We start from the raw sequence: 288358 nt of genomic DNA, 5'->3' as shown, positions 1-288358 counted from the left end.
GGATATGACTAAGCGACTTCACTTATGCCAAAGACAAATGGAAACCCCTGGAGGGTATTTAATATCAGAATGACATGGTCAATTTGTTCTGAAAAGCTCCATCTGACTATAGTATGGAGAATAAATTGGGGTGGGGAGTAGAATCAAGAGAACAATTAGGTGGCTATTACAACAGTTCAGGTGGGAGTAGGGGCTTAGACTAGGAAATGGCAGAGAAATGGAAAGATTTTAATTATGATATATAATGAACATCATTATATATATGTATGTGTGTGTGTGTGTGTGTATATATATCTCATCACCAGGACTTCCCCGGCGGCTCAGCTGGTAAAGAATCCACCTGCAATGCAGGAGACCTGGGTTTGATCTCTGGGTTGGGAAGATCCCTTGGAGAAGAGAAAAGGATACCCACTCCAGTATTCTGACCTGGAGAACTTCATGGACTGTAGAGTCCATGGGGTCACAAAGAGCTGGACATGACTAAGTGATTTTCACTTTCATATAATGAATGATTTCAATTGATTGACTAATTTTTTATTGCTGGGATAAAATTACACGTTTATTTAGCACTTACTTTGTACCAGGAGCTAGCCTAAGCATTTTAAAAGACTTAATGTAAGATCACACAGTAAGAAGAGAAAGAGCAGCGTTTAAAGCCTGGCAGAGCCTGTCTCTAAGTCACTGTAGTTACTGCCTCTTGGATGATAAGATTGATGAAAAAGTAGGATACAAGGATAAGTCCTTGGTTTCTGGGCTAAACAACCGGATACTATTTACTGAAATAAAAACAGTAGGGGACCACCATGTTTTAAAGAAAAATAGTAAGCTCAGCCATACAAAAAAAGGAGATGAACATATTTATCACAACCTTAGGAAGAAACCTAATTATGCATGATTAAATTGAGGAAGTCCTGTTTTGGTATAATGATAAAGGGCTTATGGATTTAATTATAAATTTAAAAATAATATTTTGCTTAATTTTCAAGGATAATCTAAAGACATGAACTCCAAAATGTTTCTTTGGAGTTACAGTTTTGGTAGCTTATAGAGGACTAACCCTCTACAGTTAACACTTATGACCTCTAGAAAAGTTCTTAAAAATTCTTTTTGAAGGTAACAGAGAGTAGCCAAAAGAATGCATAAACTGGAGACAGTTTGATCCTTGAAAAAAATGGAGGGAAATACATACATATTAGATTTATCATCAGGGGATACTCTTCAGTCTACATTTTATGAGGTCTAGAAATAAAGCAGAGACATTCGGGTTTTTAAATATAAAGGAGTCAAAAAAAAAGGTGAATGGTACTTCAAGAGCAGCTGTAAAGAGGTAGGAAATTGTATAAATAAGTGATGCACAGAAAGGGGAAATTTAAAAACCTGCCTATAAATTTCCCTCAGATCTTGGCCAACCCCTAAGCTGTGCATGCCCAGTTAAACCTCCAAAGAATTTGAGAGGAAAACAGTATTTGGAGATTGAAAGATGTGAGCAGAATTTTCAGGTGTTGCCCAGCACGGGGGAGGCAAAGTTTAGCTTCACATGCTTCTATGTGAGAGGGACTTGATAAGCATCTAAGCCTTTCTATGGAAACTTCAGAAGGACCATGTCTTAGAATAAAAGCCACTTCCCAAAACTAAGAGATTAATTGCAAGACTAAGAAAATACTTAAAATAGATGCACTCTAAAAAAGAAAACCCAAGCCTCCAAGGTTACTTGCCAATTAATTTAACTGCATACAACACCTTAACTTAAGAGAAGATAGCAGAATACAACATCTAAATAATCCATTACCATGACTATCCAAATTAAGAATCACTTCACCAGATAAAGTGAACTGTAGTCAAGGGAAAAGCCAGTCAAAAGAAATTTTACCAATAATGAACAAAGTTTAAATAATTTATGATATGTTAAAGGATACACAGGGTATTATATAATGAATGAAACTATGGAGATTCTCAGGAGTGATTTGAAAGTAAAAAAACAATTATAACAAAAATGTAATATCTGAAACAAAATAGTCTTGAGTGGTATTAATAACCATTGAACAGAATACATAGGTGAACTTGAAGACAGCACACAGAGGAACAAAGTAGAAAAAAAAAATGAACATTGAACTCTTGTTCATTGCCGGTAACTGGAACGCAAAATGGTACCACTACTTTGGAAGACAGTTTGACCAGCACTTACAAACATACTCTTATAATATAATTCAGCCACTGTTCTCCTTAGTATTTAAAGACCTGGAAACTTATATCTACACAAAAATGTGCACACAGATGTTGATAGCAGCATTCATTATAACAGCCAAAACTTAGAGGCCCCCAAAATGTCCTTCAGTAGCTGAATGGATAAAAAAACTGATAGTCAGACAACTGAATATTTTTCAGCACACACACACACACACACACAAAAGGGCTATCAGATCATGAAAAGACACAGAAGAATCTTAAATGCATATTTCTAAGTGAAAGAAGCCAGTCTGAATAGACTACATACTGTATGAGTCCAAATATATGACATTATGGAAAAGATAAAAGCAGAGAGACAGTAAAAGATCATGGTTGCCAGAGACTGGAGAGGAGGAAGAAATGAATACACAGAACACAGAGGATATTTAGGGCAGTGAGAATACTCTGTATGACAGCATAATGATAGACACCTATCATAAACTGTCCAAATCACAGAATGTACAACACCAAGAGTGAACGCTAATGTAAATTATGGATTTTGTGTGACTATAATATGTCAATGTAGATGCATCAGTTGTAATAACTATACCACTTTGATAGGGGATGTTGATAATGAGGAAGTCTGTGCACATACAGGGGCAGAGTTAATTGAGAAATCTCTGTGGCTTCCCTCAATTTTGTTGTGAATCTTAACCTGCTCTAAAAAATCTTACTTCAGGGAGGGAGGCGGGAGGGGGGATCGGGATGGGGAACACATGTAAATCCATGGCTGATTCATGTCAATGTATGGCAAAAACTACTACAATATTGTAAAGTAATTAGCCTTCAACTAATAAAAATAAATGAAAAAAAAGAAAGAAATTTTCCTGGCAAGAAAAAAAAAAGTCTTAATTCTTTGAAAAATCTTGTTTTTATAGAAATTGACAAACTGATTTTTTTAATTTACATAAAAATGACTAGAATAGCCAAAACACTTGAAAAATAGAACAAAGTTGGAGGACTTATACTTACTATAAAGTTATAATATTAAGTAAGTGTGGCATCAGGATAAGAATACATAAAAAATTATACCTAAGGGACAAATACGTAAGAATACACAATGGAACAGAAAAAGTCCAAAAATCTGCTCACCCTTAGGTAGGGTTGTTTTTACAAATGTACCAAAGCAATCTATTGGGCAAACACAGGAGTCTTCTCTACAAATGATGCTGAAACAAGTGGACATCTGATGAAAAAAATTGAACCTTAATTCCTAACTCAAACTAATACATACAAATTAATTTGAGATAAATCACTGATCCAACATAAAAGGAAAAACTGCAACACTTCTCAAAATATACTGCAATATATCTTCACAAACATAAGGCAGATATAAATTTTTACATGAGATTTAGAAACTATAGACCATAAAAATAAAAACTGATAAATATCATCAGAACTCAAACCTGCTCATCAAGCAAACACCACTAGTAATATAAAGAGGCCAAATGGGTAAACACATTCACAATATATATGTCTGTGAAGGACTCTACCCAGAATATTTAAAGAATTTCTAATTTAATGATAAGATGGACAACCAACAAAAATAGTAGAAAAAAAGACATTTCATGTAAAAAAAATATAAAAATGACCAAAGTGCATCAAAAGTGCTCAAAGTACTTATTCAGGAAAATGCAAATTAAAGCTACCCACCCACATGCTACAGTGGCTAAAAGAAAAAAGAGTTCCTCTAACAAGTGTTGGTGATGATATGGAATACCCAATACTCTTGTATGTTGCAGGTGGAATATGAAATGGTACAGTCATTTTGTAAAACTTTTTACTAATTACTTGTGAAGTTAAATATATATAACTCTATAAGCCAGAAATATCACTTTTATGTATTCACCCAAAAGAAATGAAAACTTATATTCTACAAAAGATTGTAGAAGAATGTTCATAGCAACTTTATTTACAATAGCCCTGATCCAAACTGTCCATCAGCAAGTGAATGGTTAAACAAGGTGATATTTGCATGCTGTGGAATATAACTTGGCAATAAAAAGAAACAGATCACAATATGTTGACTTAAAAAAAATTTACACACATGAACGTTACAAGTTAAGTTTTATTTGGGACAAAATGAGGACTATAGCCCTGGAGACAGCAGCTCAGATAGCTCTAGGAAACTCCTCCAAAGAGACAGTGGGGAAGATGGTTATAAACTAGATTTTGGTGAAGGGGGGATATGTGCAATCAAGCACACATGTTTTTGCAGAAGGTTTCTACTAGTCATGAGGAGGAGTTATCAACCTAAAGAATTTTATTGCTTTCCTAGACATGAGGGGACTTTCCAGGTGGCTCAGTGAGAATCCACCTGCAATGCAGGAGACACAGAGGAGACATGGGTTCAATGCCTGGATCGGGAAGATCCCCTGGAGGACAGCACAGCAACCCACTCCAGTACTCTTGCCTGGAAATCCCATGGGCAGAGGAACTTGGCTGGCTATAGTCCATGGGGTCGCAGAGTCGGACACAACTGAAGCGACTAAGCTTGCACAGATAGGAGGAGTTACAAGAACTGGGCTCATAAAATCAGCTCCTGAAAATATCTATCTGAAAACTTGTTCTGCCTGTTTTACACCCCCAGCATAGAGTGCCTCATTTCGCTCTCGACTCTAAACTCCTTTCAGAGGTCTTGAAAATCAGCAGCTGCAGCAGCACATGATTTAATCCTTGTAGAGGTGGATGGCAAGTACCAATGGCAAGTGCCAATTTGTAGTTAACAGGTAATGTAGATGAATCTCAAAATCATGTAGAAAAAAAAAAGTCAAACACAAAGTACAATTCCATTTATCTAAAATTCTAAAAGAGGTAAAGCAAAAATCTGGTGATAGAATTCAGAATAATAATTGCATGGGCTGGCTGGAAAGGAATATATAGAGTGATGGGAAAAGGTGATAAAGGAACTCACTGGAATGATGGAAAGGTTGTAAGGCATAATAGGTTGGTTGCTTTATGGATATACATTTGTCAAATTCTTTAAACTCTATAATTAGTACCTATACATTTTATTGTATGTAAGTTATACCTCAAAAAAATAGTAAAAAACTAGCATCTCTTTAAATGACTACAAATTGGACCATTCTAGCCATATTTATTGGCATCACCGACTCGATGGGCATGAGTTTGAGTAAACCCCGGGAGTTGGTGATGGACAAGGAGGTCTGGTGTGCTGCGATTCACGGGGTCGCAAAGAGTCGGACATGACTGAGCGACTGAACTGAACTGAACTGCGTTTATTAAATCTGGTAATTATATCTAAATCTATAAAATTTACAAATAATATCTAGAATTTACTGAACTTATACAAGGCTCGCCCTACAGTTTCAACACAGAAAACTAATAGATGCTAGAATATAGACTACAACCAAATAGAAGCAGCAAAACTCAAAAAACAAAATCATCATGAGAAAGTACTTCCAAGGAATTCCTTCAGTAGAAGTAAATGATGCAGGTGTACTCAGGGGGAAGAAAAAAAGACTGAGACGAGGGTATCTATTAAGCAATGGCATTTCTAATCAGCCTATCAATACTGTTATCACTTGTTTATAGTATTTCATGCTGTATTTAATACAGTAAGAATTAAAGTCAAGTGATATGATTGGATCATTTAAATTTATAAAAGAACCATTTGCTGATGAACTCTAGATGATTTGGCCAAGAGATCACTCTGCCTGTGCTAAGAGCCGGTCAATCCAAAGAACCAATTACACCCTATATCCTTGGGTTTGCATAAAGCTGGGTTTATTTGCAACCCTCCTCCCCTCCTTCTGGGAGGTAAAGGCCAGGAAATGAAAGGTTATTTTCTGCTTGGAAGGTCTTGTAAGAAGAACTTGATAGTTTCACACAGAGGTGCCCCATTCATAATCACGACACCTAACAATGAACTGGCTGTTCAGAGCTGCTTTAAATTCAAATAGGAAGACTAACGAACATCTCCAAAGCATTCCTAGCCCCCAATCTCTTTTAAAAATCAATTGTTTTCAAAACCCCTCCTTATGTTTCTATAGCAAACAGCTGCACAAGATAAACAAAGTGAAAATCATACTGTATAGATGCTCTGTGCAGAGCCAAGATAAAGGAAGCTACAAAATGGAAGAATTCTTTCACAAACAATTCCTAACACACAATGCAGGACAAGAGATTATACCATGCGTTATAACACAAGGTCTCCTAGCTGCACGAATCATTAATTCAAGGTTCTTCCAATCTTGTGATACATGCACTCCACCATATGACTCAAACTATCCTTGTAGTATACATTTTACACTATGCCTCTTTGATACCTCATAGAAGGTATATCCTAATGAATTGGAGGAATTTAATTGCAACTGAACATAATTGATACACAATTTCCTAATAAACCCAAATGAAGAGATAATTTCCTGATATATTCTTTCTTTTTAAATCAGCAGTAAGAGAAGTATTTTCCTAATACATTCTAAATGAGGCATGTTATTACAGCTGAATTATTACAAAAGGCTTCTTTTCATGTAGTCATACTGGCTTAAAACAGCAAGGAATCTGTGGCTCACTAATAAATGCATGGTAATCACATGTTTTCTTATTTTCTAGATGACTTCATGGATTATTTAATTTTAAATGTCCTCTACACTTAAAGGTGATTAAAAGCCAAATACTGCAACAACTGTGGAACAATGCATTCTATGGTTAATGTGCTGTGGTTACTTATAGTGGAATATTTTGAAATATCTGAGAAATCTAGAAAACAGGAAACCTTATTGAAACTACAACTTTTTTAGTCTTGGAATAATCAAACCACAAAACCCAGTGCTATTTGAGGTAGTACTCATAAGCTAAAATTCCCTTTCCCGTCTCTAGTCTACTTTTCTTACTCCTGTTACTCTTCTTCATCTTCTACTTATTTTATTTAGATTTTTTTATTCATTTTTTTCTTCTTTAACATGTCTGCCAGAGAACTCCTAAGCATTATGTTCTCTCTTGTGACCACATCTCAACTAGAGAATATGGTGAATTTCAAATATGTTGATACTCCACATCTTGATTCATTAATTCATTCTTTGATTCAACTTCTACAGCAAAATCCCACCTTGACATGGCAGTCACATATAGTGTAACTAGTATCAGGTGAATAAAATGACCTCAATAATCCTACACAACTGTCCAGAAGGTTCGAAGGTTCAAGAGCTTATGGATGGTTATCTTCTCCTCAGGTCTTCACATGGTCTACCTTCTGTTCATCTTTAAGACAGGCTATGTGCATAATTCAACTTTGCATTCCCCATATACCTCACATGGTGCCTAGTATATAGGTGTGGCAAGCATATTTATGTTTAATAGATTTATATTTTTCCTGTTTGCTTTTAGTATCACAAACTCAATGAGGCCTATTATTTTATCTTCCTTTTTAAATTGTTTTGTCTTTTAATTTAAAAATCTTCAATTTGACCACATTGTAATTATCAATTTGACCTCCTTCTTTTATATACTGTATTGACAAATTAGTATCCATATCTTGCAAAGTTTGACAATTTTTTAAAAGCTTTTCTTCTTGCTTTGTATACAAGTCAAATCTTTGGGGTTTTAGTTGGTGCTTTTCTGTTGCTCAGTTTAGGGACTCCATTGTTTTAATTTTCACCATATGTATGTATATCTATGTGTATATATATATATATATGTGTATGTATATTTGAAGATCAGAATACATAAATCCTTCTTTCAGCATATATTGTAAATATTTAGCAGACAATATCCCAGTCAAAATTCTTTCATGAATTCAATAGCCACTGACCATTATAAATCCAGGAAAATCATATTGTTCTATGTAGCAGATTGTTAAGAAAAGACCTAAGAGAGCTTTAACTAAGGGGCCAGGGACATTACTATGCATTTGTCTATTTAACCTTGATTCAAGCAATAAGAGCATTGTGAGCATTTCTATGGAAGCTCAACCACCCAACATAAGCCTTGTAAGATAATAATAAAAGTCCTCATCCACCTCTACAGGCCTCTTAACACCTGCCACCCAGTGAAGATTCCTGTGGAACCCAACTTCAGACTCCCGCCTTACACGCTTATTGTTACTTGTGACAAGGTCCATGAACCATTCTAAAGATGCTATCCACCTTCTAATATCCTGCACAACCCTAAGTTATGCACAGCTGAGCCATCAGCAACGAAGGAAAAGGTTCAGAGAATAGCTATTCATAGAATAGCCCAAGATGCAGCATGAAGACCAAAGGGCATCTGAAGAATGAAGACTCAGAACAGAACGCTGGCGCGAGACAGGGAGGCTCTTGAGAGAAAAGGGAACTTTAAGACAGCACTTTTACAAGGGATTGAGACAAGTGACCCCATTTATCTACACAGAGCATGGCTTCGTTTAATTAGCTATCTCAGCAGGAAGAATTTGTGATTCTAAGAACATCACAAAGGGCAGGTAATATTCAAGATACACCTCTTAAGGATCCTTAAAAACTTCTAGTTGGAGTATCCAACTAGAGAAACAACTTCGAAGAAAAGAAGGAAGGAAGGGGAAGGAGGGAGTAAGAAGGAAAGAAAATCCTGACAGTTTATCAGAGACTGACCTTCCGGCTGTTTGCATTCCCTCAGATGCAGCTGAAGCACATCTAATTCATTCTGTACCACATGTAGTCTGTTTCCATATTGAATGACATGTAATGTTGTATTTCTGAAGGATACAAAATATGTTAATGATAATAGTATTAGAAGTACACTTTTCCTTCAAAAAACATACACGCCAGGACAAAACTTGAATGCAAGTCAAGCATAACCCTAAATTTTTATGACTCGTCACCCAGTCCACCGAACACACAACTGACAATTCCAGTATCAATGATGGGAGCTCCTTCCATTTTTATCACATTATACAATTACAATTTAAAAAGCACTTTGGGAAGACAGTTTCATTTAAATGTTTGAAGAAGTTTTACAAAATTTCATAATAATTATTTCTATTGATAAAAAAGACATGCTTCCTGTAAAAAATAATATGGAAAAATTTAAATAAGATAATGAAGAGTACATTACTATCACCCACACAAACTGACAATAAAATGTTGATAAATTGCTTTTCAGGTATATTGAACAATATAAAATATACCTATTATAAAACATACAATATATATTCTGGTTATTTAATAGTTCATCATAATGAGCATTTAGACTGTTCCTAATTATTTGCTATTTAAATAATACTGGGATAAACATATACTATATATATAACTGTACCTATCTCTGATTATTTCTGCAGGAGTAATTTCTAAAAATGGAAATGGGGGACTACAAGGTATGAATATGTTTAAGTCTCCCCCCCGCCCCCATATATTGCTGAAATAGTTGCCAAGAAATAAAGTACCAATGCATGCTTTCCTCAGGAGGGTATGACACTATTTAGCCTTACAGTTTCCTCAGTCTTATCAGTTTTTTAAATTTCTGCCAAAACAAGAAGCAAAAGAAGAAAAAATATATAGGTTGTGGTTTTCTTTGGCCCATTTGTTAAATATTTTACAAATGTAAAAAGTAAGTTATATTAATAATTAATTTATGATGAATTCTTATTTTGCCTTTTTTTTTTTTGGTCTGTCTTCCCCTATAGCCTACCAGCCATACTCTATCACAACTATGAGGGCGAGTCTCCGTGCCTGTGTGGGTCTAGCACGGAGCTTGGTTCATAACTAGTGGCCAAAATGGTTCAGTGGGTGCATAAATGATTGTGTTTTTGTTAGCATCCACCTTTGTTTGTCAGTTTTCTTGCTTGACTTGAAATGACAAAGTTCCATCTTTGACCAGACTCTCGTCAGGCTCCTCTGAGCGTTCTTCCTGACTAGGCCTTAACGCAGAAATGACAGTCTCTCAACACAAATGACTTCATCTATCCTCCTCTGCTAACACTAAATTACTTAAAACAAACACTAAAATAGTTTCTAACAGTTCAGGGCTGCACCCCTAGAGTGATCCCAAACCCCTTAAATTACCTGCCTAAGAAAGCTCAAGGCTGCCAATAGAATTGACTGTTTTTTCCTAGCCAGAGCCTGATACTAGGCCCCTAACTAGCTGTTCTTAGAACACTTACTGAAAGGGGTCTTACAATTGTTAATACATTCTTTATCTCTTTGAAACGTATATATTTCCCCTATAAGCCAGGAGTGTCTTTCTCAAGGACCTGAAAGGCTTTCCTTTAAAATGTAACCTTCAGGAGGGACAGGGCCTGGTCCTGTGCGCCTCAGCCGCTGCAGGGGGACTGAATCCTAACTTCAGTTTGGGGTTGTTTAGTCACTCAGCTGTGTCCAATTCTTTTGCAACCCCATAGACTGTAGCCTGCAGACTCCTCTGTCCATGGAATTCTGCAAGCAAGAATACTGGAGTGAGTTGCCATTCCCTTCTCCAGGGGATCTTCCGAACCCAGAGGTAGAACCCATGTCTCCTGCATTGGCAGGCAGATCTTTTACCAATGAGTGACCAAATTTGCCAGCTAATATACAGCCGGGCCAACCAGCATTTACACTGATAAACTCTTCGGAAATTTTCACTTCTGCTTTGCTTTAGACCTCCCACTCACCCCCACCTCACTCCCTCATTCTCTCTTTAAAACACCCAGTCACTTCCATACAAGTTGAGTTCAGTTCACACTGGACCCTCTTTCCTATTGTGATAGTATGTTACTGATTAAAATTGTCCCTACCATTTTACCTAGTGTCTAGCTATACTTACCTTTGACAGAAGCTTATCCTATCTTCTCTACCATTTTAGCTAATGTTAGTGAACCAAATATTCTAACAAAATTAGTTGAATCTGCTTCTAAAGGGTGTTTATGGCCATGGTATCAAATGACTGGCATTTTCTATGTGGTTCGATACTTATTTGCTTACATCCCACCAGAAGCATCAGGCTTATATATGGTTATAATTTGAATGACATGTTAACCAACAATATCCAAAGCACAAAAATCTCTTAGGCCATTAAAAGCTACAAGATCTTTTGGCATATGCCTAAAACTTTATTATCAATCTTTTGGTTGATATATAGTCCAACTTTATATATGTATATATACTTGCCAAAAGGTATATCATCCATTCCAATTGAAAAAGCACCAAATTACATGACCACTTTTTTTAAAAGCTTTCCATATTTTCAATGTTCATTGTTTTCTATGTCTGCCTCAGTGTTTTAGCAGTACACGAGTGAAGAGTAATAATGGCTACTATCATTGTGTGCTGACGGAGTATCAGGCTCTGTTCAAGACATTCCATGAGAAACTCCCCTGGTAGTCCTGCGGTTAGCAATCCACCTGGCATGCAGGGGACACGGGTTCAATCCCCGGTCTGGGAAGATTCTACCTGCTGCCACGTGCCACAATGACTAAGCCTGTGCCCGTGAACCACAACTCCTGAGCCCATGCACCTCAGCCACAGACCCCCATGTGCCCCAGAGCTTGTGCTCCACAAAGGAGAAGCCACGGCAATGAGAAGCCTGTGCACTGCAAGTAGAGAGGAGCCTCTGCTCGCTGCCATCAGAGAAAGTCTGCCTATCTCAGTGAAGACCCAGCACAGTCAAAAATAAATAAAAATAAAGTCCTTAAAAAAAAGACACTCCACGCACTTCCCCTCAAGTCCCACCAACAACACAGCAAGATTGATACTCCAAAAGATGAGAAAACTGAGGCATAAAGAGGTTCAACAAATCGCCAAAAAATAAGAGTCTGTGAATAATGGAGCCACAATTTGAACCATAGACTGCTTGGCTTCAAAGTCTGTATTCTTCCTATTATATTTTACAACCAAAGCCTATATAGTCACACACTGAAATGGGGCTTCTTCATATTTCTCATTTTTAATAACTAACGTATAATCAAAATAAAAGTGAATGTGAGAGAAAATTATACTCAGAATAAATGCTGTAATTATAAAGAAAAGGAAAAGAAGGAAACAGGCTGTGGCAAAGCAAACTCAGAAGCAATCAGGAGGCTTCTAAACCTCTACTTTTCTTCAAAGGAGCTATATTCATTTCTCTGAAAACTCCAGCTTTGGAACTGAAGGTGGCATGCTGTGGGAAGACCAAAGAAATTAAACTTTTTTAATCTTATTGATTCCTATTTCTTTCATTCCATCTGCTTCCTTGGCATGGCGAAGGGGGTGACGATCAACGCAGAGTAAGTTGGCTCTGTCAGTCAGAAGCGAGGAGCTGACAAACCAGACACGGGCTTGGGAAGGCCTTCCGCGAGGCAGAGACTCTCTGCCAGATGACAGGACTCACGGAGAGTCTGACAAAATGTTGCAGACAATCAGGAAGCGTCGGATCCAGATCTCGTAGATAATAAGCAGGCTCTTTTCCGTGTGCATGCGCATAGATTTGAATATTTCTGGTCAAGTGCCTCATTTTTGCATAGAACAGGAAGTATATCACAGCAAAAAACAAAATGAAAGGAGGCAAGAAGGAGGGTCATAAATAAAGGAGAAGCAAAAAAAATTAAAAAATAAAATAAATAAAGGAGAAACAAGCAACTAAGCTAGTATGCAGAAGCACTGAGATTTTCGAGTCCATAGGGCATAATGTAGTGTTGTGAGGGAAAAAATGCTTTATAAGTTAATATTTCTAACGTAATTCCTAGAGTGCAAATAACACTGGAATTTCAGGGTTTTTCTATAGATTGGATCCTTCTTTAAAACCATTCTGCATTGCGTTGTAGTGTGATTTTAGAGTTCTACTGTCAAGAGCCTATTTTGCAGTTTCCATAAGGTTGTCTCCAATGTAAACTCTCAAATAGCCATAAAAAATAATAATTTTTGCACATGAAAGAATCTGAAGCAGGTTACTAGCCAGTCTCGTGATTAAATTCTATTAAGAGGTATAAATTCTATATGTCCTTAATAAGAGCTTTATGCAGAAGGAGTTTCTACTTTGGCAGAGAAAAGACTAAAATGGAAAAGCAGTTCATCAAAGGAAGCTCATTTTGTTGGGAGCCAAGAGACCCATATATGGCAAAGCTGGAAAATGAATCAATTTTACCATTTCATTGCTCTCCCTACCCCACCCTACCCCCACTGCCATTAAGCTACTATCATTCAGCAAAAGGCAAAAAGTTATCTGTCTGTTTTCTCCTGGATTTGAAGGTGCTCATCAAAATAGATGAGAAATATCAAAAGCTGCAATCCTCTGAAAGCAGAAGACTGATTTAGAAAATCCACATGTGAAAAATTTGATTGTAAAACCCTCTTGATTCAACCCTTGTAATTCAACTTTTATGAGTTGTGTCGCTAAAAGAAAAAAAAAAGAAAAAGATGGAGCCTCAACCCTGTCTCAACCCCCAGTACCTCAGCATGTATCCTCATTCAGAGATAGGGTTTTTGCAGAGGTGATCAAGTTTAAATGAGGTCTTTAGAATGGATCCTAACCCAGTGCGACTTATAAAAAGGGAAATTGGACAGAAAGAAGTATCACATAGAGAGGATGCCATATGAAGAGACACAGAGAGAACACAATTATCTATTGGCCAAGGATAGAGGCTTTAAAGAGCTCCTTCCCTCACAGTCCTGAAAGAATCAATACTGCCAACACCTAGACTTCAGATTTCTAAACTAATGAGACAATATTGTTCAAACCACTTCAAACCACTCAATCTGTGGCACTTTGTTATCAGAGCTCTAATAAATCAATGTAGATTTTGCTTTGAGGAAGTAGAGTACTCCTATAACAAATACCTTAAAATGTATACATGCTTTGGAGTAGGGTATACGTGGAAGGGGGAAGGGTTCTGAGGCACACGATAGAAAGAACCTAAAATGTCTTGAAGAGAATGTTATTAGAAATGTGAATGTTAAAAGTACTTTGGTGAAGTTTCAGGGGCTTTCCTGGTGGCTCAGATGGTAAAGAATCTGCCCGCAATGTGGGAGACCTGAGTTTGATTGCTGGGTCAGGAAGATCCCCTGGAGAAGGGAATGGCTACCCACCCCAGTATTTCTGCCTTGAGAATTCCATGGACAGAGGAGCCTGGTGGGCTACAGTCCATGGGGTCGCAACACACAAGTTGGACCCAAGTGAGCAGCTAACAGTCACTTTTTCACAGGCGGAAATGAGGAACATGTTTTTGGAAACTGGATGCAAGGATCTTGTTACAAAGTGGTAGAAGACTTGGCTGAATTGTATTCTGTGCAACAGAAAGTAGAGCATATAAGCAATAAACCTGGATCATTAGTTGAAGATATTGCTAAGCAAAGTGCTGGAAGCTCAGATTGGTTTCTCCTTGCTGTTCTAATAAAACTCAAGAGGAGAAAGATACATTGAAAAGGAAGAATAAACCACAAATTGGTTTGGAAAATAGCCTATCCATCCATGTTGGGGAAAAAAAAAACAAAAGGACACTCTGGAGAAAACACCAAGGATGTGGCTAGACAGTTCACTTCAGTTCAGTTGCTGAGTTGTGTCTGACTCTTTGTGACCCCATGGACTGAGCAGGCCAGGCCTCCCTGTCCATCACCAACTCCCAGAGTTTATTCAAACTCACGTCCATTGAGTCAGCGATACCATCCAACCATCTCATCCTCTGTCATCTCCTTCTCCTCCTTCCTTCAGTCTTTCCCAGCATCAGGGTCTTTTCCAATGAGTCAGCTCTTCACATCAGGTGGCCAGAGTATTGGAGTTTCAGCTTTAGCACCAGTCCTTCCAATGAATATTCAGGACTGATTTCCTTTAGGATGGACTGGTTGGATCTTCTTGAAGTTCAAGGGATTCTCAAGAGTCTTCTCCAACACCACAGTTCAAAAGCATCAATTCTTTGGTGCTCAGCTTTCTTCACAGTCCACCTCTCACATCCATACATGACCACTGGAAAAACCATAGCCTTGACTCGACGGACCTTCATTGGCAAAGTAATGTCTCTGCTCTTTAATATGCTGTCTAGGTTGATCATAACTTTTCTTCCAAGGAGTAATTTCTTGGCTAGAAAACCACTTACTGAAAGGATGAGGTATGTGACTTGTGGATCCAGGCAACCATCTCAGTAGAAACACCTCTAATCTGGACTGACAGGGACGGAACCAGGACAAAAGGAAGGAAGGCTATTAAATTTCTGGGATTCTACAGGCAAGAAATGAACTGATAGAGTGATTTGGCTGCAAACATGTCTTAGTGTTCAAGAAAGAGAAGAGTGACCTCAAAGGCTGTTCAGAGGCTAGCGCTCACTGCCACCAAGGCCCACAGGACAAGCTTGGGGGTAGAACTGACTTCTCAGTTCCAGAAGCAGGGCCAGCTCCACCGTTCAACATGGGAAAGCCAGCCTCACTCATTCTCAGCTCCCCGCTCCCAACTTCTGTTTCTCTAGTCTCACTTCCAGTAACCCAAGTTCAAAACATACCATCAATGACTCCTTTCCTTTTATTCATATTTAATTAGGACCTGATCCTGTTGATTCACTCTTCACAATCATCCTGTGGTGAAGATGTGTTTTTGTCCATTTAGTACTAAAAAGCATGCTCAACTGGTTTCATGACATTATACTAAGAACTTCATGTGGTTTTTTTATTTTTAATATTTATAGCAGTGCAATGAGATGGCATGCTATTCATATTCATTTCACAGGTCAGGAAATTGAGGTTCAGAGAGATATCAAATGACTGCATTTGCCCAAGGTCACACAGTGATGAAGTGTCAGGGCAGAGACTGGGACCAGATCTTCCTGAGCCCTAAACCACAGCCTTCAATGACACATTCCCTCCTTTAAAACATCTCTCATTTTTGTCTCTTCCTTTCCATTCCCTCTGTTACCAACCTAAGTTTCCTAATCCCTCACCCTTTTATTACTGCAAAAGTCTTGTATTTCTCTCCAATGCTTGTCCCTCCTTCCAGCATGTCTTTTTTCATCTCATCTTTGGGGGGAAAAAAAAAAGGTCATTCCTTAGCTCACACACTTTCTGCGACATCTCATTGCCTGTAGATAAAGACAAAATGTCATAAACTGGCATTTCACAATATCTTTACTCATCATACCACCTGTTAAAATCTTGGCCAATCTGAATGGCCCATCTCTTTGTGAAAGCCTGTCTGTTAAACACTGAGCTGAGCATTTCACATAGAAAAATGTTGTTCCTCCTCAAAATTCTAACTGATGTCAGACTTCGTAGGTCAACTCCTGAGACAGAAATCATCATCTTGCCTCAAAACTGCCTCTCTCAGAGTTCTCTGTCCACCTGCCAGCCACTCACCATTCACTTCAAACCCTGAGGCTGCCTTTGACTTCCCTTCCTTTTCAGTTATCTGCTGCTGAATTCTATTGTTCCTTCTTCCACCAAAGATCTCTCCATCCATGCTTTCCTCCCCATTGTCATTTTTCAGTTTTCATCCATGACCTTTGGACTTGAGAACCACCACCAGATGAAGTTTCCAGTCCCCAACAAGCAAAGATGGACAGGACAGAGGGGCCAGAAGAGGGAAGATTACAAGCCTACCTGGAAAGACCTATGCCTAGAGAGGATGAGACAAAATCCATCGGCTGGGTGTGGGCACTGAGGAGACGTGATGGGAGGTACTGAAAGCTTGAACATGAGGAGATTGAAGAGAAAAAAACCCAAGGTAGGAGAAAGGTGGCTGGGATTGTGACTCTGATCTGTTTAATTTCCTTTTGTAAGTAGGGTAAAGTTTGGCAATCTTTTCAAATTACATTCTGACTGTGAACACTGCTTCATTGACATAGCTGTCTTCTCTGAACCAAGATGGATAACTTTTCTGGCCCTGCCTTCTCCACAGCGTAGCTCTCAAATGGCTACTAAACCTACCACTGCTTGACACTCTAGACTCTGAACCAGGGACTCCAGCCCACCGTTCCTCAGCTGTCCTCCACACTCAGGTCCCACCAGCAGCTGACTTCTCCACATGTGTCTGCCCACACTTTCCTCCCTCTGAAACTATCTCCCTTCACCCTTTCAAAGCCCTCTCAGTTCATCAGAGTCCAAGGAAAGTGCCATTTCCCCAATTCCCACATCTGGAAGTGCTTTTGTTCCATCCTTTGAACACAAATAACACTTTTGTTTATCTTTTTAACCATTTCTTTTCTAATCCTGGCTGTCTCAAACTGAAATCTTCACCTGTCTTACCTTTTCACTAGAAAATACACAGCCCTAAAAATGAGGACTAAGGTTTGCTGATCTTGATACATTTAACCAATCATCTTGCCCAAAGTAGATACTCTATACATATTTACCAAAGTGAATGACACTGAATCCCAGTGGCCTTCCTTATTTTTTCCCCTTTATTAGGCATTGAGGTGAGTTGTCCCCAAGATTTTTGCATGGGAAAGCTTTTCATGGAAAATCTTAGCCTCTTTGTTATAGATGAAGTATCAATTCAAAAGCACAAAGTGACACAGTCTGAACTTAGAATATATCCTGGGGCCCAGACCAAAGAAAGAGACAAATTTAAAGTTGTACAAACCAACAGTGGGAGGACCGTCTATACTTAGTGACTAGTCTGTCAGAGTGAAAAACCTCAAGTGGGTTGTAAATATAGGGTTGATTCTTTGGAAGATTTTTCTTCTATTTGCTGATTCAGCTGCTACAATCAAGAGATTTTGTTGTTGTTCAATTTTACTTAAGGCAGACTAAATCAACTGATTTCATGTTTATTCTTGATTTTTGTTTTTCTTACCTTGGCTAAACTCTGTGTTTTACAAGGCCCTTTCAGTTTCAGGGATCAGAAATACACTTTTATTCTTTAAAGCCATTTACCCCTTTGCTTATGTCTCCCTGGAAAACCAACTAATTTGTTACACAATGTGATTTTTTTTTTTCATTTGTAGGAATCCATAGAACCCTTGCCTTCAAATATTCCAGGTGATGACACGGATGGATTTTCTGCCAGCATTCATTAGGGCCCATTGTGACTTCATGTCTGCATGGTGTGGATAGAAATGGCTTGCTGGTTGGTACAAAGTGGTTGTTTAACATTTTGTATTCCCAAATACACCAGTATAATTCCTTTCATGATTTTCATTCTCTAGAAATAGAAGAGAATATTGAAGGCATATCTTTCAAGGGATTGCTCATTTCAGGAAATCCAGAGAATCCTGTGTTTACTTATGTATGATGACCTTAAATGGGGAAATTAGCGAGACAACAATGATTAAAGTTTCCCAAGCACTAGTTGGGGCAGAAATTTTAAAAGGCTTTCTCCCAGAGTTACATGATATGGTCATTAGGCATTTAGGGGAATAACTAAAAGATTAGACAAAGCAGGCCAGCACTCCTCTACCAGCCCCCCTACCTCTCATTGAAGTTCTAGGCCAAAAAAAGAAAATAAAGAAAAAGAAAGAGCCTTTTGGGGACCACCATGTATTCACTTCCAACAACCTATGTTCTTCTTGAACAACGGCTTACCTCCCCACCTTCTACCCATCTCTCCAAATAATGATCTTCCAAATCTATGGTGCTGGCTTTTGACAATTCATCCCCATTGCAGGCACTCACATATGTGCACACATTCACACACACACACACACACACACACACACACACACACACACACACACACACACAGAGTTTTTCTTTCATATTTGGATTTACAGAAGGGTCAGAGGGAAAAGAGAGGAAAGACAAAAAAAAAAAAAAACCTCCAGTAAGTTTGATCTAAACAAAATGGTTATTCAAATGGGTTCCCTACTAATTTCACAAAGATGCGTGATAATATACAACATATGGCTTTAACTACATTTTTTAATATTAGAAATTGAATGCACATTTTAAGACACAAGTTTTACTGATATGCTGTTGATAATACAGGCGAACTATTTTCCATTTGTTTCTAATTATCTTAAAGACAGCCTGGGGATCATTTACCCACGGTTTAAGAGCACTCAGATAAGTCCACAGATGCGACAGGCGGGCATGTGTATCAGCTACTGCAATGGGGCTACGTGAGGGTGGCTTAGCCAAGACTATCCTCTTATGTCTGAAACCACTAGATATGGTCCCTAAGGTCAACGAGTCCAGCAAAATAAAATCCTTCCTTTGTCAACATTTGTAGGGTGTGGGTTCTGGAGCCAGACTGCCTGGCTCCACCATTTAACTAGCTGGGCGACATTGGGCAAGTTAGTTAACCTCTCCTTGCCTCAACTTCCTCATCTGAAAAATGGGGATATGTGTGCCATACGATCATCATGAAGATGAGAACATCCAGAATGGTGCTCAACCATCAAAACAGTTTGCTAACTGATCTGGCCCTACCTCTAACTGCCTGCTTCATCTCTCTCTGCCTCCCCACTCCTAACTCTTTTTCCCTGAATTCTGCCAGCAAAATTGCTTCCAGGTCTTCCAAAATGAGTCCTCTTACCTCTCTGGGAACATTTTCTTCTCTTCTGGCTAACTCATCCACTCCCTCTAGTCTGAGATCCATGGTCCTCACCTATGTGAGCTCCCTGGGTTTCCTATTATAGTGTATAACACACCATTTTAATACTAATTGGTGTACCTCAACTGGGCTCTAATTTCTGAAGGAAGGATTGTATCTATCTTGTTCATTGTTGCAATCCCACCTTATAAAAAAGTACTTAGCACTGGAATTAACTGGATTTTTTTTCTTCGCAAAGCAGAAAAAAAATTTTCTCCTTCAGTGTACCCATCTATAATAGATAATAATGCAGAGGAGGTAGGAGAGAATTATATACTTACTGGAGAGCATTTTAAAATGTTATTCCATCTTGAAATCTGATGAACCCTTTCCATCTGAAAATTCAAGTGTTCCTGCAGCTTATGGATTTACTCACACACACATACACATGCAGGTGATGCGTATACGTGTGTGCTCAGTCACTCAGGCATGTCTGACTCTTTGCAACTCCATGGACTGCAGCCCACCAGGCTCCTCTGTCCATGGGGATTCTCCAGACAAGAATGCTGGAGTGAGTTACCACGCCCTCCTCCAGGGGTTCTTCCCAACCCAGGGACCGAACCCAGGTCTCCTGCCCTGCAGGTAGATCCTTCACCATCTGAGCCACCAGGGAAGACCAAAGTGAAAGTTTCTCAGTCACGTCTGACACTTTGTGACCCAGGCCACGATACTGGAGTGGGTAGCCATTCCCTTCTCCAGGGGATCTTCCTGACCCTGGCATCAAACCCAGGTCTCCCACATTGCTGGCAGATTCTTTACCATCTGAGCCACCAGGAAGGCACATGTACATATTCTACCAGCATTGTTTCATTTCTATTTCTTCCTTTTTCTCTTTGAGTAATGCTTATTATTGATGTATTATATATCCTGGATTTGTCTTCCTTGTCTCATACCATTTTTCACTCATGATTTTAATTTCTTTCACTTCATTTTATTGGCTATGTATTTAAATGCATTCCTCTATTTGAACTTATAGATCACTAATTTTGTTTTCAGTGGTAAGAATTCTCTTCTTCCCTTCCAGTAATGAATTGCTTTCATTTGAAAATTATGGTTTTACTCTTCTCATCATTTTCGAAAGCATTGCTAGAGCATTCTAAATTCTTTTGTTTTTCTTTCTTCATTTCATTATTCACGTGCTCTTCTTTAACTCGTCCTCCATTCACGGCTACTCCATCTCTCTCCTTCAGGTAACTGAGTTCCCTTTGTTTCCTCCTGTCAGCTCACATCATGGGGTGGGGCCATGAGTACCGAGCAGCTCAGGCTTCTGGAGTCTGGGGAACTTCTGACTGACTGAACAGAAAAGGAGAAGCTTCTTCTCTTGGAGATTGGTCATGAAATGCCAAGAGCCAGCTAAGGACCTCTGCACTGAGAGCTCAGGCCTCATCCAGCTTCTATAGGGTCTGCTTTCTCCTCTCCAGGCTCCGACAGCAAGGCTCCCCCTTTACATACACGCATGACCCCCCCCACACACACACACGCGCGCGTGCCCGCACACACACACACACAGCACCTGCAACCCCTAACCCCCGGGTCTTGACCTTAAGGATTTCAGATCTTGGAAGACTGAATTCTTTTCAACCTGAGTATATCCTGCAGGGTTCTCAGAGGTAGATGGCAGTTGTGAGTGTGTGTTCAGGCTACCATTTCCCATTTCTTTACTTTAAAACTATCTGAGGGGAGGAGGGTAGAGAAGGGCTATGACAAAGGCTTTTCTATAGAAAAAAATTTTGACACTCAAAAAAGTTGACATGCTCAAAGTTAAAACAACCAATTAGTGGCAATTTCCAATTTCTGAGAGAAAACTACAAAATTAAGCTTCTCTGAAGTGTAGTAAGATATCCTGTAAAGACATCCAAGTTCATATGGGAAAAATTAGCTTGAAGCTTGATGTACTCTTTGAAATATAGCGTGGCTGCCCCTGAAAGACTGAAGAGAACGGCACCATGGTGATGAAGAACATAAACCCAGGGCATGCCGCTCACCCTCGCCGCCTGTTTCATCACCCGCCAGGGGGCTGACAACAGTAACTGCTCATACAATCATGTGAAGTCGATATTTGAAGTGTTTAGAATAGCACTGGCATATAACAAATGCTGTAAAGTATTTGTTAAAGTAAAATAAGATAAAACATAATGAGTCCAAGATTAATATGTAAACCTGTGAACACTATAGGGAATGCTTGACATCTGGGACATCATTCATTTTTGTAGTCTTTTAAAAAATCTGCCCCCACAAATGGGTTTAACCACTGCCTGTTCAAAGATGATTCTCTGAGAGAAGCAACCAGACCTAATGCACAGACAGACCTGGAATGCCTAGAGTTTTCAAAGAGAGGAAAGAAGTGGAAACTTCTATTTTACATCGTTCTCCTCAAGGCATGTGTTTTTGCTTTGGTCCATTCTCGACTTTACAGTAGGATACCAGTACATTTATTACTTAGATAATATTGGAACTGGCCTGAAGTGTCACATGTTGTAGAGATCAGCATGCGCTGGAGACACAGCACAGGTGCACTGTCCAGATGCCCATTAACGAGCAGTCAAGACTCTGCCTGCAATGCAGGAGACTGGGGTTCTATCCCTGGGTAGGGAAGATCCTTTGGAGAAGAGAATAGCTACCCACTCCAGTATTCTTGCCTGGAGAATTCCATGGACAGAGGAGCCTGGCGGGCTACAGTCCATGGGGTCGCAAAGAGTTGGACACGACTGAGTGATTAACACTTTCACTTTTTCACACACATTCATGCAGTTGCTCTGCTGGATTTGACAGAAGTGTACACACAAATGAACCACCTTGCTGTCCCATTCCTATTCTCCAGCCACAAAGATGAGAGGAAAGCATCAGAATCTGAACACTGACAGAAACACCAAGCATCCTGCTGATTAAATCATTGTCTAACAACAAAGAATAAAAGCTGTTTATTGAGGTGTCTTGATGAATATGTTACATGCAGTATTTCATTTAATTTTCTAATAAATAGGGTTTAATACTTTATTTCTCTGATTACCACTTAGCTCTTTATGGCCTCTTGGGGTGGCTGTACCTATCCTATTCCTAAAAACCAGGAAACAAAGCATCTAAGCTCATTTAATTCAGTCTTCATAATTTCGATAAGCTAAATGACAAGAAGTTATGTGCTCAGTCACTCAGTCATGTCCAACTCTTTGAGACCCTTTGGACCATAGCCCGCCAGGCTTCTCTGTCCATGGGATTCTCCAGGCAAGGATACTGGAGTGGGTTGCCATGCCCTCCTCCAGGGGATCTTCCTGACTCAGGCATCAGACCTGTGTCTCCTGAATCTCCTGCACTGCAGGCGGATTCTTTGTGCGTGTTACTCAGTCGTGTCCGACTCTCCCGTGGACTGTAGCCCACCAGGTTCCTCCATCAATAGGATATTCCAGGTAAGAATACTGGATGGGTTGCCATTTCCTTCTCCAGGGGATCTTTCTGACCCAGGGATCAAACCCGGGTCTCCTGCAATGCAGGCAGTCTCTTTATCATCTGAGTCACCAGAGAAGCCAGCATTGCAGGCGGATTCTTTATCGCTGAGCTATCAGGGAAGCCCCAAATGAAAACAAAGGTTTGGGATAAAAATGTGGTTTTGATCTGTACTGAGGAGGGATGTTAAACAGTTCAGTATAAATGATCAACTATGAACTGCTGAACAAGCTTCAATCAGCTGTATAATTCACACAAAACATTCAGCTTGATCCAGACAACCAAGGACAACGTTGGATTTATCCTACTTGATCCGGAGTGGAAGAATTGACTCATCACATTCACTGTCAGCCTTCTATGTTACATAATATCATATGGAATCCAGTTCAAAGATAGTCTTTTGGTAACATTAAAAAAAAAAAAAAAAAGGCAGTCCAGGCTCATGCATTTGAGAGAAAATAAATGTGTCTGACATGTAGAACCAGGGAGGAGTTCGAGGCAACAGGAAATTTGGATTTTCAAATCTACACCATTGCCCAGGTCTTGACCCTAACCTTCTGTCTCCCACTGGCAAAGGGAACTGGAGCATTCTGCCTCACATAACACGAGAAGCCACTCTTGTGTGTGAAATTCCCCCATCAATTTTGCAGAGGTTTTCTGCCATTATCACAGTCCAGGTAGGCAGTTGTCACGAAGCATTAGAGCTGAAAGAGGATGACAGCATAACTGCGGGCGAGCTCGGGGCGCAGCCCGGTCCCGCACCTGCCACCTGCTCAGGCAGGAGTGGCCTCTGTCAAGACCCTGCCTGGCAAGAGGCTTCAGGAATCACTTTGTATCAGTGCCCTTCATTGACAGCACGCTGGAGGGCAGCCTGTCTAGCAAAAGAAGGACAGAAACCTTTGCCAGCCACCTGCCTGCCCCCATATGGTGGCCATTTAAAAACCCGTCATTTAATAAAGAAGCTCTCGAATTATTCATTCATCAAGTACAGTTTTGACTGGTCCAACTGCTTCACTGTACGATCACCTAATTCTGTGACTTGAAGAACTTCATTTTCACAGATATTACTAAAAGAAGAGATTGTTTAAATACACCTGGGTGAGCAAGTCAAGTCAGTTCTGCATCCCAGGCTCCCAGTGCTCTGAGGATGGTGTTCCTGGGGATCAAGAGTAATTTCACACCCACAGATTCCAAAGACTGCCCGGGAGTCTTCCTCATCACTCATAGAAGGAAAGTCTGAGCAGTCATATAGTGTGGTACCTGTTTTTTTCACTATCCAGATTCAGAGGCAAAGAATTAACAGGAGAGGAGATGGGAGAGTCTATTCAAAAGTCATAAAAAAAAAAAGAAAGAAAGAAAAGTATCTGAGTATGCAACCTAGAGATCAACAGATTTCAGAAAATTTAACAATGGAAAACAATACAAAGGCATCCAGAAATCCATTACTACTTGCATGCATGTCAAAATTTTACCAATATTTTCTTTTAAATTAGATTCATGAGATAATGTAAGTATATGGCAATGTTTCCATGGACATGTTAAAGTTTCCTTCCTTATAAATATTTCTGTGTTTTCCAAATATCACCCTTAAGAATCATGTAAATTTCATGATGCTAGAGGTCCTCATGTGTCTTATACACCACTGGAATTCCAGGGCCTGAACAGCAATTGGTATGTAAGAGATGCTCAATAAATATTTAGTAGAAAACTGGACAAATAAATGCAAAAAGGAATGAATGAATGAATGAATGAATGAATGACATCTAGAGAAAGCACTGAATGTCTTATGACATCAGTTCAGTTCAGTTGCTGTCATGTCCGACTCCTTGTGACCCCATGGACTGCAGCACGCCAGGCTTCCTTGTCTGTCTGCAGTGATTTTGGAGCCCAAGAAAAGAAAGTCTCTCACTATTTCCATTGTTTCCACATTTATTTGCCATGAAGTGATGGGACCAGAAGCCATGATCTTAGTTTTTGAATGTTGAGTTTTAAGACAGCTTTTTAAAAATTAATTAATTTATTTTAATTGGAGGCTAATTACTTTACAATATTGTAGTGGCTTTTGCCATACATCGACATGAATCAGCCATTCGCACATAACTCTCCTCTTTCACTTTCATCAAGAGGCTCTTTAGTTCCTCTTCATTTTCTGCCATAAGGGTGGCATCATCTGCATATCTGAGGTTATTGATATTTCTCCCGGCAATCTTGACTTCAGCTTATGCTTCATTCAGTCTGGCATTTTGCATGATGCAGTCCGCATATAAGTTAAATAAGCAGGGTGACAATATACAGCTTTGACGTACTCTTTTCCTGATTTGGAACCAGTCTGTTGTTCCAAATCTGGTTCCAACCGTTGCTTCTTGATCTGCATAGAGATTTCTCAGGAGGCAGAAGAGGTGGTCTGGTATTCCCATCTCTTTCAGAATTTTCCACAGTTTGTTGTGATCCACACAGTCAAAGGCTTTAGCATAGCCAATGAAGCAGAAGTAGATGTTTCTCTGGAACTTTCTTTCTTTTTCTATGATCCAACGGATGTTGGCAATTCGATCTCTGGTTCCTCTGCCTTTTCTAAATCCAGCTTGAACATATGGAAGTTCTCAGTTCACGTATTGCTGAAGCCTGGCTTGGAGAATTTTGAGCATTACTTTACTAGCGTGTGAGATGAGTGCAATTGTGCGGTACTTTGAGCATTCTTTGGCTTTGCCTTTCTCTGGGATTGGAATGAAAACTGACCTTTTCCAGTCCTATGGCCACTGCTGAGTTTTCCAAATTTGCTGGCATATTGAGTGCAGCACTTTCACAGCATCATCTTTTAGGATTTGAAATAGCTCAGCAGGAATTCCATCACCTCCACTAGCTTTGTTCGTAGTGATGCTTTCTAAGGCCCACTTGACTTTGCACTCCAGGATGTCTGGCTCTAGGTGAGTGATTATATCATCGTGGTTATCTGGGTCATGAAGATCTTTCTTATATAGTTTTTCTGTATATTCTTGCTACCTATTCTTAATACTTTCTGCTTCTCTTAGGTCCATACAATCTCTGTCCTTTATTGTGACTTATCAAATTTTTTGCAGGGGTTGTGATAGAACAGATTGAATGAAGTTGGGTGATGAGAGTGATTAAGTTTTGTTGTTTGTTTTTTTTTAAGTTTTAGTTTTGGTACATTTTGGTTCCAGATTTAATTTTAAAAAGAACATTGCAATAAGAATGAACAAAACAGGCACATTTGCTATTTGAATGCAAGGCTCATTTTGCATGCCTCATCTGACAAAGAAGTGTTTTAAAGATGGCAGGTAGGTGAGAATTCACCTCCTTTCTTCTAAAATCAGCTTTAATCACAGGTTCTTTTCCTCACTCTCTTCCTGCCAGTCTCATCTATTCTGCTTTCTTCCACTGATTCTTGTGCTCAGAAGTCCTTCACTCTGGGGCTGTCTTATGAGATGGGGCTCTTCTATGGAACTGCTTCCTAGACCTCTAGCTCCACCTGGGGGTCCCACAGACCCTCAAATACAACAGTTCCAAACTGAACTAAACACCCAGCCAAGTGAGCTCTTCCTCCCCCGCCTTCCATCCCAATGAACAAGGCACCAACATCAGCCAATCCAGAAATCTAGAGATACCAAACATCCCTCTCAGACTTCACCTCCCATACCACAACCACCAATCCCAGTGGATTCTAAGCCCTTAAACTCTCTCTCTTTCATCCTTTCCTCTTTTTTGCTATAATTACTCAGTTAAGGCTTTAATTATCTTCACTGGGATTATTGCAAATCTCTCACTGGTTTCCCTGCTTCCAGTTTTACCTGGGTAATCTTTATAAAGTGAAAATGTGCACATTACCCCACTTCTCCACACCGCTTGGCTTAAAACATCCCCACTGTCTCATGGGATAAGACTGAACTCAATCATCTCCCCCAAAGTGTTGGAATGGGAGAGGTACTTAAAGAGAGACACTCAGACAATATTGGGACTGCTTGCTAAGCAACCTCACCGGGTACACTAACTCACAAAAGGTCTAAATACTTCTAAAATTTTGCCATTAGAAAGTGTTGGTCAGACCCTTATGATTTCTTGCTTGGACCAGCAAAATGCCTTCTGAACTGCCTTGCCTTCAGTCCTTCTCCTAATCCATTCTCCATACTACTGTCAATGAATTTCCCCAAATTCAAATAGGTTCACATCAAAGCCCTCCTTAAAGTCTTCAGTAGCTCCCCTTCTTCTACCTGGTTCTTGAATCCTGAATTCAAGGATTCTTCCCCCCATGTAAGGCATGGCACAATTCACAACTTCCTGTTGGATATAAGTATTAGCAAATTTCAGATCGGGATGACTAAATGTTTAATGTTTAAGGGAGAACAGTTGGGTTTAAAACAGTGACAGCAAGCATCAGCCTGTTGGAGGCCATCACTCAGGTGACATGAGTTTGGGGCATGTGGTTAAGGCTGCAGGCCTTGCATCTTTGCTCTCCCAAATTTAAACAGCAGGAAGTGACTGGAGAACTATTGACTTTGGATAGCATGGTTCAACGGAGAAGGCAATGGCACCCCTCTCCAGTACTCTTGCCTGGAAAATCCCATGGACGGAGGAGCCTGGTGGGCTGCAGTCCATGGGGTTGCACAGAGTCGGACACGACTGAAGTGACTTAGCAGCAGCAGCACGGTTCAAATTCTGGCCCCACCTATGTGTACTGCTCCTGTTCCTGGTGCTCGGCCTCTTCAACTGTGCCTGATTCTTTGCAACCCCATGGACTGTAGCCTGCCAGGCTCCTCTGTCCATGGGATTCTCCAGGCAAGAATACTAGAGTGGGTTGGCATGCCCTCCTCTGGGGGATCTTCCAGACCCAGGGATAAATCCCGTGTCTCCTGCATCTCCTGCATTAGCAGGCAGATTCTTTAACACTGAGCCACAGTATGATCATGTACAAATGCCTTACTCTCGCTAAGCTTTGGTTACTTACCTATAGGTGGAGATCATAATTCCTATGTCTTAGTAATTTTGGCAATAAGGCTTCCCTAGTGACTCAGGAGGTAAAGAATCCACGTGCAATGTAGGAGACCTAGTTTCGCTCCCTGGGTTGGGAAGATCCCCTGGAGAAGAGAATGACAACCCACTCCAGTATTCTTGCCTGGAAAATCCCATGGACAGAGGAGCCTGGCGGGCTACAGTCCGTGGGGTTGCAAAGAGTCGGACATTACTGAAGTGACTAACACTTTAACACACATGCTCTTTTCAAAAGAGACCAAATTCATCTTCTCTTAGTACACAATAAACCCACCCATTCTGATAACTTACCTCAAATTTAAAAGAAATTATAGTTTCTTTCTATTGCAAACTACTATTAAAAAGAAACAAGTAAGCAAAAATAACAACAAAAATGTTTAGCCCTCAGCTGGAAGGAAGATTTTAAGGCTCTGAAGGACAGGCTGTTTTTTTATTTGTTTGAGTTCCCTTCTCTTCTAGGGATGCTGGGATGTGAGAGATAGGCTGAAACTGATGTTATAAGGAGATCATGTGACAGAAGGAGAGGACTCCAAGGGAAGGAAACCCTGTTTTTAATTCTTTTAAATCCTTAAGGTCAGCTCCAAATCGGGTGCCGGGATAACTTAGCCAAATTGGCAGTGACTAGGAAGTGACCCAAGCCAGGTAGCAAATTACTAGTTAATATAACCAAGTCACCTTTATCGCAACCCCCAGCTGAGCTCCACATTTGCTTGCCACTGAAGCATGGTGGAGAGAGTGTCCTCAGAGGAATCACCTCCCACAGTGGCTGGCTCCAGTTTAAAATTTGGATGGAAGGTATTCAGATAAACTAATAATTGCACAGGGATGTGGTTCGCTCTGGAGAAGTCAAGACTGTGTTTAAATGTCTGAAATTCCTGGTGTCGCTAATAATTGTAACCTCTGCTTCAATAAAACACACAAATAATGTTACTGAAACATTTCCAATCACAAGGTATTATTTTTGGTCTAAAACAGATGCAGCCTTTGGTACTTAAAAAGAGGATGTCTGGATGGATTTACCTCTGCTTGAAGGGAAGCAAAACTCCTGGAACTTTAGCTAAGGCCCTAAATCTAGAAGCATCTATGGGCAGTGGCAGGTTACCAGTGTGACCACAGCGCCGTTCTCAGTACAGCAAGTAAGGACGACACTGCGCGATCCACTTGAGGAGCTGGATGGAACGTAAGTCAGCAGTTGAAAGGGAAATCAGCTGCTATTTTTTAACATTAAATAATTATCAAGCAGGATATTGGCCTTCCCTGGTGGCTCAGGTGGTAAAGTATCTGCCTGCAGTTCAATCCCTGGGTCAGAAAGATCCCCTGGAGAAGGGCATGGCAACCCACTCCACTGTTCTCGCTTAGGAGATGCCGTGGACAGAGGAGACTGGCGGGCTATGGTCCACGGGGTTGCCAAGACTCGGACACAATTGAGTGACTAACATCCTCACTCTCTCTCAGGTACAGATGACGAAACTGCATCCCAAAAAGGTTTTAGTGATGAACTCGAAAACCCTCACCTAGTAAGTGTAGAAGTGGGATTTGAACCCTGGGCTGTCTACACATAAGACCCAAAACTTTGCATTCTATCATATAACCTCCTTAGGGAATTATAAAGTGCTAACTCCAAAAAAAGGGGTACCTGGAATCAACCTGTCAGGGTTCAATTATCTGTTCGATCATTCATTATCTGTGACCAAGAAGGAGAAGAGTTTAGCCTTAGTTTCCTCAGAATGTACGTCCCTCAGAATACAATGGGAACAAATATTAGTACCTATCAATCAGTGTGTGTGTGTATGTTAATCGCTCATTCGTGTCCGACTCTTTGTGACCCCATGGACTATAGCCTGCCAGGCTCCTCTGTCCATGGAATTCTCCAGATAAGAATACTGGAGCAGGTAGCCATTCCCTTCTCCAGGGGATCTTCCCAACCCAGGGGTGGAACCCAGGTCTCCTGAATGGCAGGCAGAGTCTTCACTATCTGAGTCACTACGGTGCTATAGGTAAATGAGAAGAGGTAGTCAGCGTACAAGGTTCAGGGCTATGCCTCTAGCTTCATGCCTGGATCCAGACACTCAGATGTCAAGTCATCAGGCAAGCAAATTGACTTCTATCTTCAGCCCAGGCAGGACTTCTGGGTTAGCCCAGACACCATTCTCTCAACCCTAACAGAGGACCCCACCCTCCACTAAATACCCTGCAGATGCTTCATCCACCTCAGATTAATAAATCACCTGCCACATGTTACACTGAGTTGTCCACCTAAGCATACCCTGAAGAACACTCCTCAGAGGCTGCAAACTCTTCAGTCAGTAGTAGTAACTCACATTTCTTTAGTATTTCACATTGAGCTGAAGTACACCCAAAAAAATTTGCCAGTACATGTGGAAAACATTAGTTATTTTGTGGATTCAGGCAAAAGGTAGTATCCAAATAAATCAGATTGATGCTTTATCTAACCACCACTAAAGCAAAGCCTGAATGCAACATTTTCTGGCTGCAGACAAGGCTTAATATAAAAAACAATCACCCCAACTGGAAAGAACTAAAGTCTTTAGGTACGGTAGTGCTTTCTTCTTAGCCAAAAATAAATGTACGCTAGCGTTATAGAAGTTAATATCCTGCATGGGATGTATTAAACAAAGATAAGGTACACAGCAATTGTATGGAATTATGAAAAATTAGTCAATGGAATAAAAGAAATTCTTCCTTTTTTAAGCTAATCATTAACATTTCTCCAGGAAACAAACAACTGAGACTATTGTCTTATTTCCAAAGGTTGCCCAGGGGTGAGCAAATAAGCTAATTTCATTAGATGCAATACATAATCCAAGGGTGGTCATACAATCACTGCCTGCATCTGTGCCTGACCATAAAAATACCTCAAGGACTAGGAAGTTTCAAAGTAAATGTAAAAATAGGATACACGAGGATATTTTCACACAGTGGTTAAATATGTATATATTTCAATAAGATGCACAACTAACGTATTCAGCATTTATGAAAGCCAATTGGCTATTATTCAATGCATGTCAGATGTCAAGAGGGCAGAGACTTACTTCCTTTTCAAAGCTGTTTTTGGATTCTTAAAACAAGACGTAGAGGGACTTTGGGAATAATACACTATAAAAAATTATCAAGTAAAGCAGCAAGAGTGGGGGGAAATCAGAATAAGTAAATAAGGATTTAAAAAGAGAGATCCTTCCATATTTCTTCTCAAAGTTACACAGTCAATAAAGTTATGGGTTAAATGCTTCTCATTGCTAAATGTTATTAAATTCCAATAAATTTTATAACTATCATTATAGCACCTTATATAAGGAAAGCCCTCAGCACAGTGCCTAGTTCATGTAAGAACCTGTGATTTTTATTAACTGTTATTTCCTTTTGCTGAAATTGATTTTAACACTGGAATATGTCACAGATTTTCCTGGTCTGAATGTTTCTTTGCTGGAAAGCAATTAGTAAAGGAAGATAATTGCCTCCTTGGGATAAATCTTCAAAAAAGAGATTCAAATCATGTTAAATCATGAAGACACACAACTCATGCTCAGAAGCCTTGGCTACTTTTATTTGTTGAGGCTCCCAATGAAATAGAAATGCCATAACAAGATTGCAAAATTTACACAGTGAATTCTAAATGTTTATCTTTTGCAAATTTATAATTTTAACACACACACACACAAATACAATGCAGTGTATTCACAACATAATGACAAAGTTTACTTTTAAGAGATTGAAACGTATGGCACTGTAGTTGGAGAGACATTCAAATTTGTCTGACGTCTGCCATACTCCAATTGCCATAACTAGATGTAGAGCCTCAGAGACCCATTGAGTCTAAATATAAGGATCCCTGGTATCATAGTGTAAACTGTCTCTTTCCATGAAAATCATTTTTAAAAAGATAGGCTAAAGCCTTAACCCTCAATACCTCAGAATGTGACCTTATTTAGAAATAAGATCTTTATAGAAATCAAGTCAAGATTCACACAGAGGGAAGACTACAGAAAGACACAGGGAAAATGTTATGCAAGGACAAAGGATTGGATGATGCGTCTACAAGTCAAGGAACACCAAAGATTGCTGGCAAGCTACTAGAAGCTAGGAAGAGGCAAGGGAGGATTCCCCGGTCAGCTTCAGAGGGAGTGTGTCCCTGCTGACACCTTGGTGTCAGAGTGCTGTTGTCTTAAGTCACTTATTTTTGCAATATTTGCTAGGTAGCCTTTGGAAACTAAAACAACTTGGAATGGAAGATGTTACCAGCAACTATCATGGTCTTTTGCCCCTAATTCATTACTGACCTCAGGCCCCCTCCCCTTAGGCACATGAGGTTGCACATAAGAATTCCAGTCAAGAGTTAACCCAATTTCAGCAACTAGACTGGAAGTTGTCTTCAGTGTACTTAATGGTTTTCTCATGCTGGGCACATGAGGAGCAATAGACATCTCAAGGAACAGTCTGTGTTCATTACAAAATAAAGCTCCAAAAGGAAAGCAAAGAAAGGAGGCAACAATCTACTATTACATGTTCATTTTAGTTACATCAGTAATTAGAAGAGATCACTTAGGTAGGTCTTTGATCTTTCTGTGATGCTGAAACTTAACATAATTTTCTAAGAAGTCAATAGTTCTTAGTTTAAAAAAAAAATAGACAAATGGAGAATGCAGTCAAAATACCCGAAGCCACACATACACGTCACAACCTATGCCAAATGACTGCGCTAAGCTGGTTAGAGTGTTTTTGTACACGTACAGTTCAGTTTTCTTCTTTGTGAGTAAGTTTTAATTTCCTTCCCCCTGAACTTCCTCTGCTCTGGAAAGAGTCCCTGAATCTAATAAAAATGATGATTGTAACAATAGTAATAGCTAATATGTACTCTATGCCACCCACTGTACCAAACCTTTAATCTCATTTAAGCCTCACATTGGTCTGTTGATGTAGGTACTATTATTTTTGGAGATGAATAGACAAAATCAGAAGATATAAGTCAGTTGCTCAAGATAAGAGGTTGAGTGAAAAGGGCAGAGCTTGAGCCCTGGTTTGTAGAATCTGGAGCTCTGTACAGCTCCCCCTCTGCTGGACTTCTCCACCTCATGTGCAATTTAGGATAAGGCTAAATGATGTGACAAAGATGCCTGGATCTTTTCTGATTAGAGCGGCAGCTCCCATCCTCAACAAGGGAGCCTTGAGCACTGTGGGTTGACGAGTCAGCCCACATGTATATAAATACCAACAAAAATCCTGCTTGTCATCCCGTGGTGTCTATACTTTCTCCATTGATTTGAAACAGTTCATTTTTAAACTTCTAGTGAGCCTGTCAGAGGTTATTTTCAGCATCATTTGATAATTTATATATACTTAGAAGCACCCAGAGAGTTGATTTTGACTTCAGGTCAACTACAGTTATTAGTCAAACTACCTTCTCTTTTTGATAAAGGACTCAAAATGAAACTTACAACAAATATACAGTTGCATAACAAATATCTCACAATTCCATCTCTTGGGTGATTTAAGACATCAGGTCAAATCTGGGTCTATTTAACTCTGTCACACAGAAATACTACATCTATTGGCAATAAACCTTGATGAAAGATTCTTTAAATAGGAACAAATAATCCAATGAAACAGGAACACCTGGCATTGGTTCACTGCCTACTCAAGCATCATGCCAGACCCAATACTGGACACTCTTGTGTCCAAACCTATCATAAATTCCTCATTTAATGGATGAAGAAACTGATGCTTGATGTCAGAACTTGCTGGTGGCCTCTCAGCTGGAGAAAGGAAGCACTAGGATTCCAACAGAGAACAGCCTAAGTCTCAACTATTTCACTGCCCTGACTCTCTAGGCACATTATCAGTGTGTTGACCTGGAAGACAGCTAAGAAGAGTAGGCGATGACTTGGGCAGAATCTGGAGTCCTGCCTCTGACTCTATTTAAATCACTTTTTCTACCGGAGACATTTTTTCCTGGAGAAAAAAATGAAGAAAGAATTGCTATCCATTATGCCAACTCTGATTAAATAATCCTGCCTTTGGAGAATCTGCAAGTTTTAAATCCAGATTATCCAAAAAGACCAGAAAATCACTCACTTTTCATTCATCATCTCCTCTAAGCACAAAAGAGGACTATCATTTTGAGGGACTAGTAGTGCTCATCTCTTAGGTGAGATATTAGAAGTAATATTTTGATGAGTCAGAAACAAACTTACCCTGGGTTTCCCTGGTGGTCCAGTGGTTAAGAATCTGCCTTGCAATGCCAAGGACACTGGTTTGATCCCTGATCAGGGAAGATCCCATGTGCTGCAGAGCAACAAAGCCCATTGCCCACAGCTACTGGGCAAGGATCCTAAAGCCAGCGAGACATAGCTCTAGAAACCTGCACACCTAGAACCTGAGCTCTGAAACAAGAAAAGCCACTGCAATGAGAAGCCTGAGTACTGAATTGAAGAGAAGTCCCCATTGGGTGCAACTAGAGAGAGCCCATGCACAGCAACAAAGGCCCATCACAACCCAAAAATAAAATACATCTTTTTTTTAAAAAGTCACTCCAAAGTGGTCTTTGGTGCCATAACCACATAATGCCTGCTCATGTTATTTTGTGGATCCCCTGAACCCAGAGTCACTCAGTTATTCTCCTACCAGCTGCTACCCTGAAAAAGACCCCAAGTGTCTCTGTGCCCATCTACCAATTGGGGATACAGTGAAAACAATTTCTGCCTGTTAGAAATATCAAGCACTACACAATCTGATGCAGCTTCCCTGATGGCTCAGACGACAAAGTGTCTGCAGTGTGGGAGACCAGGGTTCGATCCCTGGGTTGCGAAGATCCCCTGCAGAAGGAAATGGCAGCCCACTCCATTACTCTTGCCTGGAAAATCCCATGGACGGAGGAGCCTGGGAGTCTAGAGTCCACACGATTGCAGAGTCGGACATGACTGAGTGACTTCACTTCACTTCCCATCACCAAATACTAGGAAAGCTACTGTTTACACAAATATTCTCACTTACTTCCATTAATTCCTCAATTAGAAAAACTCAGGCATTGGCTTTTCTCCGGATCTTCACCCTGAACTTGTGAACAGCAGGCACAGAGCCATCCATTGACAAGATTCTACCTCTCTCCCCACTCCTCCTTGTCTACCCGGTAAAAGACTGTACCTGCAGTGGATAAAGGATGGGTTCAATCTCTGTCATTCTTGTCTTGCTAAATAATATTTTTGTCCTGAATTTAATTCATCTTCACAGCCTCCTAATTGCTTCCATTTAGTTTGACTGACATACATTCTTATCAAGAAAAAAAAATCCAGTTGGCTTACTTACTGCTCAAGATTTATTAAGTACATTAAAATTTGTTTCTTTTTCCTTGATAGTGTCAAATCTCTCTTGAGCTTTCTTTTCTCTCTCTCTCTCTCTTTTTTTTTGTCTCTCTCTCTCAGATAGGAAGGTAAGAAAAGCTGAATCAGTTGCTATGTTCTTTCACTCATTCCTCTCAGACACAGAATAATTATTTTATTATTGGCAAATGGCTGCCTAACATGGGGCTTATTAACCAGTTACTTAGAACACTTGCTCTCAAACTTGGCTGCCCACTGGCATCATTTGGAGAGCTTTAAAAATGCTAATACCCAGATCCCATCCTCAGAAATTCTGATATAGTTCATCTGGATTGTGGCCTGAACACTGGGATTTTTTAAAGCTCCCTGAGGGGTTCTAAATGCAGTCAAGCTTGAAAGCTACTGATTTAGAGCTTTGAAAAGGCCAGTTTGAGTAGATTTAGTAAGTCAGGGGTAGAAAATTATAAAAAAAAATAGAGCTAAAGATATGTTGATTTCTCTTTGGTAAAGCAGCCTTTCAACTAGCAGTTCTTGGTATTCAGCCATATTGAGCTCCATATCCTATGGACTGTAGCCCGCCAGGCTCCTCTGTCCATGGGATTCTCCAGGCAAGAATACTGGGGTGGGTTGCCATTTTCTCCTCCAGGGGATCTTCCTGACCCAGAGATAGAACCCATACCTCTTATGTCTCCCACATTGGCAGGCATGTTCTTTACCACTAGCTCCACCTGGGATGCCAGAATGTACTGGTGCAAAGTTCAAAGGTTTAAACTCCCCGTACCATTTCTCCAGGAGACTCTTTTCTTTTGGAGTTTACTCCTTAACTTTCTTTGATTTTTTTTTTTTTATTTGGAGCGGAGGCATTTTTAAAATACACTATTGAAATTGATTATGATCTTACTTTTGCAATGCCGCAACTTTTAATAAAGAGGATCAGCTTTCAGACAAAGTTGAAACAAACAGACCTTCTGTTTGAAGTTGCTTAGTCAGAATCCTAAATGCCAATTCCAGCAAAGAAAACAGGGCAACCTGAGAGAGTGGAGATCATTTCTCCCTGAGCAGTGACCATGTCGCTGAGTGTCAAAATGACAAGCCAAGAAAACACCAGGTGAAGAAAGAATCCTGGTAACACATCAGTGTGGTTGAAAAGGCAGTGTGGTCCTAAATATTTGGCCTTAATTTGGAATTTCCTTCTTTTGGTGAATTTAAATCCTTAGCGTAATGTCATGCAGTTGTTTTTGCATGGTTTATTTTCTTTTCCATTTTTTGTCATTTAATATTCAAAATAATATGAAATGTACATTCTTCATCACATGAAGAATGAATTCAGCAACAACTCAAGCACATAATTCTTCTCTGCATGGAAGATGCTGGACATCTGCTCATCCCAGATCTACAGAACAATGTGGTACATTTACATGGAGTAACTGAGGGAGGAAGTCTCCTGTGAGATGCAAAAACACAAGCTTTATGAGAGGCAAGGAGCCTAGAAATACCCTATTTAAGAAAAAAAATCGGTTTATTATTTGCCTGTCTGCCCCTTTGAGAATGAAGGCTCCATGAGACCAGTACAATCTGTTCACACTGTATCCCTGAGCCTAACTAATGCCTGGCATACAGTAGACACTCATTAAATACCTGTAAAATGAATGAAAGATTCCTCCTTCAAATAACAAGTCATGAAAATGAAGAAAAGTACAATGTATCTTTCTTCTTAGTCTCAAAGCACAGAAACAGGATTAAAATGAGTGTTTTTCTCCTAAACTCCATGGACAAGTTTTTACACCTGGAAGGGTATGCATTTTATCCTAACACCTTCCACAGGTGTCACCCTAGCCCAGGCAAGCTCTAACATCCAAGAGGGTACAGACAGGCATCCACACGGAGCTCTAGCTTGCTCCTCATTCCATCAGGCCAGACTCCAGCACTGCCTTGATTCCTGACTCCCCATCAATAGCCCAGGACAGTCCGTTAGCATGAGTGTGTATCAGGATCATCTGGAACACTTGTTGAAATAGTTTGGGGGGACTTCTCTGGTGCTCCAGTGGTTAAGACGCCATGCTTCCAGTGTTAAGTTTCGATCCCCAGCCAGGGAACTAAGGTCTGATATGCTGTGTGGTGTGGCAAAAAGGTTTTTTAAAAATACAGTTGCTGGGACCCCACATTTGTGTCGCAACAGCATATACCTGTTTAATGAAAGAGCCTCACTTAATTTTATTACCTAAGTCCTGAGTTTGCTCTTAGATTAGAAAAACTGGTTCCTAGTTTTGAGTCTCTGCTCCTGAGTTCTCCTCTGAATAACCTACTCCCAATGTAATTGCTCCCAGAGTGGCTTTATCAAGCTACTTACTTTCTCTGTGTCCTGAGCTTCAGAATTCTCATCCATGAAATGGACACATTTCTTTTAAAAAGAATAGATTTTTTCAAGCATATATACAGAAAAATTGAGCAGCTATGTCTCTATATACTGTCCCCCAAAAACAATTTCCCCTGTCATTAACATCTTGCATTAGTGAGGTACATTTGTTAAAAATAAGGAATAAGTATTGATATATTATTGTGAAGTTCATAGTTTAAAGTTCATTCTTTGCATTGTACAGTTTTGTGGGGTTACAGCAATGTCTAATGTCCTGACCCCCCATTACAGTGTCATACAGAATAGTTTTACTATGCTAAAAATGTCTACCTATTCCTTCCTACTTTCCTTCTTATGAATCCTTGACAACCACTAATCTTTTCACTATCTTCATGGTTTGGCCTTTGTTAGGATGTCACATGGTTGGAACCTTACAGGTGATGGCCCTTTCAAACTAATTTCTTCCACTTAGCAATATACATGTCTTTTCATGATATGTGCTCATTTCTCATTATTACTGAATACAATTTCATTGTCTGGATGTACCACAGTTTGTTTATCCATTCACTTATCAAAGGATGTTTTGATTGCTTCCGAGTTTTGGCAATGATGTTTAAGAGAAAGAGAAGGCATGTGTTCAGTCGTGTCTGCCTCTGTGGCTGCATGGACCATAGCTCGCCACGCTTCAGAGTGGGTAACCATTTCCTTCTCCAGGGGATTTTCCTGATCCAGGGATCGAATCCATGTCACTTGGATCTCCTGCAATGGCAGGTGGATTCTTTACCACTAGCACCGCCTAGGAAGCCCAATTATATATAAAGCTAGTATAACCTCTTGTACAGGTTTTTGTGTGGATGTGTTTTCAACTCAAATGGGTAAATACCTAGGAACAGGCATGTGGTGAGATTATGTTTACCTTTATGAGAAGCTGTCAAACTGTCTTCCAAAATGGTTGCACCATTTTGTAATCCCATCAGCAATGAATGAGAACCCTTGTTGCCATGCGCCCTCACCAATATTTGATCAGTGTTTTGGATTTCAGCTATTCTAAAAGGTGCGTAGAGATATCCTATTGTTGTATTAATTTGCATTGCCCCAATGACATATGTTATTAAGCATGTTGTCACTTGCTTGTCATCGATGTCTACTTTGATGAGGTGTATGTCCAACTCTTTTGCTTGTTTTCTATTTGGCTGTTTTCATATTATTCAGTTTTAAGAATTATTTATATATTTTGGATACAAGTCTTTATCAATACTTGTTCTATAAATATTTTCCCTTCATCTGTGGTTTGCCTTTTCATTCTCTTAATAGTGACTTTCATAGAACAGAAGATTTTCACTTTAATAAAATTCAACTTACCTATTTCTTTTTCACAGATCATGATTTGGGTGTCATGTCTAAAAACTGATCACCAAACCCAAGGAGCCCTAGATGTTTTTCCTATCTCATCTTCTGGAAGTTATGTGATTTTATGTTTACATTTAGGCTTATCATCTGTTTTAATTTTTGTGAAAGGTGTGAGATCTCTGTCTCAGCTCTTTTTTTCTTTTTTTGCATGTTGAATGTCCAATTTGCTGAAAAACACTATCCGTTCTCCATTAACTTGGCTTTTCTTCTTTGGTGAAGATCAGTTGACTGTATTCATGTAAATCTGTGTCTGGGATCTGTAGTCTGTTCTGTTGATCTATTACTTCATCACTAAGGGTGTTGATCACTGTGTATGTGCTCAGTCACGTCTGGTTCTTTGCAAACTCATGGATTGTAGCCCGACAGGCTCCCCTGTGCATGGGATTTCCAAGGCAAGAATACTGGAATGGGTTTCCATTTCCTCTTCCAGGGAATCTTCCCGACCCAGGGACCAAACCCACGTCTCCTGCGTCACGTCAGCCGCGTTCACAGGTAGGTTCTTTACCACTGAGCCACCTGGGAAGTCTGCTTGATTACCACAGGTTTATAGTAAGTCTTGAATTCAAGTAGTGTTACTCCTCCAACTTTGTTCTCCTCCTTCAGTGTCATGTTGCTTATTCTGGGTCTTAGAATCAATCTGTCAGTATCTATAAAATAAGTTTCCAAGATTTTGACTGGGAATGTGTTGAATCTATAGATTAAGTGAGGGAGAACTGACATCTTGACAATATTGAAACTCCCTAAGCATAAGCATGGGATATCTTTCCACTCACGGAGATCTTTTTTGTCTTTTTAAAAAATATTTTATTTAGGCATGATTGACATCCAGAAAGCTGCATATATTTAATGTGTACAAGTTAGTGAGTTTAAAGATAAGTAAACACCTGTGAATCTACCTGCCAATGCAGGAGACACATGTTCGATCCCTGGGTCGGGAAGATCCCCTGAAGAAGGAAATGGCAACCCACTCCAGTATTCTTGCCTGGGAAATTCCATGGACAGAGGAGCCTGGCGGGCTATGGGGTCATAAAGAGTTGGACACAACTTAGTGACTGAACAACAATACACCCATGAAACCATCACCACAATCCAAGCCAAAAATCTATCCATCACTTTCAAAAGTTTTCTCCCTCTGCCTCATTATTTGTAAAAAGAACACATAAGATCAACCCTCTTACCATCTTTTAGACATACCGTATTGTTAACTATAGGGGCACTATCCTATGCTGTAGATGTCTAAGACATATTCATCTTGTGGAAGTGAAATTTTATACCCTTTAGCTAATATCTCCTTGATTTCCCCTCCCTCATTCCCTGGTAACAACCATTCCACTCTCTGCTTAAGTGCATTTAACTGTCTTAGAGTCATTATATAGGTGTGTATAGTATCTGTTTTTCTGTGTCTGGTTTATTTCAGTTAGCATAAAGTTCTCCAGTCATTGATGCTGTTTCAATGGCAAGATTTCCTTCACTCCTAAGACTGCATAATCAATGGTACATATACACCACATCCTTTATCCACTCATTCATGGACATCTAGGTTGCTTCAACGTCTTGACAACTGTAAACAATGCTGCAGTGACCATAGACGCACAGGTATCTTTGAGATTATTATTTAAATTCTTTCTGATGCATGTTCCCAGAAGTGGGATTGCTATTTTTCATTTTTTAAGAAAACTTCATACTGTTATTCATAGTGGTCACACCAGTTTGCTTCCCTACCACATTCTTGTCTATATACGTTATCTCTTGGGTTTTGTTTACTTTTTGTTTCTTTGTTTTGGTAATAGCCATCCCAGCAAGTGTGATGCAATATCTCATTATGGCTTTGATTTGCATTTCTTGTTGATCTGTATTGTCAAACTCCTTTTTATTTCCCTGTTGACCATGTATGCCTTTGGAGAAATGTCTATTCAATTCCTTTGTCAATTTTTAAAATTGAGTTGTCTTTTTGCTATTGAATTGTAGAAGTTTCTTATATTTTTTGGATATTAACTCTTTATCAGATATATGATTTGCAAACATTTTCTCCCATCCTATATGTCTCCTTTTCATTTTGTTGACATGTACCTTTGCTGTGCAAATGCTATTTATTGATGTAACCCCATTTGTGTTTTTCTGCTTTTGCTGCCTATTATTTTGGTGCTACATTCAAGAAATTGCCAAGGCCAATATCAAGAAGTTTCTTCCTGCTTTTCTTCTAGGAGTTTTATGTCTGGTTTCAGGTTTTATGTTTATTTAAGTCTTTAGCCCATTTTACGTTGATTCTATGTACATTGCATCATTGATGCAATGAACATGAACTTGGGCAAACTCTGGGAGATGGTGAGGGCGGGAGGCATGGCACGCTGCAGTCCATGAGGTCGCAGAGTTGGACACAATGAAAAACAGCAACAACCTGTACAGTGTAAGAAAAGGGCCAGTTTTTCTTTTGCGTGTAGATAGTCTCTTCAGTAAGTAGTACTGGGAAAACTGGCTCTCTCTTCCCCATTGTGTACTATTGGCAGTCTTGTTGAAGATCAGTTACTCTCAAAAATACTTTTCATGTATTAATTCTCACAATAAACCTATGCTATGCTTAGTTGCTCAGTCATACCCTACTATTTGTGACCCAATGGACTGTAGCCCACCAGGCTCCTCTGTCCGTGGGGATTCTCCAGGCCAGAATACTGGAGTGGGTAGCATTTCCCTTCTCCAGGGGATCTTCCCAACCCAGGGATCAAACCCAGGTCTCCCGCATTGCAGGCAGATTCTTTACCATCTGAGCCATCAGGGAAGCCCAACAAACCTATAATATAGCAAAATTATTATTCCCATTCTATGACTTGTGGAAACTGAGGTATATAGAGCTTTTATACCTCAACAAGGATTCAAGCCTGAAAAGTCAAGCTTTAGGACATAGACTGGCAAAACCAACCCCTCTCCCCCAAATAAGTCCCAACACAGACCTTGCCTTGTGCTGACCTCTTAACCAAGGGGCTGGCCTCAGGCATCTGCACCATCTCATGGCTGAAGTCCTGCTGTTGCAGCTAGATCTCTTTGGCTCTGTGCAGCTTCTCAGTTGATGGCCTTGAAGACATTGGATTATTCTAACTCACTAGCCTTTCTAGATCTGCCTACCAGGCACATCTGGCCCCTAGTCTGCCTCACACCCTTGATTGATGCTTTAGAGTTCCCATCCTGACCTCAAGTTACAGATAGAAAATTTGAAGAAAAACATTTGAAAGATGAGTTGTGAACAAACAACAACAAAAATGTTTGTTTATGGATTAGCAGAGTCAAAGTCTGTGAATGGTTCTCAGAGATCCTAACAAGGAGGGTGATCAGAGATTTGAATGCACTGTTCAATCACAGCTTTCCTGGGGCCAGATATGACAGAATGTGAAAAAAGACAAACTAGGTAATTAACTTGCCCTAGAGGGCTTCCCCTGTGGCTCAATCAGTAAAGAATCCACCTGCAATACAGGAGACCCGAGTTTGATCCCTAGGCTGGGAAGATCCCCTGGAGAAGGGGATGGCTACCCATTCCAGTAATGTTGCCTGGAGGGCTACAATCCATGGGATCACAAAAAGTCAGATGTGACTGAGTGACTAAACCACCACCACAGCGTTAAATTAAGGGCCTCAGAGTTTCTGGCTAGTTAAAGCCGATCTCCTTTCCCCAGTTCAGCAGAGGCCCCAGGTGACAGTGGGAAACAAGTCCTCCTCTGGGACCAGCTGCTCAGGCCCACAGACCGAGTGGCCTGAACCATTTTGTTGCTTCTATCCTGGTAGATGGCACAGAATTTCTATGTATCATTCTTCCATGGGAACTACAGGGATGCATGGTGTTAAGGGACTCTGTGTTCACTCCAAACCTTCCTTGTCACCTCTCTCTGTGTGTGCTGTCTTTAGGGAGAGTCCTGACAAACCCAACCCCCCCCCCAAACAAAGAATAAAAAGCCCTTGATTGTCCCCATTAATACCTCACCCATTGATCTAAACAGCCTTCTATAAGAGATCAATTTACATCAGGAGATCAGTATTCTACCATTGCTGTTCATTAGAATTCATTAACAGCTAAAATCAATTTCCTATTCTGTGCATTTTACTGCCCTGAAAACATCTAACTTTTTAACAAGTTAGGCTCAAGTTAATATCTACCACCCCACTTTTGCACTAACAAAAGGATCAGGGCCCAGCCAGTGATTTACTTGGTAAGTGTTTAAACCAACTTCCTGCGAAAGAGAGGGTGTGCTGATTCGTAGCATTTGCCAATTTGTAGGCTGCAAATCACTTTCCTGCCAAGAAGAAATCAGTCTTCTGATTTCAGGGCTACAGTATGTTGAAAAGCAGAGATATTACACTATTGACAAAGGTCCTTATAGTCAAGGCTATGATCTTCCCAGTGGTCATATACGGTTGTAGAAAGCTGGACCCTAAAGTAGAACGCCAAAGAATTGATGCCTTTGAACTGTGGTGCTGGAGAAGACTCCTGAAAGTCCATTGGGCACCCAGGAGATCAAACCAGTCAATCTTAAGGGAGATCAACCATGAATATTTACCGGAAGGTGAAGCTCCAGTGCTTGGGTCATCTGATGCCAACAGACAACTCATTGGAAAAGTCCCTGATGCTGAGAAAATTGAGGGCAGAAGAAGAGGGCATCAGAGGATGAGATGGCTGGACAGCATCACTGATGCAATGAACATGAACTTGGGCAAATTCAGGGAGATGGTGAGGGACAGGGAGGTCTGTCGTGCTGCAGTCCATGGGTTCACAAAGAGTTGGACATGACAGGGCAACTGAACAACAAGGCTACAAATAGTGCCACCATGGCCAATTTTGAGCTGTCACCAACAAGATGACATCAAACATGGAGTTGGTTAGAGATGCAGAGAAGCACATAATTCTAGTGTTTTCATCATACACAAGCATAAATAACCTCAAGAGCAGAAATGACAGTAACTGGTTGGAGAATAACTACGTGGTGATAAGTCTGGAGTACTTGAAAATCTTCATTTTAATATAATTCATTTAATTCTAAGTTTATATAATTTTAAAAAATTAGCTCATAATATTCCCCAAGATGTTAAGGATCAGCAAGCATACTCTAGACAGGCAGCATAGTGGAGGAATAAAACAAGCATTGCAGTAAGAAGTGCCCTGGATTTTGGTTAAAAGAGTAGGTGACCCGCTGAACTTTTCTGGCTTTAGTGGCTAGACTAGGTAATCTCTTAAAATAGATCCTATTCAAACTGTAGGGCTCTGAATTATTGCTATTTCCATTGCTACCTCAAAGAACTCTGTTGCCCTTTGCATTTGATACTCATAGATTCCTTTCTACCCAAGGACATTAAATAAATGAAGATTTTTCAATAATAATAGCTAACACTTATTGAACATATACTACTTGTCAGGAGCATATTAATTTATTAAATAGTCACTTAATGAGATTGATACTATGACTATTGCCATTTGAAAGATGGGTAAATGGATGCACTGAGAGGTTAGATAAATTGCTGAAGGTCTTACATCCAGCTGCCTTGTATTTAATCCTTCCACTCTAAGTGAACCATAGCATTTCCATTATGGAGGAGGCATTATTTTTGGACTATCTGGGATTATGATTTCTAAAAGAAAACCTGGTAAAATGAAGTATGTCTCTGAAGCAAATATGCAAAATAAATGTCTTGTTTTTCCAGAGTAAATTTTTTCAGGGTAATTTTTTAATGACTCAAATTTTGAAAAGTTTATTACAATGACACATGAGCACCTGCCAAAGAATTGGTGCTTTTGAACTGTGCTGTCAGAGATAATTCTTGAGGGTCCCTTAGGCTGCAAGAAGATCAAACCTGTCAATCCTAAAGGAAATCAACCTTGAGTATTCACTGGAAGAACTGATGCTGAAGCTCTGCTCCTCTGGCCACCTGATGAGAAGATGTGATTGGAAAAGACACTGATAACTGGGAATGATTGAAGGAAAAAGGAGAAGGGGGCAGCAGAGGATGAGATGGTTATAGAGCATCACTAACTCAATGGACATGAGTCTGAGCAAACTCCAGGAGATAGTAAAGGGCAGGGAAGCCTGGTGTGCTGCAGTTTACGGGGTCACAAAGATTCAGATATGACTTAGCCACTGAATAACAATAACAATTGTCCCTTCCTTTTAAAATCTAATATCTATGATAGTTCCTGACAAAAGAAATAGTTCATTCATTTTTTAAAATAATCCCTTACTATACAATGAGAAAGATGGCAGCATTCAGTAATGCAAGCTTCTACAAACAAATTAGATATCCCCTTACCCCCCAATAAAATCTTATAAGAAACCACCAATTACTGTGAGAATTATCTTCATCTTAACCATCTGTTTCTTCTGAACAGAGAATGTATGCACATGAGCCTGAGATCAAGATAGAGAACTGTTATCTTGATATATTGAAAATAATTGCTTTTAGTGTGGTTAATACTCATATCACACACAATACAACTTTAGGGCAAAATTCTTGTCTGTGTTCCATATACATAATTTGACTCAAACGTTCAACCCTTCTTATATGTACAAGACTGACTAGACATTCTAAGACTGACTTAATTTTGCAGAAAATTTTCCAAACGAACTCAGTGATGAAAATTCATACACAAGAAAAAAAGGTAGTCTTTTTCCATGATGTTCATGACCATGTGATCTGAGTTTTAAAGAAAGATAATGTGTGCCCAGTGTGCTGGTTATTCTCTGTATGGCCCTGGAGTCTTTCCTTCACCCTCCATTCCCTGCACCATGTCCTGGAGGCTCATCTCAGATGTTTTCATCACCCAAGACTCTTTGCCCTCTGGCTTCAGGTTGTTTGGGGCCAATGGGAGGAATTGACAGGAGGCTGGAGAATGGAGAGAAGAAATGGTTTTATGCTCTTACCTTACTGTGGTGTCTGACAGACCTCAATATTCTGAGGCCACAGAGCCTCTCAGGCAGCTCGTCTTACCTTTCCATCTCCTGGCTCCTTCAGACCAGCGTGCGGTAACAGCTTCCAGTGTTTTGGGTGCCCAGCATGCCTTCCTGGTTCCTTTAATGACAGCCACATCTTATAGACAGGTCCTTCATTAACTTCATTTTGGTTAATACTTTGCATCTGCCATCTGTTGCCTCCCAGACATTCATAGAAACACCACACTTTAAAAGAATATGGATATCAAAAATGTTCTGAAGGATGGGGTTGATTATTTGTTGTATATGATAACTTGTCATTTCTATCTATCTACAAACTACCTCCCCTCTATATTCTTTTAGAGAGTAAGCCCTGAATTATTTGATTCAGGTGAAACTGACTTAAAGTAACTTTTTAGGAGACACACCTGTTTGCATAAATTGAGGCATCCTGGAAGCTCCTTTGGTGTTGAAGAAATGTTTAAAGATACACATTGATTTCTACCCATGGTTTTGACTACTAAATAGTGAACGCTGACAGAGTCCAAAAGAAAATAAGCTCCATTTGATTCCAAGCTGAAGGGCTTTGATTTCACAGTTCTGTTTTTTCACTCACTTCAAAGAACTTGACTCTGCTGCCTTTTGCACTGTATAGCTATAGCTTCCTTCCAGTCACACACAAACAAATGAATCAGTAATTTTCAGTAGCAATAATAGCTAGTATTTTGTAAGCCAAATGTTGCATGGGCATATGTATACTAAAAATTGTCTGCTGGTTATCTGAAATTCAAATTTACTAGGTGTCCTGTGGCTCATCTGGTAAAGAAGCCGCCTGCAATACAGGAGACCCAGGTTCAATCCCTGGATTGGGAAGATCCCCTGGAGAAGGGAAAGGCTACCCACTCCAGTATTCTGGCCTGGAGAATCCCATTGGACTGTATGGTCCATGAGGTCTCAAAGAGTCGGACACGACTGAGTGACTTTCACTTCCACTTTCCTGTTTCTTTGGGCTTCCCAGTTGTCGCTAAAGAGCTCACCAGCAAATGCAGGTAGATGTAAGAGATGCAGGTCCGATCCCTGCGTCAGGAAGATCTCCGGTAGGAGGGCAGAGCAACCCACTCCAGTACTCTTGCCTAGAGAACGCCAAGGACAGAGGAGCCTCGTGGCTGCAGTTCATGGGGTCGCACAGTTGGACATGACTGAAGTGGCTGAGCACCCACGCTGGTGTCTTTAAATTTGGGGGCTTTGCTTTGTTTTGCTAAATGTGGCAACTCTACACATGTGTGAGGGGTTGTTAGGCAACACAGAGGTAGAACATTTCCATTACTGCAGAAAATTCTATTGGAGTGCTTTGTTCTAGATTATTACGAACTCAGTAGTAATAAAAATCAACAACAATGCCAGTCATCACACTCTTGCCTAAAGGGCAACGTATTTGGGTAAAAACAGGCATTTGTGTGGTTGAAATTCTGAGCCATTACATTTATTTTGTTTTTGAGAGAAAATAGAGGTCGAGTCTTCTGACACCAACTTTCACATTAACATTTTAGAGAGCCGGTTAGTCATTTTTTCCTTTGAGATAGTCTTCCCTTCAATATCACAAAAAGCATTCCTTTAAAAAAAAAATCTTTCATGGCAAAATGCCGTCTTCATAGATAAAGTTTAATACATATTTGGACAGTTTCAAAAGTAATCATAAATTGACTTCCCTGGTGGTCCTCTGGTTAAGAGACAGTGCTTTCACTGCAGGTGCTTTAGTTTGATCCCTGGCTGGAGAACTAAGATTTTGCACGCCACACGGCACAGTCAAATAACAAACAAATTATATGCATGTCCCATGCGCTTTAAGAGAGTCTACCTTCTTTTGTCACGTGTGTGAGAGGCTGATTACTTTCAAGGAATCATTTTATTTCCTCACAGTTTTCTAAATTTAGCCAGAAATATGTGTATATATATATATATATATTTTTTTTTTTAAATGTTGTGAACTCCTCTTCAATCAGCTCCTGGAAAAATTTGTAGTTACAATCCTCAATAAATTACTTAGAAAATAAAGGAATAGATTGTATGAAAGGAAGGTATTAAGAAAATTGACCTCTGTTACTCTCATAAAAATGGGAGAGACAAGATCCTTGCAGCCCAATCAATGCCATTAATTGGTTATTGGAGCAAATGAATGATTCTCTCTACCTGTTCTCCTCCAGGTTTGGGGGGAATTAATCTGGTCAATTAACCTTTGGCATCATAGATTCAAAGCAATTTGGAAGAAGGCTACTTTTCATTTTCCCAAGCTATTCTTTTTGTCCCATGCACTTTAAGAGAAAACTCTACCCAAGACCTTCCAACAAATCCAGAAGGAAAAATCCTGAGTCCCCTGATGCTTGAGAAGTGAGAATCACAAGCAGGCCGTGGGCCTTTATTTCTGGAGGGAGACAGCTGGAGTGAGCCCTCTCTGGGGGGCTAAGAGCATCTTGCTCTTTATTCGTCTTCTCTGATCAGGCCTTGTGTTGGGCATCAGTTTACCCACTGGTACATGGAGTTGAATAATATATACTTACCACTCCATAGTAAATGAATATTGAAGATCTTTGGCTAAAGAGGGCCATGAATATGCAAAAGCACTATGAATACAAATCAAGAATTCATGACTTAGTAAAAGCTCAATATGTTGATAAATCTTGAATTTTTGCAAATGCTGAGATGTTTCGCTTTTATTCAGAATATATAATAGTCAGGGATTGAGGTTTAGCCAGAGAGGCTTTATGCAAAGGACACATATGTAACTACATACAGTAAGAAGCTGTACATCTGGCATGTTGCGGGAAATTGGAGGCACCAATCAGTCAAAAGTTCTGACTAACAATTTTTCATTGCTTTTGGTAACTCTCTTGTTTCTTGTCTTGGCCTCTCTACGAGAGTCTAGATGAGGGGAGAAAAAAGTTGGAGATTTCACTCAGGCAAAGCTCTGTTATTTCAAAGTCCACTGAAGCAGAGATGTAGCTTGGCCCCACACAGTGATACCCTAGACAGCCTCGGAGAACATCCTGTTCAAAGACCATGAGGTCCTCACTATAGGTATTCTGACACTGGAGGAGAAAATGCTGGAATGAGACACCTATGTGCAAATGGCCTATGCATGAGCGTGGGCAGAGGCGCTCCTGGCCTGTTCCACACCTTGGTGTTAACTACAGAAAAGGGCCCCTTCTCTGACCAGAAGCAGGTCCCACACCAGAGCACATGACTTGGTAAGCCTCCAGTCAACCTTTACCTGCACACCTGTGCTATAAAGAACTGCACTTTGTAGACAGTGGCCTGAGTGTGAACCCGGGGTAGCTCCTTGATTTTTTTAGGAGAATGGATTTGTGTGTATGAAGAAACTGTATTAGGTTGAAATTTTCAGTGACCTGCTACTGAAAACTCTGTACTGTCCAAACTCAACTTTCTAGGTAATCTGACATGTCATTTCTTTCCCATTTAGAAGTACGGGGTAATTCAGCAGCTATGAGTACAGTTTGAATTAACGCTAAGCTTCCCAGTGGCCCAGGCAAAAATGGCAACTCAAGAAGTTCAATCATTCTCCTTATCAGGAAAAGTAAATAGCATCTCCACCCCACTGGAGAGACATGATCTTTTTCACTTTCAACTGGAAAAGAAACTTCTCAGGTGGAATTTCACATGGGAGACATTGAGAGACATTACAGGCAATAGCTGAATCAAAAAAGTAACAGTAAGTACAAGAGCAAGGTCCATATGAATGGTTCCTTGTAGCAAAACTCCATACTACAGTTGAGTCAGTTGTGAGAAGGCTGAACTAGGTTTGGCTTCAGTGTTGATCTTTTGTTGCCTGATTCAATCAAAAGATAAGAGTATCTGGGAAATAAATACTCAGCCTAATTCTCAGACCAGTGATTCCCAGAAATCCATCTGCAATAACTTCAGGGTGGTGACAAAGTTTTCAATGCTCCCCAGAAAAAGGAGAAAAAGAAGAACAGGACATGTACATTTCATCACAGACTGGCTAATTTTTGACACATAGTTAGGAGCACACTTCATTGCAAGAGTATGTCTCCTAACTTTGGGCGTGATTAAAGATCCTTTCTCTGATGTAATGATGGTAGAGCAGATGGTAATTTTAGCACTTTTATTGTCTGTTGATTGCCTTTTTTGCCAATATAAATTTGACAACACTATTGGAAACTATGTCTGAAGTGGTGGCTATCCCTCTCTCTGCAATCTCAGTGTCTGGCAGTGATTACCATGGATTATCTTCCCAACCTAGGATTTCCGAAACTGGAGAATATTTTAGAGTCACGCTTGGTGGAGAGGGCTAGGCGTGTGTGCACCCTGATACACTGATGCTGAAGATTGCAAAGTCTCTCCACTGTTCCCAGGGCTGGACCTCCTCAATGCCACCAGACCTGGGCCTGAAGATCACCCGCAGGAAGCAACAAGGGATACTTGTAGGCATCTTGACACACAGTGGTTGGAATCCCATTGTTCCACAGTTTTGGATTTTTTTGGTCATATGGTGCAGCTGGCAGGATATTAGTTCCCCTACCAGGGGCTGAACCCTGGCCTGGCAGTGAAACTGCCAAGTCCTAACCACTGGACTGCCAGGGAATTCCCTCCATGGTTTGAGTCTGGAGGTTTTCAAATCTTCTTCATCTGTGACCTGTCTCTGATGTAGAGAAGGTTCTTCTATGTTTTGGCCACCCTTCTGAAATTAAGCACCCCAACTTGACGCTTGCCCACCATGGAATCAGTTATGAAACATATTCCCAGATAATCTGATGAGTTGACCAGCCATCAGGAAATATTTAGTAGATCCAATTGAATAAAGAAGAATTAATGGAGGTAATTTTACCTTTGACAGGAGTAAGATAGCAGGACAAAGAATGATTTGAGTTTCTGCTAACAAAGCAGGCACCAGTATTTTGAACAACACTGACCTTCCCACCCACAGTGGATCTAATCTGTCCCATCTTGGGTTTTAGTATTTGGGGTTTACATGTTACCTATCCACTGATAAATTATTCTTGAAGCCAAATATCATGATATCCACAAACATTCCCACATTAAAAAATAATTGAATACTGTGTACCAGGCTCCATCCTCGTTAATGGGGATATAAAGACAATGAGGGTAAATTTGCATTTGTAGGCAGGCATTGTGCTTTAGAAGGGCTTTCCAAGCGTCACAGTGGTAAAGAATCTGCCTGCCAATGCAGGAGACACAGAAGGGGCAAGGGACATAGGTTTGATCCCTGGGTCAGGAAAATCCTCTGGAGTAGAAAATGGCAACCCATTTCAGTATTCTTGCCTGGAAAGTTCCATGGGCAGAGGATCCTGGTGGTCTACAATTCATGGGGTCACAAAGAGCCAGACAAGGCTGAGTATGCACACACACACACACACACACACACACACACACACACACACACTATGCTTTAGAAGCTTTAACCGTGATTCTCAAACACAAAAGCACTGCATGATAGGTATTATTTTCATCTTGTGGAAATTGAGATCTAGGTTAAACAATAGCGCAAAGTCATAAAGAGCTAAGAAGTGGAGTGGTCAGAATTCATACTAGATCTTTCCGATTTCAGACCAAACACCACATTATTTAAATAAATAACAATGTCTTTCCTCAAAAAGCTCACAAGTAATCCCATTGCTTTGGGTCTCTGAGTACTTCTAACTATTTGCCTATGTTCAGAGAATTCCCTATGCTTTCCCAACCTTCCTTGCCTGTGACTTAGACTATTTCATTCAGTTGCATCTGCATGAGACGTTGTTTTGGAAGGAAGTGGGATGAAGAAAAATGTGCCTCATAGATTCCATTCTGTTAAGGGCAGGAGCAGAGCCCCGGCCTTCAGAGGCAGCAGAGGCAGAGGTTCTACAGGGGGTATCCATGCCCTGGACCAGGGGCCAAGTTTTGATGCCTACACCTCATGGGACAGCAGTGTCGTCTCCACTGGAGTAGTCTCAGATCTTGACCCTCACCTCTAAACTTGATTTCTTGACCCTTCTCCAAATTCTCTGAGGGCTCTCATGGTTTAGTAAATTCTCTTTTCTGCTTAACTAACTAGAGTTAGCTCTGTTGTTGTCAGCTAGCAATCCTGACTTCATTTCCCTTACACTGATTTCAATCCAATAGACAGTTCACAGATCTGGCTTGTTGGTTGATGAATAAGAAAATTATTAAATTGAATAAATTAATAGAAGGTAAACTTTCAATGGGCTTCCCAGGCAGCACCAGTGGTAAAGAACCCACTTGCCAATTCAGGAGATGTAAGCGATGCAGGTTCGATCCCTGGGTTAGGAAGATCCCCTGGAGGAGGGCATGGCAACTCCAATTTTCTTGCCTGGAGAATCCCACGGACAGAGGAGCCTGGTGAGCTATAGTCCCTGGGATCGCAAAGAGTGAGACACAACTGAAGCGACTTAGCACGCACATACACACAAACTTTCCAGGTCCTTTGCCATCCTGATCACCCTGGGTCTTCTGAATATACTGCAGTTTACTGATACATTTCCAAAACATGTCGTGAGAACTGACAATAATGCTGTAATGTGGCCTGACAGGTTTGAAGAGGACAAGGTGATCACTTCCTTTGACCTAAGCTGTGTCTTTCTATTCACTGAGCCTGGGTGACATAAGCTCTCTTTGTGACTGCATTGCATGGTTAGTAAAAGAAACCTAAGAACTTAAATTTAGTGGTCAAAATCCAATGTGAGTTCAAACATGTGGGGCGATTACTGGAAGAGCTTATGCAGAGTCTTAGGTGGCATTCATAAGAGTTCAGTTCAGAGCTGACCCAAGGTGGACTGGGCTGAGTTCCAAAGCCATAAGCTCCTAGCTATGGAGGGACAAAGACTGCCTGGCCTCCAGCCAAGGACGCCTCCAACCTGAAAAGGGTTTTCTACTTTGAATAGAGGATGTGCTAGACAACAGAATCCATGATTCAGTGATTCTGTCTTCCAAGACAGCATAGACTCACAGACCATAAATTAAACAAATGTGAGCTTACAAAAGTCGACCCGAGGCCTCGGGTACCTGGGTTATGCACCAAAGAAATATTCAGGCAAAGTTCATCTCTAGAAAGTAATTTAAATCCTTCATCTAGGCTGAAGTTGGGAAAATGGAAAAATCTCACTAGAAGAAAACTGTTATGAAAGGTAGTTCACTTAAATATTTATTGGTTAAAAAAAAAAAAAGAAAGAAAGAAACACATTGGGGTAAAGGAACTGACAAGTAAATAAAAACAGGAAAAATAAGTAAATTACAGATTATGTTAGAAGCCATGAAAATTAAACCAGGGTAGAATAAAAGGATTCCCGGAGGCAGGGAGAGAGTGGGATCAGGTAAGAGATGACGGCGCCTCTCTCCAAGCAGGTGGCAGTATCAAAGGCGACAGGTTGTCATATCCTGAATGTATTTTGAGGAACTTTGCTGACAGACAAAGAATCAAGGATCAAGTCAAGATTTTAGGTCCAAGCAACTGGAAGGCCGGAGTTGCCATCAGCTGGTGGATCAAGTTTGGGGAAGAAGGTAAGTCAGTGGGGGACACGCTCGGTGGAGGCGGTGAGCGGGCGGCAGAGGAGAGTGTGGAGGTGCAGGAAAGGTCCAGGCTGCAGGGAGAAGGCGGAGGCCACCCTCAGGGGACACTTGGGGTCTTCATAGCAGATGAGGAAGCAGCGTGGATCTGGGAGCAGAGGGAGCAAAGAAGGTGCCTGCCACACCTGAGGGAAAAGGCAGAATCTACAGAACACGCCGGGACTGAGCGAGGGTGAAGCAGGAGAGAAAAAGGGAGTGGGTGTCATTCATGCTTAAACAGCTAATTCTGAAGACTTCAGGTGACTGCTAAACTTTCTCTTTCATTTTCTCTCTCATTGAGAAAGAAAACCATATTATAGCTCTTGACAGGAAGAAGGAAAGAGAAGAAGGTGGCGGGGGGAGAAAGAGATTGTAATAAGAGAAAGTGGAAGAAAGGAAGGGGGGTACAAAAGCAAAAAATAAATAGCACTGTAGCCCTTCAGGCTATAAATCATGTAAAACCATGTCTAATAACATCAGACTTAATCCTACTCTAAAACCCACCTGAAGTGTTTAAAATCATTTATAACATCTTATATCCTGCTTCTCTTTCACTTTTGGAAGTGAAATAGAAAGAAAGGATTTGTTCTAGATGCTTCTACCTATCTTATTTAATCATAGCAACAGATCTGAGATGTATGAATTATTAGCCCCATTTTGTGAATAACAAAACCGAGGATCTGAAAAACAACAAACTGCGAAACTGGTAAGAAATAGACACTAGGATAGCTCACTGCCTTTTCACAGTCAACTTGAGAGACTAAATCTAGAATTTTCTCCTTATCTTTTTCTTGCAGTGGACGAGGAGGATTCCTGGGACTACATAGTCCAAAGTTGCTACAGAGCCTCCCAGGACTCCTTTAGTCTGTACTGTTTTGTGTTAAAATGGGATTATGATTGTGGATAATGGATAGCGAATAAATTATGGTTCTGTCTTTAATTAATCATTGCTCTGCACCATTCATTACAGTGCTAATGGAATATTTTTGCAATTATTTCTTCATATGTGAAGGTAACACTTTAAGCCTCTTAAAATGTCGCCAAAGAAACAACTTCTGGATTCTGCTGGGACAGTTTTACTAGCATAGTATGGTGTTTTTCTAATAGGTTTTTTCCTTCAGAAATGTCATACTCAGACAAGATGATGAAAAAGTGGGTGAAGTCAAAAGGTCATCTCATACAAAACATGCTGACCAACAAATTGACATGCAGTTCATACAGCCTTTCTAGGATATTCTAGGACATAAAGAGAGGTGGTGTGATACTGGAGAGTAGACGCACGCTTTGGAGACATGCACTCTTGGCTTTAGGTCCTGACTCTACCATCACCATGCTATGTTGAGCGGCAGGGTTCTAAATCACCTGGGCTTTGCTGAGTTTTTCATTCTTCACTTCTGCCTCTGACTCCGTGTGTCACTCCTGGACATGCCGAGATGGAAGAAACATCGTCACACCTACTTCTCCGGGGCTCCTGCTATTTTCACCAGCCAACCCCACTTCTGTGCATGGATAAATGCAAAGAAAAACTTCATACCTTCCCACTGAGCAAATACAGCAACCACAACATGCCACAAGACCTGGGACAGACCTGTAATGGTGGAATACTCTGGATGCTATGTGAGAACAGGAGGATTTGTAACCACACTGGCAGGGCAGATCATCGAAAAAGAGAGTTCCGGAAAGACATCTGCTTTATTGACTACGCCAAAGCCTTTGACTGTGTGGATCACAACAAACTGTGAAAAATTCTTAAACAGATGGGAATACCAGACCACCTGACCTGCCTTCTAAGAAATCTGTATGCAGCTCAGGAAGCAACAGTTAGAACCAGACATAGAACAACAGACTGCTTCCAAATCGGGAAAGAAGTACATCAAAGCTCTATATTGTCACCCTGCTTATTTAACTTATATGCAGGATACATCATGAGAAACGCTGGGCTAGAGGAAGCACAAGCTGGAATCAAGATTGCTGGGAGAAATATCAATAACCTCAGATATGCAGATGACACCACCCTTATGGTAGACAGCGAAGAAGACTAAAGTGCCTCTTAATGAAAGTGAAAGAGGAGCATGAAAAAGTTGTCTTAAAATTCAACATTCAGCAGACTAAGATCATGGCATCTGATTCCATCACTTCTTGGCAAATAGATGGGGAAACAGAGAGAGACTTTATTTTCTTGGGCTCCAAAATCACTGCAGATGGTGACTAAAGCCATGAAATTAAAAGATGCTTGTTCCTTCGGAGGAAAGCTATGACCAACCTAGACAGCATATTAAAAAGCAGAGACATTACCAACAAAGGTCCAGCTAGTCAAAGCTATGGTCTTTCCAGTAGTCATGTATGGATGTGAAAGTTGGGACTATAAAGAAAGCTGAGTGCCAAAGCATTAATGCTTTTGAGCTGTGGTGTTGGAGAAGACCCTTGAGAGTCCCTTGGACTATAAGGAGATCCAACCAGTCAATCCTAAAGGAAATCAGTCCTGAATATTCATTGGAAGGACTAATCCTGAAACTGAAACTCCAATGCTTTGGCCACCTGATGCAAAGAACTGACTCATTGGAAAACACCCTGATGATGGGAAAGATGGAAGATGGCAGGAGAAGGGGACGACAGAGGATGAGATGGTTGGACGGCATCACTGACGCGATGGACATGAGTTTGAGTGGCTCCAAGAGTTGGTGATGGACAGGGAAGGCTGGTGTGCTGCAGTCCATGGGGTCACAAAGAGTTGGACACAACTGAGCGACTGAACTGAACTGAGGGCAGATCAGAAAGGCTTCCTGGAAGAAGTGGTGCTCTAACTGATTCTTAAATTTAGCAAGGAAAAGAACACAGGATGGAAAGGAAGAAGAGGGTCAAGGTAACAGAAGTAGCAGCAGGACAAATGTGCCTTTGTACTTATCTTCCTCTTATCTATTATCTTCAGCATCCTTTTTGATACCTTCTCTGGCAGAGGCTGTGAGTTGCTCACCAAGGATCCACTCTCCCCTTCTCTCTGGGATTAATAGAACAGTTAGGAACATTTACCACCCTCCCTTGTATTTAAGCACAGGACTTGAAGACATCCCACAAAAGAAAGGGAGTATGCCATCCTTTACTTCTTCTTCCATCCTGATGTCTGAAAGGTGGGTGTGACAGCAAGGCTCTAGCAATCATCCTGGACCATAAGGAAAAGGGAACACAGGAACATAGGGATAAGTGGAACTGGAAGGAGTTTGAGTCCCTGACAACTTTGTGAAGTCAGATTATCCCAGCAATTTCTTTTATGTAAGAAACAGGTAAATTCTTCTCTTGTTACTACTTTGTAATTTTAAAAATGATATGCAGCCAATCCTAAGGCCATTCTAGCTCACAAATAATGATAATCCTCATTCTCTAAATTATAGCAAATGCTTGCACCACTCACTAAACAAATACACATCTGTCTGAGTATAACCATTAGATGACAACTTCACTTTTTCTGGATTGATATACATTTCCATTAAGTTATAAGCTCCTTGAGGGGAGAGCATTAAATTATACAATTTTCCTTGTCACCTCAGTTATTAGCAAATTATCTGGTTTAGAGTGTATGTTTAATAAATGTTTACTGTATGATGATGCCAACTGTCCTTTAGAAAAAATGTGAGGACTTTTAAACCTTTGTTTAAAGCTTTGCAGAAAGGGAAATAACAGTGTAAAGGAAAATATCTTCTCTAAGGGGAAAAAATAAAAACCTCAACCCATAAAGTGATAACTTTGAGATGACATGACTTAACATATAGTCAAGAAACCTCTGACTTTGTATTATTGGAAATAAAAGTTGCTAGCACAGACCCTCTTCTAAAAGACAAAAGCCAACCCATCCTTGGGCAGAGTCTCCCAGCTTTGAGTTTGTCACTTTGGATGAAGTATGACCTCCGAAAATATCATCTCATGAAGGTGGAAAGCATTTGTCCTAAAAGGCAGACTATCTCACACATGCTTTACTTCCATGTCTTGATCCCAAAGGCGGAATTCATGTACATGTGCATAGACATGTTTCATCTCTATTGAACCTCTAATTTTTCTTTAAAAATCTTTAGTGCTGTATACTATGGGGCTGTTTGCCTTTCTGTAAACACCCAATTTCCACAAACTGTCCTCAAAACTTATCTACACAGTCCATGGGCTGTCAACATCATTGGAAAAAAGGAAAGTGAAATCGAGGAAAAAAGGAAAGAAAAATCACATCTGTATGTCAACCATGTGCCAAAAACAAAAAGAAAGAAAGAAAAAAAGACAGGAAAAACAATTTACAGTATCAAAAGAAAAAAAATCACTTTTTAATTGACTTTCTCTTTGTCAGTTCTGATGCTAAGCACTTGCTCCTTCCTTATTAACTTTGGTCTTTTGAGCAATTTTTTCCATTGTGAGCACTTTCTAAAACATCATTTTCACACATTTCTCAGATACATCAATCCTTCCGGCATTCCTCTATGCTCACATTATGGTACCCAGCTCTAAATATAAAAGACTTTTATTATGTCCATTAACCATGGACATATGTGCTCCAAAAGTTTCCTGACATGCAGTCATTTGTGGGTTTTTAATTATAAACAGAAAACATGCACTAGAAAAATAAAGAAGCAAGTCCATAAATATATCTTTATGCACTGAGTTTTGTTTGTATACCACAAAATGTTTAGGCAAATGACTCCCCCAGCTGCCAACTTCAGGATGTGAGCATGCATACATTTACAAACACCCAGAGACGCATGTACATTTATATGTACAATTAAATTCTCGAATTGGTAGGACTCAAACATTTGTAATTGCAGGTACAATTGTAAATAAGGGAATGGGGCTTCCTCACGCTCGCCAGGTCTCATTCCACATGAAAACTTCAGTGGGAAAGAAGGCAATGCCCAACAAAACGCTTGACAAACAAAGTCATATTTTTTGAATGCGTTTTATTTTAACAACCAAAAAATTCTAACAGCCTAACAATGCACATAAGTTAAAAATTAATTATCACTTAGTGATAACAAAGATAGTTGATTTACATGGAAAAAAGAACATTTACAATATGTTAATCCTTATTCACATTGTTGATACCGCAATAAAACACAATTTGTTTTTTCATTTCACAAAAAAAAAAGGGGTGGGGCAGGAAATTGTGCTTTGTCAAGAGGCACTACAAGAGAGTTTCTTCTTCCAAATAGATATTATATGACAGATATTGAATAAATAGACATATATGCATTGTAATTCGCAAAGATCTGGCAAGACCACAGGCTAAAATGCCCACAGATTCACTTAGAACCACTGCAAACTTGGCAGTGAAATTAAAAAATAAAAGGCAAGACTTAGCATTGAAAAATACCTAACAAATTTTTGGTTGAAGTGTAAAAGATACCAAATGCGGATGCCATCGAGAGATGAACCACCTTGTAAGAGCTTGGCAGAATCAGTTTCCATTACATGTACAGAGTGACCTTCAGCAACAGTGTAAGAAGACAATTTGGAAAAGAGTAACTCGGAGATCAGGAAGCAGCAACCACGGACTTTCTGATTAAAGCTGCAGCATACTACAGAAATGGGAAGGATGGGCCCAGGGTTGACTGCAAACCACCATCCTTTCTCAAAGGTACATGACGCTCGTGTCAAGGTAATTTTTTAAACATCATTATTTGAAAAAGTACAGGAAAATGTCCCTTTAAAAACTCCAGAGGTTACTGAGCAGCTAGAATTAGCTTGTATTGCAACATGTCTTCTCCCTGTATATCGTAAGTTCTGAGTTAATATCTACAAATAGAGGTTTTGTTTTTTTTTTTAACTCCGACCTTTTATACCTTTCAAATATATAAATAGTATTAACAGTTATATTACAATGCTTGTGTAGTAAACAGAAAATAACTTTCAAAGTGATATTGCATGAGGTCTTTGACAAGGTTTCATGAGAGCACAACTTTTAAAAAAAATCCAACCATGTGGGACTGTTTGATGGCCACCTGGAAGTATGGGTTAGGTTCGCTCGGCCAGTCCTGAAGGTGAGGTCTCCTCTTGCAATGACTAGAAGTGGGAAGCAATGCTTTCTGATGGGAAGCTAAAGGCGGTGGGAGAACTATAGTAGATTGCAGCTTTAATGCTCATTCCCCTAACAGCCAGTCAGCATTAGTTCTGCTTTGCGTAAGGTAACTGCTATGTAGGTAACTGGGAAAATGTTTCCGTTTATGACGAGTAGGTGATTCCACTGAAATTGCTTTGCTTACTCTATTGCCTGGAGCTGCACAATGATTTAAAAACAGATTTTCGTTAGGGCTGCTCCCATAGCAGGGATGGGATGAGGTGCATGAGAGCAAGGACTAAAAACGTCTGGTTAAGTGGATGGAATGTGTACGAAGAAGACACCCAAAGTGAAACAGAAATGAGAAGCGTCTCTCGGGAGCTGGAGGGACGGGGATTTATTGGAGAAGGAGCCCCTTTAGCTGGGCAGCAACTTCTTTTCTAACTTAACATTACATTGAACTATTTTCTATTTTAAAAAAAGAAAAGAAAAAGAAAACAGCAACAATAAACAAGTTAAAATGAGCAGGCTTATTAATTTTAAGATCTGAAGCCACGAGCAGGTAAATAAATTTCACAATAAAATGTGGCTCATACTGTGAATTCCATTTGTCTGATGTTAAAATGTCATTTTATCGAGGCTGCACTAATAGACGAGTTTTCTCTGCACTGAACTTCAGCTTCACTCGCTTGGAATTTCACAGAAATGCACCTGTTCACTACAGTAACGACAAGCTGAGTAACGGAACACATCGAGTCATTTAATGTGCATTGTGTCTTTAAGATTAATTTGACTGGTATCATTTTAAGGTGCCCTGATTTTTTTTCCACTTTCTTCTTCTTTCTTTCTTTTACTTTTTTGGCAGTGTTGATTTCTTTAGTTAAATACATACCTCAAAAATTACCCATCAAGCTGCCAGATAGGAAGCCATAGAATTTAAAAAAAAAAAAAAAAATCAGGGACAAACACAGAAAATAAATAGGAATTCAAAAATAAGTCACCCCACCCTGAGAGCAGGCCGCAGTTTATCAAAAAGCCAAAGCGACTCACTGTGAAGTGGTTTTTTTTTTTAATACATAAACAAGTCTCTTCTTTAAGAACTCATTTCACAGTCTATTCTTTCGGATTGTAAAGTTCTCTGTCCCATGCAATTTAATATATATATGTAAATATATAGATATATACATATACATATACACACACACTTGTAGCTTCCTTCATTTATTTCGTAGGTCTTTTCATCTGGGAAATTGCCTGGTGTCTCTTCCATAAGTGCAAGGATAATGAAGGCAGAGTCTCCTGTGATTATAATGACTACGATCCAGTCCATTGTAAAGCGTAACACTTTAGTGTCTTTGCCAAGGCGATGTCTGATTCGGAAATACTGAACTTATTCAGTCTACAGGTGTATCCTGTGCAACAAAGAAACGTTAAAAAACAAAAAAAAAAAGGGAAGGAGAACAAAAAGACCAAAAAAGACAAAAATAAAATAAGGCAAAAAAAAAAAAAAGTTTTCAGAAAAACTAAAACAGAAAATCCTTGGACCGGTGTATTGCTTTGCCTGATTGGAGTTCACATTATCTCTGGTCAATTTCAGCGGGTGCGGCCTTACTTTTCTCCGCATTCTCCTCCTCGGCCTCCACTTTGTACATCTCCTCCGAGCCTTCTTCACTGTCATTCTCTTCTGACTCCGTCAGCAGCTCCTCGTCCTTATACTCGGCCACATCTACGGCTGAGCCCAGGTGTTCCTTGAGCTTCCCATGATGTTTCACGTGGTACCGCTGGTTCTGGAAGAACTTGATGATGGTGTGTTTGGGGAGATCCAGCTGAGCAGAAAGAGTGTGGATAGCTTCCTGATCAGGGTAGAGGCCCACATCATGAATGAAGCTTTGGAGGATACCAAGGGCTTCCAAAGAGATCTTTGTACGAGACCGAGGCTTTTTGGCACAACTGTCTTCAGTCGGAGGAGGTGGTGGGGGTGCTTCTTCTCTGGGAGGAGAACTCTCCTTGGCTGGCTGAGACTGCTGTCTATGAAGGACCTGATAATTAAAAAAAAATAATAATAACATTTGATTCATTATTTCACCTTTCAAAAGCCATCATTCTTCTAAAATACACACTGTCTGCTTAGCATTTTAGAGATGCGTGGTCATTTTAAGTTCAGGTCTTCTGAAAACTGAATTTCTTAACTGAATTTGTAGAATCTCATCTATAAAACAAGAGGTTAACAATAGCAATGTTTCCATTCTGAGGCACAAAGAAGTTAAATCACATGTTGCCTAAGGTTATTCAAATTCAAAGGGTCTGGTTCCAGGGTCTTGCTGTTAACCAGTATGATGGGCCACCTCTCTGGAGCCCAAGGACAAAGAAACTGGACCCGGATGAAAAGTGCAGGCTCTACATATGAGATCACATGAATTCACACCCAGACTCTTCCACATAGCTGGATGTCCCTGTGCAAGACACTGAACATCTTTAAGCCTCTATTTCATCATATATGAAAGAAGGATAAGACATTTCCTAAGGATGTTGTAAGGATTAAATGACATATTGCTTGTAAAGAACAGTGCCTGCCTCAAACCAGAGGTTGACAAACTTTTTCGGCAAAGGGCCAGGTAGGAAATATTTTAGCCTTAGTAGGGCTTCACCATCTCTGTTGCAATGCTTCAATTCCATCTTTATAGTGTAAACATACACAAATGAGCATGGCTATGTTGCCATAAACTTTATAAAAACAAGAGGTAGCTTGGATTTGGTTCATGGGTCAGAATTTGTTTACCTCTGACTCAGAACAAACATCCAATAAATGATAAGTCATTATTATATCAGCCTCATAAATTAGCCTTGAAGTGTAACAGAGGAATAGTATTTGAGTCAGAAAATCAATATTCCATAAAATTAGGAACAACTTAAATTTATTTTCTTTTAACCCTGATCTTAATCCTTAAACAATAATGCTTTTTTAAAATATGTATACAAAAACATACAACTTTTTATTAAATTATGAACTTTAGATGACTACTTTATACTCATAAATGGATCTTCTCAATATCACTAATGTCGAGGAGACAATAATGCCTGGTGTCTTGAAGTAAGACCTTGGTTCCCTGCCCAGGAACTGAACCTGATTAGCCTGGGTGAAAACCAGGAATCCTAGCCACTAGTCCACCTTTGAGGACAGAGGACAAACTAGTCATCCTTTGTTTTGCAGCTCACTTCCTTTTTTTTTTTTTTTGTTATCCTTCATGTCAAGGCTTTCCAGTTGTAATTAATTTAAATTTCTCTTTCATTTCTACCTAGTCCCCACTCAAAAATAAAACAAAACTAGTATTAAAAAATTTCTAGACCCAAGTTGGGGCCATTCCTGCCTGGTGCCACACCAGCAGGCTGAACTTTCGTGTGGCTGGCTGTAAATGCCCTGCTTGACCAGAATCGCAGTATCCATTCAGCCCATCCCTGAGCGCAGTGCCAGCTCTGGGCTCCATACTAACTTCCTTGTTCCTTGATCTTTCTAAATAAAGTCAGATACGCAATCCCCACCAATCATGGCCCTGTCTTCTGTGTTGCCACTTCTAATGCTCTAAAGTCATGTCCAGAAGACTGCCCCACTGCTTGTGAGGAGCTGTGGCTCTCAGCCTGGACTGTCCCCCTTGAATAAAGGGCATCAGACTCATCACTCATTGCATGAGTTTTGTCATGTGGCGCTGGTTGTGTCCAGTCACTCAGTGGTGTCCCACTCTTTGTGCCCCTTTGGACTACCGCCTGCCAGGCTCCTCTGTCCATGGCACTGTCCACGCAAGAACACTGGAGTCGGTTGCCATTTCCTCCTCTAAGGGATCTTCCCAACCCAGAGATCAAACCATGTCTTCTGTGTCTCCTGCGTTGCAGGCAGATTCTTTATGGCTGAGCCATCAGGGAAGCCGCATTTGACACCAGTTGTGCAAACTTATTCTTAATCTTCATAACTGCTTTTACAATGTCCTCTCTGCATGAAATAGTTTCCCATTTTAATATTTACTTACAAACTTCTTCCGTCTGACCAAAGCAAGCAAGCAACACAGAGGAGATTGTCAGAACAACTTGCCTCGTCCTCCTCAGAGACCTATGTGAGAAGGACTTCCTGGAGAGGGGAGAAGGTGCATGGGACACTGAAGAGGAATTTGGCCACTACTCACATCTTGCAACATTAGCAGAAGTGCTATGTAATTAAAAGGCTACCATGAAGGTCCCCATGGCAAAGTATTCTATCAATGTCAAAGGCAAACACTGTACTTACTCCACTCAGATCAGTGTCTAACTTCCTGGATCACCCCTGCCCCAAGACTTTTAAGAATAGTGAGTTCACTTTTTAAAAAACACATGTTTCTCTTTTACCATTCTCTCCTATTTTACATGGTGTTTTCCATGTTAGAGTAACAAATCAAACATTTTCCAGAGTTCAAGTGAACTCAGTCCAATCAACACAGAAGAAACATGTCTATTTACACGAGAGTATCACTGGTATCACCACTGCCACCATCACCACACATTACCCTAATGACCCATGTTTTAGACAACAAAATACCAGCATCAGAGCAAGCATTTAAGAAAAAAATATATGCCATCTCTCCTAGTCTCAGGGACTATTTGATGAAAAACTAGTTTTTCACCAATGTGAAAATGTCAGTCTTTTCTATGGATTTTAATAGCTAATAGGGCAGATGAAATTGTTACTTAGGTAAAAAAAAAAAAAAAAGAGGATGAAATTTGTAATCATTCATAAACAAGTAACAATCAAAATAACAATAAAAGGATAATCCAACGCACATAAGAACACCCATCATAATAGGCTGATGGCTGGTGGCAGAAAGAAATCTAAAACAGAGGACCATAAAACGGAGGCACTAAAGGCCCACATAATGTTGACCAATTAAAATGAATGTTCTTGGCATTTTCTTTACCACTTTCAACTAAGAGTAAACTCATGTGGTCTGCTGTGGTGAGCTGGCATCAGCAAAAAAGTGAGAGCTCCATTACTTCAACGTCCTAATTATAGCCCCAGGGAGAGGAGAGCTGCGTGGTGGGCCTGCGTGTTCAGGGCAGCTTTGACGGCAGGAAGATATTTGCTCCAAGGTTGTAATCTGGGTAGCCTGAGCACTGTAATAAATAAACCTCCATGTCAACAGGTAAGAGTTTTTTGTTTGGTTGGGTTTTTTTTTTTTTTTTTTGGATGAGAAAGAATAAGAGAGAGACTGAAATTACGTAGGGAATATGTACTCATAGAACATGTACACTCAAGCACAGGACCTCCTTTTAGAGCAATTGCGTTAATTGGAAAACAAAAGAGAATTAAAATGCCCCATTTTCTAAATTATGCTTGCCTTCTGTAGTAAAAGTCAGCATAACGGTTCCATTTAATTAAATAATTAGATTGGTTCTTTAGGGGTTTTCCATTGTGCATTGGTTAGATTTAAAGAGATTTTCCAAAACTATACTTTGAAGTTACTATAATCTTTCTGCATGATAGGGTTTGTTCTTCTCCTGAGGTCCCACCAATTGGCCTATTTTCCCTCCCCTTCTAACTTTGAACCCAGCAGTAGTAATGCACGCATAGAGAGAAGCCCCACAAGGAATGGGGAAACAATGATCATAGCAGCCACCACTCAAACACTTACTCTGTGCCAGGCATTTCCAAGAACTTTACATAGATTAACTCATCTAGTCCTCACAGTTCCTTGTGAAGGTGCTACCTGAATCAATAACAACCTGGAAACATGGAGCATTTCAAGAGCACCCTCAAAGTTGGAAACTTTAAACATAGGGAGCAGTCAGTCTAAGAAAGTAGGTTTCCAAGGAACAATGACAATGGCACTGCCCTCACAGGAGAGGAAGATTTTTTTCAGAGAAATAACAGCAATAGAAATGATCTACAAAGTGAGAGATCCTGGGTTAGGTCAATATTCTATATTGAGTTGGAAGGCCTAACAGTATTTGCATGAAGAAGGTTAAATTATATTTCTAGCATCTTTGATCAGATAGGAAAGAGTACAATGTGCATGATATCTGAGACAAAAAGAGTCCCCAAATCCCAACTATGTTTACTCTCCTGAAATGTTCTGATTACTCCAGGTAGAGAGTTGCTTATTGTCTGTAGATAATTTTTAGCAAAAAGAACTGCCTACATTTCCTCACTAGCCACTTGTAGTAGCTTGTTAGTATGACAATCAGGGAACTCTTCTGTCGTGCAGCACTTCTTCCGATGGTGTGAACACTGAACAAAAGCAGAGTGCAGCCAAAAGACAGGGATGGCAGTCCAAACGCTCTTCCCAAATCCTCCATTGAAACAGCAGGATCATGTCACTTCTTCATAGGACTGATTTCTGAACTCCCACTTGACTAAATTTTGGGTTTTCTGTCTGAACTTTTCAGAGATATTTGAAATTCCTTGTGTGTTAACTAGGATGACTCAAGTTTGGTTCCTGTCCCCAGCCAGAACCCTGACTAACTCTAGCCTGAGACTGTGTCACTGATTCCAGGTGGATGGACTACACACCATCCTGTTCCTCAGATCATCTGACAGTGCAGGCATATATTTCTGGCAGATGGGACTTTTTGAAACCATAAAAATTTACAATCACTTCAACCACGACAGAGAATGCCCTCCCAACTGAACAGAGATATGCTCTTTCCTAACAAGTTCTTTCCAAACCCAGATGATTGTTTTCTGATACTTTTTTAAAAAAGGTAAGTATGATAGAGCAGCTACCCAGATAGTTACATAAATCTGCCCAAGTCTGCACATTTTCCAGCCTCATCCTTTTTCCCTTTTTTCAAAATGGGCCCAGAAGCTGACCTTTGTACTCCTAAAGTCCATCATCTGTCTTCACATGATTTTCCCAAATAACAGAATATATCATTCTGTAAATATAGCTATCCATCCCTTTCCTCATGACCTTTGCAAACTGAAGCCTGACAATTCATCCCAGTGCATTTTGGTTTGGATTTTTCTCCATCACAATTGAGCTTAATCTGGTCAGCAATTCATTTCTGATAATTTCTACAAAGAGAGTTTTAAAAGGTTTATTTGAAAGTCTTCTTCTCTTTCTTTTTTTGTAGCTTCTATTGTTATTTTTTAAACATAACGATGAGGGTTCATAGCAGTGAGATATCTAGGTAGCTTCAATAATAATATTAATAATAGATGGTGGCATTAATGTAAAGCTTACTATGAACCTAAACACTGGCCTAAATCTATAAATGCATTTGATTTTCACAATAATCCTGGACTATGTATTTTTACTCCATTCATGATGAGAAAACTGGGATTCAGAGAGTATAGGTAATTTATGAGAGGTCTCATAGATTCTAAGTAGCAGGACTGGGAATCTAAAACATATTTGATTTCAAATCCCATGTCCTTAAACATGCTGTTCTGTCTTCTATGAGCAAAATCGCATGGGAAAACTGAGCAAAGACTCCAGAGCAGAGGAGACAGACCGTAAACAAGATATTAGGCGGTAACGAATACTATCAGCAAAAACAGGGCAAGCACATGCAGAAGAGCTGAGGGGAGATGATTTTAGATTCAGTGATTCGAGGAAGGCTCCCTAAGAAGGTGGCACTTGAGCAGAAGCCTGAAGGAAGTGAGGACCCAGCCATGAAGAAGGGCATCCCAGAAAGAGGAAAACAGCAAATGAACAAACTAGGAGGAAGAAGTACACTTCTTTGAAGTGTTCTTTGAAGAACATCGAGAGACAGCAAGTTAAATCTGTGCCACCCAATACAGCAGCTTACTAGCCACACACAGCTACTGACATCTAAATTCATTAAAACCGAAAGAAGAAAAAACACTTAGCTCCCTCAGGCACACGAGCCCTATTTCCAGAGCTGGATCACCACACGGCCCAGCACCACACTGGCCAGCACCGACATGGCACATTTCCAACAGAAGCCTTGTCATTGCCATACAGGATTCGGTATCAGACGGCCCTCCACCGCGAGAAAGGACAAGCGAGGGGTGGTCAGGGCCAGCCAGAGCAGCGGGGCCTTGGCATTCCACCATCAGGGTGAGGGAAGCCCTTCTGTGACCTATAATCACATCATCTGATCTACCCCAAAACACAGCAGGACTTGAAGAGAAACATTCCTCTCTTTGTGTGTGTGTGTGTATATATATATATATATATATAGTAAGAAAAACTCAGCTCATATATATATACCTGGACTTTCAATGCAGTATCACAAATAGCAATACTATCATCAAAACAATCAGAAGGATGCCCTGGCACTTCTATCCTCAAAAGAATGGTTAACTTACATTTAACTGATGACTGCCTTCTTCATCGGAAGTGTTTATCATGTCTAAAAGAAATTTTGTTTACCTTGGGTTAAAAAAGTAAAAAAAAAAAAAAAAAAATTCATTTATCAAATATTTTTGGAGTGTCTATAATAACTGGACCTAGCAGTCTACAAAGCTTTCTAATAAGGAGTCTTGTCTCTAACAGTCAGTGTTGATGAATAAGTTATGGGTCAAATAGAAACTTAAAAGTTTAATAAGTGCCTTCTTATGTATTCACTGAAATCTCTTTGGGCTGAAATATGACATACATGTGTATAAATGAACAGGAACACAGCGATGAAGAAAGAAAGGCTGTGAATATATTCAAAAGAGACATCAACTTCAAAATAAAGCCCAACACCGCCTTGCCCAGTAGCAAAGCACAATAAGGATATATGTTGTTTTTCTGCCTTAGAGATGGAAAATTTTAAAAACACAAGGACAAAATGGTACCATGACAAAGACTGCCTAAGAAAGATAAAGCAGCTCTTCTTAAACTGCTCAGTGTTCAAATAGATTTTGAAGGCCTCAATGAAAACCAGCTGGGAGCCATGTGTAAAATATAATGGCTTTTGCCTGCAGGGAAGGAAGTGAGATCCTGAATGATTAAGTTTAGGAAAGTATATAATTCACTGTATCATTATGGGGTGAACTGGATTACTTATAATATGCCAAGACTTTGTGGTCTTTTTTATATAGAGAAAATGAGAAATTATTAAGGAGGTGACTAGAGAGGGTGGTTGATCCAGTAGGGTAATAGGTAAGGGGCTAAGCTCGGCTCCCAGGTGGCGGCGTCTGTCTCTGACAAGCCTCACCCGCAAGAGTGAGCGAGCGTCACCAGAGATCCAGGTTCTCCGCAGCAGGAGATGACTGCTAACTGCATTTGAGTCAATAACAGAGTCTTTTCACTTGTTTAATTTTACCTCATCTAAAATAACAGAATGTTAACAAAAATAACAGAAGGTAAGATAGTTTATCTCAAGAAGGAAAGCGTTCTTCTACTAAAAATTCTGAGAAAGTATACTTAACAGGCAATAAGAAAAACTGATTAGAACAACTGGAAAGCCCCATGCATAACTCAATTAGAATTTGTTAAATGAGTAAATACTGCTATTTTTAAAATATACTATATATGTAAAATATAATATAACTGAGATATTTGTCTTAAGTTTCAACAACCGAGCTCTACCCTCTAATTTTCCTTTTTTTTTCAAAATCAGCATTTAAGACTTTTAATTTTGGCTCAGAACTCAATGGGGAGAATTTAGCATTAGTAATTAATAATTAATGTAACTATCATACATCTCTCTCACCTGTTGGACTGTGAGCTACACACGGGCACATCTAAGTGCTCAGTACATCTTTCTTCTGCTGCACTGGATTAATCCACATCCTCTCTTCCTTTAATTGCAATCTGGTTACTATTTTTGTTCTGTGCAATTTACTATTTCTTGCTATTATTCATTTTCAGCAAAACTATGCTTTAAAGTAAAGAAACCATCACTCATTACAGGAACTTATACTAATAGTTTGTGGCATTTGTTTGTTTTTACCATTCTTTTGTGTTAAAATCAGCTCCAGGGCACTGCATAATCCTTAAGGTTGCTTTTATATAAAAGTTGTTAGCAGAAGTTGTAAGGTTACAAAGTTCTGGTTTTGAATCCAGTCTTTATCCTAAAAAGCACATCTGCTTACTAGCCATGCAACTTTGAGCAAGTTACTTTCTCAGAACCACAACGTTTATTAATCTATAAAATCTTCCTTGCAGTTTTATAAGGATTAGGAGAGAGAATACACTTCTGTGACATACCTAAGTAAAAGACTTCTCATGAGAAAGAAGTGAAGTGAAAGTCACTGAGTAATGTCGAACTCTTTGCAACCCTATGGACTGCAGTCCACCAGGCTCCTCTGTGCATGGAATTCTCCAGACAAGAATACTGAGGTACATAGCCATTCCCTTCTCCAGGGGATCTTCCCAACCCATGGATAGAATCTGGGTCTCTTGCATTGCAGGCAGATTCTTTACTGTCTGAGCAAAGAGCATTTGTGCAATTGTGTGAGTTGAGAGCTGAACGAGCACCTTTGTAATGAAATAAATATCATTTTTATTTGAAATAACAACCAACAGGCATACTAAGGTTATTCAGACTTAGGTTTCTGGCAGACATTTTCTTAAAAATGAAGTGAGCCTGTTGATTAAAAAAAAAAAAAAACTGTACAATTTGTTGCCAATGATTAAATTCTACCTGCCTGGTGAAAATAAAAAATTTGGAAAACTTGTAACTTCCACTAAAAACTTAGTTCCCCTATACTTAAATACCTCCCTGATGATACTGGTGATGATTTAAGAATTATTAAAAATTATTAAGTTTTAAGAATTAGTAAAATATATGTCATACAATGAAATGTGTCAATATTTAGAAGATCTGCATAACTCACTATGTCAATATTTTATAAATATTTTATAAATATTGATATTATAAAATTATGAATAGGTAAAATATTTATTCAAAGTGAAAGGCAGACAAATGAATTATAATGTAAAAAAATATGAAAGTTCACTGGTATCATTTTAGATTCCACTCTGCAACTAACCTTTAAGAAACTACCACTTGTAGAGTTTTGTAACAAAACAGAAAATCATAATTTCCTGGAAAGGTTATTTTTTTTTTTTCACTTTTATTTTTTTTATTTATTTTTTTTTATTTTTTTTAAATATTATTTTATTAGTTGGAGGCCAATCACTTTACAACATTTCAGTGGGTTTTGTCATACATTGACATGAATCAGCCATATAGTTACATGGAAAGGTTATTAAAATATCCCTTCCTTTTCTAATTATATGTCTGTAAGGCTTGCTTTTCTTCATTTACTTCAACCAAACTACAAGCTACACTTTGTATATCAGAATGAATACAGAAGCAATTACGATAATCCAGAGGTCTTCCATTAAGTCAGACGTTAAAAATATTTGCAAAAATATATTTAAAACAATGGTAGTCTTATTTTTTTGGGGGGGATACAGTGATGTTCATTAAAATATATCATTTACACACATAATATTTATAGTTATTTTCAAAAAAATAAACATTTATGTTTTCTCAGAACTAATTTCAAATATGGTAAGTATTGATATGCACATTACTGGGGTCCTTAATAGGAATAGTGAAAGGAGATCCCAACACTAAAAAGTTTGAAAACTCTATACCACATAAATCATACTGAATATATAGCTCTGTCTTAGCCCTAATGAAAACTAAACCATTTACTATAAAACTCAAATATGGATCTTAGAGTTAAAAATATCCTTACTTGAGCTCAGTCACCTAGGAAGGTATTAGAGAACAAGTGTAGGAGAAAGGACACAGCATTATGATTTGCCTCTTGACTTTATCATTCAGAGACATTTTCACAGGCAAAATATATCTGCCTAGATGTACAAGTTAGTACTATTTCTAACTTCAAATGGTGTTACTTGAGTTGGTTCTTATGGTTGTAATTTCACATTCTAACATTATAAGACTTATTAAAAACTATGGTTTAGTTCTGTTGATTTTTTTTTGGATTATACAGTATCCTAAGGTCAAAACTCAGGAAATCTGTTATTAAAAAAAAAAAATAGTATCCATGAAGTGATGACAAATTGCAGACTACAGGTGTTAGATTACATTTTGACTCCAGGCAGGTTTAATATAAGTTGGTCTCCTTTTACAATTGCTCTTAGCACATACAGCTATAGGAAGGGGATTTGGGGAGGGGAGGGAGGGGGAAGAGAATAAGAACCAAAAAAAAAAAAAAAAAGAGTAGTGCTCAATAAAAGAAGACCATGTCAAGAGAAATCAATACAAACAAGCAAAATGGTAGGAAGTCTGACATGGAAATATGTGTTCAATTTCATCCAGCCTTAGTCTGAGTTTCCTTTAATATTGTAACCAAGATGGCATTGGAACATCGTGTATGTTTTTAATGCAGTTTAATAATTGTTTCTCAAAATAAACACTTTGGTCAAAGATAAAAGCATAAAAACAGTATGACACAATAATCTGTTAAACTTGGGGGTTTAGAGGAAGCATAGTTCTTAAAACAGCCTTTGGCTTATATCATTTCCTCTTTAGTAACAAATTGAGAACAACTATACCAACAACTTTGGTATGGTTTGGGTTAAAAAAAAATGTGTTGTAGTCCTTAATCTGACTATACTGAGTGGCCAGAGTCTGCAGACTCTAGAGGTAGCTGGGCAAGCTGCTTTTCTAATACAAGGAGATGAGCTGTTAGCAAATTAAGCAGGGTCAAGATGAGGAGCTATATTTCCATCAAATAGACTCCATGACACATAAAAAACAAATCTCTCTCCTATTAGAATGCAAAAGAGATAAAACATAGGCATGCACTGAACCTATTAGCAATGAAAATTTTTCCTTCATCAGCGTCACATGATACACAGGTTTATTTGATCATTTAGGACCTAATATGACCAAAATCACTCCACAAACTGTTCATGGGATAATTCAGGAAGAGCAGATTCTTCAGGATGGTCCAGGCTACAGCCCTGTGCCTTTCTTCCTAGGAGAAACCATCACTCAGCCCATCCACCCAAGCCCCATTTGCCTGACACCCATGAGTGTTCATCTCCCCCTGTTCCCATATACTTCTACCACCGTCCACAATGTCATCTCAAAACACAAAACTCTGCCTAAAAATTAACAGGGAAGGCCTATTTTTGAAGATCAGATTCAAGTTACAGGTAATGTTAAAGTATCTTTGAAAGTCGCTCAGTCGTGTCCAGCTGTTTGTGACCCCATGGACTTATACAGTTCATGAAATTCTCCAGGCCAGAAAACTGAGTGGGTAGTGTTTCCCTTCTCCAGAGGATCTTTCCAACCCAGGGATTGAACCCAGGTCTCCTGCATTGCAGATGGATTCTTTACCAGCTGAGCCACCAGGGAAGCCTCAAAGACCTTATATTTGAGTGAAAATGAGTAAAGAGTAACATGACATGACCAGAGCTGACAGTTAGCTATGGTATTCTGATTTCTAAATGCCTGCATGGTGTGTTCATTGGTATAGCTGAGTGGCTTTTGCACCAGCATGGATGAAAGAAGAGCTCTTGAGTTAAGTTAAAGATAATGAAGAGTATAAAATGCTAGGATGAATTGAGTACCTGGAATTCATAATGTCATTAAAAGAACCAACCTAGAAATTCATGACACATCATCAATGGCAAAAGGGCAAGAGAGAAAGATATGCAAAGGTTCAGGATAAGAATGATCTATTAGAGTTATTAAACAGTTAATCCAGTTAGCTAGATAAATCTCAAGTGAAGCAAAATGTAAATCAAATGAAAACAACCTTTTGAAAAGCCAGTGATACCTGACCCAGTGAGCTCTGGAATTTGAGTTTTTAAAACAGATTCAATTTGCTAGAATTTTGTTAAGGATTTTTGCATCTATGTTCATCAGTGATATTGGCCTGTAGTTTTCTTTTTTTGTGGCATCTTTGTCTGGTTTTGGAATTAGGGTGATGGTGGCCTCATAGAATGAGTTTGGAAGTTTACCTTCTTCTGCAATTTTCTGGAAGAGTTTGAGTAAGATAGGTGTTAGGTCTTCTCTAAATTTTTGGTAGAATTCAGCTGTGAAGCCATCTGGTCCTGGGCTTTTGTTTGCTGGAAGATTTCTGATTACAGTTTCGATTTCCTTGCTTGTGATGACTCTGTTAAGATCTTCTATTTCTTCCTGGTTCAGTTTTGGAAAGTTATACTTTTCTAAGAATTTGTCCATTTCATCCAAGTTGTCCATTTTATTGGCATAGAGCTGCTGGTAGTAGTCTCTTATGATCCTTTGTATTTCAGTGTTGTCTGTTGTGATCTCACCCTTTTCATTTCTTATTTTGTTAATTTGGTTCTTCTCCCTTTGTTTCTTAATGAGTCTTGCTAATGGTTTGTCAATTTTGTTTATTTTTTCAAAAAACCAGCTTTTAGCTTTGTTGATTTTTGCTATGGTCTCTTTAGTTTCTTTCGCATTTATTTCTGCCCTAATTTTTAAGATTTCTTTCCTTCTGCTAACCCTGGGGTTCTTCATTTCTTCCTTCTCTAATTGCTTTAGGTGTAGAGTTAGGTTATTTATTTGGCTTTTTTCTTGTTTCTTGATGTGTGCCTGTAATGCTATGAACCTTCCCCTTAGCACTGCTTTTACAGTGTCCCATAGGTTTTGGGTTGTTGTGTTTTCATTTTCATTTATTTCTATACATACTTTGATTTCTTTTTTGATTTCTTCTATGATTTGTTGGTTATTCAGAAGCGTGTTATTTAGCCTCCATATGTTAGAATTTTTAACAATTTTTTTCCTGTAATTGAGATCTAATCTTACTGCACTGTGGTCAGAAAAGATGACTGGAATGATTTCAATTTTTTTGAATTTTCCAAGACCAGATTTATGGCCCAGGATGTGATCTATTCTGGAGAAGGTTCCGTGTGCACTTGAGAAAAAGGTGAAGTTGATTGTTTTGGGGTGAAATGTCCTATAGATATCAATTAGGTCTAGCTGGTCCATTGTATCATTTAAGGTTTGTGTTTCCTTGTTGATTTTCTGTTTAGTTGATCTATCCATGGTTGTGAGTGGGGTATTAAAGTCTCCCACTATTATTGTGTTACTATTAATTTCCTCTTTCATACTCGTTAGTGTTTGCCGTACATATTGCGGTGCTCCTATGTTGGGTGCATATATATTTATAATTGTTATATCTTCTTCTTGGATTGATCCTTTGATCATTATGTAGTGTCCTTCTTTGTCTCTTTTCACATCCTTTATTTGGAAGTCTATTTTATCTGATATGAGTATTGCGACTCCTGCTTTCTTTTGGTCTCCGTTTGCGTGAAATATTTTTTTCCAGCCCTTCACTTTACAGAATCCAACAACATATTAAAAAAATCATACACCATGACCAAGTGGGCTTTATCCCAGGAATGCAAGGATTCTTTAATATCCGCAAATCAATCAACGTAATACACCACATTAACAAATTGAAAGATAAAAACCATATGATTATCTCAATAGATGCAGAGAAAGCCTTTGACAAAATTCAACACTCATTTATGATTAAAACTCTCCAGAAAGCAGGAATAGAAGGAACATACCTCAATATAATAAAAGCTATATATGACAAACCCACAGCAAGCATCAGCCTCAATGGTGATAAACTGAAAGCATTTCCTCTGAAATCAGGAACAAGACAAGGATGCCCACTCTCACCACTACTATTCAACATAGTGTTGGAAGTTTTGGCCACAGCAATCAGAGCAGAAAAAGACATAAAAGGAATCCAGATAGGAAAAGAAGAAGTGAAACTCTCGCTGTTTGCAGATGACATGATCCTCTACATAGAAAACCCTAAAGACTCTTCCAGAAAATTACTAGAGCTAATCAATGAATATAGTAAAGTTGCAGGATATAAAATTAACACACAGAAATCCCTTGCATTCCTATACACTAACAATGAAAAAACAGAAAGAGAAATTAAGGAAACAATACCATTCACCATTGCAACAAAAAGAATAAAATACTTAGGAGTATATCTACCTAAAGAAACAAAAGACCTATACATAGAAAACTATAAAACACTGATGAAAGAAATCAAAGAGGACACAAACAGATGGAGAAACATACCGTGTTCATGGATTGGAAGAATCAATATTGTCAAAATGGCTATTCTACCCAAAGCAATCTATAGATTCAATGCAATCCCTATCAAGCTACCAACGGTATTTTTCACAGAACTAGAACAAATAATTTCACAATTTGTATGGAAATACAAAAAACCTCGAATAGCCAAAGTAATCTTGAGAAAGAAGAATGGAACTGGAGGAATCAACCTGCCTGACTTCAGACTCTACTACAAAGCCACAGTCATCAAGACAGTATGGTACTGGCACAAAGACAGAAATATAGATCAATGGAACAGAATAGAAAGCCCAGAGATAAATCCACGAACCTATGGTCACCTCATCTTTGACAAAGGAGGCAAGGATATACAATGGAAAAAAGACAATCTCTTTAACAAGTGGTGCTGGGAAAACTGGTCAACCACTTGTAAAAGAATGAAACTAGAACACTTTCTAACACCATACACAAAAATAAACTCAAAATGGATTAAAGATCTAAATGTAAGACCAGAAACTATAAAACTCCTAGAGGAGAACATAGGCAAAACACTCTCCGACATAAATCACAGCAAGATCTTCTATGACCCACCTCCCAGAATATTGGAAATAAAAGCAAAAATAAACAAATGGGACCTAATGAAAATTAAAAGCTTTTGCACAACAAAGGAAACTATAAGTAAGGTGAAAAGACAGCCCTCAGATTGGGAGAAAATAATAACAAATGAGGAAACAGACAAAGGATTAATCTCAAAAATATACAAGCAACTCCTGAAGCTCAATTCCAGAAAAATAAACGACCCAATCAAAAAATGGGCCAAAGAACTAAACAGACATTTCTCCAAAGAAGACATACAGATGGCTAACAAACACATGAAAAGATGCTCCACATCACTCATCATCAGAGAAATGCAAATCAAAACCACAATGAGGTACCATTACACGCCAGTCAGGATGGCTGCTATCCAAAAGTCTACAAGCAATAAATGCTGGAGAGGGTGTGGAGAAAAGGGAACCCTCTTACACTGTTGGTGGGAATGCAAACTAGTACAGCCACTATGGAAAACAGTGTGGAGATTTCTTAAAAAACTGGAAATAGAACTGCCATATGACCCAGCAATACCACTTCTAGGCATACACACTGAGGAATCCAGATCTGAAAGAGACACGTGCACCCCAATGTTCATCGCAGCACTGTTTATAATAGCCAGGACATGGAAGCAACCCAGATGCCCATCAACAGATGAATGGATAAGGAAGCTGTGGTACATATACACCATGGAATATTACTCAGCCGTTAAAAAGAATTCATTTGAATCAGTTCTAATGAGATGGATGAAACTGGAGCCCATTATACAGAGTGAAGTAAGTCAGAAAGATAAAGAACATTACAGTATACTAACACATATATACGGAATTTAGATAGATGGTGGCGATAACCCTATATGCAAAACAGAAAAAGAGACACAGAAGTACAGAACAGACTTTTGAACTCTGGGGGAGAACGTGAGGGTGGGATGTTTTGAAAGAACAGCTTGTATACTATCTATGGTGAAACGGACCACCAGCCCAGGTGGGATACATGAGTCAGGTGCTCGGGCCTGGTGCACTGGGAGGACCCTGAGGAGTCGGGTGGGGAGGGAGGTGGGAGGGGGGATCGGGATGGGGAATACGTGTAACTATATGGCTGATTCATGCCAATGTATGACAAAACCCACTGAAATGTTGTAAAGTGATTGGCCTCCAACTAATAAAATAATATTAAAAAAAAAAAAAAATAAAAAAAAAAAAATAAAAAATAAAACAGATTCAAGCTTAAAAGAATAGAATAAAAAAAAAAAAAGAAAGAATAGAATACATTATTGAGCTCAGCTTTATTGCATTTCTCAGATATTACTTTTTTTTCTTTTAACAGATTGAAGGTTTGTGGCAACCCCACATTGTCAGATGATGGGTAGAATTTTTTAGCTATATTTTTAAATTAAGGTATGTACATTTTTTTATTTTTTTAGAAAAAATTCAAATGCATGCTTAATAGACTAAAGTATGGTGCAAACATCATTTTCATACGCACTGGGGAACCAAACAAATTTGTGGGACTCACTTTGTTGTGACATTTGCTTTATCATGGTGGTCTGGAACTGAACTGGCAATACCTCTGAGTTATGCTTGTACAAAAACTGTTTCAGGTAAATAAACTTCATCTAACAAGTATAATCAGAGCAGAGTTTCAATTCCTTTTAAGTGAAAACATGTTAAGTTAAAGAAGGTAGAAAATAGATATATTTTACAATAACAACATCATGTAGCCAACCAAGAGCTCTGTCAATGAAGACCTAAAATAATGATTCCTGAGGAAAAGTACTAGACTCAAAATTCAAACCACTTTCAAATATCTTACTATTTAAAAATCTGGTGACAAAAATAACTTGAAAACACCTGTTGGTAAAGACTGACCTAAAAACAAAGATGACATGGAGGAAAAGGATATGTCCACTTTAAGTTAAAGGATCTCAATGAATTATATAAGCTTCTTGAACTAAAGCATCATTCTTCCTGATTTACACAGATTATATGATGTGACTTGGGTTAATTATTCAAATCCTACAGTTAGTATATATTTGAAGTGGTTCACTATCCTTTGCGCTTGTTTCTTAAAAACAATAACAAACTAATCTCACAATAGCAATGGATTCTGTTGTATTTATTCATCAGATAAGAAAATGCATATACAAAATTGAACTCTGATCTACATATTACAAATCCCTGTCTAACACATAACAAACATGGTCTTGCTGCTGTTAGCTGGAAAATACAAAAATTATTGTTTAAAAGCTTTGAACAAAAATTCATTTTAGTGTGAATAAACATCTTCCAATTAAAATATAAAAATAACACCAGAAGTGACAGAGGGAACTATTCAGTGTTTCCAGTTTGTGATTAAAAGTGAAGACAAACAAGGAACAATTATAATATATCAGGGAGAAGCACCTCTCCCAAATGTTAATTTTGAGTAGGTAATGAACGAATTTTTACTTTTTCTATCCTTGGATATCAGTTAAAAAAATAATATACCCAATTGGGTCAAAATCTGCAGCAGAAGAAGGAGATTTTTATCCTGACAGAACTCAGCCAAGACTCAGCTTGAGATGAAAATTCCCCATAATTGTAATGGCGTGAGTGACACAGCAGTTATGCTGCGTTCCAGCTTCTCAAAGAAGAGGGCTTAAATTATTTAAGGAAAAAGCGTGTTTGGATTAGATTCTTCACTTCAGGGCAAAAAGAAAAAAGAAGGTAATCCCTGTGCTTGAGGTCTCACATGAGGCTGTTTAGAATCCTATGAGAGGCCACATTTTCTGTATGATTTTTACAGCTGGGACACTCAGAGGTCAGAACAATCTGACAGTTACGGTTAGTGAAAATATTAGATGTTCACCAATAGAACACTACCTCAGCATATTTTTTGCTTTCTGGACGTAACCACTTAATAACAGGACTCGAGAAAACTGCACTGTGTGAATCAAACACATAAAAGTACAAATATTCCTTTTATAGAAAGCAAATCTTAAGCAATGCATTATAATCAACCACTCTGGTAAAAGACAAAGTATCTAGAATTACCACACCATGGACACATTATGGTTTATTATATCGTAACGTCCAAACTGGGTAAACAAAGTCAAATGATCAAAGAACCGTTTTCTCCTCAGACAGTGAGGCAAAAGCCACCGATCTCTAGAGAGTGTCAGCAAAGATTCCTTGTGGCTTAGCAAAGAAAAGGTGTCAAAGGAGAGCTTATCAAATATAGCCTTTAGTTCTCAACTTCACTTAATTTCATCAGAGACTGGCTTCCTTGGTATCATTTCTTTCAAGAAAAAAAAAATATGGAAAAATTAAATCATGTGAAGTAAAACATCCAGGAGGGTAATTCTAGAGTATCCTTTTAAATTTGAAACCACATTTAATTCATTATGAGGATACTGGTTTTACATTCTCCACATTAATGATCTTATTAACAGTAACCAGGTATGGAGAAACTTCTGCTTCTACACTTTGTAGTAAGTACCCCAGGTGAGAGATGGAGCACCGGCAGGGTCAGGCAGCCTTATTCAGACTACAGCTTACTCAAGAAAACAAGTCTTTATCTCCCAGGGTACCAAGGAGGGTCACTGGGAAGAGAAATCCCAGTTCCTGACTCCCTGGGGCAAAGGAACTGGACTGGCAATTCCTTTTCCCACAAGAAAGACTTCAGTTTCCAAGTTGCAGATGAACCATTAAATTCCCATGAGACCAGTCATGTGGTATCCTTATCTACCCAGCTTCACAAAGCAAGTCCGATTTTGTCTCTGTGCCACATTGCCTTGGCTTTTCTAAGCATATTTGCTTATCCTGTGTAGGTCGTCCTCAGAAACTAGAACTGTCAAGTCATTATACTTCCAAATGTGAAGCTGCTTAGGGGTGGATTTAATTTAATAGCTGAAAACTCAGTACAAAACAAACACAATTACAACTGACATTATCAGGGAATCAATCATTAATGCTCTTGACTGGTGTTCCAAGACCCTCAAAGTGCCCTAACTATGATCCGAGAGCTCTCACCGACTCCTTCCCTCCACCTGAACCTCCACAGCTAGCCAATCCCACCTGCTGCTGATTATCCCTTTTAAAGAGTTGCTGGGTTAATTTCCCTTCTCCATCCTCCTCTCACTGTTGTTAAATAGACCTTTACAATCTCTTGCCTGAGTTAGTTTACTTCCCAACAGGCCTTCCTGCTACAGCCAACAGAGCATCTTGCAAGGTCTTCACGGCCTCCCGCGCACTGCGGAAAGCTGGGTGCCCTGTCTGTGCTCCTCAACGCAGCCTTTCAGCCTGTGCGCCAATGACTCTAAAGGCGCCAGTCCTCACACTTGTATTCTAATCTCAACGCCTTTGCCTCCCCTGTCCCCTCTGTCTGGAAAGTGCCTCTTGCAAGGGATTCTGGAAGGGACCCAGAGCAGCACCACCTCCTGGAAGCCTTCTGGGTCCTCCAGCCCGCCAGGCTTTAGACGTTGCTCCTTTCTTTCTCTGAACTTACTTACATGCTGTATTACCGTCGTCTGTCCACAAGCCCATCTCTCCACAAATCTGAGAGTTCCTTAGGGATAGATTCTGTGTTACGTTCACACACTCTGCACTTAGCACAGGGTCAGGCACTGTGTTTTACATGAATACTTGAAGCTGAAAATTCTTAAAATTTATCCTAAAATTTCCAGAATACATCTGTATTGGTAATAGCTATATCCAAGGTGTGTGTGAGCTCAGTCATGTTCAACTCTTTGCAGTCCCAGGGACTGTAGCCCACCAGACTCCTCTATTCACGGGATTCTCCAGGCAAGAATACTGGAGCAGGTTGCCATTTCCTTCTCCAGGGGATCTTCCAGACCCAGGGATTGAACCTGCATATTTTTCATCTCCTGCACTGGCAAGTGGATTTTTTACCACTAGCACCATCTGGGAAGCCCAACAGTCATATTGCATGGTACTGCCTGTTAGTCGCTCAGTCATGTCTGACTCCTTGCGACCACATGGTCTGCAGCCCACCAGACTGTTCTGTCCATGAGACTCTCCAGGCACGAATACTGGAATGGGTTGCCATTTCCTACTACAACAGTCATATTATATAGACCAAAAAGTCTTCTGAGAAATTAGAACATGTCTAATAGCTGTAAGAGGGGAGAAAGTGGCCAGTTTATATAGGCACTCATTAAAAAAATACACCTAGTACTGAGAAGGACTAAATTATACTAGTTCATGATAATTCATTAGATTCACAGACACACACATACTTTGCATAGAGCAATAACACTATTCAGTTCTCTAATTCCACCTCCTACTCTGAAATTATCTGATTGAAAATTATTGACATTTGGAGAAGTACATTTAGGGTCTCACAGCTGTCAGGGATAAAAACTGAAATATTCATCAGCTTCCTTCCTTCTGCCCACCCCCCCAGTCTCCAGAAATATTTCTACTATCAACAGCATTCAGAAGTCCTGCAACAGACAGTTTCTACGACAAGAAAAGCTGCTGGAGGTAAAACCACAAATAACAATGAGAGAATCCATATAATACAAGGAAAGAAACCTTTAAGAAAATTAAATTATAAAACTAGATGTTTGGTTAAAAGGGGGTCCTATGTATCACAATAAAACCCTGAGACAGTAATGGCAGTGAAACGTGAATGGATGCTGCTTATCTACACAATGCTGCTCTGGAGAGCACCGTAGGTCTTTTCCATAACAAATAATAAATGCCAAAACGATCATCCTTAGAGTAGAAAGGATGACGTTAACTTGTGTTAAGAACCAACAACGAAAGAAAAGTAACAAAATTAATTCAAGTATTTTTGCCCACACTTTGAGCCAATCACTGCAGCTCCAACACCACACAGTCCAAAGTGAGTGAAGTCAATGGTTTCAAGTTAGGGCCAGAAACAGCCTTGGCCGCTCCGTGGCCACCTCTGTGGCTTATTTAGATTTTATTAAAACTCATTTGTTATTAATATGTGTTTCTTTCCACACAACTAAAACTAAATAAATCATGGAGGAAAAAAAAACTCATGAAAAAAAAATCTAGAAACTAAATATAAGACATCTCATTTATACTTATGAAAACCAAAAAAGCATTTTGGCATTAAAAAACATTTTTAAGGTGCAGTGCTTTTAAGGTATTATATAATTACTCTTACTGAGAACACACTTTTTAGCTTTGTCAGATTCTCTGTTGGAATTATAATTCCAGACTGAGCAAAGAATTCTATCAAAACTCTATTATCATATTAAAACACTTGATCATGTGTTCCTTCAAGATTCCCAACTTTCTATTTCTGAGAAGAGAACAGATTTAATGAGATATTTTCAAAGTAGAGCTGGTAAAGGGAGTATTTGTGAAAAGCACTGCCAAAAAGACAATTCATTTGGTAGACACAGAAAAGGCAAATTTTACCACATATACTGGAGCAATGGATATTAAATAATCATCTCTGAATAAACCCTACCAATCAATATGGTCCTTTTGGTCTAAACTGAAGACAGTATTGTCTAAAGGAAATCTCTAAGGTCAACCAGCAATTAACTGAAAGGTTTTCACTGAAAATGTTATTGACTGCTTTCATATCAGACAGCTTCTTGGTTATTATACTTCATGGACTAAGTAGGTGCCAAGACATTAGACTGTCAATAATCTATTAATACGGGACTGTTCTGTTCACTTTCCCTGAATCTGCAGGCAAAGGTATTCAAGCCAAGGATCTGCTGAGAACTAATGCAAATTCACCAACCTGATATGGAAATCATCTCTTTATTACCTCCCAGTTTAAGTGCCTAGGAGGATTGATAATAAATGTTTATTCAGATGAGTTAAATTATTTTCTTAAAGAAACTGCTGAAGGGATGGGGAATATGTCTTGGAATCTGACTTTTCTTCTAAGTCACATTTAACAGTTTCTAAATTGAATGTAATAAACACTTTACAAAGAGAAATCAGAAGTTATTTAAAGTGAGCCTCATAGGTTCCTGCCACTCAGCATCTGGAAAGCAGTTATACACGTTGCGGGGGGTGGGCGGGGGGGGCAGAATTTTTAATGAATTTAATAGAGAAAAGCACTTTAATTAAATGCTGTCAGAGTGGATTGTATTAATGACTGTACACAGAGGAATTTAAAGCAGCCAAGTTTATTTAGCAAATAGAAGCTGGGCTTTCGAAGCCTGCAAGTATTTATGTTTCTGCCATTGCAGTACATCTAAAAGATGATGATGGTGCCAAATGAAACTGTTGAGTTATTAGATATGATTTTATTTATTGTGCATTATTAAAGTTTTCAAAGGCCTCAGGGGAATTAATTTCATTTTCAAAATGAAATACCACATCTGATCAGAAAGGGTTAAGAAAAGTGAATACTGTCCCCCAGTTTTTCCTGGGCCCTGGAATTTTGATGCAGCTGAATAACTACGGGGACAACCTTCCCTAAGTTCACTCAACCAGAATTCACATCATTGCACAGTACTGCAAACAAATCAATGACAATATTTCTTCTATGATTTCTTCTTCTGTTTCCCTCCCCACCCAGCACTTTGCCACTAAACATAATTCATTCTCTTTCACATAGCAATAAGCTGAAAAAATGACCAAAGCTCCTAAAAATCTCCATGAAAATTTGGTTGCCATAACTTTTTAAATGAAAAACATGAGTAGCACAAACTTCTCCAAAGGAAAAGGTATCAGATGTTTGACTTGAGGAAAACAGGGAAAAATGGGTCTTCCTCAGTGTCTTCTACTCAGAGGTTGACCACAGAACAAACCTATTATTAATGATAATATTTTAAAAATAAACAAAGAATATGTGAGCCTTAATGCATGAAAGCTGTAAAAGATTGAAAAGCTGGTCTGGATGGAAAATACTATGTGTGTGTCAAAATGATTTTCTCTACCGTTTGTAAAAATGTAATTATCCATGATATGCTATTATCCATGATAGGCTACAAGGGTGAGGGATTTCAAGTAAATCCACTGGAAGCTAAGGATTCGCCTTTGGTCTTCATCCCTGACACCACCGCGTCTGTGAGATCACAAACCTCTGCCATGATTTACCACATCCTTTTTGCAGTTATATATACTCTCTGGGGCTGTCTTTAGATTTTAATTTAAAACAGGAGGAAGGGGGAGGAGGGAAACGTGAGGACTGGAGCAAAAAACAAAACATAAAATCCAGCACCTATTTCCTTTCAAGAACAGAGTAATGATCACAAATGGAGACTTTCAACTTTCTAAATAAATAACCTAATTTTTAATCCTTCCCCTCTCCCCACCCCCATCCAAGCTATTTATTAATATCGTATGTTTGATCTGTGTCTTTGTAGTTCTGGAACTTATAAGCAACTCTGCTTTCCCCATCTGTGCCAAGATGTTGCAGACTAGTCTTTGAAATGCTGCAAATGCAGATGAATGTGACATAAAATAAAAACTGATTACAGACACGTTCTACATGTGAGTAATGGCAACACAGAGGACGTTACATGTTCATAGAGTGTACTGGACAATGCTGCTTCAAACATGCAAAATACGAAGAGACTATTGGAGTACAGAGTGCCGTCCCTAGCATATCTATTCTAGGAGCTCCAAGTAAACTGGTTGATACCTTGCAAGTTAAGTGACAAGAATACTTCTCCCTTGGTACATCAGTAGTTCTAAAATACAGATATATCAAAGAATCGTCAACTGATAGAACATACTGATGCATTTGATCCAGATTATGTTTTACAAGCAAAAGAATCCGTCAATTTGGTTCTCTCCTTTCATTACTAAGGAAACAACTATATTAAAGTACTACACACACTGTTTGACTACTTTAGCTCTATCTCTTTGGGAGGCTTTCATTTCACATGAAGCACAAACTCAAATAAGGATTTCTCTCGAAAGTATACTCCTAAAATTACACCTACATGGAAATGCTTGACATTTGTCGACCACAATTCCCTGTTTGCTCTTCTAGCACCACACTTATGAGTACACTGTTGACATGAATTGTCAAAAAAGCTGAAATGAGAGAAACTATATTTAAGAAACCATTTGCATGTATATATTGTACTTAAACAGTATATGCTCACTTTGGCACATTCTGTTCATTCAGATCGTAATAGAAATAGGAAGGCCTTTCCATATCCACATATATTTAAGCATTCATATCATAGATTTTAGCTCCCTAAGTTTAGAGTACTTTAAAAAAATAATTGACTCCTCATTTTGAAGTGCACTGTGAGGGTTCACTTCATCATATCTAAGAAAGTACTCTATTAAAATAACTTCCCCTGTTTTCACCCAAATCTGTTGGGTGTTTGGCACCAGGGAATCCCAGACTATGAACTCATTATGTACAAGGTTCTGATTCTGCAAAATGAATCTAACCAGATACTCAAGTTAGCCTTTTATACCACATACAGAAGGCAATACAAAGACAAATGCTATGAACATGAAGAAACAGATTTAAACTAAAGGAAGGGGAAAGAGTAGAAACAACTACTGCTTAAATATGTAACTATTTTTGATGGTTCAGACAGTAAAGAATCTGCCGGCAATGCGGGAGACCTAAGTGTGCTCCCTGGGACAAGAGCATGCCCTGGAGAAGGGAATGGCTACCCACTCCAGTATCCTGGCCTAGATAAATCCATGGACAGAGGCTACAATCCATGGGGTCACAGAATCGAACACAGCTGAGGTGCTAGCACTTTCTTGCTCTGACATCTGAGTGAACAAGTGAGCTGTAATACCAATCAGCCATTCAGTTCTGGAAACACCTAACCTTTCTTTCATACAATGGTTTTTAGCATATCTTACTCATGAAAAATAAATACATGGATATCCACAAGGCTTTAAAAAAAAATCTAATTGGAGCCTATTCAGTGTTATGTTGGGGTAAATATTTAACAACTGGCTCTCTAGAGGAAAAAAAAAGTCCCAATTGAATCATTTGTCAGTTCTTGTAGTGTGAATAATTTGACCAAGGCCAGTTCCATTCTACTAACAATGTAAAAACCAACTTCCAAAATTCCTAAAAACATCAATTACTGCTCGCTGTGTAAGCTTACTCCAGTACACCCTAATCTGTGATAGAAAGTGATACTCACACCTCCTAGGCTTTCCAGACTTGGTCACTGGAATTCCTTCACCTGATCCAACTTACCTGTCATTTTCCCAGCCCCAGAGTGATCAGGATGACCTTGATGTGATACACAATTCCCTAAAAGATTCCATGTCAAGAGGTGAAGGGTTATATGATTTGCAGTGAATTTGATCTAGAAACAACTTGTGAGGAAATTGAACTTGTGACCTCAGAACTGTCAAATCTATCTAGTTTTCTTGATCTCCCATTTCTAGGGTTAAACTGAGTAATAATAAAATAAATGAATTTCAGAACTTTGGCAGTTTTCCTTTCATTGAAAGTAAGTTTGTCTATCATTACAAGGGGAAGTTCCAGACTTCAACTTAATAAAAATCAGCAGTAGTTTTCAGCTACATTAGATTTCCACACTAACCAGAAACATCTGAGAAGCCACAGTAGGTAGACTTGGCTACGATAGTTTAAAACTCAGTGGCCGGCTTTCTCTTGTAATTGTCATAACTGTCAATCATAAGAAAATCAACTAGATCTCTCTGAGCCCATATAAGGTGTTCATAATTTGCTATTTTGTTGCTAATTTGTTTTTCCAAAATGCACTTAAACCCCCCAGGGGCAATGTGTTTTATTCTTTGTTTTCTTCATTTGCATTAAAATCCTCAGTGAGGATCAGAAATAGATGAACCAATTTACGGAATCAGTGTTTCAGATGAGGATCACCTAATCCATAATCTAACAGTTTACAAAACAGTAAAAGGAAACTCTAAAGGATAAAACTCCTGTCCAAAGTCATATACCCAGCCCTGTGACTGGAGTCAAGGTCACTTCCAGGCCCTTTTCTTTACTCTATCATCTTTTTTCCCATTTGGTCAAAGGTTCATTGAAAATAGATGGTAGTTTCTTTCTTTACAAGATGCTCTGGTTCCTAAAACAGTGAATAGAAAGGCTAAGTTGCTTTGATTGTGTCTGACCCCTTGTGACCCTATAGACTGTAGCCCCCAGGCTCTTCTGTTCATGGGATTCTCCAGGCAAGAACACTGGAGTGGGTTGCCATGCCTTCCTCCAAGGGATCTTCCTGACCCAGGGATCAAATCCACATCTCCTACACTAGAGGCGGGTTCTTTACTAGCGCCACCCAAGACAACTGAATAGTAAGGCTTATGGATTCTACTAAACCATAGTCTGAATTCTAGATTAAGGCAAGGCAGAGGGAAAATGAACTCTGTTTAGAAATGCAATCTATGTGAGTAAAAGGGAAAGCTGCTCTATACATGCATGAAATTCTGTTTTATTTACTATTATACACATAGTGCCTAGACCAATACCCGACACACTGAGGGAGCCCGACCAATGTTTGTTGAATAAATAAGTAGCAGCCCTGCAGTGGAAGCGCACAGCCTTAACCCCCGGACCACAGGGAAGGCCCAGCTTTATCAGTCAATTTTCATCATCTTTACCAAAAGCCAGACTTTGCCAGATGCCTATAAAAGTATAAAGAAAGGAAGAAAGGTATTTCCTTCTCACAGATGAAATATGACAAGGAGCTTCATTAAAACAGCGACACCTCAATGCCCACAAGTGTCTTCATTTAAGTTTATTGCTGTTTTTTGTGGGTGAGAGAGAAGGCACGATGCATGTGGAATGCACTGACTTCGTCTATTTTGCTTCCCTCAACTTGCTCCATGTTGCTCATATTTAATCAGTTTTCCCTGACACAAAATTTATTAGCTATTGTCCTAAATTCTTTCAGCTTAAAAAAAAAAAGTGTTTCAGATTACTGAAAAAAAGAAGACTGCAAGGAAGGAAGAAAGTAGAAAAGGAGGAAGAAAATAGCCACACTGAGTTGGCCAACAGAACAACGGCAAGAAGATACCCTAACATTTCCATAGCAATATGCTGACCCATCTTTTGAAAGACAACTAAGCTTTATGTTCAAAAATATTGTGTTTAGTATCATTTTCCTATCAGAACATCAAGAAAAGGCCAAGGTGCTGAAGGTTTTATAATGTTCCTATCTTTAATTTCACCAGAAGGAAAAGAATATGACAATGTACATGATGAGTACCCTGCTGTCCCTAAACCTTTAGAAACAGGCATAAATGTAATTTATGTTAGCAATGTTAGTGGTTTCTGAGCGCTGAGCAGTCCAGAAGCTTCCATCAGTGAGAAGCACTGGTCCTGGTGTAACAGAGCTAATCCTGCTTCTTTGCTTCATCCACAGAGTAGCATTGGGTAACGTGCCTTCCACTCAGTTTTAGGAGCTGAAAACCAAGGGGTCTACCAGTAACCCAGAGCAGGACCTGAAGGAAGCGTACTGCCTCTTGAAAATGCAATCAGACTATTACTTAAGGAACACAACAATTATGGAAGAGCAAGTTACTCAGGAAAACAGGGCTCTTTGTGCTGCCCCGGGACAGGAAAAGCCTGGGAGAAGTGGAACCCAGCTGCCTGACATTTCACTACCAACCAGTAGCTAACCCTAGATGTTTAATTTGGAAGGTGGTGTGTTCTGAAGTTTTAGTCACTCATGGGTGAGTTCCGCTCAGCAAAAACACTGGAACAACGCCATGAAGAATGAGAAGGAGAAAGCTAACTCCCACTGTTAAAACAATAAACCTAGCAAATCAGTGACCCCATTTAAAGCAGTAAATAGACAGACCTAGAATAGATTACTACAAAATTTTAATTCCTATCTGGATCTATAACACAGTGCCTGAGAACATGGCCATCCATGAGAATTGTTAGAAAAACTGTAATGAACGATAAAGACTTTGGATACACACAAACTTGAAATCGCTCTTAGGTACTGGATTCCTACTGCTTACATAACCACAGCACTTTATACTGAACAAGTCACATAAATCTCCTTTGATGTGAGAATTTTATATTAGACTTGCTAATCATATCTGCTACTACCCACCATGATAGACTACTATTGACCTTGGCCCAAGGACAGCCCATTCACAGGCGACTTGCAGGTGGTGTGCAGCCGGCTAGCTCTCCACTCCCCATGCTCCTGGAGGTTATTCTAACCATGCGCCCGGCAAAACTCTTCCTCTAAAATGCAGTGACCTCCAAATTGAGCATTCACATTACTGCTTGGGAATTAAGTCTCAAGAAAGTTTGCCTTCATGGGGATAAGGTGGACCAGTCAATTTCTCTAAGAATCCAAAGTTGTAAATAAGGAGTGGGTAACAGAAGCTGGATTTGATAAAAGCATACAGAAAAGTTGTGAAGTAGAGCAGAGGCGGTGGGCAGGCCAAGGCTTTGAGAAGCTTGGAATTATAGTTCAGAGATGCTATGAGTAGTAAGCAAAAGTCATGTGGTAGAGAAAATATCGAGTAAAAGGTAAATAATAGAAGAAAGGAAACAATGATAGCAGGAAGAAGCTGACAATGGAAGAAGATATATTATACCCAGGATAGCAAAGGAGAGGTGAATCCATGAACTACACAAATTCCAAGTCCCAGGTTCAGAGAAACCTACACATATCCACAGTGCTACAGGTGGATTTTCATCAAGTTCTATCTCCCTCCTTAAATATCCAATATTTAAGCTGGAATTTCTATGTCATGTCAAAAAAATACTTTAAGAAACTTTTAAATTTAAAAAGTAGACAAACAACTTGCTGAACTCTCTAAAAAAAGCAAAGCCACAGCTAATGTCCAATCTACCAGGTACCAACTTTAAGGAAATTATTCAACTGTTTGACATCACAACCGTGAGAAACCTGTTCACTATACTTTGGAAGAAGTTGAACCTGAGATAGAAATGCCTATGTTCTAAAATAAAGAGTTCATTCTAAATAACCTCCAAATCTTTCTATATTCCCAGTGACAAATTTAAAAGTTTGGATGTGCTGAAAGGTTAACTAGTAACAAAGAAATGAAGAACCTCTCCAAGTTAAACACATGCCTACAGGATAACATTATGTGAATACAGAAAAGGCTAGTGGCTCTTGACTGATGGTTAGGGACTCTCAAAGTTTACCCCAGTGAGGACTTCCTTATATCCAACTGCTGTAATATTTCACCTAAAATGACAAGCATCTCTCTGCACATTTCCTCATAACTCAGGTAGAGTTTCAAACCTCTAGAGCCATGTTCACACAGCAGGGTTTGAAGAGGAGCTCGGAATGAATCCAAGACGGAAGAGATTTTAGTAACTTGGTTAAAGAATTTGCATACATCCTTAATTGATGAATTAATTAATTAGATTATTTATTTTCTTATACACTGTCCTTTTGAAAGCAAATTCACAAATCAAAATATACCTACAGCTTGGACTTCCTTGGCAGGCCAGTGGTTAAGACTCCGTTTTCACTGCAGGGAGCATGGGTTAGATCCCTGGTCTGGGAACTAAGATCCCACACACCACGTGGTGCAGTCAAAAGATTGAAAAAATAAAAAACAAATAAACCCTACAGCTGAGGCAAAAAGGCATGATCAAATTCTCAGTGCTTAATCAGAGACTTCAAGTATCCTTAAACTGCAATGAAGAGTCACATCCCAAAGCCATCTCAAAAATGCCAGAGAAGCTTAATAAAAAGTGAAAATTTCAGTCGCATCAGTTCCTCGACATCACACCAAGGAACACTGAATACTCTATAAAAAAGAAGCTAACAAGACTAGATCTGTTCAGTAGAATGATGGATGGACATAAACAGCTTTGCCTAATATCATCTAGTAGCAAGTATTTGGGAAAGGCTGGCTGCAGCATGTTTAGCAGTTCTTTCTAGTTGAGAGGAAAAAGTCAAACAGCGAAGGCAGACAAACAAAGATTTAAGGTCCCACTCTGAGCAGGTCACTAAACTTCTCTAAGCTTCAGTGTCTCACATGTGAAAGTAGATAAGCTACCCCCCCCCAACCTTGATAGGGTTTCGATACATGTGTCTTAGCCCTAGCACTATCAACAGTGCAGAACAGACACCTCTTTGTCTAGAGGGCAGGGGAGGTTGCCGTCTGCATTACGGGACATTAGACAGCATCCCTGGCCTCCACCCAGCAGACGCCAGTAGCATCCCCAAGTTACAATAATCAAAAATGTCTCCAGACACTGCACATATCCGTGAGAGCAAAGTCAGCACAGGGTGACATCAGCACAGGATTCAGCAGCTGAGGAAATCCTGAGAATCCCCTGAGTGGGCAGCAACCCAGACGAGCCGAGGTATGAGGCTGGAGTCGGCTGTCCTCCACCAGGTCTCATTCCTATTCAGCGTACGGCATGGAATTTTAAAACAAGGATTTGTCAGGAAACCACAGAGCAGCAAACTCAGGATTCCTGAACTTACAAAATAACCCCTGGAAACACTGTGGTGGAAATATAATAAAACAATAAAGCACAAACTACACAGACACGAACAATTTGGCAAATGCTCCCCAATCAGCCCCACTCCGTGACCTAGTCAGAGCATGAGCGATGTCCTTTCTTCTCTGCTGCATCAAGGGAGAAGTGTGGCCAGAGGGAAGACTGGATGCCAAAAGCGCCTGTGTTTTCATTCAGCTGACGATTCTGGCTGCAGGCAAGGCCCTCCGTCTTCGCTCCAGTTTTTCCAATTGTAAAATACAGTTGGTAATAATGAATACCCTGGCCTAACTAGTTTTTGATTCTAAGGTGAGGATATCCATTCACTATAGGGCCTCGGGTTGTAATAACCACTAGGGGGAATATCACTACAACCACAAGAAACAATTTTGTCTCCAATCTTTTGGTGTGAAAAAAAATGGAATTTATCTTTTTCATGGAATGTTTTCATTTGTCATGCCATCTCATTTCATCTATGTTGGTCTTCGTGCTATCCATACAAGAACTATAAGCATTTTGCATGTTAGCATTTCGCAACGTTTTTCATTATTATTCCCCAAAGGAGCCTTTTTAGGCATTTTTTTCCTAATCATCTCCCCATCGTGTCATGAAATTTTAATACTAGGTTTACAGAACATCTCTTTATGTACTATGTCCGTTTGGAGAGCAATAAACAATTGTAAACTGAAGATTTTTATGCACCCCAAGAATCAATTTTTACTCCCTGGGGCAATACTGCCTCCACTAAAGGGCCATAAGTGTAGGTGAATCTAGTTTATAAAGTGTATTCAGAGACTGGAAGGTCACCTTCTAGACAGCAGGAACTTAAATGGGGGTTTCAAAAAAGAATACCAATAAGAAAACTGGAGAAATCAGATGACTTCATATCAAATCTATATCACCTGGGGAGATCTGAATTCCTAAGGAAAAAAATCTTGTTCTCCCAGGACCCCCAAGTCTCTGGGGCTGACTATACCCCTCAACGACCCCCAGCCCAACTATAACCTAGGTTCATCCCTGAAGGGAAATTCCATCAAATATGCATTTCAAGGACTCTGAGGTGTTAGAATTACAAAAATAAATGGTGCAGCATGGAAGAACCTCAGGGCAAGGCGCGTGTGGCTTTAGGACTCTTAGGGCAAGCTGGTCTCACCCAGCTGGTGATGGGACAGGAGCAGTCTAAATGAGCAAAGTGAACTGGATGTGTGTGCACGGAAGACAGCATGTGGGCAGCGGGGCTGTGCAGTAGGACAGAGACTGCTATTCTGTGTGTGCCCAGAATGCAGACCACCAGCTCCAGCCATGTGGCCCAGTGGGTCAGATCTCCTGAATTTCTGGATTGTGAAATCCGGATTTCTAAGTGAAATTTCTTAATTTCTAAATGCAGACTTGAATTTTTAAAAATCTTTCATGCACTTAAAAAAAGAAACACATCTGCATGCAATATAAGACTACCAATTAGTAAACTATTTGCAAACAAAAGGCAAGAAAAATGTCCTCCCTTCCGGGAGGAAAGAGGCTCTCACTCTAAGAGACTTCACAGAATTCACTGAATGGGGTGGGGCTTATTCCAAGCTTCTTCTTTTATCCAATACATCTGTGGAGCCCTAATTCGACAGACTCCTCTGGTGGGTAATTATGTACAAAGGTCACTACTTCATATCTTTATAATTTAAGAAAAACTGGGGAATAGTGTACCCTAACTACTTAAAGAAATTTAAATGGCACTCTTCCATAACCACAAGTAGAGTGGATTTCTGTGTGCGTTTTAATATGCTGCATAATCAGAGACTCTTAAAAATCCCTGATTTCACTCATACTTAACAATTTAATAACAGTGCATTTTCTGCCTAATTAGACAAAATGCAACATCACCTAATACTACCAATGTACAAATTTTTTAATCCCTAAAATGTGTAAGCAATTATGCTTCTCTGAAATTTTAATTGATACAACAGCACCAGTGAATCTCAACCCTGAGTCCAATGACTTAACTTTTGGACAATCACAGACACTTGAGTAGTCTGGAATCTTTGTGAATACAATCTATCCAAAGTCATAGAAGCTATGCTAACTTTATTCTCCAGTTTCAAGAGTTCTGTTGTCTAGTTCAAGTTCTCTTCCTTTTTCTTATCACAACTATAATAAAAAATTGATCAAATGCTTTCTATTTTGCCACAAAACATGAATACAGCATTGAAAGCAGTGTCATTGAGAGAAATCACACAGACACACACACACACACACACACACACACACACAAAGATATATTGAAGCGTTCTACAGTTATGAGGTCAAGGTCAATGGCTGAGAAAAAGTCAATGTAGAAAAAATTACCTTATTTGTAAACTCTTTAGTTAAGAGCTGAGTGATAGGAATAACTTTTTATAAAATAAGTGAATTATCTTAGTGACATCAGAAGTTAATGTTAATAGCCACAAAGTGCTTAAAACTGAAGGAAAATTACACACTGACTCTTTCTTAGCCATTAAATATTGTTAGCACACTCCAGTTCTGATACACTAACATAAAAGGTAATAAAACTCATAAATAGATTGGCTGTCTGCTTCTAAGATTTACTTTATTCAGACTGGTCAGTTAAAATACAAAATATGATGCTGTATATCCCTTCTAGCTACCTAAACACGGGGACCTCGAGAGATGAGAATTTCTGGACAGGAAGAGTAGAGAAATACAGGAATATACAGGAAATACAGTAGAGAAAGACAGGAATATGCGGGAGCCATCATCCAAATGAAGGGAGGTCCTCATTTTAATGGAGAATACATATTACTCTTCTTATCCCAAACTTCTCCAATTTTTCAACTTTGCCATCATCCTATGATAAAAAAGTGCTACTAATGTTTATAATAAATCAGTTTTTCACTTCTATTCAGGAAGATCCCCTAAAGGAGAACATGGCAACCCACTCCAGTGTTCTTGCCTGGAGAATCCCCATGGACAGAGGAGCCTTTTACCTTGCCTGGATTGACTAAGATAGACCCTAAATGAAAAGTTCACACAAAGTCAGTGGTTTCCTGAAGCTGGTCATAGGTTCAACAGAGAAGTTTGGATCAATTCACATTAAAATGAGAAAAATAAGGGTGATGGTGAGTTTCTCATATGATTAAATGTATACATTTGTAAGATCTTTTGCCTGAGGCTATCCTTTTCATTAATTTGTTATTTAATGAGTATTTATTGTGTAAATATATGAATAATAAATAGGAGTGTCCCTTGCATTTTTTGAATAAATTTATTTTCTAAAATAAAAGGTTGGTAATTATAATGGGCCCCTTTTTAATTTCAACTGAATCTCAAAACCTACAAACCACTGCTTCATGTGACTCAGCAAGCTGAAATAATTATCTCCAGGGAGGTGCCCTGGTGTTCGGACAAGACCCCAGCAGGAAAGGACAGTGGAGGGAAGGGAGAGGCTGGTCCTGAGAGGTAAGACTTGGGGCTCATCTCTGGGGAATGGGTCACCCACACACTCGTCCAGAGCCACGAGAGCTGGCTCTGCCACTTATTAGCCAGGTACCCCTTGTGACCACCCTTCTCTGAATGTACTGTGAATATGAGAAGAGGTTCCTGCAGGTGCTTGTAGCTTTGTGAACTCACGAGTCTAATGATCTGGGCAACTCACTCTGTGACTTTGGAAAGCGACCAATGAGAGCACAAGAGCATTGACTGTGATGTCAATATTTGGATGACAAGTGACGTAATGGCTCCAGTGGCTTCTGGCTTCTTCCCCGGGCATGTGACGGTAGAGCAAGGGGAAAGGAGACAGGAAGCCTCAGGCAGAGCATTTCAGGACCGCGTCCTTCATCACCTCTCATATGCTATCTGATCAAGACACCACACCCCACCCTTCCTTCACCCTCATCTTCCGTCCTTCACACACATGTGCACACCTGCCTCAACTGTCCCCTTCTTGCTACACACAAGGAGATTCAGGTAATCCTCTTTCACGGCAGTTGGGATTGATGGCATTGAGCAGGAGGACAAATCTCACAGCCTACCAAATCATTTTGTGGCACAACTCGAAGGGGAGAAACCATAGAAACCCTCACTGATATTTCTTCCCCAGAGTAACTGAGTTTAGATAATAGCAAGGGGCATCAGTTAAACTCTGTGACTCTCAGAAAGAACATAATTTATCTCAATGAGACTAAAATCTAAGCAAAAAAAACACATGCCAACCCAATGAAGGTAGATTTCTAAAAGAGAGGAAGCCAAAGATAGCAGGAACTCTCCTAAAAATACTAAGAATCTATCACAACTTCTCTCTTAGGTTCAGCTGAGTTCAGTGGTATTCCCTAGCTCATGTGGATATTTCTCTCAGCCTAATGCGACATTCCTTGAGGAATTTTGGGTCAATTCATTGTCTATTTCAGACTTTTTTTCTTTAGAAAGTGTACTGATGGAAACTATGATTTCTAATTGGGAGATTTAATTCTCCACAAATGCTCTGGCTTCACAATCCCACAAGTATCAATAAAATACTCTCAGGAAGTGTGAACTGTTAGTTGATCAGTCATGTCCAACTCTTTGTGACCCCATGGAATGTAGCCCACAAGGCTCCTCTGTCCATGGAATTCTCCAGGCATGAACACTGGAATAGGGAGTCATGCCATTCTCCAGGGGATCTTCCCACCCTGGGATCCAGCTTGGGTCTCCGGCATTGCAGGCAGATCCCTTACTGTGTGAGTCACAGTAGCCACCTTTGGATTTGACTTCTCAGTCACAGGTGTGTGTGTGTGTGTGTGTGTGTGTGTGTGTGTGTGTGACAGAACACGTGTGCGCATGCACACACATGCACTATGCCCACTGTGAGAACAGGGCTCCCTGCTTGGGGGACATGGCATGAGACGCCTTCCCAGGGCAGGTGACACGGTCTGCCCCTCTGGTCATCCGCAGCTGCGGGCGCCGGGAGCCCTGTCCAGGCTTAGGGGAAGGGGACGCCCACCTGCACCGGCTCCGGGGGCAGCTGAACAACGTGCTGCATGCGCTCGCTGTGGTGGTGCCTTGATTCCTCTTCATAAATCACATCCCTCTCATGCTGGGGAAGGTTCAAGAAACGGCGGATGGTACAGAGGTTCTCCCAGAGGGTGCGGTTTTCTGGGCTGGGGTTCTCCTTCCAGCGGAGCAGTTCACACAGCCAGCCCTGGAAACAGAGAAGGCCACTGAATGAACCTGAAGAGCGCACAACCGCAGAGGGGGCTTGAGTGTGGTCAAGCACTGCCGGCTTATCATGTTTCCACAGCAGAAGTGCTCCCACCAAACTGGGGAGGCGCTCGAACAGCCTGGCAACTCCCAAAACCAACTAATGGCCACACCTATGGTGACACCAACACCTGAGAATCTTCAGTCTTGTTAATTGCCTCATCCCCTTTCCTACTGAATACATTCTCAATTAATTTACAGTCCCCTTTGTAAAAGAAACTCAAAGACGTGTGTAGCTCTCCAATTCTCAGCAAAAATTCATGTTGGTCAGTTACAAATTTTAAAATTACCCACCCAGTTGGACAGTACTCCATTCCAAGAAAAAATAAATGAAAATGAACAAATATGTATCACCAAATGGCAAATTCTGAAGAGGAAATACCTAGGTATGAATAGAAATATAAATATTTTCTCTCTAGGAAGAAACAGTCTCACAAAGATCAATAACTCCTCCGTAACACCCTTTGCTAGAATGAGAAAAGTGTATATCTGCTCAACCTCTGAATGCCTTGGGCCCCAGGCCCTTATAACCATAACCTTCCTGCCTCAACCACACCTGCAGGAAGGTAAGCAGTAGGACGGGCCACACCTGCAAATGTCTGCCTCCCAACTCTGGCATCCGGATGTTCTCTTGCTCGCAACTGCACGAGAAAGAAAATGTAATGCAAATAATGATGGATTATATGAAAATAATACAGAGGATGCTGTCAACATCGCTCACTGACTCATGTCAAAATATTTTACCCAGTAGCTTTCTAACCCATCATTTCCAATCTACGTCGCTCATTTTAAATACAAAGACTGTCCCATATCACGCCTCCTGCAAGAATAAGAATTTTTCTAAAAAGGTGCGTAAGTAAACCACACATGACTTTGTAAGAAATCTCGAAACCTCCACAAATTCTATCTCATAACTTGCAAACCAATGAAAGTTCCTGACACGCGTTACAAAAACCCCTCATAATATCATAAGCTGTTGTTTGTCTAACTCTCCACTGTGTCTTCTGCCTTTACCCAAAAAAAGGCAAGATTTGATTATCTCCGCTGCGTCAGCCAAGACAGCAATGCCAGCTGTTCTCATTGTGCCGCCTCTTCCTCGCGGCCTCCATGTTAATAACCTGATCATTCCATTTTCTCCTTCAACTGCCGGCTGCAGCACTGCGGAGAGACAAAAACCCAGACCCATCTGCAGCAGCTGTAGGCACTGAACTGTGAAGCCACTGGGGATTTATAAACTAATCTGTAACACAACACTGCCTTGTTTTTACAAGTGAGAGGCCACATTTGCGCAGACCTGATCTTTTCTTGCAATAAACTGGGAGCTGGGGAGAGTTAGAGGGCTAGGAAGAATGAAAACAAGATATCTAATCATTTGCTTGGAAATGTGCTTCCAAGTATTTTCAAAGATTTTTTTTTTTTGCCAGTTCAGTTGAGAGACAGGTAATGGTTGATTTTCAAGGTGTAACATATATGAAAATTGAAGATGATTCCATTTTTTATCCCTATCAAAATGTAAATTATATTCTTTAAAAACACTCCTAGTCCCAAAGTGTTTCCTCAAGGGTTTCTTTGTACAAAGCAAAAAATTCTTGAAATGGAATATAAACCATCTGTGGAAAAAAAAATAAGCTCCTATTTCTCTGTCTTTTCACAGATCTGAATAAGTCTCCAACTGAACCCTTTCAAATGTTTCAAACAGGTATGTTTAACATCTTCCAGGGGAGGCTACAGCACGGAGACCAATCGCTGAACAGAAAATAAAAACAAAAATCTGCATCTGTTAAAAGATGGAGCTCTGAGATATCCAGACCTTAAGGAGGACAGCACCTGCTGTTCTGCGTGAGGAGTGAACTGCATTGTGGGAAGCCACAGCTTGAAAGGAGACAGGTGACAGCTGAGTGGTATCTCCACTTACATACTCGGAATGTCTCACACAACATCCATTGCCGCGTTTGATTTATATGCGCTGTTATAATCTGCACTCATTACAATCACTTACAACAAACTACAGGCCTCGTTACGGACTGGCCGCTGTCTGCCATCAGTCTTTAAGAAGTGTAGTGCTCAATTTGCCCACTGACAAGCAAGGTCCCGACCTTGAAGCTATTAGGGAGTGGATTAGACACAAGTGTGATCATGTGTGCAGACATAAGCAAACCAAATTAATTTCTGGCACAGGGAGGTAGCCAACAAGACCCTGTTCTTAGGGCACCAGAGAACTTCCTCGAATCCCTGATGGAGCTGAGCTAATAGCATGCTTAAGGGAGCCCAGTTTTGAAGATGAAGCACATTCATGGTATTTAGAGGGTTATTAATCTAGTTTCCCCACAAAGTGTTTGCTTGGCTGATCAGATTAAGGGATGGAGCCTTCCACAGCGCACCCCCACCACAGCAGGCCCCAAGAAATCTGTGATACTTCACAGCCTCGGACATATTGCACCATGTGTACCCAGCTGCTTCAATAATTAGCTTATGAATGTATCAGCTGGTTCTGTGATTTTTATAAATAATAACTAACCTACAGAGCAGAAACATTGTCAAGAGCCTTACAGTAACACAAAACCACAAGGAGTCCCTCACTTGCTCATCTACTAAATGCCGAAATTCCCTACCAGAGGAGCTCCTGCAACGCCATCTATAAATATTTATCCTGCGTCTGAAATGGCAGTGTATTTTTGTCAGTTTTCTTCACGGCAGCCATGATTCGCTTTCCCCTCACTCTGACTCACTTGCTCACTCCACGGATTTGTGTGCTTATCTTCCGGAAATCTATTCTTCCACCTCACTTCCCATCTCACCCTCCATCTTTCAATTCACATGATCCCTCCACCCGCCCATGTGGGAAGCTTATCTCTGTTTTCTCAAAAGGGCCTGTTATTACTTTGTTTGGTGGCTAATGAATTTGCTAGAAAGGGCCACGCTGTTGCCTGCACACACACGTATGTATTATGAGTGAACCCACCACAGAAGAGATAAAAGAGTCCCACATTGGGATTTTTTTCATTTATATAATTTTTGCATGCCATCCAAGAAAGTTTTGCAGTATCAGGCAAAAAAAAAAAAAAAAAAAAAAAGTGTAAATGTCAAATAAAACAGTGACAGATGACAGTATTCTCTATTGAATAGCACTGTTTCTGTCGTGCATGTTCAATGGGAACTCATGAATTATTAATAAACAAATCTCCTTTTTCTGTTAAAAATCTCAAGTAGGTTTTTTGTTGTTGCTCCCTGTGTGTTATGTCGAGCATTCCAGGAGAATTATTTTCATTTTATAGATGCTGATGCAGAAGTTCATCTGATTTCCAGCCTTGACCAGCCTTGTGAGCAGGTGCCAGGAACTGTGGAATATATACCTAGCTGTAATTTCTCTTTTAGCCTGGAAATAAGCTTTGATCAAAGGTTGGCTGAATATTCATAAAGTCAGTTTAGCTTTTTTAGTATGGGAAAACTGAGACTGAATTACGTGTACCTGAGCACAGCTAGGAAGCACAGAATATTCAGTTTGGAGACTGAACTGCTGGGTTCCTGCTATGACAATAAATTACTGGGCAACCTCTGGATAAGGTCTTAGATCTTCTGGAAGCTTGACTATAAAAGAAGGAGTTTACAAAAGATGATCTTTAAGTTCCCTTCCAGCTCCACAATCTGTGATCTGTTTCCTGGTTATTTGTCAGAAACAACAGACAATGATTAGCCACCAGGTCAAAGTACAAAGGATAAAAACCACCCTGGTCAAGTGATCAAGGTCAACATCACCAGTGATGACATATTCACACTGAGAACTCTGTGATATGATTCACTGCAAAGGACTCAACATAGTATCTGAGGTAGACTTGCCCAAAATGCATAATCTCAGTCAAATCATGGCAAATCCTATCTGAGACTGCTTTCAACAAAATAACCAATCAGTACTCTTTAAAGTGACAAGGTCATTAAAAAAAGAAAAGGAAAGACAAGACTGAGGAATGGTCACAAACTGCAGAAAGCTAAGGATAATAACTAAATGCAGTGTGGTTCCTGATTGGGGTCCTGGCACCAAAAAAGGTAATTAGTGAAAATACTATTAATATTTAGTATAATATTAATTTAAAAATAGTGAAATTAGAATAAAGTTTTTAGTTGGTAGTATTAAAACACTCATAGTTTCCTAGTTTTGCTAACTGCACCATGGTAATACAGTGTACATTAGGGGAACCTAGGTGAGAAATATATGGAAACTATAACATTTTGCAAAGTCTCTGTGAGTCTAAAACATGTTCAAAAAAAGAAGTTTGAAAAAATATAGAGAATACCTGGAACTTACATAGGAAAATATACATGGAACTTAAGTGTAATGATGCCAAAAAATTTACAAAAAATTTACCTTCAAACTCTGAACCCAAAGAAAGCATATAAGTTCAAAGGCTACATCCTTTTGATCAATGGTTAAAGAGTTCCCAAGCATTCAGGCCATAAGCAAATAATACTTATTAACATTTCATTTTAATCATTTCATCAGCCTCTTAAACAAATATATTTCCCTCAGTAGAGAAAACAACTCTGACCACCTTTTCCCAACTATGCAGGTGAGGTGACACTCACACCAGTCAAGAGATAGTTTATTTACAATCCACATGTTCCTGAAAAGTTGTATGTCAATCTAAATTTACAAAGCAAATAAAGTTGTGAATGTATCAGGAATCCTTACTACTTGAAGAAATGTATTATTATTCCTTTTTGAAAGATGAATAACAGCCCCACCGTTTATCCTTTAGTAAACTGATAGTTTTACTGAGGATTTGCTTAAACGAGACACCTCTAGTTCACAATTCAGGAACATTAGAAGCAGCAACAATAAGAACCACAATTTGCTCCTATTTTCCCCTCGTGGTCTCGTCTCCCATCAGTTCTCCCAGGGGCCTTGTGCTTTGGCCACTGTGAATTACTCACAATTCCTGAACAGGCCTGATACATTCTCATCGTGCTTTTGCTCATGTTACTCCCTTTGCTGAAAAACTTTACTCAGTTCTCTATCCCCTCTATGAGAAGTTGTCATTCATTTAATTTTCATTGTTACTGTTTACTTAAAAGGTTAGTTGAGATCACCAACAGGAAAGTATATAATTCTGACCATGAAATTCAAGGAAAATGTCATTACAGAGAACAGGATTCATAATGTGGGTCTTAAAAGATAGAGATGAGTTTCACCAGGTGGGGAGAGTAAGTGCCTGGAATCACATTCTAAGCAGAGAAAGCAGTATCAGCAAATGCAGGGGCTTATAAAAGTAACACATTTGGTAATCAGAAGCAACCCTGTGCAGCCAAAGCACAGTCTAGAAATGGAGGTGGGCAGCAGATTATAAAGAATAACATGCAAAGAAATTTCATCTTCATCTTATGGGCCATGGGAGTCACTGAAGGCTTTTTAACTGATATGACAAAGGATTCTTTGATTTCTTCTTTACATTTTTTTTTCTTTTTATTTTTTTATTGAAGGATAATTGCTTTACAGAATTTTGCTGTTTTCTGTCAAACCTCAACATGAGTCAGCCATAGGTATACATACATCCCCTCTCTTTTGAACCTCCCTCCCATCTCCCTCCCCATCCCACCCCTCTAGGTTGGTACAGAGTCCCTGCTTGAGTTTCCTGAGCCACACAGCAAGTTCCCGCTGGCTATCTATTTCACACATGGCAATGTAAGTTTCCATGTTACTCTTTTCATACATCCCACCCCCACCTCCCCTCTCCCCATGTCTATAAGTCTATTCTCTATGTCTGTTTCTCCACTGCTGCCTTGTAAATAAATTCTTCAGTATCATTTTCCTAGACCCTATTATACAGAGTGAAGTGAGTCAGAAAGACAAAGATAAATATCATATTCTAACAAACATATACAGAATATTCTTTCCACTTTTAATTTCCTTCCTCCATTCCTTCCTTCCTCTCTTCTTTTTTAACAAGAAGTCCTTGGAGAAAAGACTACAATAAAGTTAAGAACTCCACTTACCCTAGCCTAGATATCTTTTCTTTTTCATAGTAAAATCATGTTGCTGGGTATTAATCAGGTCCTACAATGGCCTGCAAGTGGTAAATTACACACTGCATAGGCTTTATCCTCCAGTTTTTGTTCTTTAAAAAATGACATGTATCCTAAACACCAAACCATATCATTTAACTCTCATTATTTTAATCATTTGTGTGTGGGTGCACACGTGTCTGTGTGCTGTTGTTGTTGCCCAAATGAGAATATTTAAAGCTCTCTCACATTGAAAATGAATGAGAAAGAACAATATCTATTACTCTTATAAAAAAAGAAAGGTTTAAAAAAATTTCAAATATACAATAAATGTGAAATACTTTGCACACTACACACCGAATGCAGAGAATATTCAAATGACCAGGGAGGTCTTTCCGAAAACAATAATACAGCCTAGTGTCTGAATTTGGAGCCCATCAGATATGGGTTTTAATTTTAGCTCCATGCCTTAGGTTTAAGTGATGGGGGAGGGGAAGGAGATGGGAAGAATGGGGTTCCTGTCCGTGGTACTGAAATTTCATTGTGTACTAAGTTACTTGTTTTCCTACCCCTGGACACAGGTAATCACTCCAACTTCTGCCTGTTCCCACATTTTTTTCCTTAAAAAAAAAAAAAATCTGTGTTGGTAACACATTTCCTAGTTTTTACAGCATTTCTGAGCAAATACAAACCAGGACTTGCTAAGAAACAAATGCAAGTCCACAGACTGGTTTGATCTCCAAAGAGATACAGTAAATAAATTTGTTCTTCTTAAGTAAGGTTGTACTTGCTTTGAAGACCAAGGTCTTGTCAGTCATTACCATTTGCCCTGAGAACCTAGCACAGAGCTGACGAATGAACTCCATCTACAAATAGTAAGAAGCCCCCACCCTCTTTGCCCATCTAGGAACTCCAATGAATGAATAAGTTGACAAATGAACAGCTCTCTTCAGGAGAATGACTCAAGGCTTCTTGCAACAGACATGTAAAAGGCCATTTACTCACCCACATCTTCAATACAGAAAATGTCAGCATATGTAACCAAAAGGAAACATTTTCTGAGTGTCTCAAAAGAAAATTCATATTATTAACCACAGACAGTTCGCTTTCTAAATGGAAGCACATAAAGTCCCCAAACAAACTTTTGTAACTGTGAAAGAATTTCTCTTCAGCTGGTTGAGACTCTTCTGAAGTGTGAAATGAGCCAGATAATATTCAGCTCTTGTTTCTTAGTGACTGAATTCTCTTTTCATGAATCCAATAAGTGTCTATTAAAATAAATAAACCCCCTAATGATTTAAGATAACCTAATCAAGAAAACTGAAATGGATAAAAGGCTAAACTGCAAGGGAGACTTGTCAAGGGCTTCAATGAATCCCTGACGAGGAGGTCATCTAAACCTGAGAAAAGATTTGTGCTGAGCATTTGGTTACAGTTCAAGGTTAATTATTTTATACCTTGAATGTAATAAGTAAAAATGATCTGCTTCTTTTTTTATTTCTCAAAATTGTACACTAAGTTCTAAACTGTATTTTCAAGGGGACTAATTTTCAGCTGTCTCTGGGCATGTGTCTCACATTTCTATGGATGTGTTTGTAAAGATTGAATCTGTAATTGAGAGTAATGAAAATTTTATTTCAGAACAACTCCTTAACCTCTGTTATAAAGGGCTCAAGTTAAGCAGGGATTTAATAAAATCTTGTTGCCTTCCTTACCATGGAAATATGGGCTATGCATAGCTATATAATCGTATAGAGATTTGGGATGACTTTATACAAGTATGTACACACATACTTAAACACATACATGGGAACATGCATCTAAAAAAAAAAACCATCTACATCCGTCAAAAAGAAGGATGAACCTGGAGTCTTCTCCACTTAAATATTACAAACATATTAACAGTTAAATGTACTAGACTAAAATATCGGGAAGAAAACAACCTAAATATTTCTAGTCCCCGGCTTCATATTTAAATTCCAGGATACCTGTGATATAAGGTATATATATTGTAATATATATATATACACCATAATATACCTATGATACATACCATATATACTCATAATATAAGATATATATATATAGACAAACACACAAATATATATGATACAAGGTATATATATATACACACATATATATGTGATACAAGGTATATATATTAATATATTTTTATATACAAGGTACTATATATTAATATTATGAACACTGCCTCAAGAACTCATAAGTGTGCGGGTGAGGGGAAACAGACAAAGCAGAAAACCAGGAATAAAACTTGTTTGAAAGATTAGAACTGGGACTAAAGTGAGGCATGCAAGCAACTAATGTGCAAAAATTAAGGAATGTGACTCTGAAAGGGTGTGCCTCCTTGGACTGTACCCTAAGACCTAATGTGTCTAATCCTAGTCTGGCCTGTGAAAGAAGATGATTAAATGGTCCCTATGACAAAACAGTAGGGACTAGTCACAGCACCAACATTCTCCAACTGTAAAAACCATGGTTTAACTCAATATCATCTCCAAAAGAAGGCTGGGAGAGTTTAGAAAGATGGCTTTTAATATGTCAACCTGATTTGCTTCAAAGTCATATGCAAGTTTCTAAAAGTGTTGTGTTGTGTTGTGAACAGGCAAAAGTATGCAACTCAAAGGTTTCTGCAATAAGTCGATATGTGCTTAAACCAAGCACAGAAATTTTAGCAGTGGGTAAAGGTACCTGACGCTGTATGATCTGCATATGAACTCTACGTATTAACCTTCACTGATATCTAACTGTGGGTTCCCATAAAGGCTAGATTGAGGGCATGAAACATAAACATAACCAATTGTGAAGAACCCAATTCCTCACTATAGGGATGATGTAAGAATTGAGATCTTGAGGGAATTTCTGTTGATCATTTCTCAAAAGAATCTATTCCTTTGAATTATGCTGAGAGAAAAAGGAAGAAAGTGAAGGGTTTAACTTGATGCTTAGGCATCACTGTACTTACTCACTGTCCGCTTAATTTGGCATCTGAGAAGCCTAATTTCTTCACTCCTCACTGTAACAATCTTTTTTCAAATGGCAGTTGTAGTGTAAATATGTTGATTTGTTTCATGTAAGTTTGGTGGACAGCACTGGCATTGTAGTATACGTGCCCCATTTGACAAGAACAGAAGCTGCTTTTTGATAGGCTGTCAAAATGTGTTCGAAAGAAACGTGCCCATGAGGAAGCAGCAGGCAAGGCCACACACCTCCTTTTAGCCTGCCTTATACACTGAAGACAAGACGGCAGAAGCAGAAGCGCTGGGAGTGAGACGAGACCACCACCTCATTCTACACGTGGCATCATACGGCCAGTTTCTCCTGTCACTCTTTATATCAGAGATCAGGGCAGTCAAACATCTACTTCCAGTGTGGTGGTTTAGTTGCTAAGTCATGTCCGACTCTTGTGACCCCATGGACTGTAGCCCATCAGGTTCCTCCGTCCATGGGATTCTCCAGGTAAGAATACTGGAGTGGGTTGCCATTTCCTTCTTCAGGGGACCTTTCTGAGCCAGGGATTGAACCAGGTCTCCTGCACTGGAGGCAGATTCTTTACCAACTGAGCCACCAGGGAAGCCCCAATAGCCTGAGCAATCCTAGTCCCAATAAAGCCATCTCCATAAGGGAACCTAATAAATAAGGTAACCGTCAAACCACTTTCAAGGCAAAGGGGCAAAACTGATCCTTGTGTAGTATTTTCTAAAGGCTAAGAAACTAAACAATGAGACTGAAGATACTTTATAATTCATAAACATACTCTCCCATGAGAAAAGGTGGTTTAAAAATTTACAATTTATAACTGTCTTATTACAGTATAATCTCAACCAGGATATAAACACACAGGTGCAAACATGCACTTACACATCAGAAGACTAAAAGGTTAATAGAACTACCTCTGGGTTGTGGAATTATGGGTGATTCATATTTTGCCTTTATATTTTCTTCATTTTATTTTTTAAAATGAGGACGGGGCATTGCAGGTGACATTCCAGGGGGCGTGCAGTCTCTCCTTACCACCTGACGACCCACAAGGGCACATGGCCCTCATCTCAGTGGGCCTTTGCAGCAATCGCAGAGCCTGCAGACCCCAGCCCGGAGGTGGGCCTGGGGGGGAGCACAGTAAGGCATCATGCAGCTCTGACCCCAGATGCTACAGCAGGTACAAGGGGGCTGGACCACTAGCTGGGGATCATATGTGGAGACATATGCAGAGCCCACCTGGTGGAAGAGGGAGATGTGGGAATTTCCAGTTGTTCAGGGTTTTATTTTGCTTTTGTTTATTATAAACATTTCATATTGGCCAAAACTGTAGTCAGCTGAGTCATTCAAAATGTCTTAGATGAAGGTATAGAGGCAGGGACCCTCAAGCATCACTGGCAAGGACATCACTGGAATGTAAATCCTATCATTATTTTCAATACAGTAGGACTAGAAATGATTTACATACCCACGAAGGGAAGAGAGTCAAATTATGGTGCATCCAATCCATCCAATATGACATAGCAGCTTAAGAGAATAAGAGAACTAAGTGTGCTGATATGGAAAGATCTTTAGGATTTGTAAAGAAAAAATTGTGTGTAAAGTATGCTAGTCATTTGTGCATAGGGACAAAGAAAGCCTATAAACTTGTATTTCCAAAGATAGAAGAGAAATGTTGGCAGTGGCTGCCTCTAAGGATGGCTAAGGGGTGAGGGATGGAGGAAGACTATTCACTGTATACTCTTTTGTCCCTTTTGAAGCTTATATAATGAACATATGCTATCTATTCAAAATAAATAGCATTGAAGAAGAAAAGAAATGCCTTTGAATTAAAGAATAAAAATAAAATGAGGATGTTATTACTTAAGTAATCAAAAAACAGAAGTGATTTCTTTAAAAAGGAAATAAGTACAACTAACTTGTGCCTGGGACATTTTTAAGAAGAGACATATAAAAGCAAAAATTAATATGGCAACCCATGACTGAATGAAGAAAACACGTTAGCACTACACTGAATGTGATATAAACTCCAATAGTAAAGAGCAGTAAAAGGAAGGAAACAAACCAAATGATATACCAATTATTTTTCTTTATGTACAGTTTTCTTTTCTATTTTTATTTTTACCTTTAAAGGGATCTGCTATATTTTAAATCATTTAAACCTGTATATTTTAAATCATTTAACTTGTTAGTCAAACTAGATAATATATAAGAAACTATTTCATAATAAAAAATGTTCATAAAATCTGAGTTTATAATCTACATCTAAAGTTTAAGAAGCATTCTACTTAGAATTACAATTTGTTAAGTCAGTAAGAACATGGAATATGAGTATGAATATATATATATATTTTGTTTCTTGGTGAAACAATGATAAGGAATAAAGGCCTATCAGTACACAAAATCTATTTAATCATAGTGTACATAAAGTATACAACATATTGAAACTCAGTCACCATGAAGAACACAGCTTCTCTGGAGGAAATTATTTCAGAATTGTATACCATAGGCCAGAAACTCTTTTTCCCCACTGTGGAGGGGTCACAGTTGTGTCTCCCTCCCTCTTATGCAGTAGGAGTGAGGACCCCTTCATTTCTGATCCTAGCAGTAGCTCCTGCAGCTTGTGGGCCTGGAAGGTGTGTAGGTCAGGAAGAACTTGAAGACTGGCAGGTTTTTTAAAAAAACTGTTTTTAAAAAAACAGTTTAAAAAACTGGCAGGGGTTTTTAAATCCTGGTGGCGATGATGAGGACATCCTACAATGTCATTCCTTCAAAGCCCCCTCCCGCCAAACCCTCCCTCTACCCCCCCCAACCCTCCTCACCACCCACCCCCCAACTCCGGGCTTAATCCCAGGTCACTCCCTCTTTTATATCAGCAGACTCTGGGGTTGGCCCTTTCATTACCACCAACTGAGCTTTACAACCAGGTTGTCTGTGTCCCTTTTTTGCAGTGTTTCAGCTTCTCTCTACCTTCCTAATAATAGCAAGCAAGACCATCCTGTCCCACCAAAAATTTAAAAAAAGAGAGAGAAAAAAAAAGAAAGCAAACCTAGTGCCCTTCTAACGTTTTTATTCATTTGTTTTATTTGTTTAATGAAGGCAAAGTAGAACAGGAATAAGTCCATTCCCATTCGTCTACCTACTCTATTTCCACCCAAACCTAATAGGAAAAGACATATGTAGAGTTGGCTCTTTGGGTGTACAAATAATAAAGTATCACTCTCCTTTCAAAATAAAACCAACCTGGAATCAACCTCAGCATTCCATGAGTTGAATACTGAAAGCAATATAAAAAACAGAAGCAGGCAGGAGAGGAGAGAAATAGTGAGTTAGCAGATGGGGAAAGGGGCCGCTGATGTCAACAGAAAGAAAAGTAGCTAAAGGCGCTGTGACGAAGCACACGGGCATCCCTGGAGCGGCGCGGTGGGGGCCACACAGGCCCCTGTGCTTGCGCCCTGCTGGACTTCCACTTCCCAGGTCACACGTGATGGGCTGCACTTGGGGAGAGGAAATGCAGAATCAGAGGGACGGGGACACAGCGCTCCTGTAGTCACTGAGACTGCACGCTGGGAGCTTACTCTCTGGGGGCCCTTTGCGTGTAGGGCCATGCTGAAGTTGTCAGGGACACGCCATATGCCTTTACACCATGGCTCCTACTGAGCACCCCACTCCTGGTTCACAGAGAACAACCAGTGACCATAGTTCATTCCATCCCATGCAGACCAACAATCTGTATATTCTGCAGAAAGAAAAGAGTCTTCAGAACCCACATTCACACACACACACACACACACACACACACAATACCCAAAGCTGATCCTAAATTGAAAATGAAACAAAAGTAAAAGGTGAAATGTACCTAAGCACACTTTTCCCCCTGCTTTTCTTTCTTTGGCTTCTCTCACGTGAAGAAAAGGCCACAGGTCAGACAGGAGGCACCCAGTGAAACTGGATGATGGGCTGACCTGGCCAAGACAAAGGAGTCAGAGCCCAGTTAAAGGAACAGGTGGTCTTCGACCCTACAAATGCGCCTGATGTAACCCACACACCAAGGAGACACACACTTTCCAGTAACATTGTTTTCACCAACAGGACCACAGGCATAACTGCAAATGCTTGTCACTCTTAGTTCCTTTTCTGAACCCCTGCTCCAGCGATGCCTGTTTTCTAAACTCTTACAGCCACCACTGTCTCTAAAACTGTCCTCTCCTTTTCCTATTCTTCATGCAAAGCTTGCCTAACACAGGCAGTGTAAGGTTACTATTTTTATTATGATGACAGCAATTCATAGCAAGGAATGAATGAGGTTTAATGGAGGGTTCCTTTCTATTTTAAGACATGTAAAATGGAAGAGGAGGGGTTAGTGTGTGTGTTTGAACAGGGCCTTCCAGGCTCAAACCCACTCCAGTTCACAAGAGTTCCTATTCAAGGTTCTCCTAATTTTTACCTCCATGAGAATGGAGTACCCTTGCTTCCTCAGTCACTACACACCCACACCCACACCCATACCCACACACACACAAAACCCTTATGGACATGTACCAAATACAAGTACAAGGTACAACATCATGCCACTGATTCCATTAAGGATGCTTTTTATCAAGCAAATGCTGGTAGTACTTACAAAGCAGAGTGACTGTCTTATGTTAAATTGCCTTTGAAACTATCAGCTAAGTTTATTTTGTTTGACAGTGCCATTTTTAAGACACTTAACACCTGATTTGCAAATCTCTGTCAGCTGTTTACAAATAAAGTTCCTTATTCATAAATGTGAATGAAATCACCATCCTAATGGAAAACAAACAGGAAACAAAGCATCTTATCTCCATTTAGGCCCAATCTCACCTTTTAGTACATCATCAGGTCCTAGAACTATATTTCACTCCAAGCTCTACAGAAACAGGGCTACTGAGTTCTGCAGGCAATAAAAATTTGGAGAGCTACATTTGTGCCAACTGGCAAACACAGTTTTCAATCAGCCACCTGAACTACTTGGGGAGGCTGGAGTCAACATTATTTTCAGAAGCAACAGTGCCAAGTCAACAGGAAGATAACAAGCATTCTGAATCAAGTTCTTAGACTACGGCCTTGAGTTTTTCTAGAAAGCAGCGATAAAAAGAGGACTGAGTGTAACTTTGATATTTACATCAAGTCACGACTAAGGGGCAGGTTTGCAAAAGCAATTGTGTAGTTTTATACTTACTGCACATTTACCACATATGTCCTTTATTACACAGTGGAAAACCATTAAATGCACAGTAGTTTTGCCAAGTGGCATTATGCATTTAACAGCTTTATTCGTTTAACAGCTCCAACTCTCATTATATTTTGCCATGTGGTACATGGGATTTTATGCATTTAACAGTTTAAGAAGGCTCTATGGTATTTTCTTTTCATGTGTTTCATACTATGATTGAACATGATATCTTAGCCAACTATATTGCAATGATTTCATTGATGAGAGAAAGAATAATCTGGAAAAATCATGACATCAAAATTGAATAGGGGAAACAAATATTTCAACGCTCTTCAAAATTGCTGAATATTCTACAGCTCTCTTTTTATTAACACCTGAAAAATAATTTAGGTGACTGCAAAACTACAGGTAAAAAATTCTATACCCCAAACCATATAATTAGTATACATATAGCATTTAACTATGATTCTAAAAACATAATTTTCATTAAAAACCATCTTGCTTAAAACAATATTCAGTAACTTCCTTTCTCTACAGCACAAAGCAGATCTGTTCAGGAGAGGATGGCCCATTTTACCATTTACATATGTAGGGATGAAAGCATTTGTCATGCAAGCCCACAGAGGAAATCAAGCTCTGAATCAAAGGACTCTCAAAATTAAGCTTTAACTTTTGTTTCCTCCACCCTGCATCTGAGTAATTGTTCAATCCAGAAATAAATAAGTAGGCACCTCAACATAACCCATTCTAGGATAGGGCAGTAGTTGTCCCTTTAAACGAATTGAAACAGATAGTACAGCCCATCAACTGTTGCTGCTTTCAGAAATAAAAAACCTAAGCATCTGTCTACTTTCTCCCTGGAGCATTCCATTCCCCACAATCGCAGCACTCTGCAAAATTGTACTGGATAAGCTTCTCTGTTTTTCTGTTAAAGATCTCAACACTCACTCTGCAGTCCCTAATGTGTGTTTTCTCCTGGAAAAACAACTGTATTCTCTACATAAAAGAAGCACCTGACATTGCAAGGTGTCTCTGGGGCTGGGTTGAAAAGCAGTTATTATAACAAAGTCATCCATTCCCCTGGTGGGAATAAGAGAGGTGACGAGACCTGGCTAAAACTTGTTCTCGGGAAGATGCTGTTCTGAACACACCAAGTTGTGCTCAAATATCCAAAAGAAAGTAAAAAAAAAAAAGCATATATAGCAGTATTCAAAATTGGGAGAGACATCCCTCAAGGCTGATTCTTTTTTGGGGGAAAAAAAAAACTTGAAAAAAAATCTGGGTTTTGACTTAGTCTTTATTGTGAACTCTGATGGGAATAAAAGCAAACTGTAGAGCAAAAGGCAAGAACATGACAGGTTCCCTAGGGATTATTATTGTTATTATTATTATAGGAACAGATGTATTTTTATTGGTGGGAGGAGGAGAACAGTCTAATTCCAGCCTCACTTTTGCTCTTTAAAAATCCACTCACCTGACTTTTATTTGCAGCCACTTTGGCAAACAGAGCTTGAGACACCTTGGCCCTTTTCATCTCCTGTTGGATCTCGTCATAAATGGCAGCTGTGATGTTGACGTTGGCGCCGTCCACCTTAATGGGGAGGTCTGTTGTCGGTGTCGAGGTTTTGGCCTACCAAGAGACCATGAAAATAATAATTTAAAAAGTGCTGCATTCAGCCCAGCCATCTGTGCAGAAATTATCAAAGGATTTCAGTCAGCTGATGCCAAACCGCATTAGCTACAGAGGGACACTTCCTGTCCATTATTCTAATCAGGTTAATTGTGATTGGAAATAATTGCAGTGCATTCCTATAGGACATGCAGAGTCCTGTCAGCGATGTTGCTCCCCTCACAGTAGCCGCGACGGTTAGCAGGTAGGATGGCTACCCTGGGTACCAAACTCAAGCCATCACCTAACTGCAACACAAGCATGCAGAACACCACACGGTTACTTTTCTCCTTCTGAAAACAGAACACCTTAGAGGAAGAGTCAATCTTCCAGGAAAAAAAAAAAACAAAAAACACAAATGAGTAAATGGGTAGAGGTCTCTAAATAATAAATTATTACTCAATTTAATGCACTCCCCTGAGTCTCTCTCATTCTTTATTAAAGCTTTACATATGTCATTTGAGTATGTATGGCTTCCCCCCATTATCATCATTATGCTACCCAGACAGTCACCTAATTTCACCTAGGAAATCAGTGGAAATGAAATAAAATTTCATTTCATAAAACTAGGCTTCAGAATGCCTTTGAAGTGCTGTTTTCATTTTCTTAAACTCATATTGTGGTTTTATGTATTCTGCAGTGCTCATTTTAATTGAATGATTTCCCATCAGCTTCAGAGACAAATGAAGGACAATATAAAAGGTGTCTGCACTTCTTGGAGTTAGGATAACCCTAAAATGTTTGAACCTGCTTGATCCAGAAAACTACGGTGTGTAAGGAGCGGGGGCTGGGCAGCCTTCTCAGAACCCAGGGCCACCAGACAAAGGAAAAAGTCTGCCCCCACCCTCAGATTCCTGAGCACCGCCAGCTGATTGGGTCTAAAGTGAGCTTTTTTCTTTTTGTACCCACCCACCCTAGAACCCTAAACCACTAATTTCCCTCTGTGGATGTCATGAGCTGCTCCCCCACTGGACTGATAGCATGCCGGGTTTAGAGAGCCGTGGCATACAGTGTGGACGCCATGGGATCATTCCCAGTGATGCCTTGAAGCCAGGGTCACATCCCAACTTTAAAAGAAGGCTTTGGTTCCCACAAGCACTCAGGGACTTCTGCCATTCTCCTGTGACCTTCCTGTCTCATACTGCTGTTTAATTACTGAAAAGTAACAATAAGAATAACTGATACACATACTTTTTGTGTGCCAGGCATTCCAGGAAGTGTTTTACTTTTGTCATCGCATTTTATTCTTTTTAAGAACACAATGAGTTAAACACTATTATTTTCACTTTAGAGATGAAGACAACTGAAAATAAAAGAAGATAATTTGCTGGAAGGATACGCAGCAGCAATTGAAATCACCATCATCTGAACTCAAGTCTCTCAAGTTCCAAAGGACAAGTTCATGGACCACTGTGCTACTCTGCCTCCAAAACCTCCAGTTTACACTGGTGCTGTTTTTACACTTTTCTTCTTGCCCTGGAGTTTGAGGTCTTCCCATAACACTCTAATCCTCTCCCATCTTTTTCAAGAAGACTCCTTTTTCTTCTTAAAACTTCTAGTTAATCCAGAGTGTTTCCCTATTGAGTGCACATTTTAGCATACAATTTCTGCCTTTCTTGGTGCAGGTTTTTATTAGCCTCACTGACTTAACATCATGTTAATTAACTGATCAAATCTTTTCTGGAACACTGAGAGCTAAAGTCAAAGCACATAAATACATGCTTAGGGACCCAGACCTTGGAATCAGAATAATCAGAATCGAAATCCTAACTCTACCAATCATTTACATTACCTAACATGAGGTGTTTAACCTACCTAAACCTCAGTTTCCTTATCTGTAAAATGGGAACAACAATGCAAAATGGTGAGGATCAAAATCCACGCAAAATATTCACAATACATGATGTAATAACTGCTCAGTAAATGATCATTCTTATCCTTTTTTGTTGCTTTGTTATCATTAAATGCATTGAAGAATATTGACCAGTTGAAGGATTATGAGAAGAGACTGTACGGGTTGAATTTGAAATTTCTTCAATTTGTTTTAAACCAGTAATAAAGTGCTACTGGGTCTGGAAAATAACCTCCATGGACCTATACAAGACCCTGTGTGTGTGTGCCCTGGAATGCTGGCTCCAACTCAGAGGCTGAGCCAGTGGCACCTTCTTGACATTTGTTTGCACAGTGAAAGCCTTACAGTAACCTGTATCTACACCACTGAGACAGTTCTATAAAGAATTGTGATTACGTAGGTAATCATGAAATGTTTTAAACGTCTTTAATAATTCCATCAGTGCTTAACCAGCAGAATGTTCCAGACAATGTAAAAACGTCAGTCCAAGACCATGTTTGCAAATATATTTTGAGAAAAACATTTAACATTTATTTTCAAAATCTCCAAACTGTGAAATTAAATGATCAATTTCCCTGTTAAATTTGTCTCTAAAGGACATCTTTATCTAGGAATTTTCTAGATGGGATTTTCTTCTGCTCAAAAAACCAAAATATTGGCCTTAACTGTGTAACCTTGTAAGTTGGTCTGGCTCTGAAAGCTACCAGGTCTTTGAAAAGATGCCTAAGATATAATCTTGTTAGAAAAATATTATGAAGGAGTGGAAAACAAAACACACAGACATGTGTGATTTTCTAACAAGAAGGAGTGACTTTCTGAGAAAAGTTGACCAGTTAAACAGCCATGAAGCATGGCTGGATTCTTCTGTAATAGCTTAATGGGCTTCAAAAGTGGCAAAAATGTTGGTGAATTTAATAGAAGTAAATATTAGTGCAAATTAACAACTCGCCCAACTCAATAACTCAACATGTATGCCCCAAAATTTAAAAAAATAAAAGTAAAAAAACTTGGCTACATTGGTCCAAAGTAAGCAGTCAAACGTCTTAGTTTTGGTTTAACAGTAACTAAAATTCATAATTCACTAAGGTCTAAGTATCACAATTTGGCAGTTCATGATAGAAAATGATCTTCAATTAAAAATCTATTGCAGAGTGTAAAAATATAAAGAGAGTTAAGATGTGTGAAAAAAAAGTGAATGTACTTGAAAAAGCTCAAATATTTCTATTAGAATAAAATTCTGCTTAATCAGTTCCTTAGACCTTGCCAGAAAACAAACTCCTAAACCCAAAACTATATGTATCTAAGCCAAAAAAAAAAAAAAAAATCACTTTTCAGCATACCCAATTTTCTGATTTGTACAAATGTACAACTGTTAAATATTTGGTTTGAAAACTATAACTCAAGAAGGAACTTACAACCATGCCAGCAACAGTAAACGAGATGACTTTCCTATATGTCCGCTGATTAGTAAAAGCTTACGGGAAGCGCTGTGTGTGTACATGCCTAGTCGCTAAGTCGTGTCTCACTGTGACCCCAGGATTGTGGCCCGCCAGGCTGCTCTGTCCATGGGCGTTCGCAGGCAAGAATACTGGGGAGGGCTGCCATTTCCTCTTCAAGGGGATCTGTCCGACCCGGGGACTGGACACGAGTCTCCTGCGTCTTCTGCACTGGCGGGTGGGTTCTTTACCACTTATCCCCCTGAGAAGCCAAGGGCAGTAGCTGCGCTGTGCTTAATCGCTCAGTCATGTCCTACTCTTTGCAACCCCGTGGACTACTGTAGCCCATCAGGCTCCTCTGTCCATGGGGATTCTCCAGGCAAGAGTACTGGAGTGGGTGGCCATGCCCTCCTCCAGGGGATCTCCCCAACCAGGACTCCCGCACTGCAGATGGAGTCTTTACCATCTGAGCCACCAGGGAAGCCCTGGAAGGGAAGTAGGGAGTGGACTAAGGAGTACGCTCAGATCTGAATTGGAAATGACTCCTGGCTGACTTGAGAACTTGACCCTTCAGTTAAAATCTTTAAAGCACACATTACTATTAAAAGGTGTATGCATTTGCAGAAGGACCTGAGAACAGAAAGTGTGGAAAGGAAGGATGGAAAGCTAAGCCAGGGTCCTATGGGAATCACTGCAGGAAAGAAAACATGAAGGTCTAACTTTCCACCATTTTCTACAGAATCACTGAATGAGCTCCCAGTCATTCTGATCTAGCCACAGCACATGCATGCTTCCATCACACACAGGCTCCTCATGGATTTCGTCTCTTTCTGGTTGCATCAAGCAGAACTTGGGACTACTCTAGCTGTCACCAGCCCCCAAATACCCTGTCTCCATCCAAATAAACACACAATTGGAGGAAAAGCAGTGTGCTTCCTATGCAAACTCAGCTTCAAAACTAATACCCTAGTCCCTTCTTTGATAACCAAACAGCTGCATGTAGACATCTAGCGGTTATCCTCCCACCCACTCCCGCCACATATGGAAGAATGGGACTTGTTTAAAGGGAGAGAATCGGCAAGGGTGATACAGTAAAGGATAACCACCAGTATAGTGTCAGAGGGTCACATCCTCTAACCCACACGTGCAGTGGATTAAGAAGTCCTAGAATTACATCTCTTAGTTTCTGAGGGAAAACAGTATCAGTGAAGGCAAGATGTCTCCAAGGCAGAGAGTGAAAAGTCAGGGGAGCGAACATCTCACCTGAGGGGTTCGGGAGGAGCTGGGGCTACTGGAGGCTGATGACACCATGCTCACATTGGGGTTCATGCTCCGCTCTCTCTCATCCTGGTAGATGCGGTCCCGCTCCACTTCGGGCAGGTTGAGGAAATTCTGCATGGCTCTCAGGTTTACTAGAAGCGACTGAGATGCTGTCCGAGGGTCTTCTTCCTTCCGCAGAATCTCAGACAACAACCCCTGATTAAATGGGGGGAAAAAAAAGTAGGTCACGTTACATCTGCAGGTATGTGGTGTGGTTTCTGGCTGGCGCACCCACCCCCACGCCTTCCCCTTTGTTTGGTGTAACCAGCGGGCTGTGATGTCAAGAACCTCGCTCTAATCCCTGACAGCTCTCCAGCAAGAAGATTTGGAGGGAACGTGCTTGGCGCCTGGGGGTTCTGCGTTATTTTGGACCATTCTATTCTGACACTTTATCATCACTGTAATAATCAGCAGTGTACAGAGATGCCAGCTAGCAAGGTAGGCGCTTGGGGAGAATTGTGAAACTGCAATTACCACCAGGTGCCTCCTACAAGTATTTCAGGAACTGTTAGAACTCTCTCTGCTTGAATCTGGGAACACTTGGCAGTCCTGCTCAGCTTTACAAATCTGCCAAGTTTGGTAAATTTAGTTCCGACATTTAAACAGCATGGGAGATTTACATCGACTTAGAAAAAAAAAAAAGTTTGGCTGAATTTCTGTGTGACCGGCCACTGTTTTCAATATAGATGTTACTTGTGGGGAAAAAAAAAAAAAGGACGCAAAGCAAATGGCTCTAGCTTGTGTTAACCCTCTATCAGCTTCCCAATCCACATACTTAACAGGCTTCCTTGCATGGGTACCAGAGGGCACCCAAACCTTCTTACGAGATGCCCTCATGGGGACACTCCAATTCCACCACTGAAGCGACAGAATTGTATCTGCAATCCGGTGAAGGGCCACAGGACACCTCAGAGGACACCGTGACAGGCTCAGACACTTTCTGACTGTGTTACCCACCCAAACAGAATGCTTCACGTAGGAAATTAACGTCTCCATGTGCTCTGCTCACAGAGAACGCACAAAGAAAACAAGACGCTGACAAGTCTAAAGAGTAGTATGGACTCAAGAAAGAGGCTAGGGACCTGAGCTGGGACGTCACAGTCCTCGGGGCAAAAGCAGATTCGTTTCCACCCTGCATGTGTGTGTGCGCTCGGCTGCTCCGTCGTGTCTGACTCTTTCTGAACTCATGGCCTGTAGCCCGCCAGGCTCTTCGGATCATGGGATTTCCCGGGCAAGAATACTGGACTTGCCATTTCCGTCTCCAGGGAATCTTCCTGACCGAGGGATTGAATCTGGGTCTCCTGCATTGGCAGTGGATTCCTCACCACTGAGCCGCCTGGGAAGCCCCTGCATTCCGCACACTTGTTAGATTATCACATAAAGGCATTCCCAGCTAACCTCCCTTCTCAGGGCAGTGTGGGATCAGGCCCTAGGATGGTACCTCAGAAAAAGCTAAGATGTTAACTTCTGAGTCTTACAAGAGATGGGGATAACCCCAAATTCTAAAAAGTAGATGCCAAGATATTTACACTTAGGAGAATATTAATGCAAAGAAATACTATCAGATTTGTAATCTATGGCTAAATAGGCCATATTTGGCCAAAAGGCATTGGATATAAAAGAAATACACTACTACCTCTAGTTGGCCAACAATCCTCAGGGTAAGGCAGGCAAAACTTTTTTAGAAAGTAATACATTATAAGATAGTGAACCGAATGTCACAGGAATATGCATCACATAGTTATCAGCGCTCCAGGAGGTAATCACCACTCAAAACACCATGTAAGACAATTTTACTACAAGAAACTTACAAAAGGTGTGCCATCTGATAGTTCTGCCAATTTGGTTGTCATTACTTTGATTAGAAAAGTCTTCATATATGGGAATATAATGTGCCATACAATGAAGCTAGACAAAAACTTTAACAAGTGTGTGTCTGCATGCACACATGCCCATAGAAAGGCCAAGGTAGGGCAGATATATAAGACTGCCCTACTGGTGAAATGATTCTAGGGAAGTCCTGATTTCTCATCACGTTTTCAGAAAGAAGCAACAAGTGAGACACTTGTCTTCCAGAAAATGTTATACAATCTAGGTATTAATTCTCTTTCTGAAATTAAAAGTCAGTTCTGCCTTAAGTTATCCTACTTTCCACTTGAACTAAACAACCTGAAATATTAATAGTGATTTGACTTCCCTGGTGGCTCAGACGATAAAGCGTCTGGCTACAATTCAGGAGACTGAGGTTCAATCCCGGGGTTGGGCAGATTCCCCTGGAGAAGGATACGGCATCCCACTCCAGTATTATTGCCTGGAAAATCCCATGGAGGGAGGAATGTGGTAGGCTACACTCCATGGGGTCGCAGAGTCAGACACAACTGAGCGACTCACTTTCACTTTTCTTTCTTGCTTCTAAGACAAAAATCTCCAAATTAATACATGCAGAAACAAGAGGGATAAGAATTTTCAACACTAATTTCCTATACACACAATGGAATATTATTCAGTCATGAAAAAGAATGAAACAATGCCATTGGCAGCAACATAGATGGACCTAGAGATTATCATACTAAGTGAAGTAAGGCCAACAGAGAAAGACAAATGTCATATTATCTCACTTATATGTAGAATTTAAAATATGATACAAATGGATTTATTTAAAAACAGAAATAGACTCACAGATATAGAAAACACATTTATGGTTACCAAAGGGGAAAGGGCAAGGGAGGGCTAAATTAGGTGTTTGAGATTAGCAGATGCAAACTGCTGTACATAAAATAGACAAACAACAAGGTCCCACTGTATAGCACAGTATCTTGTAGTAAGCCACGATGAAAAAGCATATAAAACAGAAAATATGTATGCATATATATATGAATCATTTTGCTGTATGCCACAAACTAACACACTGTAAATCAATTATACTTCAATAAAATAAAAAATTACAGTATAAAATACAGCCAATACCAATTTCTAATACTAAGAAGATACTAAGATTGGTATTTTCTGAGCTTTCTTTAATGATGAGCTCTGCACCAAGGACAAGCTGGCACTCACTCGCCTTCTCTCTCTCTTGTGGATACGTGTGGCTGAGTCCCTTTGCTGGTCACCTGAAGCTATCACTACATTGTTAACCAGCTATACCCCAATGCAAAATAAAAAGTTTTTTAAAAAGATAAATAATAATATAAATAATGAGATGAAAAATTAAAACTCTTTATTCTCTGAACTCTTCCCCCCAAAAATAAGTAACTTTAGCATTTTACTAAATGTCAGACTACCAAATTTGGAAAAGCTTTAGGATATGCAAGGATATATTCTTTATCCTGGTTAGGATGATTATATGCTAACATCTCTCAAAGGCAAAGTTTGTAAACTTCTGAGAAATTATTTTCACACATTGTGGGGGACATCATAGCAAAGATCTAGTGTGTAAAATACTGAAATAACAAAAAAAATATTGTTCTCATGGACCGGGTTCAAAACTGTAAGTCTGTTTATTCCTAATCAATAAAAAGCAAAATCACTCTGAAGGGCAGAGTTCTTTTATTTACTTTTTGTTCAGCGTGGTTTACCTTTTCTCCCCCACATGGAAATTGTGGAGTTCCTACCCCTGCATTTTTTACATGTTGGACAACCATACAGGGAAATGAATTCATCTCTAAGAAAAATCAAGACAAAGCATCCTTGTAAATGACTGCTCATCAGCACCATTTCCAAAGTGAATGAGACACAATATTTGTATTTTCAGGGGCTGGTGGATATACTGTTGCCTCTGTCTCATTCGCCTAATTGAAGATAAAGTCTCAAACCAACAAGGTGGCCAGTGCTGCCTCCATGAATTGCCCCAGAGAATGAGAACACTGTTCTAAATTATTTACTTCAAGTCTCATCTGTGTAGCCCTGGTCCCAAAGCAGATTCCTTTTACCTCAGACATTTTCAATAACAAGTGGCTAACTGGTGGGCGCAAGAAGAGTTTTAGTTGTTTTGTTGAACCTTCTTCATTTTGGTTATGTGCTTTTAACTGTTTCAACAGGGATTTTTAAAAATATAGCCAAAATCCTGCAGGCATATGAATGTAAAGCATGTTTTATTTAGTTAGTTTAAAATCATCATGGGGGAAAAAAATCAGAAGAAAATGTATGGCATGACTTAAATATACCACAAATCACCCCATCTAATTATCAAGATAAGTAAATGCTTATCATATTGAAACTGTCTTGAATAGAACATAAATTAATAATTTATCCTACATAAATATTTCTAAAGCCCTTGCCACTCAGTTGTCTGGCATTTTAATTATCAACTGGCCAGGGAGGAGGTGTCACTTGGACATTCCCATTATGCAGCCTGAGCTATAGAGAACATGGCGTGGCACCTGGGCACTGAAAATAAAAATATACTTTTATGAATAGAAAGGTCATGAATATTGAGAATGTGAAAACTGGGGGAAATTAATAAATTAACCAGGATATTGCTTATTAAAATTTCATATCAGTAATCTTATTAAAACATATTGCAAGTATTGAGTAAAGTGGTCATTAAGTATTTTCCTCATCATAGGCAACAGAGCCTTCTCAAGGGAGAGATTATAAACAATCCTCTCCGTGGTGTTAGCTGAGGTTGTGTAAGACCAAGAAACATGTTGACTGAGAAGGAGCAGAACAAGCCTCTGCAGAGGGGAGAAAGGCACCTTCTACCAGAGCTCTTGGGTTGCAGGTCACTGACAAAAGAAGGGAGTTGGGCAAAAAGAGCCACTCACTGGCCTTCTCCCTCATCCTTTAATGGAGAGCTTTGTAAGCTCCAAAATATTTCCAGCACCAGCAAACAATACATGAGGCTGGCAGAAAATTCAATAAAAGCAAAATAATTCAAAGCACAAACAAGAGATAATATAATGCCATCCAGCTTCATTGCTAATACAGGTTATCTCTAAAAACAAAACAAAGAGTTGGGGCCAGGAATTCCCTGGTCGTCCAGTGGTTAGGATTCTGCTTTCACTGTGGTGAGCACAGGATTGAGCCCTGGTTAGGAAACGAAAATTCTGCAAGTCATGCAACGTGACCAACAACAACAAAAAAACACTGGGGCTAATTTTTTAAACAGAAAAATCAATATGCTTATGATTTCTAGTATTTTAATAATACTTATTTGTGACAAATTAGACGACCTTAGAGTTTCTGACTCTGCCATTTCTACTGAAGCACTTTCTTATTTACATTATTATGACTTTCATATTCCTTCAACAATTTATATAGTTGGCTCCAAATTGCTAGTGTGCAAAATACATGATCAGAAATATTTGGGAAACATTACCATGACTAGCTCTGTAAAATTTACTTCCAAGGTTCTGCACTAGCCGTTGAAGCTTCATCTGGGACAGGTAAGAAACCACCTTTGATGGGCCTTTAATCCTTTAAGAGCAAAAAGAGAGCCCAAGCCTGGGCCAGGTTTTAGGAAATCTGAGCCTGAGCCCATCGGACCTCCCAGCCACTCCAGGAGAGGACACCAAAGGTCATTACTGACTAGATTTTAACAGATACCTCTTTTTCATACCTCTCAGACATTAGTAACTCGCAACAATTAGGCTATATCTCCCATTGATTACCTAGAGAACCCCCAAATTCAATATACATATTGCCAAGGAATGACAGATCAGTCTATTAATTCATTTCTCATTTACAACTTGGTACAAAGCTCATAAGGGAATGGGAGGATTCCCAAGACGTAGATTCTGCTGCCAAGGAGTTTACTATATGGTGGTTTATAGAAGCACAATGTAAAAGATGATGAGTGTCATAAATTTCAGATAGAACTAGTACCATTTCAGTTCAAAAGAGGGTGAATGTATTGCCAACTGTGGGACTCAGGGAAAACATTTTGGAAGCGGCAGTACATAACTTGGCTGGGATTTGAAACGTACGTAATATTAACAGGCAGCTATAGAGATAGTGGTGAGGCTAGGCAAAGAGGGAGACTAAGTGAAGGATTGGACACTATTAGAACATTCCGACAAAAAGAAAGAGCATGACTAATCCGGAATATCAAAAGAAGTTTCTGTTTCCTTAAAAGCTTAAAAAAACACAGTACAAAAATGGGTAAAGCAGTAGAAGACTTTCTGAAGTGAAAATAATACAGTCCACATTAAAAGAATTCTGAACTATTGGAGTATATACAAACTAACCAGCAAACATTACCCCCAAATGAAGTGATATTAGATAATCTGTTCAGCCTTTTTGTCACCTGCAACAAATTAGGCTTTCAATATGCAAAACATCTTCCTTCCAGAAAAACAAATGATCATGATTCCATTTAATTGTAATTTAATGAGGCATAATTTATTTTTTAAAGTGATATACACCAGGTGTGTGCTGAAAAAACTGGCCCAGTCAAACCCTAGTGCTTCTCTTTGGAAAAAGCCTCAAACTAGCCAGAGCCTATTTTCATTTCTGTAAGCTACATTTCTGTTCACATATTTGTTATAACATAAACTTTTGAACTAATTCAACCCCCAAACTACTCATATATCATGAAACACAGATATCATATCATATGCACAGTATATTATAGTTTGAAAATGTTAGGTTTCAACCTAAACAAATGATGCCGTAACCAATGAACAAGGTTAAAAGGCACACACACCCCCATATTACAGATTAAAGTTACAGAAAGTCAGAGGTGGAAGGGGTCTTGGGACCCATATGGGCTAACCACTTACCCTGCCACCCAGCATGACCTGTCTATCACATAGTTCCCTCAGAAGGTACTCTTCACATTTTACCACCCCTTTTGCATGCTTATCAGTTAGTCTTAACTAATACAATTCTGAAATGTCTGATTTCAGCTGACATGAGCCAAGAACTAGTATCCTCTTATGAAAACCAGGTGATACCAAATTCTTAGCCTAATCATACAAAGTGAATGCTTCAATTTCAGTGGTTAATGTACAGTTAGTTGAAGCTGTGAACTCAGTTACTTGACTGAACAGAGTATTGACATCCTACCCGCTGAAAGTTGACCTAACAGAATTGGTTCTTTCCTAACCTCCAGTCTCATTTCCTTCCAGACACTCCTGAGAGGCAGTCTCCCCTTGGCTCACAAATATAAACAGGTTTCCCCAGCTCCCATATTCATAATCTACAACCCCACTACAAAACTGACTGCTGAAATTCATTTGCGTTATGCTAAAAACTACTCACTTCCCCCATCACCCCCTAGAGCACTGCTTAGACATGAAGGCAGAGTATTTAGTGTGATTTGAATAAAAGGTATACAGGGCACAACAATGACAATTTGATTTTTATTATTAAAAATGATGTGTTAAATCCTCAAAGAAAATGCTGTTATTGCATTAGTTTAATAAAAAAACCTCTCTTTTATTATAATATCTCTTTATTAGCAAAGACAGTCTATGCATATAGCACTTTTATATGATGGGGGTGGGTAGAATTGAGCATTTAGACGGAATCAATGTACTCTGCAAATATAAATGCATATTCAAAAGTAACGTTTGCAGACAAATGTTGATGCTGTAGAGATATATGATGCAATGCACTAAAAGACGATGCATATATCTGTATATGTATATACGCTGCAGTTGGCAATACTTTCTCCCTCCTCTGAAGGGAGATGGCACTAATTCTATCTTATATTTATGACACTTATCATCTTTTACATTGTGTAACTATAAAACCTCTTTCTCCCATCATATAGTCAACTCCTTGGGAGTACAATCTGTATATTTTGTGCTTAGTGGTTAGCTGGGGATATACAGAGATATAGGGCTCTAAGACAGCACCATATTCTTTTTCAATTTTCTAAAGTGGGAGTCCCATATTTGCTAAACAGTCAGCAGCTAGCCTGATGGTGAAGTTGCTCAGTTGTGTCCGACTCTTTGAGATCGATGGACCGTAGCCCACCAGGCCCCTCCGTCCATGGGATTTTCCAGGCAAGAATACTGGAGTGGGTTGCCATTTCCTTCTCCAGGGGATCTTCCCAACCCAGGGATCGAACCCAGGTCTCCCGCATTGTAGGCAGACGCTTTACTATCTGAGCCACCAGGGAAGCCCCAGCTAGCCTGATGGACCATGTTAAAAGCCTAACTCACAACAATCACTCAAAATCTTTCAACCTATTGAAAACAAATAAGATAAAAAATACTGAAATTTGGGGCCTTGCAAACCCCACGTTAGAACAAATATTCCATGTGCCCCAAATCTACGATTTATTAAATGAAACAGTCCCCTCATACAGTTTTCTTTCTAGTATAAGCAGTAAAACTTCACCTGTGCCACCTGCCACATCAGAATACAGTAAGCAGGCAACACAACACTGCCTGCAACAGAACATTCTTGAAACCAAAGCAGTCTGTGCTTTCTTAACTGTAACTCCCTTGTTCAAGCCATACTTGAGCATGTACCATGGAGAAACCTAGCCAAAACCAGATTTCTGGCAACCTGACTACGTTCTACCTACCTCACCGATGCAGTGATAGAAGCAACTAAATAAATGGTCCCATCTTATTTCCTTCCTCATCCCTTCCACCTTTGTCTCTAGGAAGTCTTAGGAACTGAAATGGGGGCTGTGCACAATCTAAGTAAACATTTTCTAAACATATTAGCAACAAAAAGCAAAGCAAACGCAGAACTGAACAGGTTCCTTCTGGAAACATTTGCCAGCGGTGGTCTCCGCTCTGGGCACATACATGGCCTCTACTAACTCCTCAAGTACCTGGCACCATGACTGCTGCCTTCACAAAGTGCTGGGCCCTTGTTATTCCTAGTTTCCACCAGTATTCTGTGAAACAACTGTTGGCAAACTTCCCAAAAAATTTACTAGCTTTGGCTACTTTGTCAAAACATTGGCAAAAACAGTACTTTCAAAAACAAAACAAAACAAAAACATACATTTATTGCATATTTATATCTCGAATGTATCAAATGCATTCAGATATAAGTAGAAAAGCAGTCTATAAACATAGGAGTTGACTCTGTCCTGAAATAATTATAAAGCATTATTTTTTTTCCTTGCTGAACATTTTCTGCTGTAGCTTTGATCACCTCCAGGGTTAAAAACCTCTGTTGTCATACAGTACATGGAACATATCACAGGAGTTATTATACCACGGTGGGATTACCAATTTTAAAAGTCTGTTTATTCCTGTATCTCCTTGAGGGAGGGTTTGTGTCTTTCATCATCTGGTCAATGGTAACAGAAATGTTTGAGAATAAAGTGATTTTGAGGATGAGTTCTGAAGTCAAAATTTCTGAGTTCAAAATTGGGTTTCAAGTGGACAAAGATTAATTAATCTCCCTATGGCACAGTTTCCTCACCAGCAAAATTGAGATAATAATTGCACTTCCCTCATAGGGTTCTCTAGAGAGCTTATAACTGTATTGAATATGTGTTAAATGCTCAATAAATGTTAGCCCTCATTATAACCCTACAGTAGTCCCTGAGTGCTTAACAAATCCTTGCTAAATGAATGGATAAATACAGAACTAATATCAAAGTACATTTCTTATTTTCAACTTGCAACTTCACATATTCAAGGCCCTCGACTTACAGATGTCTTCCTATAAAGACAGAAAATATTAAAAAATTAATTAAAATAAATAAATTCTAGGAAGTAGAATAATTAAAATTATTTGGGATAGAGGAGAGCGTGAAGAAAAATTTAATAAATTATATAAAGCAAAATGACCATACAGACATTTCAGGATAGCACTGAACTAATATTTATTCATACTTCAAAAAAGTAAAACCACTTTCTTTCCCCAAGTAACTTTTAAAATCAGCTTTAATCTGCATCATTGTTGAAACATGGTTCATAATTACTAGTGGCCGATAAAATTAATTTAGCACATTATAGGTAGTTTATTTATAACAAAATGTAGTTAAATAGATTAGAAATTACCACAGTACTTCATACTCTATTGTTTCATGAAGGTTTTTTTCTTTTTCTTTCATGAAGAAATATACAGATATAGTTGGAAATAAGGTGAAACTTAAAACAGACACACATATATGTGTGCAAAAACATCTATGTGTGTGTGACTTAGACATACTAGCTCATAAAGTAAAAATTATTTCTTATTGAGTGTGGTGACCAGAGAAGTTTACAAGTAAATACTGCTGTCTACAGGAATAATTTTAGGCACAAAACTTGCAGACAGAATTTAAACAACTTTATCAATTTCCAATTGACTTCAAATTGATTTAGTTGTATTTTTCTCACAGAATTTTTGGCCTTCAAACTGAATTTACTTTATTTGAACAAACATGCACTTAACCCCAGACCAAATGGCCATCATTTCCATCAATGGCCATGAAAGGAACACTCCATGTATTTTTTAAATTACTTTGAATAAGCAAAAGTGAAAAGCATATAAATTATGGAACCTAAAACTAGTGTTGCCTTGTAGTTCTTCTATAAAAATCCTACTTTAAACACCATCCAGGATTTGGAGAAACTAGTTAACTAATAAAACTAGGCTTTCCCACTAAAAGTGCTGGTCTCTACCGAGACACACTCACTAGAAGTGAAATATCTTATTTCAGGTTAGAGACTGCACACCTGTGCAAAATGAGTCAACTCCTCCTTGTTAGAGAATAGTGATATTATAAAACCATCATCAAAAGGCAGGTTTGTGGTTTTTGTTTTTTTTTTTTTAGTAAAAATAAAAAGCCCTGAATTTTATTTATTTAGGCCACACCCATAGCTTATGGGATCTTAGTTCCCCAAGCAGGGATTGAAACCCTTGCCCTTGGTAATGAGCATGCAGTCCTAACCACTGGACTGTCAGGGAATTCCCCTTGAATTCTCTGTAACTCAGATGGTAAAGAGTCCATCTGCAATGCAGGAGATCTGGGTTCAATCCCTGGGTTTGGAAGATCACCTGGAGAAGGGAACAGATTCTCCAGTATTCTGGCCTGCAGAATTCCATGGACTGTATAGTCCATGGGGTCCCAGAGAGTCGGACACAACTGAGTGATTTTCACTTTCTTTCACTTTGTAACAGTTCAGTAACTATTTTTTAAGGATTTTTCACACTGATCAGGGATGAAAGGAATAGAACACTGTACTATCTTATCTGTATCCTCTGATTTTTTGGTACAAGTTTTGTGAAGGGGGGGATAAAAGGAGCCTTTATATTTTCTTTTACATGAAATGTTCTGTTTCAGTTAGATTTGGGAGTGGGAATACGCTGGTACACTGAGTCAAACTTCTCTTAACCCAGAGCACAGAGCCAGCTTCTCCCCATGCTTTTTGCCCAAAATTGTCTAAAAGGTGCTAATTAACGACAGTCTTTATATGTAAGGAGGGACGAAATTGAGACCACTATCTTGACAGCCATCCTTAAGTCACTGAATAACTTTGAGACATTGCTGTCTTGGGAGATATTAATATTATTAGAATCTTTAAATCTATGAATTCAAGCCAGTGATTCTGAAATGAAAGAGTACCTATTTTATGAAGCTTGCAGGACCCTCTTTCCCTACTTTATTAATTTAATGTTGAAATCAAAAGAGGGCATATTATTTGCTTCAAAACTCAATAACATGTTCATGCCTGATCTGTGGCATTTCATATTTACAGCCCATCTTTCAGTGGCTGGACTTCCTTTTTCTCACAGGTTCCCTAGTCATTTTATAACCAGCTCACTGGACCATGGAGTCAAGACCCCTGGATTTACATTATATTCTATTGCCATATTGCTGAGTGCCTATATCTTACTGAATGCTGAGAAAGAATTTTAAATATCTTGGAGGTCAAGTTTCTACACGTACAAATGGTATGTGTAACTAAATCATGCCTACCTTGGGCTAACAATAAGTATAAATCAAACAAGAAGTTACAGAAATTTCTCCCCACCATCAGAAAAAACTAATGGGTAACAAACTAAAGCTCAGACTTCCAAATATTTTGGTTGTTAGAATTTTCACTTTGTTGCCACACATCTCTTCCTAATTGTGCCACTTCAATTTTTAACCTTAATAATGTGGGTGGGAATATACTACAAACACAGTGCCAATAAAGCATAAAAGCAAAGTCCATGTCATTTCACACAAAGACATTTACATTTCTAGCTGCTGACCTTACTGCCAATTTTTCTGATACATCACTCAATTTAATTTTCCAATCTGTTGAAAACATTCTCTGGTTGCTGAATGACTTCATAAATTGTATTTATGACCCTGAACTTAAGTTTCTTCAAATGATATGGCTTTAATAAATAAACAACAGATTTTTTTTTTTGCAAAGTCTCATAAAAATATAAAAAGTACGCAAATTAAGGATCGATCAACCAAATGAGTTCACAAAGGATTTTAAAAATTCTCTTCTATACCAGATAAAAGATAAACAGCTTTCTCAAAAAAGACCTTTGATAAAATGCTGCAAATTGTGTAACTTTGTGACTTTTTCACAAACTAAAGATACCAAATTAGAAGCATTTCTTTTATAGAACATTAACACATTTTGCAAAATCCATATAGACTTCTAATGAAAACATGTTTCTAAGAACTGACTCAGAAGAGCTACCTAGACACAAAATAAGTCTGAACTTTCCCAGTTATGGCATATAATCTGCTAGAGAAAAAAGAAAAATAACCACACTTCGTCAAAAGTGAATGCGCCCAAAGTCTCATTCAAACGATACAAACTTTTTATTGCCAATTCCATGTGTATGGCTGTTTCCTGAACACCACCTTCAAGGTAAGGGGATAGAGGTGCAGAGAGGGACAGAGGATAACCCTTCATTTCCCTTTGCTGGCATTCTAATGCTCCCATTCACATGTGGCAGGGCATTTGTTCCAATGGATTTAGCCTAGTTTGGATCAAAGCTTCCTCTCTACTTCATTTAACAGATTTGCTCAAATGGAAGGTCTCAAAGGAGAAACAATGCTAGTAAATGGGGGATTTCTGAACACATGAATATGTAGGTCATTGGATTTTAAATAAATTAGAGAATAGTTTATCTATTAAGCAAGAGTCATTGTACATATTTCATGAAACCATTCTTATTATAGGTCAGTGGACATCCCACAACCATTCCTGGGTAATATTAAGTCTTGTAAAATAGTCACAAACCTTTTCATATCTTCAAAAGCCTCTTACTGATTTTCTTAAGTCCATAAAGTGACAAGGGACAAAAGAATGCTATAGGTTAGGATTCATAACCAAACTGTCAAAACGCAAAGAGGTAAACACAGTAAATAGCCAGGAACTTATTTCATGTCTATAGGGCTGCTAAGTGTGCCAACGCTGAAATAACTCTGGGACAGAAGCAAGGGAAAATGAATATGCAAAAAAAAATAAAACCCTACAGGGGTTCTCTTACTTCTCAAAATTATCAGTCTAACAGACCCATTTGCATCATTGACAGAGCACTGGAGATAGGGCAGGAGAGAGGAGCAAAGCTACTCTGAAACTCACATAAATCACATAATGCACCTTTGAGACTCAGTAACGATGGCTTTATGTCAAGTCTGGAAGATCTCATAGGGCCTCATACCCAATGTCTGTTTCTGTCTCATTTCTTCTCTCTCTCTCCCCTCCCTCTAACCAATCCCTCCACATTCAACATCCATAAGTAAATCTGGCTAATATCCAAACCAGCCCATTAAATTCAGGGGACTCAGTTAAAAATCACAACAGCTATAATGTTTTCAAGAGAAAGTAGTACAGTGAAAAAAAATCTATACAATTCTATACTATTGCCCTAATAACATCGTGCTCATGATTTACAAACAACACTGATAATATTTTTAAAACAAAGTGGTACCATAAAAACCTCTATACTATTTCCATAATAACATCTTGCCTTGGATTTCTGAAGGTAGTAGGTATAAAAGTGAAGCTATGTTTTATTCAAACTACTACCCTATGGCATAACCAAATGTCAGTTAGACTAGCAATGACCTTGATCTGTTATCTGAGATAAAAAGCACATCCTGAGATAGATTCCTACACAGGTGATTTATGTAGGAAGTGCTTCCGAGGGAAACTTGTGAGGGACTGGGAGAAGCAGGACAGAGAACAGGAGAAAAGCAAGCAAAGCCTCAGCCTCAGCCCAGTCTGCAGAGGCCTCTGGAGTGAAAGTCACAGGTCAGCGCTGTCCCTGCGACGGGAGGCAAGGAGCTGGGCTTTCCTCCTCCTGCGCCTATCAGATACCTGTTTAGCGCTTCCAGCTTTCTGTCAGCGCAAGCAAAGGAAAATCCAGTCACCTGAGCAAAGTCCTTTGACGGAAGAGCCAACCAGCAGACACATGAGTTAGAAGTAAAGCATGAGGCCGGAGGCTGGGAGGCGGTGCTGGAGGAGTGAAGGATGGAGGCCAGCCTCCTCTGGTGCATCACAGCACTTTGTGACCACAGGTAACAGAAACGCTTAGTAACGTGTCATAGGATTGCCAGAATATTAATGACCAGGTCAGAAAATACCACTTTTCTCCTACTGTTCTCAAAGGCTCCCATGTGTCATAAAAGTCTCCAGAAGTAGGGCTAACCTTTTCTTTCAGAAGACTAGCAAAGAAGAAAGTGATGTGCTCAGAGTATATTTTACATAAGGTCAGATGGCAAAAATAGGCTTCTACCATGCAGATGGAGCTTCTCTGGTGGCTCAGTAGTAAAGAATCTGCCTGCAATGTAGGAGATGTGGGTTTGATTCCAGGATGGGAAACACCCCCTGAAGGAGGAAATGACAACCCACTCCAGCAATATTGCCTGGGAAATCTCATGGACAGAGAAGCCTGGTGGGCCCCAGTCCAGGGGGTAGCAAAGAGTCAGACACAATTCAGCAGCTGGACAACAACAAATAGTGCTTATGGCACAGACACGACGCAACACACTGCCACTCCCTGTATCTGGAATCATATTAGTCTCATGCTCACGCTGAAGATTCAATATCCTGGTACTGCATGATGTCAAATGTGCCGTTTCCCTTGCCCAGAACATGTGACTTAAATTATGTTCTTAGTTTAGACAGTATTAACAAACTAACAGAGAAGTGTAGGAAATAATAATAAAATCAGAATGGCAAAAGGCTGTCGATCTCTGACTCTGGCAGAGGCCAGGACCTTGTCAAGAAGTATGGGTAGGAGATCATTTTATCAAACCAATCTATTTTCTGTTTTTAAGAGACACGCTGATAAGAATTCAAATGTATTAAAAAGCAAGTTCTTGGTTTTTAATACCAAGAACCAAAAATACAGTTCCTTTCCCCTTTTGTTATTTTACATCAACAAATGATATAGTAGCAATGGATCAGACATACAAAGTAATTAAGATTTTCCTTTAAGAACTGCTTTTTCAAATGCTATTTATTATGAATTTCAGTTTTTCATCTGGAAGTCTTAAACATGAAAAACTAGGCTTTTTTTTTTAACAATTCTAAATTCATTTGTGAACGTTTTGCATGTGATTTTTGTTCTACATGTACACATACACACATACAAAACAGAGAAATTAATTATTAGATTTATTCTTGGTCCAATCATCAAGAACAAATCCAAGAACACAAACTATATAGTGTGACAAATCAAAATGCTTTTTACTGAATTTGATAATAAGTGAATAATAGATATCATGAACTATTCATGAAAAATACTCAGTAAACTGAGAATATGCTCCAAGGATCAGGCCCATGTCTCCTGCATCTCCTGCACTGCAAGTGGATTTTTCACCCACTGAGCCATTGAAGAAGCCCAAGCACATGCTGCATATCAGTAAAACAACTGAGCACAAGACTAGAACTCGTCCTGGGTGCCCATCAAAATAAACGGTCCTGATTCTGTTTGCTTTGAGGGGAAAAAAAAAGTTGAGATTCGTTACTGTCCACAGATTAACAACTAGTTTATGTTATTATCTACAAAGTTACTTTTTATCTGTTAACAAGTTATTTTATCACTAACATATTTCTGATTCCACTCAAGAGAGCCTATCATGTGGAAAATGCATGGTTGGTGTCATGAGGCATAGCAGACCATATCTTCCATTCAACAGTGTTGCTGGTAACACCCAGCTGTCCAACCTCTGCTATGGTGACTACAGCTTATACAGCAGAAACAATCTGCCTGCTGACCTCCAGCTTAAGTTCAAACTATGTCATTCTGTCAATACCATCTACCTTGATTAGGTTGGGCTTTATACACAACAGGTTATGATCCCAGAGGGATGAAAAGCTTTCCCAAATTAAAAGCAGAAATTTAAAATGAAATACTCATACATTCCTACGCAGTTTCCACTTGATATCCTCAAGGCTGGCCCATGAACTCAAGCTCATGCTGATTGAAAGTGAATGTTTCTTTCTGGGTGTAGCCATCTTACAAATTTAATGGCAGGAGCAAAATAATAAAATATGTTCTGCGCTTCAATTAGACCTTTTATAACTTGGCACTTGAAAGATGGCAATGCCAAAGAAAAATCATTAATTCCAAAAAACAGACAGAAAGGATTGTGCAGAAGAAGACAGGCCTCCAAGGGCCCAGGGCCTTGGCAGAGCATCTCTTCATAGCAACACGGCCTGCTTTGGTCTAGCCTCATGGGGAGTCTTCTCTCATGCTTCATGCTATTTAGATAAACTGTATACTGCATGTGTTGATTCCAAAATCCAAAGCAATACAACCATGCTCTCAACCTTATCCTTATCCAAAGGAGCTATATAAATAACCAGCAATAAAATGTTGACTAGCCTTGAAATACCTATGCATGCACATGAATGACAGATGAAGGAGCACACAGAGAGAGAGAGAGAACTGCAAAATACAGGCTTAAAGACACATCCTTCTACTTTGTGTTTTATAATAGTAAGGAGCAGACTTGCTCAAGAAGAGAAGCACTCTCATGGGCTCAATCCAGATAGCTGAGGACACACACACGCTACCCTAGTACTTTAAGCCACAAAAGAATGGTGGTTTAGTGATGTCTGGAACACGTGTAGCCCTCTGTGAACCTCTGAACTCATTTTCAAATGATGCTACAGGCTCTGTCAATGACAGAATGCATCCATTAGCGAAGAGTCAAGGGAGCAAGAGGTTTCACCCCTCTTGGTCCCCTGCCATACCTAATCTGTCAGCACCAAATCTCAAGCAAGCCCACTGCCTTTCTTCCCTGCTCCTACTCCTGCAGTTTCACCGTGGCTGAAGACTGTTACCAAACCACAGTGGTTGGTTCCATCAGTCCTTCATGCTGTTTGACTTCAGCTGAGGCCCAAACTGATTCTTCTGTCTCAAATTGACTCCCTCTCACTTTCAGAACTGTCAACCCATTTCTGGTCTCCCTTTCAACACCAAATTTTGGAAAGAGTAATTTGCAGCCACTGCTTCTGTATCCTTGACAGTTAATCACTCCTTAACTCCTAAATTCTGGCTCCTGCCCTCACCACTCTAATGAAATTATACTCTAAAGCTTGCCAAGGATTTCTCCCAACCAAACACCAAATCTCATGGCATGGTTTCAAACTTCCCCTCCCTAAACTTCTTAGTTTTCCCCACATGGAAGAGTCTCCTCTGGAGACTCTCAGCCCAAATCCTCTATAGTTTATCAGCATCTCCCTTTTCTTCTACCTTCACCTGCCCCCACCTCTCCTGGCATTTCGTGGTCTCTTCTCCTTGGCATTAGTAGTGCTGGCGGCTTCTCCCCTCCCTCTGCTGTCTTTTTAAATTCCAGGTTTCGTGAATAAATTTCTCATCTCTTTCTCTAACCCTAACAACTATTCTTAGCACTAAACTCTTATTTTCAAGGACTGCTGCACATCTTCACTTAAGGAGTCTATGAGCACTTCAGAGTCAAATAGCCCAAAGTCAAACAGCCCACAGTAATCACTTTAACTTTACTCCAACCCTCTCTTTCAATACCCTCCTTGATTCTCTAAATAATTACGCTTCATTGGTAGTCAGCTCAAACCCTAGTGTTACCTCTACTCCAGGTAGTTGCAATTTCTGTCAGCTTCACTCTCACGCTTGTTGACAGCACCCTCCACTCCACTGGCATCAGTCTTGTTCAAAACTTCTCTGCATTTCAGCCATACACGCAAGGCAGACTCCTAAGTAAAATCCCTACCCTCTCGATATCATTGAAGGGAAAAAAGTATTCCTAAGATCCAATTCTGATCATTCGATGAAAGAATATCCCTACATAAAACCGTCAATGGTTTCCACTGCTCATTAAACACAATTCAAAGTTCTTAGCAGGAACCTAAGATCTTTTCGGATCTGTTCTTCTCCCTGTAAGTTATATCTAGCTTTGCTATCAACTATCAGCTGGTCCTGACTTTTTCTGACTCAACCTTTTTCGTGTGTGTGTGTGTGTGTGTGTGTGTGTGTGTGTTTTAACCTAAAACACCCGTCTTCTCCATGTTTGCCCATTAAATTTTATTCATCCTTCAAGGTCTAACTATCCAGAAACCTTCATACTCAAGTCAGCTGTTCACATATGTGCTTGCTCACAATATTTTTCATCTTTGCATCTGCAGAGAGCTTGGTTTCCTGCCTTGCATTTAGTAGGGTGGCTAACTTAAACCCACTGTCCTCTTAACCACTCACTTGCTTACTCACTTACTTACTCTACTGTAAGGATGCCTAACCCCAACTCCTCACAAACACCCACTGCAGTCACTGTTCACATTATCTTACATCATTCTCCTGACTTCACATTTCATTTTAGTTATCTGAGTATATTTTACTTTTCACTACCAGACTGTCAGCTCCTGAAGATCAGACACTTTTACTTTTTGGGCACTCATACAATTGGTCCTGTGTGTCTGTGGATGCAAAATCCACAGATAGGGCAGACCAACTGTGCTGCACCATTTTATATAAGGGACTTGAGCATCTGTAGGTTTTGGTATTTGCGAGGGCCCTGGAACCAAACTCCTACAGACACCAAAGGGACAATGGCATAAGAGCTAGATTAGCAATTCTCAAAATGTGACCTCAGACCAGCATCATGACCAGCTGGGATCTTGTTAGACATGCAACTTTCTGGGTCCCACCCTAGACCTGTGAATCAGAAACTCTAGAAAGTGGTCTAGCAATCTATGTTTTAACAGTCTTCCATGTGAATCTAATGCACACTCACATTTAGTACTGGTGGGAAAGAACTTCTTGATTATAAGCAGCCTTCAATAAAGTAAGACAAAGCTAAACTGTTCACTGTCTATCATTTAATATTATATTGGCATATAATTCTCTCAAAACACTAAAAATACGAGTCAACTATCCATTACTACTTTGTGCTAAATCATTTCAGTCATGTCCAACTCTGTGTAACCCTATGGACTGTAGACCTCCAGGCTCCTCCATCCATGGGGATTCTCTGGGCAAGAATACTGGGGTGGGCTGCTAGGCGCTCCTCCAGGGGATCTTCCCGAACCAGAAATCGACCTTCTCTCTTACGTCTCCCGCACTGGCAGGTGGGTTCTTTACCACTAGCACCATCTGGGAGGCCCTTTATCAATACTACTTTACTACTTAAGCAATATCTTAAATCTAACTTATACATTTTGAAGGGTTTATTAAAAATTATAAAAATGATAACATATAATATTTTTTGTAAAGTTCAAAGATAAGGTTACGTTTTAGAACTAGTTTTTTAAAAAGTAAAAACAAGGAATGATAAGCACAAAATTCAAGATCAGGGTTACATCTGGGGAAAGTAAATGGAAAAGAAGGGAGAAGAAGAAGTACATAAAGAGACCCATGTCACTAGTAACATTTCAGGTACTGAGTTGGGTAGTGAATTCACAGATATTCATTACATTACTGAAATTAATTAATTATGGCCAAGCATAGATCAATGGTGATAGTATTTCATGAACTAAAGATTATTAATTAATCTGATTCTGTGTGCTCTGAGATCCACAGAAAAATTTTAAAGAGATAAAAAATATTTGTCACAACGTGTCCATAGTATTAACATGGTACATGATGTATCATGAACACGATATAAACATTATGATGTTTAATGCTAATGGTACCTGTGTGCGATTGAATGCCACTCTTGCAAAAACAGCTTGGGACACACTGGCTCTCTTCAACTCGTCTCTGACTTGCTGGTAGATATCTGGAGATACTTCCACAGAGGAATTGGTTGGCTCCGGCTTAACTGCTCTGGGAATGGGTGGGTGGTTCAAGAACTGCTGGTTGATGGCTTGAGGATGCTGGTGAGCCAGAAGCCGGCTGACGGCGATCTGCTGGTTGATCAGATGGGCCATGGCGATCTGCTGCCTGACGAGCTGTGGGCTGAGTTGGGGAGAAAGGAGACCAGGGCTCATGATGGGCTGCAGCGCGGGCACTTGGTTTCGGATGGGAGTGCTGTGGTGGATTTGGCTATGAGGAGACTGTTCGTTGGTCTTCCCCAGGGAGGCCAGCTGGTTCATATTTGGTAAATGCATTGGACGCTGGCCCAGAACACAATAGTCTGAAAGGTTTTCTCGTTCCACTCTTTCCACTGTTAAGAGATAAAAATGATAATTTGTCATTATCATCATTAGTATAATTTGTTGCTGATACATGTAGTTTTAAATTATATTTTTGGTATAGTAAGGAAAAAGATTTTTTTCATATAAAGCTGGAAGACCCAGAGTAAAACTGAGTCATCTTTTCCTGAAAAAAAGGTTACAATAATAGATTTTTCCATAGGTTATGATATGGAAGTAAAAATATTTGCCTTTTTTTAATTTCTAAAGGTAGGCATTTTATTAAATAGTCAAGACAGAAACAACTAACCATTACAAATTCTAAATCTTCTCATGTTTCCAAGCTCTTATCACCTCCTTCATTACTCACTGTGGTTAAAAAAAAAAAAAAAAAGCTGTTTTTCTTTTTTTTTTTTAAGCTGTTTTTCATCTTCTGTAGCTTGTGGTTAACGGTGTCATTCATGGGTATCAGGAAATGACAAGGACAACATCTTCTGCCAAATTAACTGCTATCTCCTAATAAAAAATCTCACATAAATACTATTATACAACTATGGAGACATTTATATAATTTGCCTGTCTCATAGTATATCTTTTCAACTCCTCACTTGCTATCTTTTCTATAGGAATGTATCTTTAAGACACGGATATTTTAATGATTGTGATATGCACTAGAATAAGAAAAAGTCTCACAAAATTAATAATATCACCTTGATTTGCCATTTGTTTGCTAGGACCACTGCATTCTCTTGGCAAAACTCTGTTAGCCTTTAATCTGCTTTCAAGATTGCTGGGAGAAATATCAATAACCTCAGATATGCAGATGACACCACCCATATGGCAGAAAACGAAGAAACTAAAGAGCCTCTTGATGAAAGTGAAAGAGGAGAGTGAAAAAGTTGACTTAAAACTCAACATTCAGAAAACTAAGATCATGGCATCCAATCCTTTCACTTCATGGCAAATAGATGGGGAAACAATGGGAACAGTGAGAGACTTTATTTTCTTGGGCTCCAAAATCACTGCAGATGGTGACTAAAGCCATGAAATTAAAAGACGCTTGCTCCTTGGAAGAAAAGCTATGATCAACCTAGATGGCATGTTAAAAAGCAGAGACACTACTTTGCCAACAAAGGTCTGTCTAGTCAAAGCTATGGTTTTTCCAATAGTCATGCATGCATGTGAGAGTTGGACTATAAAGAAATCTGAGTGCCAAAGAATTGATGCTTTTGAACTGTGGTGTTGGAGAAGACCCTTAAGAGTCCAGTCAGTCAATTCTAAAGGAAATCAGTCCTGAATATTCATTGGAAGGACTGATGTTGAAGTTGAAACTCCAATACTTTGGTCACCTGATACAAAGAACTGACTCATTGGACTTTACCCTGATGCTGGGAAAGATTGAAGGCAGGAGGAGAAGGGGATGACAAAGGATGAGATGGTTGGATGGCATCATTGACTCAATGGACATGAATCTGAGTAAGCTCTGGGAGTTGGTGATGGACAGGGAGGTATGACTAAGTGACTGAACTGAAGTGAACTGATCTACAATTAAATAAAATTCTCCCTTTCTCCAGGTTATTTTTCTTATATGTTTTATTGTACTTTAGTAAAGATTTAAGGAATAACTTTGAAAGGGAGAAAAAGGAAAGTATCATGTATGTTCAAAAGTGAGGCAGTCCTTTCTTTCCTGAAGAATATTTCTCAAGAAAGACACACAGCAAAAAAAAAAGAAAAAAAAGTCACATCATACCAAATCAAATCCTTATCTAAATCTCTGTATTACATTATTATGTAAAGCTAAGGTTTGTTTGGGGAAAACACATTAGGCTGAAACAACCTCTATCTTTGCCAGCTTCAATGCTTGTGGATATAATCTAACAAAAACTGTGTTATGCTGTTGTTTTTATTTTGACACTCTGCTTGAGGCATTCTATTAATATTTCCCCAGGCCTGAACCCAGGCCCAGGCAGTGAAAGCATGTAATACCAACCATTGGGCTTCCAGGGAATTCCCCCAAAATCTGATAAAGCAAAAATTCCACATGGATTTAGTAATTTTTTCTTACAATTGGAAATGCTGTATATGATTATGGAAAAGTCTAATGGTATTACTTTAAAGAAAACTACTTTGAGTGATTACATGCTAGAGAGCAGAAAAGTATTCACCTGTAAGACAAATTAAATAATCACACCTTTCAATATGCAAACAGTGCTTGTAAATTCGCACATGGCTTACAGTGACAGAATCATAATTGATCAAAAAAGTACTGAGTCTCACAAACTAAGATAATGAACTTATAGTTGCCAGGGGAAAGGGATACTTCGGAAATCTGGGATGATCATGCATACACTGCTATATTTAAAATGGATAACCAGCAAGGACCTACTGCAGAGGACTCTGCTCAATGTTACGTGATAGCCTGGATGGGAGAGGAGCGTGGGGGGAAATGGATACATGTGTATGTATGGCTGAGTTCTTCACTGTTGACCTGAAACTATCACATTACTAACTGGCTATACCCTAATACAAAATAAAGTTCCAAAGAAAAAGTACTGAGTCTCAAAATACTTAGGCAAAAGTGATGTGTGCTGGAAAACTGGGTGAGATGACTCAAAACAGAGAATTTAGAGATAACAAAGTCATTAGAATCAAGTCATAGGTAAAGTATTTGAAAAAAATCAATCAAGAAAGTAATATTTCTAAATTAATATTTTATATAACACGTGATTTTTAAATACATACAAGGAATCAAATTAATACATTAGCAATGTAAATATATACCTGATCATATTATTACATGTCTAAAGGCTTTTATATTTAAAACTTCTAACTGGTAAAGCACATAGATATCCATATCTTGGGAGCACCTTATATTCAGACATATACAATATTTTTTCATGATTTTTAAAAAAACTGAATGCTTAACTTTCCTATGGACTCCTAAATAAGTCAAAAGTTTACTTCAAGCTTCTTTAAGACTTCAATTTATAACTTAATCCTTTCGAAGTAATTCATATATTTTGTATTCACCTTTCCTTCATAAAGTTCAAGGTAAACAAATTATTTTAATCTTATCCTCTAAAGGCACATATTTTCCAGGTATTGTAATAAGACACAGTTAAAATCAAACCAAGCAAATAGTTAAGAGCCTTTGAGCAAGGTAATCTAACACAGTTTTCACAGGACAGAATTTGCTATTGTAAGCTCCTCACTGAACAAAGTGAAGAGGGTATGGAAGAAGGTATTCCATGCAAAGGGAAATCAAGAGAAAGCTAAAGTAGCAATGCTCATATCAGACAAATAGACTTTAAAATAAAGACTGTTCTAAGAGACAAAGAAGGACACTATATAATGATCAAGAGATCAATCCTAAAAGAATATATAACAGCTGTAAATATACATACAACAAACAGTAGCACCTCAATATATAAGGCAGATGCTAACAGCCATAAAAGGAGAAATTAACACAATAATAGTGGGTGACTTTAACACTCCACTTTTGTCAATGGACAGATCATCCAAACAAAAAATCAATAAGGAAACAAAGGTCTTAATTGTTACATTAGACCAGATGGACTTAATTGATTTTTATAGAGCATTCCATTGAAAAACAACAGAATACACATTTTTCCCAAGTGCACATGGAACATTCTCCAGGATCAACCATGTGCTGGGCCACAAAGCAAGCCTTGGTAAATTTAAGCAAATTAAAACTGTATCAGGCATCTTTTCTGACCATGTGCTATAAGATTAGAAATAAACTACAAGAAAAAAACTATTTTGAGAAAACCACAAACATGTGGAGGCTAAATAATACATTACTAAACAACTAATGAATCACTGAAGAAATCAAGGAGGAAATAAAGTATCTAGAAACAAATGAAAACAGAAGCAGAATGATCCAAAACCTATGGAATGCAGCAAAAGCAGTTCTAAGAGGAAAGTATGGCAATACAATCTCACCTCAGGAAACAAGAAAAATCTCAAATAACAACTGAACCTTACACCTAAAGCAACTAGAGAAAAACAAACAAACAAACAAAAAACCCCTAAAGTAAGCAGAAAGAAAAAAAAACCATAAAAATCAGAGCAGAAATAAATGAGAAACAAAGACGATAGTAGCAAAGACCAATGAAACTAAAAGTCGGTCCTTTGAAAAGATAAACAAATTGATAAACCTTTATCCAGACTCACCAAGAGAAAAAAAAAAAAAGGACTCGAATAAAACTAGACAGGAAGAAAGAGACTTTACAACTGACACACAGAAACACAAGCGATCATAAGAGAATTCCACAAGCAACTGCGTGCCAATAAAACAGACAACCTGAAAGAAATGGACAAATCCTTAGAAAGCCACAATCTCCCAGGACTGAATCAGGAAGAAATAGAAAACATTAACAGACCAACCACAAGCACTGAATGCCCAACAAACAGAAGTCCTGGATGGATTCACAGGTGAATTCTATCACACATTGAGAGAAGGGCTAACACCCATCCTTCTGAAAAGGTTCCATAAATTGAAGAGGAAGGAAAACTCCCAAACTCATTTTACAAGGCCACCATCACCCTTATACCAAAATCAGACAAAGGTACTACCAAAAAAAAAAAAAAGATTATAGGTCAAATATCACTGATGAATACAGATGCAAAAATCCTCAACAAAATACTAGCAATATGAATCCAATCAAGTGGGATATATCCCTAGGATGCAAGGATTTTTCAATACCCACAAATTAATCAATGTGATACACCACATCAATAAATGAAGAACGAAGTTTCCAGAGTAAAATTATACTTCTCAGGCAGAAATACTTGCCCTCAGACATTCAATTCACTTTTGTTTGCTTGCTTTTTAATTCAGCCAAAATAAAGGCAAATTCAAGTAGCAAACTATGTTTTCAGGTACTTAAGAAGTAGATATTTTATTCATTTCTTTTTCTACAAAAAAAAGAAAAAGAAATATCCTCTTAATGCAAACATTCTTTGATCAAAAGTTAATTTTCCAAAATGTCACTATTTTCATTTTTCGGTACTTAATTACATTTGAGTTACTTTCTTGAGCTCTGTGAAATCTCTATGAACTTGGTGCAACAAGAATCAGAATAGTATCAGTCCATCTTTTCCTTAAGATTCAGTCAGTTCAGTTCAGTCACTCAGCGGTGTCCGACTCTTTGCGACCCCAAGGACTGCAGCACACCAGGCTTCCCTGTTCATCACCAACTCCCAGGGCTTACTCAAATTCATGTCCATCAAGTCGATGATGCCATCCAACCATCTCATCCTCTGTTGTCCCCTTTTCCTCCTGCCTTCAATCTTTCCCAGCATCAGGGTCTTTTCTAATGAGTCAGTTCTTCGCATCCTTTAAGATCATACATACTAATTCCCCTTTTCTAATGAGTCCCCAGACCCTTATAATTTCATATAGTTTAGAAAAGTGACTGAGGAAGTATCTTTAGAGACATGTGGCCACATCATGAAGTACTAACTCATTAGTAACCCACAATGAGGGCATTGCAAATTCAAATGCCTACACAGCCAGGTAGAGCACAACAGCCAGAGAAGCCAGCCGCAGAGATACTAGGAGAGAAGGTCTTCCAGTCCAAAGAGAGTAGTCACTACCTTGCCTCAGCCAGTTGTCTTTCTCATATTGTCATTTCTTTAGATGTTGTTTCCAAAAATAATATATATTTTTTTAATCTGGATTTTTGCAGGATAGCTCCTAAATTTAGGTACTGGCAAATAATTCCATTTTCAAAATACAAGAAAAGCCAAACAAAACATTTCTGAAAACTAGGTCCTGCCCATACACAGGTTACCAGTGTTAAAATTTTACTTATGAGAATAAAGATACCCTCTATGTTGTTAGAGATGTTAAGGCAGACCTTATCCAAGAGCATCACAACAGGTATAGGGACCACTGCAATGGGATATTACAGTCGGGGAAAGAGACTGGGCCCAACTCCAAAAATTGCATGAGAAAGTGGGAATTTACAGCCAAGGAACAGACTGGGGGTCAGAGGTGGAAAATAACCAAAAGGAAACACCATGAGTAAGAGGGAGTCTGGCTAAACTGACCTAACAGGATTCTTTGCTGAAGACAGGCCAGGGTGATCAGACATCACCTAGGGGATGTCAGAGGATGAGGAACCCGATAAGAATGAGATATCGAGGCTGATCAGGTATCAAGCAGGTTCTGGTTAAACTGACTTAGCAGGGTTCTCACAAAACTGGATTTTACAAGGAAGTGCACAGATGAGCCTAGAAAAAGGTTCAAGAGCTTGTCTTAAGTTCGGTCAAAGAATGAGGCTTCATCAACATTTCCCGGGCCTTGACATCTCTATCAATAAAAGTCAAATTCTTTACTTCAACTAATAAAGAAAAAAAAATCATCATCCCAACTTTAAAAATGCCTGAAAATCAAATGATCAAGCATAGATTTTGTCAAATTTTCTTCTGCTGTTGCTCTTATACAAATAATATCAGAATAATATTTTAGCCTCTTATGTCTCAGTAGGTGAAATACAAATACTTGAAAAAAAAAAAGTCAGAGGAGAATCACAATGTACCAGACTCAACCTGAAAAGTGAGCTTGAACATTCATTACTTCTTTTCTCTTCTTTCTGACCTTCCTTCCTTCTTTCCTTCCTTTCCTTCCTCTCTCCCTCCCTCTCTTCTTCCCCTTTTCTTTCTTTTTAAATTATTTGGAAATAATCATAGTGACTAAAATGTAGACCTAACAGCAGTGCCTGATTTTGCATTTTGCTTTTTCACTCAGATAGAAAATATCAGGTTAAGCCTGTCTTAAATTAAACCAAGACCAAAGGTAAGCCCTGGTTCTAAGGGCTCATCTTATCTCTACAATATTTAGCCATGGATCAGAAATCTTAAAAAACATGAAGAATAAAATGGAGTGCTGCCTCTCATGATAAAAGCAATGCTCACATTCACAACAGAACACATCCTCAATAAAGCCAAAATGCTTACTTATTAAAGAGACATTAAAAATACAACTGCTTCCAGAGTTCTACATCAGAGCTGCAATTTAATTCACAATGAATTTGATTCTACCATTGCCAAAGTCCCTAAACATAATTTGTGGAATGGGAAGTGCCTGGGAAGGAATGATGTCCCCAGCTTCAAATACAAGTCCCCAGCATGTGGCAAGCGGGGCTGAAACGTGTCTATGTTTAGTAGCAGAGCAGCTTTCTGTAGCTATTTTAACCTCTGGAGAAGGGTCCCAGTCCTGGGGCCTTGCAGGTGGGTAGTTCAGATCTGGAGTCTGCTCAAGTTTCTGAGAAACTCACAATTCCTGGAGGATCTTGCTAATTCCTTTGAACTTTCTGGGACTGAGTGACAATAACAAAGACTGGGAACTACTATCTAACCATCCTTTGAGCTTCTGGGGTTGTATACAACTCCAAGTAGACGTTCCAACCAAGAGCACCCTATTAATATTAGCTATTCAATGCCTAAGACTGCTGGCTATGACAGGTTGTTCACAGTCAAGAAACTTGCACTCCTCCCCAGGGATTTATCTGCATTACAATGAAAAGGTATTTGGTTCAAAAAAAATCTCATTTTATTTCATGCAATTTCACAGTACATCCAGGAAGTCAAGTATTTAAGAATCACAAATCCCTAACATATACATATATATTTTAGAAGTTTGCAGAAACATTTTCAATGCTCAAAAAATATATGTCTATATGTAAATCTTGTCATATTCCTATCTGGCACTTAATTTTTATTATAATTTCTTTATTGCAGTTTTGGGTAAATATGTTTTCAGCTATTGGAAAAGATGTACAGCATAAAAGTTAACAGCAGAGATTTCTAAGCCAGACTGCCAGGGTTTGAATCTCAGCTTGCCCATTTGGTAGATATGTGACCATGGGTAGGTTACTTAACTTCCCTGTGCCTTAGTACATTTAATGTAGGTTAAAAATTATGCCTACCTTGATGGATCATTGTGCAGGTTAAATGAGTTAATATATGTCAACACTTGGAACGGTATCTGGCACTATGCAGTGTTTATCATTACTATTACTGTCCACCTTGTCTGTGTGTCTGTCTGTCTGTGTCTGCATGTTGACATACACAGATGGATGTACACTGAACATTTCAGGTCTGTGTCAAAGACATTAAAAATACAGTCCTGTTATACAGAGTGAAGTAAGCCAGAAAGATAAAGAACATTACAGCATACTAACACATATATATGGAATTTAGAAAGATGGTAACGATAACCCTATATGCAAAACAGAAAAAGAGACACAGAAGTACAGAACAGACTTTTGAACTCTGTGGGAGAAGGTGAGGGTGGGATGTTTCGAAAGAACAGCATGTATATTATCTATGGTGAAACAGATCACCAGCCCAGGTGGGATGCATGAGTCAAGTGCTCGGGCCTGGCGGGCTGGGAAGACCCAGAGGAATCGGGTGGACAGGGAGGTGGGAGGGGGGATCGGGATGGGGAATACGTGTAACTCTATGGCTGATTCATATCAATGTATGACAAAACCCACTGAAAAAAAAAAAAAAAGATAAAAAAAAAAAAAAGAAAATGTATAAAGATATGTGCCAAAATTTAGCTGCAAGGGCATTCATACCAGCGCTTTCTGAAATAAGAAAAATTATAATAACCTGAATGTAAGACACCAAGAAACTGGCTGAATAAATTGCAGCATATTCATAGGAAAAAAAAAAAATACAGTCCTATGAAACATCAAAATTTACATTTCATGGAAGACTGTTAGAAATACAAACTCAGAATCTCTTTGAGTTTTTAATATACACCAAATTTCCAATTCTTATGTAAAGTCTGAGAATCAATGCCTGTATCATTTTTGCTTTTACTTACTGTCTTTTGAGAGTATACAAGATGCAGCTGCCAACTGATTTTTATGTATCCTGAAATTTGAGAATCCTATTCTGTATTGTCTGGGCTTTTATGTTGCTGTCTTTTGAGATTATACCAGATATTTATAACTGTCATATTTCTTTATATTTATAACTGTCATATTTTTTTCTCTAAACCCTAATGACATTAAGGATTCAATCTTACTGAACTTTCACTATATTATTAAAGTTAGTTAAGTGGTAAGTATTAATCGTGTCTGACTCTTTGCGACCCTGTGAACTATAGCCCGCCAGGCTCCTCTGTCCATGAAATTCTTCAGACAAGAATACTGAATTGGGTAACCATTCCCTTCTCCAGAGGATCTTCTCGATCCAGGGATGAAACCCAGGTCTCCTGCATCGTAGGCAGATTCTTTACAGTCTGAACCACCAGAAAAGCCCTCACTGTATTATAAATGTATCTATAAACATTTTGAATTTTCTTCTCTATGATGTATCTTTAGTTTTTGTTGGTGATCATATTATACTGAAGAAGCATTGATTGGACCTGATATTAGAAAACTGCACTCAAATCTACATTCTAATTTTTACTAGCTCTGAGACCTCCTTTTGAGCAAGTTGGAGATTTCTCTGGATTTTAGTTTTGCTGTAGGGAAAATATCATTATCTTAGAATTGTAAGGGTAAATTTTAGATGATCAGTATCTACATGAAAGGTCTTTGTTTAAATGTTACTGTACATTTCAGAAAAAGTCTATATAATTATGATTAACAGATTAGCTTTGCCATTTCAAAATTAGGAAATTCTGACCATTCTGACCTGATTAGGACATTCTGACCAGTGTCTCCTGTTTCCCAAGGGTCATCTGAAGAATTGCAACCTTTCCTTTGGTTTAAGTAACAATGGCATGTTACATCATATTGCTTTTTAAAACAAATCCCTACAGCTTAAAAGAATTCATTGTCAATTTAGAATCATATGCTTCAAAGCACAAGCAGGAATGTGTTAGATTTAGCTTTTCCAAATGAGGCTTAATAGTTCATATCTTGACTTTCAAATTAGGAGACAGCAGAATAGATGGGAAATAAAAGTGACAACCTCACAACTCTGGAAATTAAATTTATAGGAATAGTATATAAATACAGCTTTATGCTTCAAAAATTACTATAAATAAAAAATGGAAAGAAAACTTAAGGAATAAAACATGCCTTAAATATATACAAGTTACATTCACATTAACCATAAAAAAGAAGAAAAGGGTCCTACAGTAATTTTTTTTTAAATTGAAGAATGAAAGTGATAGTCACTCAATCATGTCTGAGTCTTTGTGACCCCATGGACTGTAGCCCACCAGGCTTCTCTGTCCATGGGGTTTTCCAGACAAGAACACTAGAGTGGGATGCCATTTCCTTCTTCAGGGGATCTTCCCAACCCACTGATCGAACCCGGCTCTCCAGCATTGCAGGCACTCTCTTTACCATCTGAGCCACCAGGGAAGCCCCAACTGAAGAATAGCTGATTTACAATGTTGTGTTGGTTTCCAGCATACAACAAAGTGATTGACTTACACATACATGTGTATATATCTATATTATTTTTCCAATTATTTTCCACTATAGTAAATTACATGATGTTGAATACAGTTCCCCGTATGATACAGTAAATCCTGGTTGTCTCACACACAGAGAGAACTGAAAGAAGCAGAGGGGCTCCCTGGATGACTCAGCAGTAACGAGCTCACCTGCAGCGCAGGAGACACGGGAAGGGTGGGTTTGATCCCTGGCGCGGGAAGACCCTCTGGAGGAGGAAATGGCAACCCACTCCAGTATTCTTGCCTGAAAAACCCCAGGGATGGAGAACCCTGGCAGGCTACAGTCCAAAGGGTGGCAAAGAACCTGACATGACACGACCAAGCAAGAGCATGCATGCAAAAGAAACACACAGACACACACGGTAGCTTTTTTTTTCAATAGCTTTTTTTCCCTATTGCTTCTCTGTTAGATTTCATTGTTTTCATACTTCTATCTGCTATAGATGCTATACAAAGTAAACCCAGAAAAATTTCAGTACTCCAAATATACTCAAGTGACTTTATGCCCCAAAGTATACTTTCTGAAGAGGCGTGATGAGCAAAAGGTGAAGCCATATACATAGAGTTATCTGCTAATCAAAGCGAGATGGCACAGGATAGGTGCAAAGAAGAGCAAACTGGGATTTTTAAAGCCTAAGTTCTAACTAGCTGGGGCATTTGGGGATGACCTGCAAAATGAGAAAGATTACCTGTAAACTGGTTTTAAAGCAACCTTCCAAGTTATTCATCTAATAGCATAATAAACAGTATTGTTGCTAGGATTTTCAAAGCAATTCCCTTGCAATATTTGCTTCTGTTTTTTGACTCCTTGGCAAAAATTAAGACTTAATTCAAGATATCTCTTTTTGTGAAACTCCCCAATGCAACAAGAATAATAGTAGTTTAGTAGTTTATACACTGGTAATAACAGCAGTTGTTGTATTGCTCTTGCAAGTTTATCTGTCAACACTGCTTAAAAGACTGATAATTTTTTCCAGAAACATGAACCAAGTGTTTCAATGCAAACTTTAACAAAATTGCCTTTGAGAAAGAAGCCCTAGGGTTTTGTCCATAGTTATAATGAGTAGAAAGCAATGAATTGGGTAAAAGGCTTTGCACTGAGAAATTTCTGGAATTTCTGGCCTATGGATTTTTCCTTAAACCATTAAGATGCTTATGCAAATGTAAACAGATTAGCAAGAATGAGTGCTAATGGATTCCATAATAAGCTAACACTCTAAGTATTCACCAGAACAAATCCTGGAAACCCTGGATAGAAGAACACAGCCAAATAAAAATGTGGGTTGGGGGAGTGAAGAATAATTCATTTCTCTGTGCCTCCTTCAGCCTCAGAAAGTACTCTGGAAGCAATTCTACAAGGTAAGGAAAGGCTGACCATGTGGCACTCTTGGCAGAAAAGTTGCCAATCAAATCAATAGTTTGGAATGGGTACTCACATCTTGAGCACAGGGAAAAGATAATCTTGCGCATACCACTGCTGTGGATTTCCAAACCTCCACCCCAAGATCCTTGCGCCCTCAACCCTAACCCCCAAACCTTGGATCCTAATTTTAAGGATAATCATCCTGTCTAATACCAGAGAAGTTAGATAACTTGTTCAAGGTCAAATAGTAGTCCAAATGTAGACAAATATTTAGGAAAAATTAAAATGATTAGGGCTACTGGCTTTGGTCTTATAAGCATAATAAACAAATCACAGGGCGAGTAAAAACTAACGTTTGTTTGTTTTTTTTCTTTTTCTGCACAACCCAAAGTAGAGTTCTCAGGGACTAAATGCTTCACAAGTACTTTGCTGTATTTCCTTTAGATAAAAATATTTTTATTCTTAGTGTATTGCAGATAACTTCAAGCCTTCTACCATTTATACAGTAGTTGAGGTCCTGAGCTAACCCTTAACACATCGCTATCATTTAATTCTCACATAAAAACTGTATCACATAGATATTATTATGCCACTTGACTGAAAAAGTTGAAGCTCAGGGTTAAAAAAAAAGAAAAACAACAATGTCATAAATTTATTAAAGCAAGTAACAGAACTCAAACCTATATCTTTAGGACCTTAAAGCCTTTGTCCCACTGCTTATGCTAAACTGTCCAACTTGGGGCATGTGGCTGTTATTCATTTTAGAGTCTGAGTCAGGACTTACCAACTTTCCAAGAGACAAGTCCCGCTTTCTGTTTGTACACGTGTGTGCCGGTGTGCATGTGGTCCACACATGCAGAGGTGACACGATGAGTGGCTGACTCATCTGAGTGTCAGGGGCTCTCCCTGCAGCCTACACCCTGTACCCTGCAAACCTGCATGATGCGACAGACTGCAGAACCAGTCAGTTCTGAATGGTGAGGAAATTACTGATTTTTCCCAACTGCATGAGCTAATCACTAAAATAGGATGATCCACGTTTGCTTCTTAATTGTTTTAATTCATAGGAGAGAATTTATCAACTACTTTGTACTTATTTATTAATCAGCTACTATGTATCAGGTCCTTGAGAGTCCCTTGGACAGCAAGGATCAAACCAGTCAATCCTAAAGGAAATCAACCCTGAATATTCCTTGAAGGGACTGATGCTGAAGCTTCAATACTTTGACCACCTGATATGAACAGCCAACTCACTGGAAAAGACCCTGATGCTGGAAAAGAGTGAAGACAAAAGAAGAAGAGGGTAGCAGAGGGTAAGATGTTGGAGAGCATCACCAACTCAATGGACATGAACTTGGGGGAACTCTAGGAGCTGGTGAGGGACAGGGAGGTCTGGCGTGTCACAAAGAGTCAGACGTGACAACGACAAACAACACATGTGCCAGTTATGACGACAGCCCCTACAGATAGTGCTGAGTAATACTAGCTTGAAAGAGCTCTATCTATAGATTTGCTTCAGACAGTTTAACAGCTTGGTACAGAGACGGACCTGTAGCAACTGCCTACGATAAAAGATGCATTTCTATTTGATGATGAAACATAGCTCCTTTAATCCCTATTTTGTTGTTATTAGCAATTCATTCTAGTCATCTGTAATATAAATTTGCACTTACTATATTTATTTTCATGAATCTTCCCATTCTTTTACTTTTGTTGCTGCCAAAAAGCTTTATCCCCAAATGAGTGATTTGGGAATCTGATGGATTCCCTCCTGACTGATGACACATGAATCACATAACTGAGAGCTTTCGCAAGCACTCTTTTTAAGCTCTGTAAATATGAAGTATTCACTTGAAACAAAAAATAAAATGGGGTATGCACACTCATATAACATGGTAATAACTTGAGAATCTCAGGAAATCACAATAAATTCACATGAATGAACTACTATATGAAATTGGTGGCATACAATTTTAACCTATGTAAATGGCAATTACATCTGATTCAACCTGGTATTTATTTAGACTCCTCTCTCTGAACTGGGCTACACATCAACATTAAAAAGCCCTACTGTTCACCCAAAGTCTTTCACTGAGTTAATTTTTTAAAATGTAAACATAACACTAATTTTCCTGACGAACCAGAAGAGCATCATGTCTGCCAATACTGAACATGCCCAATCGCTGAAAATACTTCTGATTTTTTCTGTCTTAGTCAATAACTGTAGGTCCAAAGTCAATTTGTTCTATAAAAACTGCTTTTTTTAACACAAACATAGACACAATTTCAAGAGCTAAAGCCAATATTCCATATATACCAGATATAAATCCCACACCACTGGAAATTAAAAACAAAACTATAACCAGAAGAGTTCACTAAATATAATTAAAGAAAATATTAGGAGTCTGAAAGGGCTGAAGGGCAAAAAAGGAAAAAAAAAAAAAAAAGCTAAGTCTTTTAGGACTATGAAACCTAAAGATTTTTTTTTCCCTCTAAATTTGTTAAAGAGAATCTGTCTCTGGATTGAGAATTCGCTTGCAAAGTCTCTGCCTAGAGCAAGATATTCAGAGCCAACTTGTTAACTCCTAATAAAACAAGGCTTGGAAGGAAAATGCTTCCAGCCCATAAGCAAAGTGTACCAGCCGGCATTGTGATAATACCCCAAATGATTGGTTTTCTTAGGTATATTTTCCCCTTATTATCAACTTCCTTTTTCCATCATACTAAGATCCACAAAAAATATATATCTACCATAAAGCAACTTGAATCTGAACACCTTTGTGTTTTGACAATAAAAGGTCACCGAGGACCCATTATGTTCCATGGAAAACGTGAGCACTGTCCACCTTTGCTGCATCAGAACACTCATGTCCCTCTTGGTGTCAAATAATGCCTTATCATAGTGTGATAACACTGGTCATTTCAAATATTCCTACAGCTTTCAGAATAGGTTAAAGTTACCTATATCTAATGATATCTTGATTCTCACTCTTTGTTTTAATCTGAAACCACAATTTCAGGGATAAATTGACACATGATAAAAAAAAATCACATTTCAGAAACTCAGCAGTATAGTTCAGGAGTATTCTGTGTGGATTAATTCTTTACTTTAACCTATTAAGGAAATGTTAGTCAAAGAAACTCTCAACCCATAACTCATTCTTTTCCACTGGTCATTCTCTTTGATTTCATAGGACTCAAATGTTTGGGGCTGTTATTTTTAGTAAACTACTCAATAAACTAGCTGGAAATACCTCCAAGGGATGTTTCTCTTAGGCTACATAAATGGTCTCTAATTTTTATTTAATAAAGGTGTTACTGTCTCTTTCAGTGGAATTAATTAACAGTTGTTAAATCTTTAGCTCAGAAAGTAATTAATAGAAAAAGAGAATGATTTTAACTGATAACTAATTTGCTAAGGATATTTATTATATGAATTAAACAAGCAAAAACTTTCTTTCCTCTCTCAATTGAGACATCCAATAGCAAATAAGATTAGTCACAATATAGCATGTGCAAAAATAAAACTGTTCTAAGTGTGTATGCTCAAATAAATTCATCTATATTAAATTCTATTAATATCTACAATATTCAAAGTCCTATGTTCACAGGGCTTGGAGAAGGTAACAAAATGGATGAGTCCTACAGATGTTCTTTCAAGGAATTTTTGGTCTAATAGGGAGACTATTCAAGGATTGAAATTCCTAATAACATGGAACTTAGAGGGTGACAGCTTGAAAGGATAAATGTTAGAACTCATAGCCTGACTTGTACTCCAGATGGTTCTAGATTTAGGTCCATTCTTATGGGAGTTCAGAAGTTCAAGGTCGGATAATCTCAAATTCTTGCACAGGGTAAGAACCAGTCAAACAGTGAGTTAAACAACTATCTACCATAGACAGTTGGTGGTCCTAGCATTCTGTATTTGAGAGCTTCGAGCACCTTGCAAACCTAAGTGCTTTTCTGTTTTAACTCTGTAAATCATCTGAGGAAACACAAATATTAATTTTCATTTAATCAATCAAGAGACCAGAGAATTCTGACTTCAACCTACTGGTTTCCCCAAAATAAGAGGATGTCACCACGCTCATAACGGATTTTAAATCTGGACATTTGCTAGTCGGCATACAATAGCTCTCATTTCACAACTCTGTGGTATCTTCATCAGGCACCATCAGATCTATCTTTGTTTTAGCTTTTGTTTCCTGGCAAGACAAATGGAAATCTGAAACTATGAAAAATCTAAAGTTTGTGAAAGGAAAAGCTGACAACTAAAGAGACCAGAACCACAACCTTTAACCACATCATCCCAATTCAACTCCTAGTTTCTCTCTGTTTTCCAAACATATTTGGTCCAGAGCCTATTTCAGAGCTCCCCACCTAGCCCCCAGCCCAACCATTCGCTCCCTCACTGCTAGACAATCAGGACATAATGGCCTCCTTTGGCTCCATCCTCTTTCTCCTGAGTATCAGGGTGGGGGTGGAAGTTATGGGCTGCCCTCAGGCCTGATGATGCAGTTAGCTGCTCTTACATCCTTTCATCACTCAGTCGCTATCTGTGCCCTCACTTCCTTATAACCTTCCATCTCTGATGTATATAACTTCTCTTTGTTTTCACGTGACAAGGAAATAGCTCCCTCCAATGTCATCATGGTCCCTTTTTTGACAAAACTAAGAGCTTTCAGGGGCTTCCTAGGTAGCTCAATGGTAAAGAATCTACCTGCCAATGCAGGAGATGCAAGAGACATAAGTTGGATCCCTGTGTTGAAAAGATCCCCTGGAGAAGAAAATGGCAACCCAGTCCAGTACTCTTGCCTGCAGAATCCCATGGACAGAGGAGCCTGGAGGGCTACAGTCCATGGGGGTCACAAAAGAGTTGGACACAACTAAGTGACTAAACAACAACAAGGGCTTCCAATCTTCTCTTCTCCTCCTCTTGCCCCTGTCCCCCTTGACAACATTTCTCCACTGGTAACCCATCTTCCCTTGACTTCCAAGAAGCCTCACTCTCTCTCTAATCATGTCTTCTAACCCCTGGCCCTTTTATGCCTCAAAGCTTCCAATCCCTGCTTGTTCTAACTCTCTCCTTCAGAGAATCCTCCTTTGGTATCACTGTAACTATTATATCCAAAATCTGGCTACAGAATCCACTCTCTAGCCTGTCTTTTGGTAAGCTGGCTCTGCACCTTCAACAGCCCAGTATTTCTCACTAGTTCACCAACTCTCTGAAGCACCAGCAACTTCCTCTCAGTTTATAGCATCACGTTTCTGTCAAAACCATCCAAGAGTCACTTAAGCTCAAAACCTTGGACTCTACTTTGATTTTCCTTTCTCTTCCCACTCACATATTGAATCAGTCACCTCTCTCTTTCCCATTCCTGCCACCTCCCTCACATCTTTACTTCCATGTGTTACTGCACTAGATTCTAGCTTGCCTGGATTCTCCAGAGCGTGCACACCAGCCCCTTCCTCTCATTTGCCTCCCCTCCTGCCATACACACTCACAGCCATACCCTGGTTTCAGAGGGCTTCTAGAAGACTTTTTTAAACTGTCATTATCATTATCATTATTGCACTTCACTGCTGAAAAACTTTCAGTGATTCTCAGAATGTCTCAACTGGGCTTTCAGAGCGCCCTAAGATGCGTTCACTAGCTTTCCAACTTTATTTTGCATCACTGTAACACAAAAGCTTCTCACAGCCAAGTCCCAAACATTTCTGCTCTTTCACCAACATCTGGGGCCACCGTCAGTCCCTCATCCAGCCATGCTCTATCTTATCCTTTTCACCAATCAAAACCTTAGCCATTCTGGGCATGTTATATTCACAGGACCACAATAAATGCACTGCCATTCCAGACACACTGGACAACCACCTGTAATTTCCTAAACACACGATGCTCTTCCGTACCTCTGCACCTACACTGATGAACCTGCAGCTTCCTGAAAGGTTCTTCCTTCTCCTTGTCCTCTCGGAGAAAAGCTCTGTTTGTCCTAAGGTTTAACTCATGTGATACTTCTTTTTTAATTATCCCTCACCCCCAACCAAACCTGACACCCAGCAGGTGTAATTTACGGACCTTCTGCGTTACCACTGCACTAGTTTATATCACTGCTATATATTTGCCAGATACACTTACAGGGTCTCCTCCCCGCTAGGATGAGGCAACACAGCTAGAGGTAGGAACCATATCTTACGTGTTTCCGAATGTCTCTCTGCTTCTAGCATTGAATATGGGCTATAGTAGAGACATTCACTAAACATTTAATCAAAATTAATCATCTAATTGTGACTGTAACTTTCTTGCAGAGGACTATATAATGATCCCTACTTAAAATCCTGCCAGGTAGACGACTTCTTTCTGAATGATAATAAAAGATGTTATATTATTAATTATTTCATAGAGAATATAGGCTTTTTAAAACCAGGAACCATGTCTTATAATTCTTTCAAACTGCAACGGATAGAATCATAGATGGAAAAATGAAGAGGTTAGAAAAGTAGGTTCTTTTCCTCCTTCCATTCTTTTTTAACACATGTTTTTAGATGGCTTCTGCTGTGCTGTGCTTAGTCACTCAGTCAAGCCCAACTCTGCAACCTCATGAGCTCCCCTGTGCATAGAATTCTCCAGGCAAGAACACTGGAGTGGGTTGCCATGCGCTCCTCCACGAGATCTTCCCAAACCAGGGATCAAACCCAGGTCTCCCAGACTGAAGGAGGATTCTTTATCGTCTGAGCCACCAGTGGTGGCTACTACCCAAATGGCTTATAAGCAGTATAAGTATGAGAAGATAGCAAGTTGGTTTCATCTACAAACCACATTGTTGACAAATGATTGTTTTCATTCTTTAAACATTTATGAATAAGTACGTCCAGGCTAAAGAAACAGCTACCAGTACAGCTAGAATAAGCTTCTTAAAATCCAATTAAGAAATGAGTCCACATCGGAGGTGAGGTTCCATGGCATTTCCCACGTGCCACTGTTCCACTTAGCGATACTACCAACAAGCTCCTAATCTGAAGGTCAGCGAGGGTAAGGTGACCAGTGAATGCACATCAGTGATCACCAGCGTAAACGCACAAGGCTCTTTCAAATGTAGGAAAACTAGTAAGATGGCAAGTGCTTGTTTGCAGAAGTGATGCTTCTATTCAATGAATCTAATATTCATATAAAATTCAAGGGTTTGATGCTGTCATTACTTTATCCAAGGTACACTATAGGCAGAGGGCAGACAAACTTCCTTGCCAAACACCTTAATTTAGATTGAAAACTGAAAGCAAACTTCTTTCATGACTCAGAAGCATTAGGTAGACGAAAGTTAAGTTACTTTGACCTCATCAGAGCTAAACAACAGCAGAGGGAGAAGTCCCGGCAGTTGATTAAAGGCATTGTCCTGACCACCACGGCTAAGCAAGGACCGCCTTGTGGAACCAGGTCAGAGGACACTCATTTCTCTATTCAACTTCGAGGCGCCACTTTGTAAATGACACAATCATTTTTGGGTACAAGAGGTGCTTTAAATGTGGTAACATTATATCATTTCAGCTATAATGATCATAATTACTTATTTCTTTTAATCACAACCCACTTAACCACTTTAGTACAGAGGACTAGTTCAAGGAGTTTAATTTTCATTCAACATCTAATCTTTGTGTTTACTGAAACCCTTCACGGGCTTTGTTTACTGTCTGCTTGCTGGCCTGGACGTTTGATCTTGCAAGACTAGATCAGACAGGGTCAGATAAAATACTGATTACTAGAATAAACCAGGCTTGAGGAAGTAACACTGGTTTTTAAAAATCCTCATTTCTCCCAGCTTTTTAATATTTTGCAAAATAAGCTCAAATAAACAAATAAAATTAAGACAACTAGCAATCAGAGGTTCTTGAGCAATGATTGAGAAAAGGAAAGTGATGGGGATAATTTTGCTTTCTAGCCAAAGTATGGGGTTTGGTTAGGTCTGCTCATTCTAGTGGTATTATTTTATGACACAAACAATTTTGTGAGATCCACTAGATTTGTGTAAACTTTCAATGACCCCTTAATTCTTGTGACATATTAAATACTTGAGATTGACCTGACCAAAAATGATAGTTCACTTTGCTTTTGGTGCCAGATGGAAAACATTTTAAATATAAAGTTATTTTCTTTTAAGTTATTAGTTTTTAATTAGGGAACATTTAAAATATACCATCCGTTCTTTGTTAACATACTTTCTTACTCTTATAAGCTCCCCTGTGAAAGCAGATTGCCAGAATAACATAATTTCTAATAGTATTGCACATAATTGCCACTTACCTTCATAAAAATGATGGGGCAAGTTTATGTCTAAATAGATTTAATACATAAGATGACTTAGGTTAAAAAATTAGGTGTTTTAATAAAATGTGTAGCACATAAGAAAGAAAAATTCATAGGTAAATCTCATATAACCCCTAGAATTCTTGAAAATAATTAATAGCATGAATGCTTCCAGGTCCCTGTGGATTAACCTTGTGTCCAACACTAAGATTCCTACATAAACAATTGTTAATATTGCTCTTTTTGTTTTGCTTTGCTTTTCCACAAAGTATACCTTTTTTTCCCCTTAAACCTGGGAGTTTATATGAGCTCTACATTGTAGAAGCTGGGCCAGAAGCAATTACAGTATGAGATGAACAGCAATAAAAAAATGCCATCTAAAGCAACCAACTATGCCATTCACCCACTTCATTTTCTTCAATATCAAAAACTCCTGGGAAGTAGGTTCATAGTTCTGATCTTTAAAACCATAGTATACAAACTGTCTCCCCATCTATCCTAAATTAACACTAATGTTAACTCAAATACGTCTGTGTCAACTATGATTGTCTTTGAAATTAAAGGAAAAAGGTAAACAGAATGTGCTTTGCTATGATCACTGGGGAAAATAAAGTTAACATGCTAAGCCAAACCAACTTAGGACGTTTTAAAGAGTAAGTGTAAACGTTTAGCTATAATAACAACAAATTCAAAAAATGCACATTAAAATGTTTACTTCAAAATTTAGACAATTCTATTTGTATATAGTCTTCACATCTGTTTTTAATGATATCAAATTATTGATTATTCATTTTTCTCATATTTATTTAAGCATTAACTATAGAATTTGCAATCTGATCTTTTTTTTTTTTCAAATCCTTTCAGTAGACTTTTATTTTTGCCAGGTTTCAGTCATATTTACTTTGATCTTTCAAAGTATGTAATTATTTTACTGTTTATTTACTTCTATGAAAAGAGAAAAAAAATTTTGACCTACAAGATCTATATGTGGCAATTTGTAACAGAATCACATAGCTTATGTTTAGGAAATCATGGTTTTGATTAAGAAGCAACCATTTAGTTCCCACTGTTTTATTAAAACAGACATTAGAAGATAATAGGAAACATATTTAACAATGTAGAGTGCATTGAGTTTGAGCCATCAGTAAGGGAGCTTCAGATTTTCTTCCACACTGAGCATCAGCAATGATACACGTACGCTGGAAACTGTGGGATGGGAACAAGGGAGGGGTGGGGACACAAGAAAAGGCAGGGAACACTGGTTTCTGGGTTCTGAGGAAGGGCAGGGCACCGCACCCCACTCGTGTGCTCGCCCGGAGAATGCCCAAGGGCAGAGGAGCCTGGTGGGCTGCAGTCCGCGGGGTCGCAGAGTCAGACACGATGAGCGACTGAGCAGAGGCAGTCTCAGGTGGAATTCTGGTTTGGCTAGTTTATCTCCAGGCTGGAAATTCCAGGTTTGGTTTTTTTGTTGTTTGCTTTTTCATTTTGAAAATGGATGGACACAAACAGAAATTTCACAAACAAAATCACTGCTTTCTCATGAGTACTGGATTCTACTAGATAGGAACCCCCCAGGGACATCTATTCATAGCATAAAGCTTCTATCAGTGGAAATGCTCCTGTATAGGTCCAACACTTCCTTTTCTCTGAAGGTTGAAGGTTAATCAAATGCACTTCTCTGGAGTGTTTATTTTCTGCACACCATTCTACCTGTCATGAATTCTTTGTTTTTCCTCCCACTCCCTTGGTTGATGAATCAACACCACTTGAACTGTTTTACGGCAGCTTGTGTTTACTTCACACATACCTTAACCTTCCCTTTTCTCCTCCTACTGACACACACACATGCACACACACACTTTTCAACAGCAATGACTAGCGCCCTCTCTTTGAATAGCATGTGTACATAGCATCTGGCCGCCTCTTCAGGTGTGGATCCTTGACCTTCTGAAATCAAGGCCTCAGTCTGCTTTTATGGCACTTAAAGAATTAACTGTGCATTTACTATCTCGAAGGAAAAAAATAGAGCTTGAAGAACTGGATCTCTAAGAACGAAAGGAGAAAAGTAGAAGACATAAGTGTTAATGTGTATGTGAACACACATACACACATACCACAGACACACACACACATATTCTGCAGTGGCAATTCTGAGAACACTACAGTGAAATTTCCAGTCTTTCTGAATTTAGAATTATACTCCAGACTTAAAAGAGTACGTACATTCTCTTCCTTTCTCTTATAATAGCAAGTAAATGAGATCTAACAAATGACCTTGAAGCAGTATGATTCTTTTGATTTTTTAGCCAAAGAGGATATTGTTCAAACATTTTAACAACCTGATTTTAAAGGAAAAACTTGGAGACAACACTTACAGAAAAGAAACACTTCCGAACTACACAATCATGTCTTAGAACGAGGAGTTATTCATCTTATCCTGTACAAGAGTTAATATTAGTAACATTCTGAAGCAAGTCCCCAAACTGGAAACTAGAAAGTCTAAAGAATTTTAGAATATGTTGAAAAGGAACGGATCTTAATGGAATTTTCAGTGAACTTAATTTCTACTGGATAGTTCAACCTCTTGACTTTCCTTACAAATTATATATTTAGCATAAAATCCTCTCATTCCTTTGAAACCAGAAATGTGCCACCAATGGAAATAAAGTTCATTTCTTCAAAAGGTAACCTTGTAAACAAGCTCCCAAAAGCAGCCAAGAGGCATTACTTTGATACTGTTTCCCTAGAGAAAACTTGCAGGGTAATAAAAACAAAGAAATTCTTCCTTTACATTTACCTGTCCACCATAAACTGTCATTTAACCCTCTCTACAGGGGCAGTAAACCACTAGCAAGGCTCTGAATACCCAAATAAAGAGCAACAGATAATATCATAGTCACGCAAAATATGGCCTAGAAGGACCCTCAAACACCAATCTGTTCTGTTCCCCCAAATTCCCCCAATTTCCTCAGGGGCGAGTAGCATTTGAATTGAATAGCCTTTGAATTGGGGTGGGAAGAATAGAATTTTTCCAACACTGACCAATTTGCAAAGGCATAATATGATTGATGTTTAATTTAAAGGGCTGGATGGCCTAAATAGTATGTTATTTATCATACTGATGATAAGAGATCTGTTTATTCAGTACCAGATATAATTCCATATATATTACTGCTAGTAGAACTACTACTATTAATAAACAACAACTAAAATAATGTAACAATGATTAAGAGATTACTTTGTGCCGGTATTAAGGTATTTAGTCCTTGTAGCTAGCTAGCGACTTACTTTTTTTTTTGCCACTTACTTTTATTACTTCCAATTTTCAGATGAGGAAACTGATTCTTGGTAGAGTTAAATAATTTATTCAAACTCACACAGTTAGCAAACAGAAAACAACGATCTGAATACAAATTCTCCTGACTACAGAGTCCCTTTGCTTTAACCACTATTTTGGAACTGTCTCCAAATAAACACAGTATCAAAACTCCACTTCTGATCAAAGACTTCCTGATACCACACAATCACTTCAGCTTGCTAACTGGTACTTAAACTATAAGTGCTAATTTAACCTAGAATGACTGCTTTTAAATTGCATTAATAAATTAATGAAAATGATTTATTGATTGAGTTTTTAAAATAGACATGCCTGTCTAAAACATACCACTTCAAAATATTTTTAAAGATTTCAGCCTTCACACCCCTCTCTTGTGAAAACTATAAACTTCATACATTATGCTAAGAATTTAGTTTTAATGCCATCTTAGTTTTAAGGGAGCCAGTTTGGATCTCTTAATGAAAATATTAAGAGAATCCTATCTTGTACCCCCGTGCTCACAGCAGCACTATTTACAACAACCAAGACAAGGAAGCAACTGAAGGGCCCATCAATGGATGAACATGAAGATATGATGTTTACACACAAAAGAATGAAACATTGCCAGTTGCAGCCACATGGATGGACCTAGAGATCACCATACTGAGTGAAGTCAGACAGACTTATGGTATCATTTATTTTTTTGTTGAATCTAAAAAAATAATAATAATACAAATGAACTTATTGACAAAACAGAAACAGACTCACAGACTTAGAAAATAAACTTATGGTTGGCAAAGGGGGGAGGGGAGATAAATTAGTTGCAAGGAATTAACGGACAGACACCACTATATATAAAACAAATAGCAAGAATTTACTGTATAGCTCAGGGAACTATATTCAATATCTTTTTTTCTAATAACCTAAAATGGAAAAGAATCTGGAAAAAAAAACTGAATCACTTTGCTGTACCCCTGAAACTAACACAATATTGTAAATCAACTGTTCTTCAATTTTAAAAAAATCCTACCTTTAGAAAAATTTACATAAAATTTTCATTAGAAAGCTATATCTAAATCAGCATAAATTCCCAAGAGTCAACAATTCCTTGACCTAAAAAACTGAAAATCAGCTTCAAAAATATAAGCCAATTTACCTTTAATCTTCTTGTACTTTTTATACCATCTCCCAAACTCCTGGCACTTGGTTGCTGACACGTTGGCATAATATGTGCTATTTACAATGGATGAAATCATACTCTGCAAAGAAAAAAAAAACGGTTATTTTTGATATGAGTATTCCTTTTTAGGGACAAGAAAGGGGACATTATAGTCTACACCAATCTCCTTTGTCTTTTAAGTTTGAAGAAGTCATTCTCCTACAAACTAAACTATTAAACACAATTACCGAAATTTACTATCCCTATAACTTGTAGATGATGGTGCTTTCTCCAAAAAGTAACTGGGGGACAATATCAAAGAGAGGGGACAGGACATGCAGACTGACTGCAAAGGCAAAGAACAATTGTGATTTAGGAACCCCAGTAAAAGGTGAGATCAGATGTTCCTGCATCTGTAATCCAAATAATGCCTTTCAGATATTTCTGTTCAGCTTCCAACTGCAATAAGCTTACACAGCCAAGAATCTGAGAACATCCGTGCTACACACTGCAGAACAACATTTAGGAAAATAAGTTAAATTAATATAATTTATAGAAACGTGTGATTAGCACTTGTGTGAAAATTCACCAAATGAAAAAATTAACAGTGCTATTTTAGAGCAGGGGAAACTAAACATAACACTTGTACTGTGTTTCAACCAAAAATGCATCAAACTTTCTGAGCACTCAAGTACCTGATTCCTTCTTGCTCTTCATACTCCTTTCTCTCCTCAGCTCAACCCCTTAGCTGATTTGTTTGAAAGTTCAGTTAAAAGGAAAGAGAAGGGGAACATAACCTGACTCATCACTGAAAAATTAAAAATTAGAACTGCACGTGTGTGCTCACTTGCAAAGTTGTGTCTGACTTTTTGTGACCCCATGGACTGTAGCCCGCCAGATTCCTCTCTCCATGGGATGTCCCAGGCAAGAATACTGGAGTAGGTTGCCATTTCCTTCTCTAGGGAATCTTCCTGACCCAGGGATCAAACCCATGTCTCCTGCATTGGCAGGAGGCTTCTTTACCACTGAGCCACCCAGGGAAGCCCTATAACTGCACACCTTGAATTAAATTTCATACAGAGATACGTTCTCAGTCAATATGGCATGCTTGGACCAACATTCGCGGCAGATGTTAACTTATACCTGAATGACTGTAATAGTACGTGTGTATGTTTTGCACACAGATTTTATTTCTGCAAATTCTGTCTAAAAGCAAATGGACATAAACAAGTCAAGAAATCCAAATGACCTATGTAAGGCTTTATATCCTGCCTTGAAATCTCATCTTTCTTACAAAAGGTTTCCCCAGATATGAAGCAGTTGAAGGAAATCGTAGAACTTCTAATGGCATTTTGACAAAGTAGTCAAGATAAAAAGGATAACAATAAATCAAGGCATTGGCAACTTATTTACCAGGAAGTTCAAACACCAGTAGACAGCCCTGCATAGAGTGGGGATTCCTACCTAATTCAATTCACAGAAATCTCTTTGGTTCTTTCTATACAGCAGATGGCTGTCCTGCCTGCAGTTGCTGATTTCTAAATGACAATTCTGTTCTCTATGGGGAGACAGTAAAGAGAACTCTTTTAATCTGAGGCTCTGAACACAGCCCTGGAAACACAAAGAGCCAGTATCACCTGAGTGTATCACAGAACTTCCGAGCCTACCTTAGAGGATCAGTGGAACCCTAATCTTCCTGAGACAGGGTTTAGCTCTGTGTCTTATTAACAAGGAGTAAAGAAGTCTCTTGGCTAGCTGGGCTAGTTCCTTCCTTCTCTGGGCTGAGCTTTCCTCTCTGTCCCAGTCTGTGAGACCCTTGAGGACAGTGACTATGTCTCTTTTTTATTTTTCCTTGTGCCTAACACAACTCTGATGTGGGATATCTGAGTCACCAAATTGTAACAGATGAAAAGGGACAAAGATGAAATTTTAAAATGCCAAACTGAAATGTCATAATAATGAAAAATTTAACATGAAAGCAGTCTAATAACAGATGCACCAGCCGCTCCAGTGTATGTGAATAATTACAGATGTACTTGTCATCTTTCTTTCTGGTTTGCATGAATCTTACCCTCTGGAAAAGCATAAGATATATAGCTATGGCAGGAGTCAGAGCTAAACCTTCTATTGCCAAGTGTCCTAGAAAGCTGATTAAAATGGAAAGTGTTTTAAGTCCTGCCTGGAGCTGCCCCTCAACTCTCCCTGGCCCATAACACCAGGAAACAAACCCATATCAGTCTGGTCCCAAATGATCCACATTTCTCCCACTTCCTGGCCTCCCTGCTTTGTCGTTATTCCAGATGCATCTTCATTAACACTCTTGTCTTAGTGGCTAGTGTCAATCTATTTGGCTGAGAGGGATACCCCACGTCCACAGTAAGAGAAAGCCCATTAAGATGGTAGGCACTGAGAGGGCAGCAGAGGGCAGACAGACGGAAACCAAAATCACAGACAACTAGCCAATCTGATCACAGGACTACAGCCTTGTCTAAATCAATGAAACTAAGCCACGCTCTGTGGGGCTACCCAAGATGGACAGGTCATGGTGGAGACGTCTGACAGAATGTGGTCCACTGGAGAAGGGAATGGCAAACCACTTCAGTGTTCTTGCCTTGAGAACCCCATGAACAGTATGAAAAGGCAAAAGATAGGACACTGAAAGATGAACTCCCTGGGTCGGTTAGGTGCCCAATATGCTACTGGCGATCAGTGGAGAAATAACTCCAGAAAGAATGAAGGGATGAATCCAAAGCAAAAACAATACCCAGTTGTGGATGTGACTGGTGATAGAAGCAAGGTCCAATGCTGTAGAGAGCAATATTGCTCTTTATAACCTGGAATGTTAGGTCCATGAATCAAGGCAAATTGGAAGGGGTCAAACAGATGACAAGAGTGAACATCAACATTCTAGGAATCAGCAAACTAAAATGGACTGGAATGGGTGAATTTAACTCAGATGAACATTATATCTACTACTGTGGGCAGGAATCCCTTAGAAGAAATGGAGTAGCCACCATAGTCAACAAAAGAGTCTGAAATGCAGTACTTGGATGCAATCTCAAAAACGACAGAATGATCTCTGCTCGTTTCCAAGGCAAACCATTCAATATCACGGTAATCCAAGTCTATGCCCCAACCAGTAATGCTGAAGAAGCTGAAGTTGAATGGTTCTATGAAGACCTACAAGACCTTCTAGAACTAACACCCAAAAAAGATGTCCTTTTCATTATAGGGGACTGGAATGCAAAAGTAGGAAGTCAAGAAACACATGGAGCAACAGGCAGATTTGGCCTTGGAGTACAGAATGAAGCAGGGCAAAGGCTGAGAGAGTTCTGCCAAGAGAACGCACTGGTCATAGCAAACACCCTCTTCTAGCAACACAAGAGAAGACTCTACACATGGACATCACGAGATGGTCAACACTGAAATCAGATTGATTACATTCTTTGCAGCCAAAGATGGAGAAGCTCTACACAGTCAGCAAAAACAAGACCAGGAGCTGACTGTGGCTCAGATCATGAACTCCTTACTGCCAAATTCAGACTTAAATTGAAGAAAGTAGGGAAAACCACTAGACCATTCAGGTATGATCTAAATCAAATCCCTTTTGATTATACAGTGAAAATGAGAAATAGATTTAAGGGACTAGATCTGATAGAGTGCCTGAGAAACTATGGACAGAGGTTTGTGAAACTGTAGAGGAGACAGGGATTAAAACCATCCCCAAGAAAAAGAAATACAAAAAAGCAAAATGGCTATCTGAGGAGGCCTTACAAATAACTGTGAAAAGAAGAGAAGTGAAAAGCAAAGGAGAAAAGGAAAGATATACCCATTTGAATGCAGAGTTCCAAAGAAGAGCAAGGAGAGATAAGAAAGCCATCCTCAGTGATCAGTGCAAAGAAATAGAGGAAAACAATAGAATAGGAAGGACTAGTGATCTCTTCAAGAAAATTAGAGATACCAAGGGAACATTTCATGCAAAGATGGGCTCAATAAAGGACAGAAATGGTATGGACCTAACAGACAGAAGATATTAAGAAGAGGTGGCAAGAATACACAGAAAAACTGTACAAAAAAGACCTTCACGACCCATATAATCATGATGGTGTGATCACTCACCTAGAGTCAGACATCCTGGAATGTGAAGTCAAGTGGGCCTTAGGAAGCATCACTACGAACAAAGCTAGTGGAGGTGATGGAATTCCAGTTGAGCTATTTCAAATACTAAAGATGATGCTGTGAAAGTGCTGCACTCAATATGCCAGCAAATTTGGAAAACTCAGCACTGGCCCCAGGATTGGAAAAGGTCAGTTTTCATTCCAATCCCAAAGAAAGGCAATGCCAAAGAATGCGCAAACTACCAGCACAATTGCACTCATCTCACACGTTAACAAAGTAATACTCAAAATTCTCCAAGTCAGGTTTCAGTAATAAGTGAACCGTGAACCTCCAGATGTTCAAGCTGGTTTTAGAAAAAGCAGAGGAGCCAGAGATCAAATTGCCAACATCCGCTGGATCATCGAAAAAGCAAGAGAGTTTCAGAAAAACATCTATTTCTGCTTTATTGACTATGCCAAAGCCTGTGACTGTGGGGATCACAACAAATTGTGGAAAATTCTGAAAGAGATGGGAATACCAGACCACCTGACCTGTCTATTGAGAAACCTGTATGCAGGTCAGGAAGCAACAGTCAGAACAGGACATGGAACAACAGACTGGTTCCAAATAGGAAAAGGAGTATGTCAAGCAAGGCTGTATATTGTCACCCTGCTTATTTAACTTCTATGCAGAGAACATCATGAAAAATGCTGGGCTGGATGAAGATGAAGCTGGAAACAAGATTGCCGGGAGAAATATCAATAACCTCAGATATGCAGATGACACCACCCTTACGGCACAAAGTGAAGAAGAACTAAAGAGCCTCTTGATGAATGTGAAAGAGGAGAGTGAAAAAGTTGGCTTAAAGCTCAACATTCAGAAAACTAAGATCATGGCATCTGGTCCCATCACTCCATAGCAAACAGATAAGGGAAAGAGTGGAAACAGCGGCTGACTTTATTTTGGGGGGCTCCAAAATCACTGTAGATGGTGACTGCAGCCATGAAGTTAAAAGACACTTACTCCTTAGAAGGAAAGTTATGACCAACCTAGAAAGCATATTAAAAAACAGAGACATCACTTTGCCAACAAAGGTCCATCTAGTCAAAAACCATCTATGGTTTTCCCAGTGGTCATGTATGGATGTGAGAGTTGGACTATAAAGAAAGCTGAGCACTGAAGAATTGATGCTTTTGAACTGTGGTGTTGGAGAAGACTCTTGAGAGTCCCTTGGACTGCAAGGAGATCCAACCAGTTCATCCTAAAAGAAATCAGTCCTGGGTGTTCATTGGAAGGACTGATGCTGAAGCTGAAACTCCAATACTTTGGCCACCTGATGTGAAGAACTGACTCACAGGAAAAGATCCTGATGATGGGAAAGACTAAAGGTGGGAGGAGAAGGGGACGACAGAGGATGAGATGGTTGGATGGCATCACTGACTCAGTGAACATGAGTTTGGGTGAACTCCAGGAGTTGGTGATGGACAGGATGGCCTGGTGTGCTGCAGTCCATGGGGTCGCAAAGAGTCAGACACAACTAAGCGACTGAACTGAAGTGATGTGGCAAGAAAATGAATATCAGGGTTTCTATTGGTTTCATAAAAGATGGTCTTATATAAGAGTTGGGCTCACACTCATTTAAAAAGGAGGAGTTGGCAAATGTGGTATATAACACAGTGGAATATTACTCGATCATAAAAAAGAATTAAAGCCTCTCATTTGCAAAAACATGAATGGACCTTGCAGGTATTTTGTTCAGTGAAATAAATCAGAGACACACAAATGCTGTATTATTTCACTGATATGGAATCTAAAAACTAAAACAAACAAAATTAAAACAAGCTCAGAGATACAGATTATCAGATTGGTGGTTAGCAGAGAGGAAGAGAGTTGCAGGGTGGGTGAAACTGGTGAAGGAGCTCAACTGTATGGTGATAGATCGTAATTAGACCTGTGGTAGTGATCACTTTGTAGAGTACACAGATGTCAAATAGTAAATGCTACACATCTGAAACTTATATACTACAACAACAATAATAATTAAAAGATAATAGGAAAAAAAGAGTTTGGCTACCCTGAGATTCAGTCAGGCTTGTTCTCTTCCCTGTATCATTATAAGTTTCCAGCTCTACAAACCACAGAACAAAAAAATAGGTTTAAGTTAGGAACTGAGCAAAGGAATTGTGTAATAAATAAAAAGTTTCCTATATAATGAGAAACTTTAGTCACCAGAAAGGTCTTTTCAAATTTGTGGCACCTTTTATTCAAATTAATTCTCTGCAGTTCTTTACACTTAGTTGACCCTTAAAGCAGCTCTACTGATACAAATTTTTATAATTCAACCTGAGAGAGCTTTAAAAATAGAAGAGGTATTTCTTGAGGATATTGTAGATGAAAGATCATGTTCTGTCTTATTAGTCCAGTTTCAATTATAAACATTCTATAACCCTAAATTAGATTGCTATATTCTCATTGCCTTTGTCTGAATAACTAGACCTCACTGGAATACTCTAGACACATACTGCAAGGTCATCTTAATGTTTGTTGGTGTCAATTTATATTTAAAACATCAAAACAATTTATTATAAACAAAATTGAAACGGGATAATGTAGAGAAAGCACATGACTTTTACTTTACAAGGAAGAGTGTTCTCCAGCAGCCCTGGGGCACAGAGAATTTTTATTTACCATATTTCATCATACAGTCATCCCTCAGTATCCATGGGTTCTGCATCCAGGCATCCAAACTATAGATTGAAAATATTGGGAAAAAAAATTCCAGAATGTTCCAAAAAGCAAAACTTGAATTTCCTGTGCATAATGCAGCACATGCAGTGTGCACCTATGAACATAGCATTTAATCTAGAGATGACTTAAAGTATACAGGAGCATGTGCAGTGGGTATATGCAAATACTACATCATTCCAAACATGTTATTTAAAGATCTGAGAACCTGGGTATCTGCAAGGGGGTCCTGGAACCAATCTCCTAGGATACCAAGGGATGACACTACTTTAATATCACTGAAATCAGGATGCATCTTACAATCAACAGCATCTTGAACCTGTTGAGATACAGTTGCTGCAAAATGGGATGAGTAATGATTAAAATCTCTCCCACCTACCACCCTGCCAAAAAACATCTAATTTCCATTCACTGCTTTTAAAAATATGTATATAATTTTGTAGTCTACATTGCTCTTTTATGTTTTCCAATCATTTGAGAGCAACCATACAATTGGACTTTTAGAGTACCCACATTTTTTTGACAAATGAACAAGATCTGAGTCCACTTTTTCAATCCAGAATACAACCAACTTCTGAGTATTCATGTTAACATAAAGCAATACTAATAAGAATAACCCAAAAGATGTGTGTGCTGTTATTTTTAACACAAAGTAGGGGACTATGTTTCATTAAATATTAATATTTATATTATAATAGAGGGCTTTCCTAGTAACTCAATTGGTAAAGAAAAGAGCCTGCAGTGCAGGAGACAGACTACCTGCAATTCAGGAGACCCAGGCTCAGTCCCTGGGTTGGGAACACTTCCTGGCAAAAGAAACAGCAACCCACTCCAGTATTCTTGCTTGGGGAACCCCACGGACAGAGATGCATGGTGGACTACAGTCCATGGTGTCCCATAGAGCTGAACATGACTTAGCAACTAAAATCAAAATGAAATACAATTAAACAGACTAATACTAAATGACTAATAATAATAAACTGACTTTGCATTTAATAAACATGCTTCACTTTGCATGGTGGGGGATAGTGAGAAAGGAAGGAGGAAGATGTGTGTGATGGGCAACTGAGGCAGCCCCCTCAGATACTTACTCACAACCACAAACAGCACACAGACAGGGATTGTAGACAAAGCTATTTATGAAAAATATTATGCATTGAAATAAATAGAAAGGTTTAACACATCTTCCTAACTACAGAAAAATTTTTGAAAGTTGTGGACTTCTTTGTAGTCAATCATGAAATTTTAAATATAAAGAACGTAGATAAGGGATTAAAATCCCTTATTTTGCAGCCACTCTTGATACCTCTGCCACTTATATTTGGAAGTAATTTTTTTAATAAAATAAGAGAATTCAAAATATACCAGAATTACTTACTGCAAAGTTTACTAACTAATTTGAAATTGCTCTAAGGCAACTACAAGAGAACATTATGGTCTTATTATTAATACTTATTGCAGCTAAGTAGAAATTATACAACTAAGAAAAACAAATTTTCTTTTAGCTTCCTGAGACAAATTTTAAACTCAATTGTTTGTTTTTGACTATCCCAGAAAAGAGATGTCACCTATCATTTTAAGATCCATTTTTCAGACTAAGGACCCAGAAACTCAGAATAAAGAAGCAGCTTGTTCAAAGTCAAGTAGCAGCAAGGAGCAGCACAGAGACACTCCCATTAGGCCACACTGTTTCATGGGAAATCTTCACCACCATCTCCATCAGCGAACACAAGCCCAAAGTGGATACTGCAACCAATTCTTTAGACAAAGCAAGAAACAAGGTGACAAAAAGGAAGCAAAAAGTTTCAGGCCTTTATATGAGCTAACTAAGGAATTAATGAGCTAGTTAATGAGCTATGAGCTAATTAACGAGTTAGTTAATGAGCTAACTAAGAATCAGAGGAAGTTAAGGGACCTAAAGGTAATTTAAAACTTAATAGGAAAAGCAAAACAGTAAACACAGGTTAAGATGATTTGTACAATATACTGGGAAAGACAGAGATCTGAGCATTGCCTTTTCCTCCCTCCCAAAAAAAGAAAGATAAAATAATTGGGTATTTTTCACCACCTTCCCTTTGGCTTAGTGAGATTAGTTTGAATAGCAACCTTATACTAAGAGTAGCTAAGCTGCAGATACATAATACACTCACTGTTAAAAAGAACATTTTAAAACCAAAGTGATGGTTACATGATCCGTTGGTGAGAACGAATGCCATGTCAGAGCAAGAGATGGGGGCAGGCTGATATCTCAGGACCATCCTTTCTACCTTAGCACAGAGGAAAGAGCAGGCAATGAATGGCATATGCATTGTTTGCTTGTTTTCAGCCTTGTCATTATGTTTTGTGATATGTTAAATAACTATTAAACATCAGATCATAATACTACTTCAATTAAGGATATGAAGTGAAAGTGAAAGCGTTAGTCACTCAGTCGTGTCCAGCTCTTTGTGATCTGATGGACTGTAGCCCACCAGGCTCCTCAGTCCATGGGATTCTCTTGGCAAGAATACTAGAGAAGGTTGCCATTCCCTTCTCCAGGGGCTCTTCCTGACCCAGGGGTTGAACCCAGGCCTCCTGCAATGCAGGTAGATTCTTTACTGTCTGAGCCACCAGGAAGGTACAGTATAGGGGAAAAATGATTTGGAGGAATTAATTTATCATGAAAAATTAATGTTATTTGTCAGCCTTCTAACATCCTTTTCCATCACCATTTCTGAGTTATACTATCAGAATAGAAACTTCCTGCCATTCTAGTTGATAGAAATACTTCCTCTGGGCTGTGGAGTCTGACATGAGCCAATTCAAGAACTCCTCGCCTAGAAGACTGTGGAAGGACTTGCTTGTCTGACGGGGCACCCTCACCTGTGAGAGTAAAATATGGATACTAGCCTCTGAGGCTGGAAGGACTCGGACAGAAGATCTGTGTAGAAGGCCTAGCACACAAGATATGGAGCCAGCGAATGTCAGCTTTCTTCCCTCCATGCAGTCATTTCTCAGACATCGTCCCAATCACCCACTGGGCATTACTTTGAAGATGTCATTTGTGCATCCCCATCAACAAGATTCATGAGGTTGGACATGAACTAATACAATTTTGCATGATAATAACTGAAAGGGACAGTCAATACCTGGGTAACACAGGACATACGTGAATTTAAGATTAAATGAAACAGACAGTTGACAACTGGTTAAGACAATACCGATCCAGGCACTTGATCAGTCACTAGTCTATAGATGAGCGCATGATCAATTTGTTATTTTCTATTGACTCATTTGGCTGTTTGATGTCATTGCCTGATTATTTTGGCATATTGCAATTTAAGTTGGTCCTTTAACGACCCCTCAAATGGGCAAGACTTGCTTAGAATGACACAAATCATTATCCTACAATCTATGTCTCTAGAAGACTACATAAACACCACCATAATACTACAACATTTTCACAGTTCAGTAACTTCTACCAGTCATCTTGTTCCTCAAATATTTGGCAATAAAACCTCAACTAGGGGCATGGGACAGAGCTGCTTTAAAAATATATCTATATGCTAAGTGAAATAAGCCAAGATAAAAGGACAAATATTCTATGATTCTAATTTTATGAGACATCTAGAGTAAGTAAATTCATAGGGAGAGAAAATAGAACAGAGGTAACCAGGGGCTGTTAGAAGAGAGAATAGGCAATTATTGCTTAATATTTACAGAACTTTCATCTGGAGTGATGAAAAGTTTTGAAAATAGATGGGGGTGGGGGGTTATGATTGTACGACATGTAAATGTAGTTAATGATACTGGATTGTAAACTTAAAAATTATAAATTTAAAAATTGTTAAAATGATAAACTTCATGTTATATATTTTTATCACATACACGAAAAAAGTTTTAAGCACGTGTAGTGTTGCAGAGATAACGTTAGGAAGGGAGGAGGGGGCATTTGCACACAGTCCTTCCATTCAATCATCTTAATAACCTATGAGGTGGTTAAGGTGGGTACTGTTAGATCTTTTTATTTTAATGGGTTAAAACCCTAAGGATCTGGGGTTTTGTCTTTTAACTTTTCCTTGAGTAAAAAATTAGTAAGCCACAGAAAGACATATTCATAATGTTTTCAAACTGTAACAGTTAGAGACCATTTAACAAGGGAGACCTAAGCCTAAGGTAGAGTAAATTAGGATACTTGGGAGAGACAATGGGGCTGGTGGAAGAGGCTGAAAGTGGTGACTCAGGAGGACATCAGAGGAAAAGGAAGAGGCTGTCAGCACTTAAACATATTTTGAAAGGTGAAATCAAAAATAAATACACAGACACACAAACATAACCTATACTTTCTAAGCATCTGGCCAGACAGAGAACAGCTAAATCACGACTTCCCCGTCTTTAAATATATATGCCTCAGCCTGCAATTGTTGCCCTTTTATGGACTTTTCCACTCTTTCCTTCTGCCCTCAAGGCTGCTCTTTTGAAATGTAGACCACTGGGGTATTCAAGAAAATATATACTAGCCACTGAATTATTCTTTTATGCAACTGCCAAACTTCAGTGAGGAAATACCCAAAATGGACTGACTTGGGGGTGATGAGGGAGAATTATTTCAAAACCAGGCCTGTACTCGTGAACTGAGAATATTTTAAATAGCCCAATCATCCACTGTTCTTCTGTGAAGCACTACTGGGTGCTCCATGCTCTTCTTCCTAGACCGAAAGCTTCATCTCTCTCATCTCCACCACTATACCCCCAATCCTTTGTAAAGTACCTGACTCTTAACTGGGACTCCATTCAAGCTGGTAAAATACATTTTAAAATCTCTGTTTTACCGTCTATAAACAAAAATTCATTCCTTTCCACACTACACAGGTTGAATAAAAATATATTCACCTATTCTATGGTTACTGCTGCTAAGTCGCTTCAGTCGTGTCCGACTCTGTGCAACCGTATAGACGGCAGCCCACCAGGCTGGGATTCTCCAGGCAAGAACACTGGAGTGGGTTGCCATGCCCTTCTCCGATGCATGAAAGTGAAAAGTGAAGTCGCTCAGTCGTGTCCAACTCTTAGTGACCCCACGGAATGCAGCCCACCAGGCTCCTCCATCCATGGGATTTTCCAGGCAAGAGTACTGGAGTGGGGTGCCATTGCCTTCTCCATATTCTATGGTAACCACCAACAAAATGAGGGAGCTTTTCTCCACAGTGAAATTCAATCCAGCTATGCAATTTAAGTGAATAATCCGGAATGTTTCAGACTAACAGCCATAGGATTAGTGCAGACACGCATACTATGGTGCCCTTGCTGGCCGAGAAGAACTACTCCAGTGACGTTTTCCAAAATCACACAACGTACCAGAAGCCTAAATCAAATATCCCCCATACCTAAGCAATAGAAAAGAGCCCCCGTTTGATTGAAAATGTTCTGTGGGCATCAACCACCAAAGTACCATATTCATTGTTTCTCATTCAAAACATTTTAGAGCTGCCAAGAACACTGTAAAAATAATAAAACTTTATATTTTATAAAGCTTTCTAAAACATTTTAATATTAAATTAATTAAACACATTAGAGCAGTGGCTCTCATTTTCCCCCCTTCAAAGGACATCTGCAAAGCCGAGACATTCCGGCTGGCTCTGGGTGGGGAGCATTACTGGCATCTAGTACGTAGTGGTCCAGGATGCTGCTAAACACCCGACAATACACAGGATCACAGGTCATTCCCCAACCGCAAAGAACATCCAACCCCAAAGCTTACTTGGGCCAAAGTTTAAAACTCCTGCATTAGAGTAACAACTACATGCAAGATACACTCTGGGCTGAATGCTGAGAACGCCGAGATAACAGGTAAGAGATGGCTTCTGCTATTGTGAGGCAGTCCATTAAGTGATGAGAACTGGCAGATAACACTGACAGCAGGCCGTGATAAGTGCTCTGACAGGGGTGTGTCCAAAAGGTTACTAAAAGCAGAAGCAACTACTCTAATCAGGAGGTCAGGGTTCTTCACCAGAAGTGACTCCCCAGCTGATGTTTGAAAGGTTTCATCAAGCAGAAGAGAGCAGGGCGTGCTAGCCGAGAGGCATCCCACAGCACACGTGAGGCAGCGCCAGCCGAGGGCTTCCCGACCGCCAGCGTCTGCGCGGGGGCTGACACGGCTCATCTCCCCTGAGGACTGGTCTCATGCAGGCAGGGGAGCTTACTAACTGAACAGGTAGAGAGGTTTCCATGGAAATTTTAAAAAGATCAAAAACATAGGTGCGTGGAGTAGAGGAGAGGAGGAAAGGGGGGTAGTTTGGTTGTTCCCACCTTTGGGAATATTTTGGGGATGTTTGAGCAATGTTAAACGTTTCCACTGCATACATCTGAGCACTGAGTAGATGTAGGTAGCGGGAGGAAGGTGACTGATAGAAATCAGGCCAGTGTCTGTCATCTTCCCAGTGTACCAGGCTGCTCAGTCTGCTCTTCCAACAGGCTGAGCAGGGGGAGCTGCTGGAGGCTTATAGACAAGGAAATGATACAAGGCTAGTGATGGAGAAGCAGGTGCCAGAAGAAAGATTATGACGCAGGATGACTTAAAATATATCACAAGAGGGGTGATGAAAGTCTAAACAAGGCAATGGCACAAAGGAGAAAGATTTTAATATGGAGATGGTGGAACCCATAGTATCTACTATGAGAGTGACAGAAAAGAAATTTTTGAGCTTGGGCAACTCGCTGGGCAAGCAATTAGAAGAGAAAATGGGGGAGCAAAAGCACTTTTACAGCAAGGGTCAAGATGTTCTCATTCAAAGCTCAAGACAACCCTGCAAATTACATGACATATGTGGACACAATCATGCCCAGTTTACAGATGAGGTTAATGAGGCTCCGAGAGTGGACAGACTTGCCCAGGATCACAAAAGAGCTGAGGTTCAAGAATTCCCTGGTAGTCCAATGGTTAGGACATGGTCCTTTCACTGCCTGGGGCCCAGGTTCAATCCCACAAGCCACGTGGCTCAGCCAGGAAAAAAAAAAAGAGAAAGAGCAGAGCTCAGGGCTCTCAGCTCCTCACGTGCGTTCCTTCCATACAGGCTGTCTCTCTACTCACATCTTATAGCTATAACCAAAGCAAATAATCACAGCAGATCAAAACTGACCAAATTTCTGCAGGCCTCAAAAACCCTGGATAAAATTCCAAATTGGTGATATTAAGTTACAAGTTTGTCTACCTCTAGGCAAAGCCCAATTTGACTTTCAAGTAAATCCAAGAGAAAATTAACTGTGACTAACTGTAAAGTTTAGGACAAATGACTGAATTGTTTTTCTAAATTGTTCTTTATTCAGTCCCTATATGTGATCAGAATAATTAAAAATATATATATTTTGGAACTTCGTAAGTAATCACACTGGAATAAATAAAAATTCTAGCAACAAGCTTTAACCCTATGTACATCCCCTGGAGAAGGAAATGCAACCCACTCCGGCACTGTTGCCTGAAAAATCCCATAGACAGAGGAGCCTGGTGTGACTCCAAAAGGTCACAAAGAGTTAGACAAAACATACCAACAAGGAGGTACTGAAATGGCCTCTGAAAGCTGTGAGCACAGAAGCAGGGACATGACTAATGGTCAAAAAACACTGGTGTCCATTTCCATCTACCAATCGCTCAGGTGCCTGCTGTCTTGATTTTTTGGGAAGCAAAGATATTAATAGCAGGCTTTGTCTCAGAGGATCTATTCCAAAACACTCTCCAAGACACATATAAAAAATATTAAGTTCACACCAACAATATCATGTCTCAATAATAACAGCTGGTACTATTTATGGAGAATCAGTGTGTGCCAGTACTAGGCCAAGGATTAATGTGATTTATCCCATTACTCCTTATTATATGACTTAGAACTATTACTCTCCCGGTTCTACTCACAAAGAAACAGATGAGGTCACAGAGGCTTGTAAGCCAAGACATGAACTCAGATCTAACTGATTCTCAATGCAGACTCTTAACCACTAGGCTTCCTACTTCCCCCAAAGACTGTTATCCTAGAACACAGCTCAGGACATATCAAGTTTCCATTGTTCTTGTTATTGTCCCTTGAACTTGACAGACATGCAGTCAGCCTACTATCTTAAATCAAGTGTAGCAACTCACACCAGAAGATGGATTTCCATTCATAACTTTAAATAAGGTCAACCTGAGTTCACTTCACAGCTGTTCTAAGCCACTCCTATAGCCACTAAAACATCTTATCATTAGAAAAAGTGGTGCCCTCACCCATGAACACAAACAGAAACAGAAGCCCTTTCTCTGCATCCCTCCCTTTCATCCTCTCGATCTCTTACTTTTGTGACTTGTTATAGCTTATGATCAGTTCATTAAAGAAAGAGTACCACTTTTTCTCATAGTGCATTTTTACATGCTGAACTCACTACAAAATCTCTATAAAACATATATGATGCAAAGATCATCTCTCTTTGCTAGACCCAGAAAAAGCTCAATAAAAAAATATAAACAAATTAAGATGTATTTGACATGGCTGACCCATTTCATTGACCAAAAAATGCAATTTGGAGCCTGAGCTTTGGCAAGGGAGGTCTCAACTGGAGTTGCAATTAACCAGCTGAGTAAGCTTAGGCAGGTAAAGTGCCTCTGAGCCTTGTTTTCTTGATCTATAAAATAGAAATATTGATACCCACCTCCTATAACATGTATGAGAAGTTAAAGAGTGAGTGTAAAATGTTTTAATGTGACTCCTACTACATCAGAGCTCTAGTAAGCGATAAGTTCTCCTTTACAACAAAAAGTACCACATCTCCATATTTTTGCCCACCTAAGATGTAGTGTCGTCCTCTAGGGGATCTTCCCAACCCAGGGATCAAACTGAGGTCTCCTGCATTGCAGGCAGATTCTTTACTGTCTGAGCCACCGGGGAAGCCCAAGAATACTGGAGTGGATAGCCCATCCCTTCTCCAGGGGAACATCCTGACCCAGAAATCAAATTGGGGTCTCCTGCATTGCAGGTGGATTCTTTACCAGCTGAGCCAGCAGGGACTCATCGGAAAAGTCCCTGATGCTGGGAAAGAGTGAGAACAGAAGAGGGCATCAGAGAATGAGAACGCTGGACAGCATCATCGATGCAATGAACATGAACTTGGACAAACTTTGGGAGATGGTGAGGGACAGGGAGGCCTGGCATGCTGTAGTCCGTGGGATCACAAAGAGTTGGCCACGACTGGGCGACTGAACACCACGATGCAACGTGAATATAAAGACAATCGTCTGAGCGGGAGTGCCCCTCCTGCTAGACAGCACACCCATGGCTGCTCCGTCCGTTCTGAGGACACCTACCTGGGAGAGAGGGCATTCTTTGGCTAATGTGCTCTGGTTCATCTCTTTAAGCAATTCCTTTAAGGCATTGCGGACCGTGGCGTGGTTCCACTGTTCTGCAGGCAAGTCTTCCAACTTCGAACAACTGGAAAACAGAGGAAGAATGAATGACACGCAAACCCTAATAGTGCAGAGTACAGCTGTCTCCTCCCGTCCTGTAAGCATAAGGAGATCCGTCAAAAAACAGGGCGAACCTGGACTCAAAATGAGGGAAAGAGAGTAAAACTGCTTCTCTAGGGCCTCAGCAGAGCCCATCATGGCCTCTTTCAGTTGGCTATCACACTAGCTTGAGAAAAACAGTCATTTGGAGATAAAGAAATGCCAATTTTTTAAAATATGATTTTTCCAACCTGCTGATAGAAATGGCATGGCAATGTGATTACAAACTTCTGCAACTTAAATTTAATTATTGGACATTCCTAAGGTTAAATGTAACATAAGCTTCCTCAGATTTGAAGGCCTACTTTCACTTTCACTTTCACCCTTAACCCTTACAGAACAATCTAGAGATGTTACTTACCTAACCAAAAAATAACTAAAGACATTAAAGTATTCCTAGACAAGGACAGGAATGGTAGGCAGGTCCCTATTAAAGTGCAAATTCTCTGAAAGGGGGTAAATTCAAAACCTGTAGAGGAAAGGACAATATAAGGGATATGACTTGCAGGCACTTTACAACACAAGGCACTGCAGAGAACTTCTAGATTCTTTAGCTGTATACTTTGTCCTGAGTGCTGTGTTTGAAAAAAAGGAACCATTCCCAGAACTTCTGCAGGCTACCAGAGAGGAAAGCAAAAGACGTTCATTGCCAGCGCCCTCTGGGTAAGCAGGCTACCCAGGCACCCAACTCACCCCTCAAACACAAGCCTGAAACAGCAGAGGTGTTGATTCTTCAAGTATTATGTACTAAGCATTTAACCAGAGGACTCATTAAAGTAGGGGCTTTGGAAAGTGCCCCTTTACGGGCTGCAGATTTTTAATGATTTATCAAGCTCCCCCTAGGTTACCACTTCACTGCTTCTGAAAACAAAACATAAAACAGTTGGAATGTGGACTATAAAGATGCCTAGTAAAGGGCCCTCTTCCCCTCCTCTTATTCTTCTTTTTTTTTTTTCTTTTCATTTCATCCAATGTCAAGAAATTAACAAAGACAGGATGAGCTGATCTCCGCAGTAAGTCTATGATCGACGGAGCAGCTCCGAGAGTAAGGAAGGGCAGATGTTCAGAGACACCCACCTTTGTAATTGGATTTTCAACGTCACGACGTGATAGACATCTTGCAGCATGTCGGCCACTGTCGCGTCAGGCGCATCTGTCACATAACTGAGGGGGAGAGGGTTCCACCTTCCCAGCTTGATTATTCCTGCACAGGGAAGGAAAACATAATAAACACATAGCTGCTATTTATTAAACCCTCCCATTGTTTGTTCAATGTTAAGAAGGTCATCCAACAGCCAACATTCAAGGCCCACTCAGATATTTTACAACCCTGTGCAATAGCCTATTTCTCTCTGGCTGACAATTGAGTTAACTATACAGGAAGATGAGAATGAAAGGATGAGGTTTAATCACGGACAATCAGTTTTTTTTATGTTTTCCTGTTTCTTAAATTACTTAGAAAACCATACGGACACTTCCTTCCCCCAAAGACTTATTTCACAGTCTAACTTAAGACTGATGCTAAATATACCGAACTGCTGATTTCATAGACAAAAAAAAAAAAAAAAAAAGCAAGTCTTAAGTAAATATAAGATTCAGTTTTGAATTGTACAAGAAAATTCCTGTGTGTGGGCTCAGCACACACACAGTCACATCCTGGTTGTGGAGCGAACCCCAGTGTGAATAGCATTTGGAGCTAAAGAAGCAATGAGAATTCACTTCTAAATTCATGTTTCACCAGGTGGAGGGCTTGTGTTCCATAGCACAATGACTGACCACAGATCAGAAACAGCAAAGATGCCTTCAACTTCCCTTTCTTCCCCCTTTGATAGTTCCTCAGCTTTTTTTTACAGTGACAGTGGTAGCCTTCCCCTGTGCTACAGATGGTAAACACTCGTGACAACAGAGAACAAAAATCCTAGTCAGACCTGGACAGATTCACAGAACAGCTTCAGCAAGGCATGATGAAAATGCTAGGCTATTCACAAGCTGGACCTTATCTGGAGCACAGGGCACCCATAACACTGATAACAAAATATAAAGAGAAACCCATTTCACAAACAACACAGGGAAACAAACATTTTATTTGTATGCTACAAAAAAATCCAAAGGTCCCCTAGATGTCAAAAACCATCACACATCCCAAACAGCTATGCTTCAGTGATAGACGAGGAACAGCATTTTTATTTTTATTCTTGGCAACACAGGTGAGTTCCAACTACATTGTTCTTTCAAAAAATATATTTTATCATCAAAGAGAGATAACACCTGTATACCCAAGTAAACCTTTAAAAGCTTCACAAGATGCTGCTTTACAGTTTTGGGGCAAAATTCCAATCATGGGAAATGAACTTTCTGGTCAGGGCATGTCCTGTCCAAGATGAAATCAATGAATGCGCAATGCTTGACATAATGCTTGAAAACAGGGAATAAACAGAACAAAAATATTAAAATGATGCACTGTTTCAGTATTAAGATTTAACAATCTGGTGCTGAATATGCTGCAGTATAAATAGAGCCTGGACTCGGATCCAATAAAGCAACACAGCTCTCATTCATAGTGCCGTATGCCTCCAGTTCTGGCTCCTTCAGTAAGACTTCACTTGCCAAGAAAAGCTGTTTTCTTGTGGGGATAGTTTTCCTAACATTCTCTCTCATGACAATGAAAAGTGCACAGCACACAGCATGGAGCAGTCATGAAATGAACATCCACGGCCCACCGGACAGCCGTCCGCAGAGGCCAGGGCTGCTTCCTCGCTTCCTCTACCGCTTCTGACTTTTCAAAGTTCTAGAAAGATAATGTAGGACACGTCTAACATATTTCCTTATCAAAAAAACCCACCCCAAGTTTCAAATTCCCTTTAAAAATCCATCATTGTGATAGCCCATAAGGTGAGTATAACCTGCTGTGTGCATGCCAAGTCGCTTCAGTTGTGTCCGACTCTTTGCAACCCTAAGGACCGGAGCCCGCCAGGCTCCTCTGTCCATGGGATTCTCCAGGCAAGAGTACTGAAGTGGGCTGCTGAGCCCTCCTCCAGGGGATCTTCCTGAGTCAGGGATTGAACCCACATCTCTTGCGTATTTCCTGCACTGGCTGGCGGGTTCTTTACCACTAACACCACCTGAGAAGCCGGAGTATAACCTGACCATCTCCTAAAGGTGATATTGTGTTATAAGAGATTAGAGGGAGAAAAAACAAAGCTAGCAACTCCTAAACAAGTAGAAGACAACTGTGTGGGTCATTTGGTTACTGAGAAGACAAAGGTAGCACGAAGTCAGTGAATCCTGTAAATCTTTAATGCACAACTCTAGAGGCGATTCATTCATGCTATTGTGGGTCGTGTTCACTCCTTTTTATTGCTGTGGAGTGTTCTGCTGCAAGTTTATACCACGATGCAGCCAGACACAACAGAATATCTCCTAATGCTTTCATTTATATAAAATGCAAGAACAAGCAAGACTCATCTATGAGAAGAGAGGTCAGAATGTGCTTACCTCAAGAGAGCAGGGTCATGACAGGAAAGGGACATACAGGGGATTTCTAGCTTCGGCTGGTGGTTGCATGGGCATAAAAATTGTCAAAATCCAGGTAACCGAACACCTAATATGCCTGTATTTTATTGCATTTAATTTTTTACAAAAGTAGGTGGGGGGGGGAATCTCTACAGGAAATGATAGACAATCACTCTATTGAAATTATTCATCTCCATTTGGATGAATTCTCTCCCTACCTCGATGAGCGGAAGGAGCCTTGTTTGGGCTGGAATCAGACACACTCAGGTGTCTTCACCACTTAATGCCTTCACAGAGAGCAGCTGCTACAGGTTGGTTTCTGCGTCTTGGAAGAGAACCGTTGACACACGCTATTTTCAGGCAATGGGAACTGGTGCGTGCTTTTTCTTTTTCACACCATATTGACTAACCTGCACCTAGAAGTCAGGCTCTTTGCTTAACTACCTGCCAGAGTTTGCAGGTGTCAGAAGTGCCAGGCCCGCCACGTCCAGGGGCTGCTCTCTTCCAGCCTGGCAGGGACTTGGAGCAACTCTTCTTAATAAGCCTTTCCTCCAAACAAGGTCTTGTCTAAAGTATTAGCCCTCTTTGGAAATACCTTCCTGAGATACACTCCTCCTTCCTTGGTATAAAACAGACAGAAATATTATTTGGGCTGGTATCAAGTGTTAATTGAGGAAACTGAATTGGTTTTCTTTTTCTTTAATTAATTTTTAATTGAAGGATAATTGCTTTATAGTACTGTGTTGCTTTTTATCAAACATCAACATCAATCTGCCATAGGTTTACCCATGTCCTCTCCCACCTAAACATGCCTCCCACCTCCCTTGACTGAGGAAATCAAATTGGGAAGCAGACACCATAATGACAAAGAACTCCAGCTTCCAAGTCAAACTGCCGCTGCTCATATTCTGGCTCCTCTACCTACTACCCATGTAACCACAGCAAGTTCCATCATTTCCCTGCACCTCAATCTTCTCATCTATAAAATGGAACAAAAAACACTGACCTCACATGAATACTGTGAGGCTGAACATAGCGCCCTTAAGACAGAGCTTTGCTGTATGTGTTAGTTGCTCAGTTATGTCCAACTCATTATGACCCTATGGGCTGTAGCCTGCCAGGCTCCTCTGTCCATGGACTTCTCCAGGCACAAATATTGGAGTGGGCTGCCATTCCCTCCTCCAGGGAATCTTCCTGACCCACGGATCAAACCCGTGTCTCCTGCATTGGCAGGTAGATTCTTTACCATCCGAACCACCAGAGCAGCCCCAGTACAGAGCCTGGATATCATTAATTCCAATAATTTACAGTAATTATCTTAACACATTTATGCTCCCTACAGTTTCCCAGGTGGAGCTCGTGGTAAAGAATCGGCCTGCAATCCAGTACATGTAAGAGACACGGGTTCGATCTCTGGGTTGGGAAGATTCCCTGGAGGAGGTAGTGGCAACCCACTCCAGTATTCTTGCCATGGACAAGAATCCCACGGACAGAGGAGTCTGGCGGGCTACAGTCCATAGGGTCGCACAGAGTCAGAGACAACTGAAGTGTCTTATCATGCATGTAATGTTCTCTAAAAGGCAAATACAGCTAATTTTAAAAACATTTACTCAAGGATGACTTCAATATCATTTAATCTTTAATTCGGTCAAGTGCCTACAAAAGGCCCTCATTATTTTAAATCACAAAGGAAGAGCATACATCAATTATGTCCCTCCTTTTATCTCTGTTCCCTTGGCTCTACCCCATGCTTATTCATTGCTTATAGCCTTGCTCTGCAGCATCGCCTTCCTTTTACCTACAAGTAGATTCAGATCTCTCCTACTTTAAAACTAACAAAAACAGTACAACAATCCTTCACCTCTCAGTGTCTCATTTTTTTGTACCATCAAATGTACTGAAAGTGAACCTCTTTAATTTCTCCATCAGAACGTCACCCCAGATATCTACTTTCAGCTCCTTTCATGAAGAAAGGGAGGTTACGCAGGGCTGGGTTACCTTGAGTAACATCACTAGGAAATCAGAGATTCACTTCAAATACCCTATGCTCATTCATCTTAGTAGCCTACACGCCACACAGGTTCAAGTGTGAAGCACAGCAGAAGAGAAGGCTGGAAAGAGCTTGGTTCCAACTCTGCAAGGCCTGGATCCCCAGCTCAAGCACACTGTACGGGTCAGAGGTCATAAGCAAGGCCTGGGGTCAGAGGTGAGTACATGTCCAGTCCCCTCTGCTTGCCAGCTGTGAGCCTTGCGGCAAACTGTCTAGTTAGTCTCTTCAAGACTGAGTTTCCACTCTCTGTAAGATGGGGATAGTAACCATGCCTGCTCTTTAGGGTCGCCACCAGGCTTAGAATGAGAACGTGGCAGTGGGATGGCACAGAGTAAGCGCCCAGTAAACGTCAGAAGGAGATACATCTTTGAAAGTTCTCGGGTGTAGATATAACACCATCAAAGCAGAACTTTAGGACAATGGAGCTATACTGGATAGATGAATGGATATGTACAATTGGCTCACTTTATAGTGTACATCAACTATACTCCAATAATTTTTTTTTTAAACCTAGACTAGAATTCAGATGGACTAAAAGAAGGAAGTATTCTGTGGAGGAAGAAAAGAGCTGAAATAATCTAGATAGGTGTTATCTAATTGTACCATAACAGCCTCTTCCTGACTCCCTCTAAGGAGAGGCACAGACCCCAAGAAATGCTTCAGTACAGTGAAGGAGGACAAAGAAAGAAGAGAGGGTATGTACCCACAGGGGATAGCTGACTCAGTGCTGGAGAAATCTCAATAAAAACAGCATAAGCATACAAAATTCTTTCTAATGCTTATACTCCATGAGTAGTTTTTAAAGCCTCAGTCCAAAAAATGAGGAAAACTAATGGTGATGAGATAGTACTAGACACACCCAGGTGGCGCTAGTGGTAAAGAATCTGCCTGCCAATGCAGGAGGGGCAAGAGACACAAGTTCGATCCCTGGGTCGGGAGTATCCCCTGGGGTAAGAAATAGCACTCCGTTCCAGTATTCTTGCCTGGAAAATTCCATGGGCGGGAGAGCATGGCAGGCTGCAGTCCGTGAGGCTACAAAGAATCAGACACACCACTGGGCGCCTGAACACACGCACAGCCACAACAGACACACGCAGCGGGCGCACAGTACACGCTCAGTAAACGGCAATTCCCCATCCGTTTGTCTAGCGGGCTCATCCCATGCCTTCACTTCTGGGAACTGTATGCATTCTTCAAATGATGTACCAAGAATAATTCCAACTCCGGTCAATCCAGCCTGAAGCTATTCCTTTCTCTAGACATCTGCACAGTAAATATTCATGGTTGGTTTGTGTATCCTAGAAGGAGCTTATTTTATCACAATATCCCTTTATATTACTTTACAGTATACAAGATGTTTTTGTTTTTTTTTTCCCCCCCAAACCATTAGAGTTCATCCTCAGAGGAGAGCATGGGGTCAGTATGACACCTGAAAATGAGGTCAAGATCAGAAAAGAGTGAGTTTTCAAGGACATCAGTGGATGTCAGGACTAGGCTTCAGGCTCCATCTGACAAGTTTTCTACCTACTGGACCAATTCCCTTCCCACTCAGCTCTGCCCGTGTGTGCTGTGACCACCCCCCGCCCCCCACAGTCACACATGGGACAAGGTCGTGACACTTAATGTTCAAAAAGGAAGATATGAGACCAATAAGCAAACAGGTGTCAGGGCCTAAAAAGCCAGCTTCTCTGAGAAAAACATCATCTCCCTCAACAGTGCCATTTCAGACATAAACACTGTTCCCCACTTCATCTTTCCTATTTCCAAAGAATATATCACCTGCACACATTTACAAAATGCCTGGTGCTGAGGACTATTACAGATGCAGTTTCAAGGTCTTTGAGTTGCAAATTATGGGCCTTTATTTGGGGGCTGAAATTCATACAGATGTTAACATAATTGAATTGAGCATAATATAAATAAAATTGTTTATATCTAGACAAATCTTACACCAAAATGCAGAGGACCAATCCATTCTTCATGTGATGCCTTTAGACCAAATAACAAAATACAATTGCAGGTAAATTTCCCATTAGTGACATAAAATTAGGTTGTGAATGGAGGTGATTTTTGTCTAAAATTAAAAAGATGCAATAATGGAAACCAGTTTTTTACTCTCTCAGTGCAGTGTTTCTGCAAAAGAGTGAACATATCACAAAAAGAAATATCAATACTTGCTTGTGTTCATTTGTATTTGCTATTTTTATCAGTTTATAACCTGTCTTAAAGACACCAAATACTATTCTCAGTAAATGCACAATTCATATCGCTAGTATTATTTAACTATGTGAAAACAAGCGTGGTGATAATACACATTAGAGTTAATCAATATTTGACTCAAGTTTTTAGAAAGTTGATCACTTCTGAGAGTAATACAATATAATCAATAAAACATCAAAAGAGTTTATGTTAAGCACTAGTTATTCGTTCATTTAACAAATTTTTCTTTTGTGTCTCCAGCATAAGTCACTAAAATGAAAACATAATCCAATACACATTATCCCTGTAATTATGGAGCTCACAGTTGAGTAGAGTAGCTTATTATTGCTAAACACATACCTAACTGAAACCATTCTTAAAATAAACCAAAATGACGGTTTTACCCCCTGTACCTCAAACATAAGAAATGTTTATTCCATGAATGCCTGCAGCAGATCGCCTATAAAGTACAAGAGAATAATTCTCACAGTTTGCAGTGGCATAGAGACAGATGCTGATAAAACAGATATATATTGGGTGTATTGAAGAATAAAGTCTACAAATCAATCGGTGAGACAGATACAGAAACCCAGCAAGATATCAGCTGTATTCTTACAGAACAGCTTGATGAATAATTTTCTTTTATTCCAGGTACACTTTACCATTAATTTTCAAGCAAAATGAAAATTCAGCCTGGAAAAAAAATGAAACATTAGCTTTCATATCTAAAGGCTAAGGTTTACATATTTCATAACTCCCTGAAAAGATCTCAGCAAAAGAGTATCAGTACAAAACCCCAGTCTCAGAGTAACTAAGCCCTGGGGCTTCTGGTTGGCAGTCTTATTTCCACAATACACCAAATGCTGATGAAGCCCCTTTCAAAAACAGGAGAACTCATGACATTGATTGCATCTGTTTATCCTCCTCAGAGTGGTGTGTCCCTGTGCTATAGCATATAATTTTCTGTTGTTCAGCTAAGCTTTGTTAAAGAAATTAAAAACTGTCTATCCTATACAATAAGAACATAGAGTTATTTATCCATAAATCAGTTCACAGGAAATCACCACCCAGCAGTGTATAATAACTCAGCCTGTGTTTCTAACCTGTGGCCTGACTGTGGTATATCATCAAATTGTAGCAGCATAAAGCCATAAACTGTAGTTATTATTGTTAAACCTGTGGTAGGAATGACTTTTCAATGAGGAAAGAGAAAAAAGGCAAAACAAAAATGGTTTTTGAAATGTACACATTTTCCTTTTGAATACATAGCTTAGCAGCACCCCAGTACAACTTAGTAAAACTCTCCTACACTTTCAGTTTTGATTTTAAAGACTATCCATATTTCAGATGTCTTGCATTGAGGTAAAAATAAATGGTAAATAAAACAGCATTCTTCCAGCATTTCTTACATTTTTCAAGTACCATTACAACTTATACAAATTAATGAAATCTTAGAACATACTTGTCTGGGAACCTACAATAACCTTAATCCTGAATTTATAATAATACAAAAGAAAATATAGGACAAAAATAAATATTTTGGCAATTGAGAATAAATACTGAGGCTGCACTGGTTAAGTGAATTTATCTAAAAATACATACACACACAAACATACTCACAGAGAAAGCTCTGCCTGTAACAATTCAAATATTATTGACAAAAACAAACAAGGTAGGTTTTTACTATTTAGAACATTAACTTTAATCTTAAACCATATCTGTATAAAGAGAAATGATCAGAATATTATTAGTATTGAAAACCTGAAATATGAATTTTTAGAGCACTTTCTGAACAAACAACAGTGATACAGAGCTGTCTGCCATTCTTTTCTTGAGCTGACTACCCCCTTACATTACAAAAATGTTCTACTTTTAAAAATGCATACAGTACCATTTCGTGCCTTGTAATTCTATACATGGTTTTTACATTTTGCAGCATAAAGATTTTGTCGCATGTAATAGATGCTGCTTCACATTTGGGAAACGTTATGCTATAACCCTGACTTTTATTAGATTATTTAATATAAGCACTAAGTAACTAGACTAAATTAATAAAGACCCTATGAAAAAAAAACAGAGAGAACAAAATTATTCCGCAAATTAAATAAAACTTTCTGAAGTTGGTATTTTAGAAACCTTTATTTAATTTTCAAAATTCCGATTCTTCTGAAAAACAGCCAAAATATTGGTCAGGATATGAAAAAAATATGGTTGGTGTTTAGTTATTTATTTCATAAGAATGCCATTTAAAACTATTACATGGGGAATAGGACAAATGAGAAAGAAAAGCGTTATAAGAAATCATTTGGGATCAGTTCTGAGCTTCTGCCACTGAATAAAATTATTTCATCTGGTATATATTTTCTTATTATTGTTCTCAGTTTAATCAGTATCTGAAAGAGTTTAGAGTCAAATGATTAATTTGGGCAGGTAACACAAACAAATTTCTCCTCCTTTCTATTCAGAAATATATTTGCATAAAGAGATTTTTCCCTAGTGTTTGTTCTCCTAAAGTATCTTCAATAATCAAAGACACAGGGGAAAATGTATATATTCTTTTAAACATGTTTGGCTATATTCTAGCAGATGCTATTCATAAATTATGTTTAGCTGGTGTTTCTGCATCCTCTGGGGTAAGAAGTCCATCCACTGAAGATCTAAGAATACCATTATGAACATATTCCCCATCTTAATTTATTCTGTGTATTCTTTTCTGATAGAAACTCAAATGTTGCAACAAGTTTTACTGAGGACCTAGTTTTCCAGGTACCATGTCACTGAGCTCAGTACCCTTGGAAATTCTATAGACTGTATGCTCCCAATTATATATTCCAGAATTGTCCTTCAGGCATATTCTGTTTCCTATAATTTAAGGTTACATAATATCTGATTTTAAGGGCAATATTATGAGGGTATGTTGATTATCAAAGAAAATGTTGCCACATAATAGGAAGGCAAAAGTATACTCATTTATGTTCTATATTTATTCATGTTCCAACTAACCTGATTTCACAGTAATTTGTTAAGAAACTACAAGACATGGAAGCAAATATGGCTATAACGATTACAAAATGGCAACTAGTTCAGAGGTTTTTTCTTTGGTTTAAATTCCTGGGGGGTTCTTTAAGAACATTTTAATAATTTTTACTTTCAGTACATCTTCACATATACTCTACTGCTAAATCTAAAAGTGTACATGGCTTTCTGGTTTCAGATATTTTATATTCAGAGAAGTCCTGATGGTACCTTGATTTCCATCTTTTGGAAATGTCACACGTGAAAACGGCACACCAAACTTATAAACTTGGCACTCCCATTCTAATGGCTGTAACGAAGAAGTCAAAGACCTGGAACATACGAGGTGTGCTCTCAGTAGGTAACAGTTTCTTGAACTGAATAGATTTATAGTCACAACATACCTGGTGATGAATCATGAAAACGGTCTATTTGAGCCCCGTAAAATATTCAACCACAGCAGAAAAATGCCATAGGAATCAACAGGCAACTGAACCATGGTAGAGATTTAGCAGTTATTCCTGACAGGAAGTCTGGTTATCCCATGGTAGCTAGGCTGAACAGTTACAGATGATCTGAAGAGTAGGGGAAGACCAGAAATGGATTTTTTTTTCCCCTCCTCATTCCCAGAAATGCGTAGTTTAGTAAAGATTGTGCTATTGAGAGTGGTCATATTAAGCAAATAGCTAGAGCATTCAAGGTCAAGTTCATCCTGAGAGCAGCTGTGGGCCTAGCTGGGCTTGCAGAACAGAAGCTCCAGAGTAGATCTTTGTAAGTGCTGGGAATGAGCCAGGGTTTGGGAAGCACAGCCCAGGTGTCTGGTAAAAAGAAGAAGCGAGAGCATGGAAAAGATCAAGCCACTGATCCTCCTCAAAAGAAGGGCAGGAGACTAAGAGATTCGCAGATTCCTTTTTACCAACTTACTAGCAAATGTTAAAGAGGATAAGCAAAGAGAAAGGAGAAAGTGCTGGAGTGTGACAACGAAAATAGGGTTAGGGGTGCATTGTAATGAAGTTACAGTTCTCCTCAAGTCTGCAGGATTTGGCATGGGTTGAAGAGGTAATATTAACAACAGAAGAAAAGAGTTCCCTGCATAGGTATAAACTCCAAAAACTTTTTAGGTTACTTTGATTATGTGCTGCCAGAAGGCAAGGGCAGTGCCAGTTTAACTGTTTCATACAACCCTAGCTACAGCTCTGTAAGCATGAGGACACCTAAAATACAGTGTGTGCATGACAAACAGGAGACGGCAAACTGGGAATCAGGATATCCAGGTCTGGTCCTGGAGCTGCCACTTGTTGGCTGTGGCTCTGCACCTATGAGCAACTCACTTAACCTCTCTGGACACCTATTTTTTCTTCTATAAAATGGGGATTTAAAAGCAAATCCAGAATAAAACCACCACCAGTAAAAAATCCCCTGCCTGACTCACAAAATGGTAATTATAATAACATGAGCTAAATGGCACTGAAAATTATAAAGTGCTGTATAAACATATGCTGGCATTCATGAATTGTGAGTTACCATAAAAGAGGTAAGCATTACGTTTTTTTAGAATGTTTTTACTTAAGTTAAAACGTGAATCTCCTAAAATGTCACTGGCCAATATGGCAAGTCACCTGATATAGTCAAAAGCGCCTGGGCTTGGAAACTGTCCTCTCAGTGACTGAGGCAAGTCACTTAATTTCCATCTTACCATCTTTTAAAAAAAAAATTACTTATTTATTCATTTGGCTGCTCAGAGCCTTATCTGTGGCATGCGGGATCCTCGATCTTTGCTGTGGCCAAAATCTGAGAGATATAGGAACCGTATCTCACCCCCACCCTCTGCTGCAAAGCATCCCAGAGACCCTCTGAACCTGTAAATATTTATCTTCTCTATTCCTCACTGGACTGCAAACTCCACAATAGCACAGTTCCTGGCAGATGGTAGAAGCACAAAGATGTAAGAGGGAAGGACAGAAGGAAGTGAGAAGGAAGAGGGAGGAAGGAGGAGGGAAGGAAGGAAAATGGATGGGGAAGGAGGGGAGGAAAAAGGAAGAAAGCTAAATGGGGTAGGGAAAGGGAAGATGGAACGGGAGCGGGGGGAGGAAGAAAAGATGGAAAGGGAGAAGGAAGGAGAAAGGAAGGAAGGAGGGAAAGGGAGGAGAGAGGGAAATTAAGAAATCACCTCTCCTTAAAGATGTATTTGTATGTGAACTAATGGAGAAGGGAAGGAGGGGAAGGGAGGAAGGAGATGAAAGGAGGAGAGAGGGGGATGGAAGGAGGGAGGGGGAAGGAGGGAGGGGAGGAAGGAAGGAGGAGGAAGGGGGGGGCAGGAGGGAGGGGGCCTGCCACCCTGCCATGCCTTGGGCACTACTAGCTCACCTGTTAGGTTTAATCGATGTTTCCTACCGAGACTCCATCCCCTGGCTTGCTGTTAACCCCCAACACATAGAGAATTGAGCCTCCATACTCTTAGCACCCTGGACAGCCAGGAAGACAAGATATTCTAGGCAGCTGCTGAAGCCACAGAGAAAGGCCTGAGGGGTTGAAACCTCAAACCAAATCTTCTCAAGGAATCCATCCACTCCCAGAGACTTATGATGGTCTCCGCCTTGCAGCTCTGACACCCTAAATCAAAATACTGCCCAAATACTTTGGAGGCCTAATACTGGTGGCTTTGATTACTGTCATTTTTAAAACACAGCAAGCCTTCAAAACTGTGAAAATAAACTCAACATTGAATTGGTGGATTGATTTTTCTTTCATTAAAATTCTACTTTTCTTTTTTTAAAAAATGGCAAGCACCCAGCTTTTTGTTTTTCAGGGAGGGCTCATTTTTAAACTTTCAAAGTTATAGTAAACAACTTCTAAATTCAGGATAATTGAAGGTCTGCCAGTTGGTGAGCAAACCAACAATGGCTTTCATATCAACCAAAAAAGGGAACACGGCTCAATCAGGATTTTTTTTAACTGAATATCATTCTGCCAACTGCACTTCTTACTAAAATAACAAAAGCTGCGGCCTACAGACTTCTAATGAACTACTACCTGAATAAATATACTTGTTTTCATTATTTCCTCTACATTAAAATTATTAGCTAAGAGTGGCTTTCCCCAGGGATTCTTTTACGTGAATGAAAGACAATAACACAATTATTAGAAAAGTAAGATATGCTCAGATCAATTTTGCATCTCCATAGGACAAACAGAAGAAATATAATGTTTATATGCCTTCATAAATAAGTGATTTCCTCTCCTTAAAGATGTTTTTGTACATCAACTAAGCCCCTAGCATAAGTAAATAAACCACCTAAATAAATAAATCAGGAAGGAAGTATTATTCTGAAAATTAGCAGCAAGGTGCTAAAGTTTCTAAATTATCTAATTATAAATACTATGAAATTTCCTAGGAATCATTGATATACAAGACCCACAAAATGCAAATAGATTTATTTTTATTCAGGGTATTAAAAAATAAAAGTTGGTAAGGAAGACAAGGAGAAGACAGAGATTTTATGAGAGTTAGTACTGTAAATTTCTGTTGTGCTCCATTAGAAACAAGGGACTAGGATATCAAGTGGATTTTTAATTCAATCATTCTTGAAACAACTTGAGTGGTGTTTCATTTTAATTCTAATATCAGGTCACCATCAACTTCCCATCTCTAAAAGAAAGTCACAAATCTCAAAAACATAGGTCACTAAGTCAAATGTGAAAAAAAAAAAAAAAGATTAGCTTATTTCAGTGTTTATCTTATTTTGTTGTTTTAACATATATATTCTACAATATATGGGAGGAACATAAAAAATATTCACTACAAGACTGATTTTCCTCATGTCTAATCTTGGCTATGGTTTTTCCAGTAGTCATGTATGGATGTGAGAGGTGGACTGTAAAGAAAGCTGAGTGCTGAAGAATTGATGCTTTTGAACTGTGGTGTTGGAGAAGACTCTTGAGAGTCCCTTGGGCTACCAGGAGATTCAACCAGTCCATCCTAGAGGAGATCAGTCCTGAGTGTTCATTGGAAGGACTGATATTGAAGCTGAAGCTCCAATATTTTGGACACCTGATGCGAACAGCTGACTCATTTAAAAAGACCGTGATGCTGGGAGGGATTGGAGGCAGGAGAAGGGGACGACAGAGGATGAGATGGTTGGATGGCATCACTGACTCAATGGACATGAGTTTGGGTGAACTCCGGGAGTTGGTGATGGACAGGGAGGCCTGGAGTGCTGCAGTCCAAGGGGTCGCAAAGAGTCAGACAGGACTGAGCGACTGAACTGAACTGAACTGAATCTTTTACACTGATGAACAGCATGTATCTTCATAGGCCCCAATTTTTCTTTTATGTTCATTTTAACTTGATCAGCAGTATATTATCAGGACTTCCCTGACAGTCCAGTGGTTAAGACTCTTTACTCCCAATGAAGGGGGCATGGGTCTGATCCCTGGTCAGGGAACTAAGATCCACCCCCCATCCAAAACAAGGAAAAACAGTGTACTGTCATATTCATTTTATAATGATTCACCAATAAACTGGACAGTTATTTCATGTTTATCATGATATTGCTATGCTGCTATACTACAAGGCAGTTAACCAAGTTATCCAACATCACATTAAAATTAATTTGCATCAGAATTGAAGAATAACTTTACGTTCTGATAAAACACTTATTTATGTCACATAGTTCACTAAATCTACTTAAGTTAGAAAACCCATAGACATTTACCAATTTGTGGTTTTTGCACACTTGGAAACACCTGAGAACCAGCTGCAGTCAGTCAGTGATTACATCTCATTCGTCTGATCGCCTCACCTGATGAGTGGCACTCAGTATAGCCTCAAAAGAAGCAGCTCGCACAGTTTTACTATATTACTGAGTATCACTATATCTAAGGACTATGAGTCGAAAAATGATCGCAATTTCCTCCCCAATCACATCTATGTGCCTCTTAGTTTTAGCGTTCAATCTTCATTATTCCATGTAAAATAAAAGAATCAGAAATAAGAACTTTGTAATTCTTGTCCCTGCTACTGAATTCCTTGACACTAACTACTTAATTACTCAAAATACTGGGTTGAGAGGTACACGTACTGATGCTTACAATAAACCAGAATGAGACCTAAAAAAACAAAGTTTTTATTCATCCATGCAAGTGTGCAAGCTAAGTTGCTTCAGTTGTGTCTGACTTCTTGTGATTTATGGACTGTAGCCTGCCAGGCTCCTCTGTCCATGGGCTTCTCCAGGCAATAATACTGGAGTGGATCACCAGGCCCTGCTTCGGGGGATCTTCCTGACTTAGGAACTGAACCTGCATCTCCTACAGCTCCTGCATTGCAGATGGATTCTTTACCTTTGAGTCACTGGGAAAGCCCCTTTTCATCCATAAACCATCCCATGTGAAGCAAACCCATGTGAAGAACTTATTACGGTATTTGGAACACAGTCATTTATCTCTCTGGTCTATTCATGACAATGTAGACTATGTCAATCGTTTAGTATGTTTCTTGCTCCTCCACTGGCAAAAAATAAGTTATAAAATAACTTCAAAGGAAATACCGCTCACATTAAATATCCAGCAATTTTCAGTATGGGCTTGGTTTAGACAACTAACAAAGTTGACTTTATTTTTTAAAACTCATCAAGCACCCAAATCTGGAGACAGGACTCCAGTTTTTTTTCTTCCTGAACTTCCAGCTCCTATTTGGTCTTGCAAACCTTTTATTCTTTTCCCACAAAAATGCAATCATCAGTATCAAAATATTTTCTTAAAATCTACTCTAATGGAGTCATGAGAGATGTTTGATATTTCCATATTTGCTGTCTCTATTATCTTTTGGGAAGATAATTAATCTTTTACCCTGAGGCACTAAAAATAGCTGTTGCAATAATCCCAAAACTCCATTGCCCAGAGTGAGTATCCTTAAACAAATATCCATTCTAGACAATTTAAGGTATTTGCTTTTGCAAATATAAGGCTACAGATGTGTTTTGCCAAATAATAATTTTTAAAAAGACAATAACATTTCACATTCGGAATGCAGAGGAAAATGACTTTTCAAAGTCATGAGAGCACAAAGGAAAGTCTGGGTCCCATTGGTCTTGGAAACTCCGGAGTTCCCGGGGAGCAGAAACCCAGGGAAAGGGAAGGAAAGCGTAACTGCCCAGGCCAGTGTGCTTCATCTCCACGAGACACTGGCCAAGTATAACCTGACCACGGTTACGAGTGAAAACATCAACTCTGCTGCTAACTCATTCCCAGCAAATTCATTTCTATTTCAATGGAGAAGAAGATCTGGGTTCACACTAATCAGACCCAACTGGAAGGCCATATTAACAATTTGGCAGGTGCCTGAGGGCCATACCTAATCTGCATAAAATGGAGCAGATTGCAACCGCCCTCATCTTTTTTATTTTTAAACTGGTTTTTGAAGCTGAGCATACATAAAATTTCAGAGGGAGAGACAAGGAAATGGTAGTGCATACATTTTCCTTCATGCCTTTATTTTCATTCTTTTTGTACAAACCATCTTCCTGAATGACTATTTACTAAAGCAAAGATAACAAAATAAAAGGTGCTAGGAAAAGGAGTGGGCAGGGATCACAAATGCTTTAAAAAAAAAAGTCATATCTTATAATAGATCTTCACATCTTACAGTATAATTTTAAATTAGTTTGAATTTGAACTTAGTGTTTTTATATTTTGTAAAGATGTGCTAAGTTGAAATATACCCTGAATGTGGCAAACAAGCTGCAGCTAGTAGAGATTCCAAGCCTAATAATTATTTGTAAACCTATGATCTAACAGAGAAAAACATTTTCTTAAGTATCACCATTATCATCTCAACATTAGCTTCTGCTGCTCATTGAATAATTTAAAGTAACAGTGCTCTTTATATGCTAAGAATTTATAATCTAAGTCATTCAGTTCAAGACTGAGTGACTCTGAAAAATAACTCAACAATAATGAATGGTAATGTAAGTCACACAAAATCTAGAAAAGAAGACACTCATAAAGGTAAGTGTATGAGATAATTTTTTAATGGAGTTCATGTAGACATGGGAGTCCCAAGAGAAAGCCATCATGGAAAAATTCGGTTTATGTTTTAGAAAGACACAGAGAAAGTTGCTTAGCAGAGTACTGAGGAGCCCAAAGATGTTACAAGAAAAGTAGCTCTACCACAGGGAATTTACAACTTATGTATATTCCATACCTCAACAAGATGGTGGAAGGATGGTCAAGAAGTAAAGAAGGACTGGTAGTTTTGAGGGAGAAGATAAGAGGATCCTGAAGTTGCTTCACAGGGCAATAAGAAGCCACTGGACAACATCAAGAAATGATAGAGAAATACCAATCTATCAATATCAACAAAAGCAGGCACAAGCTCCCCTAGAGCTACAAAATCGAGGTCCTAAGAGGATACTGAATAATCCGGGGTCATATAGAACTAACCAAGACTGCTGCAGTCTAAAGGAAAAAAGAGAATGACTGCTGGCAACCTTGGAATAGGCTCTGAAGACAGGCAAACCTCAGAGAGGCAGGTGTGGTATCAAGTTAGAAGTACTGGGTTAGAATCAGAAGACCAAGTCACTCACCTCTCTGTGCCTCTCTGTCTCCTTGCCTGTAAACAAGACCATAATGGCTTTCATCTCAAAGGCTGAGAGCATTAAATGAAGCAACATGAGTTCAGGTTCTCTGTAAATTCTAAACTGCTAACCAAATATAAGCTGCAAATTGTTACCGAAGTTACAGAGTAAGTAGGGTGACAAAGAGTTTTAAATGATTGATTTCTTATTTAGAAATCTGGAAGAAGGAAGACAATGTTTTCTTGGACAGTGAGTGACAGTGAAACTCCTAAAGAGCCAAATGTTCTAACAAACTGAGTTTGAAGTGGTGATGAATAGCCAGTCTTTGAACTTTTAAAAACAAAAATACAAAGAAAAGGTTTAACCAAGTGAAAAAAATTCCTGTTTCACCAGGTAAAGACATACAACTATGGACTCATGGGAGTGGAGGCCATCTTGCCATTTCCTGTACCTGGAGGACAAAATTCCAGGTGATTGCAAAAACCCACATATATAAGTTCTTACTATGAGCTGAACACTTCCTCACTGTATTAATTTTCACAAAAATCCTATGACACAGACATGAGAGGCTCCAATTTATATTAAGCTAAACAACTTGCTTAATATAAGGCTTCCCTCATAGCTCAGTTGGTAAAGAATCCGCCTGCAATGCAGGAAACCCTGGTTCAATTCCTGGGTCAGGAAGATCCGCTGGAGAAAGGACAGGCTACCCACTCCAGTATTCTTAGGCTTCCCTTGTGGCTCAGCTGGTTAAGAATCCACCTGCAATGCAGGACCTGGGTTCAATCCCTGGGTTGGGAAGATCCCTTGGAGAAGGGAAAGGCTACCCACTCCAGTATTCTGGGCTGGAGAATCCCATGGACTGTATAGTCCACGGGGTCACAAAGAGTCGGACATGACTCAGCAACTTCCACTTTCACTTTGAAATAACTTGCCTAACATCATAAAGATGTTAAATGGCACAGACTGGAAGCCATGTCTGCCTGACTCCACAGTTGATATTTCCCCCATATCATGGTGCACCTGCACACTTTAGCCACTGAGCCATGTACGACTCCTTGCAACCCCATGGACTGTAGCCCACCAGGATCCTCTGTCCATGGGCTTTCCCAGGCAAGGATACAGGAGTGGGTTACCATTTTCTCCTTCAAGGGATCTTCCCAACCCAGAGATCGAATCTGTGTCTCCTGGATTGGCAGGTGGATTCTTTACCACTGAGCCACCTGGGAAGCCCCCCATATTGTGGCACCTCTTACCCTTTGGGGAACTCCTGTTTAGCCTTTAAAATCCAACTCCAACAATATCTCCAGATGGAACAGCACTTTTCCTATTACCCTCAAGATAATGAATCTCACTATGCTGGTATTTATTTATGAGGTAAATTACTAAATAATTCATGTAATATCCTCTTTCCCCACTAAACTGTAGCCTACTTCATGGAGCTTCATCTGAGTCATCCGTGTAGCTGTAGCATTGAGCCAAGTACCTTGCACAAAACAGATACCCAATAAATATGTACTAAATGAATCAATGAAATTTAAAGACTCCCAATCCCCACCAAGTAACTTAATCCCAAGTCTTTTTTTGTCAACCACCTTTCTTTGTTGATTGAGGGTCAATTATGAGTCAAGTAGAAATGCTCTAGATGTCTTACATCAATACATTTGTACATTATATTATTGAATCCTCAACTTATTCCCATAAAGTAAGAATTATCCCCATTTTGGGATTCCCAGGGGGCGCCAGTGGTAAAGAACTCACCTGCCAATGCAGGAGACATAAGAGATGTGGGTCTGATCCCTGGGTCAGGAAGATCCCCTGGAGGAGGGCAGGGCAACCCACTCCAGTATTCTTGCCTGGAGAATCCCACAAAAGAGGAGCCTGGTGGGCTACAGTCCATGGGGTCGCAAAGACTCAGACATGACTGAAGTGACTTAGCATGCACACATCCTCATTTTACAGGTTAAGAAATGGTAGCAGGAAAAGATTAAGCCACTTAAAGGCACATAGCTCCTAATAATAATGATATAATAATAATATCATGAATTAAGTGTTTATTTTGTAGAAAGCACAGGGCTACGGTTTAACATATATTACTTCCTTGCATCTTCTCAACAAATCAATAAAGTATATGTTATCATCACACAGACTTCCCTGGTGGCTCAGAGGGTAAAGAATCTGCCTGCAATGCAAGAGAGGTGGGTTCAGTCCCTGGGTCAGGATGATCCCTTGGAAAACCCAGTCCAGTATTCTTACCTGGAGAATTTCATGGACAGAGGAGCCTGGCAGGCTACAGCCTATGAGGTCACAACAAGTTGGACACAACTCAGTGATTAACACTTTCATATTCACTTATCATCACATTTTGCAGATGAGAACACCAGGGGACAAAAAAGTTAAGTAGTTTCCCAAGATTGCTAACAAACACCATAAATACTACTTAAAGTTAAGTTTTTATGACTCCAAAGCCCACATTCTTTCCATTATATCAAGATCCCTTCCACTATATTATGGTGCCTAAATCTTTCTATTTTATGTACTCATGATAAGCACTTGAGAGAAAATAAATCTCTAATAGAGTATTTAAACCTAAATTGGTCACATTTAATAAACCAGTCAGTTAGAATTAAAAATAATATACAAACAAAAAGAGGTAGAGGGATATAGGACTGATTCAATGAACTGAATCAGTTGTATTTTATTAGACCCAAAATAACATACATCACTGGTGAACAATAAAAAGTTAATACTCTCTTCCAAATGCAGCATTAAATTTTTTCACTTGTGTGTTTAAAAATTTATGGAGTGTTTACCGAAGTACTCGAATAGAAGCACAAGGCAGTCACCAAGATAGGCATGGTGCCTACACTCATGAAATTAGGTCTAACCAAGCCTAGTTAGCTTAGTGAAGTCACTCAGTCATGTCCGACTCTTTGCAACCCCGTGGACTGTAGCCCACCAGACTCCTCCGTCCATGGGATTTTCCAGGCAAGAATACTGGAGTGGGTTGCCATTTCCTTCTCCAGGGGATCTTCCCAAACCAGGGATCGAACCCGGGTCTCTCGCATCGGAGGCAGACGCTTAACCTCTGAGCCAACAGGGAAGCCCACAACCAATAAGCAAAGACAATATTAAATACTTAACAACTGTTAAGCACAAAGTAACAGGATGCTATGAGAAATAATAATCATCAGGGAAAATGGCTCAAGAAATAAAAAGACAAGTTTTCATCAAAGTGTGGTGAAAAATAGGGTACTGAGCAAAAGTGAGGGAAAGAATGTATATGGTAATGAAGCAGGAAAGATCTGGCTTAGGCTTACTTAAAGAAGGTCCATGTGGCTGGAAGCAGAAATGGGAGGAATAAGGGGTTAAGGATGGAGGCCAGGACAGATTAGAAACAGGTTTGCAGGTCACAGTGAGTATTTGAATTTTACTCTAAATTAAACAACAACAACAAAAAAAAAAAAAACAGAGGACAGTTTTAGGCAGATGAATAGCATTATTCAGTTTTTGTATTTAAGCTATCACTTGGGCTGGAAGTGGGGTGGAGGGTTGAGGGCAGGGGTAAATGCTGGGATCTTGAGCTGAAATGGATCAGAGGGGAAAGGCAAAGAAGCCAGTTTGGAGGTTGTTGCAACACGGTAGGTGAGAAGGGATGGTAGACTGGACCAGGTGAAAGCAATGGAAATGGAAAAAATTAAATATTTACAAATCTTCTCAAACCAGTATAACTGAGTATAACTGTGTGAGTATAACACACACACACATACACACAAATATCAATTATATTAAGAACATGAAGAAGTTTCAAAGGTGCTGAGAATATTTGCTTTCCTAAGCAGCGTGGTTGTCTTATTTACTCTTCAGTGTTACGCATATACATGACTTGTATTCTTGTTTAAGTGTGATATATTTCATAATAAAACAGTTAAAGATTATGAATGTTATGCATTTTAAGTGACTGCTATATCTTACTTAGAGTACTCAGATGTAGCTATCTTATAATCATAGGCATGCTTTATAAATCCTTCAGTTTGACCCTTAAATCAGTGCAACAAAGCCCTTCACCAGCCCAAATTCTTCTTACGAGTATTTTCTAACTCCAGGTTAACTATAATAACAAGAAAACTCACTAAGCTTTAAGTTGAGTTTAAAGTCTGAAGTTTGACAATTTAACATCTTAAGTGGTCAGTGAAAATTAATCATGAACATAGTCGAGAATTTTAAAAAGCATTGTCCATTACCCCAATAAGTTATAAACATAAAAGGACATTAGGGACTTCCCTGGTGGTCCAGTGGCTAAGACTGCGCTGTCAATGCCGGGGGCCCAGGTTCGATCCCTGGTGAGGGAACTGAATCCCACATGCGACAACTACGACCTGGTGCAGTCAAATAAAAGGACATCAAATACAAAGATATTTATTAAAGAGTTATCTGTAAAAAGAAAACATTCTAAACAAGCTAAATACCTAAAAGACATGGAATGGTTAAGTAAATTATGGTATAACTCACACCATCAAACATTAGGAAATCATTAAAAATCAATGCCATGGCATATGTGTGTTACATTAAGTAGAAAAAACATGTTATATAGATATAGTCCTATGCCTATGAAGAGGGAAGGCAAAAGAAACTAAGAGGGATATAGAAAAGTCTTTATCAGCAAAACTTTTAAGATAAAATATATCTTGGACCAAAGGTGATATCAAAAGGGAATTTTACTTTATCCTTCACATTGTTTTGTATTTTTCAAACTTCCTACAAGGGATGAATTTATTGCTGTTAAAATGCAATGCTTTCCTTGAAAATTATTAAGCAAAACAACCTACACACGAAAGGAAGCTATTTGCATTCAGAAATCTCTGTTCTTTTATAAATTCTTGACTATTTTCAGATGAGAAATCCTCCAATTTAGAAACCTTTTAGATAGAAACATGAACAGTTCCAATGTTGCCTAAAAGGATATTAAGCAAGAAAGCCTTGATATTCAAAGTGACTGGATAGGAACTCTGACAGATTAAATCAATCTGGTCAGTTAGCAGAAATTAACTCCTCTCCTAACTTCATCTTCTATTCAGGCAACAGCTACACAGTGCCTTCAGGGGGTCAGAGAAGTCAGAAAACAATCTCTGTCAACAAGGGCCTTCTTATCCCCTGGCTGGAGGAAGAGTAGGGCAGGCAGTGGCAGCAGGGACAAAACAGCAAGCAAAGGATCCCTGAGCATGTGCCCCTGAGGTGGATGAGTAAGACTTCCCCTTTGGAAATATTAAAGGGGATTGCAAACAGGAGAAGCAGCCAATGACTGTCAGGGAAAGCGATGGTAACACCATGATAAGGAAGGAGATAAGGGCTTTCACACAACAACAGCCATCCCAGTGGCCAGCACTCTCCTGACTCCTGATCCGGACCTGCTTGCTCTGATTGAGCTCACTTCCTCTGTGCGCTGCCTGAAGAATGATTATTATGTTACCAGATAGAAGACAAAATGTAAGTGGCAGCTCTAATTGACATAACCAATAACTCTCGGTTAATGGTTACTTACCTTAATTAAAATAGTGCACATTATTTAGAAGAAAGTTTTAAAATACCATGGTAAAGAGCAATATAGGATATAAAATGGCTCAGTACAATTTGGGGTGAAACCACAAAAGAAAAATATGTCATTTAAGCCAGAGATTATTCATTTACCATGTATACTTAGCATAAAGAAAAGTGAAGTCACTCAGTCGTGTCTGTAGCTGTAGGCTGTAGCCTACCAGGCTCCTCTGTCCATGGGATTTTCCAGGCAAGAATCCTGGAGTGGGTTGCCATTTCCTTCTCCAGGGGAACTCCCTAACCTAGAGATTAAACCCGAGTCTCCCACACTGCAGGCAGGCTCTTTACCATCTGAGCTACCAGGGAAGCCCTGGCTAGCATAAAGAAAGTATACTCATTTTAAAAAATACAAACACTGTGAATAGCATTTTAATGCTATGTGAGTCTTTTTAACCTCCACCCCCCAAATTTTAAACATTTATAAAAACACTGCTGTAAATTAAAAGACATTTTAAATAAAATCATGCAAATCCCAAACAAGCAAATTTTTTTAAAAGTAATTTGGCATTCTTAATTTTTGCCTTCAAAGTATTATATTACATCAATTAGAATACCGGACAACACATTTTTTTTTCCCATTTTGGTTATGCCCTTAAAATAACTGTGATGCTCCCATAGCTAAGAGCTTTAAACTTGTAAATAACCCCTCCCAGAAGCCTAAATCTCCATATCTTAATATCATGAAAGCTGGAACTGTAAAATAAAATCTGTTAGCAGCTGAAATCTTAATGAGGTTCTACAAAGAATCGGCTTTTCTGCAGTGACTCAATGCATGGAAACAGTTGAGTAATTATAAATGCATGGGCTGAATATGAGTTGGCAAATATAATACCACAGAATGTACCCAGATCTAGGGTTGTCCCAGTTCAAATGAGACTCTATTCCTTTACCAGTGCAGGCACACGACTAACCTGAAATGTCTTTGGCTGAGAGATAGGTGTGAGCCCATAAAATTATGTCCCTTGACACCCCATTTACATGGTGACAATCTGTTCTGGCCCACTAGCAGCCTGTTCTTCAACAACAAAGCACTTCAGAAGGAACACTGCATAATGTTGGTTTTATCTGACATAATAGAAGCCAACGACAATTGAACTAGAGAAATGGTTCTCAAAACTTGGGGATGTGAGATCCCCCCTCAAAAAAAATTTTATGAAAAGGAAGATTCTGGGGTCTGCCACCACGGGACTGGATGTGATAGGCTGGGACGGGCCCCGGAATCTGCTCTTACAGAAGTGCCTCCCCACCAATCAGGCCTGTCAGGGAGATGCTAGAATCGAGTGCCCTTCCCCAGGGGAAGCGTGGGAAGGTCAGAGGGAAAATGCAAGTGGCAGGCAGGAGAGAGGAGCCACGTTTTTGTTTTTTTTTTAACTACTCCACCACTATCATTTTTCCAGGGAAAATGAAAGGAGTTTCCTCAAAAGTATTCTCTGAACCTTCGCACATATAACTGCAAACTTAGAACATGTTCTAGAAATATTTTAGTACAATTATTCATGGTAAAGAAATCAAACTCCACATGCTTATTTCTATATATAAATATATATTCTTAAAAAGGAGAAAAAAAAAAAGAAGAAGAAAAAAGATCTCAGGGCCAAACACTCTCAAATTCATTCTTACTTAGGAATTCCAAAAATTTAGGAATGCTTAATTATATGAATATCGCATGGTCCATGGTACTATTATTTACTCTCTGCATATTACAGATAAAAAGCAGGCAGTCTTTACAATTAACACACCCAACAAGGTAGGAAGTTAAAATGTAAACACGGTGAAACCCTATATTTTCATAATTATGTTTCCACAATTCTTACTTATTTTTCCTAAGCCCATTAAATTCCCAGCCCAACATTCTAATAACATGTTTAGTTTCCACCATGTGCAGTCCTTTGTGAGAAAACCTAGAGAAACTCCAACATCTTCAGCTGACAATCTAACCCGTCGAAGAACAGAGGTATCCACAAAGCCTTCTGAGAGCTTAGTATCTGGAGAGCCGTACGCTGCCCCCATAAGTCATCCTGCTTATGGTGTTTACCATGGAAAGCATATGGGAACACCTTTATGAAGCTGAACTACACTGGGCTTAAATCAAATGGATTAACTTGAGAGATATGGAGCCATGGGAGTTTTAGAAGTACAAAAGTCTGCTCTTCCTGAAACTTAAAATAGTTAAGCAATGGCATTCTTAGAAGAGGTATGTATTCTATAGTTTAGAAAAGCAGACATCAAAAAGCTGAAAGAAAATATGGGTGTGATTCCATGGATAGCACTGCTGTAAGGGAGATGGTTTAAAAGAGATGCCAGACTATAAAAATGCCTGTATGGTCACAAAAAATGGGGAAAAAATATGAGTGGGCACCATCATGAAAAATAATAGTCATAAGAAAAGCATTCATTGAATATGATGCCACTCATTGGTCATTAAAATAATCTCACTTAATCTTTAAAACTGGTCTAGCATAAGAAGGGCTCTGAGTTCATTTTACAGATAATGTGTACAGAATTTTAGGAGCTCTCCCAAGGTCAGCTCCCCTACTAAGAAATGAGGTCAGGATCAGGACCCTACACTAAATAGCCCTTTGCGTGGCCACTTAAAAAATTCTCCTGTGAACTTAAAATTTGAAGACTACATAAAAAGCATGGGAAGTAGAGTGGAGGTATAAGTAGAAATCTCTGAAAGAATCTTAATGAAGAGGTCACCGCCAAGAAAGACCTGAACCAAGTGAAACCTGCTAACGTTCACAAAGGTGTTACATAAAATCAGGGACCAAATGACGATCTAGGGAAAGATACGACAGCTGCTTAAGGGAGATAATATCATGTAAAAAGATGAAAATACTGGAAGCAAAACTACCCAATTATCCATCTATCCCCATTTTATCTGCTAAAGCAAAAGAAGCTTCAAACTGGAAATGCTAGAACAATGGCTGAGAAGGCCCTGAAAGCTAATACAGGAAATAAAGCCATAAAAGAACATCACACTTCTATAAATGAGGATAAGTCTTCTGGCCCAGAGAACTCACATCCTAGTATATTGGAGGAATTTGTAGACGTGTTATCCGAGAGTAAAAATTGTAAAACATTATACATACAAACACACATGAAATCATGAAGAAACAGAATTCCAGAACAAATCAAATTGTTATGCCCAAGTTCAAAATCTAAGAAGTAAAAAAAAGTTCAGTTCACAGAAAAGGATAACCAAATTAAAATAACGTCCTTTGACCATGGTTATAAGAATGGCAGAAATATCTGAGAAAAACTTTCATTATACCTTAGTGAACCAGACAGACAGTACAGTTAGACAGTTTGTGTCTTGTTCAGTAATAATCAGTCCCCAAGTAAACGGTCACGCTTCCCAGGTGGTGCAACAGTAAAGAATCCACCTGCCAATCAGACCTGGAGAAAATCCCCTGGAGTAAGAAATGTCAACCCACTCCAGTATTCTTGCCTAGAAAATGCCAGAGACAGAGGAGCTTGGCGGGCTACAGTCTATCGGATTCCAAAGCATCAGACACGACTGAGTGACTGAGCACCCAAGTAAACAGTCAACCTCCAAGGTGGTCTTCGGGGCTATGAGCCAGCACTCTGTGATCAGCCCAGTCCATTCAACATTTTGCTAATGATTTAGATGAACACGCTCATAAAAAGTATAGAGCCCACAAAGCCAATATAATTGATAACATAATTTAGATTAAAAATTATCTCAATGGGCCACTAACACGTGAATAGTTAAAGCAAAGTGAAGTCTACCAAGAATTAATACATTAGTGTCATTTTTATACATATATAAATTTTGACCTTCCCTAAATTCTTGTGACTCAGTGGTAAAGAATCCACCTGCCAATGAAGGAGATGCAAGAGACACGGGGTTGATCCCTGGGTCGGGAAAATCTCCTGAAGAAGGGAATGGCAACCCACTCCAGTATTCTTGCTTAGAAAATCCCCATGGACAGAGGAGCCTGGCAGGCTCCTCTCTCCATCCATGGTGTCACAAAAGAGTTGGATATCACTTAGCAACTAAATAATAATAAATTCTTGTGAAAAAAAAAGAATAAAAACCTTGATCACATTAAGGTGATTTAACATGAGCCACCATTGTAAACATCTGCCAAAAATAATGCATTTCTAGAAAGTCAAGATCACGTGTGAGGAAATGAGATGAGTAGTTTCAAAGGGCCATGGACAACTAGAGGGCAACCAAAGACAAGAGTGATACAGAGCGTGAGAGGATAAGAAAGAGACCAAATGTTCACGCAGACATCTGTGGTTGTTTAGCCTACAGAAAAGACATCTTAGGGCACCATCAGTGCTTTCCAAATATCTGAACTGTCTTACACACAGAGGGAGCAGTATTGGTACACACTATCTGAAGACTATTCCCTTTTTTCCTTTTACAATTCTCAGGGAATGATAAATCTAGAGCAACATGACAAATACAGATAACCTCAAAAAGATGTGAGTCCCCCATCCCTAGAAGCACAGACTAGTAACACTCAACCAGAAAAATACTGGAGGAATGGGAAGAGATGATCTCTAATTGTGTTTTGGACTCAACTACCTCCCTGGTGGCTCAGACGGTAAAGAATCTACCTGCAATGTAGGAGACCTGGGTTCTATCCATGGGTTGGGAAGATCCCCTGGAGAAAGGAATGGCAACCTACTCCAGTACTCTTGCCTGGAGAATCCCCATGGACAGAGGAGCCTGGCGGGCTACAGTCCACGGGGTCACCAAGAGCCGGACACGACTGAAGTGACTGAGGACACCCACCCACACTGATTAACACTTTCACTTTTTTCACAGTCCTAATAGTCCATTCCAGTTTTTCTCTTTACAGCCAGCCCTTCACATTGCTCAATTGTGTTATTTTCAGAGTGGTCTACACAGAAATTGGAGGAGGAGGGAATTTACAGTAAATTTACTGATGTATAAACGGCACTAAATAAAATAATAGGTAGAAAGCTGAATTCAGGTCATGTGTAAACCTCCAACATTTTATAGAGCACTATTCAGCTATAAGATACTGCATAGTTAATACCATTTCCCTGAGGAATAGTCTTTTCCATGGACAAGATGGTGAACTAACATATTTATCATGGTTAAATTAATCTCTGCCCTACAATGCTGCCTACTTTATATTTTCAATACCTTACTTAAAAATCAAGACTAGATTTTTCCATACCATGGTGTCATAACACCACCTGCAACAAATGTCAAGTTTTTATAAAGGAGGAATCTTTGCTTAGAATATGCCTGCTGTTTAGCTTGGTTTGTTTTTAAAGATTGGTCACAGTGTGAATACCCTTTCTACAGTGGGGGGAGGGGGAGGGTGATGTTAAGAAATTCAACTTCAAAAGAGTCTCCAGCTCATCTTCCCAATGTAATGATGCCACTGCTAAATCTGGATTTAATCACGGGAGTGCAAAGATGAGAAAGAGAGGAAGTTTGTCCACACAGCTCCCTCTCTCTCATCACTGCCAACCCCCTTCTCCGACTTTTCTTTTTGGTTTGTACACACTCTATAGGCCAGAGTCATTAATAACCTGTGTAAACAGACTATTTTAGAGACTATGAACTGCCTTTCTCTATGTTAGTTTAGCAGTTAAGGGTGTTTGATGAATTTGAAAAGTACCATAGAAGAAAATCTGTGCTGCAAATACATCAAGAGTATGTTGTCTTCCCTTCTCCCTGAAACTTAACCATGACTCCTTGAACTCTGACCTGAAAGGACACTTGGTCAGCCAAACCTAATCCCAGGCTCTGAGATTAGTTTAATGATATTTGAGGCAGCTAGGATCAACCACGCTGAATTTTGTGGCCACATTGTAAAACGAGCCATTGTTTCTCGGGCGGAACACTCTCATCTCAGCTGGTATCTGAGTTAAACTGCTATTACTGATCACCCACCCGTTCCTCAACACAAATAACCTGACAGTCAGAATAGGACCCATTAATGCCTCATTTATCAGAACTCGGTGTTTTCCAGTATCGTCTTCCCAAAGAACTGGACAAAGAATGCTGGGGATTGTCATCTTTACCAATCTCCAACCTTGAAGTGAGATTACAACTCTGAAAAACTGACCTCCCAGCGTATGTTGCTATAACTTTAACTATGGAATATTTTAGGCTGCAGTTCAAGAAGAATGAATGCTGCATTATTTTAGCCAACTGCTCAGGGTGGTCACTTTATGTTTTAATGCAATGTACTACACAAGAATGACATCATAAGGCTATCATAAAAGCAAGTGTTAAAACCTATGATGAATTTTCCTACTATAACGAACCAGTTAATAAGTGTAAAAGTAGATCAAAACATACACTTAGGGCCTGGTAAAACATTTACATTCACCTTTGCAAATACAAAAATAAAAAGCTTTTCAAAAAGTCATAAAAGTTCTTTGTGCCTCTTACTTTTAAAGCTTTAGTAGTGATCTTAGATGTCTGGAGGCTTTTTTCTAAATAAGAAGCCCAAATGGTAATTGCTAATAAATGGCATTTACTGATCTTGTATAGTTTGTTTCTTCTTATGATAAAGATCTCATCCTTATTGAGTAGAGTTTGTCATACAGAAGCTCACCAAGTTATCATATTTATGCATGACAACCCCCTTTAATTTTCCTTGCTTATATTCACCTAAAACAAAAAGTGAAAGAGGAGATGGATAGTATTACCACCAAATATTGTTCTATTTATTAATATATTTTTTAACAAATATTCTTTTAACAAGAATAACTACCATGTTCTAGGCACTAGGCTAACAACCTTACTTGGATGTCATCTTATCCACATAACATTATAAGGATAGGTACTATTTTTATTTAGTACCTCAGATAAATAAACTGAGGTTCATGGAGTTTTACACATTTGCTCAAAGTCACAAAGCAAGTAAGTGGTAGTCAATATATGAACTCCACTAGTGTGACTCCAAAGTCAGTATTTCAGCAACGAGAGTGATATAATGCACTATGCCATATAACCCACTATATGGCAAGCAGTGAGTATGGATAGTACCTGGTCTCTAGACTAAAATAACTCACAGACCAGGGGAGAGAAGATAGGTAAACAGGTAAACTATAATCTGTTGTGTTAACTGCTGTTAGAAGATAAGCGCTATAGGAGCATAGAGAAGAAAGCAACTAATTAATGCTATTTGGTGGATGGACCATGGACAATCCTTCTAGAATGATAACTACAACAGTAATTGGGTCTTAAAGTGTTCCAGGTAACCTGGAGAGAAGGCAAGCATTTCAGAAAATGCATAAAGACAAAGACTCCTGAAAGAATATGGTACATCTGAGGAACAATGAGAAATACAATTCTGAACAAGGGCAGAAAATGCAAGCAGTTCCAAGACTGGAAGCAAACGAAAAGGAAGACAAGCCAGATTGTGGGGCTCCTAAATTTGGTGACTAGAAAAACACTACATAAAACCAATTTGAGACTGATGAGAGCTAGACTGTAAGAATGGAGTGATGCAAACTTTGAATACAATTAACAAGAATATGGTGGTTACCTGAATCACGGGATTAATATGGAGAATCTGTTTCAATTTGGGGCAGTTTTTTGTTATTTTAGTTTGTTTTTTGATGCTGTTTCTCCATTTTAGTTTATTGTATTTATTTTTTTGGTCATGTTGTGCAAGGCATCCAGAACTTTGTTCCCTAACCAGGGATTGAACCTGTGCCCCTTGCAGAGGAAGTGCAGATTCTTAAACCACTGGATCACCAGGGACATCCCTGGAATGGTCTTTTTTTTTTTTTTTTTTAGTTGGAGGCTAATTACTTCACAACATTTCAGTGGGTTTTGTCATACATTGACATGAATCAGCCATAGAGTTACACGTATTCCCCATCCCGATCCCCCCTCCCACCTCCCTCTCCACCCGATTGAACATTCCTGTAGACCAAGCAGGAAGAGCTAACAGCAAGGGAGAAATCGAAGCTAAAAGAATTCTGAGGACAAATGATGAAGAAATGTCCCAAAAAAGGTGAGAGTCAGCAAGTGAGTGAGCCAAGAGAGGACCACACCCCACCCCAGCACACAGAGACAGCAGCACCTGCCCCAGCACTTCATCAGTTCATCTTATGTGCTATTCTCCATTTGTTCTATGTGTCTTTGTCTTCTCTTCCCAACTAAATAATAAATCCCTCAAGGATAGGGGTCAGGTTTTCTATTTCTTTTTATCCCCTCCCTACTTAAAACAGTGTGGACACATCTGAGCTAGGCATATGTGCCTTGTCATGGTGGGCCGGGGAAGAAATCAGGGATGGAGCAAAGAGACAACACCTCTCCTAACAGGAGCAAGTCACAGATGAAAAACAGAACTGTGCATCTTTGCTTTGTATGGTACGAGCTGCCCCAGATGGAACTGTAAAATACATGGAGAATGTAATTGAGCTATTTATCAGGAAAAGACCGTGTAATAAATTGTCACATTATAAATAACCCTGTTAGAGCAGGGACTCGGGAGTGAATCTGTTATCTCCTGCTTCCCATACAGTAACGAAATGCAAGTATGGTTGATAACAGAAAACACCAGTGCCAAGGAATATTACAGTGTTGTTTTTAAAAATCTATTTAAAATTAATACATGAAATACTTTTGCTAGTTCTTGGGTTCCTCAAATTAGCAGAAAACATTTCTAAATAAATTTATATCTTCTCATAATCCGTATGTTTATTTTTATAACTTACTCAGTGTTTAATCTGAAAATAGTATTCAAGAGCACATATGCAATCATTTCTTAGCATCACAGATTTTGGCTCACAGGTTTTGAAGTCCTCAACTTTGTAGATAAGAAAACTGAGGTTCAGAGAAGTGACTTTGTAAAAAAAATATATATGTGAATTTTTAATAACAGAGCTAGATTTAAAGCCTAGTTTTCCTAACTGATTGTCCCATTATCTTTCATTAAGCAAACCTAAAATTGAAACTAAACTCTGAAGTTATTCTCTCCGAATCTAATCAGAGATCTTTGCTGGCATGATTAGCTCTCTGCCCCTCTGTGCTCTGTCTTTCCTGATTTCCCAGGACAGATTCACAAACAAGCTGTGGCCAACACTGCTACTACCTGCCCAGTAACCACTCTCCCTTTCTTTCTTCCAAAAGAATTCCAATTTTTTTCTGAGAGGCATTGTGTCAAATAAAAAAACTGATTTCCCAGACTCTCTAGACCTGAAACTGAGATAAATGACAAAGTCCTAGGGGATGAAATTCCTCCCAGAATAGTACAGAACTTCATGAGGAGAGGCATTTGGCCTTTTTTCCTTCTTTCCCCACCCTCTTCCTGCATGGAATCTGCACTGGATGTCTGGAGGTACGGCAGCCATTTTGCAACCATAAAAAGAGAAGCCAGGAAGAGACCCAGAGCCTGTGTCTGTGGCAGCATTGGGAAACACTGTATTATCCTGGATTGGTCACTCCATAAGACAGATAAAGCCCCATTTGGTTAAACTACCTCTGCAGAGTTTCTGCTACATGTAGTCACTTGCAAATGTAACTGATTAATACCTAAACTAATATCTTACTATGCACTGACATATTCCTAACATATCACTGCCCTGCTCAAAAACCTTTCAGTGGAAGGCTCAAGCAGGAGACCACTAAGTCAACATTAACTCTAATCACAGCTCTTTACAGTAGGTTCCTGAGTCCTCGTATCCCCCCTAACACATCCTGCCTACGAGCTAAACAGAACTCCCTGCCAACTGTCTCTCTCACCTCATCTCTGCCCATCAAAATCCTACAGTCTTGTCAAGGCCCCTCTCACACATCACTTCCCTCAGCAGTCTAATAGGATCCCTCCAACCTGGTAGGAGGGATCTTACCCTCTTTGAAACTCTCAAAGTAATTTTGTTTGCCCCTCCAAGATTACTCCTTGTGACAGTCACTGCACTCTCGGGGTCTGCGAGGCAAGAGGCACCTTGAGGGCAGGACCTTGTCATTCTGGCGTGGGAGCCCCACCCCCAAGCCCAGCAGAGCACCTGATACAGAGCAGATGATTAACAGCACTTCCTCAATTGAATTAATAAACACCTCCCCCGCTCCTAATGCATCTCTGACTGCTCCCGGGAAGAGTCCACGCCAACACTCTAATGACTTAGGAGCGAGCGGGTGTGACAGCAGGAGGACTTGCGCTGCAGCTCAGACTGCGGTATTGTTTTGACACCAGCGCAAGTGATAATGGGCTGTTACCCGGCGTGTCAAAGCGCTCACTCCAGACTCCTGCGCCAGCCTCTCCTGCTTGTCACAAACCCCAGTCTGCAAAAGGCTTCCTATTTGAAACACCATGTGGCTTCTGCTCTGAGAAATGCGTCTAGCTGGTCATTCCTTTCCCTGTGGATCACCAAAAAAAAAAATCCAGAATGATTCCAGCAAGAGCAGGCTCTCACTGGGATCCGGCAGCACACACCTGTCCCCCCAAGAAATGATCTCTGGCAGCAAGACAGGGGTAAAGAGCTGGACGCCACGGCCAAGGGCAGAAGAGCAGTGTGTTCCGATTAAGGAAAGGCTGCACCACGGGCAATACGGAGGAAGCGAAAAGCTGGGAATCATAAAAGGAGGAAAAATCTACCGGATGAGAGGCTGTGCAATTTGAATACAATCTAAAAAACAAAATAACTCAAATAAGAATGAGAGCCATAAAATTTACATATTAAAATACAGGGCCTGAAGTGAGAAACACGCCGTCCTTCTTCATAGTACAGGGTTATTATAACTCAAGTACTAGCTCCATGACTGCAAGTCTCAAAAGAAAACGTTATCTTCAGGAACAGACTAGTTAAGTTTGTCATCTGCCCAAAGGCCGAGGTCTCAAATAACTGTTCGAACTAAGCTAAAACAAAGTAACTGTTTTAGACACTATTAACCGGAATAGAGACTGAGTCATCATTATTACTGTAAATCTCTGAGAAAAATTGCTTATCATGAGCCATATGAATCACTGATGGTGCTATGTAGAATGATGTACATTACAATTAAAAATGATATTGCTTTAACAAGCATTTAATACTAATGATGCACGCTGGTTAAAAAAATAAATAACTGAATGAACATCAATAACATGCATCAGTATCCAAATTGTGTTAAAATCTGTAAATAAGTTGTTTGATTTGATGGGAAGAGGATTCCTTCGTTCGTGAGAAATTTGATTAAACGAATTCATCCCTCATGCCCCAGATGAGACTGTGCTTGCGACTGCCTCCCCATGGGTCTGTGATGGCCCCATAAACCTTCACCATTAGAAGCTAATCCCATGGCGCCTGCACTGTGGCCCTCCTGGTCTAGCCTGTCTCCTTCAGGACCTGAGGCTCCATCCTCCTCTCCACAGGCTCCGCAGGCCGCCTCCAGGCCCAGCATCACTCCCTGTGAGCTAGCCTCCTCTGCAAGTCTGCTCCCAGCCCCGGCAAGCCTGCCCGCCCAGCTTCAGCATCACCGTGGCTCCCACTGCCGCTGCCCACAGCCACGGGGCAAAGGGGCAGCCGGCGCTCTCGCAGGCCTCGGCAGGGGTGAATGCTTGGGGAAGTTAAAAATAGGACGGCTGGATTCAGGAGGGAGTGGGCATCAGGGCTTGGCAGGAGTCACGTCATAATATTTGGCAGAAGGAACATTATATTTCTATTTCGGTGTGTTTTAGTTATTTTGATATAGGTGTGGTTCTATTATACCAAAGTGGGTTATTTTGCCTAAAATCTAGTGGATTATACTTTGTGGGAAATTCAATGAATTTTAAAAATACACATTTTTAAAAACACTACTTTATGTATAAATCTATGAATGGATAATTATCAAATAGGAGACTATCCCCTAATAATTATATTTGACTTTGAGGTACACCATGCAATTTTTGATACAGATTTACCTTCATAATTATACTTTTCTTAGAGTATTATTAGCTTTCAGTTGGGAATTCTAATATTAAAATAAACACACACCAAAACACAGTGGGACCACACATCTCCTAGCTGGCAGGAAAAACGTCTTCAAATGCTATGTTTCCCCACAGGTAACTCATGCTTATTTTTTTTTTTTTTTTTTTAATAATAGAATACTGCTCAAAAAAGGGCAGGGGGGAGACAGGGATATTTTAAATACTGAGAAAAAGGAGAGAAATAGGGAGAGTGGAAGAAGACTACAGGAGTGAGGGGAAAGAAGTTAAAAAATCAGAATAAAACTGCGACTTTGGGATTCATTGTCCGTTCATTTCTTATTGCCCTATTTACAAGCTAACAGCATTATGCTGCAACGGAACTGAATGCAGCATAACATGACCTAATCTCTATCTAGCTGGGCTCTTTAGTCACACAAATACCACTGTCTATTTTTTTCTTTTTCTTTAAGATTTGATCATTTAGTCCAGGTAAGATGTAGCAAAGTTAAGCTATGTCCTGTGAGATGCTCCAGGAAGAAGAATGAAAAGAAGAAGGAGCTGTGATTAAGGTAAATAACATTCAAATTTTCCAGGTCACAAATACCTATTGACAATGTGTCCCCGGGGAAAACATTTAGATTCCTTCTGCTCCACACAGCCCCAGATTTGCTTTGAGGCAGTTCCATAAGCGGAACATAAGAAGAAAAGATATGAACAACTATTTTGGAAGAGGAATGAGATGGGAAAGAGCCTGGTTTTCAATCCAACGGTGGGAATGCTGTGTTAAACTAGATGGTTCACTGTAGTCAAGACACATTTGTACTTAGATAACTGGATATTTGGGGAGCTTCCCAGGTGACACTGTGGTAAAGAATTTGCCTGCCAATGCAGGAGATGCCACTTCAATCCCTGGGTCGGGAAGATCCCCTGGAGTAAGAAATGGCAACCCACTCCAGTATTCTTGCCTGGGAAATCCCATGGACAAAGGAGACTGGTAGGCTACAGTCCATGGGGTCGCAAAGAGTCAGACATGGATATGACAGAACCACTGACCATGGCATGGCACCTGGACTTTTAGAACGTTACAGATACAAAGTGTTTGTCACTCGACTAGAAAACTAACTCACTACAAAACCATTAGTGGAATTTAAAGCTTTTAAAATTTGTCATTAATAAAGGCTATTTCATTTGGTAAAATACACAATTTCACCCATATGACTTGGGAGAAATTTTATTATACTATCAGCATATATAAAGTATAGATTAAATTCTACTTTAAAAGTGGAGTCAGTATAGAACAGAATACTTTGTCTACAAAAAAAGAAATCAATTTTTTTCCAAGTTGATGCAGAGCCATGGAATAGGATTTCGCTGATCAAAACACAATGAATATCATAGGATCTATGCTTCCTATCCGGCAAGAAAATCAAAATGATTAAGAAAATAATACTAGTAATTCACATCCAGTGAGGCAGGAGGGGGTATATGAACGGAGACTACAGAAAACCAAAGAAATTAACATACTGTGTCTAGCTTCTGCTTTGTAAAGGATTAGTAGTAACTATACTAGCAACTAACACGTACCCAGCCTTTACCCTGTGTGAAGCCCTTACCTGATCTGTTTCATTTAATCTTCCTAACCACCCTAGGAAGGAGGTGATGAAGGGAAAGCAATTACTGCTACCCCTATTATTTTCGCAACAGCAGCAGTATGTGGAATCTTACATCCCACACCCCTGCAGTGGAAGGACCGAGTGTGAACCACTGGACTATCAGGGAATCCCCTTCTACCCCGACATTATAGAGGAGGACGGGGGCAGAGAGTCACGGAGCTGGAAAGTGGTAACAACAAGACTGAAAGTCCAGCAGTCACCCTCCTGAGATCACAGCACCTAACGACACACACTTACCCTGTCTTCAACAAGAACAGGAGCGTAGAAAACACAGGCCTGGAGACCCGAGGTCCTGTCTCACTATGCTAGAGAGCTCTCAGCTGGTCTGATGGGAGACACCTGATCAACTGCTCACCGTGAGCAATTCCTAACAAAGCCTTCAAGAAACTGGGAAATCCATACGCTTCTAACCATTTATTTTCATTAAGTTGGAAATTAAATTTAAAAAAAAAAAACCTAATGGACAACTGAAAACATCTACTTTCAAAACTTAGCCTGGCTTCCCTCCACACTGTCACAGTGTGGAACAATACTGTTTCTTGTTTGCTTTGGTTTGTTTAACAAACTGTAGCTTCCCTGGTGCCTCAGACAGTAAATGCAGACCTGCAGGAGACCCAGGTTTGATTCCTGGGTCAGGAAGATCTCCTGGAGACAAGAATGGCAACCTACTCCAGTGTTCTTGCCTGGAGAATCTCATGGACAGAGGAGCCTGGCAGGCTACAAGCCATGAGGTTGCAAAAAGTCAGACATGACTGACTAACACACACACACAACATTTATATTAGAGAGCCATTTTCAACCAACATTTTTTTACAAATAATAGAAAATGTACCTTTAAAAAAAATTAAGTAAAGCATCTAATACAAGACCCAGTGATACAGAATAACACCTCCTATATGTCTGAATTTACCCATCGCTCTGGAATCTAATACACAATAAACCAAGATCTGCTTTATGGAGTTCTGTTTTTGTCTTTGACCCGAACATTCAATCTCTGCCCCCCATTCCTGCCCACCCATCACAAATCAGCAGTCATGGACCACAAAAGGGACCGGGTGAGTGATTTTGGCAGACTCAATGAAAAGTCCATCATTACCCAACAAAATCAAGGCAATGATCAGGTGTTACCTGCAGAAGGATCATTTTATTTAAGAGGGCTTCCCTGGTGGCTCAGATGGTAAAGACCCTGTCTGCAATGCAGGAGATCCGGGTTTGATTCCTGAAGCAGGAAGATCTGCTGGAGAAGGAAATGGCAACCCACTCCAGTATTCTTGCCTTGAGAATCCCATGGACAGAGGAGCCTGGCGGGCTACAGTCCATGGATCACAAGAGTCGGACATGACTTAGTAACTAAACCACCACGGCCACCAGCAATCAAGCCATATCAATCTCTCCCAAACAGAAGACAACATTTTTTATTTCCCCAGATTCCCCAGTACTACAAACAGAACTATTTTGGTCCCACACATTTCAAAACCTTTTTAAAATTCAGGACAAACAAATGACTGTGGCAGCGTGGGGACACAGGTCCTTTGAGAAGCACTTGAACGCACAACATCCACATTTTGAGTTTTTAGCCTTTCACCACACAGAGACCTACAACACACTCTGTTTTTAGTCCAGTGGGAAGAAGAAAGAATTATTACTCAGTCTTACTATGAATAAATTACCCTCCAGAAGAAGTCAACACATACCTTCCAGGAAACTATTAAATGCACTTAAGACAGAGAGTTTTCTAAATGCCACTCCCCACCCCATACCCTGAAAATGGCCCATTCTCTCTATAGGATAAAATGACTTATTTCTGAGGAGTAAGTTAATGCTCAAGAAGGTCAGTTAGGAAGATATATCTGCATTCCATGACTTGAGAAGTTCAACCTGGGCTCCGCCTGACACTGGTTTAAGAAGATTTTTAGTGCGGGCTGTAAATCACCTCCCGAAGGCCCTGAGAAAGCAGGGCTGCCTGGGAAGAGTGGTGTCATACACTCAGCTGCTCCATCCCCTCGAACGGCGCTGGCAATGAAAACACTGCCATATATCTCGATTTGTCAGAGAACAAATCAGTTTTATCTGTTCATTTTGTGGTTTAGTGTCATAGGTATTTTAGAAAACATAATTTATATTTCCTCATGCAATTATATATGAAATTAAATCATCTCACTTTTCCAGAAGCATCAAAATATTTCAGATTAAGTAGAACACACTCATAATGTCTTTGAAGTTTTTGTCTCCCAATCTACTACAAGAAGAAAAGATAAATAAAGGAAAAAGAGGGGGGAAATCAGTAGCATTTTAATGAGTTAGTCTAGTTATATTAGGCCTTGCAGAGCCTTTTATTTATACAAACAATCACAACAATGTCTGGTCATGCCATAGAGAGGCAGAGGACAGTGACTAAGTCCCTGCCTCAAGAAGCACTCGCCTGGGTTTGAACATCTGAATCCTGGCTCCATCACTTTCTTTCTGGATGCCCTGGGGTAATTCACTTAACCTCTCGGAGCTTAGTTTCTTTAGGTGTAAAATGTAGATAATTGTACTTACATCACACATGGTTTGTGAGCATTAAGTGAATTACACATGCCTGGCACACAGTAAGCTCTATGTTCCCTAGCACTATAATTAGCAACAATATGCACACCATTTTTTTAAGGACTAAACATACATGAAAACATAACAAAATTATGTCTTACTAATACTGAGGTATACCAATGAGAGACAAGAGAAAAATATTCTATTGGTGTGTTCTCTCAGGGATGATAAGTTGGTCATTTTTTGTAAACTTAAAGACAATGCAGCCGAGATTCCCGGATCAAATGTTAAATGACACCTCATCCTCTTGGGAGAACACACCACACCCACAAGTGTTTTAATCCCTCTGACTTACCAGAGTTGGACTTTTTTTTTTTTTTTTTTTCATTTACCCGGCTGAATTAGTTCTGCTGAGAGACTTGGACAAAATTTATAATCTTATTAGTCACAACAGGAAACTTCCCTTTAATAAGTTAAGACAGAAAAACATTATTGATCTTAGTTCTGTTCGTTTAAACTGCAAATGGGTACGTTTTAATATCCACCAGGGGCTACAAGTAAAAAAAGAAAAATAGCAGCAAATTATAATACTGTATTATGTAAGATATAAGAAAACACTGGTTTCTTAACTAAACTCTTTGTTCATATGAATCGATATTTTTGGTCACACGGGTACATTTTTATAGATAACCTGGGTTACATAAATCCTGACCAATCCTTGCTGTGCCCATTATGAAAACCCACCTAAATATTTATTGAAAGCAAGTACTTCTCTCTGAGCTTCCCAGGTGGCACCAGTGGTAGAGAAACTTAAAAGAAGCAGATTTGACCCCTTGGTTGAGAAGATGCCCTAGAGGAGGGGGTGGCAGCCCACTCCAGTACTCTTGCCTGGAGAATCCCACGGACATAGAAGCCTGGTGGGTTACAATCCATAGGGTCACAAAGAGTCAGACATGACTGAACTGACTTAGCACACACACATGCAAATACTTCTCTCTTTCCAAGGGCCACCAACCTAATCACATAGGAAGAGAGTGAGCCCGACCTCTTAAGGACAGACCTCAGAGCAAGCTGAATGATTCCAGAAAAGCGCACAAAAGGGAGAAGATGGGAACGGGCGCAATGACACTCTAGGAAAGGGTACAGGGTAGGAGCCATCTGACTTCTAACTAGGAACATCTGACACCTGCTAAGACAGAGAACACTGAAAATAAGCCAGGTCCGTTTAGAACTACAAAATACAGAAAGGAGACAGAGAGATGTTCATCTCATTCCCATGCCCAGTAGGATCTGAAGTTCTCTAGAAACAAACCACCAAAAAGGGATTACAACCCACTGCTCCTGCAAGCCTGGGAGCTTTCCTGATTTGTCTGACAAATTCCCTACCTCCAAGTGTGAGCCATGATCCGTCAATGCAAACACAGGAAAAACCTTCCCTCAGAGTTTCCCCCAATGACTCTTTCAGAACATCGCCATCCTACTGCACAGAGCAAAAACCAGAGGCTAAAAAACAAACTGTCATCAGTTATTAATGCCTGGGCCAAAGGACGTTGTTAACACAGGACTGTCATTGTCAAACTGGTAAGCACTCAGTAACTAACCCACACAATGCTGTGTATGTGTTTCTTAAAGAGGAGAAAGACCAAAATGTGGTAAGAATGAGACTATTATAAAAACAAAATATGCAATCAATTAACTAAGGTTTCCTGAATGACACAATGTCTTTTAACTTTTCTCCCACATTAAAAAACTTAACTCTTTACCACAAGGCAGAGGTAAGAAAGAAAGGAGGTCAATGCCAAAACACCTACAATAAACTTTTCTTTTTTTTTTTTTTGGCCTCATAGTATGCAGGATCTTAGCTCCCAGACCAGAATCAAATCCTCACTCCCTAAATTAAAAGGGTGGAATCTTAACCACTGGATTGCCAAAGAAGTCACTGCAATGAACGAACCTAGAAAAAAACGTTCTCAAAGGGTAACTACGTTGTCACATGAACAGTGGAGCTGGTCACTCTGATGGCCACTCTGATGGTCTAGATGCAGTGTCTGTACTTAACACCTCCTAATTTACTGACCATGCCTAAATCTTTCCAGATCATCAAAAGAAGACAAATCTTTCACACTCGCTTTGAAAACCAAAACTTCTCTACTATGTAAGATTAGAAATAATAATAAAGAATATGCAAACTATATATTAGAATATTAAATGAACCACAGGCGAAAATACTGCATATGTGACCTCAAATATGTGAAAAAATGCCCTGCACTATAAATAAAGATCCCCTGGAGAAGGCAACGGCAGCCCGCTCCAGTATTCTTGCCCAGAGAGCCCCATGGACAGAGGAGCCTGGCGGACTACAGTCCATGGGGTCGCGAGAGTCAGACACGACTTAATGACCAAAGAGAGATAACTGAAGAAGAGCACCTTAAAATGTCACCTACATTTATCTCTTAGTCGTTGGCCTGACGTGTGGGTGGTGTCTTCTTTTTCCTTTTTCTGCATTTTTTTAGTTTTCTATAATTAACAAGCACTAGTTTATTAGAAAAAGCTTTTTAAATGTGGAGGTTTGTAAAGAGCTTAGATATACAAAAATGGGAGTCTCACAAATAAGTTCTCATAAAATGCCATCCCAAGACAGCAAGTTCAATTTTGTTATTATACTCAAAACAAGCTCCCCGCTCAATTTAAACATGTATATGTTCAGTTACCAACTCCAAAATGTCAATCTTTGGTTTACGCCTGTAAAACAGACTTACTATTAGTTTGAATTATAGACTAAATTGGCAGACTAGAAATACAATACCACAGAGATATTGGTTAAGTACACATTCTATGGAGCCAATTTTCGGCATCAGCCATGCTCCTTACCTCTTTGAATGTCAGTTTCCGCATTGGTGAATTGTGGGCAATTATATCATGTACTTCATAGGAGTTATTACTAGGATTGAATGAGAGGCTACATGTGAAGCACCTAGAACTATATCTGGTGTATGAGAAGCATTAAATAAATATTAGTGCTTCCTTCACTAATTAGTTAATAATCTTTTCATTAAATATATTCATAGCATGTCTATTCCATACAAGTTTCAGTTTCCCTCATAAAAACTAAACTATGACTTAATCTAAGCTAATTTTGATGTATTCATTTGTTCTATTCCAAACATGAATAGTCCAAACAGGTAAATTTTTCAGAAAACTGAGGTTTACCCTTTCAGGCACCTATATCATTTTATTTTTAATCCTCAAATCCCATTCAAAAGCTTCAATTCTGTTCTGGCCAAATGGCTACTTTCCACAAGCTTAAATTTGCCAAAACTTCCTTCTAGACAAGATGGGGAAAATAGGATCAGCATATGCATTAATTTATTGCCAGGTCCTACTTAACATTTTTTTAATATATTTATAGTTTTCTATCTCCCTTACTGGAATGTATTTTGACAGCAGAGGCATTATATGTTTGGTTCTTTGCTGTGCCCTCAACACCTAGAACAACGCCTGGCATATAATAGGCACTCAAGAAATATTTAAGTGAATGAATGATATACTGTGTGAGAGAGCCATAAAATTAAGGTATAATCTTCAAAAGTGTCTGCATTGTCTCTGGAGAAGGGGATGACTACCCACTCCAGTATTCTTGCCTGGGAAATCCCATGAACAGAGGAGCCTGGAGGGGCTACAGTGCATGGGGTCACAGAAGAGTTGGTCATGACTGAGCAACTAAACAAAATAACAAAAATTACAATAACAACAATAAACAAAAATTTCTGCATTGCATTCCTCTCCATAAAAGGGGAGCAGTAAAACTCAGCTACACTTCTTCCAATCATGCTCTAAAAGACTAAAGATCTTAATAAAGTACTTCCTTTCCAAATAATTCTAATCTCTCTTTTTCCTTGCAGAGTATCTAAAGGAGAACCCCCTCTCAAAGAAACCTCCCCCTTCCCTTAAGGAAGCACTGTGTTCATAATAATAAAACACGACACTTGAATTTTTTATTTATTACTCTGGCTCTGGAGCAGCTATTCTCAAGAACCATCACCTTAAGTTGGTAAAACGGGTCAAAGCATTCGATTAAGAACAAACCATCCTCTTAACCTGGCTCCCAGGATGGTGGGCCCAGATTTTCACCCAGGAGATTATTAGGCCTTGTAGAGCCACATCACTGAGGACAGAGGTTTGACCGCGCTACGAGCTCTCCAGCATCTCATTCTTTGATTTACAAAACTGACAGAAAGAACATGTTGGATGCATTTCTCTGACGAGCTGGAGCTGGAAGCTGGGAGAAACCTGGGGCACTGTCTATTTGCATATAGCCTGCAGCGATCTTTTCCAACCTGAGTAACTAGCTTGTAAAACAGTAGCCCAGATTTGCTCTTCTGTCCTGGGTGATATTTCTTCAAACCAAACAGGGGCAGACAGGGAAAAACCTTTGTTTCCCTCACTGACACACAGATAATCTTGCTAGTCACTGCTTTTGAGCAAGTAGAACCTTGATGTAAGACTCTTTAGAGCTCTCAAAGCTACTATCAAAAAACACTCCAAAACAACAACAAAAACATTGCTTTTCAAAGCACTGAATTTTAAATGCTCATCACAATCATGTGAAATCTATCTGGCACCTCAGAAGTCAAACCAAGGAGCCCATGAGTGACCAACGGTCAACTGCATGCTTGCTCCGCAGCCCTGCCTCCCACAACCACTGCTGAGCTCTGTCACCCTGCAGATAGAAGAGGCCTCTGACACCGCAGGGCCCCTTCTCTGTGCCAAGGTGCCTACATGCATTACAAATAAACTTCCCACCAACTGACACTATGCAATGAATGAAGAGTTTGTTGCAGAGTTTATACCCCATAAAAATTTTTAAATACAATTATACTGTATCTGAGAAATATTGGACAAAGTGTAAGTGTAAGATGTATACGAATTTTAGAAGTAAAAGGAACTACAGTTCTGAAATTTCACAATTACACAAAGAATTAACTGAAATTATAAGAATTAGATGACAGCGCTCTTATCCAGATTAAAAAGGAAAAAAAGAAAGTTTTTAAAAAGTATTTGAATATTACAAAATGTCTATGGCCAAGGATTGTTTACTGTCCATCATGAATGTCAAAATAGACTTCATTAAATATGATTGGTATAACATCAAGACTGAGAATTGTTATCAATGAAAAGCATTAAATATAAAGAATTTACACAAAAGGTAACAGCACTGTCTATTGTATCATTTATGAATGTGCTTTTTACCAAATGAGTTCCTTTCACAGAATTGCTACTGCATCTTCTTAAAGCACAAAAAGAGTGGGTCTTCAGCAAATGACTACCCTGTATTTTAAATCTATACGTTAGTAAATGACAGTTATACTTTTGAAGGGAATAGAATAAAAAATTAAATACAATATAAATTGTATCAGAGTATCACCAATTTTAGATTGTAGGTTTCCTACTCATAACTCCTCAAAAGCTGTATATTTTTAATGGGACATACTTTAATTATTAAATAAAAGTTGTATATCACTGTGGGTCAATCTCTTTAACCTGGATCACTTTATATGAATGCCAAAATCCAGAACTAAGATGATCACTCCCCTCCAGGTCAAAGGCATTAATGCCCACATTGCAAAAAGAAGGATTTTAAGCAGTTTAAAAAATACATCAAAGCTAGTGGTCAACATGACCAACTGCCCCAAATAAAACATAACTGCAAATGTTGCTAAACCTGTCCCTCATAATAGAGAAAATAATGAGCTAGTTTTGTCTTTAATGAATTATTTCCACTAATAATGATTTTTTCCACTGGACATTCTGGCAAAAATTGCAAGGTCAGGTGTCAAGTGAGATCAGATTTTTTTTTTTAATTCACTGCCCTTAACACTTTTTATCAAACACTTCCTACTTAACAGCTAGGCATTCTGCAAATCAAATTGGATAGGGTCTTTACTCTCTACAAATTTACATACACACAACAATTCCATCAGCTGACCTTTCAATGAGTCATAATTACATATTTATATATTTTAAATAACATTTATGACAATATAAACAAAAATTAGGAATACAGAACTATAAATACTTATATTAGATATTCATTTTTAAGTATATAATAGACAAAGAAGCAAGATGAGCATTATTCTTCCCTTGGCATTTAGTGAAAGAGCAGTGCTTCAGGTTTTGCTATGTGCAGGTGAACAAATATAGATGTACATACATATACATGAATACTTAATTTTATATAGTAGAGGAGGGAAGAGCATGGGGGCTTGTTAGAGACTTGTGTCAGCCCAGCCAGTGTTTTACATTTTGGTCCATCCAGCTCTAATGAGGGTTGAAACATGGTTAACAGCAATTTTGGGTAGCTTTCTTAGCTCTTTTTTGAGAGCCACAGAATTTTGTAAAAAGCAGCTTGTTTGTTAAAGTTTGCTCCAAGGCCTAAAATTTCTAAATATGCACCTTTTTTCCAACATTGCCCTTATAAAGAAAAAACTTCTGAGAGTCTCCCAAACATGAGAGTTTAATTAAAGAAGAAAAAGTGGGAAAAAAAGAGAGAGAGTGAACCAAAGAAAGAAACTAAGACAGACAAGGCAAAAGATCATTTAAAACATTTTCAGTAAGGAGAATGTCAAACTTTCAGAGCATGAAAAACCTTTCAGCTCTAGACAACATATGTCTTTTAATCATTATTTTTCTGTGCCTCAAAAAAGTGATTTTTCTGAATTCCTGTCCAAGGTTATGATTAAGCTTATTAATTTTTTATTTGAAATCATAATATTTGCAGACATTTATAGAATTGGGGTTTTCATTAAGTTTAGCAAAATAAAAATAATTCTGAATTAAAGCAGCAAAATTTTAGATTTTTTTTTTAATTTAAGAGAATGAGAAACCCATAGATTCAAAGACTTAAGATACACATCAACCAAATACAGTATATAGATTTGTATGGCTATAATTTGAATAAACAAACACTAAAAATATATACATATAGATATAAAAAAGAAAAATTTCAACCTTGACTGGATATTTTACACCAAGGAATTATTATCTTTTATTTTTAAGCATCACACTGGTATTATAGTTATGTTTTTAAAATAGTCTTTAAGAGACAGTAAAATATTTATGGACAAAATATAAGATCTAGGATTATTTCAAATAATCCAGTGGGAGAGAGTTAAGAAAGGTAGAAGCACAGCTGAAACAAAATTGACTATAAATTGCTAATTGTTGATCCTAGATGCTGACTCACGAGTATTTAATACGCTCTCAACTTTGTATATGTTACATATGAAAGTGTATTCTATGTAAAGTTTTCCCAATATGTGGTATGTTATAGAACTAGCCCACTAGCAAGTATATAATAAAGGAATAATATATATAATATATAAAGTAATATTTATTTTATATAGCATAAACTAATACCATTCCATTCCAATCCTTTTTATATAAATATTCTCACTGCTCTGGTTTTAAATCTAATTCTATATATTCTTATCATTGCTTATCGTTCATAAGCTGAAATTATTCTCCCTTCATATGACGCCTTCAAACAGATGAGGTTGACATAAACACTGACACAATATCTCTAAGTTTTGATCAAAAGAATTTAGATGCCAGCAATCCCCTAAGTACCCTTTGAGTCTGACAGTTATGATTGGAATGTTTGGCCACAGCAAGCATAGCCAAAACATCACAACTATGGAAGGATGACACGGGATAATCTGGAAATGGGAGTAGCTGAACAATAAGTGGTCAAACTGGGGACTTCCCAGGTGGCTCAGACAGTGAAGACTCTGCCTACAATGCACAAGACCCAGGTTCGACCAATGGGTTGGGAAGCTCCCCTGGAGAAGGGGATGGGAATACTACCTACTCCAGTATTCTTGCCTGGAAGATCCCGTGGACTGAGGAGCCAGGTAGGCTACAGTCCCTGGAGAGCAGAGAGTCAGGCACCTGAGTAACTAGCCCTCACACTTACACAAGGAGTCAAATTCTACTTCCCTTCTGATGAAAACAGCAAGCTAATGAATGGGAACCAATCTCACACACAACTTCATATACACATAAAAATTCCTTATGAAAACAGTTTAGCAAAAATGAACCTTAATAAATGTTCAAAAAATATGGCATTCCTACCAATTTCCCATTGAGCTATGTATCAATGAACAAAATGATTTCCAGTTCATGAGTTCAAATCTAATAATTAAAGACAGTAAACTGATACTTTTTAGCAATGCATGTTTCTCCAGGTTAATAAATATCTTCATTTGTTCATTCTTCTAACATTAACTAAATGCCTACCACTAGTGCCACCCTTGTCTTCTGAAGAAATGGGCCTGTGAGAACAGAAGAGTTTCACCAATAAAAATCAAAGCCAGGACTTCCCCAATGACCCAGTGGTTCAGACTCCACACTTCCACTGCAAAGGGCATGGGTTCAATCCCTGTTCGGGGAACTAAGAACCCGCATACCTGGCTGTACAGTCAAAAAGAAAAGAAAAGCCAACATTAGGGCTGTTTTTAAAATGAAGACCACAACGGACAGAAGAGACAAATAAACAGCTTTCCTTAATAAAGCCAAGTAAGGATTTTCTAGAAATTGTAACCCCTATTTCCCACCTCAACATCTATTTCCAAAAGCTAACAAGAAGAAGAGATATTCTCAAGTGTTTTTCAGGAAGAAAATGAACATTTAGTTAAAAATTAGCACCAGCCAGTAAACAAATTTTATATGCATCTCTATTCTCTGAACCTCAATATCCAATGTTTCTGAGCTCAGAAGGCAAAAATCAACTAGAAATCCATATACTAAACTTTTCTTGTATAAGCTCCATGAAAGCAAGATGTTTTTTCCAGTTCTTTATCCCCAGAACCTAGAATGACTGATACACAGTAAATGTTCCATGCTACTGAATTAATTAATCTGAAGATGAGAATTGCTGAGAAATATGCTTTACTTGCATATCAGGAATCATTTCAGCTTCATAAGCAAGAAATGCGTGTTTGAATTTGTAACTGACCATGTACACGTGTGCTCAGTGGCTCCATTCGTGTCTGACTCTCTGTGACCCTGTGGACCATGGCCCGCCAGGCTCCTCTGTCCACGGGATTCTCCAGGCAAGAATACTGCAGTGGGTTGCCATGTCCTCCACCAGGGAACCTTCCTGACCCAGGGATCAAACCCACATCTCCTGTGTCTCTTGCATTGCAGGTGGATTCTTTACTCAGCCACCTGGGAAGTCCACATAACCTACTACAGGGCCCTCTTTATAGTTTTAGGAGTTGGCATCAATAAACAATTTTGTGAGGCTCTTGTTTTTAATGAAACCTGTCTCAGTTATCTTGAAGAAATATTTCTGTATATTTCATTACAGAAGTGAAATATGTATAATTTATCATTATTGAATATATGTGATCATTACAAAATAAATAAAATCATTATGCATGAGTAATCCAAATCCAAAAAGTCTTGCCTTTTAGGCATTATGTCCAAAAAGTAAAAGAACAAGAATTAAATAAGAATGGACTCCTACCCCAACTCTACATGTCCAGTGATCAGGGCTGTCACTGGACAATCCTATGGTTAAGACCTCTGACTCAGGAGGTCTTTAACTTGGCTTCAGATTTCAGCTCTTCCACCCACTAGGCCTGTGCACCAAGGGAAGTTATTTCCCTCTCTTTACTCGCCTCAGTTTCATCTATGAAATGGAAAACATTTAAGTTACTTCAAGAGTTGTTGCAAGAATTAAATAAGTGAGTACATGTAAATCTCTTAGAATAGTATCTGGCAAACAGTAATTGCTCAATTCATGTTACCTTGTACAATTAAAACTCCAAGAAACCTTTGTACATCAACTATACTTTAATAAATTTTTTTAAAAACTATAAAAAAATCCCTTGTTTTATACATCACAGGGGCCCATTAATGACTTATTCCTTTTTTAATCTTAAACTGAAAAAGACAACAGAAATAATGTATCTATATCATATACAAGTTTTCACACCTGTGGATAAACTAACAACTTCCCACTTATTCAGAGAAGAATTCATAGAGGAAGTAGAATTTCACACTTACATTTTCTTCTGATTGGAAAAAGAAGAAAATCCCACATAATCCTACAACCCACCCAATTGATATTTTCATATATTTTCTTTGTCTTTTCCTATACATATAAGTACAACTTTATATCATTGACACTGTGTTTGGCACTCTGCTTGATTCAAATTACATTAAATGCATTTTTTGTGTCACTTTTTAAAAATGGCATTTTAAACGGCCATATACATTTAATTTCCCTGTAATAGGAAATGGCAACCCACTCTTCTTGCCTGGAAAATTCCATGGACGGAGCAGTCTGACAGGCTATAGTATATGGAGTCACAAAGAGTCAGACACAACTAAGCGAGTAAGCAGACACTGCACATGCATTTAACTATTCTAATGCACATAAGAAAAAATAGTGACTAATACACTTCCTCCTGAACTCATAACTTTTACATACTCATGACCCACCCCCCAAGAAAACCAGCCAGAAAGGATTTTTGCTTATTTACTGTTCTGCATATTTGTTTTTAAATAAAATTTTATAGTCAAAAATAAACTTTATTATAAAGTTTAAAAATAAATTTTAAATAGGAAGCAGGAGGGAGATAAGATACCCATTTACAAATTAATCAAATGTACACAGTAAGGAATCATGTTGCCATCACTGCCACCTCCCAGAGTCCACCATCTACTTTGCAAGGATGAATAGCTACATAATTAGTAGGATAAAAAACTCTCTTGACTATGCAGTGAGGTCCATGGCTATTACCAAAAGCCATGTGGAGCAAAACTGAAAGGATGAAACGAACAAGAAAGACCAATGAAAGGCGTGATGAGTTTAGAGGGGGAGGGTTACTGCATAGCATTCCCTAGGTTAACACTCCTCTTCCAAAAGGCTGGAAGCTACTTTTGATCCACATACACTGACTCATAGTTCAGCATATAACGTAAAACGTGCCGGTTGTTTTTAAGGCTACCTATTCTGGGAAAAGCAAAGAGCTTGCCATCTTTAGGCTTTTTGCATATGCAAAATAGCTGGTCAAATGAATCCTGCATCTCATATCCTTGAGAATCACAGAAAGTTAATGGCATATGTTCTGGGAAACTGGAGGGTTTGGGTTAATAAAAAGCCTAATGCCCATGGGTTTATGACATTATCTTGTGCTCTTATCCTTTCCTGGGTCCAAATATCTGGCTTCAAATAAAAACGGTTACCATAAAATGGGAAGGGGAAGGGTTAGATTAGAAACCCTTGAACTACATTTTAGTAGACTTTCTATCATCCTTTATAAGAAAATATTCTTTATTAACAAGCCTTCAGCTCACCTGGAGGGAACGACCTCTCAGAGAAAGAAACTGACTATGCCATGCTCAGGAAAGTGCTCCCCAGATGCCCCAGTGGTGAAGACTCCTCCTGCCATGCAGGGGACACAGCCTCCACCCCTGGGTCTGGAAGAGCCCCTGCAGAAGGAAAGAGCAACCCACTCCAGTATTCCTGCCTGGGAAATCCCACGGACCAAGGAGACTGCTGGTCCACAGGGCATGGGGTCTCAAAGAGCGGGACACCAGTGAGCGGCTGAATAACAACACGCTTGCAGGAGCACGGGTCTGCTGCCTTGTCACTGCGAGGAGCATGAGTGTCACTCGAAAATAACAGCGTTGTTGATGTATTTTCTCTTTGAAAGACAATCTGAATACTATTCTGATTCAATTACTGAAGCTCTTTTCTGGCCATGTCAAAACGAAAAATTATGTTTCAAGAGTCTAAATTTGTAAAAACAGGCTCAAGAAACCAGCTCTCCCTGCAGTTTAGTTTGGCCCAACTTCTTCAACACAGGAAGAAGAGGTTCAGAAACACTGTTTCTCTGCCACAAACGCATTTGCTAGGAGGTCACACAATGACTTCTCCATCTTGAGGGAATTACCTAAACTAACAAACAAATAAAACCAGAACAAAACAGAAAACTAGACATATAAAACCTCAGGACTTGAATATCCAATCACATTTTGGTCTGCCTCCTTTTCTAGCTTCCTCCTGCTCTGCTGTTTCTCCAGCACGTGAATGACCTGTCTTATCATGCATTGTTTGGTCTATAATATTAATAAATGTGCCACAAACTGCACACTTGTGATGATCTGAATGACAACAAAGATCCAATACATATATTTCAAAATAAACAATTCTAAGTTTTTCCATTTGCCCAAAACAGAGATCAGCAATCTAATTTAAAATAAAATAAATGAACTGTGATTTTTTTTCTCCTCTGTGACATTGTAGTATAGGATCTAGAGATAATGCCTTCATTTATCTACAAAATAAATTATATCCGCAATCTAGAGCACCTTCAGGATGTTGATTCAAAACTTTTACAAAGTGTAATATTTAGTCATTTTTTAACCACCATTTTCAAAAACTTTAGGGAAGCCAATATTGACTTTTGGCTTTTTTCTTCTTTAACCCTCCACCAAGGACCATATCTCTTGCTAGTGGGTCTCATCTTGGTGAGCAGGACTCTCAGTCCACACCACTGAACGGAGCCGTGTGGCTCCCTCGTGCAAATTTCCTGAGAGCCCCTTCCCTGAGCATGTGCCAAAAATCAAATCTTGGCCACTTAGTGCTCTGCGCTCCACATGTGCGCTCACGGCGCGTTCAGCAGCCGCGCTAACTGAGACGGATGGCCCTGTCAAACAGGAAACTGGCACGCCAGGGCGCAACAGTGGGGTACAATGACCTTTACATTCAGAGAAAAATATCCCTAAAATGGCATGAAGAGTTTATAGGGGGGAAGGAGGGGAGATTCTTTTCTTTCATTTGGGCCCATAGCATGCAATAAAAGCAATGGTGCCCAGCATGCAATTTGCTCGGGATCAAATCTTGAATCCTTCACACAAGAAGGAAATGAATCATCCTTTATCATGCTGCTTTGAAAGCAGTGGACTCTACAATTCAGCCGTATGTACCGCTGTACCCAGACAGGCCAAGTGGAGGGATTCAGCAAGCACTTCAACTCACAATAACCCACAGTCCTGGGAAAACATTCCTAATCTCCTGTAGATGGGTTGGTTTCAGACAGTAGAACCAAGATATAATTTGAATATTTAATTTTTAAAAAATTTTAAAAGTAATAATCTGCTTACAAAATCAGAGTCAAGAGCTTGGTAATTTAAACCCCATGTCCTTGGACACCATATTTGTAGCTTTTTATAAACTGCTTCATCTCTTGTTTCCGTCTCTAAATAAACAGAGGATTGGACTAACAGTTCTTAGGAAGTATATGAGAAGGAATTCATTTGAAAAAGTAGCAAAAATTGATAGCTCATACACAAATGTTAAGTAAGGACAGAAATGAATATTTGGAACAAAACCAGGCAGTCACATGCTTCTGTCCTTTAGTTATAGCCATTATCATAATCTATACAATTCAGTCATTCCGGCTAAAACACAAACATCATTCTACTGGGTCAAAAATTTATTTTTCTATTCTTCAGGTTTGGGGGCATTTTTGTTATTTGTTTCATCAATTATTTGGCATAAAAGAACAATGGCAACACCAATTCACAATGGGGTCCCCAGTGCTGTCCATGTCACACTGAAATAATGAAGCAAATTTAATATCTAATTAAATCAGTAAAATGAATTGATCACAAACACACTGAGCATTTTTTAAATGACTGGACCACAGAACTACAGACAGGTTTTCAAAAATACCAAAGTACAGTATACGAGAGGCATACATTTCTTTTCCTATTTAACTAAAAGCTGATCATAAAATACAAAAACTGCAGGCCCAAAGCAGTGAATAAACTTAGAAAACTGAATGCTTATAAATCACATATTAAAGTTTGGATAAGTTAGGAGTCAAATGTCTGAGTACTCTAAGAATACCGATTTGAGGACTTAGAGAAAATAAGAGAGCTATCAATGCAAAGAAAAAAAAAAAAACAAACAAAAAACCTCTATGATGACCACTTTGAAATGCAAGCGGCAAAATGAAATGATTTTGGTGTCTCTAGAGGTGCTGGTCAAATGCTTCCCAAAGCAACAAGAGAACAAGACTCTCCATGAAACATTCTGCTGTTGACTGTTTGGGAAGGATGCTAAAAGTGACCACTCTCCAATCCCTGTTTGGAGAATTATTTCGGGGAACATGCTCTTCCTCAAACCATGACACTCCCGCGGCAGGGGAGGAGGAGGAGACGGAATACCTTGTGCCTGGGCCGCGGAGCTGTGGGAGTAGCCCAGGGCCAGGAGCGCAGTCTCCACCAGCTGGCTGAAAAGCACGTCCTTGCGGACCAGGACGAACTCAGCATGCTCTTCCCTATTGTCATATTCAAGAGAGCCGTCCAACTGCTCCACCACACAAAAGACGGGAATCATCAAACCTGCGGGGACAAAATTCAAGAGCAAACACAAACATTACAAAGCAAATCTCGGTCACCATCATAAGAAGGGAAGAGACAGTTATAAAAGTCACTCATCTGTGATTGACAGTGGCTTGGATTAAACAAGCCTCTTTAGTCAGATGGGCCTAATGGGAGAGCTGTGGATTTTTTTCCCCTTCATTATTACTATCAGACTGCAGCAGAACTGCCCCAAGCAGTGACAGAAGCCCTCAGATTCTAGTCACTAAAAAGTGGAGTGTCCCAATTGAGGTCTCCTGACTGAGAAACCTCAAGTTCATAGCACGTAAGTGAGACCAAGGAGACGTTCTGTCTCTCGCATCCGCATGTCTATGGTCTTATCATCAGCTATTAATGGGACCAGTATTTTCAGATCAGATGTGCTTTTGTCTAGAAATATTGTAAGACACCTAGGAGGGAAGCATATCTGATTTGAGGCTCTAAGCTATTATGTGAATATGTACAAGAAAATCAAAAGGAATTTAAAAGAAACCCCTCTTGTATCTTTTATGTTTCTAAATCTTGTTAAATAGGCCATCAACTAACCTGAAAATACTCTGCTCACATAAGTCTTAGCTGACATTTAATTTATGTCAAAATCTGCATACAAATATGAAACTCTGTCTTTTAAAAAAAATTACTATATTATATGTTAACACCAGTTACCACTGGAAAGGAATACCTCAGCTTATGTTTTCAAAGAAGTAAACTACCCTAAAGAGTAAAGCAAATTAGTGTAGTTGAAAATCTGTTGAAATCTGTTGTCACTGAAATATTTCTCTGCTTTGTATCAATGTGTGAAAAGCTAAAAAATGTTTAATTCACTAAAGATTTTTTTATAAACTGTTTTTTATTAAAAAAAAAAAAAGTCATACAGGCATTTAAATCTAAACACAGCCATGACAAAAGAAGATCAAAGTTTTACCAACATATAGGTAATAAACATGGACTCTGCCCCACGTAATTCACATAAATTAGTATGTTACAGACTAAGGATCTTCAAGAAAAATTAAAAGTTATGAAGGGAGAGGAAGAAGATCAGCTGCTCATGGTGACAGCATTTCACAATAAAAATAAGACCTCTGTGTAAAATGACATATGTGACTATGACCTCTGACACACAGAATGCATAGGAGTTTCTCTAGAAACCCTCCCTGTTGCCTGGACCCTGGAAGCTTCCTGACTCACTCTGATCTGGAAAGCAGAGGGTGGAAGCAGACATTCTGCAAACTACCAGGTCACAGATTTAGATTTTTCTTCTAAAGATAATACAATGGTGACACTGGTTCCCATGTGCTAATTATTATTATTAAAGTTAATAAGTATTGGATGTAATTATTAAATATAACCATTATTAACACTAATAATACTCATTAAGAATTGTTATCATTAAAGATCATGGTAATTATTATTAAGCCTGCACAACAGAACAAGTCACACCACACCATACCTGACACAACTATTAACTTAGTATTCACTCCTAAGAACAACAAAACAGCATTATTGTCCATTGCTCATATACCATCCATGGTATCAATTTATGGAACATAGGAAATAAGGGTGGGGCAGACATTATTTTAAACAAAGAAGAGAATTTAGCCTAGCCACATGGTGCCTACAAAATATTTTTTTAAAACATGATCAGCACTGTCATATCAAATGCTTATTTACTTATGCCCAGTTTATTCCCAATTGCTGGTACGACATATAGTGAATAATATAAATTAGATTTCTTCCAAATTATCTCAGTGGTCATTCATTTATCCAACTTTTGTCCCCTGAATACCTGCTGTGTGGCAGGTATACCCCATTTGTATCTAGTGATACAAATGAAAACAAGCTTGCCCCTGCTCGTGCCTGCAGAGCAGTTGAAGAATGTTGTAAAATCTTCCTAAAGCAAGCATAATGGCATTTTATAGGATCCGTTCGTGAGAGTCCTTACCAGCACCGAGTAGCCTCCATTTAGACCTTTTAACTCTTACATACTGGCAAATGATCTTTGTTCAAGCAAGCGGGTTGATTTCTATTTTTTATGATTTAAGTGTACGCACACATAGGGTCATGCAGTCAGTGGTGCCATAAGCTACTTCATCACTAATACCTGTGTGTACGTAAGTTTCAAAGCTGAAAATCACGGCAGTTCCTAACGTCAACATCTAGGTGTCACACATCTGGAAACCACAGATAAGACCTTTAAACGAATCCAGCTGCTCCATAACCTATCCTGCAGCCACTGCTTTAGTGACCATAAACCTTCCTCAAGTGGATGGTCACCTGAAAAAACTGAAGACCCCAGTCATTTTTTAATAATATTAAGAGTTCATGAGTTAGAGATGAAGTACAATACTAAAGCACAAAGATTTATACCACATAGAGATTTATTTTTTGAAAATGTCAATGATCAAAATATTTCCTAAGCATTTTATTTCAGTGACTAGAGGAAGCAAATTGTTATCTGACATGACAGCAAAAACTGCTCAGAACCAAAACGCAAGTACCTGTCCCTCACAGGCATCGCCTGCTTTCAAAAAAAGAAGGAAAAAAAAGGACATTTATAAAACAAAACAGTATTAATCAGAAGTATATGACAACAGAATCTGTTCTAAAAGCACATATACACGTGATTCTAAAAGCTATCATAAACAGGTTCTATTTAACCACTAGAAAAAATGTACCTTTTTAGTAGAATTAGATCAATCAAAATAATGATGAAATCTTTACAATGAAATGCAATGTTTACAAAAGAAGAGGAAGGCAGGAAAAATAGATACAGTTACTAGTGACAATGACAAGAGAAATGAAAACTAGCAAAACAGTACACTGAGGTCAAATGTAGGGAAGAAGAAAATTAAGGTATACATTTAAAACACAGCAAATTCCTAAGAAAGAAAACTATAAAAGGATGAGTAGATATATATATGAAAAAAATATATATTTATTCATTTGATCACCCCATTTGCTCCAGGCAAATGAGAAAAAAAAAGAAAAAAAGTGACAACAGATGAAAGGATAGTGAGAGCATGTGGCAAGCACTTCAAAAAATAAAAATGGGAAGTATTAAAAGTCCCAATAAAATAAAAATAGCAATGTAAAACCAAGATGCATTTATAACAAAATTTAGAAATGATCAAGAAGAAAAAGAAAGACACTGTTGTCCTCACCCTATAACGAGAGCTTACGGCATTATTTTTCTTTTATTATAGCACAGACCATCTCCAGATGATCAAGGAGAGAACTTTGAACCTTTTGATTACAAGCCTTGCTAAGCCTTTTATAATTGCAGGAGGTAAGCAAGTGGTTTAATCTAGAGGACAGGCACACAGCCCTAGACATTTGCTAAAAATTAAGAGCTCTTCTGACAAATTGGGATAAATGGTTAATTCTGTTGTCAGAGAGGTAAAATAAGCAATGGGACTCTCTCTACTAGAAAAATGCATTTTCCCAATTGTTATTAGTTATGATGCTCAAATTGCCATTTTCATCATGAGGTGGTTTCTGAGGAAGTGTGCATCATTATAAAGAGTTAACCTGATCTTCACCACCACAGCCCTGCAAACACAGACACGTGGGGAGAGGGCTGCTTTGAGCCAGGATGGAGTGAAGTCCTGCCACTGTCATTACTAACCTGCGGGAGTAATTTGTTTGACCTCTCAGCTAAATTCCTCCTAGCTAAAATGTAAATAATAATATCTACAGCCTAGAATGGTGTGAGAATTAAACAATGTAACATAGTTAAGGTCTGACAAATAGCCCTCCAATAATGAAATCCATTTGGTTTTCTTTTTTCAAAATCAGTATTAATACCACTTCACAGAGGGAAAAAAGAGACCAATAATTTTTTTCAGGGTCTACCATCAAGGCTCAAGATACTTCCTGAAAAGCATTTCTTCAGAATGAAAATCATACCAGTAATTACTGAATGGCCTAATTAAGATGCCTAAAGGCTTAACATGTTCACCGTGCCCCACAGCCCAAAAGGGTGAAAGTGTTAAAAGCACCATACTTAATATGCTAAAACTGCCTGTCCAATACAGGGGCCACCAGCCATGCGGTGATGGAGCACCTGAATGCTGACTGGTCCAGAGCTGAGATGTGCCGTGTGACATACACACTCAATGTCAACAATTTAATACCAAAAAATAAAAAATAATTATATTTAACTCAAAAAATTACTTCTATTAATTGAATATAGAAATAATATTTTGGATATACTGAGTTAAACAAAACGTATTAGTAAAATTAATTTCATCTGTTTCTTTAACCGTTTTTTTTTTTAAAGAAGCTACAAGAAATTTAAAATTATACATGCGGCTTTTATTACATTTTGATCAGACAAAGCTGCTCTACACAATCTGCCAAATACCAACATATACAATGGTTTTTCTGACCCAGGATAAATACTCCACAACCTGATTAGCAGGACAATTGTGCCATTGTCACTTATCTCTCCTCTGTGTTCCAGATCTTAAGAGACTTGAGGACAGATGTACTCTTGGTTAAACTCCAATATCTAACGTGATATCTTCCCTGTTTCACTGAACAAATCGTAGGCTACTGTTTTACTCCTAACTATATTAATCCAAGTTCTTTAATAAAAGAAAGACATTTTTTTTTGTCTTCGCTTCATTTCAGAGAACAAAATCTAAAGTGCTCAGGAAATGAGAAGATGGAGAGATGAATGTGAGGAGCAAGTAGTGTTTAATGTGCTGGGTCTAACAGTGAAAGATGAAAGAAGGTCCAGAGGCAGAGGTCTAGATAGCAGGATTCTAGCGTCTTCTGGGAGAGCTGGGACACAAAATGATACCCTCATCTGCAGGGCAACTCCTAACTCATCGCCTACTCTGACATACATACTTACCTTTGTTTCTTCCCTGTTTACCCTGTGAAAGGGTTATTATTACTCTCATCTGATAAACGAGGAAGCTGAAACTATAGGAAAATTAAGTACGATGTCCAAAGAAACTAAGAGAAGCAAGGATAGAGCCAACTTTAAATCTCAAGCACGCAGCATTCTTGGGGGTGTGGGGAGGGGGCGGTCAAAAAACAACACTCCAAAACCCACACCCACAGAAATATAAATGTGTGACCTTTCAGCAAAGGACCCTTCACCACTTGTGACCAATGTGTAACCCATGTCAGCTGTAAGTGAATTCAACTTTCAATAGCCTACTGCATGTCAGGGTTATCGACATGGGCGCAGAGGAGACGCGGACACAGAGAAAGGCTCACGCAGCGTGTCCTTCCCCAGCGTGGGTGAGCAGAGGCTCCAGGCTCCTCCTCGGCCCCTTCGCCTGCGGGATCCACCCTCATTCTGAGCCTGCCCCCCAGTGACAGGAGCCAGGCTGAGATGATAGGAGGCCCGCCTTTCACCTCCCCTCTTTCAAAGGGCTCCTGACACCATCCTTTCCCAGAAGAAAGGCAGCCACAGGGCCTTCTCCCTTCCCTGGGGGCAGCGCTCGATCAGGCTCTAATACCTGAGAAGGCCCCTGGGCTAACTGAAGATCACAAAGGCTTTAGGGCAGAGCCTTGCATCTGTATCTGTTCTTTGTATAAAACTCAGGCAGGAATAAAGCCTCAGCAGGGACCGCAATCAATAACTCACAGATCCGCAGAAACCCTGAACAAACTCTACCAGGGAGCCCGACTGAACGCCACGGGGGCTTCCAGACGACGGGGAAGGAGGGTGGGCGTGGGGCAGCTCTCTTTCCTTATTGCAGATTTACCAGAAACTCAAAACTACTGTTTCCGAGCTCTAAAACCTCACACCCCCCAACCCCCGCCGTCTCCGTTACTCAGAGAGTCTCTAGATGCTTCCTTCCACCCTGAAACAATAAAGGCTAGTCTGAGTGCCAAGAACTGCAACCAGAAACAGAACGGACGAGGGTGTCCTGCACCACCTTCTTGGGGTCCCAGGAAAAATTTCAAAACAGACCAAGTGTGTCTTCCCTACTCCCCTCTCTTCTGCTCCTCCTCTCAACTCCCAGGGACCAACCTCCTGAGCTCTGGTGGCCCCAGGCTCCACATTCCACTCCAGAAGCCCACTCCCCCAGGAGCTGAAATTCCAAAGAGATTAATAGATAAAAAGATGCAACACTTTACAGTCTGAATGGTTTGGTAGTCTCTTAATCTCCTCAGATATATTTTCATTGTTAAAGAAGTACACTGCAGCCCATATTAACTTCCAGTGGAAAGATCTTCAGGTAAGGTAATAAAGAAAAACGTTTTCACCAGTATTAGCGTGCGTGCTATGTACATGGGTGCGTGCTATGTACATGTGTGAGTGCTATGTACATGTGTGCGTGCTAAATTGCTTCAGTCATGTCCGACTCTTTGCAATGCTATGGACTGTAGCCCTCCAGGCTTCTCTGTCCATGGGATTCTCCAGGCAAGAACACTGGAGTGGGGTGCCATGCCCTCATCCAGGGGGTCTTCCAGACCCAGAGACTGAACCCACTTCTCTTGCGTCTCCTGCACTACCAGGTGGATTCTTTATGACTAGTGTCACCTTGGAAACCAGTATTAGGAGGGCAAGTAACATCAACTGGGGGCAAAGCAGCCACCTATAGGTGGCACAGAGGTCCTCCAGGCTCCCCCAACTGCTCCACTTTCCAGAGTTCCTCTCTGTCTTTTGCTTGTCAACTACAGATTCTTAGAAGGATCAATTCATTTGTTTTTGCTGTTGGTTTTAACACTTCCCAAAGAGGAAACAGGAGGCAAGATAGAGATGGGACAGCTGAAAGTACTGGTTGTTCACAGGTAGAGGACCAATCATTCCTACAATTATGGAGGGAAGGCAAAATAATTACTCTAAGGGCATGAGCTGTCCATCCATGACCCAGTTGCTTAGAATTCAGAACTAGACCTCCAAGTAAAGTTCCACCTACAAAGCGCATCAGTGCCACTTCCTCTGTGTGCAGGTGAGGAGAAGGTAAGACTGTCAAGAAGTATTTTATTTTCAGAATTCTCTCTAGTAAAACCAGACACTATTTACAGCCCCTGGGGCAGATCTTAACTTTGGGAGATAAGAACAAAAAATAGGCCAGGGGTAGGGCTGGCCAAGTAAGCTCTGGTCCTCTCACTTATCACCTCCATGGCTCATACTGGGTTTAAAGTGGTAGGGAAGGGAGATGAGTTTTCTGGTCTTTCAGATCTCTGATTCCAGGCCTGTCCCCAAACTGAGAGGCCACAATTCAACCTGAAATCAGATCTGAAGGCTAAAGGAAAACTCCAGGTCTCTCGATACACTTCAGTTCCAGAAATGCTGTGGCAGCATCAACTTGGCCTGGCCGTCTGCAAAACAGGACTTCATAGGCACGCAGGAGGCACAGTGTAGCTACTTATCTAAACCAAAACTTCTGAGCTCCACCTGGGAACACAGCCACAGCAAGCCTGATCCAAGGAACCAAATTCCCAGATGTCAGGAATGTCTAATTACAGTGAACGAGAGGCTGGCCATTTCCTTCTCCAACACGGACTGGTCTTAGATAAGTCCTCACCCTCCCGCTCCCCCTTCCACCCCAAGACTGACCTGCAGCAGAGACAAGAGAAATGTTCATTCATTTTAGCAAAATGCTAACTGCACCTAGACATGAATAACCACCATTAATAGGCAGTGTCGGTTCTGGAAACCCCATGACTTCTCAGCCACCTAACTGGTCCACGTCACTGTGGCCCTACTGCATGGCATTCAGGATCAGCAGACAAGGAGCACTTTCTAGGGAAGGATCTTCACACGAGGATCCAGGAGTTAACTTACTCCATGTTCTCCAGGGAAGCACACCAGATCACAGGGCCCTGCACGACCACTGCCGACAGAAATTGTTGGCTGATCACCACAAAGGCATCCCAGTGGTGCCTGGCACAGGACTGGCACAAGACTCTGCTGGCTCACAGCACCTTGCCCTGTGACTATTCACACCCCAGAGCCTGGAGGGCATCTTATCTGCAGTCCTACCCATGGCACTGAAGGTGGCAGCATCTTTTCTAAGGGTAGTAACTACAGAGAGAAAATGTTTACCCATCCCAGAATCAAAACAAAATTTAAGAAAAGAAAAAAAGTCGAATATGCAAGTTTGGGTATCACAGAAGTGTTCAAACATACGGTACACTGTATGAGGATCCCCCAGCTCAAAACTGAATTCCTCAGGTTCTTCTCACATTGGGTTAGAAATGCATATACTAGTTAGTCTTGAGCCTCAACGGCATGTCAAAATGACTGTACCACAATTCATTAACATCAGGATCTCCGTCCTCCGTTTAGTAAAATTTTATTCTGGAGGTTTCTGGGGAGGTCATTTTTTAAAATAGTATTGAACTAGAGATGTATTTGCCACTCCCTTCATTCTCATTATCCTCTCTGGAAAAGCTAGCTATTTGCAACTCAGCCCCAGGAGTGAAAAAAGGAGTCAGTAAAAATTATCTTTGTTAGCAAACTAACATTTGCTTCATCATCACAGGTTTTGAGCTCTGCCTAAATGTTATTTTATCTAATTTAACAATTAAAAAACCCTTGATTAATTTCTCCAGTGTAGTGTTAAGGAAAGATTAACTGTACTGAGGTTCTCTAGCAAGGAATTAATAAAGGAATCAAGCACTTGGCTCTCAATAAGACAAGACTACCCAGATTTCTAGTGGGAATATTCCAGAGTACAAGCATGTTTTCTTTGGGGAGTTTAACTCACCAAAATTATTAAAAATTGAGATCAAACACTAGTGCAAAGCCCCAAAGGAAATCATACTAGAGTGGAGAGATTTTTATCAAATGAAAACCTGAAAAGGTAAAAGTTTTTATAGTGAAAAATAAAAGGCTTTCTCCCTTACAAGAAAAAAATCCTGCTGCCCTATATCTATGTTTAGGGTTCAAACAGCAAAACGTATACAGATATTTAATAAATGTGTAAAGATCATCACTGTAAATTGAATGCAGCTTTCACAAAGCCAAGCTTAAACAGAGAAGTAGCCGTTACCATCCTTTCCCAACCACTAAAGCCATTCTCATTCTTGTACCCAACAAATGCCTCCACTGAGATGGAACAGCAACCAGGTCCTTGAAACGGCTAACACTGGGAGGTAAAAAAGAAAAGAACAGGAGGAGAGAGCAAGAAAGTCAAAATCATACTGTGTATTCTGCAGTTCCCTAAGGGGACACTGAGCTCTCTAGATTGCAGTACATAGGATATTATTATTGTGACTGAAATGAAGTTAATAAAACCCAGCATACAGACTGGGGAAACTCAGGTCCCCACTGATGGAATACTTCCCACACAACGTATTTTAAGCATATATGTACCTGTGTAATTTATAGTAGTTACTTAAATAAGAAAAACAAAACAGAAAAAAACTAGCATATTGTTTTTCATTTTATGATTCTAAGACATCTCTTTATAATTTACATCATTTCCCAAAGGCAATATTAAATTTGATATTATAAAACCAAAAAGACTATTTCAGGTCTTGAATGTAAATCCACTGAAACTCTTATCCTCATTCTTAATGTTATCCAAAGGATATCACCCAATCATAGGAGGAATGTAATCCCATTTTTAACTATCTTTGAAAAGTGTCACAAAAGCCCAAAGTGATTTGTCTCCTGGGGAAAAAAAAGTCATAAACCTTTATCCTAAAGAAAATATATATGTTTCTACCTTTCCTAAAGCACAAAAACCCTGGGAGAGCACCGCAGTTTCAGATTGGGGTTAATTCCAGGTATGGAATATCCCAGCTTCAAAAATATTTCATTCTCCCTAGATTCCCTGAGTTCACAAGTTATTTAACTCAAGAACAATTTCTCAGCCACAAGATTTCTCCCTGTCCCTTCAGAGGCCACAATTTTAAAATAGTTCTCATCTCACAGGCTCAAAACAAACTATCAGAAAGACAAGTCAAAGGCTCCTTTTGGAAATCAGCCTTAAAGGAGAAGGGGTTGCTTGGGAGGTTAGTTCAGAGGCGCAGGTTTAGGTGCAGGCCTATGGGTGCACGCCTCACCTGCCTGCCACAGTGACAGAGACTATCTCAGCGCCACCACCGCCCAGATCTAGATAAAGATGACAAAAGAAACTCTACCCAACAGGTTCCATGAATATGGGTTCGTTTCTTTACTTTGCTAGCAGGAGTAGGATCGACAACCAGATATGTTTTCAGAGAGCAAGCCTGTGTTTATTATATACATGAGAGGCTGGCTGTGAGAAAGACTTCACTGACTCACATCAAAGGAAGAAAAGAGCTGCATCTCAGAAGCCTTCCTGGCTTGAAAAGAACTGTCTCCCTCTAACTCGCTTTCAAGCTATACATCAATCTTCAATATAATTATGTTTGACAGAATATAAGCTCTCGGCAGTTAACTTGTTTACAATAAATGCTTAGTTTGGGTACACGGACTGTATTTCAGTCTTAGAAATATCAAACGCAAACCTACAACAGCCCCACTATCCGGCTGAGAATTATTTTGCTATAAACCTTTTTATTGGGGGGCTGAGGGAATTACTTTGCAGTTTGTTTTCCACTAGCCACTTGGAGCAGTGTGAAAAGAGGTACATTTATACTCTGACCCTGGGCTAATTGGAATTCTATACATTTCCACAGGAGAGCGTGTGGCATCAATCCTGAACGTGAAGGTCGGCGCCTAGATGGTTTCACCATGGCGGCAAAAAAACCCAACGGCTCTTACTAAGGGCACAGCATTCTCCTCCAGTTCTTTCTCTCCTCCAAGTCTCTTGGGGACTAACAACCATTTGTGACGGCATTGGCAGACTTTCAATAGTAAGCTCCAGTTGAGGGGTGAGGGGTAATAAGTTAGCCGTAAAAATGCGCTGTAGGCTCAAACTCACTATATGAATGGACCTGTAAATAGAGTTAAATCATGCTGAATGTTACCTGGAGATTCATCTGAGAAGAAAAAAGAAAATCAGGATCACCATGTTCATCGTTATCAAGTGCCTTTACTTGAGTCTTAAATGAGTAATAACTTTCCTTTCAGTGAACAATTTGCTCCTCTTATACCCCCTAAATAACGAAGGCTGTTCATTCCTCTAGTACCACATCTTCCAAGCCTACAGGACAAAATCTCATCTGGATGGAGCCTGGTGAGCTGAAAGCTGGCAAAGCTTCAGGAGAACCCTGCTTTAGCCTCACTCTCCTCCATGAGCTACTTCCAGGCACGCATCTTCACTAGCATTCTGAACCCTTTCTCATTTGCAGATCACGACAAGCTGATCATCACAGGGTTTCCTCACTTGTTTCTTAACTTCACAAACACCTTGTTACCAGATTTCTATGATAACTCAACTTTAACATAGTATTATTATTATATATTAAAAAGATCATTTTAAGAAACCTAGTTTAAGTCTACTTCCCAAAATAACTAATACTGGGGAAATATTGTTCCTTTATTACTTTAACAGTGAGATCCCAACTTCTTTCCTTCTAGTCAATGTTATCATTTCAGGAAACATAAAATAGAGAATTTTTTAAAGTCTTTCAGCTTCTAATAAATAAGACGCATAAATGATTTCAAGAGTCCTTAAATGTATTTTATGAAAAAAATTTGTCACATGACTTCAGTATGAAAAAGAAAGGAAAAATATTTTCACTCAATTATCAACCTCACAGATCTTTTTTGTTAATATCAAAAGCAACTAGTTTGCAACATGAACTAATGGAAAATTGTTAAATTCACCTAAAATAATCACTTCTTTTTTTGATTTAAATAAGCCCTTTTAAAACCTTGACTATTTAACTGCTATTTACTTAGGGGAGGGGAGACATGGAGAAGGTGACTGATGAAAAAAAAAACAGTGTTTTTTTTTTTTTATTGTACAACAAAAATTCCCTCCAAGGCAAAAAGACATTATGCCAAGTTCCACCCAGAATTAATGTTTAGGTTTAAATTATAAAGCCCAGAAAAAATGGAACCACTAATAGACCCTTAAAGCTCGTGGCATTCGTCAATGATGTTAGGTTATGTAAATGTTAAAACTGAAAAATCTTTTGCTGACAAAAGTATTTTAACGAAAGCACTATTAACTACACTCTCTAAACTGAAATTTTTTAAAAAAAGGAAAAAAAAGAAGCTTTTTGAGCTGTATGACATAAATTCCAGTCTGAAAGGGATTATGCTCTGGACAGTTCCGGGATTATGAGACCTTCACCAGGAAGGGTTTACTGCCTATCTTATTCCTTTCATTTTGTTACTCTCAGAAAGGTTTTTAAAGATCGAACCCAAGAAAACTCTTAGCTACAAACCAAAGAAATAGTCTCCTCTAACTCTGTCAACTATGTCCAACCTTGGGCTCCAGCTGCTCTGATGGCCAACCTCATTTGTGGTTTTAGTATCCCCACAACGACAGGGGTTAACTCCCCTGTTTGGGCCAACTCCAGTCATCACCCAAGTTTCCAAGCACACGCAATTCTATGAACAGAGTAAGAAACACAGCCTACAGTGAAAGAACAGTAGCCACCGATTTCAGCGGCTGCCAGTCAGCTCATTCCAAGTTGCTGAAAGTGCTGCCCTGGGGAATGAGGGCTGGAGGCTCAGCAGTATGAAGGATTATCGATTCAAAGGTTCCAAAAAAGATTGCAGACAGCAGCCAAAGCCTATGCATCTCAGAGGACAGCCCATGTCATCTATGTGAATGCCAGGTGATGTGTCCGCAGGGAAACTCGGGGTCCCCCCACAGTGCCACGTATGCCAAGAAAAAATAAGGGTGTTCATTATTCATCTTCAACTTTGAACAGCCAAGATGGGGGGAGAAAGTTCTTCCTCCAGAGGAGGAAGAACAGCAGGCCCAGGGACCACACCTAACCCTTCTTTGCAGGCCTTTGTAACAAGAGAAACACTCATTACTGTTTACTTCCATTTACACAGGTGAAAAAGAGGTGGGAAAGAGAGAGGAGGCAGTTACTCCTTCAGGTAGAATATAAGAAACTGTGATTCCCCATCTTCAACTGTATATGAAGGCAAACCAATGAGCACTTTCCATGTCTCCTGAGACACTACACCCAGGAGCTCCTCTCGGAACTTCCCAGGGCATAGTGAGAGCCGAACGGTCTCTCCCCAAAACAGAATTTAGCTAGTAAACACAGCAAAGTAAGTGAAAAGCACTTCAGTTTTTCTGCATCTTCTCCGAGACTAAAAATTGGTACATTGTGTGACAGGTCCACCTCATTTTTCTTAATGATGTTTTTATTATTCTTTCACTCAATTAAAGCAGAAATGGATATTGCATCTTCTGACTGTATAATTGTTATTGTAATCTGTTTTCGATCACTGCTTGGGAAATGGGTCCAAAACAACATAAACTCTCCACTGCCTCAGAAGGCAAGTCATTTTCTTTTACTACGACACTTAAAGAGACATTTATCATGCTGCTCTGTTAGCATCTTTGGGTTATGACTAAAGAAAGTTCTTGTTCTGTTAACCAAAATTAATAATAATAATAATATTTTGAAAACGTTGCTATTTTAAGAGTTTTGATATGAATGTATTTTCCTAGTAAGCTATCAGTTTTTCCTTTTCTTATATGTATATATAAATAACTGGAACAAGCACAATAAAAATAAATAATTTTAATATGGGGAATAATCAGGAAATTTGAAAATCAATCTTAACCAGTTATGAAAAAACAGATACACTTGCTTTCTAGCCAAATTGTTTTTAAGAAGTAAAAAATATTTTTAAAAGAAATAAGACAATATCTGTGCTTAATATTATGAAATTAAAATTGTTTCTATGAAAGATGCACATCACCTCCGTCAGATCTTAGTGCTCTGAAAAACAATTTCTCTAACCAGAGTCTCTATTAATTTTGCTCATATCTGCGCAAGTCTTCAATAAAACAAAGACAGTCACTGATCTACTGTGTACATTTCAATAACCGTGCAACCATCAGTAAGCACCAAAAAGTTACTCTGGTGTGAAATGCACCCCTTTTCATATACAGTAGCTTGCAGCATCTCTCCTTAACTCTTTAAAAATCTTTCTGTTCTGTTATGCTATAGTTTTAACAGCCCTGTGCTAAGACAGAACTTCATTCCAGTGATAAGGCAACTAGTTATGGGTAGAAACTAATCTGTCTTATGTACTAGCAAGTAGTAATAATACTGAGAGCAATTAAATTGAACTATACATCCCTCAGAGAGTTTTACTATCCTAATGCGTTCTAAACACATATAAAGAATATTCCTAGCACAATATAAGACTGTCATAATTTGCTCATAACTTTATTGCAAGGTTCAAATTCTGGAAATTTCTATTAAGGATTTTTTTTTTCCATTTTAAGCATTTGTCAACTAATAACTATCATATTCACTAGCTTATTTTTAATATTTTTAGAGGTATACACATCAACTAAGAATGGAAAAAATACAACCAAAAACCCAATCATCATAATTATATATCTACAGCACATTTACTCCATATTAGGTTATTTTTAGCTGATTAATTAAAAATCTGAAATAATTAAAAACTGCAAATGAGAGGCAAAAAGACAAGTTTCAGAAACAATTTCTGATGTAGCCTTTCACTGCCTCTTAGTTATACTGATTTTATCACAATTTTTAAATCACTTGCTATCAAACAGCAAAATAATTGTGTCAATTGAAAACAAAAAAAATTATAAGTATAGATGGAGTTCCATGATTTTGAAAACTCCATCACAGAGCATTTTTACATAAATACTATGTAACATAAAGTCCTTGTGGGGCTTGTTTCATGTAAAAGAAGAAAATAAATGTTTGGTTGATCATTGAATTCAGAAATACAGAAAATAACACACTATAGAGGCCACATCTGTACTTTTTTGGAAATGTGCAAGTCCTTAACTGGCTTTTGTTTTAACTCATACTTCAATTCCACTCAGGGCGGTCTACTTTGACTCTGAAGCATCTATCACATTACCCGTATGTAGTAGGATAATGAATCCTTTGTATATAAAAATCCATTTTTAACACATAGACATTTCTAAACCTCTACTGCACTTTAAAATAGCAGGAATCCACGGCTCTCCATATTGACATCCTAAATTAATGCTGGAGAGCAGTGGTGATTGGAAGTGAGAAAGCTCCAATACAATCAAAGTCAGCAGAAGGAAATCATTCATTTATAAGTCATTATAAAGAAAACAAAAGGCAAACTCTCTTCTTCATTTTTGAGCTAAACATAAAGGTGTCCTACTTGAAACCATTTTCAGTTCTTTCCCTCTTTCTTTTCTTTTCTCTCTTTCTCTCTCCCCACCCTCCTTCCTTTCTTTCTTTCCTTTTTTCCAAAAAATAATGAGTTAAAATGTATGGGTTAGATCCAACATTTAACTGCTGTTCTTATTCTTGGGGAGTTGGGGGGGAGGGGGAACTGGCTGCCAAAGCTTCAGAAAAGAGAGTTTGGGCTGCTAATTTTCCGTTCACAAAATCTAAATTCCCGTTATGCATCTCACACAACTCATGAAATAATATGAAACAGTATTATATCACTGCAAATTGAGACATTTTTATCAAAATAAAGAGTGATGATGCCAACATTTCATTTGTCATTTCCCACTTGTCACTTTTCACTGACAAACTGTTACACATACAACTTTTGTCAAATGCTCCATCCTTAAATATGTTCCAAAATGCCATTGTATCTCAGCATTCATGTAAGGAACATAGTAAAACTACTTTGGGACCACATATTAGTTATACAGGTTTTTTAAAAAGCCTACTTATTAGATAAAAGTATAACTAACTTTTTATTTATTTACATGCTATGTAAGATAAAGTTTGGCTTCCTGAAACACAGCAGACTATGTACATACTTTTTGCATGTCTATGTATGGCTGAGTCCCTTCGCTGTTCACCTCAAACTATCATAATATTATTAATCGGCTATACCCCAACTCAAAATAAAAAGTTAAATAAAAATCTATGTACATATTTTTTTGCACCTAGTATGAGATTACTAGTTATAAGAAACTTTTTTAATGATGAGAAATTGTCATTTTTATCTCAATAGAAACTTAAAAACCCTTAAAAGACCAAAGAAAATAATACAATTTGAAATTCATCTAACTCTGTCAATTTGTGTTTTTTTATATATCATATTAACTGTCTGCACTAAATCATAAAAAAGAAAAAAAAAGAGTTTTGAATTATCAAAGTAGTACCACCAAGTTTGACTGCTTACCAGATTCGCCTCGTCAGATACATCAAATAATTACTATGTCTTGCCTGGAATAAAACTGATTTCCACATTTTTAAAATAACTCAAAACTAATTTTCTTGCATGTTTAATAAATTAGTCTGTTTCCTTCCCTACAGAAAGGTAGGCAAAATATATACATACATTCGTACAAGGGGAGAAGAATTAACACAGGATATGTAGTATGTACAGACTGATACTCTTAGTCACAACCCCCTGGAAAAAGAGGATATTACCTATTGTCCGCAGGGGTTAAAAAACAGATGCCTTAAGGATTATCTATGTAGTTTCAACACACACACATACACATATTTCATTCAGATGATCTTGAATATATAATGGTCAGTGGGTTTCTACTAATGGAATATAAGGCTTCCAAAACTACTTGAAACATCAAATTATGCTCAGGACTTTGAGGGGCGGATACCCTATGTTCTGTTTAATGTGTATGTTTCATTGCATATATATATTTTTTTTAACCAAGTATATCTTTATTTTAATAACAGGCCAAGGACAGAAAACACTTTAGAGAGGGCTATTTTTCTACCTCAGCAAAACTGCAGAGGACATACAAGACTGTTGGATGACCCCAAAGCCTAAGTTCATTCTATTTAAAAGAACTTAAACCCTTTAAAAATTTGGAATAGAAGAGGAAAATACAATCTTTTCACTTTTAAAGTAATAACATGAGTCTTCCCCACAAGAATAATGGTGTTGTACATCCTGTTACAATGAATTTAACGAGTTTTCTCCATTTTGCCTATGTTGACAATATGTTTCAAATTTCTAAGTATTTTATACATTTCAATAGGTCAGTATCTATACTCTTTCACATCTGCACTGCTTTCAAAATGTAAAATGCCTCTCTACAAGTGCTCCTACGGTGACTACACCTGACCTGAAGTGCATTTCTTTTAATCGAAAAGGAAATGTTCCACTTGCAGATAATTAACACTGTAGACAGTGTTCAGCTCTAAATGAGGCCCTGCCCCACAATCATGATCACATTTGCTTCCCAATTTGAGTACATCAGCGTGTATTGCATAATGATATTTTTCCCCTTCCAACAAGACAGTTATGTTCTTGAAAGGGCTGACCGGTAGCAAGAAGAACAGGTCTACTTGGGGTCCAAGAGTTATAACTTCAACAGACAATTCTTCACCAAAATTAAATGGTTGTTTTAAAAACTAACTTTCCCCCCAAAAGCTAGTTGTTTTTTTTTTTAAAAAAAAAAAAAGCAAGATATTCCCAGTGTTTAAACATTTTCCCTTGAACTCTAGAACATTTAACACCAAAACAAAACAAAACAAAAAAAATCATCAAAATTCAAAGGAAAATGGAAAATATCAAAAAGATTTCTGATGTTTAATGCCTCCTATCAGCAAATACACCATCTGGTATACTCAAGCGCTGTTCATTCAGTTTAAATAAAGCTGTCTGAAAGTTCTTCTTTAAGCCAAACATTAAAAAATGAAAATGCTTATGTTAACAATGAATGAAGCACAGTAATTTATTGCTATTAAGGCACAACTGGCCAGCGCCTTTCAGCAGTCCAGGAGGAAAGCAGAACGCCTTGCTTCCTCGGGAAACTTGATTGGCATCACTTTCATTTTATGCTGTAGGTTGCGTGGCTGGAGCATTGCATACAGCTGAACATTTTAGGTACTTATGCTAATGGTGGTAAAAGGATCATCTGATTCTTATATTCATCATCCTTAATAATCTTTTCTTTTTCTAAATCTTCAAATAGATCTGTAAGTTTTAATCAACAATTTCACGAATATAAATTTCCCCACCATTAATCATCCTTTCTCAAAATCCTTATGGAGTGAATTACTAGCTGAGAGGGGACGCCAATTCTAGTAAGTGAATGTTACCCAGCAGGGATATAAAGCTGTCAACACCGTGGTGCTCTTGCTTGCTCTAAACTCTCTCCCAGCCTTCATATGTTTTTTAAAGAGATATTAGCCTTTTTTTTCCTAAGGACCTTCTATAAAAGCTGATTGTCATATATATCTGAGCACTTATATTTTATTACACACACGCTTTAAAACACACTGCTTAGATAAGAGCAAATACAGCCTAGAAAGTCTTAGAAATACAAAGCAAAATTGATCTACTTTCTAATAGTCTTCTAAAGCTAACCACACTGTAAACAACACACAGTGTAAACAACACACTTTAATAAGTCCCCTATTAGAACAGAATCCTGCGATGGTGTTTCTACCATCTCATCCAGTCAAATCCAGACACTAAAATCATCTCTCTTTTAAAAAAACTTTAGTTCTCACCAAAAAATACAGCAAACTCTCTCTCCCTCTAGAAAAGTAGTGACAGCAACATAATTTATTATGGCAACCAATGCATTCAGAAACATTTATTTACCTATTTATCAGAAGCAGGAAGATAAACTGCCACTTTATTGAGCAGCCTTTATTGAGCAACTTAATGATTTCCCCTATTTTTAGGGGGGAGACTATTTAAGAAAGAGAATCACTAAAGATTAACTAACACATCCTCCCAAATTTTGAGCTGTTTTAAAAATTTATATTATTACAGCCATCTTTACAACATTGACAAGACTGCAGTATATCTGAAAATGGTAATAAATGATGCAGAGCTATAAATATTTTTGTAGTTGTCTACGGTTATTATATTGCTTCATAAAGAAAATTTAAACAAGAAGAGGTAGGATAATAGAAATATAATCTATTTTATATATACTCTATGTTCCCCCAATCATTTCAATTATAAAGGAACCACTAAATAAAAATATTATCGTAAATATTTTTAAAATTAGAAAGTGCATTTTTAAAAACACTTTGCTTTTCTCCAATCTATATACATGATTAAAAGTTATAATGAAATAAAATTATGTATCTCAATGTACATTTGGAAACTATCAATATATAAGCTTAAACCCACAAAATAATCATTAACATTCAATAAGAAACTTTGTACTATTCAAATGGTTTGTTCTAAGTTGTTATATTTTAAAACTTCCTAAATGAAAAATTTTCCAATCTATTATGTTCTACAGAGTAAAATCTTTTTAAAAAAACTTTAAAAATCCACTATATGTAAACTATTTTATCCACTTTACTATTAAGTATCATAAATGGTACTTAGAGACAAAATAATGTCATTTTTATTTTCAATTTGGGCAGCAGCAGAGATCTTTTATATTACTAAATTAAGTTAAAGCTCAGAAAAAGTGACTAAACCAGCTTATTGAAACAAATTTATTACTCCTCACCAAAGCTTCATATTTTTCTAATATCAAATTTGTAGTAACTGGTCAAATGTGAATTATCACCTCCCAAAATATGAAAAGTAACTGCTATTTTACACTGAGGGTATCCCTGGTCACCAATATCAAATAGCTTCCTTCACAGTTCAGTAAGATATAGGAAGGAAAGAAAAACTTGTTTTAGGGAAGTACAATTGTTAATCATTACATTCTAAAATGTTTAGAGACTTCTTTCAATTTAGTGAGTTTAGAAAGAAACCAAAATTTCAGTCCAGGTTTTTTGTTGTTTTTTTTTTTTTTCCTTATGCATAAGGCCACTTTGAGAACATATCCTCTCCAAGGATTTCCAAAAGTTTTTCAACCCAACATCACTGGTACTTATCATGTCATCTCACCTTGGGTCCCACCATGTTCATTATATATTTTTCTTTGTTGTATGCATATACTAAAAAATAGTACCAAAAAATTCGAAGTTATTCTTTCAGTCTCAAGACAGTACATTAAAAAACACTATTTCTAAAAAGTCACAAAACTACGAAGTTTTCTTTTGCTTCAAGTCCCTAAAATCAAAGATATGTAAGCCCACAAGCTATGGTCAAATAATTCTATTAAAGCTTTAAAAATTGAGCAAATGAGTACTTCACAAGGGAGATGAAAAATATAACGAACTAAGGCAAACCATCCTGAATGTCTACAATGAAGAAATAGTAATAATAAAATAAGTAAAACCAAAAGCCTGTTCTTTTATAAATTGTCCATTGTCTGTTTATAAAATTTCTTTAAAAGGGACTGGATATTTCAAATTGAGTCTTCACTTGGAAATATATACTATGGCTATTTAGAGCAGGAGAACTTATCACTAACTTTCCCTAGGGTTTTGTTTCATTTCAGGCAGGCTAATGTAAGAGTAACATTAAATAGGCTAATACTGAAAATATTAGGGGGAAAAAACTTCTCGAAGCAAAAAAAGTTTAAACTATTAATTATGTCAAACACAAAAAAACTGCATGCCATGTAAGAACTGTGTATTTACATGTATAAAACAACTAAGGAAATGTCCTATAAACCTCAAAATATTTTAATAGTGTTTAAATTTCTTGCATATCTTTACTTCATAAAATTACTTTCCCTAACCACTTTAAAAGAAAGTGGTTGTTTAAGTAGTAAACACTGCAAAAGATTTCAAGTAATATTAAATTCTTGGAAAGAAAAACAGTATGTAGTCAATAAGACCATTATACCATTTTTACCTTTTGTGCTATATAATTCCGCAACAAAGTTACAAATGCATATAACTTTAAACTTTGTTTTTTAAAAACGGTAGAATTAAAATCTCCAAGGGCCTGAGAGATTCGCAGGGATTCCCACTTGAAATAAAGTGGCTGGAAATACTCCCAGTTGTTAATCATTTGTCTCGAAGCGCTGTCCTAAGTAATAAAGTAACATCAACACCCTTGCTCCTGGTCTAACCTGAGCATTCAAGATTAGTCCATAAAAGCGATCGCACCTAAACTCCATCCCTACAACAGATACTCTTGAGGCAAAAGCAAAAGAGTTAGATCACTAAAAAGCTCTCTAGGAAAATCTAGAAACAGTTAGCTGGCTGTGACATAAACCTGCCAACACCTCAGCACACAGTGGCAAAGTGCCCAAAAAATGCCAGCCTCCGGGTAAACCACTTTCTTGTTTTAACTCGAGATGAAGCTACCAGTTGCAGATGAGAGGCGACGGGGGCATTATTTGGCAACCTGGAACTCACTTCCTGTAACCCTACACCGCGACAGCGCCTAATCAACCTGAACCCTGACACCCGGGCCTGGATCGCCCGGCCGCGGGCTGCGCGCGCCTCCCCGCTCCCGGCTGTTACCTCCCACGGCCTTGGCCACGGCGCCGTTGGGCCTCCCGCGGGCTCCCATGGGGCTGCCGTTCTGCTCCAGCCGGGCCACCTTCGCCGGGGGAGGACCCTTGACGTCGGGACTGCCGCTCCGCCGGTCGGGGCTGTCCCGCAGACACGGGCTCTCGCTCCGCCGCTCCATGCTGCTCCGACTTGGAGACAAAGTTCCCACCGGCAGGTCGCAATAAAACGCGCAGGGACCTAGGGAGGGGGCGGGGGGAAGGGGAGGGAAGGGGAAAAAAAAGAGGGAAAACCGCTCACACACGTGATAGACGTTTAGGCCAGTGGGGCAGCGCGCCGCACCGCAGCCACCCAAACTTCCTCCCACGCTGCCCGAGGGGCCCGAACCTCGGTCGGCCGGAGAAACCGGACCCAACCTGACACTGGGTGGCCACAGCAAACCCAGAACTTTGGGCGCCGCGACCCTGCTGCTCCCCAGAAGTTAGCTCTGGGTCACGAAGTCCGGCCCCTCGCCCAGGGGCGCCTAGAAGTGATCCATTCATTGGGACAGGGTTGGCCTGACCCGTTCTCGGGTGCGACGGCCTTGGTGTCGGGGGGGAGGAGGGGGTCAGGGTTGCGGAAGAAATGAACTTCATAAAAAGACATCGCACGCACTCAAGGAGGGGTGGGGGTGCACACAAGTCCATAAGAAAACAAAATAAACACACGGTGAAGGCGCTCTGAATCGCCCGGCAGTAGGCAAAGGCCTGGCAAAAAGACCCTTGAATCCCTGCTGTTTATCTTTCCCGAGCACGTCTTGGGACACACACACTTTGCACAAAATCAACCCTAATTCCACATTAATAATCATTCCAAAACACTTAGACATATTGATCAGAGTAATCTTCCGAATAACCTTCACCTCAAGGGCGGGGGCTACAATCGTTATTATTTTGGAACGTTATCATCATCCGATCCTGAGTTTTGTTTTCAAAAGCTCTTCAGGATAAAATACAAAAGCAAAAAGCAGTTGAATTATTAGGTGCGGGAGGGAGCAGCCTTCATCAACCCCAATTTTTAAATCTCCAAAAAGTTTTCTTCTGGGTCGCTTGGTTGGCAGCGCGCTACTCGTAGAGCCCGCAGATCTCCGCACCGCTGGATTTTGGGAAGGGTGGAGACGCAGGAGGAAACACCTGATGAAAAGGCACTCACATTGTCACTGACATCCTGGAGAAGCTGGAACCCGGCGCAACAAAGTGCGCTGGGAATCCTCGCGGGCGCTCGGGTTGTGGGAGAAGCCGCGTCGCCACGGCTCGAGGAGCCAAGGTGGGGGTGGCAAAGGGGAGGTGAGAGGAGGGATGCGACAGATGCAGAGGCTGAGCTCGAGGGCTGAGGGCGAAGGTTGCGCCCGCACTCCCTCCGCTGCGCTGTCCGAGAGAGCGAGAGCCGCGGGGAGGGAACCTAGCCGGACCCGGGGCTTCCCCGGACTCCCGAGCTTGGCGCGGGCGCCTGAGTACTTACTGCTCACAGTCTGTCTGTAACTTGGCTGGCTGGGGCTCTGTCCATGGAGCAAAAGTAGAGAATCCAGGGTGGAAAGTTTCTGGTGATATGCTTTGCAGTGTTCTCCTAGTCTTCCTTTCTCTTTACTCTTTTCCCTTTCCCCTTTCCCAGGTCCAAACGTTTAAGGTCCTGGGTCAGGGTGTCTTCTTAGTGCGGCGATGATGGTTGTTATGATGATGATGATGATGATGATGGGGGGGGGCTGGGGGGGGGGGGAAGAGGGAGGAGGAGTAGATGGAAAGGAGGGCTCCTCTAAAGGGGCACCCGAGCGAGCGCGGGAGGAGGCGACGGAGGAGGGGAGAAGAGAGAAGAAGGCTGAAAAAGCCTTTTCACACCTTCGGGAAGGAGACCCTTTCTGGAGAGAAAGGGCTGAGAACTGGGAGGCGGCGGAGGCGGGTCGGGGCTGCAGCTTCGCGGGGCCGCTAGCTCGCGAGGAGGCGCGGCCGAAGAAGCAGTAGGGCCGGTGCCACTGAGGATCGAGAAGGCGCAGGGACCTGGGACCGCGCGCGGGAGCAAAAGCGGCGGCCGCCGGAGCTGTCACCTCCAGCCTCTCCCCTCTCGGCCGCCGCCGCCGCCGCCGCCAGCAGCCGGAGCCGGACTCACTGACGAGCCGCAGAGGGAGACACAGTGAGAGGGAGATGATTATTAGTTGCGTTGAGTCATCAGGCAAAGTGAGTCCTTTTGGGTTGTCCTCGGTTTCCGATTTCTCCCCCTCCCCCTTTCCGTCCCCAGATCTAGCGCCTTCAAAATAATAATTTGGGGTGGGGGTAGGGGAAGTCTCTGGGTTATTTCGGGATGGGGGTTGGGGGGGAGAGATCTAAACCCGAGCCAGACTGGTCCACCGCATTGAAGGAGAGTGGGGGGCGGGGAGGAGGGCCGGGGAGGTTGCGGGGGGAGGGGGGCCCCGCCTGGCAGGAAATTAAACATCAATCAATCAATCGCTGTGAGCCAGGCGACCCAACAGCAGCGGGGCTGCAGAGGAGGCAGAGGGACTGAAGAGGGGCGGGTGGAGAGCTGGGAGGAGGGAGAAGAAGGAAGAGAGACAGAGTCGGCGGTGGGAGAGCCGTGTGGCGAGGACGGCGCGCGCGCGCGAGGCGGCGGAGGACCGATGGCAGGGAACCGAGTGCCGCGCGAGGCCGTGGTCGCGGCTGGTGGGTGGGTGCGCCCGGGTGAAGGCAGGCGCTGCGGCCCGGGGTCTCTTCCTCCTCCTCCTCCTCCTCCTCCTCGTGGCGGGTCCAGGGCGCGGCCGCCTCGCCCAGCCCAGAGGCGCACTAGTCCCGGCGCGGAGGCTGCGGCGGCGACGAGGTTGGCGGTGGTTGCCTGGTCTCCCGGCGAAGGCACAAGACCCACGCGCAGGAGGCAACCGCGGCTGCCTCGGCTCCGGGTTCTACTAACTACGCGGAGTACTTTCGACTTTGGAGATAGGAGGGCTATCGCCTCCCCCACCCACCGCCTCCGCCCACCACCCACCGCCTCCGCCCCTCCGAACAACTTTTCCCGGTGCCTGCGAACTCCCCCTCCGCGCGGAGCCAGCCGTCCGGGCCCGCCTCGCCGCCGCACGCGCGGGGAAGGCCGCCTCTCGCTCAGAGCTGGCACGGCCGTGGGTCCAGAACAATAGCCCGGGTGTCCCGAATGGCAGGCGCACCGGCACTGCCCGCCGGGCTGCGGGTGGCACAGAGAAGAGGGCTGCAGGGGGTGCGCGGGGCGGGGGGCATCCCTGGATGACGTCCCTGGACCGCTCGCAGCGCCGGCGACATTTCGAGCAGCGCAGCCCGGGCCGCCTGCAGGCCGTGACGCGGTGGCAGCGAGGGCGGCGGGGCTGCCAGTCTTCTGGCTGCTGAGCTGGGACTCCTGGGACCCCAAGCCGCTCGGGCCCTAGGCTGTGAGCGCAGGCAGAGCTGAGCGGCGAGGACCTGGTCTCCCTACCCCGGGGGAGGCCGTGCGGGGGCGTCCCCAGCAGGTCTCGCGAAGGCGTAACTGAGCCACAAACTTTTGCGGACTCCCGCGGCCGCAGTCGCCCGTAGCCCGGCTCTGGCCGCGGTGTTCATTTAAGGTGGCGCCGGTACTAGCTGAGCAGGCCGGTCTCTGGCCGCGCTTTTGTCACTAAGATCACTCTTGGACGCGGAACCTCCTTAAAGAAAGCACGTGGGCAGAAGCCGCGGCCCCCGCGAGACACTGGGGGCGCCGGCTGACACTCGCGGTCCCGACCTGCGGCGGGAAAATGTGGACGCGTCCCCTCCCGTCTTGAGGCCAGTGAAGCCTCCTGAGGTGGCGGTACCTCTTGTCCTCCCGCACACCTTGGTTCTCCTTCCTAACCCCAGGGACCCCAAGACCTCCCCCCACATCTCATCGCCTGAGTCACCGGTCCCCCTTAAGAAGCGCTGACTCTACGGCGGCGCCAGAGGGCCAAACTATATTCGATTTCGGGAAACGCGCTCGGGGGGCTGCTAAAGGAAATCTAGGTCGGGTGTACCGGCAGCGGGAAGCCGCGTCTGCTTCGGTTACCCAGGGCCAGGTCGCCGTCCACTCGCCGCACCCAACCGGCGCGCGGTGTGCACCCAGTCTCCCCTCAAAAACAGGGAACGGGGAGGCGGGAGAGACTGGAAGAGAAAGGGTCCCAGAAGTGAAACCTGCCCCGGCCTAAGTCTCAGAGCCCAGAAGCCGGAGGACCCCGCACCCATTCGCCGCCCACCGAGTTCCAAAGGAGCCCGAGGCCACCCCAGTGGCGGTCGGAGCCGGGCGAAGACAGGAAGCGAGATGGATAGTAAACCTTCGGGGAGCCACCGGGAGTTTTAGGCTGCGTTTTCTTTTCCCGGCTTTCCTACCCCCTCCAAACCTCATCCCCCTCCCACCTCCCTAAAAGAAAAGGTTCGAGAAAACGCACAGTTCGGAGTCTATGAGAACAAAGTGCTCAAGCAGACCAACTCGCGGTGGTAGGTTTGGGGCTGCAAAGAGACAAAACTGTAAGTTCGATCGACAAACTTTTTAAAAAATCTGTACTATCAAGTCAGAATGGGAAGGGGGTGTTGCAAAAACCAGCTACAACCACTGTCAAAGTTTAAGCCCCTTTTCAAAATGGGGAAAGGCGCATTTCTTATTAATACCTTAACAACGATAATAATGGTGTTTCTTTCCTTACCTTGATGTTGAACTGCAGAATCCTCCTCCGGATCAATGTCCAGGAACTTAGAAGAATTGGTGATATTAGGACTTCAGTACTTCTGGAAAAAAATGCAAATCGTTTAGCCAGGATCTTTCCTGTCTGATTCGTCACTATTATTATATCTGATGATGCGAATGGTTGGAGCGATTCAATCTTAAGTCATTAATGAGCTATTTTATAAACACCACTGTCCGAAGATCTTCATTTACATTTTGCGAAGGATCACTTCGCACAGGCTTATGTCAACAGCATGATTATGGGGACTTCAGTTACACGCTTATGAACAACACAGCTGTATTGTTAATCGGTTAATATTTTATAAAGTGTAAATATTTTATTATGTTTTGAAAGGAACTATTGATTCTAAATTATTAAACCCCTGAGAAGGGCGGTTTAAATAAAGTTTACAATTAAGTACAATTAAATGTACATTGTGGCTAGTTTGTTTTCAGATTCTGCACTCTTTTAAACTCATTGATTTTTCTCTTTGTTGGAGTTTACTCTTGACCATTTTTAATAATGAAGAAAGTTATCATTTTGGGCAAAAGAACTAAAAAAACGTTAATTGCATTTAACATAGAAGGAAATGTCAAATACTATGAGTTATAACCAGAAATGTATTTTGAATGCATGGAGATGGGTGTTTAGATTTTACAAATTTCTTTTAATTTAAAGGGAAGAATTTTAGGGAATTTTGTGATATACACCCGGAATGGGTTCCCCCCCCACCTTGAGTTTTGTCCCTAATAAAGGCCTTTTCTGTTTCAAATTACATGAGCTTTTTACTGCAGAACTTTTGTATTGACTTTATTTCAACTGAAGTAAGCGATTATTTCCAGCATGTTTAATTTTGACAATAAGAAATTTTAAATAACGTTTTTACCTTTTGCTAGGATATTCTACTTTTAAAACAGTAAATAAATTATGATAATTCAAAAGTTTTGTTTGGTTTTGTTTTATATTCCTCAAGTGGTTTATTTCCAGTTTTAAAACAAAATCACACTTAAGAAAAGAATTGGTTTTAATTACTTTAAAAAAAATAATTTGATCCTAAACTCATTTTTGCGCATTACAGGATGGCTTGCTCCAGTGCTCAAAGCATAAAGTTCACGTTGAGGGACATTTTTATCCCTCAGATTGCTTCTCACTGACGTTTTCGTAGGCAATCTACTCAAGACTTTTTCCCCCCTTCCTCCCCCACTCCCATTTTTTTTCATTTGTCATTTAGTCAAAGGTCTTCTGTCTTTCATAATCACACTGAGATTTGTTATTTTAAAAATCAACGGGTCTTTATACGCTGGGCTTAAGTATGCATGTTTTTTGTCATTTCCATGTTCTCCCTCTCTCTATCTTTTGCCAAGCCTTTCTTCTCCTTTCTTTTATGGCCTGCACTTTTAATGACAACATTTCGTGATTTCTTGATTTTTGTTCTGCTGTGCTAGCTCTCCGCTTGGCCAACCTTCCTTCCCTGGTGCCCGCGCGGGAAGGACTAGGCCCGACTACCCGAGCGCAGGGTGCCGGTGCCGGGCGTGGGATTCTGGCTCCGGGTCGGGCGCCGTGGCCCCGACCGTCTTCCAGCATCCATCACCAGGCTCCCAGGATTTCAGGTCCGGTCACCCTAGCAAAGAGGCCCTTCCCTGCGGTGCGCCACATCTTAGGGAACACGGGAAAGTTCTGCCGCGTTCTCCTTCCACTCCCGAAAGCATAGGGGGGAAATTCTATGGAAATGGCCATCGTCAACTGCCTTCGACGGCTCCTAGGAACCCGGGCGGGCCTGCCTCCCCCACCCCCACCCCCCTCCAGCCCGGGGCTTGCTCTGCTGGGGGCGAGAGGAGGCGGGAGGGAATCGTTCCTTTCACTTGAAGCCCACAGCAGCTCTAAAGCCAGTTTCTGTCGCAGACTGTCCGAGGAGAGTTGGGCGACCAACATTTTCGCAGACCGCATTAACTGTGCTGTGCTGGGACTGGAAACTGGATGCGCCGAGGGGATAAGGGCCCCCGGGGCCAGAACGCTCCACGGGGAACGTGCCTGGAAGGACCGATCGACCAGGGTGGGCTCCTGCCCTTTTCTAGGCTGCCCCCGAGGCATCTGGGGACTGGCCGGAGCGCAGGGGCGGGGGACACTTACTTCGTTATCCGCAAGCCTTGCTTGTTGGCATCAGAGCCGGACAAATCCCAAACCCGCGCCAGGCAAAGATAAATCCCTCCTGGCTCCCGCAGCAGCTCCAGGGGCCTGGGAGGGGCGGAGCGGTGAGGCGGCCGTCGGGCCGCCCAAGGCAGGGGCAGTGGACGTGTGTTCCTAGCCTCAGCTGAACAAGCCCCTGAGGCCTAGACTGCGAGATGCGTGCCAGGGAGACGGCTGATGGGGGAAAGTTGGTGGGCGACCAGTGCGCGTTAGACGGTGAGCGGCGGGACACCCAAGATGCCAGAGGGTCGGGGCGGATGGGGGTGGGGTTCAGGGGAATAAACGGTGCAGAGGTCCCGAGAGCGGGAGGGGACGCGCGAAGCTTGGAGCTGCTTCGGGAGAAGACGCGGAGCTTTTGGCACTAGGGTCCCAGATGGAACGGAGGGGAGAGGGCGTCGGGGGCGTGTGGGTGGGGGCGCCGACTGCCCTAAGCAAGGAAAACTAGCGGACAGGTTTCGAAGCCAAGGAGAGTTGTTGGTTCGGAGTGCTTTGGCCGCGGCCGCGGGCCGGGAAGCCAGGGAGGGCGGAAGGCCTGCGGGCACCGAGCGCTCACTGCTCCGGCGACAAAGGACAGCGCCCCCGGGGCTCCCAGATCCCTTCATTCTTTTTCAGAGTCTAGGGCTTAATAGCTGGATCTCCTTCTACAGCCGCGCAGCGAGACAACGACTGGCCTGATAATCTAGTTTTTCTTTTAAAAAATAGAAATCGATTTTCAACCACGGGGTAACGAGGCAAAAGGGGAAAGAAAACGAAACGCCAAAGGAGTCACCGCTACGCCCCCGCGTCCCCACCCGGGGAGGCCGGGATTGGAGCCCAGAGTCGCGTTTTCTTTCTGTCGGGAAACACCGAGCCAGCCAAGAGAAGCTGGCCGGTCGCTCCCATCTCCGAACCCTGGTCCCGAGGCGGCGAAGAAACCCGCGGGCTCGACTCGTCGTGGCAGCCCAGTCATTCACCCCCAAGCCCGGGGTCACGGCCCGGGTCCCAGCCCCGAGCGCAGGCGTCGTCTCCCGACAGCGCCACCGCGTGGGCTGCGGCCCCAACGTGCTGCGCCGGCTCCGTCCTCGGCGTCCCGGAGCCGGCCGTTCGCGTCGCCCCCAAGTCCGCCTTGGGGGTTCAGGATGAGGTGGGGGAGGGGCAGGCCCTCGGACCCGGGCTCACCGGACGACCCACCCTAAAAACGCGCTCTGGCAGACAGAACAGCGGCGCGGTCAGTCTGCCCTAACCCCTTGCAATGAAAAGTACACCCGGAAAGTCTAGTCTCGTCCACGGCGGCCCACCGGCACCCCCAAATTCAGGCAGGCCAGCTCGCGGCGTGAAACCCGCGCCCACCCCTAGCTGGGGCAAAGCGAGCCCAGGAAGCCCAGATCCTAGGCGGCCCGAGCCCCGAGCGGCTCCACGAGCGTTTTGCGGCGTGGGATAATCTCCAGCCGCGCCGGAGAGAGCCCAGGTCCCGGGCACTTACTAGAACCGAGGACCAAGCGGGTGTTGGTCTGTATGGCGGCCCAAAGCCGTCCGGAGTGGCGTGGACCCTGGAGGGTTTTCTGGGTTGGCGACTCGCCTGTTCTCTCGGTCTCACGAAGCCCAACGCAAACCCTCAGTCCCCGCAAGGCTTGACCCCCGGGGCCCAGGCGGCACAGACTCAGTGTCCTGGGACCCAGTTCTTCCCCACCCCGCGACACCTTGCCTCCGAGCCCGGGGACCAAGTCCCGCTGAACTGGGCATCACCTGGCGCTGCCTGGGCACTGCGTCAGGACTCCAGAGCCTCCACGTCGGGCTTAGAGGATTTCAGTGGGTAGGTTGGGATTTATCTTAAATTCAACTGTTCTGCGCGCGCGGGTGCGCACATACACACACATATTTTGAGAATCAGCTATGGAAAGGGACATCGTCGCAGAAAGGTGGAAATCCACCTGGTGCCCAGGCCACTACAAAGTTCCCAGGCCCACACAAAACAAGAGCGAGCCCCGGACGCCCGGGCGGCCGCTCGCCGGGTGGCCAGAAGCCGCACCCTCGCAGGGCGCCCGGCCAGCCGCGCCGCTTGGCGCGCTTCGGCCGCGCCCGGTGCCCAGCGGCGCCCTAGGGGAGCTGCACGGCCGGCCCGCTGAGTTCCGACGCTGAGTGTCCGCCTGGCCTGCCCCTCCACGCCTTTTCACGGGCTGCGACCTGTCTCTAAATTTTAATTTCTGAATTCTAATCCCCACAGGCAACGCGGAGCTGTCTCCAGGCTGCCAGGCCGGGCCCCCCCTGCCGAGTGGCTCACCTCTGCTCGCGCCGCCTGCCTTTGCCACCGGTGCCAAGGACCGAGCGCGGGGCGGCCGGTCAGGGCGCCGACGCCGTCTGCTCTCCTCCAGGAGCCAACGGCGGGTGCCTGCGGCGTCGCTCGTCCAGCCCTGGGGCTGATTTAAATAACTAATAAGCTCAGAGAAATTTTACAAGGGGAACTTTTCCTTTTAGTATCAATAAAGCCTAGTAATTGGGTTTGTTGGTTACCTAAGCCAGAGAGTTTCCCAGTCTCGCTCGCTCGCTCGCTCCTTCTCTTTCTCCCTCTCATTCAGAAGTAACATTAAAAAAAAAAAAAAACCCGACAACTGTGGGTGCGTTTGTGTCGGGTGTGCGAGTGTGTGAAAGAAGTTGTTTGTTTCAAAAGTCCTTCCCCTGGAGAACAATCATCATTGTCGCTCTGTGGTGAAGAGTTTTGAAAGGTGAACTGTTGCTATTTCACAGGCGGGAAATGTTAACAGAAATTCAAGGTTCAGGATACAAGTGAGGAAGGCGAGGGTCCTTAAGGTATTTCCCTTTGCATGTGACAAAGACATTTGCAGTGCTTCCTTAATAGTTTGCATTTTAATTAAGTCTCACTACATTTTAAGTTCATCTCCTAGATTGTAATGATATCTGTTGTTTTCAGTAAAGATTTCTATACTATTTCTATGCCGTCTAATTTTTTGTTCTGATTTTCTAATCTTTTCGAAAACATGTTCTTAGTGGTAAGGAATTTTTCCACCTGGGAACCATGCCTCAATTTAAAAATATAAAAGACCTTTCATGAATAACTGCAAATAGCCCATTCGTTAGTGTCCACAGAGGTGTTGGCGCCTACACAAAATCTCAGAAATCTAAAGGCGAATTAAGCATGTTTCTCCATAATCATGGCGATATATATTTTTTCGTCTCTTTTGTATGGAAGTAAAAAAATATTTTAAAGTACTTTCAAGAAAAGAGTTATGCTAAAAATTTACCTGAACTTAAATTTCCTAATAGACACAACAGAACTAGTGCCCACCAATATCAGCCTAAACGAAATGAAGAGTATTTCTGAACCAGATTACTGTAGAGGTGAAAAACTAGTCATTGAAAAGCAACAAGAATTCAAGTTTGCAAACCAGGAAGTGGGGAAGGGGAAATCGGCTTCCAAAGTTCCAGGAACACACCCCAACCTGTGCACTCATGTCTTCAGTGTTTACATATTGTGGAGAAATTTTGCTCTCCACTTTTAGTTTAAAAATTGATGAGCCTTCCTTAGCTCCACTTGTTCTGGTCTGTGAGACAGAAAGTCCACTGAGGTTTGCCTTCTGCCAGGTAACTTCCAGAGATCCAGTTATTTGGAGATAGACACAGCCTTTTGCACAGTCCCAGTGGAGAAGAGCTTCTTGCTGACACTTCTCAGAGACATCACCTCCCCAAGCTCTCCCCTGCACTCACAGACTGAGAGCATCAGGGCACCCGACCCACTTCTCCCTTCTCCGGATCATGCCCAGGTGTTGGGGCTTCTCTGTAGAGGGAGCAAACCTTGAGCCCTGGGTATATACACCCCATCCCCTGGTTTCCCAGACGGTTACAGACGACTTTTATTACCATCTGCTCTGGGCTAGTCTCAATTCCCAGTCATCCTCCCCAGGGTTGCCAACTCCAGGCTCCTGATCCAATGGCCAAATGTCCCCCAAGCCACCCCTTGTCCCCCAAACTGGCTGTACTAAATTACGGAAGAACTTGTCCTCTTGGTACAGTCCTCCGAGTGACAAGAATTCAAAAGCAATGACAGGAAGAGATGGAAGGATTAGGAAGGAAAATGCAGAGCTGAATAGGATAACTTAGAGCCTCAGCAGTGGGGCTGCTCCCCCAAACATTCCCCCAAAGCCTGGGGCCTCCCCTTCCCTTCCTGCCCTTCTACTCCAGTCCCACCTTGGGGTGCAGGTCTCCGTCAGAGTTGCTCTGTGAATTCAAGCCGTCCCTAGGCTAAGGTTCCCCTCCCCACCCACATTACCTCCCTGCCATCCTGTGTTTTGGTTCCAGTTAAGCTGTTTTCTGAGGCTGTGGAAATTCCACTTTTATTTCTTTTTCTCTTTAATTCATTCATACTCCTTTTTAAAAAAGAGCATCCCCCAAGCAAGGCTTCTGCCAGACCCCATGTGACCTCCCAGAGTTCTATGTGCAAGAGGAGAAGTGATTTGTCTGTTTATAGCAGGTTTAATTAAGATAGTTATGTGCCATGAACTCTTTGGGCCCCAATCAATGCATTTTGATTTGGAAAGTCAAATAGAATCACATCTTACACTCATAGGGCCCCTGTTGGCCACCCAGGCTGGGGACAGACTCTATTGTCTGTCTACACTGGCCGCACTGGACCTGGATGAGTCCCCTGCAGAGCTTGCCACCATGTTTGTCCCCGGTGACCTCCAATCCGGTCTTCCGGCAAGATCAAGGCCTTGCTGGTAAGAGAATGAAAAGCTGAATTCTCAGAGCATTCCTGGTGCTCTTTTGGCTAAAGGAGTCAGGTGTCCGACTTCCTAAGAGCTGGCTTTCCCAGTCCCTTCGTCCCCTGCCCTCCCTCATCCCAACCCTGAAGTTTTAGGGGCAGAGAAAGATGGGGAGGCCAGTGTCTCCTCTTCCCCAGTTCTACATCTAGTAACGGCTCCTCCCCCCAACTCTCAGACTGAGGTGCTGGGCTACATCTGAAGCGTTTTTCTAATTTGTCATCGTTGGAAACCTCAGACAAATGTGTAAAACTTCAAGGGCTTCCCAGGATACGCTGACTTCAGGCATTCATTGAAGGGGCATGGGGAGGGTGAGGGTGAGGGTCGGGGACAGGGATGCCCAGGACAGACATTCCAGCCTGCTCTCCTGGACTTTCCTCCATCTGTGACCCCGCCGCACTCTCTCGTCCACCCTTCCCTCCTCTCTGCCCCGCCTGCGGAAGCACCCCGACGCTCCTTCCACCCTCAGGAAGGAAAGGGACCGGTTGCGGCAATGCCTCTGGGTCTCTTCCCTCCCCCACTTAGTTCCAGGACCTAGATCCCAAGGGCCAGCTCCCCGAGGCGCCTACTTCTGCTCCTCCTCTCCGTCCCAGGCCCTGGGGCCAGCGCCCACATCCCCACCACCCCACCCCATCCGTGTTCGGATCCCCGGGAAGCGGCAGACCTGCTACTAACTTCATCATACCATCAATCACGGCTCCTCTCGGTTGTCAGTAACTTTGGAATTTAACAAAGGTTAACCTAATTTTAGCATTTAGGGCGCTTGAAACATCTGACCATGCCCGAAGAAAGTCTCAGGGGAACTGTCCCGAAGGCCGCAGAGACCAGCCACATTCCTGACAGGTCAGCTCTGGGGGCTGTGTGCTCTGGCTCCCGGGGCAACCCCACCCCACCCCACCCCACCCACGGCCTCTTGCAACACGGGTAGGAGGACTGGGTTTTAGAATAGGGGGAGGGGAGAGGGGCTCTTTTATTATTTTTTAATGTGTCTTTATTTCTGTGGAGAACTCATCCCAGCACTAGAAGTCTGCGGCAGTTCGCCCCGAAGTGGCCTCTGACTCGCCCCCCACCCCCCATGTGTCAGCAGCAGGGGGTGACAGTCTGGCAGCAGCTCTAGGAACGCAATCTGGCAGGGCGTTGGGCCTCCGCATCCAACTGAGGCCCAGTCTCCTGGCTCGTGCGCGCATCTTGCCTGGGGTGTGTGTGCGTTCGTGTGGGCGTGGGGGCAGCTGGGCTGGTGCGGTACCCAGCCTCGCTCTGCCTTTCCGCGCGGGGCTCGAGTGCCGACGCAGCGAATGAATTCACGAATCAGCTCCACGGCGGAGAGGTCGAAGGAACAGCCGTCTCGGTTAGATGGGCTGCGGGCAGCTGCGGCCGACTGCCCCCTCCCCTCCTCTGAGCGGGAGTGAGGTGGCCCGGGAGCCCCGCCAGCAGCCCCCGCCCCTCAGGCGGAGCTCGGGCCCTGGCAATCTCTGCACTTTGTCATCACGCCCGAGTATTTGACATTCGCAATTATCTGCAAATGCCCTGATCGGTTTGTATATGAAACACTTTTTTTCCTGCCTAAAGGTTGGAATCTGGTAAGTTTCAGACAAGTGGTTGCTGGGGGGAGGTGACCCGGGGGGACCACGGGAGACCGGCCCGATGAACCCTACTCGGCGACGTGGGCGACGAGAAGGTACGGGTCTGCGTGCCGCCCCCTTCTCTCCCAGCCCTGCTCAGAGGAGAGGCCGCTCGGAGGTAAAGGAGGGCGCAGGCCGCGACCCTCGGGCTCTCCTTTGGAAGGAGCGCCCCCTAATCCCTGTGAGGGGGAAGCTGAAGGGGGTGCAGAGATCCCACCAGGGGCAAGGCCCAGAGGTTAATCACCTTGATAACCGGCAAGGGCGCTGCCCTGCCTGGCTGCCATCATCGAGAGTGTCAGTCACCTGCTCTCAACCCCGCCGCAGATTTACCTGCTCAGGGAGCCATCCAGAGAGCCCTCTGCTCCGAGCTCTGCCCGGCGCGCGCAGTCCTCGGTCAAAAGAACCGGATGCTCCTTTGACCCTCCTCCTCCCCAAGGCGTTTCCTAAATCCAGGAGGGCAGTGCCAGCCCCGGGATCGCTCACCACTCTTACATTGCAGCTTCGGACTACCTGCCTATTTCTCAGCCCGTCTACAAAAAAAAAAAAAAAAAAAAAGTGGTGGGGCGAGGGGAGGCGGGGGAGGAAAAAGGAGCGAGATTACTTGTCAGTTTCATCTGCTACCTTGGGAACCTGATCCTGGCCCCTGGCTGAGCCTAGGGGCCTCCAGCCCGGGGACTAGGGAGGTCAGACGGTGCTCTGGAGAGGTGCACACAGCCACCCCTCCCCATCCACCTCGGGGCTCGAGTTTTACTCGAAAACAAGCCGAGCTCCTCTGTATGAGGGTATTTATCAGCAACTTCAGAAAGAAACACCTAACCTTTAGGGAAGCCCCTTCCCTAAGCACTTAGTTTTCAGCTCGGCAACAGACACTGGACATCTTCAACACATTTTACATTTTCAGCGAAAGGGGGAGGAGGAGCAGGTTAGAGAAAGGTGTGGTGTGTGTGTGTGTGTGTGTGTGTGTGTGTTGGGAAGGTGGTGGACATTGCAACATCTTCAAGAAAAACTAGGAGGGGAAGGGAGTTTAGAAAATGAGTCTCAGCAACTGCCTAACCGCCAAATCACTGGCTTATTCTGAAAAGAAAGAGCGAAAAGAGAAGCAGGCGGGAAATGGGGGCCCTGCGCCCCGCCAACACCCTCCTAACGCCCACAGCCTAGGTCTTCAGGGCGGAGACCTGAGAGTGCTCGGCCGTCAGCATTCCCGGCTCAGACTCAGCCCCAGGTGGGCAAGAAAGCGCGAGCGGCTGGCGAAGGGCATTACAGTATCTGCGGCACCCTTGCCCCAGGAAACCTCCCTGCGGATAAAGCACTTGAGGCGACTTGTCCACTCAGGGGTCGAGCCCCCTGCCTGGGACTTTCGGAGAAGCTGCCCGCAACGCCCGGAGCTTGGGCCTCCTTTCCTCTGACTCCTTGAAGTTTGGTGGGCGGTGGGCTCTTAGATTAGGCCCCGCCTTGGCCTCCGATGCCTAGGTGGAGGTACAGAGGCCCCTGGCTGGTGGATTTTTGCCTTTGGGGGGGCCGGGAGGGAGGAAGGTCGCGACCTCAGCAACGCCGGGCGCGGTCTGGTGATATCCACTGCGCCTCGCGCTGCCTCCAGGACGGCCCTGGAGAAAAAGGGACGGGCAAGATGCCCCGTGGCGGGTCGTACCTTCATGCTTTTATTTCCTATCATTTCCCCCACTATGTCCCTATCTTTGTAAGGATAAGTGTATGGCTGCTATGTTCCAGCGGCTTATGCTACATAAAATGCACGCCCCCTCCCCCAAATTGGGCTAGGCTTAGCAAATTTGGAGAAGGACATGGCAACCCACTCCAGTGTTCTTGTCTGGAGAATCCCATGGACAGATACGCCAGGCGGGCTGCCGTCCATGGGGTCACAAAGAGTCGGACACGACTGAAGCGACGTAGCACATGCACATTAGCAAACTGGACTTCCCAGGTGACCAGTCTTCAAGATTTTGTTCTCTACTCACCCATCTCGCACATGGATACCCAGGCAGCTCGAACTTGGGCAGAACTGATGGCTATGCTAGCCCAGCGGAGCGCGCATCGCTCAGATTTGCGCGCCCCGCTCAAATTTGCGCGCCCGGAAAGCACCGTAGTCGGAGCTCCAGAACCGCCCTCCCCTAAACGAGCCGGGCCCCCGAGCACGTGCAAGCCTTCTCCCCGTTTGAAATGAGTTCGCCCCCTCGTCCTTTACTCCAAACGGCTTTGCCTTCGGGCCACTGCTAGAACCCAAGACCCGGGAGAGAAGTTCCGAGGGCGAAGGCGAGGGCTGGAGCTTGGGAACTCCCCTGCTCACCTGAACTTGAGATATTCAGAGGCCCCAGTTAACTATCGGTGATATCAAGGGCCGATGACTGCAAGGTGGCTGCGCCCGGGCGGAGGCCCTCGGTCCTGGGGTCTGGTCTCCAAGGGCGGCAGGAGCCTGCGTGGGTTGTGCTGACTCCCAGCAGCGCGCGCGGATCCCAGGCCGCAGCGTAGGGCACCCTGTAACGGAGACGGTCGGCTACCTCTCCAGGGAGCGGCCCTGACTTGGTTAGTAACTTCAGAAGCGCCTCTGAACTCGGGGAGCGCGTGTTGGGGCACCTCCCTGCACACACGCACGCACCTCCTTCCTTGGCCTCGCATCTTTTCCCTCCACTCTCCTGTCTTCACCCCCACCCCTACCCCCGCCCCACCGCGGCCACACCAGTTAGACGCGCGCGGCAGTCCCTCGGTTTACGGAGCCATCGGTTCAGATGTTTATTCGCACTAATTGCTTATGCAGGGAAATGTTCGTTACCCGGGCCGAACGCTTCCGCCCTGCGTTGGCCGACCCCGCCGGCGGCCGCTCGCCGATCCCACCCGCGAAGCCACGAAGGAACCGGCTTCAGGGAGGCGGCTGGGCCACCCTGCGCCCGGCCAACCGGCGCTGCTCCGGATTCCCGGTAGGGGGAGCCGCCGCAAGCGCTAGGCCTGCTCCGGTCCAGGCCTCAGGTTGGCCCAGCCGCCTGCGACAAAGGGAACGCGGATCGCGTGCGGCCTCCTCACCTGCCCTCCAGGTGTGCGCTGCCCGCAGAGACGGGGCCACAGGGCCAGGCGCGCTGATCCCCGCGCTGTTACACAGCAAAGAACGTAGGCGAGAGCGAAGTATATTCTTTAGATCCAGATACAGTTAAGGAACTTCGTAGGTGACAAGATTACCACCTTTGCCCATATCCAATGAGAAATATATTCATTATACACATTCCACCTCCACCCTCCACCCCCAGTGGTTAAGGACCGCTCTTAGTTCCACAAATTTTGAAACTTATTTAACAATTTTTAGGTGATCTAATCTCTTCTGCTGGGCTTCCCCGATGTCCTCAGCAGTAACGAATCCAACTGCAGTGCAAGAGACTTCAGTTGAATCCCTGGGTCAGGAATATGCCCTGGAGAAGGAGATGGCAACCCACTCCAGTATCCTTGACTGGGAAAGCCCATGGACAGAAGAACCTGGCGAATCACAAGAGCGTCGGCAAGACTTAGCAACTAGGTAACATCAATCCCTTCTGTGCTTCTAAGTCCTTTATTTCCAGGAGTTTAGATGGGCCCAGCATGAACTAGGACTCACAGGACGACCGCTGGCTTTGCTGTGGCCGTATCACAACAGACTCTGACTCCATATGCGTAAGTGTGGGTTTAGAAGCTTTCATCTTAAGGTATGACCATTGTTTAGAGAGCCACCCTAATCCAGGGTCAGGAGGAAAACAGCTGGACTGTGAACCCACAGACCACCCCACCGTGCCTGGGGTGACTGTACAGAGTGCTGAGGGGTCAGAGGCTTCCTGGTCAATACTCCCACAGATAAAAGCCCGCAAGCTCTCCTTACACAAAAATCCATCCTTCCCACAGAAACCTCCAATTCAGAAAGACTCTTCTAATGCTGAGTCATCCAAGTCACTCCCACTCCAGGGACTCACAAAAGCAAGAATTTCACACTTGGAAGGAAACCTGAAGACCACCGATTCTAACAGTTGTAGTTTACTGATGAGGAACTTGAGCTGAATAAAGGCAAAGTATCACATGAAAGTGAAAGTCCGCTCAGTCACGTAAGTCTCCTTTGTGAACCCATGGACTATAGCTCACCGGGCTCCTCTGCCCATGGGTTTCTCTGGTCAAGAATACTGGAGAGGTTTGCCATTTCCTTCTCCAGGGAATCTTCCTGACCCAGGGATGGAGCCAGAGTCTCCTAAATTGCAGGCAGATTCTTTACCTTCGGAGTCACAAGGGAAAGCCTGAGTGCCTTGACTCCAGTACAGTTTTGATTATGGGGCATTAATATCAATTTTACTGTTGTCATTATCTTTGTAGTTATTATGTTCTCACATATTTTAGGGTTCTTTGTAAGGCATACTCCTTTAATAATATTGTAATAATAACAAAATCTGTACCGTCTGTGTGAAAAGAGTATTGCTGAAAGAGAGGCTGAATTTTAAAAATGAAGTTACACATATAGATTGAAGCATTTGGGAGAAAGACTAAACAAAAGTAGTTGTATTGTTTTATCTCAATTTAAGAACATTGGATATGTGCAAATATATATCTGAATGAACAAAACAGACAAAAATGTGGGATTCTTAGTATTATAAAGGCATTTTTTCAAGTTGTATTGTTTTTCTCCAAAAATCAGAGCTAATTTAATGCATTTAAGTGTTTGCTTATAGATTTTTAAATGTTAAATTCTGGTGTCATTTTTTAGGATCAAGAGGAAAGGATATATACATTTCTAAAATCAGATTTGAAAAAAATAAAAATCTAGTTTCTAAAAAGTTGATTTAGCTACAGTAGGGACATTTCTTGAATGAAATACTATCAGAAAAGCCTAGAAAACATTTCTAACTATTTTTATAATAAACTGAGATATAAATGATTATCATCATTCTCTCCATAATTACCCCCTTATTAATTTTTGATAAGGTCAACACAAAAATAATTATTTATAAGGACATGCCACTATTCCTTTTTTGGATCTGATTCACAAAGGCAAAGAGATAAATTATCAAATGGAAATGTCTTGGTCTCTTTCCGTAGCTAATGTCTGATCTTTAGCAAATGGCGCTGTGATGTCATTGAGATGAGTATTGGACAAGGTACCAATTGATTTATTGATCTCCCTTCTTCAAAGTCCTTTGAGAATTGGGGAGAAAAAGGAAAAGCATTGGTTGGCTGAGATGTGCAATACTTATTCTATCATACACATACAAAAATTATGTTTGGCTGATAAAATTGACAATTCAGAAGCACTGTTTACAGAAATTCATAATGGAATGACATTGAGGCCACTCAACTCATCAACCTGCTTCACCCCCACCAAGTCATTTTATTTGTCCTTCCAGTTTCAGCCTTTTAAAAGCCAAAAAGCATCGTGTTTTCAGTTAGCCTACATACAACAATGGCAACAAGAGAAAAAGAGGAGGTTTGCTGAAAAGGAAACAGAAGAGACACGTTTGTTTTCAAACACACAACTCAGTTAGTTAGCCCTGCTCTGAGGCCCTCTAAGTTCCATCGTATCCCTGAAGCCTGGCACTTGCTGTGGATCTCACAAGGGGTCTCCATGGTCCGTGGGCTGGAGTAACTTCCTACCTGGGGGGTCTGAGAGCTTCCTGTGGCCTAAACCTGTGATGGTTCACAGCAGACTCATGGCAATAAAGAAAATAAGGCTGCTCTGATTGTCTTTGGTTTTGTAGGAGAGGATTTCAAAGCCAGGCTCCTTTCAGCCTCAATCACTGAACCGGCTTTTGAGGAGAGAGACTTTTAATCCGAGTCCTGTTAAAATTGCCAACTAAATCGCCTGGAGAAACTCTACATTGTAACATCTGCCTAGGAATTACCACACACAACAGTATCTACAGCAAAGCTGAAAATATAGGAATAAAAACAAACCTCAGACTTCCTCTCCCTTGGCTCTCCATATGGGTGAGCTGCATTGAATAACAGGGAAGATTTACTATCATGCATTCTAAACACAACTGCATACTAGCAACTCTGTTTTTCCTGTTTCCTCCCCTACTCCAAGAAGAAGTGGACCCCTTTGCCTTCCAGAGCTCTCTGTTCATTTAGCGCAATCCTCTGGGTTTAGCAGCGTGGTGTGGGAAATCCCTGCTCACTAGGGTGAGCCCACTTTTCTCCAACTGTGTCTCCAGGAGTGGTGACGGGCTGTGGTGAAGAAAGGGTCTCTCTCTCACCCCCAGCAGAGGAGGGTGCTTCCAGAACAGTTGATTCATTTTACCCTGATGGTGCCCCCTCCTGCTCCCTTGAGGCTGGACTCTAGGTATGTTTTCCTCCAAGAGAAATTGGAGATGCCTCTGAAGAAGAATCTGGAATACTGCCTGCCCCTCTCTCCTCACCCAAAAGACTGGTGGTGGACGAGATGTTGGGTAGGGAGTATGATGAAAAGGAAAGGCAAGCTCAGACCTCCCTCAGTCAGTGTGAGCACAGAGCTGGTATGGGAACAAGTCTCTTTAAAAAGATTAAATGTATTTAAACAATAGTTTCCACCTTCCTGTAATAGTAACTTTAATGACTATGAAAAATTCTTAAAGTTAACGTAAATACTGGGGGAAATGAAGCATTACATTTCAAAATTTTAAACTTATATGTACATCAATCCCGCCATTCCCACTTAACTAGCAATGTGAGCCTGGGGAGATTAACCTACTTCTCAGAGCCTCATTTTTCATATCTGTCAAATGGACATGATACTAATGGCTATCTCATAACACTGATAGGATTAAATGGAATATTCCATCTAAGTTGCTTGAAAGTTTTTGGAACATAGTGAAAACTTTGAAAATGTTCACTCTATTATTATGGTGTGGGAATTTCTAATCCAGTCTTTCTCTTTTAATTCATACTGAAAAGTTATTGATGGTGCATGAATAAGGAGTTGAAAGTTAGATCACATTGTTCTCTTAGATTCTTTTTTTTTTAAAGACAGAATAACACAAAGGCCTTTATATCACTGCATCACCAGTGAGATTTGTCTGACTTGTATGTAGCCTCTGTTTTGTATTCTTTCTCCACCTACACTGGAGGCTCCTCAGCCAGGCAAGATAGGCAGAGATTATTAGCAGCACCATCTGCCAAGAGATCAGTTTAGAGAGCTATGTTCAGGCAGGTAGAACTTTTCATCACATGACCCGAGAGATGTGACATTATTTTGGTTTAGGATATAGAAAAAGAAATGTAAGATTCTTTGATTCTTGCTACAAGGGCACAGGGTGTCATACCCTACTAAGCCCTAGGCTTAGTCTGAGGGCTTTCCCTGGTGGCTCAGATAGTAAAGAATCCATCTGCAATGCTGGGGACGCAGGTTCCATCCCTGGGTCGAGAAGATCCCCTGGAGAAGGGAATGACAACCCACTCCAGTATCCTTGCCTGGAGAATTCATGGACAGAGGAGCCTGATGGGCTACAGTCCTTGGGGGTCACAAAGCGTCAGACTCAACTTGAGCAGACTTTCAGGCTTACTCTGAGAAGCATCTCTCTTGCCCTGTACATTAAATTAACCCAGGCTACTGGTATTGTCTGTTTGCTGTAGGCAAATAAAATATTGCCATTTCTCTCCTTATTACAGTCATCTGATTTTCAGGAAGAAAATGGTTGCTCCTTGCTGGGTTAGGCAGTATTCTCCATCCAGTTTCTAAACTCCTATTCTATCCTCACTGTGGTCAGGTTTTTCTCTAACTTGTGTTCTGTTAGCCACGCTGAGACCACCAGCGCCCCAGCAGGGGGCAGTGGCAAAGCAGAGCGCTCAGGAGCAGCAACACCAGATCAGAGTTCTCTTCACTCACCTGGACCACCAGGCGCAAGACCACTGGGGCCGTGCTTGAAGCCTCAGAGGAGCAGCCTCTCCAGTCGTTTGCAGAAGCAGAGCAGAGTGTAGGACCTACCGTCAAAGATCCACCCTCTGTCCTGTAGCTTCTTGTCTCCTTGCCTGAGGATTTCTCAGAGTCCACACGCTAAGCCAGATCAGCTTGTGGCAAGTTGATTAGACACCTGGCCTACCATTGCCTTTGATTTCAGATGTGGGTGTTAAAAGGCAGAGTCGTGAGGCCCAGGAGGAGGTTTTTGGGAGGAAAACACCCAAGACGCTGTTCTGTATGGTTCTCTCTGTGATTCAGTGTTTGGTCCTTTGTGAGCTCTGCCTAGATATTTACATCAGTTTGAAACATTCATACAATAAAATTTCAATGACCTTCCAGACGGTGTTCACTCCCACAAACCAAACACAAATTGATTGCTTTTTACCAATCAATTCTCTACTGCAGCTTAAGGGAAGACACCACTAACGCACTGGGAACCCTTATTCTGAGATGAAAACCCTCAGGCTGCTTGGGGTGGGTTGGGTTATTATAAACTAAAGCCCAACTATGGAGCCTGAAGTAGTGACTCTCCAGTCTTTTCCTCCCCTTCCGCATAACAGCCATTTGTTTTTATTGCTTCCACATTGTTTGTATTTTCAGTCCTGTAGAAAAGAGAAGGAGAAGCAAAAGGGAATGGATTTGGATAATAGCCACCAAACTGGATTGGCTGAAAGGTTCAGGCCTCTGCTGACATTGGGGTCTTTGAAACACAGGACTCAGAACCACTTCAATTAAAAAAATATACTGAGAAGCTACTGGTTTCTACATCCCATGCTCAGCTATCTCTATATCAAGGAATCAATGAAACAACTTCAAAAATAAGAGCTATGAATGGTTTTTTTTTCCTGACATATGAATGTTAATAGGCACTTTACATGCATTATCTCATTTAATCCTTAAAATAATACTATGAATAGGTACTGTTAGCATTTACTTTTCATTTTCAAAAGTGAATTCAGAGAAGTGACATAATTGGCACAAGGTCACACTGCTAACGGAGCTTCCCAGGTGGCACTGGTGGTAAAAAAAAAAACCCACTTCCCAATGCAGGGGGCAAAAATGTCATGGGTTCAATTCCTGGGTCAGCAAGATCCCTTGGAGGAAGGCATGGCAATCCACTCCAGTATACTTGCCTAGATAATGCCATGGACAGAGGAGCCTGGAGAGCTACAGTCCATAAGGTTGCAAAGAGTTGAACGTGACTGAAGTGACTTAGCATGCACACACACTGCCAAGAGTTTAATGAAGAGATCTGCACTGCCTAGACTTTCTGTCTGATTCTGTCATCATCAGCCTAACAGTGAAAAGTCACAGGTGAGCTTTTATGCAGGTGACTTTTTTTTTTTAAGGGCATCATTTGCCAATCATTGGAAACGGTGTGTTCAAGCCAGGAAATGCCCCAGTCATGTTTAAAAATACATTCTGTGCATCAAACTGAGAGTCTAAGACCAACTGTTAATAGAAGCACACCCAGTGCTTGACCATGCAGTGATGGGCAATACACACAGGTACGCAAACAGGTTTCATAGCCACATGGACACTGAAAAAGTTCCTGCTTTTGAGGGGCAATTGCAGAAGAGTAGCCTATTTGGATATGATTGAGCCTTCTAAAGGAGATCAGTCCTGGGTGTTCATTGGAAGGACTGATGCTGAAGCTGAAACTCCAGTACTTTGACCACCCCACGAGAAGAGCTGACTCATTGGAAAAGACCCTGATGCTGGGAGGGACTGGGGGCAGGAGGAGAAGGGGACGACAGAGGATGAGATGGGTGGATGGCGTCACCAACTCGATGGACGTGAGTTTGGGTAAACTCTGGAAGTTGGTGATGGACAGGGAGGCCTGGCGTGCTGCGGTTCATGGGGTCACAGAGTCGGACACGACTAAGCGACTGAACTGAACTGAGCAACTAAAGACGGCACAGCAGAGCCTGCTTGGAAATCCAGGCTTAGAGGGCTTGTGCTCACTGACAGCATTTAGAGCCTGCCTCTTGGAGAGAAAGGGGATACCTCAGATGCTGCTGGAATTGGGACAAATGAATGGAGGTGTCCACCACAGCCCACCACCTGCAGGGTCAAGAACTGAGTGTAGACAGTGGAGCTCCCAACTTGCGACGGATCTCATGGGGCAGTGGTCAGGAGAGCCAACAGGAGTCACGTGGAGCGTGAGTGGCTGGCAAGTCAGGGCAAAGGTGATGTCTTCCAAGGCCACACCGTCGGCTGTTACTGATACCCCCAAACCCCCCCATTAGCTTTTTACTTCTTTGTATTCCTGATTACCATCCCTACAAAATCCTCCTTCAAATATTTTGTGGGAAGTGGTCTGACACATGTTAAATCACTTAGCTAAGGTGAATAAAGTTCTCAAAATATAATTATCAATGGATTACCTATTATGTATTTAGAATTATGCCAGAGGGTGAGAGGAAAGCAAGGAATTTACAAGAGTTCACCCTTGTACTCAAAGAACTTGGAATTCACTTAGGAGACAAGATTCATGCAGGTATAAGTGTTGGCATCAACTGTATCACCAGTTTTCTATGGAACATGATAATGACATAAATAAAATGTCAGAGAAGTGATACATATGTTTTAGAATTAAAATAGCCCAGAAAGGGGAAATTTTAACTAGGTCTGGAAAGATGGCTAAAACTTGAGTGGGCTGAGAAGACAGGGTATGACAAGAACAGAAGCCTTGTGCCATGAGGAAAGTATAGCAGCCTAGATTTGAAGAATCGAGAGAAAGTATGTTTGGTCACTAGGGTAGAACTATCTATGGAGGCCTCAAATAGTGCCCCAAAGGGTACAGACTTGATGAAGAAGAAATGAGAGTCACAATGGCGTCCAGCTGCCCCCTTCCCAACTTTTTAAGCATTTAAAACACATTGTCTTTTCATTGTTATAGTAATCATACAAGTTTATTGTAGAGGCTTTAAAAGTACGTATAAGAAAAACTCCAGCTCTAAAAATAAAAAGAAGAAGAAGAAGAGAGAGAGAAATATAAAAGAACACTAATAACTCCACTAGGTAAATTCTAAGGTAAAGAGGGCTCATCGTGAGAAGGATTTTGGAGAATCATCATGGCAACAATATGCAGGATGGCTTTGAGGAACAAGCAGCAAGTAGCAAAGAGACAAGTTAAACAGGATAACAAGGCTGGTCACAAAATTGTAAGGGCCAAGCAGAGAGCAGCAGGACGGAAAGTCTGAATCTGAGAGACCTTCCAGAGGAGGTCACCAGCAGGCATTCTTCTGATAACCCAGATGGCAGAGCAAGTTCCCCGAGCCTATCCGAGTCTCAGCTGCAGGGCATCGCCTCTGGAATCGTCGCCTGATTTTCCCATCCCAATCATTTTCTTCTAGAGCATCTCACAAACTGGTCTGATGCTGGTTAGATGGGGTTCTCTAGGCAAGAATACTGGAGTGGGTTGCCACGTCCTTCTCCAGGGGATCTTTCCGACCCAGGGATCTAACCCACATCTCCTGCACTGCAGGCGATTCTTTACTGCTTATCCACCGGGGAAGCCCAGCAAGAGTGTGTGTTAGTGGTTCAGTCATGTCCGACTCTTTGTGACCCTATGGACTGTAGCCCACCAAACTCCTCCATCCATGGGATTCTCCAGGCAAGAATACTGGAGTGGGTTGCCATTTCCTTCTCCAGGGGATCTTCCCAACTCAGGGATCGAACCTGGGGTCTCCTGCATTGCAGGCAGTTTCTTTACCATCTAAACCACCAGGGAAGTCCCAAAGTAAATCAAGAGGATACTAAAATTCTAGAAACTATTATCGGCTTGTGGGATATACTGGAAACTATTTTCCAGCACTTCAGAAAAATTTTCATGGATTCAGACTCTTCAGACTCTTGGCTTCTGGAGAATCCTTCTCCAGACTGAGCAGATATAGATGATCTCTGAGTCAACCACGTACTGATGGACATCCCGTTCCTGGAAGGGAATGAAATCCCTAAATGGTCCAAGCAGCACATGTATTTCGTGATGCAGCGCAGTACTTCCTGTTTGTTCTCTGCTGCTCCGAAAGGAGCACCACTTGCTTCACGACTTTCCCACTCCTTTCCCAGCTCTGTTTTGCATTAGTATCATCTATCACTCTTTCTAGAACCACCAGCAACGTTGCCCCTAAGTAACTTTTGAATCACATGCACAGAATCTAAAGAAGAGAATTTTCTAGGTTCTGTGAAACGTGGGGCAGGTAGATCTTCAGAAATATCAGCATTTGTATTAACAGCAATTTCTGAGGCTATAACAATAAGGACCTTGTGAAAATTTTCAGATTTTCATCTAATACTGCTCTTTTGTTTTTCAGTCACCTGGCTGAAGTCTAAACTTCCCAGATTCCTTTGCCACTAGGTGAGACCATACGACTAAATTTGGAGGATTTAAGTGAGGGAAGGAAAGAAACCAGTGGTTACCAGCGTGAAGACGGCATGGAGGAGGAGCAAGAAAGGGGTAGGGAATTAGCAGTTACAAACTACTATGTATAAAATAGATAAACAATAAGGATATACCGCACGGCACAGGAATTACAGCCACTGCTGCCGCTGCTGCCAAATCACTTCAGTCGTGTCCGACTCTGTGTGACCCCATAGACGGCAGCCCACCAGGTTCCCCTTGTGATAATTTTTAGTGATACATGAACTGTAAAAAAAACCGAATCACTGTGCTGAGCACAGAAGCTAAAAAATATTATAAATCAACTATGATTTAAAAATAATAAATAAGAGAAATGGGTGCTACTCATGATCTTAATTTTGAAAACCTCAGGCATGTGCCTGAGAAAATATAAGAACTGGAGCAGTCACTTTGAAGCTAAAGGTGAGATTCAAATGCTGAGGATGGCAGACTGCACTATCAGTCTTATATTGCCTATCTCTGAACTGTTACATAAAAGAGAAACGAACTGCTATTCTGCTTAAGACACTCTCTGAAGGCATGTTTTTGTTTACCAGCTATGCTGAGTCGCTCCAGTCGTGTCCGACTCTTCGGACCCCATGGACTCTACCCCGCCAGGATCCTCTGTCCATGGGATTTTTCAGGCAAGAATACTTGAGTGGATTGCTATTCCCTTCTCCAGGGGATCTTCCTGACCCAAGGATCAAATCTGTGTCTCCTGCATGGCAGGTGGATTCTTTACTGCTGAGGCACTGGGGGAAGACCTTTTATCAGCTGACCTAAATATGCTGCAGTTCATGGGGTTGCAAAGAGTCGGACATGACTGAGCGACTAAACTGAACTGAAGCCGAGATGCCGAGATAGTTTTCCCCTGTATTGTATGTAAGGGAACTAAGTCAAACAACTTCTTTAATATTTTTCAAACAATCTTCCGTGAAGTTATCACAGCAGAACTTATAAGTAGGAAACTATGCAAGCATGCCAAAAACTTAGGAGGACGGGGGCAGACTGCTTCATACAGAGGAATTCTGCCCTGGAAGTCAGGAAAACTGAACTGAATAATATCAGTTACCTTTTACTGAATGTTTGCAATTAGCATAATACTATATATATACTATATAGTATATTATGTACATATACTATGTAAATATTTCACACCTATTATCTCATTTGATACTTTTGAGGTATTTTTTTTTTAAATCTCATCTTTTAATCTCAGATGAGGAACATAAGATCAGAAGTTATATAACTTGCCCAAATTACAGAACAAACAATTGTCAGAGCCCAGATTGTGCAATGATTTGCGAGTATCTAGACAAGTAGCTGAAACTATTTTCCCAATATGGAGCATGTCAGTGATCCCGGTGATCTCTAAAAACGTCACAAAGGTGCAGTCAAAACATTTCCAGATCACACCACACCCACTAGGTGAGACCTGGCCACCACTTATATCATCATCGTGACCATCGTCACCACAAATCAATATCATCTTCATCACTCTGCTGGACAGGAAGCTCTCATAGCCATTGTTTCCTGAAGCTTCCTCCTCTTCCAGAGTCCAGCCTGGCAAAGCAGATGGTCGTCCGCCCCCGCCCCCCATCTCACCCTGAAGTGGTAAGCTCTCAGCACCCTCTGCTGGGCTTTGCCTGCAGCTCAGAAGCTCTCTCCATTGAGGGACCAGCTGGGCCTTTCGTAGAGCTAGGAGGGAGGTCGCCTGAGGGAATTAAACGGAGGCACTGACTTCAAAGGCATTCCTGCTGAGTGGAAGGCGGTGCTCCAATTAGGCTCCTTCTCTGGCTCCCCAAATGGCATTTCTCCAAATCTTGCTGTGCAGACCCTGTAAATTACTTTCCTGATCTTTAAGGGGCAGAACTGCTTGAATTCAGGAAGCTGTCGACCGCTTATGTCCTGGCCCACTCATTGATCCTCTACACACCAGGAGAAGTCACTAAAGATCAGAACCCAAGGTTTCCGGTGAGATCATCCATGATATACTCCCAATTCTGTCACTTAACAGCTTTCAAATGCTGGTCAAGGCAACCTTTTTTTGTGGGTTTTTCTCTTTTTTTTGGTTTCTTAGCTATAGCATATGGATAAAAATCTATACATGCCTCGCCTGCCTCACAAGATGTTGTGACAATAAAAAGTGATAATTTGCTGAAAAGGACATTGAAAACTGTAAACCACGATGAAAAATCCAGTTATTGCTGCTTTGATATCAATGTCTATGCACTGATCCACAAAGTCAGATTAGGAAAACAGTAAAATGAGTTCTTGCAGTTAAAATGTATTATCAGGAAATTTTAAATCAACCAAATCAGTAGAATTATTGGCCTCCCCAAGCTTGACTGGGATATTGAGCTCATTACTAACATGTCAGTAACCTACAGTGTCGAACCTGGGATAAGAAAATGCAAAGATCACCCCAGAAACTAATCCCAAGCCAAATCTTAGAACCATAAGGATCTGTCCCTCTTCTCTACCCTCTTCCTCTGCCACAGGAGTCAGCATAAGAGAAAGCAGCCAACTGATTTAAAGACACTGAGATAGGAAAGGATGATGGGAGTCCCTGTGTGCTTAGCCAGGCTGCCCAACAGACCTACACTCCTGCCTTGAGGCCACCCTTTCCCCCCAGTGACATTTCTGCCTTTCCAGCCTCATTCGACTGGCACCTCTGCCTATGCCCTGGATTTCAGCGCCCTCTAGGGTGGGATCTTTCTTCCTACCACTAGAGCAATGCTGTCCAATAAGATATGTGTGTGCATGCTAAGTCACTTCAGTCATGTCTGGCTCTTTGCAACCCTATGGACTGTAGCCCTCCAGGCTTCTCTGTCTGAGGGATTCTCCAAGCAACAATACTGGAGTGGGTTGTCATGCTCTCCTCCAGGGAATAGAGATATAATGCCATATACATAACTTAAAATTTTCTAGTAGCCATTGTTAAACATTTTTAAAAACAAGTAATATTAATTTTAATAATAGGTTTTATTTAGCCAATATATTCATTTTTTAAATTTCAATATTTAATGAATATAAAAAATTACTAGTGAGATATTTTGTTTTTTTCCTTGATAAATCTTTGAAAACTAGTGTGTATTTTAAATTTACAGCACTTTCCAACTTGGACCAGAATTCCAAGGGCCTGAGAGCAGTGTGGCTGGAGGCTGCTGGGTTGGATCGTATAGCACTTAAGTGCATCCTCCAGTGCTATTTCATTCTCTATATTCTCAAAGCCAAATTTCTAAGACTTCCAAAGGGTTAATGAGACAACCTGACAGAAATAGCCTGTGACTTAATGGTAATGTGTGTGTGTGTTAGTCACTCAGTTGTGTCCGACTCTTTATGACCCTAAGGATTGTACCCCGCCAGGCTCCTCTGTCCATTGAATTTTCCAGGAAATAATACTGAAGTGGGTTGCCTTTCCCTTCTCCAGGGGATCTTCCCAACCCAGGGATTGAACCAGGTTCTCCCATCTTGCAGGCAGATTCTTTACCATCTGAGTCACCAGGGGAAATGCTCTGAGCCACCAGGGACACTCTTGTTAATGGTAATAAGAGGAAACTATAAGCATCCAGCCTCTCTACTCTTCCTTTTCCCTTAATAACCGCTACACACCACACACATGCATCCCTACACATTCTTGATGCAGGCTGGTTCCCGTCTCAACTCTTGATAATGTGGGTATTTGAATGGGAACAGGGGCTTAACCTCCGCTCCCCACCCCCAAGTGGTATTAAGGTGAGAATTTCAGGTCAAGTTGTGGGGAGACAGTTGCAGACGTGCTGGAAGTACGGGAAGCCCTTGGAAGACTCCTCAGAGCAAAAGATTGGAGAAGTCACCTACTTTCTTTTGAGTCCAATGGCCAAGACAGGGAATAACTGAGGGTTCTGGAAATTTCAGGACAGCAGAGTTGGTGAATGTAATCACCTCCAGTATGTCTTGATTCTCAGTTTAGTTCAACAAGCATGTGTTGAATACTTATCAAGTATCCTGCTAGGCAGTGGAAACTCTGAAAATAGGACCATCTCTTCCTCATCTCCGTATGGTCAATGTCTCAATTGGCAAGTTTATACAATTTCAGCCAAAAGCAAAAGACATTTGATGTTTTCATTTTCCTGTGTGGCTTTACTTCAGATAACTAAACATTTGAGAGGCTTTCTCAAACATGAAATTCATTAGTGGACCCTTCACGCTTGTGTGTGGCGCTCTCTTAAGTGTGTGTGGAAGGAATTCCAGGGTGAAGACCACAACTCTACCTCCATTGTTTAACAAGGGAGGGAGCCGAGGTCACCAGATTGTGAATGCATCTATAGAGAGTTTTATAATCAGGTCATTTTCCTGGGGAGAAGGATGGGGAGAGTAACAGAGGGGAATAGTTGGGCAATTGCTAGAATTTCAACAGATCTTAGTTCACTGCATCTTTAAAGACCCCAGAACTCCAGGCTGGGCTACAGAAAAGAAGGAGTAAGGGAAAAAGAGGAAAGGGAGGCCATCAACAATCTCCAGCAGGGGACTAGAGTCCGCTAGGGTTTTATAGTCCAGGTGGCCAAAGGGAATGTTTGCATTCTTAAACATGCATCTTGAGCTTTCAAAGCACGCCAAACTCCATGGGTCATTTTGTAAATTACAAAGTCACCAGCTTAAAAAACAGCATAATTTAGCCAGGTCATTCTACAGGGCATCTTACATCACAGTACTTACTATGTAATCTATTGCAGAGAAACTTGAATAGAAAATCTTCCTGACCAGGACATTTCTCAGGGAATCACAAACTGGAACATCCTTGGAAAACAGAAACGTCTGGTCATCACACATGCAGTCCACGTGAATAGTGCTCAGTCAGGAATGGATTGGCCTCCAGAGGTTCCTTTGTAAGTCCACTGTTGAAATCCCCAAAGCATTTTCCCATAGAAATATTATAACTGATAAGGTCCCCAGCTTATCCTGCAAGGACTGTTTATCTCACAGTGCTGCTGAGATGTGATACTTTAATGATGAAAAATAGTAAGGTGTAATGTCACTGCCACACTAGGAATTAAGCACTAGAGGAAAATAAATTCATTGAAAAAGAACTTGATATTCAGAATAAAAGCTGAGGTCAGAGAGAGATCCCAACTATCACCTGCCTCTTCATCCCCACAGCAGAGAGTGTGTGACCCAGAGGTCCTGCTTAGCCACCTATCCAGTGCTTGGGACTAGCCCCTCCAGGACCTCACTGGTTTTCATCTCCTCCCCTCCTTGCCAGAAGAATTCTCCCCAGTGTTTGACATCTAAGAAATGCACGTCCTTCCCTAATCCTGACCCTCCTGGAGAAGGAGCTCTCTTCTCAATCTGCTACCCAAGTTAAACTTACCTCCTTCCTAAAGAGGAACACAAAGGAATCCTTTTGGAAAGACCCTCCAAACCAGGAAAGAGAAAAAAGGAAATCTTGATGATACGTTCTGGATGATTGTCTTCGCTGAATATGGGAAGGACAAGCCAAGCTGGTGCTGTTCCCTCAAGCTAAGGAGTAGAGGTCAAGGCAAGAATTCAGGAGAATACCAGGTTGCTCAATAAGGAAACATTTATGAATATTAAATGAAATAGCAATGAAGTTGACATATGCTACATTTTATAATTATTTAATAAATCTGTATTAACTTCAGTGTTCTATTTTTCTTTTCATGTGTCCAAGCAAACAATTTTTTTCAGATCTCAAATTTCAGTAGACCCCAGAAAAGCTAGACAGCCCTAAGAATTGTGCCTGGAGCCCAGTGTTCCTACTCTTCTGGAATACTGCACAAGTATCAGAGTTTTGGGTTTGTCCTTGGGTTGATGTTAGCGTCAGTAAGGATCCTGTTGTGATATAACTGACATTACAATTTCAGGAAATTTTTCTGTTTTAGTACATCTTGAAGCACTTAATAAGATGGAATAGAAAAACTGGCAGCCTCCAGCAAAATTAAAATGAAATATCTTTAGGAAGGTCAACCAATTCTGCTTCCAGGGGTCCACATTAGAGAAACATTTGCAAACATGTACAAAACAGAGTGTGCAAAGATATTCACTGTAGCACTATTTAAAAATCTTGCAAAATTGGAAGTAACCCAAGTATCCATGAGAAGGGCAAAGAGTCAATGACAAATATACACATCTCTGCCATGGAATACTATTCAGCAGTTTGAAAAGAAAGAAGTGCATTTATATTTACTGATGTGAAAATCTTTGAAGACAAGTATATAAGTGAAAAAAGTTTTCAAAATAATTTGAGCCTTAAGAGAACATATGGAACTATATACTGTTTCTATATGTATGTATGTGTGTGTGTGTATATACGTGTGTGTGTGTGTATGTGTGTGTGTGTGTGTGAAATAAAGGACTGTAAAGAGACAAATCTTACTCTTAGCAGGGGAATGCACTTCTTTTCTTTTTCAAGGGGTTGCTGTGAAAGGAACTCTCAAGTCTTAGCGTACTGCTGCGTTATTTGCATTTTTTATAAATATGTGAAAGTGTTCATGTATTAGCTGTGTAACTTCAGAATCACATAAAATAATAACAAAAGTTCAGTGACATTATATATGTAGTTTGGGTGAGTCTAGGCTTGAGTTTTAGTCTTATCCCTTTAGGACTTGGCGTGTCTGAGCCTGTCTTGCTGGGCAGAATTGATGGGAATCTATTTTCTAGCTGAAGAGGCACCTGGGAGAGGTTTGTCTCAAGAGAAGAGAGAGGCAGGCACACCTGTGTTACCTAATCCCCAAGGCTCGGGGTGGAGGGAGGGGCAGCTGTGAGTCCAGCACGACAGAGTTTGCTGTGGGACCGAGGCAGCTGGACTCCCAGGAGCTGACCACGTGGCCGCAAACGGCTCCCCGGGGGCTTGGAGAGGAAGAACCCTGGGCAGAGGGGATCTGTGGCTAGTTCTCTTCTTACTCTCCAGACTTGAGTTTCCTTCTGGTTTCCTTACAGGGATAAAGTCATCAAACTGCCCAAGTTTAAAATTCTGCCAGGCTGTTTCTCCTTTTCCAGTATTCCCCGTATCCAGGTCACCAGGCCCCCTCCATGTCCCATCCATCACCTTCTCTCCACTCCCCTCTAGATGATTGCTGTGCCTGACACTACCCACCACACAGAGGCCAGTAAGCTTTCTGAAGCACTAACGATGATGTCTGAGTCTCCCAGGTGGCGCAGTGGTAAAGAACCCGCCTGTCAGTGCAGGAGATGGAAGAGAAGCGGGTTCTGTTGGTCTAGAAGATCCCCTGGAGGAGGGCGTGGAAACTCACTCCAGGATTCTTGTCTGGAGAATCCCATGGACAGAGGAATCTGGTGGGCTACAGACCATGGGATCACAGAGTCATACACGACAGAGCACTTACGCACGCACGATGATGATTTAACCTTCCTCAAATCCAGTGGCTCTTGCAAGCTCCTTGCAAAGTCATTTCTGTCTCTGAGCTGATCAACTCACCTCTGCTACTCTCCCCTCTCCTGTCCCTCTGCAGCATGTTTGCATGTCCTATTTTCCAGGTACAACAAAATGATGAGCATCCCCCCCCCCCCGCCCCCGCAATGTTATGCCTTTACAGCCAGGCCTTGGCATCCACTATTTCTTTCTTCTGCTTGAAATGTCCTCTGCAGACTTCACCATCTGGTGAACCCTTACTCATCCTTCAAGATCCAGGTAAAAAAACTCTGACTCTTCTCCCCTTAAGCAGCCAGGGACCCAGTCCTTTGTGTTCCCCAAACACTTTGCTCACACATCTGTCACAGCATGATCACATCATATCACCTTGACTGTCTTCATGCTTCCCTTCCAATACAGATCAGAGCTTCATCAGGGTAGGTTTTCATTCAGGTAAGCAGTCATTCAACAGATGTCTATTAAGTGTTTCCTATATGGCAGGCACTGTTTTAGGCATTCAGATGATAGCAGTTAAGATGGACAAAGCTCTTGGAATTTCATTTTAGTGGGGAAGAAAAACAACAATAAAAATAAATATTTCATGTGAAGGGCTAGGAAGACAAAAAAAATTAAGGGTAAGGCGAGAGTGAGGAGTTGAGAGTGTCTTCTGTTTTTGCTATGTTTTTGCTATTTTAGGTCAGGAAAGGCCTCTCTGAGGAAGTGACATTTGAGTAGAGACTTAGATCAAGTGAATGTTGGGGGGCAGGGCAAGGGAAGGAGGATTCCAAGCAGAAGAAACAGCTAGTGAAAAGGACCTGAACTGAATGTGAACTGTGTGTGTTCAAAGCATAATGGGGTGGAATGAGCTGAGTTCAGTGCAGTTGCTCAGTCGAGTCCGACTCTTTGCAACCCCACGAATTGCATCACGCCAAGCCTCCCTGTCCATCACCAACTCCCGGAGTCCACCCAAACCCATGTCCATCGAGTCGGTGATGCCATCCAGCCATCTCATCCTCTGTCATCCCCTTCTCCTCCTGC

General features: G+C 40.4%; 1 protein-coding gene across 1 annotated transcript; it reads right to left on the bottom strand.

Annotated features, from left to right (window-relative positions):
• Positions 1–58586: 58586 nt before the first annotated feature.
• On the bottom strand, positions 58587–256042 carry SATB2 (SATB homeobox 2). The gene is made up of 11 exons (XM_065930889.1): positions 255891–256042; positions 254403–254630; positions 232923–233099; positions 179738–179864; positions 178463–178586; positions 162310–162412; positions 137282–137754; positions 117249–117461; positions 112503–112658; positions 96578–96775; positions 58587–61721 (listed from the first exon to the last, which is right to left on the bottom strand). The coding sequence occupies exons 2-11, from the start codon at positions 254569–254571 to the stop codon at positions 61260–61262; spliced, it is 2202 nt and encodes a 733-aa protein (XP_065786961.1). The 5' UTR covers positions 254572–254630; positions 255891–256042; the 3' UTR covers positions 58587–61259.
• Positions 256043–288358: the final 32316 nt, after the last annotated feature.

Source organism: Muntiacus reevesi, chromosome 3 (genome assembly GCF_963930625.1).
Source record: "Muntiacus reevesi chromosome 3, mMunRee1.1, whole genome shotgun sequence".
NCBI lineage: Eukaryota > Metazoa > Chordata > Mammalia > Artiodactyla > Cervidae > Muntiacus > Muntiacus reevesi.
Note: the sequence above shows the minus strand (reverse complement) of the source record. Positions and strands in the feature narration are given on the sequence as shown.

Excerpts from the sequence above, each read along its gene's own strand:
- SATB2 (XM_065930889.1), bottom strand. The coding sequence starts at position 254,571 with ATGGAGCGGCGGAGCGAGAGCCCGTGTCTGCGGGACAGCCCCGACCGG. Across the intron at positions 233,100-254,402 it reads CGTGGCCAAGGCCGTGGGAG|GTTTGATGATTCCCGTCTTT; the intron begins GTAACAGCCGGG and ends TTGTCCCCGCAG. Across the intron at positions 112,659-117,248 it reads GCTCCTCCCGAACCCCTCAG|GCCAAAACCTCGACACCGAC; the intron begins GTGAGATGTTCG and ends GTCTCTTGGTAG.